Raw genomic sequence first — 217,611 nt, 5'->3', positions numbered from 1 at the left:
GAAGTGTTATCTTTCTTTAGATTACTGAAGTTAGTTATTACTGTTTCTAAAACATAGGAACTGTAATATCTTCACACCTGAAAAAATGTACAGTTCCTTAATATCAGATGTCATTCTCAATTTTTTTTTAGTTTGCTTGAGTCAGAACCCACATAAGATTCATAGATTTTAGTTGCTTGATTCATCTTTAAAGTTTCTTGACATATACATTTTTCCTCCAACCTTTTTTTTCTTTTCCCAGTTTTATTTTTTAAAGAACAGCTCATTCTAAAAGTTGCACACATTCAGGGTTTGGCTATTTATTTCCCTTAGGTGTCATTTTACATATTTCTGTTTCCTGTATGTCTGATAAACCAGTTAGGTGTAGAGGCTTGGTCAGATAGAAGGTTGAATTTTTGACAAGAATGCTTCAATTAGCTGTGGTGTTACTTTCATTAGGAAACACAGGTCTGGTTATCTTTTTGATGGTCATTGCCTAAATCTGTTAGTAGATTAGTGGTTCTCAAAGTGGACCATAGACCCTGAGGACCTCTAGGACATTTTCAGGGGTCCTACAAAGTCAAACTTCTCATAATTCTGGAATATTATTTGCCCTTTTTCACTGTGAAAAATGCTTTACTAGTGGGGCAAAAACATTGATGGGTAAAACCGTCAGTATCTTGGCATGAATCTAGGCAGTAGCACCAGACTATACAGGTGGTCATTATATTCTTCACACTCCAGCTCAAAAAAGAAAAGACTTTCACTTAAAATGTGTCTGATAATGTAATAAGTTACTTCTTAATTAATCTTGACCCTTGAATACATCTTTAATATTCTGTGGAACAAAATGAGAAATAGGCATAAAACACTTGCTACATTATGAAGTGTGATAATTGTCTCAAGAATAGTTGTGTGAGTTGAGAACAGAACTAGTCACTTCTTTCATTGAATGTCATTTTGACTTGAAAAGACTGGCAGACAAACCAAGGTTATTTAGACTTGAGTATTTGACAGAAGACCAACAGTACTTGTTAATAACTAAAATATTTGAGCTTTGAAGAGAAAGTCAGAAATTGAGAAAACTTGCCTCTTAACAGCAGTAGCATGACAGCTTCCCAATACTTTTCTAATGAATTCTGTATTGGTTTAACAATTATTTTGATAGTGTATAATGATGTGTCGGCATTTGGAAGATCTGCATAAAAGCCATTATTTTTCAGATAATCTTTGCATGATACTAGAAAATGATGTATGAATGAAAGACCTAGCAGAGTAGGAAAGGTTTATAGGGTTTCAAATTCTATGTAACAGTTGACCTATAGGAAACTAGTATTTGTCCAGTTTTGGTGTTGTGTCAAATAAAAATAATCCACAGTGATCTTTAAAAAGAGTATTAAAATACTCCTCATACAAAGCTATAGTAATCAAGACAGCATATAGATGAATAAAATACAATTGAGTACAGAAATTTATCATTAACTGATTTTCAGCAAAGGCTCCAAAACAACTCAATGGGGAAAGAATCATCTGTTCAGTAAATTGTGCTGGTAACTAGATAGCCACAGCAGAAAATGAAGTTGAACCCCTACCTCACACCATATGCAGAATTAACTCAAAATGGGTCAAAAACCTAAATAGAAGAGCCAAAATCATAAACCTTAGAAGAAAATGTAGGGGTAAATCTGTGTGACCTTGGATTGGGCAAAAGTTTCTTGATAAAACAGCAAAAGCACCCAAAGAAGAAGACATCAAAATCTGTGCTTCACTGTACACCATCAGCAGTGAAAAGATCTCATGAATTGGGGGGAGATTTTTGCAAGTATTTTATCTGATACTACATGTGCTATTATATGTCTGTATATAAGATACTAATTTAAATGTGTGGTAAAAATGAACAACTCAAAAACAACCCAATTTTAAACTGGGCAAAGAACTGAATAGACTTCGCCAAAGAAGATTTACAGTTGCTCAATAAACATGAAAAAATGCTGTACATCATTAGCCATCAAGGAAAATCAAAACTACAGTGAAATACCACTTCATAGCCACTCGTATGGCTAGACTTGGAGATGATAAGTGTTGCAAAGGTGTGGAAAATTGTTGCACTCCCATTGCTGGTGGAAATCTAAGTGGTGTAACCACTTTGGGAAACGGATGTGGTTCCTCAAAAGATTAAAGTGACAGCAGTTTTACTCCTGGGTATATACCCAAAGAAATGAAAACATCTACACAAAACCTTGTACAAGAATCTGAATAGCCTTGACAAGAGCCAAAAAGTGGAAAAAACCCAAATGTCCAACAGATGAAGAGATAAGTGTGGTATACTGACAAAATGAAGTACTGATACATCCCACAACAAACTAGACCTTTCATTGCTGTTCCTACTGTATATATACTCCAATGCAAAATGAAGCTGGGTAGATTTGAGACTTGTATTTGTGCTCTGCCTCTTATTCCATGAGTGACCATTGATCAAGATTCTCTTATAATACCTCATATCGTGAAGGTGCAATGAATTAAGTACTTAATACATACAGGTATTCACATAATAGGGCTCTTTACGCTTGGAAGTTCCAAAAAAGGACAACATGATGGAGAACAGAACATTTTATTCTGAGAGTGATTTTTCTCTTTACAAAGGAATTTATCATCTTGTTACTTCTTCCATTAGGTGTAGTTAAAATCCAAGCATGAACATCTGTGTATAATGTGCAGCAAAGTGCGTATATCCTCTCCATGAGCATTTCTTGACCTTTGAAGGCACTTGGAGGTTACCCTAAGATAGAAATGAGGAGAAAGTGTAAAAAGTAGCCACAAGCACAAATGTAAAATTGAAACATCAAAAGAATTCAAGTAAATTATACCATACAAGTGCTCCATCATATATATAAGTGCCCATGCAGAAAAGTCAAAATGGAAAATATGTGGGAAGATTTGGAAGCACAGAGAGTAAATCCAAGTGATGGATAGATTGTAAGCTGTGTGAAGGCAAAGGCTTGTTTTCTCCTTAAACACCAATTACAGCGGCTGGCATAAAGTAGATAAACAATATTTTCTGGATTAATAAGACTTTAACTGGAGTTCCGGAATGAAAGACCTAGAAGGGAGGAAATAAATGAAAGGATCTACTTACCGTCACATTTTGATGAGTCTGCAAAAGAAAAAAATTTGCAAAGGAAAAGAAATCAGATGGACATAAGAATTCTCACCTGTCAGAGTATCTAGGAGGCAGCAAATCAACATTGTTAGGAGAAGTTTGAACCCAGCCATGTGATGGCATTTTCAGAGACAACTTTTATTTTTGGAAAATGTTAATTAAGGATATACTTTCTTTTCAAAAAACGATCTAAATAGGAATGTGTGACATAAAAGGTGAGCAAAGTTTCATGAAATTGCAAATTTAAAGGCTGACAAATGTGTAATTTTTAAAGCTAGAATAAAAAACAAGAAAGGCAGATGTAAAGCATACTAGAGGTCTCATCAACTTGAGTAACGTTAAAGATATTCTCGACATTGATCAAAAAGTAATTTTAAGTATGGGTAACCCTTGCTATCCTGGCTCACTGCAAAATCAGGAACTAAAATATACGCACAAACTACAAGCCATCCGAGCTTAGAAACCAAATAGGTTGGGATAATACGGTTATCCTCTGCTGTTAAAACCTTGGACCCAAATAGATTAAAATAACAAGGGCTATGTGTAATTTGTTGAATACATAAAGGAAATAATTGAAGAACATACGAATTTACAACTTCTAGACAATTACTGGGAAAGAGAGTCTGGAGAGATTTAAGAAAAAATAATCCACTGAAGAGAAGTAAAAAACAGTAAGATTTCTTCTTTTCTTCATTCACAACTTAGTCTAAAGGCCATTATTTGAGACCTGTAGTTTGTCTTGGGGACCTGGTGTGGGGAGTCACAGAAGCAGGGGGAAGACAGCGTCTGTGTGGTGTGATGGGGTGAGGGTGGGGGGTGGCTAGTTACAAGCAGGGGGCTTGCTCACATAAGGAAGCGCATCAAGGGTAATGGAAAGGTGTGACGCTGTAATAACATGAGTACGCTTACCTCTCAAATCTTAGTTTCTAAATATTGTTCTCTAAAAAGAACCAAGGCTCTTAGAGAAAGGGCTGGCCAGGACTGCAGCAGGGATGATGGTACAAGATAAGTCTGGAAGATCTTGCTGTGCCAAAAAGTAGGGAGGTGCTCAGAGAATTATGGGGACATGTCAAATAGGTACAGGAATCATCTCAAAGAGCTTCCTGCTTGCTAATATTAAAGATAATTTGTACATCAAAAATAAATGCTAATAGGTTATAATCCATTGAATAATACTCAATGAGTCCACACTGATTAAAAGAATAATAAATGGGGAAAAGAGAAAACTCTTTATAGTAGAGTACCAGCTGATGAGTGTAGTTGGAATAATGGTATGAGAAAAAGGATAATTTGGCAAGACTGTAGTGATAATTAGTCCAGCCAAATAACATTGATTAATGGTAAAATTTGTGTGTGAAAATTTGATGGGGAACAGAATTTACATTGTCTTAAAAGTCCTCCCTACAAAATACTGATTACAAAAGGGAGTTAACTACAGTGAAGTAACCTGGCAGACCTCACTTTGAGTAACATCTTGGGACAGATCAAAAGTAAGTGGCATCTAATAGGATGTGGTGAGAACATGGCATCATGGCATCACTTCTGTGCAGGGCACTAATAAATACATTGGCCGTCTTACTCATGAACATAGATACAGAAATCTTAAACAAGAGAATAACATAGAATTCATGAAAATGATACTGCATCACAAGATAGGCTTATGCAAGGAATAGACGATAGGTTTAATATGTGACCATGAATGATAATTGCAATAACAATAAAGACATGATTACCTCAAAAGATACAGAAAAACCTGGTCACACCCAGTAACCATTCATGACTGCAACTCTCAAAAAACTGCCTTTAGTAAACATCATGCTCTATGATTATTCAAAATTTTCCCTCTTAGGAATGAGCTGAGGACACCTACCCTTGCTACTTCCACATTTTCCTGGAGGTGCTAGCATGTTCAAAAGGTAAGACATAAAAAGCATAAGGATTGGAAAGGAGAAAAATCAGACTGATTTTTTGCAGATGAATGTTTGAAGAAAATCCAAAGAACCTATATAAAAATTAGTCTTAAGTTTTAGAAAGGTTCCTTGATAGAAGGTCAACATATGAATAGTAATTGTATTTTTCTTTGCCAGCATCAAACATAGAAAGAAATTTTAACAACATTCCACTGATTAGGAGAAACTGAAGTACTTGAGAGAACTTCACTGACAAAAGGAGCAGGATGATGGGATTCAAGTCCCACAGAATCAACACGGTGAGCTGGAGAAGCGCCTCTGTGAATAGACACCAAATACCAAACAGTGGCAAGAGTTGGTGCCTCTAGTTGCCAGAATTCCTTATCCAGTTATCAAAGAATGATTGTCATGTCTTTGTGAAGCCTGAGCATATATGTATGTTCTAGTTTTTAACCATTTGGACATAAATGGGATGCATACTTTAGACAGGTTTAGCACCTTGCTTTTTTGACTTACCAGTAACATATCTTGAAGGTAAATCCATATTACAACTTTATCTACTACATTCTTGGGGTTTTTTTTACTTTTTAGTTTGAAACAGTCAAACTTACAGAAAAGTTGCAAGAATGGTACGACTCAGATGATTGTTAATGTTTTTTATCAATGAAGTAAATATATACAGTATGTACAGTGTTTTTTAGACAGTGCTATTGCACATTTAATAGACTAGTTAAAGAGAGTAAACATAACATTTACTGGAAAATCAAAAAATTAATTTGACTTGCTTTATTGCAATACTTGATTTACTGCAGTGGTCTGGCAATGAACTCGCAATATCTCCAAAGTGTACCTGTACATAACAAGTTGTTTTTCTCTTGCTGCTTTTAAGATTCTCTCCTTGTCCTTCACTTTTGGCATTTTAATTACAATGTGTGTTGGTGTTAGTCTTCTGGGGTTTATCTTCTTTGGAACCTCTGGGCTTCCTGGGTCTAGGTGTCTTGTTTCCTTCCCCACATTAGGGAATTTTTCAGACATTATTTCTTCAAATAAGCTTTCTGCCCTTTCTTTCTCTGCCTTTGGGGGAAACCCTTATAATGCAAATGTTATATCACTTGATGTTGTCCCTTAAGTTATTTTCATTTCTTTCCTCTTTTTGCTGCTCTGCATGAGCTCTCTTGCCCTGTCCTTGTCACTAATCATTTCTTCTGCTTCATCTAGCCTGCTGTTGAACCCCTCTACTGTCAGTTCTGTGACTTTTTACTCTCTAATATTTTCTTTCTCTTGAAATTCTCACTGTATTCATCTGTTCTTTTCCTGAATTCAGTGAGCATCATTATGACCATTACTTTAAACTCTTTATTGGGTAAGTTACTTACTTCTGTTTCATTAAGTTTTTTTTTTCCTGAGGCTTTATCTTGTTCTTTTTTTGGAATGTATTCCTCTGCTTTTTCGTTTTATTTGACTCTGTGCTGGTTCCTATGTACTAGATAACACAGCCACCTCTTGCAGTTTTGAAGGCGTGACCTTGCCTAGGAAATGAACCTTATTGGTCAACCCTGCCCTAGCTCTTCGTTGTCTTTCAAACCTTTTTTTGTCCAAACAGACTATTTTATTTTTAATGGTTCCCAGTAATTGAGTGTGCATCTTACCAATGGGTTTCAGCCCCGGACAAGTTCACTATGGATTCAATGTGACCAAAGAAATGACAGTAGAACATTCTTGGGGTGAAAGGGTTATAGCCAACTTTATTTCCATGGTGGCAGGTTAGTGACTGAAATGTCATTCACTCAGAGTGAGTCTGCATGCAGCAAGCTGGTCTCTGCCTCTGGGCCTCTCTGCCTGCTGGGTTTCTGTCCTCCACTCCAGCCTCTGCTCTGCTCTCCTCCAGCTTTGCAGCCATGTCACCAAGTAGCCCACAGCACTAGGCAGGGCTCTTTATAGAGTCAATAACCGCATTGCCCACACGTGTGTAGTGAGCTAGCCAACTAGGGCCAGGTGAAAATCCTGGCCACAGGAACCTTCACTTTATCCACAGGGTGTGTCAAGGTCTGTCAGTGTCCCAAAGGGGAGGTGTCTTACCAATGAGTTTCAGCCCTGGACAAGTTCACTATAGATTCAGTGAGACCAAAAAAATGACAGTGGAACATTCTTGGGCTGAAAGGGTTTATACACAATTTTATTCCCATGGTGGCAGGTCAATCACTGGAATCCCATCCACTCAGAGCAACTCTGCATGCAGCAAGCCAGGCTGTGGCTCTGGGCCTCTGCCCCCCTGCAGCCGTCTCAGTCTCTGTGCTCGGTGCTGCTACCACTCCAGTTTTTGCTTTCCTGCAGCCATGCAGCCTTGCACTCATGCAGCAGCCCAGAGCACTGGTTGGAGCTCTTTATATAGAGTCAGTAACAAAGTATTGCCCACACATGTAGTGAGCAAGCTGACTAGGGCCAGGTGAGAATCCTGGCCATAGGAACCTTCACTTTCTCCATAGGAGGATTTCAGTCTGCCCTTAGAGTCAGGCAAATGTATATAGTCCTGTGGGACCACAAACATAAGCCTTGCTGGCTACCATAGCCAGGTGATCTAAAGGTGTCCTCAGGGTGGCAGTCACAAAAATCAGGGCTCCATATGAGTGTACAAGCTTCCTTCTGGGAGAGCCCAGTGAGCTGTACATAGCAAGGCAGAGGGAGAGTGTAAAGATGGTGTCCACTGGCTTATGTCCCTGAGATCACCTCTGTTGGCCCCTAGTTGTGTGTTGAACCTGAAACCTGCCTCTCAGGCTGAAGCTCCTGGACAAATAGACCTTTTTTACAGAAAGACAACTGGGAATGTGTTTCATTCTGCCGTCTGTGCAGTGCCCTGGGGATGGTAGCCTGCCAAGTACTGTCTTTGCTTGTTAACAGTCCCATGGGACCCAGGAATGCAAGCTTCCCTGGCCACCAGAGCCAGACGGTCAAGGGGCATCCCCTGGGTGGCAGCCAGGGGCGTCAGATGCATACAGACACTCCCTCCAGGAAGTCCTGGCACTCTGCACCGTGGCAGAAGGACAGTGAAGATGCCACCGACCAGCTAGAATGAGGGGAATGGAAGGAATATACAGATGGAGCCACCTGGGTAGGGGAGAAAGCCCCTACATAGGCGCTAAATTAGATGCCTGCCCCTCAGTCTGATGCATTAAGATCAGCAGATGAGCCTCTTTCACGTAGTCTGGATGCCTCTCAATTGGCTGCTCGGTGCTGGGCCCTGGGGTGGGTAAGTCCGAGCTGAGCCCTTTAGGGGCATTCCTCGGGTAGTTTAGAGCCTGTGAGTCTTGAGGACGTGAGGCCTGGTGGTTTTTCAGCGTGTTCCTGAGAGGTGAGGGGCCATCATGAGTGAGTGTCCTTTTTTTTTTCCTGATTTTAAACAGAATCATCAAGAGTGATGCTTCCTGTAAGGTTTTATTTAGTAGCTACACTCTTATCAGATTATGGAAACTTCTATTCTGGTTTTGCTAAGTTTTTATGCATGTTTATAAAGATGTTGAATTTTATTCAATCTTTTTGTCCCACAATGATTGAGATGCTATGGCTCTCCCAGACCCTTCAAAATCTAGAAATATGGTCAGTTATGCTTACAGATTTTCTAGTTGTAGTACTCTTGCATTGCTGGGATAAATATGATTTGATCATTATTTATTATTTTACCTGTATTTTGCTGGATTTGGTTTACTACATTTTAAGATTTTGCATCTATCTACTTGAATGAGAGTGATCTATGCTTTTCTTCCTCATACTGTCTTGGTGTAGTTTCCATATCAAGGTTATACTGACCTTATGAATTAGGGGAGACTTTCTTCCTCTTCTATAGAAGTTTGTGTTAAATCTGCAATGAAAAGTTTCTTGAGGGATTGATGGAACTCACCTGTAAACCCACCTGGGCTTGCTTTTTCTATTGAGGGAAGATTGTTAACTACTGATGTAAAAAAAATTCTTTAATGTTTGTAGGTCTATTCAGGTTTTGTGTTTTTTCTTCCATCAGTTTTTGTAAGTTATTATTTTTTGTCCATTTCATTGAAGCTTTTAGTTTGTTGGCATAAGTTTTTCATGGTATTGAAAATATTACAGAATTTCTCTTGGGTCTGTAGCTCTAACACCTTTTATTTCTAATTTGATTTATCATTGCACTGTCTCTTTTCCTCTTTATCAGTATTATTAATGTCCATATGATTGAAGTCTTTTAAAAGGAACAACTTTTACCTTTTAAATCCTCCTTATTACATCTTTGTTTTATTCTTTATTCTTATTTCTTTCCCTTTACTGTCTTTAGGCTTATATTCATATGTTTTAAATTGTGTGCTTAGTTCACTAATATTGTTTGTTTCAAATATAAACATTTAAAACTACAAATGTCTCTCTAGATAGGACTTTCCCTGCCTACCACCTTTTATAATGTTCTCTAATGAACACTGCAAACATACAAAATAGGATGTATAATGAACTCTCACGCATCCATCCCAGAGCTTTATTGATGAGCTGTCAACTCCACTATAATACTGACCCACTCCCCTCCCTGCATAATATTTAAAAAACAATCTCAGAAATCTCTGCTTCCCATGTTTTGATATAGCATTTTCATTGCTGTTTATTTCTAAGTTTTTATAATTTATGCTGTAATTTCTTATTTACCGTAACATGTTATTTTAGTTTGTTTTTTAACTTTACTGACTTTTATTTAACATAAAAGTGAACAAAAATGACAATTTCAACATGGAAACCAAGACATTGTTAGTTTTTACATTTCTTAGTAAGCCTTTGAAGTGCAGTGTGGACTTTCAACACGTAAACAATATGGACAAATAACTGATTGTCCATTCTTTTTCTGAGAAAGTCTTTGAAATGCCATCTGTTACCATTTCAACAAAGAAACAGTACACGCAATTATTTACTAGTTCTTTTAACAGGTTCATCTAAGTCCAATGCTGTGTATTGTTGCCAAACATAGATGAAAAATGTTAACTATTTTTCTTCATTATAAATTTTTACATTCTTTTCTCTCAGTCTTTGAAATGCGATTTGTTATTGCCTGTGTAAGCAACACGAATGAATAACTCTAAATTCCTTTTTACTAAGCCTTTGAAATTCGTGTTATCATTTCAACATGGAAACAAACCATCAATTACCTTTCCATTCTTCTCTGTTACCAAGTGTGTTCTCATTTCAACAAGAGAACAGTATGCACCAACTACTAATTATTTTTCATTCTGTTTTTCTTATGAAGTCATTAAAGTTCAGTGTGTTATTTCAACTTCTATTCAAGAAGAACACGCAATTTTACAATCTTTGTCCTCAATGTCTTTGAAATACAGCATTTTATCATTCTGACATGTAATCATAAACAGATCATTCATTAGTCGTTTTCACACTAAATCTTTGAAATACAATACTACCGTCTCAACAGGTAAATATAAACAATTTACATTCTTTTTTCCCTGTCTTTGACATGCAGTATGTTATCCTTTCAACATGTAAGCAATATAAAGAAACTATCAATTAGTTATTCTACGTCCTGTTTCTTACTGTTGGATATGTGGTGTGTATTTAACACCTAGAGTACATCACATTTCGGAGTAGCCAGATTTCTAGTGCTCAGTGGCCACGTGTGGTTAGTGTGTACTATCGAGAGCAGTGCAAACCTAGTGGAAGATCACAGGAAGCAAACAAATTTGAAATAGCATATACCATGAAGGAATATTCATGCACATGGCACATTGAGACCAATAGCAAGTAAATGCCTACTTAAATGGGGAAGTAAGAGAAAACCTAGCTGAGGAGGTAACTGTTAGGCTGGAGAAAGGATAAACAAGGACATGCAAACAGAACAGAGAGATGCCATAGGGGGAGAACAGACCCCAAAGTCCGTGCCATATATGGAAAGGGGACAGCTCTCCCTGAAGTCCATCCTGATGTGCCAACTAAGATCCGGATGTCAGCCTCCTCCCTCTTGGAAAGAAAAAAGTTTCTAGTTGACTATTATGTCACCTTTAGCCAATCATACCTCTCAACATCCCCTAGGATAGCTTGCCCACTCCTCCCCCTCCTAATCCTTTATAAGTGCCCCACCTCCCTAACCATGTGTGACTTCTCTGGCCTCTGACAAGAAAGCCACAGAACCTCACCCGGAGGCATTTAAATAAACTACCTGGCCCTCTGTTGCCTCTCTTTGCCTGCTTATTCCGGCTAGAATTGACCTTACATATGGTGCCAAAACGCGGGGGGAGTGTGAACGCGAGGCTCCGACTGGCCACCGGAAGCCCCGCCCCCTCCTTCCCCAACCCGGGACCTCAGCCTGCTCTCCGCTGCGTAGATTATTTTCTGGTGAGTCCCTCAGTTTCCCCCGGTCTGCTTCCCTTCCTAACTCCATTTCACCTGGTCCGTCCGAAATCGTAGCTAAGTCCAGGTCTGGGCATTCAGCCCATCTGTTGCGAGTATCCAGGATACTTGCCCCTGGCCCTGTGGTGGGGGAGACGTCCCTCACCCAGGCTCCCAGGCCATCTCCCCTGACTTGGTGTACTTGGGACGCTGGGCGCTTCTCAGCGGGATTTTTTTTGGGGGAGTGAACGCAGACATGGGAAACCAGCCCATGAAAGCAGAGGCTCAGACCCCGCTCCTGTGTCTCATTTCTAATCTGGCTACTCTCTGTTTGTCCCGGGAAGTCCGCAAACAAGTTAGTCTTCCTTTGCTCTGAGGCCGGGCCTCAGTATCCCTTGGACAACCAATCTCGCTGGCCCCCTGAGGGAACTTTTAATTTTAGCCTCCTCACCGACTTAACTAATTATTGCCACTGGAGCGGAAAGTAGAATGAAATCCCATATGTGCAGGATTTTTGGACTTTGCACTCCCGTCAAAAACCTTTATGTTAAGTGTTCTATAACTCAGGTTCTCCTGGCCCAATCTCCAGTTAAAAGATTGTCAGCCTCTTACTCTGCTCAGTCCTTCCTTTTCAGATTCGCCAGAAAACCTCAGTCGCCCGCCTCCCTCAGCTCGCAATCCCCTCCCCTTCTTTCCACCACTATCTTTAAATCCTTTGTCTTCACACGTGTCGCCTCCATCTTAAAGTCCTACATTCTCAACCATGCAGTTGTCCTGCTCTCCTCTTCCAGTGGCTGCACCACCCCCTCCCCCTCTCCTTCCACCTTCACCGCCCTCTTCCCTCACCAGAACACGCCCCTCCGCCCTCTGATTCCAGAAGCCACAGACAAGAAGCTGAGAAGAGAGAGGGCAATTAGATATCAGTAACTTAAGTCTTTGTATCAGTTTGTCTATCTGTGTATATGTTTTTATGAAAAAAGTGTTGCTGACTGTAGTCATTGTATCTCAGTTTGTACGTTTGTGTGTCTAGGTGTATAGATGAAAAATATTTTATTTAAAAACAAGCGCTTGTGAAGATTGGGCATTCTGGAACTTCCAGAGAATCCAGTAAAAAATGTTAAACATTAATGCTAATTTGAGTTTAGCTGCTGAAGCGGACATGTCCTTGTTGTTATCAGCTGCCTAAATTTACCTAAGGTCATTTAAGTCAATGTTATCTGATAAATCTTTTAAGACTTTGATAATAACTATGTAACCTTATTTATTTGCCTTTGAAGTACTTTGTTGTCATTCTAGTTAATTGGATAAGTATTGCTTCATAGCAACCTATAATCCTATTTAAGCAAGTGCCTTAAAACTTTTAACAACTTCCCAAAGTCAGATTCAATAAAGTGCTTTTGCCTCTAGTTAACTGATATTTTCCAGAGAGCCCCTAGAACATGTTAGAAAAACTTTTTCTCATTGGAGAAAGTATTTGGCTAATTTAGCTTATTTATCTGATATATAATTACCTGCTTAATTGCCTGGAAGGCACTGTCAAAAGGAATGATGCTGAACTTTGTTACTGAATGTTTTGTGTTACAGAAATATCTGAATTTCCTGCTTTTTGTTTCAACATGTTTCAATGTTGTTGATAAAGTGAAACAACATGTTTCAAATGTTGTTGATAAAGTGTTTTAATCTTTTTCTCTTAAGCTGACAACAGTTTAGTAAATGACTGCCTTTATAAGCAGAATTGAAACTTTATCTTTCTACCTGATCCCTCCAGAATTTAAAAACTCTCAGTGACTATTTTTATATTTCATGGCAGTATGTTTATTTGCATAAGTTCAATAAGAATCTGCTTTCCTTGTAAGAGATCCAATTAAAATCACTGGTTATACTACCAAGGCTTTGACTGGAATGTCATACCTGAGAGACGTGTGTAAACTCAGATATGAACAGACGGCTTTAAGGAACTAAGGTTGACTTTATAAAGCCAACAAAGCCCCTTGGAAGAACTGGCCTGGTACCTTGCTTACAGAGTTCCCAGCAGCCTTACCAGGTGAGTAAGGAAGGTCACTTCCCGGCAGGAATGTCTTGGGAACCTCAAGAAGAGAGGAATTCACCCAAATGTACAGGTACTCTAGGCACAACCTGATGGCAAGTCTGGCTTGGCTTTCTGGCCTCAAGAAGCCTTTAAAAGTCCAATCTGAAATTCCTTATAAAAAGTTCCAGCAAAGCATATTTAAAAGAGCCTATGTAATCAATTGCTCTTCTTGCTGCACTTATGCAAATAATCAAGCCAACTGTTAATTATTTTCTTAATCTGGCTACTTCTAATAAAAATAAGGGTGATTTTAGAGAAAAGTATTGTTTCAATAATGCAGTCTTATCTATACTAAATCCTAATACTAGTCATTGAGATGTAAACTCGATCCAGAATTCCAGTTCCCTATAATAGCCTGCCTAATGCCCTTACTGGGCACCTTAATAACAGTTTGTGGTTTACTCTTAGTTGCCCCTTGTGTCCTCAGGTTCCTCCAACAGCAGCTAACCCAGATGACCCGAGTCACCACCAACCAGATGTTACTTCACCATTACTCATCTCCTCCCATTGAACCCCCTCCTTCAGCCTAATACCAGCCTCAAACCCCCACGACGCCCCTTGTCAGCCGGAAGTAGCCAGATTGAGTCGTCGCCCATTATGACCAAAAGGCTGGAATGTTAGGCTGGAGAAAGGAAAAACAAGGACATGCAAACAGAACAGAGAGATGCCATAGGGGGAGAACAGACCAGACCCCAAAGTCCATGCCATATATGGAAAGGGGACAGCTCTCCCTGAATTCAACCTGATGTGCCAACTAAGACCCGGATGTCAGCCTCCTCCCTCTTGGAAAGAAAAAAGTTTCTAGTTGACTATTATGTCACCTTTAGCCAATCGTACCTCTCAACACCCCCTAGGATAGCTTGCCCACTCCTCCCCCTCCTAATCCTTTATAAGTGCCCCACCTCCCTAACCGTGTGTGACTTCTCTGGCCTCTGGCAAGAAGGCCACAGAACCTCACCTGGGGGTATTTAAATGAATTACCTGGCCCTTTGTTGCCTCTCTTTGCCTGCTTATTCCGGCTAGAATTTATCTTACAGTAACATGTAAGCCATGACCTAAGGGTTGAGCAGCTGTATGTAAGGGAAAAAGTGAACAAAAATCTGGGCCATGGAGGAATTATTTTCCCAAATGCCCTAAGAAAGAGTAGAGAAACGGACAAAACATAGGAGCAGCTGTTACTCTGAGTGGTTTGAGATCAGGGACTTGATCTTTCTTATCACCTGGAACAGTACCTAAAGCACAATAGACCCAGGGTGAGTGCATGTGAAGTAAAAATAATTGAGCCAGTCTCAGAGACTTGCTGAGGCAGCTAGCAACATGACGAAGACACCAGTAGGCAGTGGGGGTAGTTTGTTTGGTTCCTTTCCCTTGCATAGGGCTTCTCATAAGCAACCCAAGGCAATCATACATACAAGTATTCAGGGCCCTCAAGAGTGAAATTATAGGCCTCAACAACTACCACAGCCAGAGAGAGTTTCAGTTCATGGGACTCGTGCCAAGGGCCTGTAAGAGGATAAATGGAACCACCCCTGTGCACTGGGAAGTGATGGTACATGACTGGGATAGCTTCCATCACGTAACCAACACTGTACTTAGTAAGCAGAAGTAGTACAGGGCAATGGACAACAGATTCTCAGGAGCTTCCAAATTTCTCTCCTTCCTTCTTAGAGTTCCTCTTTCACAGATATCAAGGACACAGCCAATCACCCTGAGCCCCGTTTCAGTGAAGAGTACAATTTTACATGTGTCTCTATAAATTAGGCCTTCAAGCAAAACACTGAGTGCTTTTGTGGCCACACATCAGTGCAGACATGACTCCTGGTACTATGGGAATCACACAGAACGAGTAGTCCAAAGCATGTCATCCCGCTCTACCGCCTGCAGCATTGCCTTCAATTGGGCCTGAACTTCAGCCACCTGCTGTTGGTCCAAACTCACGAACATCCCACTGCCTATAGCAATGGACAGGGATGGGATAAATCACATGCTTCAGCTCCCTTAAGGATGTTAGGTGATGCAGAAGGCTTGTGAGCACAGGCATTGTAATGGGGTTGAAGGCAAAGCTAAGGACACGGAGGCACGAACAGTGGCTCAGAGCTGGCAGGAGAGCTGAGAGAGTGGAATCACTTAACAGACATTTATTTCCAGATGCTGTAGGGTACCCGAGGCCCTCTGCAGCTGAGTCTGGAAGGGCTCGTAAGCCTCTAAGAATATCTGGTTGTCACTGAGATTCAACTGCCTTAGGTGGGTGGCCAGAAAGCTCCGGGATAGGATGATGACATCTTCGTTACACAGGCCACAGGGAGACAGATTAAATATCTCCAGCTGAGGTGGCATCACACTGAGAAGTTTGTGCAATCAATCTCTGAGGTACAAGGCAGACAAGTCAAGTTCTTGGAGGCTGTACAGCTTCCCAAGACAGTTGAGAAAAGTTTGGAACTGTTTCTCCACAAAATATGTAAAGATGATATTAGGCAGACGAAGGCTGTGCAGGTGGGCCGTCTGAGCCACAATATAGTTGACTTCCCTCAAATAAGCCTGATTAACCTGCAGGTGATCAATGCACCGTGGATCCAGAAATTGCAGCATACTTTTGTGGGCAGAGATGTTATCAATTACCAAATCTCTGCAGCAGAGGTGCAAAGACCCAGAGCTCTGCCTGAGTTTACTCTGAAGAAAGGAAAGAAATTGCTGTGTTCTCAAGGTTCCATGGAGGGAGAGGTCCATAAGTAATTCCACAGTTTCCGAGGCTGAGTGAAGCTCTGACTCTGAATTATCAAATCCGTGGCACCTGATGCTATGCTGGGCTTTAGGTGCTCTAAGAGTAGAGTTCTGAGAGTTAGCACAAGACCAAGAGCAGAAAGAAAATGTGGTTTTCATCTCAGAGCATATTATGCAACAGTTCAGGTCCTGCCTTAAATCTAAGAGCCTCAGTTTTGGGCCCCAGGAAGAAGAGTTCTGGGCAGAGAGGAGCTGCAGACCATTAATCATGGCTTCCAAGATGTCATAGTCTGACCCTTATACACTCAGTGTCCCGATATGGAGACAGCGAAAGGGCCAAACCCTGACCATTGCCTTTAGTATCTCCTTATGCCTGCCCACGAAGGCAGGAATGAACAGTGGAACAAAGAGGGCTCTTGGGAGCTCATCCAGGGCATGGATAGCTGCCAGCTCTACTCAGCAGACTCTTTGCAGCAAGCTCTAGCAGAGTGCATGTGGTCTTCCGGTCCATCTTGAACCTGCTACTTGCTAGGAGAGTTGGAGAAAACTTGGGAACCATCCAAGACCTCAGCAGCGGGAGCCCCTTACTTCCTCTCAGGAGGCTGCCACAAAAGAACACCGGTCTTGGCAGTGCGCCTATTTTAGTTAATTTTAATTTACAAAAGTTTAGGCATTTTGGGAGGGTATCTTTTTGTAATGACTGCTGGGGGGAAAATTGAAGTTCCTGTGGGCTGCGTCCTCACCTGACTCTAAACTACTTGATTGTTACTGGCCTACTGCTAGGCTTCTGCTTCTACACCCACAGGCAATAAGCTCTTATTGACTGAGTTACTATATAAAGAGCTCTGCCCAGTACTTTGGGCTGACATAGAGACAGAGGTATATTAAAGACCTGCAGACTGCTGGATGCAGACATGATTCTAGTGCTTGACCTACCACCATGAGAATACAGCTGGGTATAAACCCTTGTACCCTAAGAACATTCCGTTATCATTTCTCAGCCTCACCGAATCCGTAGTGAACTTGCCCAGGGCTGATACAGTCAGCCAAGACAACTGTTAATCTTATAGTATTGTGTTCAGGATTATGAACTGTATGTAACTAGTTCTTTTATATTTGTTGAGACTTGTGTATTCCTGTTTATCAGGAGCCAAATTCTTTGTCATGAGAGCTAAACTTGTGTTATTCAAAGCTATCTCTGTACTAACTTTGTTTGACTAGTTGAGAGTTGAAAGAAAGGTGTTGAAATGTTTTTTTTTTTATTTTAAAGGAAATAAAAAATAAGCTTTTATAGCTATGCTTATCAGGTTATGGATACTTCCTTCTATTGTTTATTTTTATTTTTATTTTTTTAGATAATTATTTTTTATTGAAGGGTAGTTGACACAGTATTACATTAGTTTCAGGTGTACAACACAGTGATTGAACATTTATATGCATGATAATTCTAGGTACCAGCTATCACCATACCAAGTTGTTACAATATTTTGACTATATTCCTTATGCTATACATTACATCCCGGTTACTTATTTATTTTACAATTGGAAGTGTGTACTTTTTTTGTGTGTGTGAGGGCATCTCTCCTATTTATTGATCAAATGGTTGTTAACAATAAAATTCTGTATAGGGGACTCAATGCTTAATGTATAATCATTAATCCACCCCCAAGCCTAATTTTCATGTCTCCAATCTTCTGAAGCATAATGAACAAGTTATGCTTGGAGCATAAGCATAGAGAACAAATTCTTACATAGTGAATAAGTTATAAGGTGAATAGTACAAGGGTTCCTTCTATTGTTTTAACAGTTTTTATGCCTGTTTGTAAAGGTGTTGAATTTCACTCTTTTTTTCCATAGTAATTGAGATCCAATGGCTCCCCTGAACACTTCTTAATCTGTTAATATGGCCAATTAGAGTTCTAGAGTTTCTAATTTTACTGTCCTTGTATTGTTGGGATAAATACAATTTGGTTATTATCTTAGATACATGAACACATAATACATAAATACATATAATGGTATGTAACAAATAAAATTATGATGATAGACTTGTCAAAATTTCTCTAGTTGTCAATTTTTCTTAAATCTATTAGGTGTGTAGCAGTTTAGAATTCTTCTGGTGTCTTAAAACTTTTTCATTATTAAGTGTCTCTTTCTACCATTTATAATGCCTTTTGTCTTCAACTTCCTTCTTAACTGAAGTCTGTGTAGCTACTCCAGCTTTCTCTTGGTAGTAGTTAACTCTCCTGGATCTTTTTTCCATCCCTTTAAATTCAATTTTTTCCAAGATCTGAATGTTAGACAGTGTCGTATTTCAAACTAGATTTTAGAAATCCAATCTGTCAATCTCTGTCTAGTAAATTTAATAAATTTCCATGCATTTCAAGCGGATTTTTTTGTTGTCATCTTTTGTGCTTGATGTTAATCTCATTTGTTTAGTCATTTCCCCCATTTTTCTTGCCTACTACTAAATTAATATTTTACATTTTTCCTCTATAGCTTTGGAGTTTATACATTTTATTTAGACTCTTTTGCAATTACCTTAAAATACTGGCTTCCATACTTAAAGCCTGAAGTTAATTAAGATACCTGTACTCTCCTCTCACTTAAATGGAGGGCTTTTAGAATACTGCAATTCTGGTAACTGAACTACTGTTAACTGTTTTTCAGCATTTGGGTTTTAACTTTTTATTACAAAACCTCTGTCACTTCCAGGAGAAGCCTGTTCCCAGCCTGGGGCAAATAAACCAGTGTGACTAAAATCAGTCAAAAGGCTAGATTGGGAGAAACCCTTTTATTGCTCACAATGAGGCTTAGCTCCATCCATCCCCTCTGGCTGCCATTCTTACTCCCCACCTCCATGGCATGCTCTTTGCTTTCTCCCAGTACCCCCTAGCAAAGCCTGCTTGGTGCTCCCCATCTCTTGCAGTCACAGCACCCGTTCTCCTCTCCACCGCCCCTTCTGGGAGGAACTCTGCCTCCCTGGCGACTGACAGGTGCCAGACCAATTACACAACAGTGGAGAAAAGAACAGCCTCCCCACCCCTTGCCCCAGAGGTTGCAAGAAGCTGCAGTGGTATATGTAAGTGGGCTAAGGCCAGGCAAGATATTCTGGAATTACTGCAATTTACCTCACAACCTCCGAAGTAGACATTATTTACCATGATTTTATACGTCATGTTGGTTTAGGTTTACCAGGATCTTTACCAAGTTTTTTGCTAACCAGTCTTTTACATATTACTTCTATCTATCCAATTTCATTTTATTTGTGTGGGACATATTTCAGATTTGTCAGAGTCTGTTATCCTCAAGGCTCCCAGTCTTTGACTGATTTAGTTCACTTTGATTCTTGAAGAATTTAATAGATAACGAATTCTAGATTGAGTTATTTTCTTTCATCATTTTCAAGTCATTATTTCTGGTTTCTGTGGCTGCCATGGAGATGTTCTACCATCAGGTTGTCATTCTTTCATGAGTAATCTTTTCTTTCTGGTTGCTTTTAAGATTTTTTTCTTTGCTTTTATTGTCCTGCAGTGTTAATTTTATTTCCTTGGTTTATTGTATTACCTGTATTTGAAGATTCATGTCTTATCATTTTCAGTCACTATCACTTTTAATATTGCCTTGCTCCTAATACTGTTTTCTTCTAGAACTTCTACAAGACATATACTGAATCTTCTCTCAATGTTCCATCACTATTGCATTCAGGTTAATTTCCTCAGTTTCATTTTCACTGTCAGCGAAGTTTGTCCATTTGCTCTTCAATTCTATATAATATATTATCTCTACACTTAAATTTTAATATCAAGGATTTTTTATTTTTAGAAGTTTTGTCTTGCTTTAAGTTAGCTTCCTTCTCTTAAATGCCTACAATTGTAAATATACTTTCTTTGTAGTTTCTTTTTATTAATTCAGTTATCTCAAGTCCTTGGTGTTGGTGGTTCAATCTTGTTATTTATTGCTTTTGACTCTTACCGTGTTCTATAAGTTTGAATTGTGAGCTCAACATCACAGGTTTTATATGGGTATCCTGAGCAGCCTGATTTAAGGTGCATCAATCCAGAAAGTAAATCTCTTTCCTTCTGCCAAGCACTTCAAAAATTTGATTCTTGAATAATTTAATGGAAAAATGAAAGACCACACAGGTAGTCTGAATTTGAAACCCAAACAAAGTGTGGTAACAAATTCCCAGGAATGACTTTTATTCTGTGCACCCAGAGCCCAGCTAAGACAAGCACTAGAGGATGGAGACCGTCCCCAACCCACCACACACCAAATTTATTATTTTAAAGAGGGTGACTCTCTTTAAAAAGAGTCCTGGGTATGTGTGTAGACTTCAGTCCGACTCCTCACTTTGCAGGGACTTAAGACTTCGCCTCCTCTCACGGTGCAACCTTTTTAAAACCTACACGCAGTGGTTCAGGAGACCAGGAAATGTCTTGATTCCCAGGCAGTCACGGCACCATCCAGACATCATGCTACTTTTATTTCCACTGTTTTTGGCCCCTGGGGAGTAGTCTCGCTATGCAATCTATAAAGTCAGCCACACATTTCAAAAGGTGTTTACCATACTTGATCCAACTTCCCTTACAGTTGTGTAACTAAGGCTTTCAGGCTAATTGCCTGCCATAATTGCTGGAAATGGAAGTCTAGAAAGATAATTTCACCCTCCCTCTTCTGTCAATTTTTTTTTTAACATTAAATCATCAAAACTGAATATAATACTCCAGCTGTGGTCTGTGTAATTACTTCAGAACACTCCATCATCTGGGTACTACATATTCACCAGAGGTTTTGTTTTTCTCAACCGAATTGTTACACTATTAATGGGCACCATTGTATAAATAAGGAAGCTTAAGTACATCAGCTTAAGGTCACATGGCAAAGACCAGAACCAGAGCCGCGATTTTTTACGTCAGCTTTGGACATTTCTCCAACATATAAGAGGAGAGATGGGGAAGATGAAGGCCTAAGGGGATGTTTCAAGTCCTCCTATGTGTTAGCTCTGTAATATAAGACATACCGGGTAACAGTTGTGTAAGACAGGACAGGTCTTATTACCCAATTTCAGTAGATGAGGGAATTAAAGCTCAGAAAGGTTAAATAATTTCCTAAGGTCATTGTGTAGTCTTAGAGCTGAATTCAGTTGGAATTGACTTTACACATCCATTTTCTTCCCTCTACAACAGGAGTCAGCAGATTTATTCTGTACAAGGTCATGCATGTTTTAGGCTTTGCGGGCCTCTGTTACAACTATTCAACTTCACTGTTGTGTGAAAGCAGCAACTAAAAAATGTAAAACGAATGAGTATGGCTGTGTTCCCATAAAATTTTATTCAAGGATGCTGAAATTTGAATTTCATATACTTTTCACATGTCACAAAATATATATATTATTTTTTCCAACCATATAAAAATATAAAATGCATTCTTGACTCACTGGCCATACAAAAACAGGCAGTGGGCTGGATCTGGCCCACGGGCAAATGGTTCATCAATCCCTGATCTACACCGCGCGGCCTTCTGGAAGGTGAGGTTCTCCAGTGTCTGTCTGAACATCCCTTTGCTGGGTTAGGAAGGCCTGGGACAGAGAACAGCACAGGCCCTTTAAAGGACCCAAAGGACAGGGGTTGTTGCTACGGAGGCCCCTCAACTGTGTGGTAGCATAATGCAATTGTTTAGATATCTCGTCCAGTGTTCAATGCCTCTTCTCATGTCTGAGTCTGTCTTAAAGCTGAACTACAAACTCATTTAGGAAAATGACTATCTTTTTTTCTTTTAATGTTTAATAGTCTATGTACAGTAAGTGCTCAATATTAACTGATAAATATTAGATGCTGCCAAATACTACCCTATTTCATTCAGATTCTGTTAAATAGTTAATGGGTACAATATATAAGCAATTCAGTGAAATGAAAAACATACAGCAGTCAGGCTCATGCATGATTTAATTGAACAAATTATCACTTCCTTTTAATTATAGGGACAATTATGAAAAATATTTCTTGGCCCTACACTTTTTGTTCTAGTTGTTAGAGTTAATTCACAGGTGAATACTAAGTCTGACATGCCTTGCTCCCCTAGAACCACTTTGGTGATCTGGATGGTGGCCACTACACTGCTTTCTGCAAGAACTCAGTGACCCAGGCCTGGTACAGCTTTGATGACACATGAGTCAGTGAGATTCCAGATACTTTAGTGCAGACAGCTACAGCCTATCTCCTGTTCTACAGCTGCCAGCCCTTTACAATACCTATACAAAAACATAAGAGCTAAAAATGGTGTTTCCTGAAAACCGAAAAACAAGCAATGAGAAAAACATAAGAGCTAAAAATGGTGTTTCCTGAAAACCGAAAAACAAGCAATGAGAAACTGGTACTTAAATTTTGCTTTGTCATTAAACTCTTGCAACTTATTTGCATCACTGACATCTTGAAGTCTTTCTGGCATGTTATATAATTTTTCATACGGTACGTCTATAGCAAAGAAAATAAGTACTGGCCCAGTGAAAAAGGCAGCATGAAAAGGATACAATGGTAATGGATGGGGGCCTTCCAAACAAAGCCCTGCAGATTATGCATAGAGCATTTGGGCTTCAAAATTTACTATTTATTAGGATGACTTTTCTCATAGAGTATCTCATATATAACCAACAAATTATTTTCCAAAGATGCTTCATGAAGCTAAACCAAAATAACTTTTGTTCAGGTGGCTCTGTGAGCTTAAGAATATGATTTGAAACATTTTATTGATCAGATAATTTAGCCAAGAAGCTACAAGTCTCTTAGACTAACTGTAGAACATGAAGAGTTATCAAGTTCACAACAAAACCCATCCCTTCCATCTTTTCCCTGGGAATCCACTAATGGTGACATCTTAAGAAGCACCTTTAGACTCTTTTTTTTTTTTTTTTGGTATCATTAATGTACAATCACATGAGCAACATTATGGTTACTAGACTCCCCCCATTGTGAAGTTGCCACCACATACCCCATTACAGTCACTGTCCATCAGCGTAGGAAGATGCTATAGAATCACTACTTGTCTTCTCTGCGTTGTACAGCCCTCCTCATGCCCCCCCCATTATGTCTGCTAATTATAATGCCTTTTCCCCCTACTCTTATTTTTATATGGAGTACTTTTATTGACTTCATCTGTAGCCGAGTCCCTGAGGTAAATGATAAATTCTAAGCTTCTCTTATCCTTTTAATATGCCACTTTGTAAAGCTGTGATTCGTAATGCAGTTTGCACTGCAACCATGCTTGACTCCTATCCCTTTTTATCTCAACCCTAAGACTTTACTCCTCCCAACAGATGAGTCTGGGTGTTTTAGTATCTTACTTTGACTCCCAACTCTGAGAGATTTAAGTGCTATATGCAGTTCTAGGCCAGGGTGAAGAAGAGTGAATTATGTCCTGATGCAATAAGGTAAGTGAACTAACTTTGAAGTCAGTGTAGCAGGATCAAGAGTACGTGTGTATGTATAAAATCCATAGTTCTACTGTCGTATGTTTGATAGTATAAAATTAAAGACAAGACAGAGTTTTGAATCATTTTTCTCATTAAGTGTTTAATGTAGTTGTAAATGGAAGTTCTCATTTTTAAAAAATTAAAGAAAGATTCTATTTTATTTTTTAGAATAAAGATTTAGTGCACAAATACAGCCCGAAGCCAACAAAAAAATAGGTTTCTCCTGTCATCTCCCTAAGAAAGCACTGCACTGACTCAGAATAGGCCAAAGGAAAACAAAAGGCAACCCTCTGAGTTCTAGGCTTCACAAAGCACAACATACACTATGTACATTGATTTGATGTGCAACTGTGCAATAAATATGTACACATACATTCCTATCTGCTTTACATCATTCTAGAGTATCTGTAGATCAAGCTGGGACTTAGAAATGTAAAAAGGCCGTAACAGTGAAAGGAAAAATAAAGGATACCTTGGTTTAGGCCAGTAGAATAATAATGCTTAGCTGTTAATTACTTTAACTTTGGAGCAAACTAAAAAAGTTGTTTTGAAATAAATGTTACCTGTAAGGAATGCTTACAGCACTACTTGTTAGATGTTGTTAGTCAGTTTTTGATAATAGCACTGAACTAAAATATATGGTGATAGTAACACAATTCCCACTGTTCTAGAATTCCTCTAAATGGCAAGCTATAGGTATCCAGTATCTTTATAAGCATTTCAGGAGTTGTGTTACTCAGCCTCTTAACAGATAACTAGCTTATAATCTACTTCTCTTTACATGGCTACATCAGTTGCTCGTGGTCCAAGTGAAGTATAAAAGAGGATATAAGCTGCCGAAGATTTCACAGAAGAAACGGAGATATCAGACACTTCATGATCATCAAATTTAAACCACCGCTGTCTTGCTGCATTTTTACAATAGGCAGTGTAGTGGCCGCCATCCAGCCCACCGTAGTGATTCTGTGCCAAATGAGATAGAAAATCAATTCAAATAGAATTATTTAATATGTCAGTTTCAAAGCCTTATATTGTTACTTTTCTATGAGGTAAGGAGCTACTTGAAACTCACTTTTTTTAGTTTGCTTCAAAGGAAAAAGTATTCAGTTCAATGAGATACTTACTGAAACAGAAAACAAGTTATATTTCTTCAAATTGTTCTTTGGACCAATAACATACTGAGACAAGTCAAGATTTTCTAATGGGAAGTCCACAGATGTTTGCAATTTTTGCTTCCACCTGCCATCATAGGAAAAACTGCAGAGCGAAACATTACAGCAGTTAAAGCGGCAGACCAAAGCCATGAGAATGAATCCTAATTTATTCATAAACCATCTAGATTTTCAACTAGGTTCATAAAATCCATTCAAGCACCTACTTAGAATTTTTGTGGTGGAGGGACCTGTTAAAGATATTTGGCTTCATTTCCATTTTACAAATGCGGGAACTTAAGGGCATAGATATTAAATGAGTTGCCCAAGGTCAAACAGCTTGAGTGTTACAGGTAGAGCCACACCTGGGTCTCCATATGCCCAGGCCACCTACGACTGTTGGATGAGTCTTCCACAGAGGTAAAAAAGTTATGAAAACTCATGTTTATAATGCTAATGACCACAAAAGTACAGAGTGAGGACTGAGGAGAGCTGCTCTAGATTTATGCTTGCACTTTTGGGGAGATTAGGGATGGAAATTACAGGTATGTAGCCTAGTGACTGAAATACAGGCATCATCCCCACTTATGCCATTTTGCTTTTATTGAAGACCTATGTTAGTACCTGTTTTCACTAACCGGAGGAAATCTGAAGAGGATTTTTGCTTTTATGAAAAGAGGAGGAAATGAACATAGCCCTCAGCATTTGTTTTGCAGTGAGCCCCTGGTTACAGAGGTGGCGGCTCCCCTGAGCAGCAAGAGCAGCCTGCTAAGCTCCTTCCCTAGGAGCTACAGGTCAGTGCCAACCCACCACAGCTCTGCACTGTATCTGTGAGCATTGAGCTTTGTCTCTATTTTGTATTACCAGTTAGCAAGATGGGTCTCAGGGTCAGAAAAGCCTAAGAGGTTAGTTTTGAGGTCAGAGGATGCACAAAAATTTTCCCACGTGAAGTAACGGTAATTGCTTCTTCACTTCACACCATTTCAACTTACAAAAGGTTTCACAGGAAGGCTCTACTTTCAGATAGCAAGGGAAACTTATAATGGCGTTCCATCATCCTGTCATATTCTGCTTCTACCAAAATACTGATATTTTGGTTGGTGTAATAAGGTTATTTCAAAATTATTTTTTCAAAAACTGAATTCTGAGCCATTTACATTTTTAGATATTCCCCAAGAGTAATATGCAGCATTAAAAATTTTGACACAACAAACTTGTACCATATCTAGTATTTTTATCTATACCTCCACAACCCTCAAGAGGAAAAGGACAACTCACATAATGAGCTTTGGTTAGAAAATACACAAAGGAATCTGAGCACGTCAATGTTGAAATTAACATTAAGTAAGTGCCTGAGAATCTCCCATAATACAAGATGAATCAAAAAAATTAAAACAGAAATGCTTTCTTGGAAATACTACGTCTCTCCACAAAAAGATATAACTTCCTTTTAAGAAGTTTCTCAAAATAATGACCTGAGGTTTTCATTCCAGACAGATTTATATAAAGACAAAAGAATCAGAGCAAAAGACCTGGGACATGTTTTGCACTGTCACCACTGTCCCTTCCACTCCTGTAGGGCGAGATCTTTTTAATGGGCTGGAAAAATCTGGACAAAAGTTTATCTGTACTCAACAATGCGATCCTTAACATTTTATCTTTACAATTACTTAAAAAAAATCAAACTTCATTTTTATCATAGGACTATCCCTTTTAGTTTACTGTTTGATCAATTTTATCTAATTTGTGTTAGAGATATAGTGTAAAACGTTATTTTTATACATTATCAACTTTGTTTTGTAATGATTTAAAATTTTTATATTTGAAATGCAATAATTTAGTTTCACTGATATTTAAAGATGGAGTTACATGAAGGCATGGTGCTGCCGTTTTGCTGTTTTTGTAAACACTAAGGTAAACTATAGTCTCAATGTCGCCTATTTCCCTAGAGATCACCCTAAACAGATAATTTTCCTTTGTTATGCATCCTCAGCAGGCAGTACAACAAAATGACTTAGAATAAAGGACTCAGTATCTCTTCATCTAAGCTGTAATAAACAGGTAGAAAAATCTGTCCCCTTTACCGTTTCAGATGCACTAAAAGCACAGGTGGCAGCTTCCAGATCTCTATCTTTTTTAGAGAATCCCTCCGAGCTCTGCAATGACTGCAGTAAAACCTGTTGTTATCTGTGAGCTTTTCTTCTTTGGAAAATAACCTAAGGCAATCCTGAAGGCAAAAACAAGTAGCGGATACTCATTAATTCCTTTCTTCAGCACAGCATCACTGAGCACCTATTCAGTAAGTTACTCTGCCAGGCATGGGGGATGCCAGGGTCAACCAGAACAAAACTCTCCCGTGTCTGAGCGAGGGAGGAAAGCCGGGGAGCCGATCATGAGTGTGGTGAGCGCCCCCAGTGGAGGACGGAAGAAGCCCCGTGCGTCCTCAAGGCGCACAGCCCGGCCATCTCCACCTCTTCCTGGCTCACAGGTCTTACTGTAAGAATTACATTCTCAAGGAAGCAAACACTGAAGGTACCAACAAGCTACCTAAATCACAATGCTGCTGTATGGCAAACAGGGTATTTCTTTGATATCCCTACCTAGAGTAAATTTAAAAACAGTATACCTAAATCGAAGTCAACATGTAATTGTCCAAATTAACTTTTAAAAACCTTTTTCAAATTACAAGCTTTAAATATATTACTGATCAACTCTGAAAGAATATTTAATAGAAAAATAGCTTTTAAAATGGAAAAATTTTTTTAATTTCTAAGCTACATAGGCCTAATTAAAGTAGAATTTATGTGATTTTTACCTACAAAATATTTACAGGGTTAAAGGACAGAAATAAATTGCTCAATAAAGTAGGCCTCCAAAAGCATATAAACAGCATTTTTATTCAACAAATTACTTTTTCTCAAACTCACCTGTAATGTACATTTACTTGTGGATGCTAGTGGTAGAGACAAATACATGAAGGCCTCAAATGTCCTAGACTTTTTGTGACAGGTGAGGCACTGTACTGTGGATTTGAATTGACCCTGAAAAAGGGCAACAATTATAGACTCGTTGAGCTGCTTGTGTTTCTGCCAAGCATGTTCTGCAGCTTTAAAGTCATCAAGATGATCATTATTTTCTTCTTTATGTCGCTTCCTATTATCAGCCTGGAAATAAGATATTTAAACTCGATATTAATATCTCAAAGTTAACATTCAGATATAAAATTGAAAGAATACATTAAATACAAACATTTTGCAAATTTTGGAGATACTTGTGCTTCTTTTCATAAAGGAATTCTGAACTCATTAAGTGTACAAAAAAATCTAGCCAAACAACCCTCCCCAAAAAACCAAAAACCCACTTTATCAAAAGAATGTGACTTGTTGAAATTTAATTTTTATTTAAAAAGCTCAAAAGTCTCGTTTTGTAAAAAGAAGACTTCCCACAAATAGCTGGAAATTAGGGCTACATCTAGACAGATATTATTCGTCTTAGGCTAATAGAGGAATACACACTTACACATACTGTGTTTTATGTATTTGCACAAACATATAAAAACTTCCATGTTTATGTGTGTATATATATAGTTCCACATATATATGTATATATTACCATGTGTGTGTATATGTATTTCCATAAATATACATATGTGTGCATGTGTGTATATATATATATATATGTTAAGTGGTAAGAATGGTAATCCCAAAGGTATCAAAAGAGAGAGAACAGCTTACACAGAGATTGGTCATTTATGTAGAGATACATGCCTCAATAAAACTTCTCACATGAATCATTTGATTACATGGAAAATTCGTATTTTAGAAGGTGTAAAAATATAGTATAATATATATACACAGAATATATAATATATATAAAATATGCAATGATATATAAATAAAATACACAATGAAGATGTTTAGGTTGTCTATAGCTAATCTTTTCATAAAATCGTATTTATGATTTTACTTGCTCATACATATGGGTCACACACACGTATCTCCAACAACTATTTTAACATTTATAATTTCTCTCAATAATACAACCTGTTATATTACGTTATATTTATGAAAAATATAATTTTCATAAATAAAAATTATATATACTTCTCTTCAAATATTAGACCAATGAGATACATTTGTTTTACAGTTCCATGCCTTAGAGGACAATGTCACTACATTTGAATCAGCACTGAACAATCACTCTAATTTTAAATTACAATGCTGAGCACCCTAAAGAGTCTTCTGGCAAATGAAAAAAATCAAATTCTTACTTTATTTAGATCTTCATGGAGACCATCCATTAGGAACAGAAGCAGTTCTTGTGAATCTTGCTGGCTGTATCCTGCAAACTGGTCATTGATCTTGCCAATGGTGATTTTAAAGTCTTTTGGACTGATATATCTGTACTGTCCTGTCCACAGGGCTTTCATGATTATGCCAAATTCTTCTGCCACTTCACCTTTATGCCCCAACAAATTTGACCTTCATAAATATAATTAAAATTACAAAAAAACACAGCAATACAGGAAATTGTAAAAAGTCAAGGAACAGTGGGTTCTTGACGTTAACATTAAACTATTCACGTACTATAAACCTTACTCTGAAATATTTATTCACGGGCTTAATACCAAATACTCATCTGAATCTTACTTTGATTCCTTGCTTCTTTTTGGCTACCAGACTTTCACTGTCTCTTCCTCCTCACCAAAAGGTTCCGCTTTCTGGCAGTGAGGGTCTTGCTTTCTTGCAGTGCTCCTCTCCTGTCTGTCCTTTACCAATCACAGGAGGTTTTTCTCATGTATTTTTTAAGAATAAAGATATTTTCCCTTTTCCTAATTTGACTTCTCTGGAACTGGGTGGTAAGGAAGTGTGGTTAGATCACCCTTTTACGATTACATTGCAAAAAAGTATGAGATTTCTTTACCTGTTAATATCATCCTGGTAACAGTTTCGGTTGAAATAATCAGCCAAATGTGGAGCATTACATAGGCACTGCAGTATTGAGTTCATGTAACAAGTATTTCCTAAATTACGAAGTCCTGTGAGAGCTGGTCCAGATCCTCCAAAAACAGGATTGAGGTTCCGAATCTGAGAAGCAGAGAGCCTGGTGATCTCAGCTTTAGGATAGCATGTTGGCCTGAGGAAGGAAAAGCATACAAGGTCTTAAAATGTGCAACATCTAAAATGAAGGTTCATACTACAAATGGCAGTCAACTCTAGCATCTGTGCCACCACACACTGTCATCTTAAGTTAGTAAGTTACCTCTGAGGGTACCTGGGTCTGTTAGGACACTCAGTATCTAGGAAAACTGGTTATCATGAACCAGTATCTTTACCCTCTTATGTGGTTCCATGGTTCTTACAGATGGCTATTTAAATTTAAAACAAAAAATTTAGCTCCTCAGTTACACTCACCAGAATTTAAAACAGCAACTACCATATGGCACAGCACATTTCCCTCAACATGTCTACTGGACAGTACTGGACTTGGGAATGCCTCTAAGACTTGTAGTATTTAGTGTGTTTAAATTATATGTGCAACTTCGAGAACTACTATAGCATTCAGAAAAATCTTTACTGATAAGTCTTTTATTATTGATCCTAAGCATACTTCTACCCCTAAAGGAGTATTAAAAACTGATTAAACTATATATTCTTGTACTCAGCTGTATGTATGTACTCATGTGCTATTTTTCTGTTCAATACATATAAAAATACACTGCATATGAAACAGTCTTTAAAACTGTCAAATGACAAACTTTTAATAAGAATGATGATTAAAGAAGGATTAAATCTCACCAGCTTTAATAGTGACCCCTAAAATCTGCAACTAGATTTACAGCACTTAGAAAGTCTCCCAAACAAGTCCCCACCTGACAAAGTAAGTTCTGAAAAGGAAAATATATCAACTGCTTTTCTGGGGAGATGTTACTGAAGGGGCCACAAAGATACCCTAGTTGGAATTCCTTAGCTATTCAAAGAGGGTATATTATAAATAGAAAAAAATAAATTATACTTCATTCTATCCTCCCTCCCCAAAAAATTAAAGATTAGAAGTGGTAAGTAGACTTGAAAATTATCTTCTCATAACCCTATTAATCTTAAATGGGGAGCATTAGAACATTCAAAAAGGCATTAAAGCCAGGAATATAACTAAATGAGATAGTGTTCTGAGCAACATAAATGAAACTATCAATCACTACTTGTAAAGACAATAGCAGAAATGCAACAGAGGAAAGGGAACAGAATAAGGATTAGGGGCTGATACATACTACAATGCTTGTTATTTTAATACTCCTACATTACTGGCTGAGTTTTTAAAAATTTGGGATTTGAGAGCTGCAACAAGACAAACTCAACAACCCTACAAATTATGGTCAGCAAAGATTTAGGGATCACAGAAGACTTATGAAAAACTTCTAGGTAATTTATGGCATGGTGCCTTAAAATATAATAATGTATATATTCATATCTACCTTAATACTTACGATAATCCTCTCTGATATATTTAAATTAGCACTTGGGAGAAAAACCAAGGATATTCAATCCATTCATTTTTCCTCTATGGTAAATAACTATGGCTGGTATAGCCTTCCATAGACATTCCTAATTCCCTGACATTTAATAAGCTATGTTTAAATAGAACTTTTCAAAGATAGCAGATTATTCTACTTTTAGGAGTTAGGATAAACCTACTTGTTTTCCCGATTAATGGTTGGAGTGGCTGTTGGCTTCCTTTTCTCTTCCTCTTGGATGGCCTGGGTTATATCTGGGGAGGAGTAGGAGCGCTTCAGCTTGGATGGTTCCCTGTCCCGCTCAGCAGGAATCTGTGGCTTGGCTTTATGGGTTGGAGGGGTGGAGGGAGGTGCAGATGAAGGAGCCATTTCCGGTGGATACATGTGAACAGTGTTGGTGGGTGAATGGTAATAACGAAAAGTTCCAGTGATTGGGTCAAGAAACTTACATGGAAAAGGAAAAAAAAAAAACAGGTCAAAAAACAATGACCATTACACGAACAACAAAGATCACTCAAAAGTATTCAACTGCTAAATGTATTTTTGAATTAAAATAATTTCAATAAAATGGTGATAAGTACTTCTATACTGAAATTTCCAAAGAACTTTAGGTTTTAAAGTAATACATTGTTAACAACAAATGCCAGGAATGCTCAGATACTGTAGCCAGCATCCCATATTGGATATTGAGAAATCTAACACTGCTATAATTCGAAATAACCTATGTCATAATGAAGAAATAGAATTGACTGTGCATTAAAGACATAGAATAAACAGATAAGGAAGGCTTTTTAAAAAGAACACTGTAACTATGTTAATTATTTCTGTGCTTATTTTGAATTTTACCTTGGCCCAGCCTAAAGGCAGTCCTGGTACGATCCGCCCCATTTCTTCACTTCGTGCTCTTGTCAAAGGCTCTCGAACCTAATTTAAAAAAGAAAAAAAATATGTGATTTTTCAATTAAATTTTGCCATGAACAAACTTAAGCTACCTGTACCAAAGAATCAAAAAGCCTTGTATTAGCTGCTGTTAATGTTTTTAAAAACAAGGTCAAAGATGGAGAACTATAGCTTTAAGTCTTAATTCTTAAAAAAAAAAAACACAGAGACAATTTCACTTTTAGTATCAACCCAAAAGAAATGAAAACATATTTTCACACAAAGACTTGTGTGTAAATGTTCATAAGCATTGTTCATAATAGCCCCAAAATAGAAGCAATCCAAATGTCCATCAGCTTATGAATGAATAAAACATTGTATATCCACACAAGGGAATACTACTCAGCAACACAAAGGAATAAACTATGGGTACCTACTACAACATGGATGAATCTCAGAAAATTACTCCAGGTGACAGAGGGCATATCCAAAAGACTATACAGTTTTGAACAACATAGGGGTTAAGAGTGCTAAACTCTGATGCAATAAAAAATCTACGTGTAACTGACTGCCTAAAAACTTCTAATAGCCTACTGTCAACTGGAAGCCTTACTGATAATGAAAACAGTTGATTAACCATACTTTGTTATGTGCATTATACACTGTATTCTTACAAAAAAGTAAGCTAGAGAAAAATGTTTTTTCAACTTGTCAAAAAATCTCCAAAAAATGCTCCAATATATATTTTTAAAAATCCACATGTAAGTGAACCTGCACAACTCAAAACAATGCAGGTTGTCAAGGTTCACCTTGTGTTGAACCATGTGTATATTTATCTCTATCTATCCCATTAATATGAAATGCCCAGAAGAGGCACTCTATAGGGAGTGGATTCATGGTTGCCCAGCTTATGACTAGAGTTGGGCACAGAGATCTTTGTGGTGTGATGGAAATGTTCTAAAATTGGACTGAGTTAAAACTTGTTTCACAACACTGAACTGAAATCACTGAACCATAAACTAAAAATGGGTGAATTTTATGGTATGCAAACTGTATTTTGATAAAGCTTTTAATTGAAAACAAGGAAAAGATGTTTTATAAAAGGCCTAAATATTCTTAAAATTGTGATGAAATACACTTAACATAAAATTTATCATCATCCATTTTTTAAGTGTACAGGTAAGTGGCATTAAGTATATTTACATTGTTTAAAACCACTCTCTAGAACTTTCTTCATCTTGCAAAATGGAAACTCTGTATCCATTTAAACAACCCCCATAATCCCCTGGCAACGACCACTCTATATGACTTATATGAATCTGACTACTTTAGGTACCCTACAGAAATGGAATTATAGAATTGTTCTTTTGTAACCGGCTAATTTCAGTTAGCATAATGTCCAAGGTTCATCTGTGCTGCACCATGTCAGAATTTCCTTCCCTTTTAAGGCTAATGTTCTATTATATGTACATACTCACTCATACATTCATCTGTTGATGGACACTTGCGCTGCTTCCATTTTTTGGCTATTCTGAATTATACTTTAAGTAACATGTATATATAAATATCTCTGAGGCCCTGCTTTCAATTACTATGGGTATATACCCAGAAACAGAATTGCTGGATCACATAGTAAGTCTTAAGTATTTTTAATTTCACAAAATGAATAGAATATACTGCTGTACTTGAAATAAGAAGACAAGCATCTATTCCCTTTAGCATATACTGAATGAATCATGTAAAAACAAACCAAAAAACAGCTACCAAAGGTAGCAAAGATGCCCTCAGAAAACAGATCTTAAAATGGAGGATGACCATATGGTATAGACAACCACATGATTACAATCCATGTTTTTTTTCCCCACCCAATGAACTACTACTTACTTTATTTCTTTCGATGTCCTCTGTATTCTCTCTGTAAGTTCCAGTCTTTAGAATTCCACTTTCTGGTTGTCCTTTAATCTTAACAGGCTATAAAATTATTAAAAATTCATAAATTAAAGAAAATGAACTTCTCCCCAATATAAACTCAACCTATCACTAGTTAATACAAGCAAAGCCATCAGATTGAAAATGTACAAGGAGAAAAAAAATGAAGCCTCTGAAAAATTAATTCAATTTTATTGTCAAAACAGACAGCTTTTGATTCAAGGTAGTAGAGCCCATGTGGGATTTCCTAACACTAAAGATAAAGAATTAGTTCTAACACTAAAGATAAAGAAAAGGAAACTTGGATGAATCAACGGCAGAGGAATAAGAGGGGATGAGATACAAATCACCATGGACTGTGAAGCACTGATTGAAAATACATGATCAAGTATTAGATGCTGGTCATTAGTGTATACTTATTATGGTCTCTTTTGAACACTATCCTTTCATAATTTTCGTTACTTTTAAGGTCATGTTCCAAAAATATAACATCAAAGAGAATGAAGAGATGACAGAATTTTATACAGAAAAATATTCAAAATTGTGAAATACATTTTATATCTCTTTTGACCTACCATAGGTTCTTCTAAATTCACTTTAATTTTATAGTGCATTTTAAAAGTAACTGTGATAAAAACTAAAATTTTTTTGATGATTTTAATAAAATTTATTCCAGAATAGAGTACATATTTTTTCTTTGCCAACTTTTAAAGGGAGCACACAACGAATGCAATTTAACTTTTTTTCAATGTGTTATATTACAGAAATATAAAAAACTGTATGTGATAATCTCAGGGTATTTAGATTTGTAGGGATATTTGGCATCACATTAAATAACCCCATAAAATGAATGCTTCAAGTTCTTATGACTGCCTGGCTCTAACATCTAGCAAGATGGAAAGGAAGTAGCTTTGGAATTTCACTGGGTATGTGATCTTAGGCAAATTTCTTTGTAACTGAGATAAATAGCTACATTCTTCATTTTTATGTTTGGTGTGTGATCATCAAAAGACAGAGTGAAGATAAAGGATTGACATCCAAAATACATAAAGAGCTCATGCACCTCAACAAACAAAAAGCAAATAAGCCAATTAAAAAATGGGCAGAGGATCTGAACAGACACTTCTCCAAAGAAGAAATTCAGATGGCCAACAGGCACATGAAAAGATGCTCCACATTGCTAATCATCAGAGAAATGCAAATTAAAACCATGAGATATCACCTCACACCAGTAAGGATGGCCACCATCAAGAATGGCCACCATCTAAAAGACAAACAACAACAAATGTTGAGTAGGATGTGGAGAAAGGGGAACCCTCCTACACTGCTGGTGGGAATGTAAATTAGTTCAACCATTGTGGAAAGCAGTATGGAGGTTCCTCAAAAAACTAAAAATAGAAATACCATTTGACCCAGGAATTCCACTCCTAGGAATTTACCCTAAGAATGCAGCAGCCCAGTTTGAAAAAGACAGACGCACCCCTGTATTTATCACAGCACTATTTACAATAGCCAAGAAATGGAAGCAACCTAAGTGCCCATCAGTAGATGAATGGGTAAAGAAGATGAGGTACTTATACACTATGGAATATTATTCAGCCATAAGAAGAAAACAAATCCTATCATTTGCAACAACACGGATGGTGCTAGAGGGTATTATGCTCAGTGAAATGAGCCAGGCAGAGAAACATAAGTATCAAATGATTTCACTCATATGTGGAGTATAAGAACAAAGAAAAAACTGAAGGAACAAAACAGCAGCAGACTCACAGAACCCAAGAATGGACTAACAGTTACCAAAGGGAAAGGGGCTAGGGAGGATGGGTGGGAAGGGAGGGACAAGGGGGGAAAATGGGGCATTACAATTAACACACATAATGTCGGTGGGGGGTACGGGGAGGGCTGCACAACACAGAGAAGACAAGCAGTGATTCTACAGCATCTTACTACACTGATGGACAGTGACTGTAATGGGGTGTGGGGGGGGGGACTTGGTGATGGGGGGAGTCTAGTAACCATAATGTTGCTCATGTAATTGTAGATTAATGATACCAAAAGAAAAAGAGTGAAATATAATCTCTCACTCAGGAGGAATTAGGTGCAATTTCATCTTGCAAGATGAATTTTCATTCATAAGCTTCAATTTCCTTTATAAATTGAATATCTCATGAAGTTATCACTAGGAGGAATAAGTAAGATAATGGAGGAAAAATACTTGGCATAGAGATAACTACTCAATGAATAATATTTAAATTATAAGAGCTGCTAAGTTCTGATTCTCCTTTGAAAAAAAGTCAGTTTCAGTATAATATATGGGCGTCATTTCCCTAACACTGGATGCTCAGGTTTCTGCATGGGAGCTATAGTTTTGATAGTTATGGTTACCAGATTAAGTGTTCCCTGGATAAGTGTGCCAGTGATATAAATTGTTAATTTTGGTATATGCCTAAGTGCTGCGTGAGAAGTAGAGAAACTGATGTTCTGTAAAGATGGTATTTTTCCTTCCATCAAAAGTCATTTTCACACTACCAAAAAAATGTACAGTTGACCCTTCAACAATGCAGGAGGTGGTTAGGGGCACCGATAGTCCATGCAGTTGAAAATCTGTGTGTAATTTTTGACTCCCTAGAAACTTAACTACCAATAGCCTGCTGTTGACTGGAAGTATTACTGATAACATGAATAGTCATTTTAACATATATTTTTATATGTATTATATGCTACATTCTTTCAATAAAGCTAGACAAAATATTTTTTCAAATTGCTGCAAAATCTCCAGACATTTTCCCATATATGTATTGAAAAATTGTGCATATAAGTAATTGTACACAATTCAAGCCCATGTTGATCAAGGGTCAACTGTATTTCTGTTTGCATGTACATAAAAAGGGCTACCACTGTTCCTGCTATTATAAAAACTAGTGTTCAAAAGAGAAAGGTATTATTCATTGCATAACAGAAAAAAAATAAACAGTATGCATATTATTAGGTTAAAAAAGCAGAACAACAAAATGTACCTCCCAAATGAAGGGAATCAATTCTGGGGAAAGTCAAGGGCAAGAAAAAGGTTATTGCCCATATTATTGATTAGATGAAGTATCAAACAAAATGACATAGACCTGACCAAAAAAATGATTATACACAAAAAGAAATGTTGGGCCATTTAGATGTCACTGATTTTGGACATATTCTAGCAGATACAAACTCTATCCTGTAAGTATTTGGCACCTAATTCCTCCCTACTGGAGAAACATTACTTTCACTCCAGTCTTTTGATGATCATCCATCAAACATAAAGATGAAGAATGCAGCTGTTTATCTCAATTATTAAAAACACACTGCATTTCGTAGACACAGAAGGCAATTCCATTCCCAATCCAATCAAAGGGGAGTAGGGGAGCAAACACAGATCAGCACAAATCTATCATCCTTTAGGCATGTCAAGTGTCTGCCCTGTTTATAGAATGCTAATGGTGTCGTCTTTTTATGAAATGTTATTTTATAGCTGGCAACTTGCACTGTTCGCTTCTGCTTACCTTGCCTGTGCCTGACTCCCCTGCCACGGAGGCCTGGGGCGTATCTCCCGTCGACTTTTTCTGCACTTCTGGGGTCGGACACCCTTTCCCCCTATCTTCCACAGATTTTTTGGCATCGGTAGTTTCATGTTCACTTTTACTTTGTCTTTTTACTCCTGTTATTTCTCTGCCTCTCTTTGCTGAGGTTTCATCTTCTTTCTTGGCCTGCTCACTTTCTCTTTTTTCTATATCTTCTTTTGCATTTGGTTGCTTCTCTGTAATTTCATTTTCTTGAGTTTCTTGTTTCTTTCTGGCTTTTTGTTCTGGTTCTTCCTTCTTCAGTTTCTCTTTCTGTTCTTCTTGCTGCCTTTCTCGAAGTTCTTTTACTAGTTTGCTTTTCTCCATGAGAAGAGCAGCTTCTGCATGAATACGAGCTTTTTCTTCATCTGTTAACATGGCAGCTGGAGGGGGAAATCCTGGCTTTGTGGAACGGTCAGGAACAACTTTTCCATTCTGGGGAGACGGCTGCTCATGATCTATACTTTCAGATTTTATTCTATGTTCTTCAGGCAATTTGACTGCTGGTTTTTTAGTACGATCAATCTATATCAACAAAAACAGAGCAAAACAAACCCAGGAATGTAACTTCAGTTCTTGAAATCAAGTTGTGAAAAGTACCATCCCTTTGTGGAGATAGTATCGGCCAGAACATCTATTTGAAAATTGCCCTATGACAAGATTTCTCGTAAGGCACTTGGCACTTACTTCCTCTGGATTCTACACTTTCAGTACACCCCAAGGTGCTCTGTATATAGAAGAGTTCATTCTAAAAGATGAAACCTAGACCCGGTGTGCCTAGACTCAACTCCCACACATCCAATTGCCCACTCAGTATCTTCAGGTGAGTGTCTCGCATGTACCACAAACCTAACATGGCCAAAACTGAGTCCATGATTTCTCCCCACAAATGTGGTCCTTACCTCATGGAGGTAACTACTATCCAAACAGCTGCTCAAACGAGAAAATGGGGCGTTTCACATGTTCTCCCCGTGAACGTCTGCACTTAGATGATTTTCCTCCTACTGACCTTTCAACAGTAGGAGAAATAGGCCCTCCATCTCCCTTAGCACTAACCAAGGCCACGCAAACATCCTCTCTATACAGATTCCCACTACTGCCCCATCTCTTTATTCTTGTCTCCCTTCTAATCTATTTCTCCACATTGTAAGCCAGAGTAGTCACCTTTAAAATTAAAATCTGATCATGTTCCATGCCTACTTAGAAATGTTATTTTAAATAGCCACTCACTGTACTCAAATTACATCTAAAACCCTTACCTTACCTGTATAAACTTAGTGGTTTTGCCTTTGTATATCTCTCCAATCTTATTTCATACTATTCTATAAACCAGTCATACTTCCCTTCCCTTTCTAATTCCTCAAAGATGCCATGCTCCTTCACTACTCAGGCCTTCACACCTGCCAGCTGTCCATCTAGGTAATGCCCACCACACATGGGTCTTGGCTTAAATAGATCTCTCTCCCTTGGAAAAAGCTTCCCTCAGCCCTAAAACTAGCCAAGTCCCCTGATACATGTTCTAATACCCTATTCTTTTCTCTCATAGTACTTACTGGGATTCTGATTAAATAACAATTATTTATTTAAATCTTTATTCCCTCCTAGAATACAAACTAGGAGGTAGAGACTGTGTCTAACACACAGTAAATAACTATGTTGCTGAGGGAATGAATAACAGTTTTTATAAGGTATAAGATACTAATTTACAAGTTGAGTAATAAACTGTCTAACTTCCTGATTTATAAGTTAAATGTTTATCACCTTAATTTAATAGCATACTGACCTTACAAAACTGTTAGAAGCAACCCTAACATCTTTTCTTGAGAATACAGTTAACTGGAACATAAACAACAACTTTCAAGAATATCTGCTAGTGACAACCTGTGTAGTGGTCTTATAAAATGTTTGCCTTTCCACTAGAAAACAAAATGGCAGGAGGAAGTCAGTGAAGAAGAAATCATTCCTTTATTCCTCACTTCTCTTTTTTTAAAAAAAAACTATTACTCCCTCTTCTTTTCTACATTTATGTGTGAACAAAGTGTGAGGAACCTCTACGGGGAGGAGGTTAACCTGAAGCACAGTAACTAAAATAAATGTTTCCATTCACATTCTGGTAACTCAATCCATCTTCCCCTAATCTTAAAAGCATAGCTAACATGTTATTTTCAAGTTTAAAATTCTTTAATCTTGTGCCTACAGAACAGAATTCCAATTTGATCCAAATCTCTCATTTATCTTTCCAGTCTAATCTACTGTCACACTTGCCTCTCTCCCACAGAGAGCTAAGTCCATGCATGTCAAAACTGTTCTCAGAGCACGGTTTCTGCCTTTAGTCATAAAATTTTCTACTTGTCTCTTCCATCCTCAAATCCTGATAACCAAAAAAAACCAAACAAGAACTACCTCCTCCATGAAGATCTCCCTGATGCCCTCAGTCAAAATTTCTCTCCTTATTCTGTACTCCAGTGACTATTAGGGCAATTATGATATTCTGCCTTATGCTATGGCTAATTTTATTTAAGCCTCTCCTAAACATCAGACAGAATCCATGGCTTAATCGCACTTGTAAACCTTCACATTCTCTTTCATATAGAAAACCTCAAAATATTTTTGGCAAATTGCACATTTCTCAGAAAGTCACAAAAGGATTAGGGTCCAAATAACATGCTGATTAAGTTGAGAGGAGGTATAGTAACAGCTCTTTTTTAAATTTCTTAAATTTACATTGTAAGAAAAGTTGTTTATAATAAAGTTCTATTTAGTCTTAAGATATAATCTAAAGTATTAAAAATAGACCTTTAAAAAATGAAGAAACAAACCACCTCATTTTATAAAAAAATGACTACATTTTCTATTCATAGTCTGCTCCATAAATCAAATATCAAACACTTCAAATGTGAAATATATCTCAGGAAAAAAAGTTAAAAATGAATGCTAAAAAATCTTATTGGAAAACGCATAGGACAGAATTAGTTAACCTTCCTTTAAGTACAATTTAATGAAGAGAAAAAAGCTGCTATTTTTTTATTGTAACATGTTGGTTATTTTAGAAACTGTTAAAACATGCCAGTTGGAGACAGGACCAAGATGATGGAGTGGGAAGACCCTGAGCTCCTCCACAGACACACCAAAACTACAGCTGCAGATGGACCTTCTTTTATTGCACCTCACGGACAGTTTTTACAAACTGAGGGTTTGTGACAACCCTGTGCAGAACATGGCACTGTTTTTCCAAAAGTATGGGCTCACTTTGAGTATCTGTGTCACATTTTGGTACCTACTGCAGTACTTCAAGCTTTTTTGTTATCATTACATTTGTTATGGTCATCTGTGACCAGTGGCTTTCAATGTTACTACTGTCATTGTTTTGGGGTGATGCAAACTGCACCCATACAAGCCCTCAAATTTAGTACATGCTGTGTGTGTTCTGACTGCTCCACTGACCAGCAGTTTCACTGTGTGTCTACCTCTCCTCAGGCCTCCCAATTCCCTGACACACACTACTAGTCAAATGAGGCCAACAAACAATCCTACAATGGCCTCTAAATGTTCAGGTGAAAGAAGAGTCACACATCTCTCACTTTAAATCAAAAGCTAGAAATGATTAAGCTTAGTGAGGAAGGCAAGTCAAAAGCTGAGAAAGGCTGAAAGCTAAGCCTCTTGCACCAGTTAGTCAAGTTGTGAATGCAAAAGAAAACGTTCTTGAAGGAAATCAAAAGTGCTACTCTAGTGAACACACAAATGATAAAAAAGCAAACTTTACTGCTGGCATGGAGGAAGTCTGAGTGGTCTGGATAGAAGATCAAACCAGCAACCACATTCCCTTAAGCCAAAGCCTAATCCAGAACAAGGTCCAACTCTCTTCAATTCTGTGAAGGCTGAGAGAGGTAAGAAAGCTGCAGAAGAGAAGTTGGAAGCTAGCAGAGGTAGGTTTATGGGGTTTAAGTTAAGAAGGCATCTCCTTAACAGGAAATTCCAGAGGAAGCAGCGAGTGCTGATGTAGAAGCTGTGGGAAGTTATCTAGATCTAGCTAGGATAATGAATGAAGGTTGGTTACACTAATGGATTTTCAACACAGATGAAACAGCCTTATATTGGATAAAAATGCCATCTAAGACTCTCATAGCTAGAGAAGAGAGGTCAGGGCCTAACTTCAAAGCTTCAAAGGACAGGTTGACTCTCGCTAGGGGTTAATGTGGCTGGTAACTGAAAGTCGAAGCTAATTCTCATTTACCACTCTAAACTATGGCCCTTAAAAGAATTATGATAAATCTACTCTGCCTGTGCTCTATAAATGGAATAACAAAGCGTGGATGATATCACATCTGTTTATAATGTGGTTTACAGAATGTTTTAAGCCCATTGTTGCGACCTACTGTGCAGAAAAAAGGATTCCTTTCAAAATATTACTGTTTCTTGACAATGCACCTGGTCATCCAAGAATTCTGATGGGGATGTAAGAGTTTACTGTTGTTTTCATGCCTGCTAACACAATATCCACTCTGCAGCCCACAGATTAAGGAATTAGACTTTCAAGTCTTATTTTTTAAGAAATACATTTTGTAAGGCTGTAACTGCCATAGATAATGATTCACCTGATGGATCTAGGCCAAGTAAACTGAAACCCTTCTGGAAATAATTCACCATTCTAGATGCCATTAAGAATATATAAGTGATTCACAGGAAGAGGTAAAAATGTCAACATCAACAGGAACTTGGAAGAACTTCATTCCAGCCCTCACCGATGTCTTTGAGGAGTTTAAGCAATCAATGGTGTTGGCAAAACTGGACGGCATACATGCAAAAGAATGACACTAGAGCACATTCTTACACCATATATAAAAATGAACTCAAAATAGATTAAAGATTTAAATTTAAGACCTGAAATCATAAAATGCCTAAAAAAATTTTTTTTTTAAATTTAAAAACAAAAACAAAAAACCATAGGCAGTGAGTTCTTAGATATTGGTCCTAGCACTCTATTTTTTTATCTGCCTCCTCAGGCAACAGCAACAAAAGTAAATAGAAACTGTCAAACTAGAAGGATTCTGAACAGGGAAGGAAACCATCAACAAAACAAAAATGCAACCTACTGACTGGGGGAAGACATTTGTAAATGATTTGCCCAGTAAGGGGTTAATATCCAAAATACATAAAGAGCTAATACAACTCAATCAAAAAAGAATCTGGTTAGAAAATAGGGAGAGGACCTGAACAGACATTTTTCCAAAGACATACAGATAGTCTACAGACACATGAAAAGATACACAGCATCACTAGTCAGCAGGGAAATGCAGATCCAAACTATACAGAGATATCACCTCATACTAGACAGAAGGCCAGTATCAAAAAGAAGCAGTAAGTGTTGCAAGAACGTGCATAAAAGGGCACCCTCGTGCGTTCTTGGTGGGAATGTAAATGAGGGCAACCACTGTGGGAAACAGCATCGTGGTTCCTCAAAAAGTTAAAAATAGAACTAGCGTTACAATCCAGCAATTTCACTACTGGGTATTTTCCTTAAGAAAATGGAAACACTTATTTGAAAAGATAAGTGCATCCCTATGGTCATTGGAGCATTATTTATAATAGCCAAAATTTGATAGTAACCTAAGTTGTCCATCAGTAGATGAATGGATAGAAGATATGGTACATATACACAATAGAATATTAGTTGGCCACTAAAAAGAATGGACTTTTGCCATTTGCAACAACATGAATGGGCATTATGTTAAGTGAAGTAAGTCAGACAAAGACAAATATCATATGTGAAACCTAAAAAACAAAACAAATTAACAACAACAAAAAAACAAATACTTATAAATACAGAAAACAATCCAGTGGTTGCCAGAGGGAGAGGGTTGGGGGCTGGGGGAAACAGGCACAGGATGAAGGTCTGAAAGCTTTGTTCAAACAAACTTCCAGTTATGAAATAAACAGACCACGGGGATGCAAAGTACAGCATAAGGCATATAAGTCGATAATACTGTAATAACTTTGTATGGTGACAGATGGTAACTAGACTTACGATGGTGATCATTTTATAATGTATAAAATGTTGAATTACTATGTTGTACACCTGAAATTAATAATTATTAATTAACAATGTATGTCAACTACTCATAGTAAAAACAAAAAACCAAAAAATGCTTGTTATTTATGTGTGAAATTCTAAGGAAATAGAACTAAAGTGTTTTAAAACCAAAATATTGACATCACATATGTATCATCTGTAAGCCACAGTATTTGGGAATATACTATTGGTTCAATTACAATAAAAAAATACCCTGAAAGTGTTTTTCAAGTTCACTTTAATCTTTAATCAGTACTGCCCATACGTAAATGCACTTGCCAAGCTGGATTTGAAATCCTTTGAATTATCTATTCTAATAATGCTGGCAATAGGACTACATAAAAAAATTTTTATAGCTATAAAGGTACATTCTTCTCAATGATTTTATTTTCTAAAATAGTAAAGGTAATATATAAAACTCTGTTTCTATACTATGTATTTAATATAATATTAAAAGGAAAGCAACAAAAAAGAAAATCAAGAACATACCTGTGGAACACTCTTTACATTAGGTACTGGCTGGATTATGGTTGAAAAATCAGATTTAGAGGCAGCAGTTGCTTCAACTGGAGTTGATATATTTAGTGGTGTCATTCTTTCATCTTGATTATTTATCATTTCTATGTTTTCATGTACTTCTATAGGAGGAGGTGGCATCTGGGCAGTAGGTTTAGAAGGAATGGACTCTTCCAGTGAGGGATAAGTGAAATCCACTAAAATCCCCAAAAGAATAATAATATTTTTGAAAGAACAGTAAACCCTATAAATAGTACTTATATATCTCATGTGTTTTATATTTGATAATTAAATATAACTAAATGAGGTGACAACCACGACAGTCATAAAGAATTAAACATTAACTTCCAGGCTATGGACATCTTGTATTTTTTATGTCTAACAACAAACTGCTATCTAATAAGACAAATGCATATACAACCAAAAACACTACAACTCAAAACAAATAGTTTTAGTTTATTTTACTGAAGCAATTTTAAATAAAAATTTTCACATACATACATGAAATAGACACCTCTTCATTCTTGCCTCGTTGTGGTGGAGTGACCTTAGCATTTGTTGTGTACTGGGGATAACAAAGGAGCCAGTTTTCATAGCCTCCTTCTAAAACCAAAGGTTCATTGCGAAGGACAGTTTTACTTTCCCACTATAAAATAAGGAGATAGTATTTTTAATATGGCAGCAGTCGTAACAAAGTCAAATTTCTGGAAGCTAAAAACATAACAAACTCAAATTTTAAAATTGCTCTTTTGAGGATTCATCTTTTAAATGGTTAAAAAAATGAGAGCTGAATTCAAAATTCAGTGTTAAATGAAAGAAATGGGAAAATCAGGTTCTGAAAACCACACAATCCATGATTTTAGAAGGAAAATAAGAAGTCAATATACAATAAAAATCATCCATAACCCCAATACCCACTAGGGTACCAATATAACAATTTAGAGTTTATTTCTATAGTTTTCTAGGTAGATACACACTCTTTTTTATTTTATGCAAAACATGGAAACTTTTATGATGCTGCTTTTCTTCTATGTGAGCATCTCTTTTAAACACCATTTTTAATAACCAGATAATATTCTGTATTACACATACATGTACACACACATAGACACACATCAAAACTGAATCAATCATTTAAACACTTATGTTTATTCTTCCCATTTAGTTACAAAAAATGTTGATTTAAACACTAAAGAGCCTATAGATGAATACACCAAATCAACTCCATGAGGGAAAATCTCCAGAAGTAGACCTGCTGAGTCAAGGCACATGAATATTTTAAGGCCTTTTATACATTTTTCTTTGAAATCATCTTTAAAAAAATATATCTGTGTGTTTCTGTAGGGTATTTTCTTAGGAGTAGAACTCTTGGTTTAAAAGTTTAATAGATATTACCATTGCCCTTCAAAACAATACCAATTTACACACCTACCAACAGTATATGAGAATGCCCATTATAAATCTTTATAATTTTTACCAAATCAGTGGACATAAAATGGTATCTTGTTTTAATTAGCATTTCTTAGGGAAGTCAAACATCTTTATAACCTTTTATATTCTGAATTAATCTCATCCTGTGCACATTTTTTTATATACAGTTTGCTATTTTATTTGTGAATATACTTTGAATATTAAGGAAACTACATCTTCATCATATATGTTAAAATTACTTTTCCTGATTTGATTTTCACTTTATGTTTTTAACAGTCAAATATAATGATTTTCCTTTATGGCATTTCAGTTTAGGATTGGTTAGGATCAAGACAACAGAAATACCTACTAAGGCTTTTTCCTAGTAGTTTAATTTTTCAATCAATATATTCATATCATTGATGTAAGAATTAAGGTAAGGATTCCTTTTCTTTCACTTATTGGCTAGCCAACTGTCCCCAAACCATTCATTTCAATCCATTTTTCCTTCCTGATTTGTTATTCACCTGTATCATACACTGAACACTCATATATCTTAGGTTTAACTATGAAATTGCCACTTTTGTGGCACTAGATGAATGTTGCCGGTTTCATATATCATCCTATACTTTGGTACATTTCTAGATTCTGTATTTTAAAGCATGAATTGTTTGAAGGCTTTGTTCAAACAACTGAAGGGCAATGTTCCATGAATTGACCCTTCTACTAGATGACAGAGAGTTTTGTTCTTACCACATGCTCACCAGCATTCAGTGCTTTTCATTATTCACTAATTTAACAAATTAAACTGAGTATTATTTTAAATTTTGTTAATTTGATCAGTGCAAATGGCATTACTTCAATTTTCATTTCTCTGATTACTCATAAAGTTGGCATTTTTATGTTTTTGTTACTTGCACTTCCTTTTCTGTTCACTATCTACCTGTGTCCACTACTTATTTTACTGTTTAATCTTAAATAATTTTATTTGCAAAAGCTCTTTGGATTTTACATGTTCTAAGTCACTGCCATATTTGTAGCAAATGTTTTTCTCTGTCTCCTGTATTCTAATTTAATGGTATTTTTTCATGTAAGTTTTATTTTATTAAGTCAAATCTATCAAGCTTTTTTTCTTTAGTGACTTCTTCCTTTGCCTTAATTTCATAGTCTAATTCTTTTTTTTTATTTATTTATTTTGATTTTTTGAGAGGGCATCTCTCATATTTATTGATCAAATGGTTGTTAACAACAATAAAATTCTGTATAGGGGACTCACTGCACAATCATTAATCAACCCCAAGCCTAATTCTCAACAGTCTCCAATCTTCTGAAGCATAACAAACAAGTTCTTACATGGTGAACAAATTCTTACATAGTGAATAAGTTCTTACATGGTGAACAGTGCAAGGGCAGTCATATCACAGAAACTTTCGGTTTTGATCACGCATTTCATAGTCTAATTCTTAAACAAGAACTTTTTCCAGACAATTTATATAGCTGAAAATTCTAATAGCCTACTTTATATAACTCAGTTTATTATTTGGTGATTCAAAACTAGTTTTTTAAATCTAATTTAAAAAAATCTATAACCGATGGACCTTCTCATCCTTAAGATAAGCAACTACTCAGTATATCTTTCTAACAACCAGAGGCGGCTTGTAATTACAGTAAACTAACAAGGCAACTTGCTAACCTTGAAAAGTGCATCTTTCAGACTCCGTAGAGTTGTTCCAAGTTGTAAATCTTTTGTAGAACTAAACCAGTCAAGAAGTACCACATAATCCACATTCCCCCTCTTCTTCCATGTGTCTTTAGAATCATCTGGGAGGTTTGCTTCAATTCGAGTAGCAGTGACTCTGAAATGTATTAATATTTGTAATAGAACAAAAATAGAGAGGTCCTAATACAGTAATGTAAGACTGAATTTTGTTCTATAGTCTGTATCATACCATTGCAAACTTTTAAGACAGATTTCTTTCTAATGTCAGACTGTATGCTAAGGTATTAAATAGTCTAAAATATTTAACAACTTCACCACTAGATAGTACTGGAATTGTTTTTTAATTATTAGTGACTGAAAAGAAGCAGACTCAGTTCTGACCCTTCACAAAAAAAGGGGCCAAAACTGAAAACAGAGGAAGTGATCTGAGAACCTCTCTCAGCCAAATATAAACAACTGGGGAATCACCTGGGTACTGTTATATTTCAGTTCTCTTATACCTAATAATTCGTAGTTAATGAAATACCAAAATGTTTATTTAACAAACACATAACAGCAATTACTATGTGCCATGAACTATTCTGGATGCTTTATTCTCATCAAATCTCACTGAATCTTCACAACAATCCTATTAAGGTAGGCATTATCCTCATTTTATAGATGGGGAAACTGAGGCACAAAGAGGTTAAGTGACCTGTCCAAGATTACAGCTGCCCAGTGGAGCTAGAATTCAAACTCAGGCCATTTGGCTCATGTCCACACTCTTGGCTGCTGTGCTGTGTTGCCTCTGATATCATCAACTGAATATTATCAATTCTACATTAAAGGGTGTTTTTCACTTCTTCCTTTGCTCACATAAAAGCAAAGTTCTGACCTAAAATCCTTACAATTGGCCTGTGGCATGGCATGGCCCCTCCCCCAAATTCTAGCTCACTGGCCTCATCACAGACTACTTGCTACTTACTCCACTCTACTCCCACTGGTTTCCTTGTAATTCCTAAATTATCCAGGTACACTCTTGCCTAAGGGCCTCTGCGACTGCTGTTCCCTCCATCTGGAACCCTCTTCCCTAAGATAACTGCAATACTTATTTTCGTTATATCCTCAAGGATTGCTCAGCAATAACTTCTCTGTGAAGCCTTCCTGGGTTACATTTTTAATGCCCACCCCAACATACACACTTCACACACCCATCTCTATAGCACTTATCAACAGATGTACATTTTAAGTTTTACTGTCTGCCTCACCTACTCCACCTCCCTGTTAAGACAAAAAAGCTCTATGAAGCAAAGATTTTTATTCAATGGTTTAGCTCCAGCACTTAGAACCACAGTAACCCAGCTCATAGTAAGTGCTCATTAATATCTGCTGAATGACTGAATGAGTAACTGAATAATACAGATTTCCTCCTCCAAGTAAGGAAATCATGATTATTCCTAGCAAAGCACCGAGGCATTTCAGTATTTAACGATGATACTGGCAGGAGTCGTTAACCTTTTATTCACAAGTCAAACTAAATGGTTTAGATTATTTAAAAGGAAAAAAGAAGAAATATAAAATACTGTCTCTTGGTAATTCTCACCTGATACATAGAGATCAGAAGGATGCTTGGTCAACAAATAAGAAAAATTGAAATGTGATATTGTTAGGGACTATTTCTGACTCTAGGAATACAGCTGTATAAATACTTTTTGTCTAAAAACTCAAGATTAGTATTTTGCAGAAAACACTGGGAAAAAATACTATCAACGAGTATTTCCCAAATGTCAATCTTTAATGTATCATCTATATAAGCGGCTGCAACTTTGCTGTCTGTACCTTGCCTACTGTTTAATATTTAATTTGATTTGATTTTTTTAATTGAAAGTGAGCCTTTACTTAAATAAATTTATTTTAACTGGAAAATAAATATTCTTGTATACATGGAAAAACAGTACTATATCCAATAAATATAGTATAGTCCTAAAAATAAATTAGGTCAGTAAATTATACTATGTTCACATATTAGATTACCATACAGCAATGAGAATAAATGAACTACCACTACACACAGTAACACAGATGACTCTCACGAACGTAAGATTGAGTACAAGAAGCCAGACATAAAGACTATAGATTGTATGATTCCAGTTATACAAAATACAGACAAAAATGAACGTCAAAAGTTGGTGGTGCCCTTGGGTGGGTAGGGATATGGGTAGTTGACAGGGATCATGTGAAGGGCTTCTGGAATGGTGGATATATTGTGTTTCTTGATCTGTATGTTAGCTAAATGGGTGCGTTCAGTTTTTGAAAATTGGGCTAAATACTTAGGATAGGAGTGCTTTTGTATGTATACTACACTGTATTAAAATTTTAAGAGACAATGAACAAATACAGTAATCACTATCAGCTACTTGTAGATACTGTTGCCTACAGAAAGCTCCGAGGTCTGCTATCAGTTAAGAAGGTTAGAAATATTAAGAAGGAATGCTAGCACCAAACTGAGACTTCTTTTAACTACTTCAGAAGGACTGAAACAGAAATTAAAGGGGAATTAATTTTCTTGGTATGCAATACATTGTTACTTAATCTTCAACCTAAACTCATCTTCAGTTTCACAGTAGTCCAAATCTTACAGCTTGGGAAGCACAAAATGAAGTGCAAACCGCCATCTTTCTGTTAGTACAGATGAGACCATCTAAAGATGAATTATGACTTTGTCTTTTCAAAACCTGGGAATATATTCACATCTACTTGATTAGACTCAGCACTCTAACCTCATTTTTAAGTAGCATATTTACAAAGCACCCTATTCTTCAGGTCAAACACTTATCAAGCATCTAAAATGCACCAAAAACTATACATTTTACCTAATTTAAAAAAAGATTATCTTTTTAATGTTCAGTTCATCCTAGAATGGACCACAGATTTTAACTAATCTAATCCCATAAACTTCATATATAATTTATATAACACTACAAATAGTGAAAATAGCCTCGGATCTGGAGCTTTAGCTCTGTCACCATTATGATAGATTATAATATAAAACATATCCATGCAGTTAACTTGAAATTATTTTATAGGCTAAAGGCTTTCTCATCAAAACCGAGAGCAAAATATATATATATTTTTTAGTTTAGTCCTTACTAGTGCCAGGCACTGTGTTAAGTGTGTCTGTGTGTTTAAAATTTCTCACTTAAACTTCTCAAAATCTCTCAGACAGGTACTATTATTAACCCCATTCTACAGATGGAAACATGGGCTTAGAGTGGTTAGCTCACTAACCAGAAGTACTATAGCTAGTAAGAAACAGAGTTATAATCAGAATATAGCCTGACTTCACAGCCTATAATCTTCCTTCGTCACTTAGCTAAACTGCTGCTGCTTCAAAAAAGTATTTGGCACTCTTTTACCATAGATAATAGTATGGGGAATTTCAAAATAAAAATCAATTAAATTAGCTCACGATTTTAATCGATTTAGTGCAAATGCTTCACAAGATCATAAATAAAAAATAGTTATTATTAGTCAACAAACACCTGGGGAGAGAGGGCACACAAAAGCAGCTTCATTTCTCCTTGTCAATAAAGCTCTAAATGACACAAATAGGAGAAAACAGCCAAATTGGAATGTCCTTTACACTACTCTTCAGAAAGGGTAATGTATACCTCTGAGGAGCAAAGAATGGAAAGGTGAATAGAAAAAGAAAAGACTCCTTTATCACACTTAGCTTGGATGCTAAGGAGTAACATTTACTACTGTCTATAGTTTATCATTTTATCTAAATACACAATGACCCACCCTGGACTGATAGCTTCTTCAGGAACACTGAGAGAATTTGAAATACGGGAATCCTGATAATCCTGCATTCTTCGGGCATCCATTATGATCAAGCTGATGCTTTCATCCATCATCATTGTGTATAGCTCCTTTGCTGTAATTGCTCCTTGAAATCAAGAGAGACAATGTAAGTGACAAAGAACACCCAGTTTCATGTGCTATCATACCTCCAAACACAGGACAAGTAAAACTTTTCCTAGAAGAGTGAAATGTACTGGGTGTCATATACTTCCTATCCCTTAACACCATTTATTTTCTCTTAAACTAACATTAAACATAATTTGTATTTTTGCCATTTATCAAGAAACTAACTTAATGCTCTGTCTTTAAACATAAACACTTAAATACCAAAACTTAGTGTTACGGTTACAACTATATCTGGTGTTAGCTTTGTTACTAGTATAAAGAAAGTTAATATGCATATCTCATGAAAAATCCTTATTCTGCCTTTAATTATTAAGAAATTTGAAAAAGGTCAACCAGAAGATGCATCTATCATTCAAAACTTCTTGACAAGAACAGACCCACAGAAGCCAAAAGAACAGAATAGAGAGTCCAGATATAAATTCAAGCATATATGGTCAATTAATATATGACAAAGGACCCATAGATACATGACAGCTTCTACAATAGCTGGTGCTGGCAAAACTGGACAGCAACATGTAAGAGAATGAAACTGGATTACTGTCTAACCCTGTACACAAAAGTAAACTCAAAATGGATCAAAGACCTGAATGTAAGTCATGAAACCATAAAACTCTTAGAAAAAAACATAGGCAAAACTCTCTTGGACATAAACATGAGCAACTTCTTTATGAACATATCTCTCTGGGCAAGGGAAACAAAAGCAAAAATGAACAAGTGGGACTATATAAAACTAAAAGCTTCTGTATAGCAAAGGATACCATCAGTAGAACAAAAAGACATCCTACAGCAGGGAGAATATATTCATAAATGACATATCTGATAAGGAGTTGACATCCAAATTACATAAAGAGCTCACGCACCTCAACAAACAAAAAGCAAATAAGCCAATTAAAAAATGGGCAGAGGAGCTGAACAGACAGTTCTCCAAAGAAGAAATTCAGATGGCCAACAGGCACATAGAAAGTTGCTCGACGTCACTAATCATCAGAGAAATGCAAATTGAAACCACAATGAGATATCACCTCACACAAGTTAGGATGGCCAACATCCAAAAGACAAACAACAACAAATGTCAGCAAGGTTGTGGAGAAAGGGGAACCCTCCTACACTGCTGGTGGGAATGTAAATTAGTCCAACCATTGTGGAAAGCAGTATGGAGGTTCCTCAAAAAGCTCAAAATAGAAATACCATTTGACCTGGGAATTCCACTTCTAGAAATTTACCCGAAGAATGCAGCAGCCCAGTTTGAAAAGGACAGATGCATCCCTATGTTTATCACAGCACTATTTACAATAGTCAAGAAATGGAAGCAATCTAAGTGTCCATTAGTAGATGAATGGATAAAGAAGATGTGGTACATATACACAATGGAATATTATTCAGCCATAAGAAGAAAACAAATCCTACCATTTGCAACAACATGGATGGAGCTAGAGGGTATTATGCTCAGTGAAATAAGCAAGGCAGAGAAAGACAAGTATCAAATGATTTCACTAATCTGTGGAGTATAAGAACAAAGAAAAAACTGAAGGAGCAAAACAGCAGCAGACTCACAGAACCCAAGAATGGACTAACAGTTACCAAGGGGAAAGGGACTGGGGAGGGTGGGTGGGAAGGGAGGGATAAGGGGGAAAATGGGGCATTACAATTAGCACACATAATGTAGGTGGGGGGTCATGGGAAAGGCAGTATATAGAGAGAAGACAAGTAGTGATTCTATAGTATTTTACTACGCTGATGGACAGTGACTGTAATGGGGTATGTCCGGGGGACTTGATAACGGGGGAAGTCTAGTAACCATAATGTTGTTCAAGTAATTGTACATTAATGATATCAAAATTGAAAAATTAAAAAAAAACTTTTTGAAAGGTTCTAAATTCTTTCTTAAAATAATTTTAAATTCTTTAAATTATTTTTTAAAAGAATTTTAAATTTTAAAAAGATGGGGTTTTACAGCAGCTATTTGAAAAACTTTTAGATTTTCAAGTATTCCTAGAGTAACAAGCCAAAAGCTTGTTATTTATGTTCCACATCAGGGGTTGGCAACTATGGCCACCTGTTTATATTGGAATACAAAAAGCTCATTTATTTATGATGACTAACCAGTAATTAATAGTTAATTATTAACTACAGTTAATAGATAATATATTTTGTCTATGGCTGCTTTCATGATACAACAGCAAGGACCACAGAGGCCCTCAAGCCTAAATATTTGCTATCTAGCTTTTTAATATTTAACCAAAATAAATATTCCCTATGTTAGTATTTTGCTCTTCCAGCTTCTACCACCTGAAGTGAAAGATTCAAAAGCACTACAAGGAAGCATAAAATTATAAAGACTGACTTCAGCAGCGAGCTGTGGGAAGAATGTAGTCACAGGGTCTCCTAAGCTACAGCACCAAGCTGCTATTAACTATTAACTATCCTACTTCCTTCTCTAGCTATCAAGATAATTTTGAACACTCTAAACAAGCTGAGAATAAATCACCGAGAAGGGTAACATCTAAGCAGAATGAGTTACAAAAGAACAGATGAATAAAACCTAATCTTGTAGAGTTGATAACTGCTTTTCGAAGGACACCTTACTATACTGTTTATTTTTTTAATTGTATGAAAATATTTTAAATGGAGATTTTAGCATTACATACAATTAATACTTAAGTTAAACTTTTTCTGAGAGAGGAAAACTTAGGCAATTGCCTAAGTCTTTTTGCTTAGGTCACGTATTTGTGACTGGAGCATCAGCATGACCTATGAACAACATCCAGATTACTGGTTTAGATTTTTTGAGAGAAGTGAAGACACCTTTTAAGTAATTCGGTTTACAACCTAGAGTCATAAGTAATAATAGCTAATACTTAATATAAAGTTTACTCTGTGTTCTAAGAATTTAACAATTATTAACACGTTCAATCCTCACAATAAAGCTATGAAACAGGTACTATTGTTATTCCCACTTTACAGATGGTAACATTAAGAAAAGAGGTTAAGTAACATGCTCAAGATCATATGGAAATTTAGGAGGAGCCAGTATTCAAATCCAGGCAGTCTGAGTTCTCACAGTCCATGCTCTTACCCACTATGCTAAACTACATCTTGGGAAAAAAAAGAAAGAAAGAAAGAAAACAATGACAAATACAAACTGTGCTTTTGATGTTTTCATTTTTTTTTTCATTTGTATATCACCATATACATTACCCATGATACATAAATACAGAATATAATACATTTTCAATATAATTGTACAGGCTAGGAAAAAATGGTAAAGCTTACATACAGATTAGACACAATGTTAAGAATTTCATTTTATAAACTCTGAGCTTATCTGATTGAAAGAAGATCTTAATAGTAACCTAAAAGAACTTCCTCTTTCTGTACACACTTACCTTTCTCTGTTGTCTCATTCTTTTCACTCTTTTCACCATTTATCTATTATAGAGGGGGGAAAAAAAGGTATACACTGAGTCACTGATGAGTTTTGGCAAACAAATGACGTAGGTGAAAAGACAAGCAGTCACTTAACAAAATGGAATAAGAGGAAGAGAAAGAGGAAGGGGAAACGGGGTCAGAGAAAAGAGGAAAAGAGCAAAGGGGAGAAAATGAAACCCTAGAAATAAAAGGTTTGGCATCAAATTATTAGTATACCAATCTTTCTTTTAATGAAAATTACATTTATTACAAAGGAGAGACCTTAAAGATCATCTACTTCAAGAACTTCATTTGGCAAATAAGGAAAATGTGTCCCAGAATTGTTAAACAAAACTTGACACAGGACCAGAAGTTAGATATACTAAATCACAGCTCAAATGCTTTCTATTGTTGTAATCCAGTTTATAGTGATTGCTAAAAACTAAATAATACACAGAATGTAGTTCTACAGAGGCTCCAGGAAAAACCTGGAATCAATTGAAGCTAGAATATTTAATTCAGTTTCTAATAAAAACACATAATATTTTACTCTTGTTGGCTCAAAGTATTTTGTAGTATCTCAACTCTTCTTAAGGAAATCATCTAACTAAAAAGAAACAGTTTTTTTACCACACAGAATAAATCTGAAATACCTTTTGGGCTTTGTCTTTGGAATCCAGTATATTTTCCAAAGAACTTTTAGCTGCTGTGCCACCATCCTCTCTTCCTGCTTCCTGCTTTTTCTGTTTCTGCAGCTGCTCTTCCTCCTGTCTGTCCTTTTCTTCAAGTTTTTTCCGGACTTCGGCTTCTTCATACCTAGTTGAAAAAAAGAAGCCAAGATGCCTCCTATGGGCACAGTCATGGAAAGTAAGAGTTCCAGTTCCATAAAACCAGTGTCCTGCCTTGGGTTATTTTATGGCTGCGTGCTTTCTCCCTCCAACTGAAATTTGACTCTGCCGGTGTTCTGTTATAGACCACAACTTGTATATTTCTTCTTCTTAGATTATTTCAAATTGCTCAAAAATCTTGCAAAGAAACTCTATGCTCTTAAGTTGCAGTTGTTTAATGCTTTTTGTGCTTTTTTCTCTCCCACAAATTTCAACGTTTTAATTATTCAAATCTGCTGCAATTTCTTTTTCAAAGACTTAGAATCCTAAAGTCCTAAAACTAATTACAAAGACTCATTCACTTATAAATTGATACAAAATATGAAAAAGTACAGACAACAAGTGAGAAAAAGGACATAAAGCCCAAAAGATAGGGGAATAAAGAATATGATTATTGTTGGTAGTAATATGATTAGGCAAAACCTAGGCAAATAAAAGAGAAAACAGTGAACCATGGGTAACTCAAAGATCAGAAAAAATTCTTTTCTACTTAGTCAATTGATTTGTTAAAGCAAGAGAATAGTGATTCTAGATAATATCCACTTTAACATACTTGAGCCTCAGGATTTCTGGAAAGGACGAAGGCAATACATTATTGAAAAAGACAATTTATAAGTAAAGACTATAATGTATATAACTATAATAGTTGATTCAAGTATGAAAAACAATTAAGAAAAAATACTGAACTATAAATAGTTCCCTTTTTCTTATTTAAAGAATGACTAATGACTAAAAATTGAAATAAACTGTTTTTAATTTCTGATTATTTTATAAGCCTTATAAGCCAATCTTGGCAAATATTAGAATAAGATTTTTTTTAAAACATGTCAATTTTGCAACTAGCAGTGGATACTTCGTTCCCACAAGACCAGTTGTCCAGTAGCATTTTATAACATTGGCATATAAGGAATTATATTTTTCTGAAGAATTCTATCAGAAACAAAAAAAAAATTAGACTTGAGCTCTGACCTAATACAGCAATGCTTACCTTAGCAATCTAGCATTTTAAATATTTAACAAATTTCAGTAAAGAGCATGAATGGTAACACATGAATGTTAAGTAATAGAGCAAAAGATTTTAATTTTTGTGTCTCCATTAACATATAACTCATTTCTAGAAATAGGGATTTATATGCATGTCAGATATGAGTAGGAAAATTCTAATTATTATTTTTAGCTTTTAACTTCACATTCTTTTAAAGATTTCATAATAATGTCTGTACCTGAGCTTAAGGCTTTCAGAGAGTCTTTCAGCTTCTTCAATAGCTTTTTTGATGTTTGCAGGTCCAAGTATTGAATGAAAGTAGTCCTAAAATTATAGGAAAACCATCCCATACTGTTAGTTCTGGCCACTCTACACAGCACTAGTGCTGAAAACATTAAAATCATGATGCTTACGTAAAGAAAGTTTAGATGAAAACATGACTGAATGAAGTATCTTTTTAAACATTTACCACACAAATGAACAACTTATTCTTCAAATGTTTCAAAAGTCTCTCTTCATACCAGTAGTATGCTTTTATAAAAATCCAGTAGGTAATAACTGTACTTATTTGTAAGGCACCTTTAAGATGTGTAAATACTATTCCTGTTGTTTATGAATAAGTGCCAAAAGGCAAAGATTTGGGGAGCAAAATATATTTTCCTATTGTAGATATGTTACCTAGTGTTTATTCTCTGGTCTCAGAAGCATTAGAGCAAATTATGTTATCAATCTACCGCATATAATTCATTTTGTTTTATTTTAAACAGAGATGTTTTTGCCTCCATCTAAATTGTTATAAAAAAGAAATAGTTTCACTTCCACCTCTCAACTGGAGTCTAAGGTTTTTGACATAAAACGAGTTTTATACTTGCAAAAACCTTGATTAAACATCAGATGACAGAAGTAAATCATCAATAATAAAATGCACCTTAAAAAAACCACACCCAGTTTGACACATAATTTACTAACACGCATAATGAAGTTTAGGTCACACATAATGAAGTAAGAGGTCACTCATTAGATCCTGCAACCATAAGTATTTTCATATCAAGGTTAGTTTGACATGACAGTAGTACAGTGAGACTCAGCTAGCTTATTACTGGATTTAAGTTGCCACAACTTGTCAGTATGACTTTGCAAATGGAACCCACTAGCACTGTTCATCACACACGATACAGTAACCAAGATTTATAAAAAGAAAGGCAAAAGGCCAGAAATACCCATCTCTGGGTCTTTGAGAGACAGTCACCAAGAGCTGGTGGAATAAATATGTTGGTAACAGCTATCATATGTCTACCTTTCTAGTCTAAAAGTAGATCGTGTTTTGGTTGAGCTTACTCTTCTAGATTAAAGCCTAAATAAATAAAAAGGTCCCTTTATTATGTAACTTTAATAAAAGTATACAGTTTGTTCAATACTGTGACAACTGAATATTATAGCAGAATAAAGTGTAATTACTTCAGTTACCACAATGTCCTAAGATGCAACACTTTTTAAACAGGAAACAAAATTTAATCATTACTGCAAGATTTCTCTGATAGAAAGAAAATACAAAGTAAAAACAAAAAATACTATGATTTGTTTTATTATTAATTTTTTGGCATAAACTCTTTAAAAAGTCAGCCTGTAAGCCCAGCTTAACACTGTTTCTTTTTTTTTTTTTTTGAGAGGGCATCTCTCATATTTATTGATCAAATGGTTGTTAACAACAATAAAATTCTGTATAGGGGGGTCAATGCTCAATGCAAACTCATTAATCCATCTCAAGCCTAGTTCTCTTCAGTCTCTAATCTTCTGAAGCACAACGAACAAGCTCTTACATGGTGAACGAATTCTTACATAGTGAATAAGTTCTTACATGGTGCACAAATTCTTACATGGTGAATAAGTTCTTACATGGTGAACAGTACAAGGGCAGTCATCACAGAAACTTTCGGTTTTGATCATGCATTATGAACTATAAACAATCAGGTCAAATATGAATATTCGTTTGATTCTCACACTTGATTTATATATGGATCCCACATTTCTCCCTTTATTACTATTTTTATTTTTAATAAACTGCTGAAGTGGTAGGTAGATGCAAGATAAAGGCAGAAAACATAGTTCAGTGTTGTAAGAGAGCAATTGTAGATGATCAGGTGTGTGCCTGTAGACTATGTGTTAATCCGAGCTAGACAAGGGCAATAAAACATCCATGGATGCAGAAGCTTTCTCTCAACACAGGGGAGGGTGAGGTTCTAAGCCTCACCACTGTTGATCCCCGATTTCTCACCTGATGGCCCCCCTGCGACTGTGCCTGTCTTAGGTTGTTCCTCCCTTGAGGAATCTTACCCGTCTCTGGCTAACCAGTCATCTTCCGGGGCCATACAGGGAGATGTAAAGTTGGTAAGTGAGAGAGAAGCCATATTGTTTGAAAAGGTTAGCTTTTTACTTCTTTGCAGATTTATGCCCTGTGGCTTCTATGCCTAGCACTTGTTTCAAGGTATCTTTACCACCTGGAGGAATTATGATACTCGGGAAATTCAATATGAGGAACGAATTCTATTTAAGGGTTGTAATTCGGAAGGAAGAAGAAAAGCTATAGAGGTAGCATATGGAAGAAAACGGGAGGATTGATTATTTCTTTGACATATCTTCTTGTAGAGTACCTTAAGTATGTATAGGTTTTAAACTACTAACTAACTTGCGCACACATATTAACATAATAGAAATACAGTGACATAAACAAAGCAAATCTATAATTACCAACCATCTTCAGTGAAGCCAAGAAAACCATTTAGGCACCCTAGGCATTTGTCAAAATTAGTCTATGATATGATGGATATTGTCCAACTGTCCAACAAATTAAAGCAACCCATTTCTGGGATCTGTTCACAACCCATATGTTCTTTTAACCGTAGATAGTCTATAGTCATAAGATTTTGGAGTGCTACAACTTGCACCCCTCCCAACTCCTGACTGAGTTCCAACAGTACAGATCCAGTCAAATTCGTTGTCTCACTGTATGCACATGCCAGCCTAGACATCTCCCTCCTCATTCCAATGGCAAGTCCAGGAAACGGTGGGGTGGACGCAGCCACAACCGCAGCATCGCCCGGATCCCTGTGGAGGCTTTTTGATGATCATCCCCCGGGAGGAGTCCTCCAGAGAGTGCTGATGCCGGAAGCTCCTCCTCATATCGTATCTTAGTTCATTTTCTGGGTTGCCAAGCTAGGCCTTGGTCTTCTGAATAGAAACAAGCAGACCCTTTCCCCACACTTTGACATGCCCTCTATACCACTGTGTAGAACTCATTGGAGGTCAGCACACAGGAACTGATTTTTTTTTTTAACCTTTAATCTACACTTACATGAAGAATACTATGTTTACTATGCTCTCCCGTATATCAAGTCCCCCCTTAAAACCACATTACAGTCACTGCCCATCAGCATAGCAAAATGTAGAATCACTACTTGTCCTCTCTGTGTTCTACAGCCCTCCCTCCCCTTTCTCCCTCCCCCCACTATACATGCTAATCTTAATACCCCCCTTCTTCTTCCCCCACCTTATCCCCCCCTGCCCACCCATCCTCCCCAGTTCCTTTCCCTTTGGTACCTGTTAGTCCATTTTTGGGTTCTGTAATTCCGCTGCTGTTTTGTTCCTTCAGTTTTTCCTTTGTTCTTATACTCCTCAGATGAGTGAAATCATTTGGTATTTCTCTTTCTCCGCTTGGCTTATTTCACTGAGCATAATACTCTCCAGCTCCATCCATGTTGCTGCAAATGGTAGGATTTTTCCTCTTCTTATGGCTGAGTAGTATTCTATTGTGTATATGTACCACATCTTCTTTATTCATTTATCTACCGATGGACATTTAGGTTGCTTCCAATTCTTGGCTGTTGTAAATAGAGCTGCGATAAACATAGGGGTGCATCTGTCTTTCTCAAACTTGATTGCTGCGTTCTTAGGGTAAATTCCTAGGAGTGGAATTCCTGGGTCAAATGGTAGGTCTGTTTTGAGCATTTTGATGAACCTCCATACTGCTTTCCACAATGGTTGAACTAATTTACATTCCCACCAGCAGTGTAGGAGGGTTCCCCTTTCTCCACAGCCTCGTCAACATTTGTTGTTGTTTGTCTTTTGGATGGCAGCTATCCTTACTGGTGTGAGGTGATACCTCATTGTAGTTTTAATTTGCATTTCTCTGATAATTAGCAATGTGGAGCATCTTTTCATGTGTCTCTTGGCCATCTGTATTTCTTTTTTAGAGAACTCTCTGTTCAGTTTCTCTGCCCATTTTTTAATTGGGTTATTTGTTTTATGTTTGTTGAGACGTGTGAGCTCTTTATATATTCTGGACATCAAGCCTTTATCGGATCTGTCATTTTCAAATATATTCTCCCATACTGTAGGGGTCCTTTTTGTTCTATTGATGGTGTCTTTCGTTGTACAGAAACTTTTCAGCTTAATGTAGTCCCACTTGCTCATTTTTGCTGTTGTTTTCCTTGCCCGGGGAGATATGTTCAAGAAGAGGTCACTCATGTTTATGTCTAAGAGGTTTTTGCCTATGTTTTTTTCCAAGAGTTTAATGGTTTCATGACTTACATTCAGGTCTTTGATCCATTTTGAGTTTACCTTTGTATATGGGGTTAGACAAAGGTCCAGTTTCATTCTCCTACATGTAGCTGCCCAGTTTTGCCAGCACCATCTGTTGAAGAGACTGTCATTTTGCCATTGTATGTCCATGGCTCCTTTATCAAATATTAATTGACCATATATGTTTGGGTTAATGTCTGGAGTCTCTAATCTGTTCCACTGGTCTGTGGCTCTGTTCTTGTGCCAGTACCAAATTGTCTTGATTACTATGGCTTTGTAGTAGAGCTTGAAGTTGGGGAGTGAGATCCCCCCTACTTTATTATTCTTTCTCAGGATTGTTTTGGCTATTCGGGGTCTTTGGTGTTTCCATATGAATTTTTGAACTATTTGTTCCAGTTCGTTGAAGAATGTTGCTGGTAATTTAATAGGGATTGCATCAAATCTGTATATTGCTTTGGGCAGGATGGCCATTTTGACGATATTAATTCTTCCTAGCCGTGAGCAGGGGATGAGTTTCCATTTGTTAGTGTCCCCTTTAATTTCTCTTAAGAGTGATTTGTAGTTTTCAAAGTATAAGTCTTTCACTTCCTTGGTTAGGTTTATTCCTAGGTATTTTATTCTTTTGATGCAATTGTGAATGGAACTGTTTTCCTGATTTCTCTTTCTATTGGTTCATTGTTAGTGTATAGGAAAGCTACAGATTTCTGTGTGTTAATTTTGTATCCTGCAACTTTGCTGTATTCTGATATCAGTTCTAGTAGTTTTGGAGTGGAGTCCTTAGGGTTTTTTATGTACAGTATCATATCATCTGCAAATAGTGACAGTTTAACTTCTTCTTTACCAATCTGGATTCCTTGTATTTCTTTGTTTTGTCTGATTGCCGTGGCTAGGACGTCCAGTACTATGTTAAATAACAGTGGGGAGAGCGGGCATCCCTGTCTGGTTCCCGATCTCAGAGGAAATGCTTTCAGCTTCTCCCTATTCAGTATAATGCTGGCTGTGGGTTTATCATATATGGCCTTTATTATGTTGAGGTACTTGCCCTCTATTCCCATTTTGCTGAGAGTTTTTATCATGAATGGATGTTGAATTTTGTCAAATGCTTTTTCAGCATCTATGGAGATGATCATGTGGTTTTTGTCTTTCTTTTTGTTGATGTGGTGGATGATGTTGATGGATTTTCGAATGTTGTACCATCCTTGCATCCCTGAGATGAATCCCACTTGCTCATGGTGTATGATCCTTTTGATATACTGTTGAATTCTGTTTGCTAATATTTTATTGAGTATTTTTGCATCTACATTCATCAGGGATATTGGTCTGTAATTTTCTTTTTTGGTGGGGTCTTTGCCTGGTTTTGGTATTAGGGTGATGTTGGCTTCATAGAATGAGTTTGGGAGTATTCCCTCCTCTTCTATTTTTTGGAACACTTTAAGGAGAATGGGTATTATGTCTTCTCTGTGTGTCTGATAAAATTCTGAGGTAAACGCGTCCGGCCCCGGGGTTTTGTTCTTCGGTAGTTTTTTGATTACCGTTTCAATTTCTTTACTCGTAACTGGTTTGTTTAACTTTTGTGTTTCTTCCTTGGTCAGTCTTGGGAGGTTGTATTTTTCTAGGAAGTTGTCCATTTCTTCTAGGTTTTCCAGCTTGTTGGCATATAGGTTTTCATAGTAGTCTTTAATAATTCTTTGTATTTCTGTGGGGTCTGTCGTGATTTTTCCATTCTCATTTCTGATTATGTTGATTTGTGTTGATTCTCTTTTTCTCTTAATAAGTCTGGCTAGAGGCTTATCTATTTTGTTTATTTTCTCAAAGAACCAGCTCCTGGTTTCGTTGATTTTTGCTATTGTTTTATTCTTCTCAATTTTATTTCTTCTCTGATCTTTATTATGTCCCTCCTTCTGCTGACTTTAGGCCTCATTTGTTCTTCTTTTTCCAGTTTTGATAGTTGTGATGTTAGACTATTCATTTGGGATTGTTCTTCCTTCTTCAGGTGTGCCTAGATCGCTATATACTTTCCTCTTAAGACTGCTTTTGCTGCATCCCACAGAAGTTGGGGCTTAGTGTTGTTGTTGTCATTTGTTTCTATATATTCCTTGATCTCTATTTTGATTTGTTCATTGATCCATTGATTATTTAGAAGCACGTTAAGCCTCCATGTGTTTGTGAGCCTTTTTGTTTTCTTTGTAGAATTTATTTCTACTTTTATACCTTTGTGGTCTGAAAAATTGGTAGAATTTCAATATTTTGGCATTTACTGAGGCTCTTTTTGTGAGCTAGTGTGTGGTCTATTCTGGAGACTGTTCCATGTGCACTCGAGAAGACTGTATATCCTGTTGCTTTTGGATGTAGAGTTCTATAGATGTCTGTTAGGTCCATCTGTTCTAGTGTGTTGTTCAGGGCCTCTGTGTCCTTACTTATTTTCTGCCCGGTGGATCTATCCTTTGGGGTGAGTGGTGTGTTGAAGTCTCCTAAGATGAATGCATTGCAGTCTATTTCCCTCTTTAGTTCTGTTAGTATTTGTTTCACAAATGCTGGTGCTCCTGTGTTGGGTGCATATATATTTAGAATGGTTATATCCTCTTGTTGGACTGAGCCCTTTATCATTATGTAGTGTCCTTCTTTATCTCTTGTTACTTTCTTTGTTTTGAAGTCTATTTTGTCTGATATTAGTACTGCAACCCCTGCTTTCTTCTCACTGTTGTTTGCATGAAATATGTTTTTCCATCCCTTGACTTTTAGTCTATGCTTATCTTTGGGTTTAAGGTGAGTTTCTTGTAAGCAGCATATAGATGGGTCTTGCTTTTTTATCCATTCTATTACTCTGTGTCTTTTGATTGGTGCATTCAGTCCATTTACATTTAGGGTGACTATTGAGAGATATGTACTTATTGCCATTGCAGGCTTTAGATTCGTGGTTACCAAAGGTTCAAGGTTAGCTTCTTTAGTATCTTACTGCCTAAGTTAGCTCGCTTATTGAGCTGTTATATACACTGTCTGGAGATTCTTTTCTTCTCTCCCTTATTATTCCTCCTCCTCCATTCTTCATATGTTGGGTGTTTTGTTCTGTGCTCTTTTTAGGAGTGCTCCCATCTAGAGCAGTCCCTGTAAGATGCCCTGTAGAGGTGGTTTGTGGGAAGCAAATTCCCTCAGCTTTTGCATGTCTGGGAATTGTTTAATCCCGCCATCATATTTAAATGATAGTCGTGCTGGATACAGTATCCTTGGTTCAAGGCCCTTCTGTTTCATTGTATTAAATATATCATGCCATTCTCTTCTGGCCTGTAGGGTTTCTGTCAAGAAGTCTGATGTTAGCCTGATGGGTTTTCCTTTATAGGTGACCTTTTTCTCTCTAGCTGCCTTTAAAACTCTTTCCTTGTCCTTGATCCTTGCCATTTTAATTATTATTTGTCTTGGTGTTGTCCTCCTTGGATCCTTTCTGTTGGGGGCTCTGTGTATTTCCGTGGTCTGTTCAATTATTTCCTCCCCCAGTTTGGGGAAATTTTCAGCAATTATTTCTTCAGAGAGACTTTCTATCCCTTTTCCTCTTTCTTCTTCTTCTGGTACCCCTATAATACAAATATTATTCCTTTTGGATTGGTCACACAGTTCTCTTAGTGTTGTTTCATTCCTGAAGATCTTTTTATCTCTCTCTCTGTCAGCTTCTATACGTTCCTGTTCTCTGGTTTCTATTCCTTCAATGGCCTCTTGCATCTTATCCATTCTGCTTATAAATCCTTCCAGGGATTGTTTCACTTCTGTGATCTCCTTCCTGACATCTGTGATCTCCCTCCGGACTTCATCCCACTGCTCTTGCATTTTTCTCTGCATCTCTGTCAGCATGTTCATGATTTTTATTTTGAATTCTTTTTCAGGAGGACTGGTTAGGTCTGTCTCCTTCTCAGGTGTTGTCTCTGTGATCTTTGTCTGCCTGTAGTTTTGCCTTTTCATGGTGATAGAGATAGTTTGCAAAGCTGGAAGGAGTGACAGCTGGAAGAGCTTTCCTTCTTGTTGGTTTGTGGCCTTCCTCTCCTGGGAGAATAGCGACCTCTAGTGGCTTATGCTTGGCAGCTGTGCGCAGACAGGGCTTCTGCTACCTGCCCGGTTGCTATGGAGTTTATATCTGCTGTTGCTGTGGGTGTGGCCTCGCTGGGGCTGCTCCTCCAAAATGGTGTAGCCCCCTTTCACGAGGTGCTGGGTCCCTGCAGGTGTGGATGTGGTCTGGATGTTGTCCTGTGTCCTCTGGTCTCTATTTTAGGAAGTTGTCTTTGCTATGTTTTCATAATTCTGTTTTTGGGAGGAGAGTTCCTCTGCTCTACTCACGCCGCTATCTTGGCTCAGATCATCGTAACTCTGTTTTAATGCTGAAAAAATTGTGTGTTTCAGCATGCCTGTTACAAACTCTCAGAAGACACTCCCCTAATATTAGTGAGGTTTTTTGTCAATAATTATCTCTCTCCATACTCTTAAGGGAGCACAGTTAAATTAAGTATAAATATTTTCGATTGTAATGACAAGTGGCACAAGAAAAAGGTAACATCCAATGCTTAAACAACTAAAACCCTTGTTTCTCAGGTTTACCAAGTAGAACTTTCCTACTCCTGAACATACAAATCCAAACAACTCTCATGATTTCCCAAACAGAAGGTTTACCAGTAATATTTAGGATTATCAGGAATGCCATGGAGATATAAAAATATAATTCTAATTTTATCTAGACTGTGTTGTATTAATATTTTCAATATATTTGTCTTCCTCCTTTTTTTCTGATAACCCTGAAAAAATTGTGCATAAACTGATTTTTTCAGTGAGTAATAAATGTAACATGTCCTCTACCAGTGAGTTTGCTAAATTAGTAAGTCCTTTTTAAACCTTAAATATTCCCTCATATAAAACAAGAGTGAACGATAGTAGGTTTCTGAAGAAGACTGGTGACATTATATTCCGTCTCTACCTAATTTAATGGATAAAAAACAGAAAATCTCTAGTTAATAAATTTAACACTTCACATACTTGAAGTACACTGGAGATGTTAGGCAAAAAAAATAAAAAACAGTTCTAAGAGAGAAGCAGCTGTGTTACCTTGGACGGAGCAAATGAAACCAGCCTTTTACAGAAAAAACCAGGAATGAACAACTGCAGTATATGAAGTAATAGCCTGCATTACGTGAGCCTTTGACATGGAATTTCGTAACCTTAACAACACCTGCCACTTTTCAAATAGATACTTCCCTTTGAAAATGCAATAGATACTCTGTGCAAACAGAAAAATCTCTTACCAATTAATACTTACTTCTAACCTTCTTAAAAAAAAAAAAAGATGGCTACAAAAAGTCCCAATCTTATCAAAGAAAAAAACTAATAGCTTACAAAAATAAAGAAAAAGTAAACAAGCACATTAAAAAACTGGCCTTACCATAGTATACAAATAGCAAACATTCAAAATTACCAGTTATCCAATTGGCAAATCTTTCAAAAATACTCACTTTAGTAAACACTTATACATTGCTTTTAAAGCAATTCTACCTTACCAGATATGGTAAAAACCATCACAGAGCATGAACTAACTTGTTTGAGTTTAGGCAGGCTTCTATCTCAGATAAATATGTCCAAGAATGTTCCAAGCACGGACCAATCCAGCCATTTGTGGACAGGAGAATGAACCTCCAAATGCAAAGAAGCACCTTCCAAAGCTAGATCTAAATCCCTGTAACTATTATTAACACAACCGCTGGTGAGAAGAAAACACCAGCAATGATTTATCACTATAAAATAAAACATTAAAGTTATCCCTTAGTTAACAACCAAAAGAAATTATACCAGTCACCCTACTCTGGAAAAAAAATTATTTCAAAGAAAAAGAGAATTTTTTTACTTCCCTAAGTCAATTTAAATGGGGCAAGCCAATTCTACTGCCAGTGAACATAATGAAATCTCACTATTAATTCAAGAATGGTTTCTCTACCAGGTAAGAAATATATAACTAGTATTTTGTTACTGTTTTCTGGTAGCAAGATCATTCCTAAGCAAAGGTGGAACCACCAGCATAATACTCTTCCCATTTCTTTCACCTAGTCTCTATGTTCTTCTTTTGCCTGTTCCTGGTTGCATTTTCTCTAGCAACACTTAACCTAGTTATCAGTTCTCTTTATTCATTTATACCTACCCATGGCTTCAGCAAAGTGGAGGAAAGGCACTGCTTAAAGTAGTGAAAGCAAATAATGATGATGATGATGATAATGATAATAATGAAAGCAATCAGTATTAATTTTGCAAACTGACACCTTTAATATGGCTACAATGTCAAATACAAAAAGCTGTCATATAAAAAAAAAAGTGACCAAACCTTGACAGTACACTGCAGTTGTATTTTTCTTATTTAATGAGAAAACTAAACCCTTCCACCTGACCTGGCAATCATTTATTACAACAAAAATCTGATTACAAGTCTGTATGTTGCTATAAATTTGTATTAATCCAAGGCAAATTAAATATGTTTATAATGTGCTTTTCCACATACATACACATATATCTGCAAATAATGATTAAATCTTTAGTTTGCTTTTAAATGTGCATAATAGTTTGAATTTGATGCTGCATAATATGAGTAAAATTTCAGTGTTAATAAAGGCAATCAAGAGCACCACTGTACAAAAACATCTTAGCAAATAAAAATCTAGAAATAAAAGGTACCTGTTGTTGCTTGAAATCAGGCCTATTTTTGATAAGATTATAAACAGACACGTATTTCATATATAGCACATAGGCTCTTTCCTCATCACGATCTAATCTGCTTTCCTCTGCTGTCTTGAAGATCTTCAGGGCACTCTGTACATAACTTAAAATTAGAGAAAAAAAAAAGTAAAACACTTGGCATCTGTGGAAAAAGAAGTCCTGAATAAAGTCCACAGAGAATCGTGATAAAATAAATTTTATAATTTAGGTCACACTACTTTAGAATTGATACAAAGTTAGACATAATTTTTGGATGCAACCTGAAAATTCCCTTTATGCTTTAAGTAAATACTTTAGTTTATTAATAGTTGTTTATATACCACCCAACTGTTCCAAATGCATTCTGAGTATCTTAAAAGATTTGTTCTAACAGATAATCTTGGGGTAAGTAGTCCTCAGGCAGCCATATAATAATCATACTTTACGACTAAAGAACATACCTGCATACCATTAGTACTAAAGTAGGGGAACTAAAAATCTTTATTAATTCAATTTTAAATACTTTTCAACTCTCTTCACTCCTTTCTAACCATGATGTAAAGATCTTCCCACCTAAAAATCAAAGAAGCTAGAGGCAGGGAAGGAAACATGAGTTCAATCTTTTCACCTGGTTAAAGTGTCTACAAAATAACTAAACTGCACTGACTCACTGGTTTGAGAAGGAAAGAGATTTAAGGTCTAAAATTATGTCATCTTAAAACTACATTTCAGTAAAATAATTTGGCGATTCTGTGGCATTCATTCTAAGGACATTTCTTGGTTAACAGTCTTCAGAAAATCAAATTAATAAAACAGGCAATTCTGCAAGAGAAATTCATTCACTTAGGACTAAAGTTCTGGCTACTAAGTTTCATACCAATGCTTATATATACTATGTTTTATCAGTAACTTATTTATACAAAGCAGTGTGTTTTGTTTTCTCTATTTTTGAACTGTGCTCCAAGATAAGACATGATTAATGATGCAAGTTGGTCAGGCCCAGACCACCACACAAAGGAACAGGGCCAAAGTGGTATTTAGGATCAAAGATGGTCCTACACAAGGACTATTTCAGTCAGTGTGCATGCCCTGTCTAACATGGCATCATAGTCCTAGAATAGAGGTAAATCAAACCAAAGATGGTAAGGCGTTCTCTAGAAGAGTGAAGAAGTAGGTGCAACAGTCCTTGGGTTTTTCTCCAAATTTCTTTCATTCTGATGCATGTTTATCTCATGGGCCTCTGTGTAGCAGATCAAGCTGAGATGGCTGCAGTGCCAGTGAGAGTCCAGTTAACCATCTAAACATCCTTAAAAAATTCTGGCATTCTCTAGAATAGTGCTATGGCATAGCAAGAACACAAGTTTGTGGTGGTGTATTCAGAAGTCATTCCAACATACTACTTCCTACGGGATCAGGATAGTCCTAGAGCTAAATTAGACACTGCTGGAACAAACTGTCTTAGAGAACTTAGGATGAAGGTGTCTGAGAAAGCTTCAAAATGGTTTTATCCTTCCCATTGTTTCCTATTTCCAAACAACTCATAAGTTAAATAGAGCTGCTTTCTCTCACCCATTAACCTTATCAACTTAGCTCTAGGAGTAGGCCAATCCCTCTCTTATTCTTCCTGCCCCTCAAAAGATCTTTTAAGACTACTTTGTAATATGTTTAGAGATATTTCATTCTGGGATTTTTATTTCCTGACCTTCTTTAGAATTCTACTACTCTTTTATCTTCATCCTTGATGTTTTCTTTTCTTTCCATCTTCTGTTTATTTCCTTTAGAAAGTGACTCATAAAGATACCCTGTGCAATTACAGGTTTCTTTAGATGCCTCTTCCCAGGTTCATTTGGGATGGATTAATACACATCACCTTTTTTGGAACATCCTATTTATCCCCAGCCATGGAATACCTACTTCCTCCCTGATTTCTAAAATCTGCTCCCCTGTCTGGGGTATATGGCTGGCTAAGCCCACCTTTCTTTCTGAAACTCTAATTTCCAACTCTATAATAATATAGTTACATATCTACCTCCAAATCTTCTCCTTTTTTGGTCAAAATAAATTCACAGGAAGTTCCTCAACTGTCTCCTGTCCCATAACAGAGATAAAACTATCAATGAGTTAATAATTTTAGAGCTCTCTTATTTTCAGTAGAATTACTTCCAATAAGTATCAAAATATCTGGACCACTCCGCCACTATTATATTTTATCTCAGGCAGACTTTGTAATCATTATCAGGAAGCTATCGTCTCTAGCCTCTACTTCAGCAGGTAGATTATATGTCCTCAAAAATAAAAATTTGTAAAATGAATCAATAGGTTAAAAGTTCATGTCAAATTGGCACAAATCAATCTTTGCTGAATACTAAGCAAAGAGTACATGTCTCTCCTCTTTCAAAGAAAGAGGGACTATGCTAGGATGCTATCATATATGTGAAATACACAAGGATAAAAATAATCTTTAATTAAGTATTTTTGTATTGTTTTATGAAAAGACATTAACTGCAGATGAATGAGCTTTGCAGAACCTTTGCAGTTTTTAATTCTTAAACTTATGATTTGGTATATTGTCCAGAGACCAGATAATAATGCATTATTAGCAGAATATATATGTGTTCTGCCAAGATAAAGTTAAGAACTTCCCTAAGGACATCTTACTTTAATCATATGATAATGACATTTTCAAGTAAACTTCAGATTGACTGTTCATCTAACTCATTTAATAATATGGAATGAACTTAAAATAAATATATGACTGAGTCAAACTAGAAAGGATACATACTTCTTAGTACTTATTTTCTCTGGTTTAACTTCTATCTTCTTATTGAGGTCTTTTAGTGAAGAACTGAGGTAGAGTTCTTTAGGAACTGAAGCCACAGCAGGCATGATGAATAAACTTTCCTTTTCCACTTTAGCAATGGATGATGTACTTCATTAAAAGTAGTTCTTTTCTGAAAAAAACGAACACAAATAATTCCACTAATTTTCCTCATTAACATGAGAACAAGTAAGCAGTTAAAAAAACTAAAACTCCCAAACAGTATTTTTAGCTAACAGAATTATTTTAAATTATCTTGACTATCTGGGGAGTTTAAGATATATAATAAGTTTTTATATTTTCTTTGTTAGAGCTACATGTGTACAGATCACAAATAGAAGGAAGTTTCATTTAGAAATATTTCTCTTCCTCCCTGATGATACCAATTTATAAAAGGAAACAAGCTGGGGCAGGGGGTAGGCAGGCCACTTTACATGGAGCTACGGACATGTGAACATGTTTCTGGCAGAACACACCCAAGTACTTTGGTTTACTCTGACAGGTCTTTGATGTTTCATGACATTCTTTGTTTCCTTATATGCTCTGGTAAAAATTTTTTTTTGCCCTTATTCATTCATTCACTCATTTTGAGAGGGCATCTCTCATATTTATTGATCAAATGGTTGTTAACAACAATAAAATTCTGTATAGTGGCATTGTAATGAACAAGTTCTTACATGGTGAACAAGTTCTTACATGGTGGATCATCATGTTATATGTTGAAGATGGGAAGGGCATTTAAGACATGGTCTCTGGCCTCCCAGAATAAACAGTTTGGCCAGAGAGCATACCGTACCCTCCCACACCACCACATCCTCACCTTCTGTCTAACCCCACAATATTGAGTGAAAAAGGAGGAATATATCAAACATGACACCACTTCTATTATGTTTAAAAACAAAATTGAAGAGTACATTGCTTAAGGACACAAGTGAAGTAAACCTATAAAGACAGTAAATGATAAAAAAGTTTATTTCTGGGGAGGCAGATTATATAATGAGAGGCACATACAAGGAGCCTCAGGGTATCCATAAAGTTTTATTTCTCATGTCAGGTGGTACATTCACAGGTGATCATTTTATCATGCTTTATAACATACAAAGAACATATGTAATTGCTTAACGTATATTTCATAAAAATTTTTAAAGGAATTATAAAATAATGCAAATGAGTAAAAGTTTGCCATTGTGTGTGTGTATACATATACATACATACATATATATACATATATACATACACATATATATATATATGAAAAGAATACTGAGACAAGACAATGTACAAGTTAGATGTTATGAGTGAAACAATAAAACAAAATATAAATGTTTTAAAAAGATTACCAAAAAAACAGATTTGGAATACTGGAAGAGCCTGGTATATATATAAAGCCTTGTGGAACACCGCTTCCATACACTGGTGTGAGTAGAAGCAAGAGCACAAGTATTAAGAAATAAAAAAATGAAAGTAGATTGTAGGTAATGTTCTAAAGCTGACTAAAAGATAATGATGGGACAGAGTGGAATGGTGCTCCAGGAACATGAGCTCTAATGAAACCTACAAGCAACAGTTGAGGAATAATACTGTAAGGTCAAGAAACTAATTTTTTAGGAAGTTGAGGTCAACAGTTGAGGAAAGCACTGTAAGGTCAAGAAACTAATTTTTTAGGAAGGTGCTTAAGGAAACCTGAGGCCTTAATGATGCCACCGTAGATATCACTGTGGCAGAGGGCATGGGCCATTGGAGCCTGGACTATCAACAGGGCAAAAGGCAGTATGATAACAAGAGTTATCCCTGACTTTTCTGCCTCCAACTATTTCAGCTAGGATCTTAAGCTTACTAAACCACAGAAAGCCAACATTTGCTTCCCTGATATAGGCCAGCTCTTACAATGAAATTCAAAAAGCCCAATCATTCTTTTATTGATGCTATTATAAGTGTATAAGGACTAAACCCAGAGTTAGGGACAGTGAGCAGGCACCAATCTGATAGTATCTATTTTTCCAATTCTATCCTCTGTCCAGGTTGTAAGTCCTAGTGGTTTAACCAAAGAATATCTGTTCAAAAAGTCAGGTAGAGTCTATTTTGTTGAGTCATGTCAATTAGGTTTCTTGGCTGGGAAAAGAAAGCTATTGATTTGGATCTTCCAGAATGAAGGTCTAGATTATGTTCTCAGTTGAATCTGTTTCTCATGATTACTTTTAAAACTTGGATTTTAAAAGACAAAAATATAAAAACTATATATGCTACATAGGCAACTTAAAAAAGTTAACCTTTAGCTATTTCAAAGTTCAATTCAATTCCAACATTCACAGATATCCTGCTGTATAGAAGACACTGTGCTTCCAGGTACTCAAAGATGAGATGTGATATGTTTCCTCACAAGGAAGAAAATGTACATTCTTACATTTATCTAATGTAAAAGATAAGCAGTGGTACTACAACACAGTATGATATCAAACTATAAAGAGTTACAAATAATGCACAATGAGAAAAATTAAGAAGGAAGATGAAGTATGACTACAGCGATCTTGGGAGGCATCATGGAAAAAAGAGCATTTATGTGGGTCTTGTTGGAAAAGGCTCTTGATATAGATGAGGAACAGTATGAGAAAAAGTCAAGAAAGTAAAGAACATCTTTAGGAACTAGCCAGTATAGATAACAAACAAGGATCTACTAGACAGTAAGGCCTGAAAAAACAGGCTAGGAACAGATAATGGGAGGCCTTTGCTTTGTTTTCTAAATGTAACAGAAAGCCAGAGCAGGGTTCTGAAGAAGGGAGTTATGTGATCCAAACTTACCACAGTACAAAACTTACTCTTTAAAAGACTGCAGATAAACTTCAAACAAACAAAATTCCAGGTCCAGATGGCTTCACAGCTAATTCTAACAAAGATTTAAATAAAAGCTAATTCCCATCCTTCTTAATGTATTCCAAAAAAGAGAAGAGGAGGGAATACTTCCAAATTCATTCTGAGGCCTGCCAGCAGCACTAGTAGCAAAACCACACAAAGACACTACAAAATAAGAAAATTATAGACCAATATCCTCGATGAACAAAGATGCAAAAATTCTCAACAAAATATTAGCAACCCGAATTCAAAAATACATCAAAAGGATCATCCATCACAACCAAGTGGGATTTATTCCAGGGATGCAAGGATGGTATAATATTCATGTATCAATCAATGTCATACACCATATTAACAAAAGGAAGGATAAAAACCACATGATGATCTCAACTGATGATGAAAAAGCATTTGACAAAATTCAACATCCATTTATGATAAAAACTCTCAACAAAATGGGCACAGAGGGAACAGATCTTAACATAATTAAGGCCATATAAACAAACCCACAGCTAACACCATACTCAATGACAAGAAGCTGAAAGCTTTACCTTTAAGTTCAGGGACAAGACAAGAATTTCTGCTCTCACCACTTTTATTCAACATAGTACTTGAGGTCCTAGCCATGAAGAGATAAAAGGCATTCAAATTGGTATGGAAAGAAGTTAAACTGTCACTATTTGCAGATGACATGATACTATATATAGAAACCCTAAAGACTCCACCTAAAAACTATCAGAATAACTGGATTCAGCAAAGTTACGTGATATAAAATTAATACACAGAAATGTGCTGTGTTCCTATACACTAACAATGAACTAACAGAAAGAGAAATCAGAAAAAAATTCCATTTACAATCCCATCAAAAAAAATAAAATACTTAGGAATAAACTTAACCAAGGAGGTGAAAGACCTGTACTCTGATAACTATAAGACACATGAGAGAAACTGAAGACACAAATAAATGGAAATCTATCCCATGATCATGGGTAGGAAGAATTAACATTGTCAAAATGGCCATTCTGCCCAAAGCAATTTACAGACTCAGTGCAGTCCCTATCAAAATACCAATGGCATTTTTCAATGAACTAGAACAAAAAAATCCTAAAATTCACACGGAACCACAAAAGATTCTGAATAGCCAAAACAATCCTGAGAAAGAAGGACAAGGCTGGGTGCATTACACTGCCTGACTTCTAGCTATATTACAAAGCTACAGTAATCAAAACAGTATGGTACTGGAACAAGAACAGATCCATTGATCAATGGACCAGAACAGAGAGCCCATATATAAACCCACACATATGTGGGCAATTAATATATGACAAACGACAACTAAATACAAGAGAATGAAAGTGAATTACTATCTAACTTCATACACAAAAGTAAACTTGAAGTAGATTAAAGACTTAAATGTAAGACATGAAACCATCAAACTATTAGAGGAAGACACAGGGAAAAATCTTTTGAACATAAGCATGAGCAATTTTTTCTGGACACATCTACTTGGGCAAGGGAAACAATAGCAAAAGGGAACAAGTGGGACTACATCAAACTAAAAAGATTCTGTACAGCAAAGGACACCATCAACAAAACAAACATGCAACCTACAGTATGGAAGAATACATTTGTAACAATTTATCTGATAAGGGGTTAACATCCAAAATAAAGAACTCATATGCCTCAATAACAAAAAAACAAACAACCCTGATTTGGGCAGAGGACCTGAACAACCATTTTTCCAAAGAAGAAATACAGATGGTCAACAGGCACATAAAAAGATGCTCCACATTGCTAATCATCAGGGAAATATAAATCAAAACCACAATGAGGAATCACTTCACACCAGTCAGAATGGCCACTCTCTGAAAGAAAAGAAATGACAGGTGTTGGTGAGGACTGGAGAAAATGGAGCCCTCCTACACTGTCAGTGGGAATGTAAATTGGTGCAGCCACTATGGAAAGCAGTATGGAGGTTCCTCAAATAACTAAAAATAAAAATACCATAAGACCCAGTAACTCTACTCCTAGGAATTTACCCAAAGAAAACAAAACCCCTGATTCAAAAGGATACATGAATCCCTATGTTTACTGCCACATTATTTACAACAGCCAAGATATGGAAACAACCTAAGTGCCTATTAAGAGATGAATGGATAAAGAAGATAGATGTGGTATTACATATACTTAATGGAATATTATTTATTCAGCCATTAAAAAAAAGAAATCCTGTCATTTGTGACAACATGGATGGACCTAAAAGGTATTATGCTAAGTGAAATAAGCTAGGCAAAGACAAATACCATATGATTTCACTTATGTGTGTAATCTAAAAACAAAACAAAACCAAATGAACAAAACAGCAGTAGATCACAGACACTGAGAAGTAACTGGTGGTTTACCATGGGGAGGGTTTGGGAGGATGGGTGAAGGGTGTTAAGAAGCATAAAAATCTCAATCATAATATAAGTTGGTCATGAGGATGGTAGTACAGCATGGAGAATATGGTCAATGGCTCTATAACACCTTTCTATGTTAAATGATAGTAACTGCACTAGTTGGGGTGAGGATTTAATAATGTGGGTAGCTGCTGAAACACTGTGTTATATACTTGAAATGAAAATAATATTGTATATTAACTGCAGTTAAAAAAAAAAGACTAGAGATGAGTAAGACTATTACAATGATCCTACGGAAAGATGATGAAGGTCAGAACTAGGGCAGTAGAGATGGAATGGAGGAGGCAGATACAAGAGACGCTGCAAAGGTGGAATGACAGGACTTGGCAAATGATTAGACAGAGGGAAAAAGTACAGGGATAAGATTGTGGTGACAAAACTTTGTAGGGTTCTAGGAGAATGTACTTTTTAAAAGATACCTTTTCTGTCCTTACTTGAATTTTGAGAACAGCTGAAACAAGTAACAATTTTCTCTGAGAATGTCCACAAAGGACCACATCTGAAAATGAAATCCAGAAAAGTTTACATTTTCATTAACAATATTACATACATCATACTGTCAAATAAGATGCCTGATGTTAAAAATACTTTATAGCATTGCCAAAATTATTTCAGCCTCTATATCACATACATTAGTACAAAAGTCAAAGCAGAAAGTAAAAGTATTTTTCCCTAACCAATGAGAAAACAAAGAATATATATCCAACTTAAATCTATGTAAAGTTTAATGTGTTAAATTTTTGGTAAGTCATTTTCTGCATTTTGCTATTAAGGAAATTTCAAAACTGACTAACATAAAATAAATTAAGGCAAGAATGGCTGAATGAATTCACAATTTCCTTATTTTGGCTGCAACAGTAAAAACAAGGAGAAGAGCATAGGCAAGTTTGCTGTTATAAACACAGTGATACACAAGAATGTTCAATAACTATAAAACTCAAACAATTTATAGAAGCGATTTGTTTAGATCTGGAACAAATTATAACATATAACCCTTAAGCTTCAAAAAGGATCGTAAGTAAAACAGTAAAATGAGTACATGTACGAAAGGTAAAAGTTCTTCTAAAACAAAAAAATGTTAAGACATCTAAACCTGACAAAGGTTAAGGATTCCGGCTTTAGTCAAACGGCAGTGCTCCAAAAATGTAATCCAGACATGACTGAAAATGAGTTAATAATGGGGAGAAAATGGTATATATCTCTGCCTCTTTTTTTAACACCCTTCTAATCCTTCCAAAGAGATTTAGTAAGAGCTTAGATGATTTGAACCACAAAATGAAGACTAAAAAGTAAAAAAGTGAAGACTGATGTTTGTGGTCATTCAAACAAGTCCTGGTATCTTAACTAGGGCTGCACAAGAGCCACTGCCGAGTTCTTGGTGATGCTGAAAGAAAAGCAAAGGTTGTCTTTTTTGGCCATCCATCATCTCATCCCATCTCTGCCCTTCAGACCACAACAGTATTCACTGTAACTGCTGACATCTTTAAATGTTATATAATCCACTTAATGTGAATAATAGTTAAAATGCCACAAATAAGTACTAATGAAATAATCTGTTTTAAAGCAATCCTAAAGTATTAAGAAGGCTCAACCATTTAAAGAATTAATCACTGCTAAAGCTTCTGGTATTTTCTGAGCATCTACTACATATCTAGTACTACGCTAAATGCTTGAGAGCGGTATTATCAAGTCATTTAGAAAATCACAATCAGCTTTTTAAAAAAATAATAAAAATTAGGAGAAAATAATAGAGCACATCACACTTAGTAAAGTTTAGTAGTAAAGTTAAGATTTTTTTAACACAGCAGTGTACTGATCTATAATCTAGCTCAGGCTACAAGCCTGTAACAGGGCCTGGCTACTTTGAGTTAACACTGCTCTAGGGGATTAAAAAGTACCACAGGGCTTCTGATCACAAATATCTTAGTACAGTGACCAAGACCAAACTAATAATAAATAATAAGCCAACAATTAATTGCTACACTGTATATTAATATGTGAGGAAGTCAAAAGGAGGGGAAAATTGGATATAGCTGGAGGAAGATCAGACTATACTCTCCTCTTTTGTGCTGGTCCCTCTTCCTTCAAGGACCAACTTAAGTTCCACCTTTCCATGCTTGGTCCTAGTTCTTGGAATTCACTTCTTGGTCTATATCCTATAGTACTTGTTATCTATTATCATTCCATTAGTACAGTATTTGGACCAAATGACAATTATGACTAGGTTTTAGGGCCTTCTAACTCATAAGCATGCATGCTCATGATGATAAGACAGACAGAGATGGGCCCTAAGTATAGGATTAGGTATGAAAGGAGTGAGAAAGGAGGGCATTCAAGATGAAGAAATCAATACAAACACAAAATAAGGAATTAGTATCAGAAGGCAAAGAGAAAAATAAGGAATACTATAAAGATTACAGCTCTACCTTGACTTACAGTGGGGTTATGTCCCAATAGACACATAAGTTAAAAATACTGTTCAAAATAAAAATAAAAAATGGATTTAATACACCTAATCTACCAATCATCATAGCTTAGTTTAGCTTAGCTTAGCTTACCTTTAACATGCTCAGAACACTTACATTAGTCTACAGTTGGGCAAAATCATTTAACACAAAGCCTTTTTTATAATAAAGTGTTGACTATCTTATGTTATTTATTAAAAACTGTACCGAAAGTGAAAAACAGAATGGCTGTATATGTACAGAATGGTTTTAAGTGTGTGGCTCATGACAGCGTGGCTGACTGGGAGCTGTGGCTCACTGCTGCTGCCCAGCCTCACCTGAGAGCATTGTACTGCATACTGCTGCCTAGTGAAAGATCAAAAATCACAATTCAAAATATGGTTGCTACTGAAAGATACCACTTTCACACCATCATAAAGCCAAAAAATTCTAAACTGAACCATCTTAAGCTGGGGACTGTCTGTACTGGGAAATCATCAAATACATGGTCGTGTCTTCTTTACATGTCATCACTCTGACATGCTAGATCCTAGCATCCACCTCAGCAGCCCTTACCCTTACCCCACTCAGTAACTTGGCTAACAACACATTGTATTAGGTATGGAGATGGAGTGACATTATAGGTGACTTCTGAAGCTATCCAGAGTTGCTTATATTTAATCAGCAGGCAAGAAAAGAAAGTTCTTGTAGGGCAAAATTATCTTGGGATGAGTCAAAATGGGGCTATCAGAGATGGATTTGAAGAAAACAGGAACAAGGGAATGGTATTTTGGAAAAGAGTAACTAGTAGGTCACTGCAAAAAAGAACACAAAAAAGCAGAAACATGCTTTTGTAATACACTGAAACAGAACAATTTTCTCTCTTGTGTGCATGCACGTGCATTTTCTACCCTGTTTGCATGCACATGCATTTTCTACCCTGAGAAATGTGAAGTATGGTAGAGCCATTAGTGAAAAATGAACACTGTAGTTTAAAATACTCATCAGTTTACAGCAGCGTTTTTCAGCCTGGGCATTATTCACATTTTGGGCCAGACCAAATGGTTTTGTGAGAGACTACCCTGTGCACTGTACAATGTCAGCAGCATCCCTGGTCTTTACCCACTAGATGCCAGTAGTATCCACCACTCCCCAGAGTGACAACCAAAAAGTCTCCAGACATTGCTGAATGTCCCCAGGGGAGGGGCAATCCCAAACTAAGAATAACTGATTTACAGGAGAGTTTGAACATGTTAGGTGTATGAAAAAAGAACAGGATCTAAAGATGCCTTGATAGAAGTGTAAACATGTACAGCTATCAAATCAATCATAAAGGCATTAATGGTAATTTTGATAATCCCTATTGTTTTGGGAGATAAAAGTATTGTCACTGAAATGATGGTTAAAATAATCTTATTTTTTATGTTTATTTAAAACTTCTGTAATAGTTTTTTTTAACACAAACACCATTTAGTAATTAAAATCAGTAAAATTAATCAACAAGGAAATGAGATTTTGTTTCTCTACAGCTGCCAAGATACTTGGAAGAGCTCAGAACTTTGGGGCACGGGGAGCAGTACTAAAGAGGGTACGAGAACAGAATAAAGGAAAACGAGGGAAGCGCAGTATCATGGAAATCTAAGAAAAAGACTTCCAAAGAACTTTTACAAAGTTCTTGCAATGCTTTAAAAAAAAGGGTACAACAACTAGCCCTAGTTTTTAAGAGTGCCTATATAAATTAGCTTCAGTTTGGTAAACTTTTAAGAATACCTACATTTATTCAAGTTTGAGTGTCAGAAGCTACAGGGGATACAAAGAACATACACCTCTGAACAAAGTGTGTACCTCTTAAGATGAAAGATAAGTATACAAGGGAAATACAAAGCAAAATACCATAATACAGGCATTAACAAGCCATGCCAAAATCAGTTGTTTTTATTAAGAAGGATCCATTCCTAGAATAAAAACAGAAGGGAACTGTTTTCTAGAATTGGTGTCTACTTACATTTATAACCTTACCTCCTTAATTTTTATTTAGTAGGTACAAAAATAGATGAGTAGGAAACCAGATCATGTATGTACCCCCGTCAAAAAGAGACATGAATCTCATCCTAGTTATATATTAGAATTACCTACCCAACTTTAAAGAACTACTGATGCTCAGAACCCACTACTAAATTGTTATATCAAAATTTCTAAGCATGGGACTTGCACACAGGTTTCCAAATGCTCCTCAGTGAATTCTAATGTGCAATCAAGACAAAAAACCAAGGATATGAAGAATGGATATGAGCATTTTTCTAGAAGCAATGAAACAATAAGAATATAATTCATTTCTAGCTTAATTTTAAACCATGTAACTGCCAATCTACCAAAATTATGAGAAATAATTTTCATTTTAAAAATTCTGCACTTGAGAAATTAAAAACTCCAGGATTCCTACACCCATAAATTTTTTCACGACTGTTTGAAATTGATTATAATATGTAATAATTTCACTTCACTATATTAAGACATACAGATTCACTGCATTATTGGTACATTTAGGAGAATTTAGTATTATGAAAAACTAAATTGTAACATGTTAGAGAAGACAAGGTTTAGCTGTATTAACACTGGCTTTGTTCACTATATGTGAGTAGTTTTTACTTGAATTAGTATGGTTATAAATAAGGAATTGCAAATAAGGTTAATATAACATTTCATTATTTACAAATAATAAATTTTATTTTATGAAAGCATTGAAGGTCTTACTCTCATTTTCCATTTTTTATCATGACTTTTGGAGCAAATTCCTTAAATCCTCTCAACACCACCACCATTCAGTTTCCTTTCATCTGCAAAATGGGAATGATTCATCTGCTTTTACAGAGTTCTCACAATTATCAAATGAAAAAACATATACAGAAAAATGCTCCAAAAATTGCAATGTGCCATGAAGATATAAAGCTTTATGGTTAAAGAAATCAGAAGTGCACTTTATTCTGCATCTACTGTTAAATCCAAACATTAGTTTAATACAACCTTGTCAACAAAATTACAGTAGGTTAAAGATGGCCACAAATTCTTTGACATTCTTCCGTTCAAAAGGTAAGGTGTATCATCTGGTCAGGGGAGGGATCTGAAAGCTTAAGTAGAGAACTCTGCAAGTAATGTTATGCTAATTTCGGTACAGGATTTAAGAAACTTTAAGAGGCAGCTTCCACCGTCTGCCTCTTCAAACACTTGCTCTTGAAACTCAACCTCCACGCTGTGAGAAGTCCAAGTCACATGAAGAGGCCATGGGCAGGCAGTCCAGTTGACATCCCAGCTGAACTAGCCAACGTCAAGTGCCATCCATGAAAATGAGTTATCTTGGAAGTTCAGCACAGTTGAACTTTCAGATTACTTCAACTCTAGCAGCTTAGCTGAATACAAATGCATAAAACTCTATGTGAAAACGACCCAGCTGAGTCCAGACAGCCCAGAGAAATGTAAGATATAATAAACTGTAGTCTTAAGCCACTTTATTTTGGAATGATTTGTTATACAGCAATAGGTCACTGGGACAATAACCAAGATTAAAAAAGCTTCCTTAATTACATCTGATTTTATTAGCGACTCTTATTTAATAGACACTTTTTTCCTTTCATCTCTACAAAAATAAGTGTATTTTCATGTAGAAAAGCACATAATAAAATAAAATGCTAGACATTTTATGGAAAATATCTGATGTGCTGGATTTATTTCCTGACTCTTTACAAAAGCTATTTTGGTTCTTTCTCATTATATTCACATCAATAAACAAATGACTAGTGATTAATAAAGTTCAAGTAAACGTAAGAAATGCCAGAAAGCCAGCTTTAAAATATTTGTTAGTTTTTGTCATGCATTGTTTTCTTAAATGCAATACATACCTGTATGCAATGAATGCATATTTATGTCACTAATGACAGACTGCTGTTGTCGGTTTTTATGATTACAGGGTTCTTACTAATTTTAAAGATGTAATCTAATGTGTCACGAGAGAAGGAATACATTTCAAGACAGCCATACCAATATGATAAAGACGTAACACAACCTAAACCACTCTTCAGATAAATTGGTCCAGTGCTGTGAAGTCATGGAGAAACTATCTAAATCCATCATTAAAGACATATAACAACGAATCTTAAATAGAATCTGTTGAAAAGGAAAATCTGCTTAGACAGCAAAGCCACAGAGCAAGACTAGATCAAGGAACACTTCCTTAACAAATAACACTTGACATTTTTTTTTAAGTCTCTCATTGACTTTTAATCATTCTTTCTTTTTTACATACAAACTGTACACAATATATGGTTGCAATATATCATACTATACATTTTATTTTCAGTAATTTGGCTGAGTGAAATATATGTGAGGTGACACTAAGGGACTAGGTTATATATGCCCATGATTAGGGGCATATAGCTGCCTCCAGCATGCATGTGTGCACGTGCACGCACGCACACACACACATACACACACTCACACTGAGACAGTTTTACATCGTTTTGGCTACTATCTTACCAAGAAAAGACACATGCTTTTACTATATCAGAATACCTTTAAAATTCTAATTAACGTTGCTCTTTTTTGCAATAGTTTAAAAAGTATGACAAACATAAGAACATTCTTTCCTTTCTGCCAAATAGGAAAGGTTTTTATTACTGGATGGTTGAGGATAAAATTGACCAGACTGACCAATATTTTCCTATATTGGGCAAAAATTGTCTAATTTGTGTGGATGGAAATAAGTGATTTGGTGACAACGTGAGAGCTGACCTAACATATGAGTTTGTAGATACTATGAAGTTTTTTCTTTAATGATTTAAAAGTGTTTAAACTTAAATTGAAGAGAGAAACCTAAGGATGACCTTGATAGCGGTAGGCATTATAAATTGGCATCTTTATGTCAGGGATTCAAAGAAGGTTCTGGAAATATTTCTAATAATTGTATAATAGTGACTTTCCTGTGGGCCATCATTATCTCCTTTGACTATTCTTTACCCCTAACATCCACTTCACCCCTGTCTTGACACCCCTAGAGTGCAGCCTGGTCCACATAGTTCAGTTTCTCCACAAAGCTGGTTCTTGCTGCATCAATCTAAACTTGCTAGAGGGCAGAGAACTAACTTGTGAAGTTTAAAAGCATTTTTGGGGGCAGGATTTCATCATCTGGATGTTTGTAAGGGAAGGATTAACTATTGAAAGTTTATCATCTCAGTGAATGCCGACTACAGCTTGCTGGTCCTAAGGTGAGTCTTCAGCTGGTCTTCACGTTCTCTGAATGACCCTTTAGTTCTTACTGTCGTGGAAGACTCAGACACGATGACGCATCATCACTTACTGGTGAGGATCCAGCTGTAGCATTTTGTTACTTACACTTACAGCACATTTCTGAACCTGATCTTGTTCAGGGCTTTCAGTGGTACCCCATTTCTCTGCAAATACAGTCTCACATTGTTAATGAGGCCCCTCCCTACCTTTTCAGCACTGTCTTGGGTTGCTGTCCGTGAAAATACACACCCAGTCCCAGGAACCTGCCCTGGGGCTTTCTCTCATAATCCTTCCTTGGTTCCCATGTGTCCTTTTATCTCTTATACAACGTCCCTCAAATGTCTGTCTCACCTACTCACCCCTGAAGTCATGAGGCTTTCTCCCTCAGTCTAAATTAGGGTACTCTTATATATATATATATTTTTTGTTAGCTTATCACATTTATTGTTGTAATTACTATTATCTTTTTTTTTTGAGAGGGCATCTCTCATATTTATTGATCAAATGGTTGTTAACAACAATAAAATTCTGTATAGGGGACTCAATGCTCAACGTACAATCATTAATCCACCCCAAGCCTAATTCTCGTCAGTCTCCAATCTTCTGAAGCATAACTAACAAGTTCTTACATGATGAACAAGTTCTTACATAGTGAATAAGTTCTTACATGGTGAACAGTACAAGGGCAGTCATCACACAAACTTTCAGTTTTGATCACACATTATGAACTATAAACAATCAGGTCAAATATGAATATTCGTTTGATTTTTATACTTGATTTATATGTGAATCCCACATTTCTCCCTTATTATTATTATTATTATTTTTTTTTTTTAATAAAATGCTGAAGTGGTAGGTAGATGCAAGATAAAGGTAGAAAACATAGTTTAGTGCTGTAAGAGAGCAAATTTAGATGATCAGGTGTGTGCCTGTAGGCTAAGTGTTAATCCAAGCTAGACAAGGGTAATAAAACATCCACCGATGCAGAAGATTTCTCTCAAAACAGGGGGGGTGAGGTTCTAAGCCTCACCTCTGTTGATCCCCAATTTCTCACCTGATGGCCCCCCTGCGACTGTGCCTGTCTTTGGTTGTTCCTCCCTTGAGGAATCTTATCCGTCTCTGGCTAACCAGTCATCTTCCGGGGCCATACAGGAAAATGTAAAGTTGGTAAGTGAGAGAGAGGCAATATTGTTTGAAAAGGTTAGCTTTTTACTTCTTTGCAGATTTATGCCCTGTGGCTTTTATGCCCACTATTTGTCTTGAGGTATCTTTACCACTTGGAAGAATTATGATACTCGGTAAATTCGATATGAGGCACGAATTCTATTTAAGGGTTGTAATTAGGAACACTTGACATTTTTAATGACTGCAGCAGAAAATATAAAAACTAAGAATGCTTGTGGATTCAGAAAGAGTAATACCCTTTAGTTCAGCATCACTTTCATCTGAAACCCTCAGAGCTCTTAGCAAACATTAAATTCCTTAGGCTATGCAACACCTCTGTCTTCAGGTAAATATTTTGTTGATGATTAAGTGACTTGCTTCAAGGTCACAGAATGAACTGGGGGCAAAAAATAACCCCAGAAGTGTGGTCTGCAGCCTTATATTTAAATGAACATCACTGCATTTCAGGGTTCTGATAATTTTCAAGGTGGAGTGGAAGTGAAATTAATTTGTCTCACAACTCAAGGATAGAGGCTACATTTTAGGAAATAAAAGCTTTAATTTGGGGAAGTCATAGTTTTAACTATGGTGAGTTTATACGTTCTTTAAACTCAGACTTGAACTTCACTAAAATCAAGTTTTTAGTGAGGAGAGTTTGAGAAGCATTCTGAGGGGCTGTAGTTAAGGCCTGTAAATTGTAGCAGAATCAGAACGCGGAGTATTTCTACGAATAGCAGAAAATCAGAAAACGGAAGGCTAGAAGGAGGTCAAAGTCGGGTCTGAGTATCCAAGAAGGAATGGTCAAGGCCACCTTCAAAGACCGGAAAACCTGAGTCCATACGAAATTCGCTGGGGAACCCCAGGTTGGCAGCGGGAAAGACTCAAGGTTGGGCCCTTCCTCCAAAACCCGATTTTATGTTTGCGGTTGGGCCACCCCTGCCCGCGGACAGGGCTAGTCTCCCGAGTGAGCAGCAGCTGGTGGAATGGGGATTCACTGCGGACTGATTACCGGGGAACAAAGGCCAAGATCCAAAGTTGCACTCACCGCGGCGCCGGGTGTGCTCGACTAATACCGGCCTCTTTGCCAGACAGCCATAACCTACCGAGTTCCGGAAGAATTAGCCTTCGCTCTCCCGACGGAAGCCAGTCCGGCTCATTCCCTTTTCCCAATTTGCACTGCGTTGCGACGCGTCGCGTCTCTGTCGTCACAGAGGGCGGCCTACGCACGCGCCCGTGACGACTTCCTCCCCCTCAGCCCTGCCCCTGGCCCTGCACGAGAGGGCGGCCGGGGAGGGCGGAGCAGGACCGAGGGGGATGTTTAGGGTGGACAGCAAGGGCAGGGCCTGGGGGTGCGCCGGGCTGCGACGAGCTTGTGCGCCTGTCCCCCGCGTTCCGCGGTTTCCGGTCGCCCTGCTTTAACTCGCATCGTGGGTCTTGCCACGGAGAAGGCAGGGCTGCCCTTGAGCTTCTTAGTTACGAATTTTCCTCTTGAGGTTGGAGATTTAGGACTGATTAGAAAAGGGATTTGAAGCCCCTCAAATTCTGGCTAAAAGTTTAACATTCTCCGAAACCAACCCTGTGATGAAGAGAAAGAAGGGACCTGATTCTAAAGTTGTATATACGTTATATATACACATTCAACGTAAGTTAAAGGCCAAATCATACAAAGACAGCACGAGAAGAAATGAACTTTATCGCGATGTGATCTTTGTACTAGAGAAGCTGATTTGGATGCTCTGATTATCTGTAGGCGTGAAGTTGGATTGGGTGGAGTTGCTGGCTAGGGTCACTGAGGCCCCCCGGAGAGTCCAGGTGTCTCATGGAATGGAAGGAGAGATTTACTAAATACCTTGAGTGAAAGTGTGTGCCAGATAAGTGTTCAGTAAGTTTGTAACGAAGAAGGTAAAGCACCCAGTCCAACCGTGCTTCACATATAGTCTTTAAATAAATGTTAATTCCCTTTACATCACAATGAAATACCTGCAAAAATATGGTAGCTCTTTTATAACTAAACTATATACAATGTCTCCACCAAAGATTTAAGACTGATATACAATGTGCAATAGATTGTACTCTCTGGAACTACTAACTAGGAAGCCTTAGCATATTTTTCATAACTAAGAAAAAACCTGCATCTGTCTTCTGAAGGTAGACCTTAGGAAAGGAAGTTGGTTGTTGGTTTTGTTTTTGTTTTTCTGCTGATTACCTTGATAAGTTTGAGTATGCAAAGAAAAACCCATAGCTGAGTTTGGAAGAAGGAACTAAACAAGGACAGGGAGAAGAATTTGGAGTTCTCTGAAGACTACCTCAGAGAAAGGATGCCAGGAATGTGAGTTGATAGAAACCACGAGAATGAATTAACCAATGAAGAGAGTATCCTATGGCGGGGCAGCAATGAGGTTTAAATGAAACAGAACTCTTAACATTCATCTAAAGTTATTTATGTTGCTCTGATGTAATCACCCGAATGCCCCCCAGTAAGTGGAATTCCCCCACTTCCCTAAAGCACCAGTCAAGTTTGCTGAAACAGAAGTCATGTACTTGATATTCTGAAAATGAAGAAGTTCCACATGTGGGTCAAGATGTGCAGAACAGAAACCAGGCACAAGATGACAAGATGATTTCCAAACCAAACTAAGCTGGTGTAAACAGGGAAAAACAAGAACCTTCCTAGGAAATTCACAGAAATCGGCGGGGTGGGGTGGGGAAGTGGGCAAGCTCTGGACTTTTCAGAACGAGTGGAATGAGAGTGCTTAAGGAGCCGGGTTACCTAGGTGAAATTATGCTTATTGAATTGAATTGTAAACCCTAGCTCTTTTTCAAATATGTATTGTAACAAACCAGGCAGGAATATCTATGGTAATTATAATCAAAGTAATGGTCACTACCTATTTAGAAGGCATGGCCTGTATTGACAATAGCTTCATTCCCATGCCATCCAGGATAAGCAACAGTCCAAAACTTACTGACCCTGGTTCATCCTCCATCCATTCAACAGATACATACAGTCCCTCCTCAACACAGAGCTGACCTACGTTTTAGTGGGGGAGACATGTAATAAGCAAATACATATGTATTAGGTGTTGTTAAAAGCTAAGAAAACTAAAACAGGGTTAAGAGCCAGCAAAGACAGTGGTATTTTTGATGGGGTAGTCAGGGACGTTTTCTCAAAGTGGCATTTCCACAGAGCCTTCAATGAAGAGGGAGCAAGCCATAGATACGTGTAGGAAAGAGCATTTAAGCAATGGTGGTGGCAGGTGGGTAAGGAAAGTATAAGTGTTCTGGAGGAACAGCAAGAAAAGTGTGCCTGGCAGAGAGTGAGTAAGTAGGATCATAATAAATGATCTTAGAGGGGTGTGAGGGAATGGAACACAGATTGTATAGTCCTTGTAGTTCAATAAAATGTTTATCCCAGAATAATGCAAAAGGTGAATAACATCCTCATATTTTATGAAAAAATGTAGCTTTTATACCTATGATAAAATTTACACTATGTACAAATGTTCATCTCAATTGTTTTTTTTTACCTGAAGTACAAGTATCCGTGGTTTCTTTACTTATCCCTCACCCTTTTCTATTGATACAGTTTTTATTTTCTAAAATCATAATAATTACCACATTAGGCTAGTTGCATGCCCCATCAAGTGTTTTATCTCGAGGGCATTCTCACCAGACCAGGGTGGCAAGTCTTGGCTGTTCTCCTGGATATCAACTTCAAAGGTTGGGTATTCACCACTCTTAGCACTTAGCACTAAAATTCAATGCATTGGTTTATCTTAAGTTGTCAGCCATTGATTAATCTTAAATTGTAAAAAAAAAAATCTATATAACCACTTACAGTGACTCAAGTTTTATTTTTTTATATGAAGTTATACTTCTATCTAGTTGGCCTAAACTTACTTCAATGAAGTTTTACAGATGCACCCTCATTTTACAATTTTAGGTTTTAGGGAACAACTATGCTTACCTTTTTCATTCCTTCATGATTTTACAGACTTAAAGACTTGGTCTTCTCTCCTTTCTGCCTTTGTTTTTCTATTTAAACTGAAGAATTTTAATTTGACTATCATGTTCTTCAGTGGTTCCCCATTTCAATTGTTACTCTCTCTTCTTCTGGATCTTACCTGCTTCCATTAGATTTTCCTCACAGATGTAATATTCATAATACAATATTACAAACAGTGATGATGGTTTTATCCCAACAAGAGAAAGTTTTAAGTTCACTGACCCTATCACAAAATTTTCACCTGCTTGACCGAGGTCATCAAAGAGTTACTTAAACTTCTTAAGAATTGTCTTTGTAGTTTTCTCATGCTAACATTAACTGGCAAAAGGAGAATCCCATTCAATAGTCATAGGAACTGTTGAGCTGCAAGTATATTGAAATGAGATTGGATCAACACACATGCTTAAGCCTTCTCTACATATTTACCAAAAAACCTATTAAGTTTTAGCTATAATAACATTTTAAGGAAGCATCTAATTTAAAGATAATTCTTTAAGTCAAAATTCCAAAATAATCTTGGTTTTGGTATAACTGGACAGCTAATTGTAAGAGAATGAAACTGGATTACTGTCTAACTCCATACACAAAAGTAAACTCGAAATGGATCAAAGACCTGAATGTAAGCCAAGAAACCATAAAACTCTTAGAAGAAAACAGGCAAAACTCTCTTGAATATAAACATTAGCAACTTTTTCCTGAATACATCTCCTCAGGAAAGGGAAACAAAAGCAATAATAAACAAATGGGACTACATTAAACTAAAAAGCTTCTGTACAGCAAAGGACATCATCAGCAGAACAAAAAGGCATCCTACGTGTGGGAGAATATATTCGTAAATGACATCCGATAACGGGTTAACATCCAAAATATAAAGAACTCAAATGCCTCAAAACCCAGAAAGCAAATAACCCAATTAAAAATTGGGCGGAGGATATGAACAGACAATTCTCCAAAGAAGAAATTCAGATGGCCAACAGGCACATGAAAAGATGCTCCAAATAGCTAATCATCAGGGAAATGCAAATTAAAACCACAATGAGATATCACCTCACACCAGTTGGGATGGCCAACATCCAAAAGACAACAACAAACGCTGGGGAGGATGCAGAAAAGGGGAAACCCTCCTATACCGTTGGTGGGAATGTAAACTAGTTCAACCATTGTGGAAAGCAATATGGAGGTCCCTCAAAAAACTAGATACCATTTGACCCAGGAATTCCACTCCTATGAATTAACCAGAAGAAAACAAGATCCCAGACTCAAAAAGACATATGCACCCTTATGTTTATCGCAGCACTATTTACAATAGCCAAGATATGGATGCAACCTAAGTGTCCATCAGTAGATGAATGGATAAAAAGATGTGGTACTATACACAACGGAATATTATTCAGCCATAAGAAGAAAACAAATCCTACCATTTACAACATGGATGGAGCTAGAGGGTATTATGCTCAGTGAAATAAGCCCAGTGTAGAAAGACAAATATCAAATGATTTCCCTCATTTGTGGAGTATAACAACAAAGCAAAACTGAAGGAACAAAACAGCAGCAGACTCACAGACTCCAAGAAGAGACGAGAGGTTACCACAGGGAAGGGGGTGGGGAGGGAGGGAGAAGGAGATTAAAAGGCATTATGATCAATGCACATAATGTAGGGGGGTCACGGGGAAGGCAGTACACAGCATGGAGAAGACAAGTAATTACTCTATAGCATCTTACTACACTGATGGACAGTGACTGCAATGGGGTCTGGGCAGGAACTTGATAATACGGGTGAATGTAGTAACCACAATGTTGCTTGTGTGAAATCTTCATGATTGTATATCAGTGGTACCTTAATAAAAATAAACAAAAAATTCCGAAAAATCTTTCTGTAACCTATTTCCATTTATATGACTCCTAATATCTACAGTAATATCATCTTAAGGAGTAGGGGAGTACAATTTTTGATGGGCTGTTTACTTCCTCCAAATCACAGGTAAATATGTTAAGTAATACACACCCAGTGGTTTTCAAATGTTGGTATCCTCAAGCAATATGTGGCTTGAATAAACACAACACACAGTGTAGACCCAAAACAAACATTTACAGACTCAAGAGCTAGCTGATGCCTGAGATCCCCCAGCTGCTTGCCTCCTCATGGGGAGTTGTGCCTGGGCCTGGCACACAAGGGGATGCACCCTGGGAAATGTTCCAGAAGAGGGATCCTGACTCCCTGCCACCTCAGTTATTTATGGAGTAGTGAGAGAGAGCAGGGACCACCCAGCAGATTCATAAAGCTTTGAACTTTTCTATTGGGTTTCAAACTTAGGGGTATAAAAGGCAAGCTTTTTGACACCAATTGCCTGGGGGTGTTTTCCTTCTCCATCCTGGTTTCTACCTGAGGATTTACAGACATCCTGCTGAGCCAGCCTGTTGCTAAGCTGCAGGAAGAGAAAGAGAGCACCTGGAGTTATCCAGCAGATAGACCAGTGTGTCTATCTACAAATGTGCATAAGAACCAACCCCAAGATTACATTCACAGTAAGGAGAGGGAGCCACGAATTTGCATTTTAAGGGGTCCATGGTGATTCTGATGCTGGTGATAGTGCACTCACTTCACCAGTCATAAGAAAACAGTCTCTTCAATCTGAATTTATTTTTAAAATAGCTCTCTCTGAGAAAGCTTGTAGAAGATTTTTGAAATTTTAACTGGATGATGGGATTCTTTAATTCCTGGGGAGTTTATAATCTTGTCTCGGAAATATTTTAACATTGCAAATCCATCAGTGTGTCGTTCTATAATATGCCAAGTGCAGAGGTACAATGTCCATCCCATTTTTAGTAGTCTCTTTAGTGTTAGAGATCTGTGAATGTGGGGTGCCATTCTGGTGGATGTTTCTTCCGTCTGCATCTTCTCAGTGATTATGCAATACCTTCGTACAGAGAGCCGAGATATTTCAGAAAGTAATGGGTTGAGTATCAGTGTGTCTGTCTTTGTACAGTATATTCATGGATAAAAATGGGATAGCTGATTGAGCCTATTTACACATCTCTGTCTAGGAGTGTGATGATTTGGGGTAAGAGAAAAATACTTTGTATATTTTTTTCATTGCTTCATGATTGGACTATATGGAAAAGATCAATTGATAGAGTGATTTATATTTTTCTCCTATTTAAGATAAATGTGCATGTCCTTAGCAGATTATGTAGTTGATTTCCATTGTTCCAACTTATGTTTCAATATGGATAAACCCCAAATTTTCATATGATCTTGCATACGAATGAAAAAAAAAACAAAAACATATTTATTTTACAAAGGGATTTTTAACTAATACCTGACACATAATAGGTGCTCAATTAATATATTACCTGAGTGCAAAGGTGGCTAGCACCCAGGAAAATTGAGGAGTTGTTTAACACCCTTCAGTAAACTCCATCAACAACCCTCTCCCCTCTCCCATTCTTTTCTGGGATCAGTTAACATTTTTATTTATTTATTTTTTTAGTAAAGTGCTATGGAAAAGCAACTTGAAGTCTGCCTTTCCAACCCAGCTGGGGTCCAGCACCCTTACACAAACTGCAGAACTGCCAATGGCTCTCTGACTCACTGATGTGTGTTGCTTTTGAAATAATTTTGTTTTCTTTCCACAATTTATTTGTTTTCTACAATTAATTTGTTTTTTTATTTAGTAGCAAGACAAGAGAGACAGAGAGGGTCATTTCAAATCCCTGTATCTCCAGATCTCTTCCTCTGACTTATCATAGTATCTGGAATGCCACCATTAAAGATACATTACTCCATATGAAAGTATAACATCTCTGAGAAAACCTATCCTCGCATTAAACTATTCCCCCAAACGAGGCAGCCTCCCACTAATGAGAGAGAATTAAACATAGGATAGGCAAATTTTTGGTAATGTTTGAAAAGTGAAGATAAGGAAGATGGGAGCATTGTGGGAACCCAGGTTTCATAAGGAAGCTTTAGCAGGTGAAAGGCAGTAAGAAGGGATTTGAATATATGAACTCCTCCCTACCAAGGAGATCACAGGGGAGATCTGTGTGTTAAAGCTTCCCCATTTCTTTTTCTTTTTTAATAAATTATTCAGTTCATTATAATGGGCAAGTTCCCAGCTAAATGTGCAAATACAAGTGAGATATTTCTGGGTTAAAGTGGGAGCCAGTGGGTTACATGGGATTAAGCACCAAGGCAAAGGAGACATCACCAAGGATTCAGTCAGGCATGGCCAGGGACCCTGAGTGGACAGGGGACTAATGTCCTGACACCACCAGCTGCTTTCTTCTCACAGCTGGGCATATCGCAAGGGATGTCTTCAACATGACATCATTCCAGTGACGTCAGGGGAACAGACATTAGGGAAATGGGATCAGTGTCCTCATGTACCACAGCTATTGTTGCCTGGTCAGTCACATTCTAGCATGTGAACAAGAATTTTACAACTTGCAGTGACAATGGGCCACAGAGCATTAAAAATTCTATATTTCTTAGTGCCTCCTTGCCTATTTTCATTCCTATCTGAGCTCCTGTTCTTGAGCCACATACCCTGATGTTGAGGTCTCACGTGTACAACCAAAGTTTCCCAGATGACAACAGCTATTTCCAAAGCAGCATCTTGTGCAGAAAAGTCTAAGATCTACAAAGTGAAATGCATTTAAAAATAGGAAACAAACTCTAAAAAAGTATTGTATATGAAGACTGGGCCAGATAATGATTAATTCAAAAATGGGTTCACATGGAGGCTACACAATTGTTGCTTACACAATTATTACAAATGTATTAAAGTCCACAGTGATAATCCTCAAAATTCTGGGTAAACTCTTTTTCTATGGGTTATGAAGTGGTCAGAATCTAGTTTAAACCTTCCCTAATCCCCACAAAAAATGCTGAATCAGAAATAAAATATTTAGAAATAAACCTAATGAAGGAAGTGAAAGACCTATACCCTGAAAACTACAAGACACTCATGAGAGAAATTAAAGAAGATACCAATAAGTGGAAATACATCCTATGGTCATAGATAGGATGAATTAATATTGTCAAAATGGCCATCCTGCCTAAAGCAATCTATAGATGCAATGAAATCCCTATCAAAATACCAACAGCATTCTTCAACAAACTAGAGCAAATAGTTCTAAAATTCATATGGAACCACGAAAGACCCTGCAATCCTGAGAAGGAAGAATAAAGTGGGGGTAGGGGGGATTATGCTCCCTGACTTCAAGCTCTACTACAAAGCCACAGTAGTCAAGACAATTTGGTACTGGTACAAGAACAGACCCATAGACTGATGGAACAGGCTAGAGAGCCCAGATATAAACCCAACCATATATGGTCAATTAATATATGATAAAGGAGCCATGGACATACAATGGGGAAATGACAGCCTCTTCAACAACTGGTGTTGGAAAAACTGGACAGCTACATGTAAGAGAATGAAACTGGATTATTGTCTAACCCCATACACAGAAGTAAACTCAAAATGGATCAAAGACCTGAATGTAAGTCATGAAACCATAAAACCCTTAGAAGAAAACATAGGCAAAACTCCCTTGAATATAAACATGAGCAACTTTTTCCTGAATGCATCTCCTCAGGCAAGGCAACCAAAAGCAAAAATGAACACATGGGACTACATCAAGCTAAAAACCTTCTGTACAGCAAAGGATACCATCAGCAGAACAAAAGGCATCCTACAGTATGGGAGAATGTATTTGTAAATGACTCATCCGACAAGCGGTTAACACCCAAAATATATAAGCAAGTCACATGCCTCAACACCCAAAAAGCAAATAACCCGATTAAAAAATGGGTGGAGGATATGAACAGACAATTCTCCAAAGAAGAAATTCAGATGGGCAACAGGCACATGAAAAGATGCTCCACATCAGTCATCATCAGGGAAATGTAAATTAAAACCACAATGAGTTATCACTTCACACCATTTAGGATGGCCAACATCCAAAAGACAAGGAACAACAAATGCTGGCAAGGATGTGGAGAAAGGGGAAGTCTCCTACACTCATGGTGGGAATGTAAACTAGTTCAACCATTGTGGAAAGCAATATGGAGGTTTCTCAAAAAACTAAAAATAGAAATACTATTTGACCCAGGCATTCCACTCCTAGGAATTTACCCAAAGAAAGCAAGATCTCAGATTCAAAAAGACATATGCATCCCTATGTTTATTGCAGCACTATTTACAATAGCCAAGAAATGGAAGCAACCTAAGTGTCCACCGGTAGATGAATGGATAAAGAAAATGTGGCACATATACACAATGGAACATTATTCAGCCATAAGAAGAAAACAAATCCTACCATTTGCAACAACATGAATGGAGCTAGAGGGTATTATGGTCGGTGAAATAAGGCAGAGAAAGACAAATACCAAATGATTTCCCTCATTTGTGGAGTATAACAATGAAGTAAAACTGAAGGAACAAAACATGAGCAGACTCACAGACTCTAAGAAGGGACTAGTGGTTATCAAAGGGGAGAGGTGGGGGAAGGCAGGTGGGGAGGGAGGGAGAAGGGAATAAGGGGTATTATGATTAGTTCACATGGTATGGGGGGTCATGGGGAAGATAGTAGTATAATAAGCCACACATAATAAATAGCACAGAGAAGACAAGTAGTGACTCTGTGGCATCTTACTACACTGATGGACAGTGGCAGCAATGGGGTATGGGGGGAGACTCGATAATATGGTTGAATGTAGCAACTACATTGTTTTTCTTGTGAAACCGTCATAGGAATGTGTATCAATGATACCTTAATTTAAAAAAAAGAAGAAAATGCTGAATTGAAAGGTGAATCACATCATCTACAGCATTCAAAGGCAGGAAAGGTCTGTCAGGATATGTAAGGTACACACACAATATTATAATTTTAATTTTAAGGGGCACCTTGAGTTCCATTTGTCACTTTTCTGAATTTATCTTTCAGGAACAGATGTAAGGAGATTTTACTAGAATTTAACCTTTTGACAAAATAGAAACTTTGGTTGTATCCATGGAAGAAGTAAACATCTTCATTTCTAATATAAGAGCAAAAACTCATGACTAGCATCTTATTTTAAATACAGTGAAATAGTCAGTAGTGCTTGTAAACAGTAGTGATTCTCTTACAGGGAATCAGAAAAATAGCAAAATAAGGCATAGCCTGTTATTGTCACAGACCTGTGCTAGGCAGCAGTGTTCTTTCTGGAAGGCACAAGTTGGAAATCTTATTACCCACAGGCTTAAAGTGTGGTTCTGAAGATAATATCATATGAATAGGTAAAGTATGAACTTCTCTGGGCTATAGCCATCTTATTTATAAAGTGGAGTCATTAATGCACTACCTGTTGGAAGCTAAAGACATTTCAAGTCCATTCCAACTTTAGGATTTCTTATTTTACTACACTCTTAGAACAGTGTCATCCTCTGAGAATTGTTATCTATTGCCTCCCATCTCTGTTTTAGTACTACACTGCTTCTATTCTAAATCTCTCCTCCTCGTGGCTCTTCAGATCCTGCTTTGACAATTACCCCGTTTTTCCCTTGTAACTTCTATCTCTGTCCCCGTCTTACTGCCCTTTCCTCTCTGAACATGAACATATTCTATCTTAAAAAACTACACACACACACACACACACACACACACACACTTTTTCCATTCCATGTACCCCTTTTACCATCCTTCTCCCACCCTTCTTTTGTTCACAGCCAAGTGTCTTAAAAGAATGCCTAAATTCAGGTCTCTCGGTCCTTGCCTCCCTCTCAGGAGTAACTCTTCTTGCTGAGGTCGTCAGAGATCTCCCAAACGCAAGATACAGTGGACATTTCAGTCCTTACCTCCCTTGGCCTTTCTCTAGCATCTGTTGTAATTCTCTCCTCCCTTGATTTCTGCAACTTCATGCTCTCTTGGTACCTCTCCAGCTTCGTGGACAGTTCCTTCTCTTGTTTCCTTCAAAGACATCACTTCCTTCATCCACCCATCCCTAAGACAATGATGTCTCCCGTGACCCACCCTCAGTGCTTTCCCCACCTCACACTGCTATTCTCTGTTGGGCATTCCATTCATCTCATAACCTCAACTACTGCTTATGCACTTGGTCCTCAAGTTATTAAGCCTGGTCCTCCTTATAGATCTCTAGACACATAAAAAATATTTATTTATATAATCTATGTATTTTCATATTTATTTAAAACTGCCCAGTAGTCATCAATGCTTGCATGTTTCTCCAATCTGATGATTAATTTTATGTTACGTTGGCTGGATTATGGCTGCTTTTTACATCTGATTAACATTTTTTAAATTTATTTTTTGAATCACTTTATTGAGGTATGATTGATATACAAAAGCTGTGCATATTGAAAGTACATGACTTGAAGAGTTTGGAGATAAGTATATGCCTGAGAAACCATCACCACATCTGTGCTATAAATATACTCGTCACCTCTAAAAGTTTCCCCTTGCCTTCTTTATTTGTTATTATTAATTTTTGTGGGTATGTGATAAGAAAACTTATAAGATCTATCCTCTTAGCAAATTTTTAAGCATACCATACAATATTGTTAACTATAGGCTCTGTGCTGAACAGTGTATCTCTAGAACTTGTTCATCTTGTGTAACTGAAGCTGTGTACCCTTGGACTAAAGGAGCACGAGGTATGTTTGTATCTACTTGCTTCTTCCCCTCCTAAACGCCTGGCAACCACCATTATATTCTCTGAGTCTATGAATTTGACTATTATAGAGTCCCCATGGAAGTGATATCATGCAGTGTTTGTCCAGAAGTGATTAACAATCAGCTGACTCTAAGTAAAGCAGATTATACTCTGTAATGTAGGTAGGCTTCATCCAATCAGTTGAGGGCCTTAAATGCAAAAGACTGAGGCTTCCCAAAGGAATTCTAAAGAATTCTGATTAGAATGCAATTTAGAAATTCTACCTTAGTTTCCAGCTTTCAGACTGAAGATTCCAAGATCAACTCTTACCTGAATCTCCAGCCTGCCAGCTTGTCCAGTGGATTTTAGACTTGCAATTGCAACACCTAATTCCTTAAAATCAATCTATCTATCTATCTATCTATCTATCTATCTATCTATCTATCTATCTATCTATCTATCTATCTATCTATCTATCGGTTTTGTTTTCTCAGGAGACTGTTGACTAATATATCCATCATCTATACATCATGTCCAGATCCCTAAGCACACTCACAAGGATCTTCATGGTCTGGCTGTCATCAGTTTACCAGCCTCACTTGTCATTGTTATACATCTACCCTCCCCTCCTTTCACACTGACTCTTTGGTCGTTCCCAGACCTTGACATACTCTTTTGTACTTTTGTGCCTTTGCACTATCTGTCCACCTAGAAAACATCCTGTCCTTCAGAACATAGGCCAAATTTCACCCCACCTTTTGTGAGGCAGGCAGAACAAACAGCTTCTTATTCTATGTCCTTATTGCACTTTGTACTTACACACTTACTTTAAGCACTAGTCATATTTATGGAATTATTCCTCATAAATCTTTTTTTTCCCCTTCTTTTAAAATCTTGTTTGACTTTCTAGTACATAGTGTAATATCTGGCATATGGTGGGCAACTGGCAAATAAAACTTCTCTGCTTAAGATACTGAATGGCTGCCCACCGCTTTCAAGATAAAGTCTCCTCAATGCAGCACAGAGTTCTCCCCAGCCTCCTCTCCTGTCAGGCCTCCACAGCACACAGTTGTTTTTGTCATGCTGAACTAGCTGCAGTTCTCTCAACAACCTTATTTAGTTACCTTGCATTTATTTCTGTACTCTTTGTCCCTTCCCTCAAATGATACAATGATTCCCATTGTCCTTTTTAATCTTCACCTTGTTTTCTCTCTCCTATGAACTCTATTCTCATTTCCTCCTTACTTTTCCTTCATGCTCCTTTAGCATTGCAAACTTATCCTAATTGTGATTGCTTCTTTGTCTACCAACTGAAGAATATAAATCACAGTCTGTCTCCCACCTATTCTGCAGCTCCCTGAGGACTAATTGTAGCCCTGCTACTGCCACTGTGTTTCAGTTGAATAGCATTGCGAGGTGTGGGGGCACCAAGAGTATGAGGGGAAATCGAAGTGGAATTGTTCTGCTGAAGACCATTCGGTTTCTAAACACTTTGCATAATTCTTACCTTGTAGGCTATTACTCTGAAGATGAGCTATTTGCCTTAAGAAATACTAAGCAAAAGTCATTGTCCAACAATGTTGATTATCTTGCAATGATTCAGCAAGGTTTGTCAAGTACCTGCATTTCAGACACAATTCTGCACTGTAATCTAAGGAACCATATACAGGATTACAAATCATATGATATCTTTGAAAGATTATAATTTCATACCTGACTTGGGGGTTAGCAATAAAGGGAGTGAAATCATTCTTTCTCCCTTCTGACCACATGCTCCTTCCGCAGCTCCTTCCTCCCACGATGTACTTTCTGGTTTCACACTGGTGCCCTGCCATTCCCAGCTGACCCTGCCTATTCCATAGACTTTCTTCTTCATGGACCTTTTAGAATCCATGCTTTCTAGCAAAATGAACCTCTGTATCTCAGTCTTTCAGTCAGATAAGATGATATTTACAAAATATTAATGGATAATCTTCCCCTGAAATTCTTCAAAAACATCACCTTTGAAACATACCCTTCTGTTAATAACGTTTTACCCCAAGGTGAATGTTCCTCCTGTTGGGGCACAAGTGCTCTACATTGTCAGCAGGAGTTTCTTAACATTCACTAAAAATGCCTCAAATTTAATGTGTCCCTGCCAATTATTTTTGTCACATAAAAGTATCTTGTATACAATGTTTCTTCTTATGCCCTTTTCTCAGGCCTTCCAGGAAACACTTTTCCTGTGAAATGGTAAAACAGAAGAATCTAAACCTTTGGCTGATTATAAGAGAAAACCTCAAACTAAGAAGATAGACATCAACTAGAGTGTGCAACTTAACAGGAATAGGCAGAGAATCCTTCTTCACTTTTCCTCTCCCCACCCTTTTTTTCCCTCTTTCCTGCTCTCTTTCTTCCTCCCATTTATATAACAAGTATATTTCAAGGTCTACAGCAAGGATTTCCTGAATGAAGTAGCAGAGCAGTACAGGGTAATATTTAAGAGCACAGGCTCTGGAATCAGAAGCTGGTTTTTGAATCCTGGCTCTGCCAGTTAATAGTTATCTGACCAAGTTATTTCACTTCCCTGCACCTCAGTTTTATTGTTTGTCATATGGAGATGATAATAGTATTCACTTCCTAGGTGGCTGTGAGGATTAAATTATTTAGGTGCTTAGCACATAACTGCTCCCCCAAAATATTAGCTACTGTTAACTGCTGTTTAATTCTAGATGACTAAGGGGAGTTAGTTAGGAGTGCAGTCTGTTCCTCCTTGAATTGTATTAGGAGATGAGCAATTTAAAGAGGAAAATGGATCTACTTTCTGTCCATTTGGGCTCCTTGGGAGCTGAGTCCAGGAATCTCAGTCTTCACTTGTGTCCACTTATAAATCAATTAACTTAAGAAATGGGCAGGACCTAAATAAGAAATCTTTAAAACTTTACATAAAAGAACAGAAGAATAAATGGGAAGAAGCATTATATTCCTGGATTAGAAAATGAAACATTACTAAAAATGGCAGTTCTCTACAAACCATATTTTGGATGAGACCAATCAAAATTTGCATACCCTCTGAACCAGCTATGTATTATTTTTTAAATCAGGAATCCATGATATTAAGCTTATTTTTACTCTTTAAAACTTAGTTTTTCTTTTCTTTTCTCTAGTACTCAGATGTCCATATTGGAGGTATTTTTGTATAACTGTCTCTCCTGATTGGTGAATAATTTATAAACAAGGAAGCTGCCAAAAACAAGGAATTCCTGATTTCAATTCCCCCTCTACTATTATTATATACTCTGGAACTTGATGATAATGTCCAAATGTCCTCAGGGAGACTGAAAGTCTAGACAATGCCAACAAGGCACCAAGGTACTGACCAAACTGGGCATGTCCACAATTGTGCTAGACTTTCTTAATGGTCACCAACTCCAAACTTAATGGATGTTATTATCCATCTGGTTCTTTGAGCAATTTTGTTACTGTTGTGGATTTTAAGGAAGATACACTTTGCTTTATAACACAAAAGCAAAGGCCACAAAGCACAGAACCTGGTATAATATTCTCCTGTAAGGAAATCATTAGAGTTTGAAGAGATGGAAAACTGGGCAGTTAGACATTTGGAAAGTAGATACTAATGAGAAGCATGGATAATTTTTACAGATAAGTCAGAGGGAAATGATAAATTACAATCTTGATTTTGACTTAAACCTAGCATAAGAACAAGGTTGACAGACTTGATACCTCTTGAGTTTTAAAAAAATAACCTTAAGTATAACATGCATACAGAAGGATGCAAACATCAGGAATGTATCTCAATTAATTTTCACGCATTGAATATGCACGTAATTACTGTCAGATCAAGAAAGAATGTTATCTATACCCCAGAAATCTCTCTTGCTCTCCCTTCCAGTTGCTACATTGCTCTCCCGTCAAATACACACACACTTTCCTCCTTTTTAACAGATCTTTGGGTGTTTTTGAACTCTATATAAACGGAATCATATAATAGAAACTCTTGTCTCTGGCTTCTCTTACTCATTATGATGTTGTATAATTCATCCATATTGCTGTATGTACCTGTGGCTCCCTCATTCTCACTGGAAAGTAGTATTACATCAAATGAATATACCACATTTATTCACTTATTCTACTATAGGACATTTGGATAGAATCCCATTGTTTCTGTTGGGTGTAGCATTGGGAATTGCTGAATCACAGTGTATGCATTTGTTCAGCTTTAGTAGATAAAACCAAACATGTTTCCAAGGCGGCTGTACCAATTTATACTGTTATCAGATGTGGAGAGTTCTAGTTGCTCCAAATCCTTGCTAGCACTTGCTTTCTGTTCATTTTAGCTATCTTAATGGCTAGATATCTTGTGGTTATAATGTACATTTCTTTGATGACTAGAGAAGTTGAGTATCTTTTAAAATGTTGTTTAGTCCTGTGGATAGTCTTTTATGAAATTCCTGTTCAAATTATTTGCCCATTTTATGATTGAGCTTTTCCTTATTGATTTGTAGAAATTTTAAAATATATTTTGGGTATGTAGTTTTTACAGTTTACATATTGAGAACATCTTCTTTTACTTTGTATCTTGTCTTTTTACTGTTTTATTGATGTTTTTTGATGAAAAAATTTTATAATTCTTTAATAGTCCAGTTTATCATACTTCCCCTTCCCACTTTATGGCTAGTGTTTTTTGTGTCCTATTTAAATCTTTGCCTATTCTAAGGTCATGAAACTATTCTCTTACATTTTCTTCTAGAGGTATTATTGTATTACTCCTTGTCAAATGTCTGAGTTGGGTAAGTGTGAAAATCTACATCTATTGAAACTGATGAGCTATTTTTGAAGCACCAGTCACACAGTACTGTGGTGTCAAATCTGAAGTAGTTGAACAAGCAGCTCTCTGCAGCAGGAATACTAGGGAAAGTGATTACACAGCTCCCACTCTACTTCAGCTAAGTATCTCTTACTGATCAGGCCATGTTGTAAGCTAGTCAGAAATTGGTTTAATTGCCAAGGGGCTGGAAAAAAATAAAACAGGAAGTTTTCCACATAGAGGAAACAAAATTAAGATCATTTGAAGTAGAATATGAGATTCTGTATCTCTTATGCCTGGAAGTTCTTATCACAGAAATATTTCATCTTTCCCTCTGCTAATACTCCTGATACTATGACGTTGCTCCATTATTTATCCCTTCCTCTTTCATCTTCAGTTTTTGGTCTGCTCTTTATTTTCCCTTTCAACTTACAAACAAGCTCAATCTTCCTGGTTCATCATGCAGTTGAAACCCCCAATGTCTCCTCATACACACTTTTCCTTCATTGCCAGTTTTACAAAAACACTCGCATTTGCTGCCTCTACTTTCTCACTTCCCATTTCTTCTTAACCACTTGGACCATCTTGTCTATTGTTTCTACAAGTCTATGGAAACTGCTTTCTTGAAGACGCTCAAAATTAGTGTGTCCGAACTGAACTTTTTCACTTCCCCCAAGGCTTGTCTTTTATGTTTCTTATTTCTGTTAATGTTACATCATACTTTCAGACACTTAGGTTGTCAATAACCATGCACCCATGTCTACAACACTTCTTCAATTTAGCCTCTCCCTTCCATTCCACTTGCCATTTTCTGCTTGATCTTATTATCTCTTATCTATGTATTTTAACGGTCTCTAATTGCTCTCCTTGCTCCTAGTGTGCCTTTATCCAACCTACTCTGTTAAGACTATAAAATTAATCTTAATTCAAAGATCTAACTTTATCATATCCTACTTTGATTAATAGTTTTGCCCATTGTCTTTAGGCCCACCACAAACTGGATCAAATTCATCAATTCTTTTTACTCACCTATATTATAGTAAGAATTATTTACTTCATGATTTCTTCTGATTTTCCTATCATTGTTGATGAAGCTCTACATTCTTCCCACTACTGAATATCTAAATTTTTCCCAATTTTAAAGGTACAAGGTCAATCCTCATGAAAACCCTTTTGTGTCTTCTCTATCTGGTAAATTTTTCTTTATCCTTTAAGAACCAGCTCGAACATCATTTCTTCCTTACAATCTGCAAACTGAGTTAATCACTCGATCTCTGCTTCCAAAGTACATTGAACATACCACTATAAAACAGTTCTTACCACATAGTGCTGCAATTATTTTTTCAATAAGCTACTGAGCTCTTAGCTCCTCAAATGCAAGTATGACTTTAATCTTTGCACCCCCAGTAGTTAGCCTAATACATAGAGAAATCTATGATAAATCTCTATTGACTGATGAACCCGTTTTTTATCTTGTCTAACCAGAAGTAATTTTTCCTTATTAAACTGCCATAACATTTTTCTATACATCTCTTATGCCATATAACTTTTCATCAAATGTAATTATTTATGCAAATATCTTATATTCTCTGATAGATGGTTATTGCCAAAAAGCCAGATTCCCCCATGTCATATATGGGGACCTCATGGAACCTAGTAGAAGGGACACTTGCATACCTACATCATTGGCTAACAGTTGGCCTTTAATCAGGACATGATATGACACACCTGAGAGCACAATGTTGTAAACCTGAAGTGCTAGAAACAGCCAGGACAAGCCACTGAAAGACTTACTTTGCCCCTGTCTTCAGAAACTGGTAAATACAGATTTCTATAAAGAAAGTTAGGTATTGCTGCTTGGGAAAGCTGTTCATTTTGTTTTTTCATTAATTTGTTGACCACTTTGTGGAAAAGAAGTGGGAGGTATTTAGAACATTTACTATATGCCAGGGGTTTTCACATGTCTTATCTCTAATCACTATAACATTATGAGATGAACATTATTATTCTAATTATAAATAATGAAAACAAGGCTACGAGTGCATTAGTGATTAAGCCAAGATTTAATCACTCTGTGAGACTCTGTTCTACCTCTCTTCCACAAACTCTCTTCCAATCTCATGATGGAATATACTCAGAAGTTTACTCAAGAAACCCTTGAACCTCAGGGGGAGCATAACTACCAGGACAAAGGGTTAGACTTGTATCAAACTTTGTATTGAGGAACATAAACTTGCCAAATTTTATCTTGATCATCAGAGAAACACCTGCTTTGCAGTAAGTAGGCTTGTGGTTAAGGTTAGGAAACATTTCCAGAAGGGATGGAAGAAAAGATGGTAGATATGGTTGTGAGAAAAGAAAATGGAGGCTATAGGTTTTATAGTTGGGAATCAGAAATATTAAAACAGATTGGAAATCAAGAAAAACTCACTCTAGTGGGAAGTGCATTGGAGGGGACATATCTGGATCTTAAGTATAGTTTGTGCATGGCCTTGATATGTTTGTTTGAGTTTAACATTACATCTGCTGGGCACTATAACAAGTGCTAGGAATACAAAAATAAAAAACAAACAAGTGGACCCTGCCTGCCTTCAAAACACTGACAGTCTGGCATGTTGATAGAAAAAAATAGGAAACAGGGTGCTGGGGGAGAGTCTTTCCTAGAAGGTTCCTGAAAATCCAGTGATCTCATCCCCAGAAGTAGTACAGAAGGGGGCTCTGTGGGTTATTAACAGCAGGCAAGTGAAAATTTCTCTATTCACTTAAAACTGGACTTGATTTGTAGTCTTGTTTACCTAACACCTATATATGAGCAGCAAAATGTATGTCACTCACTGTTAAGGCCCTCCCCCAAGAATAATTATTAAGAAAGCAAATTTATATATGGCTTCACATAGGTGGGTGAATGACCTTACTGCACTTATGTTCAATGCTTAGAACAAGGATTAAGATTTTTATTTTCACTTCCATTGTTCCAGTTGACAGCTATGCAGTCATGAAACCCAGCAGTGTGCCTGACATTTAGTGAACATTCAGTAAATTGTTGAATGAACAAAGCAGTTGTGGGTCACACAGTGTGAACTGCTATAGGAAATACAAAGGTGTGACTTTGAAAGTGTAAACATAAATTAAGACACAAGAAATAACCAGCAAACAAGGCAAGACATCAGTGAGTTAGTAAAAAGGAGATCAGTAAGGCTAGAGCAGACATTTACCAAGAGACTGAAGAGATAAAGAGAAGGAAGAACACTCATCAAGAGAACTGTCTCTATTTCTCCAATAAGCTAGCTGTGCAGAACATTTCCCCCTATGTTCCTGCATTTTTTCAGTTTTAAAATGAGGCCACTGTTTTAGGTGAGCCTTCCTCTTAATTTTTATGTTTCTATTTATAAATGGGGAAAGCTTTTTTAAAAAGTGAACACATTAAATTAATATGGTTTAAAATAACAAAAGGTGTACATCGGCAAGTCCTGCTCCTGTCACAGATCCTTTGAAGTTTTTAAAAATACAAATATAAGCAAATACACATGTATATGTGTATTTTATTAAAAGGTAGCACTCTATATACACTTTCTGAACCTTTCTCTTTAAATGGAATGGTTGTTTATATGAAGTTGAAGGCATTCCCTGATCAGTGCTTACAGTTTGTTTTCTATAGTCCCTTGGAGATAGACTATAGACTGAATGTCCCCTAAAATTCATGTAGAAAAAGAATCTCCAAAATGCTGGTGTTTAGAGGAGGGCCCTCCGGGAGGTGTTTAGGTTATGAGGGCAGATTAGAGCCCCTAGCGAGGCTTTATAATCTTTTATCCAGCAGATGCTACTCTTGTCTCATCACTTGTCTTTGCCAGGGTTTTCTGGCCATTTTCTTGTTTATTTTGCCCATGTCAGCTTTAGAATCAGCTTGGCTAGCCCCCCTCCTCCCATTTTCTTTGCTTCCCAGAAAACCTTGTTAGTATTTTTGACATGTCAGATATAGAAACATTTGTGATTTCAAATCTTAGCCAAGAACAAGGTACAGTTTTCCATTTGTTCCTACTTTTGTGACCTTCAAGATTATGCTAAAATTTGAAGAATCTGAATTTGTTCATGTTTGGTAGATTTGGAGAGGTAAAAGATTACAGTGAATACATTTGTTGGAGAATAATCTATGAGGCAGATATGACCGTTGGTAGTCCTTGGGGCAAGAAGAAACTTAATGAGAAGAAAAAAAGCTAACAGTGTCTGTTATGTGCCAGGAACCACGCTAGATGTTTTAACATACTGTTGTACTTGGCTGCAGATCTACCCAAACCCAGGCCTCGAGAGGGCCAGATCCAGGATGATCCTAGATGTGCACCTAGTACCCTGGAGGGTATGCTCAGGAGTCTCAAGATGAAAGCAGTACTTGAGGAAGATGACAGTGGTAGTCGGGCCAACTAGTCTGGGATCAAGAAGGAAAGGCTAAATTCAAAGACGGCAAGAAGACCCTGTAATCTGAGAGAAAAGTGATTCTTACTTAGGATGAAGTTCTTGCTTGTGGAGATAAAAGTAGACATGTAGAAGAGCTTTCTTTTTAGGGAGGACAAGCTGGTGGGACTAAAGAATGAGGCAAGTTCAACTTTGCAGATGTTGCCACTACCCAGCTGCATTCAACAACACGTCCACAGTGAGCACTTTGGCTGCATGCACCACCTTTGAGCTGTTTGCAGACAGTTTTAAAGACTGTAAAAAACCTCATGCTCTGAGCACTGGGGAGAAAGGATTTGGTTATAAAGGTTACTGCTTTCAGAGAACTATTCTGGGGTTTATGTGTCAGGGTGGTGACTTCATTTGCCATAATGACACTAACATCAAGTCCATCTGTGGGGAAACATTTGATGATGCGAATTTCATCCTGACTCATACATACAGGCCCTGGAATCTTGTCCATGGCAAATACTGGACCCAACACAAACAGTACCCAGATTTCTACCTGCCCTGCCAAGACTGAGTGGTTGATCTTTGATTAAGTAGAAGAGGGCATGAATATCAAGGAAGCCATGGGCTTGGGTCCAGGAGTAGCAGGACCATCAATAAGCTCACTGTTGCTGAATGGACAACCCCAGTAAATTTAACTTGTTTTATCTTAACCTCCAGATCATTCTTCCTATAGTTCAGGAGAGCACCCCAACAAGCTTGTCAGCTCACTATATCCTACAACTTTGTGCTCATTGCAGCTCTTTGGGTTCCATATTTCCATGCCCCTTCAAGTCTAGCTGGATGCAGAATTAAGTTTGTGATTATAAAATGAAATTAAAACTATAAAAACGAATAAAGTTTTTGACTGGACTATTAGAGAAAGGTGGTACCTTGGTAAAGATAAAGAAGCTGGGAAGGTAGGGATGCAAAACGAATTTCATTTGAAGTTGAAAGGGAAGGGGGATAGCTAAATACCTTCTACTAGGTCCTGTAGGTACCTGTGTGCAGTTGGCAAAAAATCAGTTTTTACATGTGCAGAAAGCTAAAGATCTAAATTTAAGCCAGGACTTCAGGCTTCAATGTTTAACTAAATAATATTACCCCATCTATTGTTTGCCTGCTGTCAGGGAGAGGTGGATTAGCCAGGGGAAAAGGCAGCTCTCAACTTTCTATCCTTAAAAGCCTTCTCAGGAGGTTAGGCAGGGATATTTTGAATTTATGTCCTTAAATAGGTGTTCTTTTTTTCTTACTTGAAATTCAATTTCTCATTTTCTAGTTTTCCATCTCTTTGGGCTCAAGTATCAAATCTTTTTAGAATCAAACTGGTATGGTTTCTCCAGTGGTTCAATATTTTTGCCTCATCAAAGGACTTCTCTGTGGATAAACGAGTTTGTGCTCTTACTAACTCTTGTCACATTAACTTTCTCTGGTATGGAGATGCACAAATCCAGGGGGAAGTCAAGCATACTGTAGAACTGCAAGTCTATCCCACATGACTGTGGGTTAGTCAGCAAGGGATTGTTCTCAGTATAGTTGTGTCTAGATTTGCCTAAGTATGGTGCTTTTCATCTGCGGTGATGGGTGGGAGAGAGGGAATAAAATAAGCATAAATATCCAGATTCCACACAAAGCCTCTGTGGGTGGACCCCTTCTTGGATTCTAAGTATTGCTTTAATCACAAGTGTTTATAAAATCTGGTGTCCTCCCTCTACATTTTGTGTGGGACTTTTGTTAAGCTCTGCCACTCTATACCCAAGTATCCTTAAAGATCCACTGTTAAAACAGGCTTGGGAGTAGAGGTGTCTCCCGAGTTCCCTTATATTGCAAACTTGGCATGTCCTTGGGAAGAGAAAGGAGAAAGGAGAAAGGAGAGAGGGGAAAGGATTGGGTGAGCTGCTCAGTGTTAGTTGGGGGATGTTTCTACTTTGCACTTAATTCCATTTCCTCAGCTGCATGGACATGACTTCTAATTGAAGGGGTTTTAAGTGGACAGAGTGGAGTGGGGATGCAGGATGGAGGACAGAGGTGTGTTAGGATTAAGCTTCCTCTCCAGTTGGCATATAACATTTTGTAAGTTAAAGGTGTACAACATGATTTGATATATGTATATATTGCAAAATTATTACAATAAGGTTAGTGACATCTTGATCACCTCACATAGTTGCCATTTTTTTTCTTTTCATAGTGAGAACTTTTAAGGTCTGCTCTTAGCAAGTTTCAACTACAAAATACAGTATTGTTAACTATAGTCACCATGCTGTACATTAAATCACCAGAACTTATTCCTAACTAGAACTTTGTACCCTTTGACCATCTTCACCTATCTTCTCCTTCCAGCACACCCCACCCTTCACTCTGCCCCAGCAATCACCCATCTACTGTTTCTACGAGTTTGGGTTTTCCACAGTCTATACGTAAGTGAGACATTTAGTATTTGTCTTTGTCTGACTTATCTCACCACAATGCCCTCAAGGTTAGCATAAAGCCCTCAAGGCTGAGCTCTTAGTATTTATTCTAAAAGTGACATGAAAGTATCAGTTCAGTGTCATGAATAGTAACCAACACAAATATATGTAATAATTGTCAAATGAATTCTTGGAGAAACAAAGCTTGGTGAATTATGTCTAGAATTTTATCAGTTCACTATTCCATGGTTTCCTTAAGGTGCAGGATACTTTTAATTTCTGCCTTGGCACTCTTGTCATTACAGGAAAGGAGAAGACACTGACCCCAGAAATCATGCACATTTTCACTTGAGTTTGTCTACCTGTTGTGCAAGGCTTTCACTCCTAAAAGGAAAAGAGCATGGAAGAAAGGGTTGTCAATCATTTTTCAGAAGCAGCATGGTGCTGTAGAAATAAAACATGAATTTTGGGAAGCAGACTAAATGGAGAAAAAAATCCTAATTTTGCTAATCCTTATTTCTATCCTAATTTCTGTCTGTTTCATTATCCTAAAAATCCTAATTTTTATCTGTTCACTAATTACCAAGTCAGCATTTTCATTTACAGAATGGGGATAACATCTACCTTTGTGGAGGTTAAATGATAAAATCTACATGAAAGCATTACGTAGTTGCAAATAAATGCATGGTAAGTTAAGTTCAATGTGTACTAATAATGCCCAGCCATTTAATTTCCATGCTTGGTAAGACATTTAAGCTGAAGATTTTTTTTTCATGTTAATTTCAGCAGGTATCAGAATCATTCAGAATGTAAGATAATGAAAGCACAATTGTCATTAGTTATATGCAATCACAAACTATTTTACAATCCTTTTTGTATATAAATTTTCAACACATATAGAAGTAGAGAGAATATAACGAACCCCCTTGTATCCATCATCCAGCTTCTACAGTCATCCTCTACCTACCAGTTTCTTGGTACTGTCAACAATTTACATGCTGTCAAGACTCTAGATTTTGAAATTAATCCCAGATGCATCATTTTCTCTTAAATATTTCAATATATCTAAGATTCTTGTTTAAAAAATGTAGTAACACTATTATTATAACAAAGCATAGCTCAACAAAAGTAGTATGATTCCTCTGTATCATCAAATACCTAATCTATCACCAGTGTGTATTACTTACGGCCCATTAAGTGGATGAGTTATACACCCCTTGTTTCAATTTGGGACAAAAGGATTCCAAACCCAAGCCACTCCTGAGATGCAAATTAAAATCTAGGGATATTAATCAAATTGAAAGATTTCCCAATAGTCACTTGCCTTGACTAAAGAGATCATTGTTCCCAAATTGTGTAAGAACTACAGAGACAGTATGTTGGCTGCAGTTAATCTGAAGAAAGGCAGGATACTTAATAGTTTTGACAATTTTTTTTGAATGGATCTTCATGAATCCATGGAAAACGAGATACATTGTCATAGTAAAGTTGGGCTGCCATACTATCAGGGACTGGGTGGTTTAAACAACAGAAATTTATGCCTCACATTTCCAGAGGCTGAACGTCCAAGATCAGGTGCTGGCCAGTTCCATTCCTGGTGACAGTGCTCCTCTGGCTCGCAGACGGTGTCCTCACACACAGCCTTCCCGCTGTGCCTCAGTGCTCAAGCTGAGAGAACTCTACGTCTCTGCTTATAAGGCCACTAATGCCATCATAAAGGCCCCACTCTCACGACCTAATTAACCCTAATTACCTTCCAAAGGCATCATCTCCAAGTAGTAGCACATTGGTGATTGGGGGTTTTTGGGGGCGGGGGTCACATTCAATCCATAACAAGCCTACAAATTTATAAAATGATTAAAAAGTTCTAAAAGCTAGTAAGCTAACATGCCATATCTTTCTTCCTCTCCTGGAATTAACTCTGGTTCCAAATAACAGATCTTCATTCCTGTAAATTTCTTCACACCCCAATATAATCCCCAGTGCAGGTGGAGCACATAGCTTACTATACCTACTTTCTTGCTACCTCACTCAGCACAAAAGAAAAAATTAAATAAAGTTCATTTTCAGCTCCTATCACATCAGAGGAAGTTTTTTTATGAAATGAGTAATTCTCTGCCTTTTACCAGGTTGATTCTCTGTAACTCAAAGGCTAAGATCCTTTTAGATCTGGTTAAGCTAGCAAATTTGCCGCCCCCACCCCAAAGAGAGCATAGGTAGAGCTGTTTGTAGTCATTCTTGGCTCCTTTCCAGGTTTGCTGGCTGTTTCAACTGCTTAAACAACCACGTTTTTACTAGTTGTGGGAGTGTAGCTGCAGGAGCTGCAGCAAAGAATTTCTGTATCCTGAACAAAGTCTGTAAAACTAACCCCATTTTCCTCAATTTACTGGTCTTGAAAATACTAAACAGGACTCAAAATAATCTGCCCTTCAAAATTTGGCAGGCAAAATTCAAGTACGTGGTAATATTCTATGAGCAATGCTGTGGAGAAACATTTGGTACATGAAGGACAATACTGCCTATGAAAATAAAAAATACATGTATGCCCTTTTGCAGAGCAATTCCACTGAGGCACTGAGACATAGGTACAGAAGGAAAGAAAATGTAGAGTAGAAAGATTTTCAACCAAACACCAATTAGAATACAAAAGATTAGAAATTCAGTGTCTCTCAACTGGCCAATGCCTGGTTAAATTATCTGCAGGAGTTAAAAAATGCCTTTTATGCATTTATATGGAAAAGCCCAAGATGTCTAAAGTACAGTGCAGATGGTACTTTTATATAAAAATGGGGAAAAATAAGAGTATTTATTCTGACATGTATGGGAATGAAACAATTCTGGAAGAATACAAATAAGGTGGTGGGAATTGTATGGATGGAAGACAGTGATGATGTTTAAGTTTTTTTTTGCATCAGTGGATGGATGATCTATTCAAATTGAAAAAAAAAACTGGCTAGAAGCCATAACCAACAATTATTAAAAGCCTACTATCTTAAAATACAGTAAGAAAGTAAGGGTAGCTAAGTGCAAAATATATGTATAAGGTTGAGTGATGTGTCTGTACCTATCCAATTCCTGGAAATCAGTTTTTGGTGCCTCTGGGGTGTTCTGGGATCAGACTTTGCCAAAGAAATACACTTGCTTACTGGAGGTCTTTTCTAGCACTCATAGAGAGGGAGTAGACAAAGAAGACATCATGATTCTGCAAGCAATTAAAATTCTTCAGCAGTCTGCCTGCCCAAAATGCACACAGTTTATCTATAAATCTAAAAACTTTCAGGAAGAAATCAGAAATCATGTGGTGGTAGAATGATTTTATTTAATGTTAAAATGTTATTCTAAGAGAAAATAATGGTTTTAATAAACCTAGTAGGGAAAAGTCCTCCTAACTGATTACCCTAAATTTAGTGGATTACTGTTTTGAGGAGATTCTGGTGCTTTCTTCCAAAAGGTACATGTCCATCACCAGCAGTAATTATCTTTCATTCTGTAGATAAATGACTTCAAAAAAAATAAAATTTGTAAGCCAATCTGTAATGACCTTGCCTGGCAAAGCCATCTTGATGTTGTCCCTTAGATTTCAGGTGACTTAAAGTGAACACTATTATGTGACATTCTAGTGTTCTCCAGGGGGAAGGCCCATACCACTGGTGATACTCAAGATGGTTCCAGGCAGTCCCTGAAAAAAAGCAGCAAACAACATCGAAAATTGCATAGTAAGTTATTTTTATTTCTCTTTCTAGCCTTCAGATTCAAAGCACTTGGATGGCAAGATTACCCAGCTAACGGTAATAACTGACTTTGTTTTCTTAACTAATTTTAACAGTTACCATCTTGAGTTTTTTCTTACTGCCAGAGGTCTAGAACACAAATGTTTGTCGGGATTATCCATGCTCATCGAAGCACGACAAACAGAAGTACAGGCGCCACTTCACGTGTTCCAGGAACCCCTTGGTCACAAACCACAAAAATCCAAAGGTCTTTTCTCGGGGCTTATTTTTCCTTGACTCAAATCCCAGGGTCTTCTGTAAGAGACACTTGGCACTCCAGGAATAGTGTAGTGTGCTATGTAAACTGGAGTTAAAGCATGGAGAATATAGCCAATGATTCTGTAACATATCAGATAGTAAGTGCACTAGTAAGGGTGAGGATTTAGTAGTATGTGTAACTGCTGAACCACTGTTTTGAATATTTGAAACCAATATAAGATTGTATACCAATGACTTCAATAAAAAATAAAATTTGTAAGACATACAGAAAAGACAGAAATGGAACTGGAGTCAAGCTGGTTTTAAATGCTGGTTTTTTACCCCACTTATGAGCCTACAAAGTCTACCAAATGAGGCTAGATTGGCTACCTTGAAATTTGAAGGGGGATAAATGAGAATGAATGTAGAGCAGATGGCACAGCTTAACAGGTGCTCAGTAAATGATTTTCTCTCCTCCTTCCTTTACTTCTTACCTTCTTGGTCCTCAGTACTTCACTTTTCTCTATTTTCTCCCAATGATCTCATTCACTCCATGGCTTTAACTTAAGTAATTTTCTGTCACCAATTCTGACCTTTTTTCAAAGGACCAAACCTTAGGTTCTATATCTGCTTAATAATTTCACCTTGATGGTCTGCCATGGTCTTAAACTCAACATACATAAGAGTCCTCCAAATCTGCTTTTCCTTCTCTTGTGTTCCTCATTTCATTGGTGCTATTGCTCCTTTGCTCAGGCTCAAAATCTCAATCATCCCAACTCCTTTCCCCTTTCCCATTCCACTTAATCAGCCATTAATAAAAATAAGGCATTTAACAGCTTATATACCTCCAAATGTTGGTTTTATCAAACTCCCCTTCCCTGCCAGGAGAGAAAAATTAAAATAAGGCAAGTTAGGAGAAATGCTCAGGTTATTTATATGCCTAGATTAAAAATGTGGCTACTATTAACCTAAAAACCATATAAGACTTGAATTGGGGGATCTTCATTCCAACTGCCATTCAATTTTCCATTTCTACCTGAAGTTCTGCAGTATTTTTTGCTTCTGTCTCTTTTCCTTCACCATTACCACTCCCAGAATTCAGGCCCATCATATCTTTCACATCTACACTGCATATATAGGAAGATTGGTTCAGTCAGTGAGTTAATAGCTGGTAGTATATGATCCAGCATTGCCTAGGAATTTTTTTCTAACTTGTTAACTTCAGCAAATTTTTAAAATGTGTGATATACATAATACACATACTGAAAATTTGCCCACCCCCAACCCTACAGTCCAATGAATCACAATGTGAACACCCATGCTATCCCACTCCGGTCAAGAAATAAAACACTGCTAGTACTCCAGAAGTCCCCCTGTACCCTAACTCAAAACTAGCCACTCCCTTTCTTTTCTTTACAGTTTTTACACTTAAACTTAAATCCCTAGTCTAGTTTGTTTTTGCCTGTTTTTTAAACTTTGAATTTCCCAAAGTGGCTATACCAATCAATACATTCCTAACAGCAATGTACAGTTTCAAATATTTCAACTCTTGACATTTTCTGTTTTCCATTTTTAGCTATTTTTGTGTGTCTGTGCAGCAGTATCTCATTGTAGTTTTCATTTGCACTTCCCTAGTGATTATAGCAGTTGAACACCTTATTGGCCATTTACATACTCTTTTTTATGAAGTGACCTGTTCAAGTCTCTTAGCCATTTTTCTATTAGGGTGTCTTTCTAAAATTGATTTGTGGGAGTCTATAAATCTAGATAGAAGTAAAGCAGACATATTCCTACTGTAGAAATAAACACATTTGCCAGATGCTGTCAGGATGACACTAACTCCCCTTATTCTGGGCCCAAATTCAATAATGAACCCTCTGGGAGGTAATATAATCAACTTCATTTATTCTTTTTAAAACAACATAGTCACTGTGCCAGGGAATTTGGTAGATACTGGGAATATAATGGCAAAAAAAGTGATTAGGAACAATAGCTTTGGAATGAGACCTGTACTGGAAACCTGTGTCTAACGTTTTGCAGTTTGGTGACTTCAGGCAAGTTATTTAATTTATTTTTGGTTCAGTTTCCTTGTTGGAAAAATGCTGCTAAGAAACCCTATTTTTTAAAAGTGTTGTGAGGATTAAATGAGACAATATATGTAACAGACTGGGCACACTTGGCTGACAAACAGGAACATTCAGTAAGTGGAGGCTATTATATATTTCCATGTAGCCTTACATTTCTAGAGGGAGAAACTGAGCAGATGTCCATTCCTCTCTTAGTCATTATAGTTCTCACTATAAAACTATGAAAAAAAAGGCATTTGGATTTAGATAAGGCTTCTGGGAACGTGGTTCTTCTAACTCCCTTTGTGACTCTACAACAGTGCTTTAAAAATTATCTGTAATAAAAGATCATGGAAACATTTACAAAATATAAATTACTAGAAAATGGAAGAAAAAAAGAAAAGACATGTGCAATACAAACCCAAAACTTTTATCAGATCCAGACATAAAATTAGTGTTAATTGCTATAAAAATATGTACTCTATAAATTCTTACTTTCAATTTCTGCAAATGCCTTGTCTTGGACAAGTACCAGAGTTTGCAGTCAGGCACTGGCCTATGGACTACACTTTTGGTGGCACTGTTTTAGAGCACAGATGAAAATCGGACCTCTGAATCAAGCTGCTGAGGTCAGAGCCTGTAATGTGGGGACTCAAATGAAAAACTGCTCTTGGTCCTGAGTCAGTAGCTGGTCACCTAGTGGCCTTTTTCTAGCCTTAAGCACAACATTGTGTTACTCCCTAGCTCAAAAATCATCCACTGTTCCCGTCTCTAGGGTAAAATCACAATCCTTTACCATGGCATCCAAAGCCTAGGCTGGTTCCACACAACTTTTTTTAGTCTGATTTTCCACTAGACTACACTGGGCAACATAGCAGCAACTAGTCACATTTGGCTATTGAACACTTGAAATGTGGCTAATTTAGGAACTGGAATTTCATCTTAACTTTAAACTAAGAATTTGATAGCGTAATGTAAAAACTGCAAAACTTTTAAGTGTTTGGAATGACTTGGGAATGTGAATCTATTTTTTCAACTATAAATTTTATGTAATCAAGTACTGACATATGCTCTAAGTATAAAATACATGCCAGGTTTCACACATTTAATGAAAAAAAAAAGTAAAATTTTAAAATGCTTATACTGACCACATACATATAAAATGATACTATTTTGGGTTAAATAATTTTAAAAATTAGTTTATTTTACTTTTTTAATGTGGCTACTATAAAATTACATTTAGTGGCTTGTATTATATTTATATTAGTGCTGGCCTAGATAATCATGACATAAACCTAGGAATCACTCTTGATTCCTCCCTTTCCCTCACTCAGGATTCATTAATTAGCAATATAGGTCATGTCTAATTACAAAATATATCTTCAGTCCATCCAATCTATGTCTTTTGCTGCTTGCCATGTTACTCCATTCCTTAAAAACCTTCAATGGCTTCTAGAACACTTACACTTACCAAGGCTGCAGACTTCATCTTCTACCATTCCTTTTTTGCTTTCTAGACTTCAGACACATTGGCCTCCTTGCTAAACCTAACAAACTCTTTCTCACCTTAGGACTTTGCCCTGCCCGTAGCTTATTCCCATTCGGGTCTCAGTTCAAAGAATACCTTTCTCAGTGAGGACATCTCTGACCAACCTCCAAAATTTTGCCTGCTCTCTGCCAGAGAAATGCTTTATCCAAATACCCATTTTTTCTTCATGGAGTATTGTGGAATCTTTCCTCTTCTTTTGTTGAACTTCATGGTCTGTTCCCTCCACTAGGAACAGGAGCAGCAGTCATGATAGTCTTGTTGCTGATTAATCCTTTCAGTGTGTAGAACACAGCCAGTTAAAGATGGGTGTTCTGAAAACAAATGAGTATCTAATTGCCTGCTAGATATAGCTGCTTGGTTGGCTCACAGGCACTTCAAATTCTACACGGTGAAAACAGAATACTCTTCCTTCACTACCATGTATTCTTCCCTGGCTTCTAATCTCAATGAGGACATTACCATCCTAACTGCTCCTCCCAGGGAATTCTCTTTCATCTCTTCTCAGTCACCCCTTTATCCAGTCAACCAAATCACCAACCTCTCACTAACCACTTTGGTCATATTCTTCACACTATTTGCCACTATCAAAACTCTCTTAAAGATGACTGTTTTCTCCAAACTGTGTTACATGCCTCCAATTTTTGCATAATAGTCATGTCTAGAATGCAAATCTAATAATACTTCTACTTAAAAATTTTCAGTGGCTTCTTCTTAGCTTTCAAAAGCTACTTTCTGCACATGGCATTTAAGGCCTTCACGACTAGACCTCTTCAGAAACATTTCTAGACACTCCAGAAACAGCATTATCTTCTTCACCCAACAGTCTCTCCAAAGTTTGCTTCCTAACCTTTTTCCTTACTGCTTCCTCTGGAAGGCCTTTTCCCAATTCCCTTATTAAAGCTAAGTGCTTCTCCAGTCCCATTCCATTGCCCCCTCCCAGGTGAGTAAGGAATTCCTCCTGTATGAGATTTCATAGTAGTCAGCAGTTTACCCTCATTATATGGAAGTTGCTTATTTTCCTGTCTGCATTCTATAGCATATAATCAATGAGAGCAAGGATTCCACAGCAATCATTAGCTGATGCTTATTCAAATGAAGTGCTAAAGAAAACCATACGACATAAAAAAACTGACAAATTTTTATCAAGTGAAGCATCAGAAATAGTAAATAAAAGGAAAAGTTATGGTTCCTATGCCATTTACTATGCTTCTATTTTAGGAAGAATGCTTTAATAAGTTATATCAAGACTTTACAAATCTTTACTACATCAGTATCACAAAGGGTAAATGGAGAATGATTACTTATCTGGGGCCACACAAAATCAGCGGGCAATAAAGATTTCACTTAGGATTGGAAACTCTCCTGGATCAAACTCTTGGCGCTCAGATATTCCCAACTCCTAGACAGACATAGGATGCTAAAAGTTGTGCTGTTAGCAAGCTGGAAAAGCCACGTGGGAAAGTCAGTCCGAGGATTATCTGTTAAAAACTTACCAGTGTGTTGGGTTTCTTAGCAAACCAACACAAGAAAATTAAATTCAAATTCATATGACCTTTACTTTGCAAACATCTCCAAATAAACTTCTGCTCCTTTCTTAATAAAATACAACAAAAATCCTGACATGCCAGCCACGGACAACAGATGTCTACCTCTGACGTGACAGTAATCCAGCTACCAGGATTTCAGCTACCAGTTATTAGGGTCTACAAACTATGAGACCATTGAAATGTTTTTCAAAAAGAAGTCTAAGAATACGTACGTCTTCGTCATGAACCTGACTGCTTAGTTTATGCGAAGTGAAGGGCAGTCGTTGGTTCTTCCCCTTGTACCTTAACAGCAATTCCTGTCCCAGTCCGCCTTGTGGCAGCTAAGGCCACTTTAAGTTAAATCCTAGCCTTCCGACTGCCCTTCCGTCTCCCAGGACTCTACTAGGCAGCTCAGCTAAATCTCGAAGGAGTCCAATTCCCCGTCTCTCAGCGGCCATGTCGGAGAGAGAAGAACGTTACCGCACTTTCGGCTTCCCAACTCCTAGCCCCCGCAGAGAGGCGGGAAGGCTCGGCTGGCAGCCGGGCGGCTCCGTCGCGCACATGGCCGGCCGCAGCTCCCACACCCGTGCCGCGCAGGCGCCAGGCGAGCCGGGACTTGCGGTCGCCGAGAGTGGATCATTCCGCCGCTTTCTTTGTGTGGCTGAAGCTCTAGAAATGGCATATTTCCCGTTCCTCCGTTAAAAACAAAAACCCAGACCCGTTCGTCCCCATACTCCCGCCGGAATGGAGCCGGGGGTGGGTGGGAGAGAGCTCTGCTAACAAGGCAGGGGCGGAAAACCAGGCGAGGGCTGGCGAGGGCCGGTCCGGGAGGGATGCTGGGAGCTTTGACTCACTCGCACACCATGTGTCCCTCCGCGCGCAACACGGGGGACTTTTCGGTGGGGATTTTGGGCGCCGACCAGACGCGGCATTTTCGGAAAATAGCGCCCGGTGCAGCTGAAGCGCTCTGTGTGTAGCGGGGCCGCGTCAGCCCGGCCGCGTACGAGGCGCTTCGGGTGGCCGCACCACCTCCTGCTGCTCCCCGTCGCCGCTCCCGAAGCTTTTCCAGGTCAGTGCGGGTCTGTGTAGGGCCCTGTTACCACCGGATGTGGAAGTTGATCTCTTCGCTGGTAAAAAATAATTCCACTTCCCCCGGAACCCAGATCATCCCCGCGATTTCCTGTTTATTGCATTAAGGCGCCGGGTTTCCGGGGCTCCTGGCCCCGCTTATTCCGCGGGGGTCGGCGGGGTCGGCCTGGGCACCCGCTCCGCCCGCGCCGCCGCCGCGCTTTGTCCGCTGGGCACCCCGCTTCTGGGAGGGGCGGGCAGACATGGAGGCGGCCGCCGCCCCCTCGTAGGCCCCGGTGCGCCGCGGCCTCCCTGCCGCTCCCCGCCGGGCTGGTCCCGAACGATGGCCCTGAGGCGGGGATGGGATTGGGCCGGGGCGGCGGGAGCTCTGCGGGCGGAGGGCGGGAGGTGGAGGGAGGCCGGCGCGGCTCGGCCGGGCCTCGGCGCCGGCCGCCCCGGTAGCCTCCGGCCTCTTTGTCTGGGCGGCCTGACGGCCCCGCCGGGCTCGTCGGAGTGGGGAAAGGGCTGCGGGGACGGCCGGCCCCGGGCGCGCTGTGCTGCGGAGCCGGGCGGAGCTCGAGGCGCAGCTGCAGTGGCCGGCTCGGACAGGGTTAACGGGAGAGCCCAGCTCGTCCCGCGCGGAGCCACCGCGGCGACTGCCTCCGTCGTGGGGACTCGAGTTCCTACGGGGACAAAGCCAGCCGCTCTGGATGCTCGGGACTTTGGCTCTTGGGACCTGGACGGCGGAATCTGCGGGTGCGCGGCTTCGGGAAAGAAGTTACAATTTTGCCAGGTCATTTGGGCCTGGGCACAGTTAATCAGTGTGTATTGAGTGTGTTTCTTTGACGCTGTCCTGCCGTGTTGAATCAGCGTGCTAAGCCTCAGGAGTGCATCGTGAAAACTGAAACCAAAGAATGATATAGGCCTGCTTTGTGTGTGTGTTCCCACTTCAAGCCTGTTTTCAGTACACGTACTCTTGCCTTAAACCCGATTGGACTGTGGCGAGCAGACATGTGTTCAAAGGAGTGGGTAGAGATACTTCTAAAGGGGGCTTGGTAATGTGGAAATATTTTAAGTGCTGTCTTCGGACACTGGTTTATTGTCTCGATTCAGGCAAGTTACTTCCTGAAGTACAAATTTTATGTGAAAAATGTTTTGATGTGGTCAGTAAATGATACGTGCAATTTGCCTTCCAAGAGTTAAAGATGCACTGTAGTTTATTGTGCACAAGTTAGTGACCAGAAATTCTTTTTGTAGATCGTTTGCTTTAAGTCACGCATAGGCCCTCCCAGCTTGGTTTAAATTTCTTATTTCTGACATAACTATCAGCCTTGACACTTCCACCTTTAGGCTCAGACTATGAGTTTAAGGAAACTAAAGACGGTTTTGTATTTTTTTCTTAACTTTTCTTTATTTTTCCCCAAAATAACACAAAAAACCCATTACATATTAGCTTAAGTGAAATATTAGGCAAGAGTGACTTTTTTTTTGCGTTTTTGCTTGTCTTTTAAATGGTTTAATAGGCAGCTATATTTTTGTTTATTTCTGCATTCGATCTGTTGTGGTATCATACCATGTGATCTCTGGAAAACACTGTATGCTCAACGCCTTTATTGTTTTTAATTTTTCCTTTTAAATTGAGAAATGTGTCGTTTTTGTCCTCTCACCATACAAGTCAAGTAAGGATTTTAGGCAAGACACATTCCGAGAACGTGGGTAAGATTGATTCCTATACCTTTTTCTCGGGTTCTTTTTTTCAGCTTGGGATTTAGATGCATAAACAGTATCACGAATAAGGATTGCATAAGCTTCCTATGATCCTGGAGACTCGAACATTTTTAAATATTTTAAATGATTTAACATTTAATGCCACAAGTTATTTTTAATGATGTATACTTTGTGAATTCCGTATTAGATGTGCTTGTGAAAGAAAACGTGTAAATGTAGTTTTCTAAGATAGTAAACTTTCAAAGCACTATAGGAGCTCTGGATTTGAAAGGAGTCCTGCAGTGAAACATTTGGTAAAACAATACATTTGTAATGCATATACGAACCCTTTAGGTTAACTCTCCTAACTTAGAGTTGGAGTTCTCTGTCTCTGAATCAATCTGGGTTTTCTAGATTGGAGACAATTACATTGTAAATGTGAAAATTTAAGGCCATACTTTGGCTTATTGGTTTTGAAATGAAGCTAAATTAATTTCCAGTTGTTTCTGTGAACTCTGGTCTGATTCTGTCTAGTTTTCTACTGTTCCATCAACAGGAAGCATCTGGTCAGTCGTCATGTAATTGTTACAAATGCCAGGTGTATTTGATGTTTGCCTCACAAAAATAAAGATCAGGTTGGATCTTGGTTAATTTCACTGGATTTTTGTTTGTCTTTTGACCCCTCCTTTTCCCTCTCAGAGATGTATTTATAAATAGGCCTCATCTCCTGTAGAATGACTACTTTTTTTGCCTTTGATACTTAGTAAGTTAGAGATAGTAACAGGTAAGGTAATCAAGTTGTAAGGAATTCAGAAGTCATGACATGAAATTTGGAATCATGAATTCATTTAAAAAGTGCAGTGTCCCTTTGCAAGTAGCCTGAATGTGGATGAACTCACGTAGACTCCATCTCTTTGCAAACATTAAAAAACAAACTTAGTTTTCTAACGAGTGTCATTTCTTCCGCCCCACAGCTTTCCAGCTAGTAATCATGTTTCTGTAGCACTGATGTGTCTATCTTGGGACAGCTGTGATTAGTATTATACTTTCCTGAAGATGTTTGTTTCATCATACTCTGTAGAAGGTCAATCTGTTACTATTAGCATCAGGGCCTGTGTGTTTCCTCACAGTGTTGTCAACAGTGCTTTGCACAGCGAAGATGCTTTGGTGCAATCAGCTGTCAGTTCAGTTGTGGGCTAATGCACTTTTGTATGGGCTAAGTATTTCCATGACATGTGTGGAGGCTGAAGCATGAAGTGATTTCTCCATTAAAAGTAAATTCATATGCAGGGCCATAAATCTATTTAGAAATGGAAATCTAAAACTCTTTGGTTCTCTTCCCTTTAGTGGGAATAATTGTAAAGATTGGCAGTTTTGGCCCAAGATGCTAATGCACAGAGAATGTGTAAAAGACTTGATCGTTTTAACTGATTATACATTTAATATGAATCTACACTGTGGTATAATTTTTTAAAAAGTAAATGTCATTTTGAAGTTGGTAGAACATACAGAAAGAGCAAGGTGTTAGCTCCACTTGCTTTGTACTGGTTGTATTCTACCTGGGGTATTGTCAGCTTTTTAGATAGCACTATCACGTTATTGGTGGGACCGTTTACCAATCGGTAACTTTATCAATTCGCAAAATATCAGAATCGTCTGGAGGGCAAAAACACAGAGGCCCAAGTTTAAGTAGGGTAGGATCTGAACCACTATTTCCCCAGGTGATAGACAAGTTTAAAAACCATTGAACATAGGGCATATCCAGACTACCTTAATCATGGGGGAAATGGAAAGGAGGAAATGTTGAAAAATGTGATGTTTGGCCCAAAGAAGAGAAGCTCATCTAAGAAGTGATAGCCGTCTTTAAATATTTGGAAATCAGTCACACACAGATCAGGTTTGATCTAACTAGAGGGAACTCCGATCAATGGGTAGAAATTAAAGGAGGCCTATTTCAACATTCTTTTAAGAAAAATTTCTCCAAACAGTAAAATGTGGGTGGTTTGGGTGGTACATGGCTCTTACAGTGTTCAACTTAAGGATTCTAGGGTAGAGGAACTGATGTGCTGAATGAGTATTTGGGCCAGGTGTCCTTCTTAATTTCCCTACAGACTTAGAGATTTTTTGAAATATGTCCAGGTTTGCAGATACGAAAGCAGGAGATCAAGAGCTAGTTGAGTGAAAAGCTGGTTAGCTTAATTGGATCATAGTGTTCACCTTGGATAAAGAGAAATGAGTATTAAGTGAGAGAGCTATTTGATGAGGTCAGATGAATAGTGTCTGACATAGTTGATAGCTCAGTAAATGTTAGCAATTATTAGTATAGAATCATAGCCCACTAAAACCCTTGGGGGTCTAGTAAGTTTTAGAATTAAGAATTTTTTGGACCTAGGCAAGGTAATAATGTTTGTAACCTTTCAACAGAGACCAGTATGGTATCCCTTTTTTACCCTCATTTTTTAAAATTAAGGTATTATTGATATACACTCTTATTAATGTTTCACATGAAAAACAATGTGGTTCCTACATTCACCCATATTATGAAGTTGCAACCCATACTCCACTGCAGTCACTGTCCATCAGTGTAGTAAGATGCCACAGATTCACTATTTGCATTCTCTGTGCTACACTGTCTTCTTTGTGACTCCCCACACCTTGTGTATGTACTAAATATAATACCTCTCAATCCCCTTTGCCCTCCCACACCCCTCCCCTTTGATAACCAATGGCCCCTTCTTGGAGTCTCTGAGTCTGCTGCTGTTCTGTTCCTTCAGTTTTGCTTTGTTATACTCCACAAATGAGGGAAATCATTTGGCACTTGTCTTTCTCCACCTGGCTTATCTCACTGAGCATAATATCCTTCAGCTCCATCCATATTGTTGCAAATAGTAAGATTTGTTTCTTATAGTTGAATAGTATTCCATTGTGTATATGTACCACATCTTTATCCATTCATCTACTGATGGACACTTAGGTGGCTTCTATATCTTGGCTATTGTAAATAGTGCTGTGATAAGCATAGGGATGCATATGTCTTTTTGAATCTGAGAACTTGTATTCTTTGGGTAAATTCCTAGGAGTGGGATTCCCGGGTCAAATGGTATTTCTATTTTTAGTGTTTTGAGGAAGCTTCATATTGCTCTCCACAATGGTTGAACTAGCTTACCATTCCCACCAGCAGTGTAGGAGGGTTCCCCTTTCTCTGCATCCTCGCCAGCATTTGTTGTTCTTAGTCTTTTCTATGCTGGCCATCCTAAATGATGTGAGGTGGTATCTCATTGTGGTTTTAATTTGCATTTACCTGATAATTAGTGATGTGGAACATGTTTTCATGTGTCTTTGGCCATCTGAATTTTTTCCTTAGAAAAGTGTTCATATCCTCTGCCCATTTTTTAATCCGGTTATTTGCTTTTTGGGTGTTGAGGTGTGTGACTTCTTTATATATTTTGAATGCTAACCCCTTGTTGGATATGTTGCTTACAAATACATTCTCCCCTACTGTAGGATGCCTTTTTCTTCTGCTGATGGTGTCCTTTGCTGTACAGAAGCTTTTTAACTTGCTGTAGTCCCATGAGTTCATTTTTGCTTTTGTTTCCCTTGCTCGAGGAGATGTGTTCAGGAAGAAGTTCCTCATTTTTATATTCAAGAAATTTTTGCCCATGTTGTCTTCTAAGAGTTTTATGGTTTCATGACTTATATTCAGGTCTTGATCCATTTCGGGTTTATTTTTGTGTATGGGGTTAAAGAATAATCCAGTTTCATTCTCTTGCATGTAGCTGTCCAGTTTTGCCAACACCAGTTGTTGAAGAGACTGTCATTTCCCCATTGTATGTCCATGGCCTCTTTATTGTATATTAATTGACCATATATGGTTGGGATTATATCTGGGCCCTCTAGTCTGTTCCATTGGTCTGTTGTTCTGTTCTTGTGCCAGTACCAAATTGTCCCAGCTTTATTCTTCCTTCTCAGGATTGCTTTGTCTATTGAGGGTCTTTTGTGGTTCCATATGAATTTTAGAACTATTTGCTCTAGTTCATTGAAGAATGCTGTTGGTATTTTGATAAGAATTGCATTGAATCTGTAGATTGCTCTAGGCAGGATGGCCATTTTAACTATTAATTCTTCCTATCCATGAACACAGATGTGTTTCCATTTATTGGTATCTTTAATTTCTCTCAGGAATGTCTTATAGTTTTCAGAGTATAGGTCTTTCTACAGTAACCCTTTTCAAATGTTATTTCTGCAGCAAAACATATAAACGTTTACACTACAAGATTATAAATAGCTTCATTTCAGTCTAGGTAAGGTTTTACTCCCAAAAGTTATTTTTGGTTTCAGAGTTTTTATATTTTGGAATTGCAATTAAGGAACCTGTAGAATATTTATTCAATTTTGAGACCTATTTTAATGTTAGAACATATACATTTTCCTGTTATTATATAGATTTATAATCCATGGTAATTTAAAAATTCAAAAGCAAATGAAATGTTCACTCCATTTCCTTTAATTAAAAAATATGCTAAGCCCATATATACTGTTGATTTATTACATAGCATAGAATCTTTTCCAAATGAGCCTTATGAGTTCCTCTAACTAAGTTAGCTTTGTTTCTGTCTCATTGCATTTGAGGAATAAGACATATGTCCTATGGTGGCTTACTACAGCAGTGATTCTTTTAAAGGAGGTGAATGGAGGCTGCCATGGTAACTCTCTTTAACATACCCTCCCATTCTGTGAATGTATTAACTGAGATGGCTATTTACCCCAGGTCATAATATTAATTATAGAACTGGACATTGGAATCAAGTTACTGCCTCTCCTGATACAATTATTGGATATGCAGTGTCTTTGGACTCCTGTACTCGTTTGTGCCTCTAACACCATGTATTCAAACAAGAAAAAAATTCACAGCGTCTTACTCTCTTTCAGCTCCTATAACAAAATACCAGAGACTGGGTAGCTTATAAACAACAGAAACCTATTTCTCATAGTTCTGGAAATGGAAGTCCAAGATCAAGGTGCCAGCATGGTTGGGGCCTGGTAAAGACCCACTTCCAGGTTGCAGAATTCTTTGTTGCCTTACACGGCTGAAGCGACAAGGGAGGTCTCTTGGGTCTGCTGTTAGAAGGGTGTTAGTCTTGTTCATGACCCACCTTTATGACCTAATCACCTCCAAAGGCCCCCACCTTCTAATACCATCACTGTGGGCATTTGGTACTTCATATAAAAATTTGGGGTAGAGGGGAGATATGCAAGTGTTCAGACCATAGCAACAGTATGGGGTATGAGAGAATAACCTAAAAAAATTCCCTTATATCCTACCTGCCTTGCATGACCTCTGATCTGTGTACATGTGATTACTCTACCTATGTTCCTTTACTCATTCCATTCATTAGGGACCCTCAGTTTTTTTCCCTTAATTAGTTCATTCCTGTATGCATTAAATATATTGTGAACTTGACATCAGTCATTTTCATATTTTACTGTGTCCCTGTTGTCAGATCTTTCCACCATCTATTGCCTCTGTTTTTCCTCACAGGTTGTAGAGTATTTGTGGAAGAAGGTGGGTAATTATGAAGATTTCTTGGCCATTATAAATTTGTGCTGAACAATACCAGTGAGCCCTTATTACTTCTTAACAATCATTTATTAATCTCATATTTTTCTTTTGTGTCATACATGTTTTTTCTTCTCTCAAAAGATGATACTGACTTATACTTAATTGAAAAAGAAAATAGAGTATGAGCTTGCACATTTTATTTTCATTGTCACCATGACTGATTTCTATCTTTCCTACTTTGTAAACTGAATGAAAGCAGAATCTTGCTACCACACTTAATTTTTCTTCTAATCGCTTTGATCATTATCTGCAATGGTTGGGTAAAAATCTAAAAGTGATGGAAATTGCTCTTTTTCTTTGTTAGTTTTAGCTAAAGGTCATCATGCTTAAGTCTTAAAGATGCCTGTGATACATGTTTCACCTTTATTTCCTATATCCTTCAGTCATCACAGTTCTTTAGATGACTGGTTTTCAGTTTGTCCTAGGACTCTGCATTGTCTGTTATTTGCCCTTTCTAACTTTAGAGTCTCTTTCCTCCAGTCCATCCTACTTAATGCTGCCAGAATAACTTTCCTAAAACTATTTTGAATCCATTTACTAAACCTAAACAGCCAGAGGAGAGAACATGGGCTTTTGACCTTTGTGTTCTCCATTGTGCCAAGCAATGTCAGTTGAACTTGTGCTGAAATAAACGTTTGAATGGATCACCGTTTGCTCAAAATGTTGAATGACTCCCAGTTGTTTGCAGAATAAAGTCCAAACTCTTACTTTCTGGCTTTCAAACCTTTTCATATTATTTTCTGCTGCTTCAACCTTATTTCTTACTCCTTAACATTATCAAGCTAGTGTTTCCTCTGTAATATACCACGTTCAGGCACAGCTCCATGTGTTCTTCCTCTTCCTTTTCCTTGCTTGTCAAAGCCTATTCAGAAATGTTCGCCCTGTGCCAGGCACTGTTCTAATCTCTGGTAGTGTAGTGATGAACAAAACAGAAGACAAAGTCTGTTTTCTTGGACCTGACATTCAGGGGTAAGAGGAGGGGAGGCACAGTAAATAAATGTCAGGTGGTAATGAGTGCAATTGAAAAGGAATAAAACTCGATAAGGGGATAGAATGGTGGGAGGTGGTTATTATTTTAGGCGGTCAGGAAAAACTTTCTTTGGGTGTCCTGGAATGAGGGAGTAAACCATGCAGTTATCTAAGTGAAGAGCTTTCTAGGCAAAAGAAACATGTCTAAGACCTAACATGGGAACATGTTTGGTTTGTTTGAATAATTACCAGGACTGTTTGGCTAGAGCAGATTTGACAAGGGGGAGTGAAAGATGAGATTAGAGAGGTAGTATGGAGGCAGATTATGCTTCAAATGTTGTCTTCTATCAAAGAAGCCTTCCTTGACTACATCGTTTTGTTGGTTAAAGCTTCTCTGAACCCACAAAACAACTATGCAAGTGGCTTGCAAATTATTTTTTATTGTGACCCACAATAAGAAATGTATTTTACATCATTTACATATTATACCCATCATTGTGTGTGTGTGTGTGTGTGTGTGTGTGTGTGTGTGTGCACATGTGCATGCACATGTGTAACTGCAACGAAGATTTCAGGAAACATGACTGGCCTTTAGTATGTTTGATATATGTGGGTACTTTTTAAATGTTAGCCTTAACTCACTAAATGATTTCAAAGTCAACTAATGGGTCACAACCCACAGTTGAAAAACATTTATGGTATATACCCACTTAAAAAAAGGAAAACCAAAAAATTGAACTACAGACTGCTTTTATTATAATCCACATATTCTTTCGGATCATAAAATATCTTCAGTTAAGGATCATGGCTTCAACTTTTGGGTGCGTAGGTTTTCAGTTTTTACTATAGTGCTAAATAGAGAGGACTTGCAAGAAACTGCTAGATAACTATAATACACATAAGAATAAGGTGAACCCTGCCTGGCTTCCTGAGGCTTATAGGAGAGGAGAGCTTGTAAACAAATGATTTGTAATATGGTAGAATCCACATATTAATTGAAGTAGGTTCAGAGCCTGGTGGGAGAAGAGAGGAATGATTAATTCTTTTTGCTGAGAAGGTCAAGGGGAGCTTGTTGGAGGAGGTAAGTCTGAACTGGGTTTTGGAGAAGGATATGAATGCTTGGTCAGGTAAATTAGGGTAAGGAGAAGACTTCTCAGGCAGAATACATAAAAGGAGTGGTATCATAAGACAGAATAATATGTAGGGGTAATTATAGGTAATTGTATTGTTGGCTTAAAAGTCCAAGGGGAAAGTGGTGAGTTGATGAGGCTGCAGTGAGGCATGGGCCAGATCCTTAAAGATCTAAAATGCACTGGAGTCACCACTTTTTCAATGATTAGGCAATTAGGTGAAAATTCTTTGTAGTCAAAATTACTTGTAGGAAGTTGCCTCATGGGAAGTAGAGATAACACTTAATGAAAGTCCAAGATAGCCAGTTTTTCCTCTCATGATAAAACATAACACTGTTTCCTCAGTGCCCCTTGGAAAGTTGGTCTAGATTTGTGGACAATGTTGTACCAAAAAAAGTCTGTCTTAAAATATTGAACTTTTACCTATTACAGTACGAAGTTTACTCTATAAGAAGCATTTGAGAATTGAGAACTGAGAAAACAGGAGATTAACATTTCAGGCTAATTCTGAGACTTATGTTTATGAAGTACTATTTTTCACTTCAAGTTAAATATTACCATATGGTTAGATGCTACTTAAGTGATTGGAATATGTGATTGTATCTGTGTTTTAGAAACATATTTTGAAAATTTGACCAAATCACAGTTTAAGACTTTATGACTGTTCAAAATATAGAAATTTAAAACAGGAATATTTGCAATATATATAATAAACCAGAAATATACATAATGCACTCCTACAAAGAAACAATGACATAGAAAAAAAAGTAAATAATACAAACAGGCAGTTTCAGAAGAGAAAACATAAGTGGCCAACAAACATTTAGTAAGATAATGTAATCTCAGTAGTAGTTTGAGAGATACATATTAAAATATTTTTTTTACCCATCGTACAGGCAAAAAATTGTAAAACTTGGCAATATTAAGATTGGGTATATTGTGAAGAAATAATAAATATTATAAGCTGTTGTTGGGAGTATGAGTTAGTGTAGCCCATTTGAGTGTTTAAATTGATGTAGGCAGTTTGGTAGTATCTATTAATTTAAAATGCTATTTCCAACAAGTCTGTCCATTTGCTGCACTAGAGGAACCCTTGTATACATGTGTAAGGGGGCATGTATAAGTATATTGTTTGCAGCATTGTTTATAATAGTAAAAAACTGAAAAAATGGACAAACTGGTCATAAGTTGGAAAATGTCTCCAAACTGGTATACTCACACTATGGAATAACATGTAACAATTTTTTTAAGTGAATAAATTACCTATACTATTGTGTGATAAGTTGTAGAGCAGTATATAAAGTATGAAACCAATTATATAAATAAGGAAAGAACTCCAAACATTATTTTTTGGGGGGGACGGTACAGATACATGCAAGCAAATGGAAAGAATATGGTCTGGTAAGATAAATACTGTAGTGATAATAGTGCTTAACTCTTGGGTATTGGGTTTTGGGAGTAGAGATAGGGAAGGATGACCAGAATGAACTTTAGTTGTTTCAGTAATCTTTAGAATTTTTAAGTTAGAATATTATAGTGTATATTTAAAAATTCATTAAGAATCATAATGATCAGTTTGACAATAGGATGGAAAATGGTTGGGGAAGGAGGGAGACCAATTAAAGGGGTACCTCATTAATATAGGCTTGAGAATGCAGTAGCAAAGAGAATGGGGAGAAAAGGACTAACTAAAAAATGACGTGAGGGCAATTTGGCAATATCAAAATTCCAAGTGTATTTACCTTTGTCTCAACAATCCTACTTCAGGGAATTTATCCTTCAGTTATGTGAAGTGAAATGATACATATATCCAGTTATTAAGTGTAGTGTTGTTTATAATAATAGTGTCAATCTGTAATAAACTAAGGCATATTATACTAAGCAATAGCATACTTAAGCAGCTGTACAAAAAAATGAGGAAGCTGTCTATGAACTAATAGGAAAACATCTCCAGGATGTGTTAAGTAAGAAAAGCAAGTACAGAACAGTGTATGTAGTAATGCTGTCTTTTAGTAGTTATAGAAATACTGGAAGGATACGCATGAAACTAGTAAAGGTGCTTACTTGTGGCTGGGAGGAGAATGGGAATAATTGAAATGCTTCCATGAAGACTTTTCAGTGTATACATTTCTGTTTGAATTTTTGAGCTATATGAAAATTTGCCTGTTGAAAAAGAAATGAAAAGAAAAAGAGATGCAAAATAGACCCTATAGGACTTGATTGCTAACTGTATAGAGGTGTGGTTTCTAATTTGGGAGGTAAAGAGGGTGGTAGCATCATCAAGAGGTACAGGAGGAAGATTAGGCTTTGGCATGTTTGTGGGGAGTTCTGGACATGTGAACTGAATTCTTACTGCTTTTCAGAGTTGTGTTTGTGTAATTTATGTGCTTGAGACATGGAACTTGAACTTATCCAAAACATGAATATACAAGTCATCAGTAACAATTTTTATCCTTAGATTATAGACATTTTATATTCTAGGATTATAGAGAACAGCTTTGTAATAATGTTATAATTTTATAAATAGGGATTTTAGTATGCACAGTAGAGTGTAGATAGAAAAATAGACAATGTATATCTGATAAATATATAGCTTATATGAGAAGTAGGAACTTGATTTATTAGTATGGTTCAAATTGAATTACATCTTTTGGTAGCTGAAATTTAAGGAAATTAAGATAGCCTTGAATAAGGAAGGAAGTAATCTTTAGGGCAGATGAGATCATATTGTAATATTTAAAAGAATATTAAAACTGGTTTAGGGAGGTTTACAGTAGAGCATAAAAGTATTTTTTTATAGTACATTTGGGAGTAACTGTATATAAGACAAAGAGATTTAACCTAATAGAGAAAAGGAGTCACAATATGCTGGGTGGGTGCTGCCTAAAACAAGCTCTTGCTATGTAATTTGGGGTTTAAAACTTATTTGAATGAGTTATCCGTAACACTTTTTCCTGATTTCTTTTGGCTACAGTCAAAAAAAAAAAAAGGATAGCACAGATGAAGTATGTACACGTCAGGGTTTGCAAGTGAATTTAGTAGTTCTTTTCTGGGTTTTTGTTAATAAGAATTTGGGTATGGAATAACAATAAAAAGCTGTTAAATAATTATTGCTTGACATCTTACTATGCTGATGGACAGTGACTGTGAAGGGGTATGTGGGGGGGACTTGGTGAAGGGGGGAGCCTTCATGTAACCATAAAATGTCCTTCATGTAATTGTAGATTAATGATACCAAAAACAAAATAATTGCTTGAGATTAAAATTTTTAATCCTTTTAGATATGAAGAGAAGATGTTTTACTGGCTATAGTTTTCTTTTTAAAATCACAAATAATGTTATATATAAAATTCCATAACAATTGGAGGTGGTCTTGGCTAAGTAAGAGTGAAACTGTTCTATTACTTCCAACATATGCTTACCCCTTTACCCACTGCCTTTCTCAGTACTGCAGTCGGCTGAATCTTTGGGAAACACAATTTGAGAAACACTGGGTTGGGCATGGCTACAGTTGGGCTTGGATGGACTCCAACCTCTTGTATATCTTTGATCAGTCCAGTTGAGTGAAAGGATGGTAATAGCACAGTATATAGACGTTAACTTTAATTCAAGAAGCATTTAATTAGTGGTTCTCAATAGGGTGATTTTGCCCTCAGGATGCTCGCCAGTATCTAGAGACATTTTTTGATGTCATAAAATGGGGCCGAGGGTGGTGCTACTGATATCTGAAGACCAGGGGTGTATACAGCAGAAAAAGATTTTCACAGGCAACCTATGTTAGAAGATATATGATAAAATAAGCGTGCTTACTGTATTTATGGAAATAAATGACAAACTTGAATACAGGAAACAGGGAAATATAAGAAGTGGCATTGTAGATTAAAAAACACAAAACAAAAACAGTTTCTGGATATAAAAAATACAAAAACTGAATTAAAAACTTAACAATGCAGTTTGCAGCAGATGGGACACATCCAAAAAGTTACTGAACTAGAGCATAGATCAGACAGAATTATCCAGGTTGTAGCTTAGAGGCAAAAAGATGGAAAATAAAGAAGACAGAGTAAGAGATATGGAGGATAGAATGAGAAGGCTTAATTGGAGTTTCAAGAGAGTAGAGAGAAAATGGGGCATTTCAAGAAATGATGGTTGATATTTTTCAGAACCAATGAAAAATACCAAACCAGGATTCAAAAATCCCAATGAATCCTACTTATGATTAAAATAAATTTACACCCAGACACATCATAATGAAATTTCAGGAAACCAATGGCATAGAGAAAAATTTCAAAAATAACTAGAGAAAAGATCACCATCTGAGGAACAAGAATTAGTCTAACAGATGACTTCTCAACAGCAGCAATGGAAGTCAGAAGATAGTGAAATTATGTCTACAACATGAAATGAAAAATCCTGCTAATCTACAGTTTTATACCCAGTGAAAATAAGGAATTAATGGTGAAATAAAGATACTTCAGACAAAAACAGATTACCAACATCTCACCCATTAAAGATAAGTTAAGCCAAGACTGTTCAATAGAAGTTTCTGTGGTGATGCAAAATACTCTTTATTTGTGCTGTGTAGTATTGTAGTCATAAGCCACAGGGCTATTGAGCCCTTGAAATGTGGCTAGTGTGATCAAAAAACTGAATTTTTAATTAATTCTGTCATCACGGCCAACTACATTATGATTGAGAATTTTGGGGCTCCTTTATCCCCCTCACCCTGCCTACCCACCTCAACCTCTCCCCCATGGTAACCATCAGTCATTTCTCAGTTTCTTTGAGTCTACTGCTGTTTTGTTCATTCTGTTTTGTTTTGTTTTTATATTCTACAAATAAGTGAAATCATACGGTATTTGTCTTTCTCTGCCTGGCTTATTTCACTGAGTATAATACCCTGTAGGCCCATCCATGCTGTTGCAAATGGCAGGATTTCTTTTTTTGTGTGTGGCTGAATAATATTCCGTTGTGTATATATACCACATCTTTATCCATTTCCAACTGTGTAGGAGGGTTCCGTTTTGTCCACATCCTTGCCAACATTTGTTATTTCTTGTCTTTTGGGTAGTGGCCATTCTAACTGATGTGAGGTGATACCTCATTATGTTTTGATTTGCATTTCCCTGATGATTAGTGATGTGAAGCATCTTTTCAGATGCTTGTTGGCCATTTGTGTTTCTTCTTTGGAGAAATGTCCATTCAGGTCCTATGCCCATTTTTTAATCAGGTTATTTGGTTTTTTTGGTGTTGAAGCTTATGAATTCTTTATATACAAAATGACTTTTTTAAGACTTAATTTTTTAGGTTCATGACGAAGAGGTTCATTGAGGAGAAAGTGCAGAGATTTCCCATACACCATCTGCCCTGACACATGTACAACGTCTCGCATTATCACTATGCCCACCACAGTGGCACATATGTTACAACTGATGAACCTACATTGACAAATCATAATCTCCCAAAGTCCATAGTTTGTGATTCATTTTTTGGTGTTGTACATTGTATGGATTTGGACAAATGTGTAATGACATTATTATAGTATCACTCAGAGTATTTTCACTACCCCCTAAAAAATTATTTTTAAAAATTTACCTTCAAGGTTTTTTAATAGCCACATTAAAAAAACAGGTGAAATTAATTTTAATCCTTTATTTTATTTAGCCTCAAATATCCAAAATATTACCATTTTAATATATAATCAATAGAAGTTATTAATGAGGTATTTTACATTCTTTTTTTGGTAGTATGTCTTCAAAAACTGGTATGTTACACTTATTGCACACCTCAGTTTGGACTAGCCACATTTAATGGTCAGTAACCTTATATGACTAGTGGCTACCATATTGGATAGCCCAGTTCTAGAACATACTCATTTGAAACTTTGAACTCAGTTTGGAACTGCTTTGACTCACTAGTATTGAGGGTGGCCCTGAGCTGATCTTGCTTCACAGTCCTATTGCTCGTTATTAGAAAAGTTATGGCTTCCTGTCCAGACTTTTCTGTACTAACTTGGCTGGTCCAAGAGTGATTCCGAGTATTGTAGACAAAGACATCCAGATTCCTGATTATGTTCATAATTTTCCCTTTTGTTTCAGAGAACAGAATTAACCTCAAGTTTTTTGGGTCGAATCTGTCATTTTTAGTTTCTGCCAATAAAAAGAATGTTCAGTCGAGTTCCAACCTCAGTCAGTTATAAGTAATTTAGTTACAACAAGGGTGACAGAAATTCAGTGAGCATTCTGTTGATTATGGTATTCTTAGAATTTGTGAAGCTTTAAGCTTAATTTACATTTAAAAAATGAATGTTATGATTTTATCAGTTATCCCAACTATTTATGGAGTTTTTACTTGTGGTACATATTTATTTATCTTGTGAATGAGTATTTGTTGAGCATTTAGCAGGTTACCATAGTCCAGGTACAGTGAGAAGCTGTAGCTCAGTAAACAGACAAATATAATGTGGCATAATAAATAAATGTCATGATAAAGATAAGCTTAGGTTGCCTGAAGAACATATGGGAGGGACACTTGAGTTAATTTTGGGGGCTCAGGGAAGGGTTCACTGAGTTGATAAGCTGAATTCTGAGGCGCAACTAGGAATTAATATGGTAAAGGTGGACGTGGAGAGGAACATTCTTTCTGGCAGAGGGAATGTTCTGTATAGGTGCCCAAAGATGAGAAAAAGAACCAGCATATTATCGGGAGTGTGGAGGTCAGTGTGAGAGGTGATGGCACAGACACATACACACGTACACTATGCTAGATCCTACTGTGCTCTACCCACTATATATACATATGCATGTGTGTATGTGTTAGGAATTGGCATCATTTAATAATTGGTGAGTTGGTAGGTCAAATAAGGGCCCATGTTTTGGAGGGGATATGTAGGCAGTGGAGGAGAGAGAACAAGGTTCCCTGAGAAGGAATGTTCCCTCTGTGGAACCCAATGTGAACACACATGGTTTTGGTCAGGCTTTCACTGGTAAAGTGGGTGAAAAAATGACATGAGAAAATCTAAGGGCGTTTTCCCCGATTCTTAGTTGGAGGCAAAGAATGCCCCTCTAGTAGAGGCTTTAAAGATATTAAAGAGGTAAGTCTTGCTCTCCTGTTTTGGTAGTGGAATTTCCTCAGTTTGTGGTTCCTGAAACAAAGTTATTTTGCCACAAGTTTTTCATCAGCTTTGTGAGTATGATTTCTCTAGATCCTTGGTATTGGCTTTAGGAAGATCTAGATCTGGGATCAAGGTTCTGGCTTTGGGGAATGGGAACCTTGGTGAGAAACAGTTATTCCTTTTTTTTTAATGCAAAGTGGTTTTTTTGGTATCATTAATATGTAATTACATGAGCAACATTATGGTTACTAGAGTCCCCACATTATCAAGTCCCCACCGCATACCCCATTACAGTCACTGTCCGTCAGCATAGTAAGGTACTATAGAACCACTACTTCTCTGTGTTCTACAGCCTTCCCTGTGACCCCTGCTATATTATGTGTGCTAATTGTAATGCCCCTTTTTCCCCCTTATCCCTCTCTTCCCACGCGTCCTCCCCAGTCCTTTCCCCTTTGGTAACTGTTAGTCCATTCTTGGGTTCTGTGAGTCTGCTGCTGTTTTGTTCCTTCAGTTTTTTCTTTGTTCTTATACTCCACATATGAGTGAAATCATTTGATACTTGTCTTTTTCCATCTGGCTTAGTTCACTGAGCATAATATCCTCTAGCTCCATCCATGTTGCAAATGGTAGGATTTGTTTTCTTCTTATGGCTGAATAGTATTCCATTGTGTATATGTACATCTTCTTTATCCATTCATCTACTGATGGACACTTAGATTGCTTCCATTTCTTGGCTATTGTATATAGTGCTGTGATAAACATAGGGGTGCATATGTCTTTTTCAAACTGGGCTCCTGCATTCTTAGGGTAAATTCCGAGGAGTGGAATTTCTGGGTCAAATGGCATTTCTATTTTGATTTTTTGAGGAACCTCCATACCTCTTTCCACAATGGTTGAACTAATTTACATTCCCACCAGCAGTGTAGGAGGATTCCCCTTTCTCCACATCCTCACCAACATTTGTTGTTGTTTGTCTTTTGGATGTTGGCCATCCTAACTGGAGTGAGGTGATATCTCATTGTGGTTTCAATTTGGATTTCTCTGATGATTAGCTATGTGGAGCATCTTTTTATGTGCCTGTTGGCCATCTGAATGTCTTCTTTGGAGAAGTGTCTGTTTAGATCCTCTGCCCATTTTTTAATCAGGTTATTTACTTTTTGTTTGTTGAGATGCATGAGCTCTTTATGTATTTTGGATGTTAACCCCTTATTGGATATGTCATTTATGAATATATTCTCCCATACTGTAGGATGCCTTTTTGTTCTACTGATGGTGTCCTTTGCTGTACAGAAGCTTTTCAGCTTGATATAGTCCCACTTGTTCATCTTTGCTTTTGTTTCCCTTGTGCAAGGGGATATGTTCATGAAGAATTTGCTCATGTTTATGTCCAAGAGAGTTTTTTGCCTAAGTTTTTTTCTAAGAGTTTTATCGTTTGATGACTTACATTCAGATCTTTGAAGCATTTCTAGTTTACTTTTGGGCATGAAGTTAGGCAGTGATCCAGTTTCATTCTCTTACACGTAGCTGTCCAATTTTGCCAACACCAGCTGTTGAAGAGGCTGTCATTTCCCCATTGTATATCCATGGCTCCTTTATTGTATATTAATTGACCATATATGCTTGGGTTAACATCTGGACAATCTATTCTGTTCCACTGGTCTATGGGTGTGTTCTTGGGTCCCTTATGTTGGGAGATCTGTGAGCTTCCATGGTCTGAGAGACTATATCCTCCCCTAGCTTGGGGAAGTTTTCAGCAAATATTTCCTCAAAGACACTTTCTATCCCTATTTCTCTCTCTTCTTCTTCTGGTACCCCTATAATGCAAATGTTGTTCTGTTTGGATTGGTCACACAGTTCTCTTAATATTCTTTCATTCCTTGAGATCCTTTTATCTCTCTGCCTCAGCTTCTCTGTATTCCTATTCTCTGATTTCTATTCCATTAATTGTCTCTTGCACCTCATTCAGTCTGCTCTTAAGTCCTTACAGAGATTGTTCCATTTCTGTAATCTCCCTCTGGACTTCATCCCTTAGCTCTTGCATATTTTTCTGCAGGTCCATCAGCATGGTTATGACCTTTATTTTGTATTCTTTTTCAGGAAGATTGGTTATATATATCTCCCCAGGCCCTCTCTCTGGGGTTTTCTGAGTGATTCTTGACTGGACCAGATTCTTCTGCCTTTTCATGGCAATAGAGGTGGTGTAGGCAGGTGGCATGTGTGTCAGCTGGGAGAACAAAGTCCCTTCCTGCTTGCTGGTCACCTTGCCCTTCTTTGCTGCCTGTGTTGGCTACCCGCACACAGGGAGCAGACTCTGGGACAATCTCCCGAGCTGCCATGGGCGGGGCAGCCCTCAGGAGAGCCCAGAGCCCTGCGGAGAGTGGCAGGCTCACCGGGTGTGTTCTCCTGTGATAGCGGTGCCCCTTTGTGTCTTGCTCCGGCTTCCTCTGTCTGTGCCGGGTAGCTACACACCTGAGGCAGCCTCTGGGTCTGTCCTGGTTAGCTGTGCACTGGGAGGAGATTCTGTGTGGTTGCTGTGGGCGGGGCCTCTCTCCGGCTGCTCAGCCACTGTGGTGGGTCAGCCGGTCTGCTTACAGCACCAGTTGGGGGGGGGAATGAATAGCAGGCTGCTTATCACCATGAGGGGCTTCAGGGCTGGGTTACCCCCAGAGGCTGGGGCACCTGAAGTTCCTTAGGATTCCCAGCCTGCTGGGCTGAGTGTGCCAGGATGATTCCATCTAGTTGTTAAGCCCTTGTCCCTTTAAAACTTTCAAAAAGCACCCACTTTTCTTTTGTCTCAGGGGAGCTGGCTGTGGGGACCTGCTCACAGTCTCCATCTTGGATTTTACTTTTCTGTTTCTCTAATATCCAGTACACCATGCAATGTGTCTCTGTGCTCCCAGTGCAGATTTCTAGAGCTGGTTACTTAGCAGTCCTGTGCTTCCACTCCTTCCCCACTCTGATTCTTTTCCTCCCACCAGTGAGCTGGGGTTGGGGGAGTGCTTGGGTCCCGCTGGTCACAGCTTTGTATCTTACCCTTTTTGTGAGATGCTGAGTTCTTGGAGATGTAGATGTAGCCTGGCTGTTGTACTGTATCTTCAGGTGTAGTTGTATTTGTTGTATTTTCAAAACTATATATGGTTTTGGGAGGAGATTTCCGCTGCCCTACTCATGCCGCCATCTTGAGCCTCCCCCTATGGGTCTGTTCTTTTGCCAAATTGTCTTGATTACTGTGGCTTTGTAGTATAGCTTGAAGTCAGGGAGCACAATCCCCTGAGCTTTATTCTTCCTTCTCAGGATTGCTTTGGCTATTTGGGGTCTTTTGTGGTTCCATATGAATTTTAGAACGATTTGCTCTAGTTCATTGAAGAATGCTGTAGGTATTTTGATAGGGATTGCATTGAATCTGTAGATTTCTTTAGGTAGGATGGCCATTTTGACAATATTAATTCTTCCTACCCAAGAGTATGGGATTAATTTCCATTTATTAGTGTCCTCTTTAATTTCTCTTAAGAGTGTCTTGTAGTTTTCAGGGTATAGGTCTTTCACTTCCTTGATTAAGTTTATTCCTAGGTATTTTATTCTTTTTGATGCAATTGTGAATGGAATTGTTTTCCTGATTTCTTTCTCTGCTAGTGTATAGGAATGCAACAGATTTCTGTGTATTAATTTTGTGTCCTACAACTTTGCTGAATTCAGATATTAGTTCTAGTAGTTTTGGAGTGGATTCTTTAGGGTTTGTTGTGTACGATATCATGTCATCTGCAAACAGTGACAGTTTGGCTTCTTCCTTACCAATCTGGATGCCTTTTATTTTTTTGTGTTGTCTGATTGCTGTGGCTAGGACCTCCAGTACTATTTTGAATAAAAGCGGGCAGAGTGAGCATCCTTGTCTTGTTCCCGATCTTAGGGGAAAAGCTTTCAGCTTCTCGCTGGTAAGTATGATGTTGGCTGTGGGTTTGTCATATATGGCCTTTATTATGTTGAGGTATTCTTCCCTCTATGCCCATTTTGTTGAGAGTTTTTATCATGAATGGATGTTGAATTTTGTCAAATGCTTTTTCAGCATCTATGGAGATGATCATGTGGTTTTTGTCCCTCTTTTTGTTGGTGTGGTGGTGAATGTTGTATCATCCTTGCATTCCTGAGATGAATGCCACTTGATCATGGTGTATGATGCTCTTGATGTATTTTTGAATTCGGTTTGCTAATATTTTGTTGAGTATTTTTACATCTATGTTCATTGGGGATATTGCTCTGTAATTTTCTTTCTTTGTGGTGTCTTTGCCTGGTTTTGGTACTAGAGTGATGCTAGCTTCATAGAATGAGTTTGGAAGTATTCCCTCCTCTTCTATTTTTTGGAAAACTTTAAGGAGAATGGGTATTATGTCTTGTCTAAATGTCTGATAAAATTCAGCAGTAAATCCATCTGGCCAGGGGATTTTGTCCTTGAGTAGTTTTTTGATTAATGAGAAGCAGTTATTCTTGCACGCTGTTGTGGGAGTGTAAGTTGATATAATCTTTTGGTAGATAATTTGGCAGTGTCTATCACAATTAAAATGTGATTTTAAAAAATCTTGCAATTATACTTAAAATAATTCCCTTAAAATGGGCAGAGGATCTGAACAGACACTTCTCCAAAGAAGACATTCAGTTGGCCAACAGACACGTGAAAACATGCTCCATGTCACTAATCATCAGAGAAATGCAAATTAAAACCACAATGAGATATCACCTCACACCAGTTAGGATGGCCAACATCCAAAAGACAAACAACAACAAATGTTGGTGAGGATGTGGAGAAAGGGGAACCCTCCTACACTGCTGGTGGGAATGTAAATTAGTTCAACTATTGTGGAAAGCAGTATGGAGGATCCTCAAAAAATCAAAATAGAAATGCCATTTGACCCAGAAATTCCACTCCTCGGAATTTACCCTAAGAATGCAGGAGCCCAGTTTGAAAAAGACATATGCACCCCTATGTTTATCACAGCACTATATACAATAGCCAAGAAATGGAAGCAGTCTAAGTGTCCATCAGTAGATGAATGGATAAAGAAGATGTACATATACACAATGGAATACTATTCAGCCATAAGAAGAAAACAAATCCTACCATTTGCAACATGGATGGAGCTAGAGGATATTATGCTCAGCGAAATAAGCCAGGTGGAAAAAGACAAGTATCAAATGATTTTACTCATATGTGGAGTATAAGAACAAAGAAAAAACTGAAGGAACAAAACAGCAGCAGACTCACAGAACCCAAGAATGGACTAACAGTTACCGAAGGGAAAGGGACTGGGAAGGATGGGTGGGAAGGGAGGGATAAGGGGGAAAAAGGGGCATTACGATTAGCACACATAATATAGCAGGGGTCACAGGGAGGGCTATACAACACAGAAGACAAGTAGTGATTCTATAGTATCTTACTATGCTGATGGACAGTGACTGTAATGGGGTATGTGGTGGAGACTTGATAATGTGGGGAGTCTAGTAACCATAATGTTGCTCATGTAATTGTAGATTAGTGATACCAAAAAAAAATAATAATAGTAATAATAATAATAATTCCCTTAAAAGGGCTAACCTGAGTGTATGTGTGTCCTGCAGTATTATTTGTAAAAAACTAAGAAATCAGAAAATGATTGAATAATTATGTACTCATACTTCATATATTTGTTTCCTGTTTCTAGAGTGTAATAGTTTCATTTCTCTGTGTCAACTTACCACAAATTTTGTCCTTAAACAATACAAAATTCATTACTTTACAGTTCTGGAGGTCAGAAGACCTAAAATTAAGATTTTAGCAGGGCAGTTCCTTCTGGAGGTTCCAGGGGAGAATGCATTTTCTTTCCTTTTCTAGTTTTTAAAGACTGCCTGCATTTCTTGGCTGGTGCACCCCTCCCTCCATCCTCAAGGCAAGCAGCCATAGCCTATTCAAATCTTTTTCTCTCTCTCCCTGATCTCTGATTCTTTCTCTCTGATTCTGACCCTTCTACCTCCAAGGACCCTTGTGATTGATTATGTTAGGCCCGCCTGGATAATCCAGGATCATCTTCCTATCTCAAGATCTTTAATCACATCTGCAAGTCTTTTGCCACATAGGTAAGCCAACATATTCACTGATTCTGAGAATTAGAATCTAGACATTTTGGGGAGGCCATTATTCAGCCTACTGCACTCTATAACACTGTGCGGCCAGTAAAAAGAATGCTTAAATCTGTGTACTTACATAGAAAGATGTCACTTATAAGACAAGGGTATCCGTGTTAAGTGAAAAACAGCAGATTACAAAAAAATATAGTATGATCTTTTTTGTGTGTATTTTTATTTGTTTAAAAAGAAATAAGCATTGTGCATTTGTGTGTTTTTAACACATATAAAATACCTGGAAGGACACACATGAAACATTTAAGTGGTTACTTCTGAGTAATAAGACCACAGGGCAGTGTGGGGATGACTTTAAATTTAAAGTGTGTATTTCTTATATACCATGAACATGTATTTGTTTATTGTAATTTTATTTTTATGAAAATATATATCTACATAGTTGAGAAAATAAAAATAACAAGGTTTATGGAAAAAAACAAAACAAAACACCCACAGTCCCTTCTTATCACTTCCCACCCAGAACCCTCCTTTCCAGCGGCATCTCTTTTGTTTTTTGCTAGTTTTCTATACTTATCTCCATATCTCTAAATAACAAGCTAATGTATTTTTTCACTTTTCTGTATTAGATATGTTTTACTTTCTACTTATGAAGATGAAGCTTTGACTCTTTTAAGCCAACCCACACCTAAGCTTATTTTTCCTTGACCATCATCTTCTTAATAGAATTTTACTAAAAATCTTGCTTGGATTATTATTCAGTAGTTATTACAATCCTGAAACTTCTATTCTTCACTAACCCATGCTATACGTATATGGACTACATTCCCTTTTTTGTTTAGTTTTCTCTTCCTTTGAAAAATAAATTGTCTAGCTTTTTCTTCTGCTTAGTTTTCTTGTATTCATCATTAACTCATCTCAAACTCTGCATTGGAAGTTTCACTCTTTTTTTAGGAGACTTTTCAACCTTTCTTTGACTTGGAGACCTTCCTGGAATATTTTGTCCTCTCGCTTCAAATCCGGGTTTGCTTCCCAGGTGTGTGGCACAGCTGTTATGGGGTCTTTCTTTACCGTCATCAGGGGGATCCTCCTCCACTCTATGCTGGGTCCCTTATTTCCTGAAGCCCTTGATTCTTCTGGTTTACTTCTGGTTTTGGTGGAATACATCTTTTTGAAATTAGGGTATATGGGAGATAATTTTTTAAAATATATTTTATATTTTGAAATGTTATTTTCTTTAAAGTTAAAAAGAAAAGTAAACAAAACCAAACAAAAAACTCACTAGATAAAAATGGGAATGGGAGAAAATTCCAAATATACTAGAGTTCATATGATGATTTTTTTCCTTCAAAGGAATTACACAGAGAGAGACTAAGTTTAAATCCTTAAAGGGCATACTCTTTTTATTAAGTTATTATTGATATACATTCTTATGAAGGTTTCACATGAAAAACAATGTGGTTACTACATTCACCCATTTTGAGTCCCCTCCCACATCCCATTGCAATCACTGTCCATTAGTGTAGTAAGATGCCACCGAGTCACTGTTTGAAGGGCATGCTCTTTTATATCCCAACAGATTCCCAATGTTCTTTAGTTCAGAACACAAGAAGAGTTAAGAATATAGGTCTTACTTTAGACCAAAACTAAAGTTCTTTTTATTATCCTTCTCCTCCTTTGCAAAATGGAGACAATAACTCTTAATATGGCTGTTCAGATTAAATGAGACAATGTAGCAAAATGCCAGGCATTGCTTTTCCTTAGTATCTTAGTTGTTTTCTTATGAGAATGGAATAAATTCTGATACCCAAGAATATTTTCAAACATATAGTTATATACATGATTATAATATGGCTTAATTTTACATGGAGTCACATTTGCATCCTTCTATACTATTTAAAAAAATACTCTTTCAATAGCTAATTTCTTAACCTTATAGGCTTATTAAGTTTATCTTTAATTTTGGTGAAAAGTTTTAAATAAAAGTTTATTTTTAATTTCATGAGTAATATGTGCTCATTATAGAAAACTTGTGTAAAGAAGAATAGAAGAAGGGAAATCTGTAATTTTCATTATCATGGTATATTGTTAGCAGGTACTTTTTTATGCATTTTATACACAGTTAAGATCATATTCAGTTTAAAGTCTTGGTTCTTACACCATTATATACTTTTTGTAAATAACATTTTTAAATGACTATAGTATTATATGTAAAAGATATCTTTATCTTTTGTAGATACATATTAAAATATTTACAGGTAAATAATATGTGTAATATTATCTTCAAAATACTATGTGTGAGTGGGAAAATGGCCATAAATTAACAGTGGTGGTTGTGTGGGAGATCATTATACTATTTTGTCTATTCTTGTTTTCGCTCAGAATTTTCCATAATAAAAAGTAAAAAAATAAAAATAAATAAGACTGCAATATTCCATTATGACCTATCTTAATTGAACTATTGTTTGTAGTAGGGCATTAACTTTTTCCCTATTTTAAATAACATTTCTGTTAATATATTAATGTTTCAGATAGTTTATGATAGATTTATGTGTATAGAATTACTAGGTCAAAGAGTGGACATTTTAAAGGCTTTTGATGGATACATAAGTTCTAAATTGCTTGATGAAAAACTTGGTTTTGTTAGATTTACAATTGTACTCATTGAACATAGGAATGTTAGTGCAACTTTGTGCTAAAATTTTTAATGAGACCATCAAGGGTTAAGTATATCATAAATAAGGTTATATTTTCTAAGTGTTTTCATTCATATTTTTAAGAGTGTTAGTAACAATTCACAGGGAACTAGTACTTTACAGTTTTATAGGTTCCATCTCCAGTAGTGCTGTAACCCTTCAACAGCTCTGTGAGCTATGAATTACAGATACTCAAAACAAAATAGATTCAGGTTTTAAAAATGTTATTATTGGTAGTAATTCCTGTTACCACTAGATGGCTCTCTCAGCATGTACTTTTGAGCAAAAGGAACTAGTTGGTAGACATTTTGAAGTTACCCTATAGTTCTTACTAAAATACATTTTAATTGGAGTTTAAAAAAATAATGGTCTGTATCAGATTGTGATGAACTTTTTTGGAAGTAGTTAAGAAATTCAAGGTGTAATTTATTATACTGGGTTTTGGGTTACTTTTCTTAAAAAGAAAGTAGTAGTGAAGTTGATGGTTGATGGCATTTGGTGCCATACACATAGTATGTTTTCACTAAGTATTTTTAATATTCATTAAAATTTATTGAATCATGCTTCTTTATTTGACTGGGGAAAAGTTATTTGCCATACCAAAAAAAGCAACATTTACTGATAAGTCTTTAAATGATTTTATTTAAATGTATCTTTATGTCTGAGACTTTAACACATAAATAATGAACTAAGTAAATTGAGCACTCAGATAAGCCTGGCTGGAGCTGTGGTCCTATGGGTCAGTTTTGTTGTCTTAATGCAGTTGTGTGCCTCTAATCAGAATTATTCTGCTGTGATGAGTGTTTCACCTCGTGCAAGAATCAGGAGTCATGTTGCTACATTTGGTATTTTTGTTATTTTAGGTTTTACTAATTATCTTGACAAGAAAATTAGAGCATGTCTGATTTTGGTCTTACCCTGGATTTAACATGTATTTTCTCCCATTGGTTTTCAATCTTAGTAGATCCATTGCTGTCTTTGTATAATGTTTTGTATTGCCCCTTTTGCTAATTTGAAAATCATAGTTAATATTGCCTATCTGCATAATTTCAAAAATCATTATAATACCTTAACTATAGTAAAAAGGAAATGGAAGAAAAGCAATTTATATTAAAATATGTGTTATTTCAGTGTAAACACTTAAGCCCACCATACTGGGTGACACAGGGTAATCTATGCTTGCACCTCTGCATAGAATCATTGTGAATGTACTAGCTATGAAAGGCTAATTGATAGTGTTATGTTGCTGATCCAGATATGCAAATGGCATAATCATTGGTGACATGATTTTCCAAAGTACTGAACAACTTTTAGTAAAGTTTGAACAAAACAAATACATTTATACAGTATGACTTATTCTGGAAAATTTGGGATGCATTAGTAATAGTAAAAAAATGTTTTATTTACGTATTAGCTAAGTTCTAGCCTTAGTGGAATTTTGACAGTCATCCAGAACATGTGACAGTTCTTTGCCATACTGGATTGTTTCCAGTATTGCTGTACCTCTAGTACCTATGGCATTTGCCCATTAAATGCTAGTAGAGCCTTCACCCCCTCCTCCTATTCCTGTCCATCCCTCAAATGTCTCCATAAATATTCAAAGGACCCTCTAGGGGGCAGTGCTGCTACCTTTGAGAACCATTGATTTAAAACTATCTAGCTATGTTAATTAATCTGCATGGCTATATTGCTCATGGAATTCCAAAGGCATAGTAACTTATGTATCCAAGGTCCTTAATATGATGTTTTGAATAATTAAGAAAATTGAAGAACTGTGGTAGAAATTGATTTATTCAAATGCATCATTGTTGGAATTTTTATAAGATCAGTAAGTTTGCTATTTCAAGTCCCCAGTATCCTGAGTTTTCTTTATTTTTCCACTCTTCCTGTTGAGTAAGGCAGTGGTATTTAACTTTCCTAATGTCAGCATTTACTTGGTTGACAATCATACAGTGTAATTTATCTCTTTATAAATAACTTTTTAAATTAGGAAGATAATATAGTAACATTACAGAAACTTTGAAAAATGGAGGTAAAATTTTTCATCATACCACTCCAACAGTCACTAATATTTTTCAGTATTTTGTTCTTCATGTTCATATTTTGACACTGAAAGCTAGTTTTGTATCTTTTCACTTAACGTGGCATAACTTCTTTGTTATATGACTTCACTATTATTTTAAAATTACTTCATCTTCTGTTAGATTCCACAAATTAACTATTTTCCTACCTTTACATTGTTCACATTATAAAAACAATTATGTATATATATATATACCCATTTATATTGCTAATAACATATCTATATTGCATTGAACATGTCAGTATATCAGTTTCACCTCATTGACTACATCAAGAATTACTTTTAAATTATTTACATTTATTTGACTATTAGAGGAACCGAATATTTTTTGTGCCTGTGAATTGCTTTCCCTTCTGGAAAATGTATGATCATGTCCTTTATTGATCTGTTGGGTTCTTGGTGGTTTTATTTATTCATTCATTCATTCATTCATTCATTTTATTTATTTATTTATTTATTTATTCTTTTTTTAAGGTATTATTGATACACACTCTTATGAAGGTTTTACATGAAAAACAATGTGGTTACTACATTCACCCATATTATCTAGTCCTCTCCCCATATGCCATTGCAGTCACTGTCCATCAGTGTAGTAAGATGCCACAGAGTCACTACTATTTGCCTTCTCTGTGCTACACTGTCCTCCCTGTGGGCCCCCCCACCATGTGTGCCAATCATAATATCACTGAATCCCCTTCTCCCTCCCTCTCTACCTGCCTCCTCCTCCCCTCCTCTTTGGTAACCGCTAGTCTCTTCTTGGAGTCTGAGAGTCTGCTGCTGTTTTGTTCCTTCAGTTTTGCTTTGTTGTTATACTCCACAAATGAGGGAAATCATTTGGTACTTGTCCTCTGCCTGGCTTATTTCACTGAGCATAATATCCACCAGCTCCATCCATGTTGTTGCAAATGGTAGGATTTGTTTCTTATGGCTGAATAGTATTCCTTTGTAATCTGTACCACATCTTCTTTATCCATTCATCTACTGATGGACACTTACTTAGGTTACTTCCATATCTTGGCTATTATAAATAGTGCTGCAATAAACATTGGGGTGCATATCTCTATTTGAACCTGAGAACTTCTGTTCTTTGGGTAAATTCCTAGGAATGGAATTCCTGGGTCAAATGGTATTTCTATTTTCAGTTTTTTGAAGAACCTCCATACTGCTTTCCACAATGGTTGAACTAGCTTACCATTCCCACCAGCAGTATAGGAGGGTTCCCCTTTCTATGCATCCTCGCCAGCATTTGTTGTTCTTAGTCTTTTGGATGTTGGCCATCCAAACTGGTGTGAGGTGATATCTCATTGTGCTTTTAATTTGCATTTCCCTGATAATTAGTGATGTGGAACATCTTTTCATGTATCTGTTGGCCATCTGAATTTCCTCTTTGGAGAAATGTCTGTTCATATCCTCTGCCCATTTTTTAATCAGGTTATTTACTTTTTGAATGTTAAGGCATGTGAGTTCTTTATATATTTTGGATGTTAACCCCTTGTCGAGTATGTCATTTACAAATACATTCTCCCATACTGTAGGATTCCTTTTTGTTCTGCTGATGGTGTCCTTTGCTGTACAGAAGCTTTTTAGCTTGATGTAGTCCCATGTGTTCATTTTTGCTTTTGTTTGCCTTGCCCGAGGAGATGCATTCAGTGAAAAGTTGCTCATGTTTATATTAAAGAGACTTTTGCCCATGTGGTCTTCTAAGAGTTTTATGGTTTGACGACTTACATTCAGGTCTTTGATCCATTTCGAGTTTACTTTTGTGTGTGAAGTTAGACGATAATCCAGTTTCATTCTCTTGCATGTAGCTGTCCAGTTTTGCCAACACTGGTTGTTGAAAAGGCAGTCATTTCCCCACTGTATGTCCATGGCTCCTTTATTGTATATTAATTGGCCATATATGCTTGGGTTTGTATCTGGCCATTCTAGTCTGTTCCTTTGACTATTGTTCTTTTCTTGTGCCAGTACCAAATTGTCTTGATTACTGTGTCTTTGTAGTAGAGCTTGAAGTCAGGGAGAATAATCCCCCCAGCTTTATTCTTCCTTCTCTGGATTGCTTTGGCTAGTCAGGGTCTTTTGTGGTCCATATGAATTTTAGAGCTATTTGCTCTGGTTTATTGAAGAATACTGTTGGTATTTTGATAGGGATTGCATTGAATCTGTAGATTGCTTTAGGCAGGATGGCCATTTTGACAATATTAATTCTTCCTATCCATGAGCATGGGATGTGTTTCCATTTATTTGTATCTTCTTTAATTTCTCTCAACAGTGTCTTACAGTTTTCAGAGTATAGGTCTTTCACTTCCTTGGTTAGGTTTATTCCTAGGTATTTTATTCTTTTTGATTCAACTGTGAATGGAATTGTTTTCCTGATTTCTCTTTCTGCTAGTTCATCATCATGAGTGTATAGGAATGCAACAGATTTCTGTGTATTAATTTTGTATCCTGCAACTTTGCTGAATTCAGATATTAGTTCTAGTAGTTTTGGAGTGGATTCTTTGTACAATATCATGTCATCTGCAAACAGTGACAGTTTGGCTTCTTTCTTACCAATCTGGATGCCTTTTATTTCTTTGTGTTGTCTGATTGCCATGGCTAGGACCTCCAGTACTATGTTGAATAAAAGCAGGGAGAATGGGCATCCTTGTCTTGTTCCCAGTCTTAGGGGAAAAGCTTTCACCTTCTTGCTGTTAAGTATGATGTTGGCTGTGGGTTTGTCAATATATGACCTTTATTATGCTAAGGTACTTGCCCTCTATACCCATTTTGTTAAGAGTTTTTATCATGAATGGATGTTGAATTTTGTCGAATGCTTTTTCAGCATCTATGGAGATGATCATGTTTTTGTCCTTTCTGTTGATGTGGTGTATGATGTTGATGAATTTTCAAATGTTGTATCATCCTTGTATTCCTGAGAAAAATCCCACTTGATCATGGTGTATGATGCTCTTGATATATTTTTGAATTCGGTTTGCTAATATTTTGTTGAGTATTTTTGCATCTATGTTCATCAGGGACATTGGTCTGTAGTTTTCTTTTTTTGTGGTGTCTTTGCCTGGTTTTGGTATTAGAGTGATGCTGGCCTCATAGAATGAGTTTGGGAGTATTCCCTCCTCTTCTACTTTTTGGAAAACTTTAAGGAGGATGAGTATTAGGTCTTCACTAAATGTTTGATCAAATTCAGTGGTGAAACCATCTGTTCCAGGTGTTTTGTTCTTAGGTAGGGTTTTGATTACCAGTTCAGTTTTGTTGCTGGTAATTGGTCTGATCAGATTTTCTGTTTCTTTCTGGGTCAGCCTTGGAAGGTTGTATTTTTCTAGAAAGTTGTCCATTTCTTGTAGGTTATACAGTTTGTTAGCATATAATTTTTCATAGTATTCCCTCATGATTCTTTGTATTTCTGTGGTATCCATAGTGATTTTTCCTTTCTCATTTCTGAATCTATTTATGTGTGTAGACTCTCTTTTTTTCTTGGTAAGTCTGGCTAGGGGTTTATCTGTTTTGTTTATTTTCTCAAAGAACCAGCTCCTGCTTTCATTGATTCTTTCTATTGTTTTATTATTCTCATTTTTATTTATTTCTCCTCTAATCTTTATTATGTCTCTCCTTCTACTGACTTTGGGCCTCATTTGTTCTTCTTTTTCTAGTTTCATTAATTGTGAGTTTACACTGTTCATATGGGATGTTCTTCTTTCTTGAGGTAGGCCTGTTTTGCAATACACTTCCCTCTTAGCATGGCCTTCACTATGTCCCACAGATTTTTGCAGTGTTGAATTATTGTTGTCATTTGTCTCCATATATTGCTTGATCTCTGTTTTTTTATTTGGTCACTGATCCATTGGTTATTTAGGAACTAGTTGTTAAGCCTCCATGTGTTTGTTGGATTTTTGGTTTTCTTTGTGTAATTTATTTCTAGTGTCATACCTTTGTGGTCTGAGAGGCTGGTTGGTACAATTACAATCCTTTTGAATTTACTGAGGCTCTTTTTCTGGTCTAGTATATGATCTATTCTTGAAAATGTACCTTGTGCGTTTGAGAAGAATGTGTAACCTGCTGCTTTTGGGTGGAGAGTTCTGAAGATGTCTGTTAGGTCCATCTATTGTAATGTGTTGTTTAATGCCTCTGTCTCCTTACTTATTTTCTATCTGGTGGATCTATCCTTTGGGGTGAGTGGAGTGTTGAAGTCTCCTAGAATGAATGCATTGCATACAATATCCCCTTTAATTGTGTTAGTATTTGTTTCACATAATGTAGGTGATCCTGTGTTGGGTGAATACATATTTATAATGGTTATATCCTCTTGTTGGACGACCCCTATGTAAGGCAAACAAAAGCAAAAATGAACACATGGGACTACATCAAGCTAAAAAGCTTCTGTACAGCAAAGGACACCATCAGCAAAACAAAAAGGAATCATCCTACAGTATGGGAGAATGTATTTGTAAATGACATACGGACAAGGGGTTAACATCCAAAATATATAAGAACTCACATGCCTTAACATTCAAAAAGTAAATAACCTGATTAAAAAATGGGCAGAGGATATGAACAGACATTTCTCCAAAGAGGAAATTCAGATGGCCAACAGATGCATGAAAAGATGTTCCACATCACTAATTATCAGGGAAATGCAAATTAAAAGCACAATGAGATACCACCTCACACCAGTTTGGATGGCCAACATCCAAAAGACTAAGAACAACCAATGCTTTGTTTTTGTAGCTGCCTTAGTTCTGGCTTCCTCTGGCTGGTGTGATGCCAGGGCAGAGGGTGCCAGTTTGCGAACCAGGTGCAGGCTGGCCAGGAGGAAGGCGCATCATAGTGGGGTGCCTTTGAACTGGGTAGCCAGCCAGTGGAATGGAGCACCTGAATCTCCTGAAAGTTCCCAGCCTGCTGGGCAGAGTGAGCCTGGACAATTTTGTCTACCTGTACTTTCTCCTGAGCCGTAAGGTCCATGCAATCCTTGCCCCTTTAGCAGCCCTCTTGCTATTAGGAAGTCTCTCAGACTGTTTGCCTTTCTTTTGTCCCAGAGCAGCTGGATATGGATCCCTGCTTTCCACAAGCAGCTGGAGTCTCAGTCTTTCCAGGTATTCCTCCTGTCTTATCTTTCCAACCCCACTAATCACCAGAGCACCATGCAATGTAGGTTCATGCTCCCAGAAGATCTCCATGGCTAGGTTTTCAGCAGTCCCAGGCCTACACTCCTTCTCCGCTCTGTTTCTCTTCCACCAGTGAGCTGTGGTGGGGGAGGGGCTTGGGTCCTGCCCTTCACAGCTTTGGTACGTTACCCTGTTCCATGAGGTCTGTTCTTTTCTCCAGGTGTATGTGGTCTGGGTCAGCCTTCTTTGCTGTTGCTCTTTCAGGATCAGTTGTATTAATTATATTTTCGTATTATACGTGGTTTTGGGAGGAGGCCTCTTTCTCACCTCACATGCCACCATCTTTAATCTCTCCCACAGTCTTGGTGGTTTTATTTTTTCCCTTCATTTTGAATCAGATCTTTCAAATAATTAAAATATTAATGTTTCTTACATTCATTTGTGTGGCAAACATTACTTTGCTGTTTTTGGTTTTATTTTATTTTACTTTATTTTTTCATACACATGTTTCATATTTTTTATGAGACCCAACACTTACTATCTACCTATGGAGATAGTGTGCGATAATAAGAAACAACATGGGATAGAGTCTAGTGTTGGGGGTCCTGGAAAGAGATCTTTATAATACATATTGTATCTGACAAAGAACTCATATCCTTAATGTATATAAGAATTAAGATAAAGGCAGACAACCCAATTTCTGAAAATGACAGATAGACCTTAACCACCACTTCATAAAAGATATCCAGATGTCTAAACCATCTGGCAGTTTGTGGGCTGAATGAATGCAAAGTGATTTTATATTACCTGCATAAGACATATTGTAAAATGCATGTTTTGGGGAAAGATTTATCTCATTATAAAATGATACTTATATTACATTTTGGTTATCCATATTAGACACTATATTTGTTAATGTGTCCAGCTTAAATTTTACGATACTTCTGTGAAAGAGAAATCAGCTTTTTTTGCCTTACCCTTCCTTTAGTAGGAAATTATTATTGGAGGTTCTTTGCCTATTGAATATGATGTTAATTTTTCTACCCAGCTGGTACATATTCCCAAGGAAAAATCCTTCATTAGAGACCAGTAAACTCTAGATTTAATGCCTTTAGCAGGATTAAGCAGTATCTTGGGTTCCAGTGACTCCACAGGATATAAAGAATGGGGGGGGGGAAAGGGAAAGGAAATCAGAAATTCAAGGGTTGAAAATGTTGCCAAGTGTCACACAAAAGCATGTTAAAAAAAAGCACATAAAAACACATAAAACCTGCGTGCATTTCTTCTTCACCATAGGATATATTACAAATCATTTTATCCTTAAAAATAGAACAACTATAAGAAATTCTTCCCTGCTTGTGACAAATGCCAGTTTTGGATGTAACACATCTCACTAATCATTGTGCAGGCCTTCCAGTATTAGCATCTGTCTCTTGTTACTCTGTGTTTGGTTGTTGCCATGTTATGGAATCTACTAAGAAATACAGTAATTTAAGCATAAGTCTCTGTTCTTTCAGGGACATTTTTCTTTTAATCAACCCTTTTAGAGTCCCTAACATCTCTTCTAATTGTATAATGCATTCTATTCCTCCCTGGCCTAAATAACCTCTCTGAGCTCTGTCAACTTCCTTCTCATACATGTACTCCTCTCCCCTCTTCCTTGAGTAATACCTGTTCATTACAAGATTGGCATACACTAATCAACATAACATTCCCCTCATAACTTATTTCCTTTTGACTAGTTACCCAACCCTCAAAGAGTATTCAGTTTGGGGGCAGATCATACAATAGGTACATTTTTTTCTTGTGAAAACCTCAAGGGCTGCATATCTTCCTCACAGACCTCAAATTCTACCTGTTTGTCTTTCCTCAGGATATTATATAACAACATTGAATAGTCCTCCAACTCAATAGTCTTTCTGGATTTGGGAACTTTCTTCTCAGAATTATAATCCCTTGCTTTTGAGCATCTCTGATGAATTCACATCTTTCTTCACCTGTGTACTCCTGTCATGATCTTTCCTTAACATATATTTCAATATTTCTTATTCAACAAGACAGACAGACAGACTGACATACACAATGCACACACATATCCTGGGCTGTGACACTGGTCTTTTCAGATCTTGAAATCAAGGTATTAGGTATACTTAAACTTTCTAGCTTCTTAATGAGACATATACTCTACTAATAATACTGTTAAGACTGTCTTTTCAGTATTTTTATTGAATAAGTACCTTTTTCTGGAAGAACTTAGATGTGCATTACCTATACAAGGGTTAAAAATACTTATTTTAAAATTCTGAACCCAGTAACCGTTGCAAAAAAAAGTTATGGTAGATTTATATAATTTGCACCAGTTACAGAGGACAGTATCTTGCCTTATTTCTATTTACTTTTGTGAAAACTTTATGCTTTAATTTCTCCAATGAAAACAATTCTTTGCCAGTTTTAAATTTTAGATAAGATTTCTTTGCCACTTCCCTCTTCTATCTTATAGCAGGTATATTTTGGAGAATTCAAACTAATTTTTTTTTCCTCAGTTAAAACTTGATGAGAAAGGAAAATCTGTTCCCAAAATTCAAATATAAATGCTTTTTGTGTGATTTAGAGTTTCAGATTAACCATATTACAATCTTTTGAAGGAATAATTGAGAATTGACTTATTAATAAAGATCGAAGGGGGGAAAAGTCATTTCATAACATGTAAATGGAGGTGTCATACTTACCTATGTTTTGTTTAGATGTCCCTGGTAGATTTGGGGAAGAAGCTTTTAGAAGCAGCACGAGCAGGTCAAGATGATGAAGTTCGTATTTTGATGGCAAATGGAGCTCCTTTTACTACAGACTGGGTAAAGAATGATTTTAATATTGTGGGTGCTTTTTTCTTTCTTCTCATTTTTCCATATAAAAATTTATTCAGTATTATGTTTATAAGTGGTAAAAAATTAAATTTTTTTGGCAATTTTTTTGCAATTTTAGAATTATCATCCTCTTTTAAAGGGAATGTTTCTTTTTTTTTTATATTGGACATGTTTATCCAAATATTCTGTCTACAAAAGGTTTTTCTTTTAAACTATGGAGTTCAATATAATAGAATAAATGTAAAATGTAGTTGTTTGGCATTTAGCTGAAAGGTCTTTTCAGATATCTTGAATTCAAGGTACTAGGTAGAAATTATAATTCAGAAAATGACAAGTAAGATTGGGGTTAATGTTGCAATTATTTCTGAAAAAAAAGTTTGCATTTTAATTTATACTTGTATAACTATTGCAAAGGTGACCAAAGAGAAAGAAAGGAATGGGAACAAGTTTTTAGTGACTACAGAAGGCTACTGTGGGGAAGACAAAAACTGTAACTCTATTTAATTCTGCGGGCAAATGAAAAGAGACGGTCTTGGGAGGATTAGGCATCTGACTTAACCCTCCCAACTGGTTAACAACTAAAAATTTCAGATTTTAATTTTGTTGTTTGGCTTACATGCCCTGTGTTCTTTTTTACTTTTTATTAAAAACAAAACAAAATAAATTTTTTTATTATGGAAAATTTCAAACATGTATCAACCCCTGCATATCCTCATTCAACTCCAAAGATGATCAAATCTTGTTTTTTTATAACCCCAACCATTTTTTTGTTATGTATTATTTTAAAGCAAATTCTAGGAACCATTTCATTTCATAAATATTTCAGCATCTGTTTATACAAAATAAAGATTTTTTAATTAAACATTAAAAAAAATTCTGATGAGGTAGAAAGAAAGGGATTATCAAATTGAAAAACTTAAATGAACCCAGAGAAATTTCACCCTGAGAATATTTGCTGAACTCAGTAAGTTTGCTTGTTGGTTTCCCCACCTCCCTGGCATGGATTACTGAAGACAAAGACCTGAGACTGCTCATAAAGAGAAATCTCCCAGAAGATCCTCTCCCCATAATTCTGGAATCCCAAAGAGATGTACCTTCGGTGTAAGGATAAACTAGAAATAACCCCACCCTCCTCCTCTCTGCTCCTGCTCCTGTTGTTAGTGTACTGCAGGGAAAATGAACTGATTTGAACCAAGTCACCAAATAGAGAGAGGAAAAAGTTTGTTGATGAGATTAGGGCCCAAGCCATTCCTTGCACATATTTGTGCCCTGAACACATAAATACTTGTGCATTCTGCAAAACTCTGTACAACGAAAAATGAATTTAAAATGATCTGTAGACTAGAGGTTACCCTCGGTTCCTGGCAGAGGCAAATGAATATCCTTTCTGCAGGAACCTGCCTTCATTCCCAGATTTCATATACACAAATGAAATTCCAAGGAAACTGAACAAAAAACCCTAAACCCTCAAGGACACAGGACAACTTGGATAATAACCCACAAAACAACTGACAACAGAAACAGACCAACGAGGACTTTAGATAAGATTTTCATAGCAGGTTAGGAACAGCTGAAAGCTATGAAAAAAATCATCTAGAATGCAGCACGGAGAAAAATTGTTAGAAAATTTAAGAGATGTCAGAAGTCGTGAAGGCTAGTGCGAGGAGGTCTAACATCTAATCATAAATCCACAAGGAAAATGAGAATAGAGATGAAATTATTTTAAGAGATAATGGCTGAGATTTTTTCACAACTAATGAAAGGTGGCAGCTCACAGATTCAAGTACAATAAATCTCCAGCAGGATCAATAAAAATGTCCATATCCAGACACATCGTAATGATATTGTACATCAAGACAAAAGGATCTTAAGGATTGGTATCCATAATATATAAAGAATTCCCATGAGAGTAATAAAAAGACAAACAAGACAAAGATGACTGGGCAAATGACTTACATGGTACTTTAGCAGAGAAAAGGTTCAAATGACCAATAAACATGAAAAGGTGCTCAACTACATTAATAAGTGGGCAAATGCAAAGTAAAATTATGAAATACTATTGCCTATCCACCAGATTAGTTGAAAAGAAAAAAGTCTGATAGTACCAAGCATTGGTGAAGAGATGCTTAATTGATGTAAACATTTTAGGGGACAGTTTGGCAGTACCTGGTAAATTTGAGTATGTGCATATCCTATGATATAGCCATTGAACTTGTAAAAATATGCCCAAGAAGAACTTTTGTTCATGTGCATGAGATGTGTACAAGACTGTTTTTAGCTGCAGTGTTATTCATACATAGGTTCTGTTTTACAAACAACCCAAATGTTCATCAATAAATTAGTTAAATGAATTGTGATGTATTAATTCAGTAGACTATTATAGGATAGAGAAAATTAGTGAACTATATCTATGATTACACTTGCCAAAATGGGTGAATCTTACGAATACATTGCTAAGCAAAAGAAGGCAAGTCACAGAGAAATATATGCAGTATGATTCTATTTAAATAAAGTTCAAAAAAGGCAAAACTAAAGTATATTATTTATAAATGAGAAACAGAAAACAAAGCAAAGTAAAGCAGTGCTTATTATAAATTTAAAGTAGTAAGTACCTCTGGGGCTGAGGTAAGGGTTTGTAATTAGGGAGTGACATGTGGGAAGATTTTGAATTGTATATCTAGACTGTGGTGGTGGTTTTACAAGTGTTTGCCTTATTTTTTTTCTTTAGACAAAAATATCTAGACATCAAACAACAAAGGTAAGGTCTGAAGAAGAAAAAAATATAAAGTAAACCCAAATAGTGCATAACTCATGACTGTTAAATGGACTGTTGAGATACTTTATTAAATATTAGAATTTAAGAGTATACAAAGGGCCAATTGCAGGAAAACATGATAAAGCCTGGAGAGAGAAAGAATTGTTTGAGAATCTTTGATCTGCTAGAATGACCCTCCCTTAAAAATACAAGGCTTTTAATAGTAATAAAATAATTATTCCCAGGATAAATGGCTTCCATTTTTACCATGTATTGAGAGCACATGCCTAGCTTTGCATTAATTCTTACTTGTGTGACTTCAGGCAAATTAGTAACCCTTCTGTGGCAAAGGAGGGTAGTAGTGGTGGTACCTGTGTTATGAGGAGATTGAGATAATATGTGTAAAAGTCTTAGATTAGTGCTTGCCATGGAAAGTGCTTGCACAAAAACCTTTCTTGCTATTAGTACAGTAGTGGTCTTAGCAAATTTCGTATTCTACTGAACTATATTGGTTCTTTGGAACGTTAGTGCCTTGGTAATCAGAGAATTGTAGGGACTTAATGTGCCTCTAAATGCATGTGATGTAACTTTATTCTAATTTTCACCTGTTAAAAGTTATGCTTCTAATAAGGCTCTTCACTCACATTTTAGTACTTCCATTGTATATTATGATTGTAGCATTAATGTAGCTCCTCAACCACGTGGAACCAATTTCAGAACTGGGCTCTGTTATGGTTCTGTCCTGACTTACCTTTGGTAAGTATAACTCAGATAAAAATTTCCTCCTAAGAAAATGACTATATGATCTCCTTTAAAAAGAACCCTGAGGTGTTTTAGTTTATTTCTGAAGTCCCATAAAACAGTTTAATGTAAAAATGTACATACACCATTATGTGTTCTTGATAGGAATATCATATATGAAAAGTTTTGTGTGGTTGGTATGAGGAGAACATCCCAGTACTCAGAAAAATTTCCAAACCCTAATTATCTCTAATTCCTGCTGAAATTAATTTTGTGTAGGATAAACAAAATGAAGAAAGCAAGTTTGAATTAAATGTAATACTGGCTTTTTTCCTCACTGAGAAGTATATGGGAATTCTTGAAGGCCTCTATGAAGAGAATATGATAAGAATAAATTTTTTCTTTTGCGTTTTGAGCTACTGTATAAACAGATGATATAATCTCTTTGCTCTGTAAGCAGATAATGTAAAATATGAGGTAGTAGTGGAAGTGTATTACAAGTGACTATAAATGTGGATTTTTTTCTTGCATTATAGCTGGGAACCTCTCCCCTTCACTTGGCGGCACAATACGGGCATTATTCCACCACAGAAGTACTGCTCCGAGCTGGTGTAAGTCGGGATGCAAGAACCAAGGTGGACCGAACGCCATTACACATGGCAGCTTCTGAAGGCCATGCCAGCATAGTAGAGGTTTTGCTTAAGGTATATTTCTCTTTTTGCATTTTGTTTTTAACGTAAGTCCCCAAAGAACAGGGAGAGGAGAAGTAATTTTATTGAATGTCTACTTTTTTCCCTATGTTATCTCATTTTTTGTATTTAAGTCCATTAAATGAAAATTAAGATTTCCTTTGTTAGGGGGAAAAAACTTTCTCTAGGTATGTTCTTTTAGTTCAGTAAAAACAATTGATTTCTTAGACTTTGGTCTCCCCTGTGGTGCAGTACTACAGCTTTGACTTACTCAACACAGTTAAAATGCTCTTGGAAGGGAATATTAACTAACAGATAATATTAACAGGAACAGGGGTTTTTCTTTAATTATCTAAATGTCAAGGAGAAAATTCTGAAACAGAGTGATAGATTTAGTCATTCTTATTCCTTTTTATTCTAGCTTTTAAAAGCAGCCTGTTTAAAAGAACTACAGTGTAAATCACAAATGTGACTCACATGTAATTCTAGATTATCTAATAGCTACATTTAAAAAAGTATTAATTAATTTTAATATATCTTATTTAACCAGTATATACAAAATACCATTTCAACATGAAATCAATATAAAAATTATTGAGATATTTTACTTCCTTTTTTGGTGTTAAGTCTTGGAATTCCAGTTTGTATTTATACATACAGCATGTCTCTATTCCAACTAGTCATATTTCAAGTGCTTAATAGCCACATGTGCCTAGTGGCTACAATATTGGAGAGTATACCTTTGATAGATCGCTTTTACTTAGTTATATTGCACTGCTTTTGAATACAAAGGACATTTTTGTGTAAATAAGGATCTAGAATTAAGGAGTTTTTGGAGGAATCCTCATAGTTTTCCTTCACTTCTTATGGATGCTCATGCTCATTGTAGCTTCATGTTCACTGTAGCTGGGTGACTGAAAAAAATAATTGCTGCACTCCTAAGACATTAGAAAGTAATTAGGCAAGTCAGCACGATAGAAAACTGATGAACTGACAGATGCATGATGATTCTTAGAACATATAGATTATTCAACACAAAAAAATTAAGAGTTGATCATGTTAATAGTAAATTCTTGCTTCGTAACAGCGATATTTTCATATCCGCAATTCTTTGTATTTCATATTTCTGAAATCTCTTATTTTGAAATATTTTTGTAGCATGGTGCTGATGTCAATGCAAAGGACATGTTAAAGATGACAGCTCTACATTGGGCCACAGAACATAATCATCAAGAGGTGGTGGAACTTTTAATTAAATATGGTGCTGATGTACACACACAAAGTAAATTTTGTAAAACTGCATTTGACATTTCTATAGACAATGGGAACGAAGACTTAGCAGAGATATTACAGGTAACTTTTGGTTTTTAATTTAAGAAAATAAACAGTGATCTCTGTGTTGTGGATGATTTGAACTATTTAGCTTGTAGCTTTCATTTTTATCTTGATTATTGTGGACAGGCCTTTTCCTTTTTCACTTCCTCTTTGTTCATCACTGTTCATTTTCTGGATTGTAAGACCATAGTCTGCATGTAACATTAGAAGATTAGATAAGGTGGTTACTTTCTGTGTTTTAAGTTCCTATATCCCCCTTCTAGACATTTTACTCTGTTAATTATTTTTATTTGGATGTTTGCATATTTCGATACTATATGGTTTTTGAAAGTCTGTTGTACTAAATTTTTTGTTTTTTTGGTGTCATTAATATACAATTACATGAGTGACATTATGGTTACTAGACTCCCCCCATCATCAAGTCCCCCCCCAACATACCCCATTACAGTCATTGTCCATCAGTGTAGTAAGATGCTGTAGAATTACTACTTGTCTTCTCTGTGTTGTACAGCCCTCTCTGTGCCCCCCACCTGCTACATTAAGTCTGCTAATCATAATGCCCCTTCCCCCCCTTATCCCTCCCTTCCCACCCATCCTCCCAGAACCTTTCCCTTTGATAACTGTTAGTCCATTCTTGGGTTCTGTGAGTCTGCTGCTGTTTTGCTCCTTCAGTTTTTTCTTTGTTCTTATACTCCACATATGAGTGAAATCATTTGATACTTGTCTTTCTCCGCCTGGCTCATTTCACTGAGCATAATACCCTCTAGCACCATCCGTGTTGTTGCAAATGGTAGGATTTGTTTTCTTCTTATGGCTGAATGATATTCCATTGTGTATATGTACCACATCTTCTTTATCCATTCATCTACTGATGGACACTTAGATTGCATCCATTTCTTGGCTATTGTAAATAGTGCTGCAATAAACAAAGGGGTGCATATGTCTTTTTCAAACTGGGCTGCTGCATTCTTGGGGTAAATTCCTAGGAGTGGAATTCCTGGGTCAAACGGTATATCAATTTTTAGTTTTTTGAGGAACCTCCATACTGTTTTCCACAATGGTTGAACTAATTTACATTCCCACAACAGTGTAGGAGGGTTCCCCTTTCTCTGCATCCTCACCAACACTTGTTGTTGTTTGTCTTTTGGATGGTAGCCATCCTTACTGGTGTGAGGTGATATCTCATGTTTTTAATTTGCATTTCTCTGATGATTAGCAATGTGAGCATCTTTTCATGTGCCTGTTGCCATCTGAATTTCTGCTTTGGAGAAGTGTCTTTTCAGATCCTCTGCCCATTTTTTAATCAGGTTATTTGCTTTTTGTTTGTTGAGGTGCGTGAGCTCTTTGGATGTTAATCCTTTATTGGATATGTCATTAATGAATACATTCTCCCATACTGTAGGATGTCTTTTTGTTCTATTAATGATGTCCTTTGCTGTACAGAAGCTTTTCAGCTTGATATAGTCCCACTTGTTCATCTTTGCTTTTGTTTCCCTTGCCTGGGGCGATATGTTCATGAAGAAGTTGCTCATGTTTATGTCCAATAGATTTTTGCCTATGTTTTTCTCTAAGAGTTTTATGGTTTCATGACTTACATTCAGGTCTTTGATCCATTTCGAATTTACTTTTGTGTATGGGGTTAGACAGTGATCCAGTTTCATTCTCTTATATGCAGCTGTCCAGTTTTGCCAACACCAGCTTTTGAAGAGGCTGTCATTTCCCCATTGTATGTCCGTGGCTCCTTTATCGTATATTAATTGACCATATATGTTTTGGTTAATATCTGGACTCTCTAGTCTGTTCCACTGGTCTGTGGCTCTGTTCTTGTGCCAGTACCAAATTATCTTGATTACTGTGGCTTTGTAGTAGAGCTTGAAGTTGGAAAGTGAAATCCTCGCTGCTCTATTCTTCCTTCTCAGGATTGCTTTGGCTATTCAGGGTCTTTTGTGCTTCCATATGAATTTTAGAACTATTTGTTCCAGTTCACTGAAGAATGCTGTTGATAGTTTGATAGGCATTGCATTGAATCTGTAGATTGCGTTAGGTAGGATGGCCATTTTGACAATATTCTTTCTAGACAAGAGCATGGGATGAATTTCCACTTGTTAGTGACCTCTTTAATTTATCTTAGGAGTGTCTTGTAGTTTCCAGAATAGAGGTCTTTTGCTTCCTTGGTTAGGTTTATTCCTAGGTATTTTATTCTTTTTGATGCAATTGTGAATGGAATTGTTTTCCTGATTTCTCTTTCTGCTAGCTCATTGTTAGTGTATAGGAATGCAACAGATTTCTGTGTATTAATTTTGTATCCTGCAACTTTGCTAAATTCAGACATTAGTTCTGATAGTTTTGGAGTGGAGTCTTTAGGGTTTTTTTTGTTGTTGTTGTTGTTATCATGAATCTACAATTACGTGAAGAACAATATGTTTACTAGGCTCCCCGTTTCACCAAGTCCCCCCCACGCTCCCTATTACAGTCACTGTCCATCAGCGTAGTAAGATGCTGTAGAATCACTGCTTGTCTTCACTGTGTTGAACAGCCCTCCCCATGCCCCCCCTACATTATACATGCCAATCGTAATGCCCCCTTTCTTTTTCCCCACCTTTATCCCTCCCTTCTCTCCCATTCTCCCCAGTTGCCTTCCCTTTGGTAACTGTTAGTCCATTCTTAGGTTCTGTGATTCTGCTGCTGTTTTGTTCCTTCAGTTTTTCTTTGTTCTTATACTCCACATATGACTGAAATCATTTGGTATTTGTCTTTCTCTGCCTGGCTTATTTCACTGAGCATAATACCCTCTAACTCCATCCATGTTGTTGCATATAGTAGGATTTGTTTTCTTCTTATGGCTGAATAATAATCCATTGTGTATATGTACCACATCTTCTTTATCCATTCATCTACTTATGGACACTTAGATTGCTTCCATATCTTGGCTATTGTAAATAGTGCTGCGGTAAACATATGGGTGCATCTGTCTTTTTCAAATTGGGCTGCTGCATTCTTAGGGTAAATTCCTAGAAGTGGAATTCCTGGGTCAAATGGTATGTCTATTTTGAGCTTTTTGAGGAACCTCCATACTGCTTTCCGCAATGGTTGAACTAATTTACATTCCCACCAACAGTGTAGGAGGGTTCCCCTTTCTCTACAACCTCGCCAACATTTGTTGTTGTTTGTCTTTTGGATGGAAGCCATCCTTACTGGTGTGAGGTGATATCTCATTGTGGTTTTAATTTGCATTTCACTGATAACTAGCAATGTGGAGCATCTTTTCACATGTCGGTTGGCCATCTGAATTTCTTCTTTGGAGAACTGTCTGTTCAGCTCCTCTGCCCATTTTTTAATTGGATTATTTGCTTTTTGTTTGTTGAGGTGCATGAACTCTTTATATATTTTGGATGTCAAGCCTTTATCGAATCTGTCATTTATGAATATATTCTCCTGTACTGTAGGGTACCTTTTTGTTTTATTAATGGTGTCCTTTGCTGTATAGAAGCTTTTCACCTTGATGTAGTCCCACTTGTTAATTTTTGCTTTTGTTTCCCTTGCCCGGGGAGATATATTCATGAAGAAGTCACTCTTGTTTATGTCCAAGAGATTTTTGCCTATGTTTTTTCTAAGAGTTTTATGGTTTCATGACTTACATTCAGGTCTTTGATCCATTTTGAATTTTCTTTTGTGTATGGCGTTAGGCCGTGATCCAGTTTCATTCTCTTACATGTAGCTGTCCAGTTTGCCAGCACCATCTGTTGAAGAGACTCTCATTTCCCCATTGTATGTCCATGGCTCCTTTATCAAATATTAATTGACCATATATGTTTGGGTAAATGTCTGGAGTCTCTAATCTGTACTACTGGTCTGTGGCTCTGTTCTTGTGCCATTACCAAATTGTCTTGATTACTGTGGCTTTGTAGTAGAGCTTGAAGTTGGGGAGCGAGATCTCACCCACTTTATTCTTCCTTCCTAGGATTGCTTTGGCTATTCAGGGTCTTTGGTGTTTCCATATAAATTTTTGAACTGTTCCAGTTCGTTGAAGAATGCTGTTGGTAATTTGATAGGGATTGCATCAAATCTGTATGTTGCTTTGGGCAGGATGGCCATTTTGACGACATTAATTCTTCCTAGCCAAGAGCATGGGATGAGTTTCCATTTGTTAGTGTCCTCTTTAATTTCTCTTAAGAGTGTCTTTTAGTTTTCAGGGTATAGGTCTTTCACTTCTTTGGTTACGTTTATTCCTAGGTATTTTATTCATTTTGATGCAGTTGTGAATGGAATTGTTTTACTGATTTCTCTTTCTATTGGTTCATTGTTAGTGTATAGGAAAGCCACAAATTTCTGTGTTGATTTTGTATCCTGCAACTTTGCTGTTTTCTGATATCAGTTCTAGTAGTTTTGGAGTGGAGTCTTTAGGGTTTTTTATGTACAATATCATGTCATCTGCAAATAGTGACAGATTAACTTCTTCTTTACCAATTTGGATTCTTTGTATTTCTTTGTTTTGCCTAATTGCTGTGGCTAGGACCTCCAGTACTATGTTAAATCACAGTGGAGAGAGTGGGCATCCCTGTCTTGTTCCCCATCTCAGAGGAAAAGGTTTCAGCTTTTCACTGTTCAGTATAATGTTAGCTGTGGGTTTATCATATATGGCCTTTATTATATAGAGGTACTTGCCCTCTATGGCCATTTTGTTGAGAGTTTTTATCATGAATGGATGTTGAATTTTGTCAAATGCTTTTCCAGCATCTATGGAGATGATCATGTGATTTTTTTCCTTCTTTTTGTTGATGTGGTGGATGATGTTGATGGATTTTCAAATGTTGTACCATCCTTGCATCCCTGGGATGAATCCCACTTGGTTGTAGTGTATGATCCTTTTGATGTATTTTTGAATTTGGTTTGCTAATATTTTGTTGAGTATTTTTGCATCTACATTCATCAGGGATATTGGTCTGTAATTTTCTTTTTTGGTGGGGTCTTTGCCTGGTTTTTTTATTTGAGTGATGTTGGCTTCATAGAATGAGTTTGGGAGTATTCCCTCCTCTTCTATTTTTTGGAACACTTTAAGGAGAATGGGTATTATGTCTTCTCTGTATGTCTGATAAAATTCTGAGGTAAATCATTCTGGCCCTGGGGGTTTAGTTCTTGGGTAGTTTTTTGATTACTGCTTCAATTTCTTTGCTCGTAATTAGTTTTTTTTAAATTTTGTGTTTCTTCCTTGGTCAGTCTTAGAAGGTTGTATTTTTCTAGGAAGTTGTCCATTTCTTTTAGGTTTTCCAGCTTGTTAGTATATAGGTTTTCTTAGTATTCTCTAGTAATGCTTTTTATTTCTGTGGGGTCTGTTGTGGTTTTTCCTTTCTCGTTTCTGATTCTGTTGATGTGTGTTGATCCTCTTTTTCTCCTAATAATTTTGGCTAGAGGTTTATTTATTTTGTTTATTTTCTTTAAGAACCAGCTCTTGGTTTCATTGATTTTTTCTATTGTTTTATTCTTCTCAATTTTGTTTATTTCTTCTCTGATCTTTATTATGTCCCTCCTTCTGCCGACTAGGCCTCATTTGTTCTTCTTTTTCCAATATCAATAATTGTGATGTTAGACTATTCATTTGGGGTTGTTCTTCCTTTTTTAAATATGCCTGGATTGCTATATGCTTTCCTCTTAAGACTGCTTTTGCTGTGTGCCACAGAAGTTGCGGCTTTGTGTTGTTGTCATTTGTTTCCATATATTCCTTGATGTCTATTTTAATTTGTTCGTTGATCCATTGATTATTTAGGAGCATGTTGTTAAGCCTCCATGTGTTTGTGAGCCTTTTTGTTTTCTTTGTACAATTTATTTCTAGTTTTATACCTTTGTGGTCTGTAAAATTGGTTGGTAGCATTTCAATCTTTTGGAATTTACTGAGGCTCTTTTTGTGGCCTAGTATGTGATCTATTCTGGAGAATGTTCATGTGCACTTGAGAAGAATATGTATCCTGTTGCTTTTGGATCTAGAGTTGTATAGATGTGTATTAGGTCCATCTGTTCTAGTGTGTTGTTCAGTGCCTCTGTGTCCTTACTCATTTTCTGTCTGGTGGATCTATCCTTTGGAGTGAGTGGCGTGTTGAAGTCTCCTAAAATGAATGCATTGCATTCTATTTCCTCCTTTAGTTCTGTTAGTATTTGTTTCACATATGCTGGTGCTCCTGTGTTGGGTGCATATATATTTATAATGGTTATATCCTCTTGTTGGACTGAGCCCTTTATCGTTATGTAATGTCCTTCTTTATCTCTTGTTACTTTCTTTGTTTTGAAGTCTATTTTGTCTGATACTAGTACTGCAACACCTGCTTTTTTCTCCCTGTTGTTTGCATGAAATATCTTTTTCTATCCCTTGACTTTTAGTCTGTGCATGTCTTTGGGTTTGAGGTGAGTCTCTTGTAAGCAGCATATAGATGGGTCTTGCTTTTTTATCCATTCTATTACTCTGTGTCTTTTGATTGGTGCATTCAGTCCATTTACATTTAGGGTGACTCTTGAAAGATATGTACTTATTGCCATTGCAGGCTTTAGATTTGTGGTTACCAAAGGTTCAAGGTTAGCTCTTTTAGTATCTTACTGTCTAACTTAATTCACTTATTGAGCTGTTATAAACACGGTTGGGTGATTCTTTATTTCTCTACCTTCTTATTCCTCCTCCTCCATTCTTTATTTGTTGGTTGTTTTATTCTGTGCTCTTTTGTGTTTCCATTAACTGCTTCTGTGGGTAGTTGATTTTATTTTTTGTCTTTAGTTAGTATTTGGTTGGTCTGCTTTCTTTGCTGTGATTTTATTTTGTCTGGTGATATCTATTTAGTCTTAGGAGTGCTCCCATCTAGAGCAATCCCTCTAAAATACCCCATAGAGGTGGTTTGTGGGAGTCAAATTCCCTCAACTTTTGCTTGTCTGGGAATTGTTTAATCCCTCCTTCATATTTAAATGATAATTGTGCTGAATACAGTATTCTTGGTTCAAGGCCCTTCTGTTTCATTGCATTAAATTTTTCATGCCATTCTCTTCTGGCCTGTAAGGTTTCTGTTGAGAAGTCTGATGATAGCCTGATGGGTTATCCTTTGTAGGTGACCTTTTTCTCTCTCTGGCTGCCTTTAATACTCTGTTCTTGTCCTTGATCTTTGCCATTTTAATTATTATGTGTCTTGGTGTTGTCCTCCTTGGGTCCCTTCTGTTGGGAGTTCTGTGTACTTCTGTGGTCTGATCGACTATTTTCTCCCCCAGTTTGGGGAAGTTTTCAGCAATTATTTCTTCAAATACACTTTCTATCCCTTTTTCTCTCTCTTCTTCTTCTGGTACCCCTGTAATGCAGATATTGTTCTGTTTGGCTTGGTCACACAGTTCTCTTAATATTGTTTCATTCCTGAAGATCCTTTCATCTCTCTCTGCATCAGCTTCTCTGTGTTCCTGTTCTCTGATTTCTATTCCATTAATGGCCTCTTGCACCTCATCCAGTCTGCTCTTAAGTCCTTCTAGAGATAGTTTCATTTCTGTAATCTCCCTCGAGACTTCATCCTTTAGCTGTTGTGTATTTCTCTGAAGATCCGTCAGCATGGTTATGATGTTTATTTTGAATTATTTTTCAGGGAGATTGGTTAGGTCTGTCTCCCCAGATTCTTTCTTAGGGGAGGATGTCTGGGTTAGTCTGGTCTGTATCAAATTCTTCTTTTTAAACGCTATAGAGGTACTGGTGCAGAGCTGGCACATGTGTCGGCTGGGAGAACATCCCTTCTTGCTGGTTTGTGGCCTTCCTCTCTTGGGAGAACAGCCACCCCTAGAGGCTTGTGTTGGGCAGCTGCATGCTGATGCAGTGTCTGATTCTTGCCTGGCCGCTGTGTAAGAAGGTCTTCCTGATTGCTGTGGGTGTGGCCTCTGCCGCTATGGTGGAGTTGCACCAGAGGGGAACAGGTGGGAGGCTGTTTATTACCATGAGGGGCCTCTGAGCTGCACTGTGGCCCAGGGGGTTGAGGCGCCCGGAGTTTCCCGGGAATCCCAGTTAATGGGCTGATTGTGCCGGGGCGCTTCCATCCAGCTGTGAGGCCCCCTGTCCCTTTAAAACTTTCAAAAAGATTTGCTTTTCTTTGTCCCAGGGATGCTGGCTGTGGGGACCCGCTCACAGGTCTTACTGTCCCGTTTCCCTAGCATCCAGCACCCATGCACTGTGTGTCTGCACTCTGAGTGCAGATGACTAGGGCTGGCTATTTAGCAGTCCTGGGCTCCCTCTCCCTCCCCTCTCCGATTCCTCTCCTCCCACTGGGAGCTGCGGTGAGGGGCGCTCAGGTCCCACTGGGCCGCAGCTTCTATCTTACCCCCTTCACGAGGCACTGGGTTCTTGCAGGTATGGATGTAGTGTGGCTGTTGTCCTGTGTCTTCTGGTCTCTCTTTTAGGAATAGTTGTATTTGTTGTATTTTCAAAAATGTATATGGTTTTGGGAGGAGATTTCCGCTGCTCTACTCATGCCGCCATCTTGGCTCCTCCTCCTGTCTTTAGGGTTTTCTATGTACAATATCATGTCATCTGCAAACAGGGACAGTGACTTCTTCCTTGCCCATCTGGATGCCTTTTATTTCTTTGTATTGTCTGATTGCTGTGGCTCAGACCCTCCAGTACTATGTTGAGTAACAGTGGGAAGAGTGGGCATCCCTGTCTTGTTCCCCATCTCAGAGGAAAAGCTTTCAGTTTCTTGCTGTTAAATATGATGTTGGCTATGGGTTTGTCATATATGGCCTTTATTATGTTGAGGTACTTGCCCTCTATACCCATTTTGTTAACAGTTTTTATCATGAATGGATGTTGAATTTTGTTGAATTCTTTTTCAGCATCTATGGAGATGATCATGTGGTTTTGGTCCTTCTTTTTGTTGATGTGGTGGATGATGTTGATGGATTTTCAAATGTATCGTCCTTGCATCCCTGAGATGAATTCCAGTTGATCATGGTGTATGATCCTCTTGATGTATTTTTGAATTCGGTTTGCTAATGTTCATCAGGTATATTGGTCTGTAATTTTCTTTTTTAGTGGTGTCTTTGCCTGGTTTTGGTACTAGAGTGATGCTGGCTTCATAGAATGAGTTTGGAAGTATTCCCTCCTCTTCTATTTTTTGGAAAACTTTAAGGAGAATCGGTATTATGTCTTCTTTATATGTCTGGTAAAATTCAGCAGTGAATCCATCTGGACCAGCAGTTTTGTTCTTGAGTAGTTTTTTGATTACCAATTCAATTTCATTGCTGGTAATTGGTCTGTTTAGATTTTCTGTTTCTTCCTGGGTAGTCTTAGAAGGTTGTATTTTTCTAGGAAGTTGTCCATTTCTTCTAGGTTTTCCAGCTTGTTAGCATATAGATTTTCATAGTATTCCCTAATAATTCTTTGTATTTCTGTGGTGTCCATAGTGATTTTTCCTTTCTCATTTCTGATTCTGTTTATGTGTGTAGATTCTCTTTTTCTCTCAATAAGTCTGGCATGGGGTTTATCTATTTTATTTGTTTTCTCAAAGAACCAGCTTTTGGTTTCATTGATTTTTTTAAATTTTATTTTATTCTTCTCAGTTTTATTTATTTCTTCTCTGATCTTTATTATGTCCCTCTTTCTACTGACTTTGGGCCTCATTTTTTCTTCTTTTCCAATTTCAATAATTGTGACATTAGACTATTCATTTGGGATTGTTGTTCCTTCTTTAAATATGCCTGGATTGGTATATACTTTCCTCTTAAGACTGCTTTCGTTGCGTCCCACAGAAGTTGGGGCTTTGTGTTGTTGTTGTCATTTGTTTCCATATATTGCTTGATCTCTGTTTTAATTTGGTCATTGATCCATTGAGTATTTAGGAGCATGTTGTTAAGCCTCCATGTGTTTGTGAACCTTTTTGTTTTCTTTGTACAATTTATTTCTAGTTTTGTAGCTTTGTTATCTAAGAAGTTGGTTGGTAGAATTTCAGTCTTTTTTGAATTTACTGAGACTCTTTTTATGGCCTAGTATGTGGTCTATTCTGGAGAATGTTCCATGTGCACTTGAGAAGAATGTGTATCCTGCTGCTTTTGGGTGGAGAGTTCTGTAGATGTCTGTTCGGTCCATATGTTTAGTGTGTTGTTCAGTGCCTTTCTGTTCTTACTTATTTTCTGTCTGGTTGATCTGTCCTTTGGAGTGAGTGTTGTGTTGAAGTCTTCCAAAATGAATGCATTGCATTGTATTTCCTCCTTTAATTCTTTTTCTTTATTTCTTTTTTTTTTAAGGAGATCAATGTACAGGCTTTTATTTAGAGATAAAGTGAAAGGACAGAGCTCTGAGGTCACACTAGGTGGGGACAAGAGATTCCCTCCTTTAATTCTATTAGTATTTGTTTCACATATGTTGATGCTCCTGTATTGGGTGCATATATATTTATAATTGTTATATCCTTGTGTTGTACTGCCCCCTTCATCATTATGTAATGTCCTTCTTTATCACTTGTTGCTTTCTTTGTTTTGAAGTCTATTTTGGCTGATACTAATACTACAACACCTGCTTTTTTGTCCCCGTTGTTTGCATGAAATCATCTTTTTCCATCCTTTCACTTTTAATCTGTGCATGTCTTTGAGTTTGAGGTGAGTCTCTTGTAAGCAGCATATAGATGGGTCTTGCTTTTTTATCCATTCTATTACTCTGTGTCTTTTGATTGGTGCATTCAGTCCATTTACATTTAGGGTGATTATTGAAAGATATGTACTTGTTGCCATTGGAGGCTTTGGATTCGTGGTTACCAAAGGTTCAGTGTTAGCTTCTCTACTATCTAACTATCCAACTTAACCCTCTTATTAAGCTATTATAAACAGAGTCTGATGATTCTTTACTTCTCTCCCTTCTTATTCTTCCTCCTCTATTCTTTGTATGTTAGGTGTTTTATTCTGTACTCCTTTGTTTCCTTTGACTGTTTTTGTGGATAGTTGATTTTATTTTTTGCCTTTAGTTAGTATTTGGTCGGTCTGCTTTCTTTGGTGTGATTTTGTTTTCTCTGGTGATGTCTATTTAGCTTTAGGAGTGCTTCCATCTAGAGCACTCCCTTTAAAATATCCTGTAGAGGTGGTTTGTGGGAGGCAAATTCCCTCAACTTTTGCTTGTCTGGGAATTGTTTAATCCCTCCTTCATTTTTAAATGATAATCGTGCTGGATATAGTATTCTTAGTTCAAGGCCCTTCTGTTTCATTGCATTAAATATATCATGCCATTCTCTTCTGGCCTGTAAGGTTTCTGTTGAGAAGTCTGATGATAGCGTGATCGGTTTTCCTTTGTAGGTGACCTTTTTTCTGTCTCTGGCTGCCTTTAGTACTCTGTCCTTGTCCTTGATCTTTGCCATTTTTATTATTATGTGTCTTGGTGCTGTCCTCTTTAGGTCCCTTGTGTTGGGAGATCTGTGGGCTTCCATGGTCTGAGAGACTATTTCCTCCCCCATGTTTGGGGAAGTTTTCAGCAATTATTTCTTCAAAGACACTTTCCATCCCTTTTTCTCTTTTGGCACCCCAAAATGCAAATATTGTTCCATTTGCATTGGTCACACATTCCTCTTAATATTCTTTCATTCCTGGAGATCCTTTTATCTCTCTGTGTGTCAGCTTCTCTCTATTCCTGTTCTCTGAGTTCTATTTCATTAACAGTCTCTTGCACCTCATCCAGTCTGCTCCTAAGTCCTTCCAAAGATTGTTCCATTTCTGTAATCTCCTTCCTGACTTCATCCCTTAGCTCTTGCATATATCTCTGCAGGTCCATCAGCATGGTTATGACATTTATTTTGCATTCTTTTTCAGGAAGATTGGTTGTGTATCTCCCCAGGCCCTCTCTCTGGGGTTGTGTGAGTGAGTCTTGACTGGACCAGATTCTTCTGCCTTTTCATAGCGATAGAGGTGGTCATAGGCAGGTGGCATGTGTGTCAGCTGAGAGAACAACGTCCCTTCCTGCTTGCTGGTCGCCTTGCCCTTCTTCGCTGCCTGTGTCAGCTACCTGCACACAAGGAGCAGACTCTGGGACAATCTCCTGAGCTGCCGTGGGTGGGCCACCCTTGGGCTATCCTAGAGTACTGTGGGGAGTCACAGCCATGCCAGGTGTGTTCTCCTGCAAGTACTGCGTCCCTTTGTGCCCTCCGGGCCTTACTCTGTTCCGAGCAGCTTTGCACTGGCGGCAGCCTCTGGGTCTGTCATGGTTAGCTGCACACTAGGAGGAGATCTGTGTGGTTGCTGTGGGCAGGGCCTCTTTCCAGCTGCTCCGCAGATGTGGTGGGTCAGGTTTTTTGCCCGTACCTCCAGCCAGGGGTAACGAATGGCAGGCTGTTTGTCGCTGTGAGGGGCTTCAGGGCTCCTTTACCCCCTAGGGGGTTAGGGGGCCTAAAATTCCTCAAGATTCCCAGCCTGCTGGGCTGAGTGTGCTGAGATGATTTTGTTCATTTGTTGAGCCCTTGTCCCTTTAAGACTTTTAAAAAGCGCCCGCTTTTCTTTTGTCCCAGTGGAGCTGGGTGTGTGGACCTGCTTGCAGAATCTGTCTCGGACCCTATCCTTCCGTTTCTCTAATATCCAGCACACCATGCAATATGTGTCTGTGCTCCCGGTGCAGATTACTAGGGCTCGTTATTTAGCAGTCCTGTGCTTCCACTCCTTCCCCACTCCAACTCCTTCCTCCCGTCAATGAGCTGGGTTTGGGGGAGTGCTCGGGTCCTGCTGGGTCACGGCTTTGTATCTTACCCACTTTGTGAGATGCTGAGTTCTCGCAGGTGTACATGCAGCCCGGCTGTTTTACTGTATCCTCTGGTCTCTCTTTTAGGAATAGTTGTATTTGTTGTGTTTTCAAAAATATGTATGGTTTTGGGAGCAGATTTCTGCCGCAATACTTACGCCACCATCTTGAGCTGGAATCCTAAAGTATTTTTTTTAGCAACCATAATAATGTCCCCTGAGTGAGTGAGATGGTCTATCATTATCATTGGTTTCTTTTATTTTTCACCATCCTGAGTGAAATCTGTTTGTGGGAATAACTACGTATGGCTTTTGGGCAAGTTTTTCTAATCACCAACATTGCTTCTCTTTTCTTCAGCTAGACCTCATTGATGTAAATTATCTTCTTTACTTTCTGCCTCTTCTGGCCTTTTTGTTCTCCTTACCAGTAGAACTATTGTTCTCTAAACCATCTGACTCTACTGAACTTCAGCTAGTTATTTAGAAGATCTTATATGTTTCAGGAATATGGATTTTGCCATGCCTCTTCCAATTCTCTTACTCCTAGGAGTGCAGTTTGGAATTAAGGTTTCAGATTAAGAACAATTAGTTGGGAAGGCCATTCTTTATATAGGTAGTGTTATATACTGCTGAATATAATAGAGGAAATAATTTGATTTATATAATTTAATATCTATAGCCAGAGAGCAAGAGAATATCTTTCAACTGTGTTCTATAAAATACCCTTTCAGATACTCATTTGTTATTTCATGGGATTTTGCTGCTTTACCTAGTAAGGGAACTTAAGATAAAAATTCATACCTATGGTTTACTACTATACTCTGTATAGAATGTAAACAAAAATTTCCATTTGTATTACATGATTCTTCTTAAATTACAGAATGTTCCTTTCTGTTTGTACTATATTGAGAGTCTGTGCTATAAGTCGTGGTTGTAATTCTGAAAACATTGTGGTGATTTGTCCCCTAGATTGCCATGCAGAACCAAATCAACACAAACCCAGAGAGTCCCGACACTGTGACGATACATGCTGCGACACCACAGTTTATCATTGGACCTGGAGGGGTGGTAAACCTAACAGGTCTGGTATCTTCAGAAAATTCATCCAAGGCAACAGGTATTGAGATGCATATAGGATAGCTGCTGGGATTTTATGCTTTAGTAGGTATTCATCCTTTTAAGCAAGGACTGTTGAAGACTGAGGGTAAGATTATTTCAGCTACCTTGGTTTTCTTTGTTATAGTTGGCTAAAAACAAATTTTTACAAGACAAAATCTACAGAAAGGTGATATTGCAAAATGTAGTGCAATATTATCTTTCAAAAACTAATGCTATCCAGCTTGTTTTTCACAAAACTAGTATTCAAGCTTCGTTTGAGTTGAATGAAGTATAATAGAATATCAGAAAAATGCATTAGATTGAGCTCCTTAAAAATGTGTATCTTATCTCTTTTCTCATATAGATGAAACGGGTGTATCTGCTGTTCAGTTTGGAAACTCCTCCACATCAGTATTAGCTACATTAGCTGCCTTAGCAGAAGCATCTGCTCCATTGTCCAATTCTTCAGAAACTCCAGGTTAGAAAAACAAGTTGAATGTGTATTTTAAAAGTCGGGAGATTCCAGTATTTACAAAGGTCAGAAATGTAATATAAAAGGCTAATAAAGTGGATAGGGTTGAGGTTATGGCCACCTGAGGAGAATGGGGTGGGGCAGAGGGGTATCTGCTACTCAGCTACAGCTGGTTATAGTCATATGCTCAGTGTTGCCAGATTCTGTTTTTTAATGAGAAGCTGAAAATCTGGGTTTTAAAAGAATATTGAATTAATTGCCCCTTGGCAGTTAATTAAAATTTAGTTAAAATTTAAAAACAAACGTGTTGTTCACAGAAGAAGTGTTGGTGTATCCTCTTTGGCTTCTGTTTTTCTAGTCTCTGACTTTTTTTATAAATAAAGTAGATGAATGTATATGAACTTTCTCTCTTTTTTGTAACTTTTAATTTTTGTCAGTTCTACTAGAATGACGTAAAATCTTAATGACTGACAGAACTAGGAAGTAGCATACTAACACCACCATTACAGGATGACCTGATGTTAAATGATGACAAACAGTGTCTATCAAAAGCTGGTTTAGACAAGGTCTACCTTTGTAGTTCCAAAATAGTTCCTGTTATAATTATTATATAGGTAAAAAATATGTTTAATTAGGTACTTTTAAAAACACAAAATTATTATTACTGTAGTTTAAGCCATTATATTTGGATCAATGCTTATAAAAGTATGGTTTGTTGTCATTCTTTAAATTAGTATTTTTTTAAGTGTGGATAATAATAATAATTCATTGAATGCTTACTGTGTGTGCAATGTACTGTGGTAAATGTTTTAGCTGTAATCTCCTTTAATCACCTTCAAGAAGCTTGAAGAAGGTAGATATTACCAGATTTGATTTTTTAAGGTCCTTCTTATTGACAGAAGTATTTTTGTCAAGGAAGGGATGGCTTTCCTACCTCTCTTCCTCTCTCTCTCTCTCTCTAGTATGATAATAAACATTTATCCATTCCGTAGCTCCTTTAACATCATAATCAATGTTTGAATCTAGCCTGTGGATGTGGGGTCTTAGGATTATTCTGAGTCACTTTTGGCTGTCAGCAGTGATGTGCACCATCATGTTGATATGCAGTTTTTATAACCTATGCCTGCGTCTCTTTAGTGTTTTGTAATTGCATAAGCATTTCAAAGAAAATTAATTTCTTCAGTGGTTTCTATTCAGTTAAATTTGTAAAATTTTTGTCTTTAATTACAAAGTATATATCTTTGAAGATTAAAAAACTTTTCTTGAAAGTAAGCTGGAAGTTTTAACATTTAGGCGTTTGAATGCATGAATTGGTCGTATCAACTTCTCTTTCACCTATGAAAATGTTACTTATGGTCCAGTCTGAGAGAATTAGTAATTTTGGTTGATTTTCATTGCATGTGACTTAGTCTTCCATGAGCACAGTAATTTTTCATTTAATGCTATATCATAGTGGAATCTTTTCAAAGATATCTTAAGAACTTGAATTAAGTTAAAGTTCAGGTGAGTACATTGCCACCAGAATAAATAACTCAGTCAGGGTACATAAGCAAAGATATATCTTCTCACAGCTCAATTTGTGCATGCGCAGGCTAATTATTTCTCTGTCTCAGCTGTCTGGTTTCTTTTAACATCAGTTGCCAGGCTCATCCTGATTTTAGAAATGTCTATATTTATTTTTCCAAGGACATCATAGCATCTGGGAAATAAAGTATTACTCCCATTTTATATATGATGAAACTGAGGTTAGTGGAGGCTAAACAATTTTTCCCGAAAGAAGGTTTGTGCTCAAGGCTCAAGTTCTTATTGAATCTCAAGTTGTAGGTCTGTGACCACTATAATACACTGTCTTCTCTATTCTTCAGGTGATCAGTCAACTGGTCTCTTGTAAAATGTTTATAATTTGGCTGGTGATAAGAATAAGTATTTGTGTAATTACCATTTTGTCTTAAATCAAACAAAAGCATCACAGTTCCTACTTTTACTCCTAAGGTGCATCTGTTGAAGCAGTCTGTTGAAATAAGTGTTCTGCTCATCTTTTGACATTTTAAAGTGACTGAAGACCAAAATATAGCCATTAGTACACTAATTGGTACTGCTCCTGTTGTTTTTTTTTTACCAGCTAAATGGTACAATAAACACATCTCTTAGATAACAAATAATCAGAATGTAATAGCAGATAGACTGCATTTGAAATGGAGACTGGCTGACAGATGGTAGTCCATTTGGGAAGGTATTTGTAATAGTTTAGGACAGTATACCATTTCACTTGGAAACTATGGCTTACAGTAGTGCCTTCATGATTACATGACCGTCTTTGTTTGACATATGAAACAAATCTTAATGTTAGTCCAATGGGAACCTCATAAAGGAAATCAGCCTAATGCTTTCATTGTGAAATCAGATGTTTCTTGATGTAACAAGGAAATATAACTACAAATTGTTAATGTTTGATGATTAGACTATTTCATTTGAATTGCTTCCTTACTAGCATTTTTTCATGTAAATACTTAGTTTTATTCCTCATGAATCTTAATTTTTCCAAGTATTTAACTTGTTTGATTAAAGTTTTAAATCTCCATGCATAGTTTTATTGACTCTTTATATCTTTAACAGAAGTATAGAAAAGTAGTTTGGTAAGTCCCAATATACCCTGAAGAGTTTGTGGCTAATGGGATCCCTGGTTTTGTTGGGAATTAATTTATTTCAGTTCCTGAGCACATGGGCTTATGCTAATGTGCATAGATGAATTAATAATCATTAGTTTTATCTGAATCCAGACCATGCCAAAAAAATATGATGTAACAGTTGATATTAGCCATAAATTTAATTTGGCATAATGAATTATAGAAAAATAATGGTAAATATTTATTGGGGTCTCACTATGTTCTTGTTACTGTGCTAAGTGCTTTACCTGCGTCATCTCATTTTGTTCTCACAGTCGTCATCTACAAAGCTATCATTGACCAAGGTTTGTTTTTCAGCTTTGAAGTTTCACAAATGTTTTCTTATGATATCATGAGTTGATGTAAGGGACTGACTTAGAAAGTGACTAAGAAGGTGATAAATAAATCAAAATGCTAAGTTACTTATTTTTAAGGGAGGATACAACTCATTTTAGAGATGAATCACTGAAGAAATTTATAACTTTTGAAAGCATACACAGATAATTTTCAAAATACTTATTTAAACTATGCTTCAGAATATTGGAGTGGATTAACTCAGGAGAAATATCAGTCAGCTCAAACATTAATATAATGATTGTTATTCTCTTCTATATTATTAAAACAAACTAATAGAAATTTTGCTTGGAAATAGTTGGGAATTAGCTTGTTACTTTATGTACCCAATGATTCAAAGGTTGTATTCCTTTAAATATTCTACTAATTTGAATTATTAATTAATTTGAGGTAATATGATAATGGAAACAAGAGCAGGGTCCTTAAATTTCATGTGAATCAGAATCACCTTCCTAACAATTCATTTGTCCCAAATCTATCCTGGTAGATTCTGATTCATTAAGTTTGAGGTGGGGCTCTGACATCTGTATTTTTAACATGCCCTCACACTTGACTCTGACAACACAATAAAGTTTAAGAATTTGATCCAAATTTTAAAAGATCTCTTACTATTCCTCAATTGAGTACAGTTAATAGTAAATATCCAAAGGTTAACAGTGTACTAAAGTAAATATTTGTTTGAAAAATACACATTAAAATTTTTTTTCATATGCAATATAGTATTAATTTAACTATTTATGGAGTGAATAGGTGAATGTCTAGTAAGGAAAAGATGTGGGAGAGAGGAATTACTTTCTTAGTAATTTTAATAGTTAAATATACCTGAATGCCTGCTACTTAATCTTGTCAAGAGTTGAATAATTAAGGAGCAGGCTTAAAGTAATTAGGATATAATTAAAATAAAAATGTGACACTGATTATCAAGACCAGATTTCTCATATTGAGATGAGAAGAACATTATCATGTTGAACACTTTAAAAGCAAAACATAGTAACTACTGCCAACAATGTATAGACCCAGTAGGGTTTACTTACCTTTAATTTATGTGCCTCTTTAAGTTTTCCTTATTTATATATACTGTTTTCTAACATGTGATTTTTGCTAAAACGGATGAGAAAAATTTTGTGGATTATGGAAATTCTTATGAAATTGTATTTCTAACAGATGATGCTGATCAATGAGCATTGACAAAATTGTGGTTTAAAGAAAATTAATATTACTGTCTATAAAAAATGTTTGAGGGAACTAAGTGGATGATTATCTACTTAAATTAAGGTAATATTTGTCTTTTTACTCTAAGTTAAGTAGATGTCTTCCATATTTGCTGGAAGTTCCCGTCATTAGGCTTGATAATTTGAGGAATTAGACTTTGCTTTTGACTGGTATTTCATCTTCTTGTACCAAGTTTGTAGTTGAATTTGCAGTCTAGTTTTGGCTCCTTTTTTCTCTTTGGTCTTTGAGTTCTTTTGCTTTATTTGATTTGTCACAATAATTACCCAGCCACATAGGAGATTTAACAGCAGAAAGTAATGTACAAGTTCTATGTGTTCAGGCATAATTGAACATTTCATTTGACTGGCAAGATTTGCAGACGTTCCATTAAAATATACTTCATTATTTTTTCTCCTGTGCTCTCATTTAATTAATTTTGGAAAAAGCAAGCATCTTTCTGAAACCTACATATTTGAAATGTTTTCATAGTATATTTTCCGGTGCATGAACCTTAAAGGGATTAAACTGTGACTGATTTCTTTATTTTTTAAGGTACCTGAGCATATATTCTGTGCTGTTTTATGCCTGCTATGTACAGAAACAAAAATTTGAGCTACCCATGAATCACTGCTTCCCACTGCCATTTCTTACCTTATTTCTTCCTGAGCCATTGAACTTTACAAATGCCTGCAGGTTTTACACACCAAGGAGGTTTTATTTCCTTTCAAGGTTTTAAGCTTTGAGCTTAGATGTCTCTGTTTCAGAAGAAGAATGACCAGGCAGCTCTTTTGGAGCCAGCTTAGCTTCGATTTTTCTAAAGAATTGTCCACCTTGAAGTTTAGTATTCCAGTCTAGGGAATGTAGGAGTGAGCCTAAAGCCAGGGGAGAGGCCCAGGGGGAGAGTTACAGTAGCAGGAACATACAATCTTGTTAAAGAAATGAGAAAGAAACATGAAAAAAGTTGAAGAGTAGATTAAAAATGCTTAAAAATTATCATGTAAGAGATATGTAAAGAAATTTTTTTTTTCAAGCCACTAGCATCCTTTAATGTACACTTGTCAGTCATTCATTGCTATGCAAACACATAAGTAGCCATTTGATAGAAACAGTATACAGCCAGGGTGGGGAATTCTGATGTTTGGGATTTTTTTTTTTTTACTTTTTTTTTTTTTTTTTGAGAGGGCATCTCTCTCATATTTATTGATCAAATGGTTGTTAACAACAATAAAATTCTGTATAGGGGGGTCAATGCTCAATGCACACTCATTAATCCATCTCAAGCCTAGTACTCTTCAGTCTCCAATCTTCTGAAGCATAGCAAACAAGTTCTTACATGGTGAACGAATTCTTACATAGTGAATAAGTTCTTACATGGTGAACACTACAAGGGCATTCATCACAGAACCTTTCGGTTTTGATCACGCATTATGAACTATAAACAATCAGGTCAAATATGAATATTCGTTTGATTTTTATACTTGATTTATATGTGGATCCCACATTTCTCCCTTTATTATTATTATTATTTTTTATTTTTAATAAACTGCTGAAGTGGTAGGTAGATGCAAGATAAAGGTAGAAAACATAGTTTAGTGTTCTAAGAGAGCAATTGTAGATGATCAGGTGTGTGCCTGTAGACTATGTGTTAATCCAAGCTAGACAAGGGCAATAAAACATCCATCCATGCAGAAGCTTTCTCTCAACACGGGGGGGTGAGGTTCTAAGCTTCACCACTGCTGTTCCCCAATTTCTCACCTGATGGCCCCCCTGCGACTGTGCCTGTCTTAGGTTGTTCCTCCCTTGAGGAATCTTACCCGTCTCTGGCTAACCAGTCATCTTCCGGGGCCATACAGGGAGATGTAAAGTTGGTAAGTGAGAGAGAAGCCATATTGTTTGCAAAGGTTAGCTTTTTACTTCTTTGCAGATTTATACCCTGTGGCTTCTATGCCCAGCACTTGTCTCGAGGTATCTTTACCACCTGGAGAAATTATGATACTCGGTAAATTCGATATGAGGCACGAATTCTATTTAAGGGTTGTAATTCGGAAGGAAGAAGAAAAGCTATAGAGGTAGCATATGGAAGAAAACATGGGAGGATTGATTATTTCTTTGACATATCTTCTTGTAGAGTACCTTAAGTATGTATAGGTTTTAAACTACTAACTAACTTGCACACACATATTAACATAATAGGAATACGGTGACATAAACAAAGCAAATCTATGATTACCAGCCATCTCCAGTGAAGCCAAGAAAACCATTTAGGCACCCTAGGCATTTATGAAAATTAGTTTATGATATGATGGATATTGTCCAACTCTACTTGAACAGTCTGAGAGAAGTCAGACAAATTAAAGCAGCCCATTTCTGGGATCTGTTCACATCCCATATGTTCTTTTAACCGTAGATAGTCTATAGTCGTAAGATTTTGGAGCGCTACAACTTGCACCACTCTCAACTCCTGATTGAGTTCCAATAGTACAGATCTGGTCAAATGCGTTGTCTCACTGTATGCACATGCCAGCCTAGACATCTCCCTCCTCATTCCAATGGCAAGTCCAGGAAATGGTGGGATGGACGCAGCCACAACCGCAGCATCGCCCGGATCCCTGTGGAGGCTTTTTGATGATCATCCCCCGGCACAAGTCCTCCAGAGAGTGCTGATGCCGGAAGCTCCTCCTCATATCGTATCTTAGTTCATTTTCAGGGTAGCCAAGCTAGGCCTTGATCTTCTGCATAGAAACAAGCAGACCCTTTGCCCACACTTTGACATGCCCTCTATACCACTATGTAGAACTCATTGGAGGTCAGCACACAGGAACTGATTTTTTTTTTAACCTTTAATCTACACTTACATGAAGAATACTATGTTTACTATGCTCTCCCCTATATCAGGTCCCCCCTAAAAACCACATTACGGTCACTGTCCATCAGCATAGCAAAATGTAGAATCACTACTTGTCCTCTCTGTGTTGTACAGCCCTCCCTCCCCTTTCTCCCTCCCCTTTCTCCCTCCCCACACTATGCGTGCTAATCTTAATACCCCCCTTCTTCTTCCCCCACCTTATTCCCCCCTGCCCACCCATCCTCCCCAGTTCCTTTCCCTTTGGTACCTGTTAGTCCATTTTTGGGTTCTGTAATTCCGCTGCTGTTTTGTTCCTTCAGTTTTTCCTTTGTTCTTGTACTCCTCAGATGAGTGAAATCATTTGGTATTTCTCTTCCTCCGCTTGGCTTATTTCACTGAGCATAATACTCTCCAGCTCCATCCATGTTGCTGCAAATGGTAGGATTTTTCCTCTTCTTATGGCTGAGTAGTATTCCATTGTGTATATGTACCACATCTTCTTTATCCATTCATCTACCGATGAACATTTAGGTTGCTTCCAATTCTTGGCTATTGTAAATAGCGCTGCGATAAACATAGGGGTGCATCTGTCTTTCTCAAACTTGATTGCTGCGTTCTTAGGGTAAATTCTTAGGAGTGGAATTCCTGGGTCAAATGGTAGGTCTGTTTTGAGCATTTTGATGAACCTCCATACTGCTTTCCACAATGGTTGAACTACTTTACATTCCCACCAGCAGTGTAGGAGGGTTCCCCTTTCTCCACAGCCTCGCCAACATTTGTTGTTGTTTGTCTTTTGGATGGCAGCTATCTTTACTGGTGTGAGGTGATACCTCATTGTAGTTTTAATTTGCATTTCTCTGATAATTAGCGATGTGGAGCATCTTTTCTTGTGTCTGTTGGCCATCTGTATTTCTTTTTTAGGGAACTGTCTGTTCAGTTCCTCTGCCCATTTTTTAATTGGGTTATTTGTTTTTTGTTTGTTGAGGCGTGTGAGCTCTTTATATATTCTGGACGTCAAGCCTTTATCGGATCTGTCATTTTCAAATATATTCTCCCATACTGTAGGGGTCCTTTTTGTTCTATTGATGGTGTCTTTCGCTGTACAGAAGCTTTTCAGCTTAATGTAGTCCCACTTGCTCATTTTTGCTGTTGTTTTCCTTGCCCGGGGAGATATGTTCAAGAAGAGGTCACTCATGTTTATGTCTAAGAGGTTTTTGCCTATGTTTTTTTCCAAGAGTTTAATGGTTTCATGACTTACATTCAGATCTTTGATCCATTTTGAGTTTACCTTTGTATATGGGGTTAGACAAAGGTCCAGTTTCATTCTCCTACATGTAGCTGCCCAGTTTTGCCAGCACCATCTGTTGAAGAGACTGTCATTTTGCCATTGTATGTCCATGGCTCCTTTATCAAATATGAATTGACCATATAAGTTTGGGTTAATTTCTGGAGTCTCTAATCTGTTCCACTGGTCTGTGGCTCTGTTCTTGTGCCAGTACCAAATTGTCTTGATTACTATGGCTTTGTAGTAGAGCTTGAAGTTGGGGAGTGAGATCCCCCCTACTTTATTCTTCTTTCTCAGGATTGCTTTGGATATTCGGGGTCTTTGGTGTTCCCATATGAATTTTTGAATTATTTGTTCCAATTCATTGAAGAATGTTGCTGGTAATTTGATAGGGATTGCATCAAATCTGTATATTGCTTTAGGCAGGATGGCCATTTTGACAACATTAATTCTTCCTAGCCACGAGCAGGGGACGAGTTTCCATTTGTTAGTGTCCCCTTTAATTTCTCTTAAGAGTGACTTGTAGTTTTCAGAGTATAAGTCTTTCACTTCCTTGGTCAGGTTTATTCCTAGGTATTTTATTCTTTTTGATGCAGTTGTGAATGGAATTGTTTTCCTGATTTCTCTTTCTATTGGTTCATTGTTAGTATATAGGAAAGCTACAGATTTCTGTGTGTTAATTTTGTATCCTGCAACTTTGCTGTATTCCAATATCAGTTCTAGTAGTTTTGGAGTGGAGTCTTTAGGGTTTTTTATGTACAGTATCATATCATCTGCAAATAGTGACAGTTTAACTTCTTCTTTACCAATCTGGATTCCTTGTATTTCTTTGTTTTGTCTGATTGCCGTGGCTAAGACCTCCAGTACTATGTTAAATAACAGTGGGGAGAGTGGGCATCCCTCCCTGTCTGGTTCCCAATCTCAGAGGAAATGCTTTCAGCTTCTCGCTGTTCAGTATAATGCTGGCTGTGGGTTTATCATATATGGCCTTTATTATGTTGAGGTACTTGCCCTCTATTCCCATTTTGCTGAGAGTTTTTATCATGAATGGATGTTGAATTTTGTCAAATGCTTTTTCAGCATCTATGGAGATGATCATGTGGTTTTTGTCTTTCTTTTTGTTGATATGGTGGATGATGTTGATGGATTTTTGAATGTTGTACCATCCTTGCATCCCTGGGATGAACCCCACTTGGTCATGGTGTATGATCCTTTTGATATACTGTTGAATTCTGTTTGCTAATATTTTATTGAGTATTTTTGCATCTACATTCATCAGGGATATTGGTCTGTAATTTTCTTTTTTGGTGGGGTCTTTGCCTGGTTTTGGTATTAGGGTGATGTTGGCTTCATAGAATGAGTTTGGGAGTATTCCCTCCTCTTCTATTTTTTGGAACACTTTAAGGAGAATGGGTATTATGTCTTCTCTGTGTGTCTGATAAAATTCCGAGGTAAATCCGTCCGGCCCCGGGGTTTTGTTCTTGGGTAGTTTTTTGATTTCTGTTTCAATTTCTTTACTCGTAACTGGTTTGTTTAACTTTTGTGTTTCTTCCTTGGTCAGTCTTGGGAGGTTGTATTTTTCTAGGAAGTTGTTCATTTCTTCTAGGTTTTCCAGCTTGTTGGCATATAGGTTTTCATAGTAGTCTTTAATAATTCTTTGTATTTCTGTGGGGTCTGTCGTGAGTTTTCCATTCTCATTTCTGATTATGTTGATTTGTGTTGATTCTCTTTTTCTGTTAATAAGTTTGGCTAGAGGCTTATCTATTTTGTTTATTTTCTCAAAGCACCAGCTCTTGGTTTCATTGATTTTTGTAATTGTTTTATTCTTCTCAATTTTGTTTATTTCTTCTCTGATCTTTATTATGTCCCTCCTTCTGCTGACTTTAGGCCTCATTTGTTCTTCTTTTTCCAGTTTCGATAGTTGTGATGTGAGACTATTCATTTGGGATTGTTCTTCCTTCTTCAGGTGTGCCTGGATCGCTATATACTTTCCTCTTAAGACTGCTTTCGCTGCATCCCACAGAAGTTGGGGCTTTGTGTTGTTGTTGTCATTTGTTTCTATATATTCCTTGATCTCTATTTTGATTTGTTCATTGATCCATTGCTTATTTAGAAGCATGTTGTTAAGCCACCATGTGTTTGTGAGCCTTTTTGTTTTCTTTGTAGAATTTATTTCTAGTTTTATACCTTTGTGGTCTGAAAAATTGGTTGGTAGAATTTCAATATTTTGGAATTTACTGAGGCTCTTTTTGTGAGCTAGTATGTGGTCTATTCTGGAGAATGTTCCATGTGCACTCGAGAAGACTGTATATCCTGTTGCTTTTGGATGTAGAGTTGTATAGATGTCTGTTAGGTCCATCTGTTCTAGTGTGTTGTTCAGGGCCTCTGTGTCCTTACTTACTTTCTGCCTGGTGGATCGATCCTTTGGGGTGAGTGGTGTGTTGAAGTCTCCTAAGATGAATGCATTGCAGTCTAATTCCCTCTTTAGTTCTGTTAGTATTTGTTTCACAAATGTTGGTGCTCCTGTGTTGGGTGCATATATATTTAGAATGGTTATATCCTCTTGTTGAAATGAGCCCTTTATCATTATGTAGTGTCCTTCTTTATCTCTTGTTACTTTCTTTGTTTTGAAGTCTATTTTGTCTGATATTAGTACTGCAACCCCTGCTTTCTTCTCACTGTTGTTTGCCTGAAATATGTTTTTCCATCCTTTGACTTTTAGTCTGTGCTTGTCTTTGGGTTCAAGGTGAGTTTCTTGTAAGCAGCATATAGATGGGTCTTGCTTTTTTATCCATTCTAATACTCTGTGTCTTTTCATTGGTGTATTCAGTCCATTTACATTTAGGGTGACTATTGAGAGATATGTACTTATTGCTATTGCAGGCTTTAGATTCGTGGTTACCAAAGGTTCAAGGTTAGCTTCTTTACTATCTTACTGCCTAACTTAGCTCGCTTATTGAGCTGTTATATACACTGTCCGGAGATTCTTTTCTTCTCTCCCTTATTATTCCTCCTCCTCCATTCTTCATATGTTGTGTGTTTTGTTCTGTGCTCTTTTTAGGAGTGCTCCCATCTAGAGCAGTCCCTGTAAGATGCCCTGTAGAGGTGGTTTGTGGGAAACAAATTCCCTCAGCTTTTGCATGTCTGGGAATTGTTTAATCCTGCCATTATATTTAAATGATAGTTGTGCTGGATACAGTATCCTTGGTTCAAGGCCCTTCTGTTTCATTGTATTAAATATATCATGCCATTCTCTTCTGGCCTGTAGGGTTTCTGTCAAGAAGTCTGATGTTAGCCTGATGGGTTTTCCTTTATAGGTGACCTTTTTCTCTGTAGCTGCCTTTAAAACTCTTTCCTTATACCTGATCCTTGCCATTTTAATTATTATGTGTCTTGGTGTTGTCCTCCTTGGATCCTTTCTGTTGGGGGTTCTGTGTATTTCCGTGGTCTGTTTGATTATTTCCTCCCCCAGTTTGGGGAATTTTTCAGCAATTATTTGTTCAAAGGGACTTTCTATCCCTTTTCCTCTTTCTTCTTCTGGGACCCGTATAATACGAATATTATTCCTTTTGGATTGGTCACATAGTTCTCTTAGTGTTGTTTCGTTCCTGGAGATCCTTTTATCTCTCTCTATGTCAGCTTCTGTACGTTCCTGTAGGTTTCTATTCCTTCAATGGCCTCTTGCATCTTATCCATTCTGCTTATAAATCCTTCCAGGGATTGTTTCACTTCTGTGATCTCCTTCCTGACATCTGTGATCTCCCTCTGGACTTCATCCCATTGTTCTTGCATTTTTCTCTGCATCTCATCCCATTGCTCTTGCATTTTTCTCTGCATCTCTGTCAGCATGTTCATGATTTTTATTTTGAATTCTTTTTCAGGAGGACTGGTTAGATGTGTCTCCTTCTCAGGTGTTGTCTCTGTGATCTTTGTCTGCCTGTAGTTTTGCCTTTTCATGGTGATAGAGATAGTTTGCAGAGCTGGTACGAGTGGCAGCTGGAAGAGCTTTCCTTCTTGTTCGTTTGTGGCCTTCCTCTCCTGGGAGAATAGTGACCTCTAGTGGCTTATGCTTGGCAGCTGTGCGCAGACAGGGCTTCTGCTACCTGCCCGCTTGCCATGGAGTTTATATCTGCTGTTGCAGTGGGCGTGGCCTGGCTGGGGCTGCTCCTCCAAAATTCTGGAGCCACTTTGGGGAGGGGGAGCGGCTGGGAGGCTATTTATTTCTGTAATGGGCCTCTGTGCTCCCTGTTGCCCAGGGGGTTAGAGTGCCAGAGATCCCCAGATTCCCTGCCTCTGGGCTAAGTATCCTGTCCTGCCCCTTTAAGACTTCCAAAAAGCACTCTCCAAACCAAAACAACAACAGAAACAACGAAAGAGGAAAAAAAAGGAAAAAATGCGCGATTTTCTTTGTCCTCAGGCGCCGGTCTCAGGCACCTGCTCACTGGTCTTGCTGCCCTGTTTCCCTAGTATTGGGGTCCCTGTCCCCTTAAGGCTTCCAAAAAGCACTCGCCAAAAAAAAAGGGAAAAACTTGCGATTTTCTTTGTCCTCAGGCGCCGGTCTCAGGCACCCGCTCACCGTTCTTGCTGCCCAGTTTCCCTAGTATTGGGGTCCCTGTCCCTTTAAGGCTTCCAAAAAGCACTCGCCAAAAAAAAAGGAAAAAACGCGCTATATTCTTTGTCCTCAGGCGCCGGTCTCAGGCACCCGCTCACCGGTCTTGCTGCCCTTTTTCCCTAGTATTGGAGTCCCTGTCCCTTTAAGGCTTCCAAAAAGCACTCGCCAAAAATAAAGGAAAAAACGCGCTATATTCTTTGTCCTCAGGCGCCGGTCTCAGGCACCCGCTCACCGGTCTTGCTGCCCTGTTTCCCTAGTATTGGAGTCCCTGTCCCTTTAAGGCTTCCAAAAAGCACTTGCCAAAAAAAAAGGGAAAACGCGCGATATTCTTTGTCCTCAGGCACCGGTCTCAGGCACCTGCTCACCGGCCTTACTGCCCTGTTTCCCTGGTATTGGGGTCCCTGTCCCTTTAAGGCTTCCAAAAAGCACTTGCCAAAAAAAAAGATAAAAACCGCTCCAGTTTCTTTCCACCCACTGGGAGCCGCGGGGGAGGGGCACTTGAGTCCCGCCGGGCCGGGGCTTGTATCTTACCCCCTTCGCAAGGCGTTGGGTTCTCGCAGGTGTGGATGTGGTCTGGATGTTGTCCTGTGTCCTCTTGTCTCTATTTTAGGAAGTTGTCTTTGTTATATTTTCATAATTCTATGTGGTTTTGGGAGGAGAGTTCCTCTGCTCTACTCATGCCGCCATCCTGGCTCCGCCCCCTCAAGAAATTTTTTAGACAATTACTATCATTGCTTTTTAGAGGAAAGATTACTTTTCGCTGGACTTGGGGGTATAGTGGGTAGGCTGCGGTTGAACCGTACCCTCAAGAATGAATGGAATATAGGGATTTAGATGGAAACTCTTTCCAATGCATTCCACTTTGAAAGTTATTCCAAAATGAAGATAAAGAAAACTAAGTTTTCTTTTGGGGAATGTAGCTGCCTTTTTCCTCTCAAGGAAAACCACTGTGTAATACACTATTAAGAAGTAGAAGCAACCACATTATTCTATATTTCTGCCAAAGCTTACAGGCCTCTCTGTTACAGGTATTTCCTATTTGAAAAATCAGAATTCCAGGAAACTTAAATCCTTACTCCTTTCCTACTTTAAAACAAAATAAAGTTGTAAATAATAAAAGTTCATGGTGGGATATATGATATTTTGTATTGAAGAAATAACTCAAAACTGGTTTGGTACTTAAATTTCCATTTATAGTTTGTTTCAAACAGCTATTATTATTATTATTATTATTTTCTAGTTGCTTTTATTGAACATGTAACTGGCTTATTTTTCTTTTTTTTTGAGAGGGCATCTCTCATATTTATTGATCAAATGGTTGTTAACAACAATAAAATCCTGTATAGGGGAATCAATGCTCAATGCACAATCATTAATCCACCCCAAGCCTAATTCTCATCAGTCTCCAATATTCTGAAGCATAATGAACAAGTTCTTACATGGTGAACAATTTCTTACATAGTGAATAAGTTTTTACATGGTGAACAGTACAAGGGCAGTCATCACAGAAAGTTTAGGTTTTGATCACGCATTATGAACTATAAACAATCAGGTCAAATACGAATATTCGTTTGGTTTTTATACTTGATTTATATGTGGATCCCACATTTCTCCCTTTATTATTATTATTATTATTAATAATAAAATGCTGAAGTGGTAGGTAGATGCAAGATAAAGGTAGAAAACATAGTTTAGTGTTGTAAGAGAGCAAATGTCGATGATCAGGTGTGTGCCTGTAGACTATGTGTTAATCCAAGCTAGACAAGGGCAATAAAACATCCACGGATGCAGAAGATTTCTCTCAAAACAGAGGGGGTAAGGTTCCAAGCCTCTGTTGATCCCCAATTTCTCACCTGATGGCCCCTCTGCAACTGTGCCTGTCTTGGGTTGTTCCTCCCTTGAGGAATCTTACCCGTCTCTGGCTAACCAGTCATCTTCCGGGGCCATACAGGGAAGTGTAAAGTTGGTAAGTGAGAGAGAAGACATATTGTCAAACAGCTATTATTTTGTAATGAGAAAAGTTATTCGTTGAACAGATTTTTGTTTGAATATCTCTTATGTCCTGGGTACTATGCTAAGTGCTAGAAAGAAATGATAAACAATCAGATATAGTCCCAACCTTTTTGGAATATGTATATAGAACATGATATTAAAGTTTTTCACACAGATTAATACTTGTGATTAGTGCTACATATAAAGACTGCAGTATTTTAACCTAGTCTTGTGGGTCAGGGAATCTTCCTAGATGAAGAGACATTTAAACTAAAGGTCAAGTAGGAATGAGTGGAGCAAAAATTGGGAGAAGAAGCTTTTAGAAAGAGGGATTCATGTGAAACTTTTGAGACAGAAAATAGCTTGTCCTTTCAAGGGACTCAGGGGCCAATGTGGTTGAGCCCAGAAACTGGAAAAGTAGCTCATGCATGGTGGTTGAAGGTAAGATTATACAGGATTTTTGAAATGATTACTTTGGTAGGCTTTGAAAGGGGTTCAGTTAGGAGTCTAATGTGATGGTAGCATGGGTTAGGATTTGGTAAAGAGTTAAGAAGGAATAGATTTTATATTTATCTGGGATGTAGAATTGGAAGTTATAATTGGTTAGATCTAGGCCTTATATCTGCAGTATAGTTCGGTCCTTTTAAAATGAACTAATAAAAAACTGCTTTATGTCTCCAACTTTCAATTTTATATTGATTTTTGCATTGCTTAGGCTTTTTTTTCCTGTGGACACTTGTATGATCTCTTGATTAAATAGAGTTCAGTGACCACCTTTCTTTTTGTCTTTAGAGCAACTTCTGCTTCTTATTAATAAGGTGGTGTTTCCAAAGGTGCAGTGCATTTGGCAGTTGTTTCCTTCATTTCTCCTAATAGTGAAATTTAAATCAGGTCTCTTTTGCACATTGTTTTGTTTTGTTTTTGTCTGTTCTTGAAACAGAGCAATAAAAGTGAATTTACTTTAGGGAAAAGTTACTAGACTTCATAAAATTATTTTGTTTTTGCTTTTTTGTTTTTAATTTCAGATTCAGTTGCAGGCATTATACCTTTGAAATGTTATTTTTCTCTTTAGTAAACACAGTTTCTGTTCTATTGTTGAAATATTTATATATGTGTTTTCAATCTTTTAGAAACATCTTAAAGGTAGTTTCCCGGTCTTATTTTAATTTTTTTGACATTATAATTCAAAAGTCATGTTGAACAAGAGATGTTAGATGTTTTCAAAGATGCTATAGATTATCTAAGCTCTCCTTGTATATTACATCTTGATTTTTGAATTAAATTAATGCATGTTCATTAGTTTTTTTTGGGGGGGGGTTACATTTGAAGATATGTCTATGTTTGTTTAAAAAGTAATAGTCCTTTAAAAAAAGTTTTTAGGCTTTCTGTTTTATTCTGATATGTTTCAACATTTCACTGTTGGGTTGTTCTTAGTGTTCCTGGGGGGTACGTTGTCTTCCTTTGTAATTTGTTTCCTTATAATTTTTCTTAAATTCCTTACTGTAACACAACTTAAAAAGAAAGCTTTTTAGATAAAAGGCAAGAACTCTATTATTTTAATGACAGTCATTGCAAGTAGTGCAAAGATGAAAGTTCTTGAGTTGTGCCTTAATTATGTGTGTGATCTCAGAAATTTCTTGCATATGATTATGCTTTGAAATACTTTCTACTTGTAGTTAGCATTCAACCAGAGTGAACATTTCTTTTTCATATGGATATTTTTTTTAAAAAATCAAAGCAATAGTTAATGGGTTTTAAAACCTTAGTACTATTGAACATACTACTATTTTATGCCCTACATTTCATTTTATAAATATCCTCCTGAAATTTTTTTAAGTGCTTGATGATAAAGCCTAATTATAGTTTAAGACAAACAAAAATGAGAGAACTCAATACATAAAGCTTGTTTGCATTTTGAGTAATATCTTCTGTGGTTTGTATTGTGACCCTTGATTACCAAATAACACAGTAACAGGGTTGTAGTCAGGGCCTGTTGCCAAGTGTACATCCTTGACAACTAAAGTCCCAATACTTATTTTGCCTTTTCTCAGGAGTTCATATATTTAGGGCCTCTCTATCTTTAGTAAATCGTATGGTCATGGATAGCCGTGATGTTCTCCTGGGACTTGGCAGCAGGTTCAGCATGTTCAGGGCAGCTGTGTATCTGAACAGCAGCATGAGTTCAGGAGATCAGGGTTTTACTTAACTACACTTTTTGTAAAGCACTGTCTTGAATAACAAAAAAACCCGTCATTTAAAAATGGTTTTTATGTCATTTCTTTTTTCAGAGCTAGTTATATTAAAACACTTTTTAATGTTTTTTTCAAACATAAAATTGAAGGATGAACTTTATACCTTTAGCCTCTATTCACCAATAGTTAACATCTTTACATACCTGCCTGTTCACACACACACACACACACACACACACACACACACACACTTTTATTTTGCCAAATTATCTGAAAGTAGATTATAGACCTCATGACATTTCATCCTCTTCAGCATGTACCTCCCAAGAACAAGGACAGCAGCATCCTACATACAGCTCCACTGTATTTCCTAAAAACATCAACATTAATGTAGTAACATTGTCTTATATATGATCTGTATACAAGTTTCCCCAGTTATCTCCCAAATGTCCCTTATAACTGTTTGTTCTTCATACAGGATCCAATCAGAATCCATACACTGTATTTAATTATTGTGTCTCTTTAGTCTCCCCCAATCTAGGACAATCCCACTGCCTCCCTTGTTCTTTGTAACATTTTGAAATCTTTGTAGTCTAAGCCAGTTGTCTACAGGATCACCCACATTCTGGATTCATTTGTTTCTTAATAGTTAGATTCAGGTAACACATTTCCAGGAAGACACAAGTGAAATTTTGTAATGTCTTGTTTCATCACACAAGGAGGCACATAATGTCAGGCCGTCCTCAATGACTGCTTGGTGAGAGTGGGTACTGCCAGGCTTTTTAGGCAGGTTTCCCCTGTATAGCTCAATACTGATCTTTGGGGTGACACTTTGAGAACATCTGAGTATTTCGTTTCCCCAAAACATTTTACCAATGGTTTTAACGTCTATTAATGATCCTTGCTTGAATCAGTCAATATACATTGGGGGTTATACTGATAATTTTTCTTATTTTGTTGATTAGATGACATTCTTCTGTCAAGAAGATCTTTCCTCTTTCCCCCCTTTTGTCCTTTTTCATGAGGTATTGTCATGGATAAATGGATTTTTAAAGATTCAATGTGTTGTAATCCATTACTGTCATCATTCATTTTGATGCTTTTTTTGTTGAAGTATGACATACAGAAAAGTATACAGATCATATGAATTATTGTAGTGGTCACTCCTGTATTATCATTGCTCGGTTCATAAATGGAAAGTACCCAGTATATGTTTTGTGTCTGATTTACATCACTCAGCATGATTTTGTCATATTTATCCATCTTTTGCATTTAGTCCATTTAGTTGCTCTGTAGTCTTCTAACATGACTCTACCACAGATTATTTACCCTACTTTTGATGGATATCTGATTTGTTTCAAGTTTTTTTTAATGATTATGTATAAAGCTGCTATGAATATTCCTTTGTATGTCCTTTGGGCAGTAGTTGGGCATAGGATTGCCTATGAGGAAGGATTTTGACAGCATTAAGTTGTGATATTTTTACCCAGGGAAGTCCAGGAGTGCTGTATTGGGCTGCCATAATCTTCTCTGAGCCTCTCATAAAATATTAAAAATCAAAGTTCTGGATTTTACATGTGAATATATTGTATTATTCACTATCATACAGTCCCATATCTTTATGTCATTTATTATCAGCCCTTGCTCAAACAATCCAAAAGGGGAATACTCTTTATTCTATCTACTTGAAAAATACAAAGATCCATGTTACATTGGATATGGAAATGTTTATCAGCTCATAGGGAAATGTGAATGGAGTATAACAACATACAAAATTCCTCTTGAATTGTGGAATTTTATTACGCAGGTGTTACCTTTGTCATATCTGTGGCCTTAGGAGAGCTTGCAAATTTTGTACCTCATATAGCTAAATGAAGATAAATTGTTTATTTAAACACACACTTGCAAAGATAGTTGGAATTCGCTTAGTTTAAGTTGCGGGACTTGTAGTCAGTTGTTTACACAGATAAGCACATTGTGATGCTTTTTTATTGATGACTGGAGAACTTACTGGAGACTACATTTAAAAACCATGTAAAACTTTTTCTGTATAAGAAAGAAGCAGAGAAAGCAAAGGTACAAAGCAAAAATCAACTTCTTTTCATACTTATATGTATGTGCACTGATTGTTACTGTTATTTTTTTTCCAGTAGTGGCTACAGAAGAAGTAGTTACTGCAGAATCTGTGGATGGTGCAATTCAGCAAGTAGTTAGTTCAGGGGGTCAGCAGGTCATCACAATAGTTACAGATGGGATTCAGCTTGGAAATTTGCACTCCATTCCAACCAGTGGAATAGGCCAGCCCATCATTGTGACGATGCCAGATGGACAACAAGGTTGGTAGTGTTGTATTTACATAAAGTTTGTGTTTATACTCAATTCTCATTGAGTTGTGATGTGTTTTGCAAAGCATTTATTTTCACCTTGTTATATTTTGTAACCTTTTGAAACAGACTTAATTGCTTATACAAATATTAAAATTTGCTTTCTCTGTCAGAGAGGAATTGGCCTCAAAGTATTCTGGTTGGAAAATGAGTTTAAATAAGTAATTCAAAATCAGCGTTGGACAATAATTTCCCAGGCCATTTAATGCAGTTAAGATATCCTATGGGCTTTTAAAAATACCATGTAAGAAAAAGCTACTTAAAAAGAAGCTAGACTTAGAACTTGTAGTAGGAATGTGGTGGCAACTTTTAGCAGCTTTTTTGATAGTTTTCCCATTTTTTCCTCTTGGAAACTACAGGGAATAATAAGGTGGATAAAACTAAAGCAACAGCTACATTCTCATTGAAAATAAGAGGCTAAGAAAACTACAAAATTCCGTATTTGTAGTGTTGTCAAAAACATCTTAAGACCATTGTAGCCAGGGCAAGAGAACCCTCATGGAACTTCACACTGGTGCATCAAGCAAAGAAAGGGGGTTAAGATAAGAAATCAGCAATAAATATACACTCCTAGCAAGACAGGGCCCAGTCTGAGTAGAAAGTGTTACAAGCATGGCCAAGATGAACTAAGGCATGAATGCTGGAGGAAGCAGAAGGAGAAGGTGCAGAAAGTTCCTATATGAGTAAGCATTATCTTGCACCCAGTCTCTGGAAAAAAAAATGTGTGCACACACAAATCTTGTAAAAAATGAATGGGATTACAGAGACCATGCCTCTTCATGGCCAGTGAAGGAACTGGGGAAGGGAAGAGCTGGAGGTAGAAATTTTCTTAAACCAGGTTTGGTTTAGAGTAACAGGAGGTATGGCACTACAGAGAGACCGCATCTCTAAGGAGAGTGTGTTGCTCTAGCAGTAGAGGAAATGCTGGACCTGAAGCCTGGGAGGCGTTTCTCTCCTGCTTTGCAGAAATCCTGTGCTGATAGCTGGTCCAAGATTTGCATCAGGCCCAGGTACTTTCACAAAGCTTTAAATAACTAATTCAAATTATATAGAAAAGAAGAATCCATTCAAAGTATTTGTATTAAGCAGATACAACATGTTTCCCAAACCTCACGCTGTACAGACTAATCTCATTGATGAAGGAAAGAAACTCATGGTTTTGGATGTAAAGACTCACTATCATAAAGTTTTCAATTCTTCCTGAATTAGTTTATAAATATAATGTGATATGAAAAAAGACTGTATTGGTTTGTCAGGGCTTCCATAATAAAATACCAGCTTAGCTGACTTAAATTACAACAGAAGTTTGTCTCCTCAAACTGGACTTTGAAGTCCAGATCAAGGTGTCAGCAGGTTTGGTTTCTCCTGAAGCTTTTCTTCTTGCTTTTAGGATGGCTGCCTTTGGGCTGTGTCCTCACATGGACAGCTCTCAGTCTGTGTGTTTGTGTCCTAATCCCCTTTACTTATAAGGATGTCAGTCATATTGGATTAGGGCTTATCCAGATGACCTTATTTTACCTTTTTACTTTTTAAAGGCCTAATCTCTTAATATGGGGAGGTGCTGGGGATTAGGACTCAAACATGTGAATTTTGAGGGGGGCACAATTCATCCCATCACAAAGACCAGCAGTCTTTTTCTAGGAATAACCAGATTCTGAAGTTTATATTTATGTGGGGAGAAGGGAAGAAAAAGAATAAGAAAAACTGGAAAAAAGAGAAATGAGAGGAACCTACTAAAAATTTAAATAAAATTTTAAAGCCTCTGTAATTTAAAATGTGTAACTGACATGAATATGTGGACTATGCAGATAGTCCAGTGAAACAGATAAAAGGTTCTCAGTTCTTCTTGAGGTAATTTATAAGTGCAACATAATATGACATGATTTAAAAGAAAACAATTTAGTCTCAAAATTTCTAATGTTTTAAAATTGTACTAAATAAATATGAGATCTGTATTTTTTATTTCAGTTAATATTTATAAGTTACATTTTAAAAAATATCTTAACAAAAAACTTTAAAATCTGTGGAACTGTAAATTTCCCCATTGGTTATTAAGGTTCCTTTGCATGGTTCCAGCTGGCACAGTAATTTTTATGGTCCTATACTGCTGTGCAAAGCAAGAATAGCCACTCTTTACATATATTTGCATTTATATAAAGAAATACTAAAAATTGGAACAAAGTCCAACTACCTAATAAAAAAATAAGCTAACTTAGACAAACCTTCATAATGGTGTATCCACACAGTGGAATACTATGCAGCTAAATAAAAGAAAGCCTTCTATGTACCTTAGCCCTCTATAAAAGATACCTTAGATATATAAGTGAAGAAAGCAAATGCAGAGCAACATATCTATTGTTTGTATGTTAGAATGTATGTTTTGTATGTATGCTACCTTTTGTGTAAGAAAGGGAAAAGTAAGAATATACACATCTGTTTTTACATAAATTAAGAGCAATGTACAAGAAACCAATAAAAGTCATTATGTGTTAGCAGGAGTGAGAGAGATGTCTCAAAATATACTTTTTAAATATGTTTGGATTTTGAGCCATATGAACGACTATATATATAAAATTTGAAAAAAAAGTAGGTCATTTAAATAGTAGTTTTTAGTAAAAAAAAAAGCAAAAGGTGAAGACAGGGACATCCAGATGAAAAGCAAATCACTCTTTTTTAAAAGTATTGTTTTGGGACATATTTTAGATGATCTGCATCAACAATGTCAAGACTAGTTTTATTTCTACTAAGCCTATCTGAAAATAGAGTAACATGTACATTTTTTTCATTTTAGTATTAACAGTACCAGCAACGGACATTGCTGAAGAAACTGTGATAAGTGAAGAACCACCAGCTAAGAGACAATGTATTGAAATAATTGAAAACCGGGTGGAATCAGCAGAAATAGAAGTAAGGAATCTTTTACCTGGTGTGTTTTGCTGCAGTCATCCAAAACAAATTCAGTGTACTTTTCTTTTTTCTTTTTTTTTTGTCTTTTATATTACTGACAGTGTTGCTTTGATCCAGAATGAAAGTACAAAGTATTACTTTGTCTAATTGTTTGCTTTAAATATATCGCAAGCCCTCAATAAATATTGAATGAATGAATGAATGAATGAATGAGTGAGTGAGTGAAGAATTTGTAACAAAGCCTGTCATCATGGTAACACTGGAATGTCTTGTTTTTTGCCCTCCATCCTCTTATTTTCTATTAAATCCACATGAATCATTCTCACAAGTCACTAACATAAATGTCCCTATAGACTAAAAAATTTTTTTCTTAAAAAAGTGAAATCCAAATAAATGCCTGTTTGAACTGGAGGATGCTCCTTAGGAAGGATGTTGTCAACTGAGTTACTTTTTAAAAAGACATTAATAACTGCTTATTTCACTGTAAATCCTTAAAGGAAATTAAATTTAGACTAGTTGTTGATAGAACTCAATTTTTTTTTCCCTCTCCCAAACTAGTTCATAAGTGTAAACTAGTTTCTTAGTGTAACCAAACCAGAGTTACCTCGTAGGTCCTCATAGGTTTTTTTTCTTATATGACCGTAAATATAACTATATCCCCTAAATCCCAAAAGAAGGAAATCATTTGGTATTTGTCTTTCTCTGCCTGACTTATTTCACTGAGCATAATACCCTCTAGCTCCATCCATGTTGTTGCAAAATGGTAGGATTTGCTTCTTTCTTATGTCTGAATAGTATTCCGTTGTGTATATGTACCACCTCTTCTTTATCCATTCATCTACTGATGGACACTTATGTTGCTTCCATATCTTGGCTACTGTAAATAATGCTGCAATAAACATAGGGATGCATATGTCTTTTTGAATCTGAGAAGTTGTTTTCTTTGGGTAAATTCCTAGGAGTGGAGTTCCTGGGTCAAATGGTATTTCTATTTTTAGTTTTTTGAGGAAACTCTCTATTGCTTTGCACAATGGTTCAACTAATTCCCTGATAATTAGCAATGTGGAGCATCTTTTCATGTGCCTGTTGGCCATCTGAATTTCTTCTTTGGTGAAGTGTCTGTTCATATCCTCTGCCAATTTTTTAATAGGGTTATTTGCTTTTTGGTTGCTGAGGCATGTGAGTTATTTATATATTTTGAATGTTAACCCCTTCTTGGATATGTCGTTTATAAATATATTATTCCATACTGTAGGATGCCTTTTTGTTCTGCTGATGGTGTCCTTTGCCCTACAGAAAGAAACCTTTTAGTTTGATATAGTCCCATGAGTTCATTTTTGCTTTTGTTTCCCTTGCTCGAGGAGATGCGTTCAGGAAGAAGTTGCTTGTGCTTATATTCAGGAGATGTTTGCCTATGTTGTATTCTAAGAGTTTTATGGTTTCATGACTTACATTCAAGTCTTTAATCCATTTCAAGTTTACTTTTGTGTATGAGGTTAAACAATAATCCAGTTTCATTCTCTTGCATGTAGCTGTCTGGTTTTGCCAGCACCAGCTGTTAAAGAGGTTGTCATTTCCCCATTGTATGTCCATGGCTCCTTTATCATATATTAATTGACCATATATGCTTGGTTTATATCTGGGCTCTCTAGTCTGTCCCATTGGTCTATGGGTCTGTTCTTGTGCAGTACCAAATTGTCTTGATTACTATGGCTTTGTAGTAGAGCTTGAAGTTGGGGAGTGTAATTCCCCCTGCCTTATTCTTCCCTCCCAGGATTGCTTTTGACTATTTTGGGGTCTTTTGTGGTTCCATATGAACCTTAGAACTATTTGCTCTAGTTCGTTGAAGAACACTGTTGGCACTTTGATAGGGATTGCACTGAATCTGTAGACTGCTTTAGGCAGAATGGCCATTTTAAGAATATTAATTCTTCCTATCCATGAGCATGGGATGTGTTTCCACCCATTGGTATCCTCTCCAATCTCTCTCAAGAGTGCCCCACAATTTTGAGAGTATAGGCCTTTCACCTCCTTGGCCAGGCTTATTCTTAGGTATTCCATTCTTTCCGATGCAACTACGAATCGAACTGCCTTCCCAACTTCCCCCTCTGCCAGTTCATCATCAGTGAACAGGAATGCAACAGACATCTGTGCATCAATAATGCATCCTTCAACCTTGCTGAATTCAGACACTAGATCCAGTAGTTTTGGAGTGGATTCCTTAGCGTTTCCCACATAACAACACCATGTTATCCTCAAACAGGGACATCCCAACCTCCTCCTCACCAATATGGATGCCCTTCATTTCTTTGTATTGTCTGATTGCTGTGGCTAGGACCCCCAGAACCATGTTGAATAAAAGTGGGAAGAGTGGGACCTCCAGAACCATGTTGAATAAAAGTGGGAAGAGTGGGCAACCCCGCCTCACCCCTGATCCTAAAGGAAAAGTTTTCAGCTTCCTGCTGTTAAGCATGATCTTGACTCTGGGTTTATCATATATGGCCTTTATTATGTTGAGGTACTTGCCCTCTATACCCATTTTGTTAAGAGTTTTTATCATGAAAGGATGTTGAATTTTGTCAAATGCTTTTTTGGCAGCTATGGAGATGATCATTTGGTTTTTGTCCTTTTTGTTGATGTGGTGGATGATGTTGATGGATTTTCTAATGTTGTACTATCCTTGCATCCCTGGAATAAATCCTACTTGATCATGATGGATGATCTTTTTGATGTACTTTTGAATTCGGTTTGCTAATATTTTGTTGAGTATTTTTGCATCTATGTTCATCAGGGATATTGGTCTGTAATTTTCTTTTTTGGTGGTGTCTTTGCCTGGTTTTGGTATTAGATCCTGGGTATTAGATCATCACTAAATGTTTGATAAAATTCAGCAGTGAAACTGTCTGGTACAGGAGTTTTGTTCTTAGGTAGTTTTTTGATTACCAGTTCAGTTACCTTGCTAGGAATTGTTCTCTTCAGATCTTTTGTTTCTTCCTGGTCAGCCTTGGAAGGTTGTATTTTTCTAGAAAGTTGTCCATTTCTTCTAGGTTATCCAATTTGTTAGCATATAATTTTTCATAGTATTCTCTCACAATTCTTTGTATTTCTGTGGTGTCCACAGTGATTTTTCCTTTCTCATTTCTGATTCTGTTTATATGTGTAGACTCTTTTTTTTTCTTGATCAGTCTGGCTAGGGGTTTATCTAGTTTGTTTATTTTCTCGAAGAACCAGCTCCTGCTTTCATTGATTCTTTCTATTGTTTTATTCTTCTTGATTTTATTTATTTCTGCTCTAATCTTTAGTATGTCCTTCCTTCTACTGACTTTGGGCCTCATTTGTTCTTCTTCTTCTAGTTATGTTAATTGTGAGTTTAGACTGTTCATATGGGATTGTTTTTCTTTCCTGAGGTAGGCTTGTACTGCAGTATACTTCCCTCTTAGCACGGCCTTCGCTGCGTCCCACAGATTTTTTGCGGTGTTGAATTATTGTTGTCATTCGTCTCCATAGATTGCTTGATCTCTGTTTTTATTTAGTCATTGATCCATTGATTATTTTGGAACATGTTATTAAGTCTCCATGTGTTTGTGGGCTTTTTCCTTTTCTTTGCGTAATTTATTTCTAGTTTCATACCTTTGTGGTCTGAGCAACTGGTTGCTACCATTTCAATCTTTTTGAACTTACTGAGGTTCTTTTTGTGGCCTAGTATATGATCTATTCTTGAAAATACTGTTCCATGTGTGCTTGAGAAGAATGTGTATCCTGTTGGTTTTGGATGGAGTGTTCCGTAAATGTCTGTTAGGTCAATCTGTTCTAATGTGTTGTTCAGTGCTTCTGTCTCCTTACTTATTTTCTTGCTGGTTGATCTATCCTTTGGAGTGAGTGGTGTGTTGAAGTCTCCTAAAATGAATGCATTGCATTCTATTTCCCCCTTCAATTCTATTAGTATTTGTTTCACATATGTAGGTGATCCTGAGTGGGGTACATAGATATTTATAATAGTTATATCCTCTTGTTGGAATGACCCCTTGATATTAACTTTTTATCAAATGAAAATTAAAATTGTTATTAAGTAACTTTGGGAGAGCAACTGCAGTGTAAAGAACACTGGACTTGAAATTAAGTGAACCTGATTTTAATTCCACTCTTGCCCCTATGAACTTTGAAACAGTTATCTTATCTTTCTGAATTTCAATTTTATTTTCTCCCAAGTAGGAATTTAGGATAACAAGATCTCCATTTTGGGGTTTTATGGGCATTGATACCATAGAAAAGAGGATTTTTTTTTTTAAAGTCACTAGAAGGCAACATAAGTCTGACCAAGGACAATTAGAAGATATCATTGCCCAAATTCATTTAAGTGTAAGACTAGTGCATGTTTGGCCACAATCAAAAAGAAAATATTATTGAATTAAAAAGAATCCAATTCATGGTTTAACCAGAATGTTTGGTAAAATTATGATTTTAATTATTAAAGGTTGTTTTATTTCCTCAAAATTGAAATTTATACTTACTACACTGAAGTTCTTACAAACTAACAGTTTATTCCTTTGAACATTATCTGTAACTTATCATTTAATAATCTTTTTAATATCTTTCTGATATGTCAGATGATTTCTTCTGGCATATAAGGTGAAAAAAGTTTTGTCATGTACTTTGCTTAAAGTGTTTAATAGAACATTATTTAAAAATATTTTATTTAAAATATAATTTATTTTAAATAATTTTATTTAAAAATTATTTATTTAAATAATTTTTATTTAAAAATAAATTACTTAAATTTTTATTGAACATAAACTTACTCAGTTCAACAAACTGTATTTCTAAAACAGTGAGCATGCAGCCTGTACTTTTATTTTTCTAACAGCCAAAGATGCTCTGTTCCTCAAAGTAAAGCCTGCTTCCTCTTACAGTCTTAAGAGACCAGGGAGAATAATTGCAGATAACAGAAAAGAATGAATTGGGGTATAACTACAACCAAAGAGATAGAAATTCTGGTAGATGGAGTTTTAGCTTAGTGTAGAGAAGAGTGGTTTTTTTTTTTTCCTTGCTTTTTTTTTACTTCAGAGTTTTCTGGTGTTTAATTTGATGTAGACTTTTTTCTAAGGCTAACATAAAGTTTTCCTGTAAAGGGCCAGATATCAAATATTTATGTCTTTATGGGCTGTATGGTCTGTGTTCCGCTACTCATTACTGCCATTGTAAGCAGGAAAGCAGCCATATACAATTTGGAAATGAGTAGGTATGGCTATATTTCAAAAAAATTTACTTATAAAAACAGGACCATATTTGGTCTGTGACATTTAGAAAACTGATGTTTGCACACATGCTAACAGCTCACACACCCAGCCCAGTTTTTCTCTTTTAAAAAAAATTTAATGGTTAAAAATGAGTCTGGAATCAGATTTATGTTGAATTATAATTTTCTGATGTGTGATCTTGTTCACTTATCTAATCTCCCTGTCAGAAAAAAGGAGTATATAATAGTACTTACATTATCACACTGTTGTAAGGGTTAAATAAGAATGCTTGTGAAGGACTAGGACAATGATGGGCATATAATAATGCTCAGTAAATGTTAGTTTCTTCTAAAATTTATATTGAAGTATGACAGAGAAATCATTGTTTTTTTTTATAATAGCTAACAAAATAAAATTGAATATTAGAAAATTATATATTAAAATGGATAAAACTGTTGAGATAATTTTTCTACCTGAAGCAGAATTCAATCATCTTGTTTGAAAAAAAAAAACAACTCAAGTCTTTCCATGCTCTATTTTTCCATTGCCTACTGTAACAGTAATTGCTTGGCTTTGGAGTTACAGTATAAGATAAATATCTTGATTATTATCAGAATTCATTTTCCTTATAATTCCTCAATGTTAAATGGTTATAGGAAAAATGCTTCAATGTTACTTATTAGTAGGCTAAGTATGTTTATTTTAAAGTGTCAGAATCCTTTTTATTGTGGTTTTATTGCAAAAGGTCAAAGCTTTTGGCATTTCTATATGAATATGAATCCCAAATGTTAGTCTGTTGCACTGTTCATGTGAGAAACAACCAAGTTACTGTTTCCATTAAGGAATGTCTTGCATTTAATACATGTTCAGTAAACATATTACAAATAAATTTGGAAACAAAGGATCCCTGAGTAAAATGAGATATTTTATTTATCTGAAAAGTGAGTGGGCAGAAAGATTCTTTCCCCAAATACCTATATACCTGAGAAAGAAAAATTAAAAAAAACTTGAACAATGTTTAACTAGGCTTTCAACCTTGAGGATTAAATGTATTCAAAGAATAGTGCTAATGATTTTTATCTTTCAGATTTTACAGATTTAGTTAAGAAATGCCGATTAAATGAGGCCTCTATTTGGCCTAGGAGAAGGGAGCTATCTTCATTTATATTAAGATCTAATAAAAATTAAAATATGCAATAAGAAAAATAGGATTAAACTGTATTCACTGTTAGACTGTTTATGTCTCTTAGTTTGCTGTCATCTTCTGAAATAATTGTGAATTCCTTCCTGTTTCTAAATGTTAATAAATAGCTAATACTAGAGAATGACTGAGAGTTAATGCATTCCAATACTTCCTACCAAATCAGGGCAAGTTTTTATCCATATTCAAAACTGGCTACCAAAGGATCTAATTTCTTAACACGTGCAAATTTTAAAACACTCTATGTGACTGTTAGTAGCCCCGCGAGAGGTTGGGGTTCAGCACCCGGGAAAACAGTGCGCATCTCCCACCCTTCCCTTTGGTGTACTCAGAGTTCTCTAGTTTCCTGCCAGGGTCCTGGCACTGACTGCTTACATGAGGCTCATCTCTTGGGAGTCCTTTCTGACCTTTCCTACTCTGTCATTTTGCCCGGAGTATGGGTAAGAAGTGGGTTAAAAAGGGGTAGCAGGGTATGGCTTTGATATGTTTAACTTGGAGATGAGGGGCATGCCTTTCTTCTGCTTGTACATTTTGTATAATTGGAAGGTTTGAGACTACTTGTTTCATCAATGACTCCCACATTTGCTGGACCCAGGGGAAAAATAAAGATTGGCTCCAGCTTCAATCCCTATGTGGAGAAGGGAGCCGCATCACGGGAAGGCAGGAGTATTATATATGCTCCTCCTTGTGGACCATGTGAGTAGTGAGTAGGGGGAGGGGATTTTAGTGTTCATAATGGACAAGAGTCAAGGAGGCAGTAGAAGAGCCCCTCCGATGGGCCTCTTCTCCAGCAGGCTGCTTGACCCCTCACCGACAGTTCCTCTGGTCAAGAGACTTGTCCAGTGTGAACCTGGCCTTTCTTGTGATTAATAATAGTCCTACCCTCAGCCCCCACCCCACTGAGAGGTCTTGGGCCTCTGTAAAGAGACTGAGCTTGGGCCGACAGGTTGAGCTTCTGGCCATGCGCGTACCAGAGGTACAGGAAACGACTCTTTGCAATGTTTTCCCTGAGGAGGCACCTGAATAGAGGCAGAGTGGGGAGAAGAGAAAGAAGACTATTTTCATTGGCCTGGGTTTGTTTCAGCTCTCAGTTTATTGAGAATTTTAACACATACATTTTATGCCTGTATAAGTTAATGAAATCACAGTAGAGAAATTAGTATTGTATTGGTTTGTAAAATGGTATGACTTAGGACACAGTAATCTAGACCAGCACTCTTCATTTTAGAGATGAGGAATCTTGCTTATCACTAGAGGAAGATAGTTTTAAAGGCAATCATATTAGAATCATAGGAAACTGTTACCATGGGAAAGCTACAGCATCATTTTCTTCATCTGTAAAATGGGCACAATATCTGTCTTAGAGACTTGTTATTGGAAATCACATGGTTTAGTCATAATAATGGGTGCTCAATAAATACTGTTTTATTATTATACCTTTAGATAAATACACCACAGATGGAGATTTGAAGAGTTATGGTTGTTTAATTTCCCTCTTATTAAAGCTCTTTCTTAGTTTTCATAGTATACATATAAAAGTACAGGTACACAGGTGGGTTCATTTCATTATGTTAGTCTTTTCCTAATTAGGAAATAAATTCCTTGAGGTTAGAAACTGTGATCTCTTATCTCATTCTGTGGAGCACAAAATTAGGGGCTCTAATGATTTGTGTATTGATTGAATAGGCAGTATGTCTCGGAAATACCAGTATGTGTCTGCTTTTAGCTACTGATTTTTGGGATGCCTGCTTTTATGTGTTAATAATGTATTTGTGCAGAAATTGAAAAAAAAACTTTTTTTTTTAATTAGGAGAGAGAAGCTCTTCAGAAACAGCTGGATGAAGCAAATAGAGAGGCACAGAAATACCGACAGCAGCTTCTAAAGAAAGAACAGGAAGCAGAGGCCTACAGACAAAAATTAGAAGCTATGACTCGTCTTCAGACTAATAAAGAAGCTGTTTAATTGAAATGAACATGTAGTTTGAGTTTGCTTTCGGTCAAGAAAGAATACAATCTTGAACTGTACACAGTAAGGTACAGTCTTGGGAGGATAGGACAGCAGAAGAGACTACAGATTGATAATTGGACTTAAGCCATGAGCTCTGAATTCTTGTAACATAAAACTCTACTTCAGAAGTTGTGAGACGTATTTAAAACTGAGTTCTGTAAATAGTTATTGTTTTTTTTACAGTTCCAAATGTGCTGATAAAGATTGAAGAGATCCAAAAACACAATAAGCCACTGTTTTTGTGAATTCTTTTGGTTTTAGTACGAACCTTAATTTCTCAGAAACAGAACAGTTTTAAGGGTGATCGTTATTGATTAGACCAAATGTTGTGTAATAATTATGTGGTAGACTGATGCTGGAATTACTCCTGTAGGTATAACTTCTATAGGAAGAGAAGATTTCTCCCAGGAAATCTTTGTACAGCTTTAAGTTGTCTCAGATTCTCAGAAAACATTTTTTAGAAAGCAAATTTTTATATTTGTTCAATTTCAGCTATACCCAAGTAGATTTACATGTATATGAAGCAAATATTTTTAAAATTTTCTGTTTGTACATATTCCGCATGTTTTATAATTTCAAATGCATCACTTGCATAGGTGTGTTTCCCACAAAATGAAAGTTATTAGAAAAAAAACCTCTTTTATTCTATAGGTCATTGAAACTAAGTAAGCTAGCAGCTGGTTTTATTGGAATGACAATGTTCTTGGAAGGAGCAGCTTACAAGATAACTTGAATTTGCAAACTGTAAAATCTATGCTTTTTTGAAAATTTCATAGTGGGGACGTGAAACTGTATTCTGTGCCTTCCATCATGATTTCCACATGAAAGCACTTTAAGGCACTGGATTTTAAGATAATGTTTTTGGAAAACTCAAAGCATATGGGTTTCTGAAATATTTCATGTACTCATTTCCCCCCCAGGAAATTATTCTTATGGAAAAATAATTGCTTTTGTATGTAGAACAAGAACTTTTTGTACTACATTGATGCTATAGATACGTCTAACATAACTTACTTTTCCCTGTGAAAGCTCTACATGTGTGCTGCAACTTACTCTCATCACACAATATTGTTGAATTCCACAATGTATGGACATTAAACTCTGACATACTGTTCATTCTTTTTTTGTAGAACATAACTTCAAGCCCTTTTCTCTTGCTTTATTTTTTAATGTTTAGTTGCTTTATGAAAATGTTTAACCGGAAGACCCTTCTAGATTACCTATACTGTATAAAGAAGCAATTACCCTTAAAACTGTACTCTGGCCTACTTTTCTATTTTACAATTAAATATCTTTTCCACATATGTTCAGTGTAGACTTATATTTTGACCACATTTTATTCACACATTAAGAATTTTGTTCTGTGTATTATATACAGCACTATCTGAAAATGCTAGAGATTCTCCACAGTGTCTTAAAAGCCCTTGAGTCATTCCTTGGGAGTTTGTGAGTTCTCTCACTGGAGTTGTCAGTATAATTGGTAATGTAATAAACAGATCTGTGAACAATCAGCTTGAGAGTTGCTATTAGAACCTTAGAAAGGTTTTAGGGCAGATTTAAGAACTATGAAGTAGAGAAGAAACCTTTTTCAGTGTTCCACAAAATTTGACATACATTTTAAACTAAAAGTACAGGTTTTATAAATGCCAGGCCATATTTGCAGTAGCATGAAGCCACTTTTACCTTTGTCTGTTTTTATTCGTGCATTTATGGGGTTGTTACATTAGGTGGTCTGCCTTGACACAGTGTTGGGTGGAGAAGGGCCAACGTGTTCACCCTAGAGTGTAAGCCAGCCACTGCAGAGCTTTGTTTCCAGTCCAGGTTGGCCCTTCAGAAGAACCTTGAGACAGTGGTGCAAACAAACTTCTGAAAATGAATGCCTTCTTTGATTTTTGTTCTGCTGTTCTGCTAGAGACTCTGCCTGGAGCAAGAAAGAATTTTGATTATAACAACATTTGGCTCAGATGGAAAAAATAATGGGTACTTAAAAGGAGTAAGTCTATGGTAGTATCAGGTAAACATTCACATGTCTGGGGGAAGTCCACTTTTTTTTTGAGTATTCACTTGTTTCTGAGAGTTTGTTATGTTGAACTTGTATAATTCCTCAGTCATCTGCTTTCTGATTACTGTTCTGTGCAACCAATAGTTAGACAAGAATTTACAACTAAAACTTAAAATGTGTCTCCTTTGTCTTTTTAGCTTCTGTTTTCAGGTAGGCTAGAAAAGCTTTGCATTTTAGCAATTCTTAATGGTGTTCTGAACAGAGGATTAAAAGAACTAACAGTTAAGCAAGGATTTTCAGAAATCCACACTTACTATGTTCCCATAATGATGGATTTGTAGTTAAAGGTCATCTGGTTGCCACATTGATGGTTAATTATCTCCACTTATTAAGGTATTTCACAAACACATTCTAGAACAGCCTTTTTCTACTATGGTTCTGCAAGAGAATCAAATCCTAATGCCCTATGTATTAGGGCCTAGTGAATTAATTTCTTGTAATGAATTAGTTTATTTCCTGTGCATCTAGAACAGTACTAGTTATGTACAATCTAGACACCTCATTAGATGTCTGGGTTACTAATTAGTTGATTCAGATTTAACACTGTACAGTCACTGGGACTCTAGGATTACAAATTCTAGGCTGGGTCTGAAGCTTTCAGAAAGCCTCATCTGATGAGTAGTATCTCCAGGAACTGTGCTTCTCAACCATTTCATTTGTAACATCTTAATTACTTCCCAAAAGGACTTGTGATGTCATTTGTTTTCTTGGCTTTTAGGCATTACTTTCTTACATCTATCTTTCATGATGTGAATGGCAGAGTAGTTACTCCATCTTTCTACTCTGCCACTAGATTGCTCTATTTATGGTGGCAGGGGTGTGGCAGTTAGGGAGTTTCTTCTGTGACATTCGAAAGAACAAAGTTAAATAGAGAAGAGAATAAGTGTGAAGTCCCACATTAATTTTTGTTTACAACCAAGGACCTATACAAATGTATTAATGCAGAATATATTAATGAAAACCTATGCCAATATGTTTCTTCAACATGATCATATAGGATATTATTTACTGAAAATTAGAAGAACCCTTGCCTATCACAGGAACTGATGAGTTGATATGTTTGTGGATATTTTATGCTGATAGGACTTATTTTTTCTGTATTACTCTATACAAATTCTGTCCTGACAAAATCTATATGTTTCTTTGTGCTTTCATACCTGGAAGAACTGACTCAAAATAGAGCAAGAGAGAAAACTTTTCAGATACAGTCACAAAGCAACTGTAGGGACCTTTATGTCCATATGGATGGGTTCCCAAGGCATTAGCACTGAGGCTTATGTAGCAAATAGAAAAAAAACCTTTTCAATTCACCTTGCCTCTATTGAATAAATGACTCCTCCATCATGTCAGATCAACTTAGGAATAACAGATTTGTTTTTTCATTAAGTAATATTTGCTGTACTTGGATGTCATTATAGATAACTAGACTGTTGTCATTTCGAATGATATGTGCTATTTGCTTTTTCCATGTTAGATGAGAACATCTTGATGAACATGGATTCAGTTTGACGTAAGCACCCTGAATGCATTCTCAGGTGTCTCTGTGTAACTTGCAATGGAAAACACAGTATCAGCCCTGGAAATACACTTCTGATTCCAAATCAGAATTTTGATATCAATATTTTTGTGACTTAAACAATTTTCCAAATATGTAGACATACAGTTTTATATCTTTTTTGGTTATTTTGATAACCTGAGCTCCTTTAAAAATGCTTCGGTTTATCTAATGTTAATCAAATGTTGAGTGTAATTTGAATATAGTTCTCAGAGGCTCTTCATTTTTAGGTAAGTATTGTAACTTCCAAACTACCGTTTGCTTCCTGGAAAAGTTTTGACATGGTCTCTGTGATTCTGTCCACCATGTTTCATTAACTGCTTACTCAGTTTCCTATTTGAGAAACTTAAATCTCATGCATAGTTGATATGTAATATTTTCTACATATATAAATATATAATACTACATAAAAAATTCCAGTTTTGCTACTGACTGATTACATGGATTATAATTTTGAATTTTATGAATTATTTAAATATCTTCTTGATTTTTCCAGAGAAAGTTTTCTTATTTTTTTTTTGTGTGCTACATAAAAGTTTGTAAAACTTTCATTTTTGCATTACTATTTTTCACAATTATTCTACACTTGCCACCCTTATAACTCAAACAAGTTTAAATTGTATTCACTTATTTTGCTGTAGAAAAATATCATATATTAAGAAAGCTTCCACTTGTAATATTGTCATGCTTTAATATTTTTGCTAGAGCACATTGGTATGGAAATATTTTCATTTCATCATTTAAACTTTCATATTAATAGTGGGGTTGAACATTTTTACTCTGTTTTTCTTGTCCTTTAGTGCTTATTCTTCTGAGAATTGTCAGTGCATGGCTGATTTTTTTATTGGGTAATTTTTCTTATTGCTTTATTGAAGTTTAATATTTTACTGGAAACTATTCTTTTGCTAATTGTATGAGTTGTAAATATCTTTTCTCAGTCTCTGATTTTTAGAGCTTTATAAAATTGTTTATATTATCTCAGTATGTGTATCTGCTGAATATCTGCTATATGCAACTCTCAATGCTAGACTGAAGGAGAATTCTAAGTTTCATATGAGTCTAACACTCAAGAAGTCCATAATCAAAGCAGGAATGAAATTTTAATTTACAAGTTTAGCCTTTGTGTGTTTTGAATTATCTGCTGAAAGAACAATGAGTATTTGAATCATTGCACATGGTGTTTAATAAAGTGTTTGAGAGCATTTAGCAAAGCCTCTAAAAATTAGAATTCCACTAGCCCCCTGACCCTAGAGGTCTGGTGTCTTAAGAGTCACAGATTACAAAACTGAGAGAGGCATCTTGGTGTGACTGAAAGAATGTGGGCAATGCATCAGGAAGGGCTGGGTTCAAATTCTGGCTCCTTCAGTTACTACCTTGTGTAAGTTTAGCTGAGTGTTTTAATCTCCTTCAGACACAGTTTCTTAAGGATGAGATAGAAGATGGCTTTCACTAGGTTGCTGTGAAGATTAAATCAAATAGCATGTGAAAGGGCAAGGCATAGTGGTCAGTACACAGCAAACATGTTAGTGTATCTTGAGGAGCTATGTAGAAGAGGCAGAACTCTAGTGAAGGGATGTAAAGGGCAGTCATCCCAGCCCTACGCTCTGCTGCTTGGGGACAAAAAGGTATGATTTTCTTAAAAAAAAAAAGTATGATTTTCTGCTGTCCTCAGGCACTCGTCCTCAATGTATCCTTCTACGACCTCCCCAAGTGAGCTCGTAAGCTTGATTAGCATGCTGTGGCTGCTTCCTCCTTGGAGAAAGCTAAGCTCTCTTTGGCCTCCAATCATAAAGCCACAGGTAAGCTGACCCTGGCTTTACCAGGTCTGCATCCAGTGCTTATTCAGGGGGCGAAAACCATGACTATGGGCACAAACATCCTCTTTCAATATATGGTTGAAAATGAAACCAATTAATTGTTGAATCACAATGTTGTACATCTGAAATGAAATTAATATTGTATATCAACTCTATTTTATGTTTAAATTTTTTGAAAATTAAACCAATTCTTCAGTTCTAAGAAATTCTTTGGATGACATACTCCCTGTCTTAAGTCTTAGTCAAATCCCTGTTTCCAGTAAATCTCCATGGTTTCCTTGGCGACAAGTTCATGTCCAGTCCCCACCTCCCCTATTAATCAGGCCAGCATAATACTTTTTTGTGGAAATTCTCAATGACGTTGAAGTTCCTGACTTCAAGATACACACCACTACTTTTTTCCTAAATTCAGTTACATAGAGGAAGGATGGACCAGATATGGAAGACTGAGAATCACATCTCAGTTCTCAGCAGAACTTAATAAGACATTCTAAAAAGCTAATTGTATAAAAATAAAGAATTGTTAGTAGAAATTTTAGCTTTATTTTATTTAACCTGTTGACATCTAAAAGAAGAAGGGAATATAACTCATTGTCCCTGAGACAGCGACCATGGGCTTAAACAGAATAGGGTGAGGGCCTCTGGAAAAAGCAAAGCAGGATATTTACAGTCAGAGCAATGTAACTACATGCAAGGAAAGCCTCTACTAAAACTCTCTGTTGAACATTAAGCTCTAGAGTCATTCTTCAGTGAGATCAGTTAATATTCCCCAAATAAAGAAGAGTAGCGCATGTTTTTATTAAGTTAATCATTTATAATCATGTGTAAGGTTCACCTTAGCATGCTAAAAGGCCCAGGCCTATGTGCTGTCTTTCCTCGTTCAGACCTGATGAGGTGATTCTGCAAACTGGGCAACTAATTTAGCATGCAGGCCCAGCTGTAAACAACATAGTAAAAGGCAGGAAGGATTCTACTTAAAGATAAGATTGCATTTTAACACCCAGGAAGTTTAAGAAGTAAGATTCTTAACTTACTCTTTAGCAAACAGACAATACCTCAGCCCACCTTGGAAGCTGGGCAGGCGGCCGTTCGATATGCTCCTAGACCAAGACGCCGGTATCCCAGAGAGAAATCAAGGCAGGAAATTACTTATGTTAAGTTAATTCTAAATATTCAGGGACCGCTTAACAAGTCCACAACCCTAAGCTTTTTTTCATGTTCCTAAATATCCTCTACTGCCTATAAAACCCCTAGACAATGCACCACTACGGGCTCTCTTGTCCCCTCCTGGCGTGAGCTAGAAGCTCTGTTGGTCCTCTCACTGTATCTCAATCGAAGTCTCCCTGGCTCTCCTACCTTGACTGCTAAGTTCATTCTTTGACTCCACAAACAAGAACCCTGGCATCATCCCCATGGGTGCAGAGAGATGGGGAAATGCTGATACAAACACTGTCCTTCTGCAGGGCATTTGTAAAATGAATCAAAATCCTTTGACACAGTAATTCTACTTTTAGGAAATTATTTTAAGGGAAGATCTAAGGGTGTAAAATTGGCCTATCTCATTCTTACTAATAGCAAAAAAAGAAAAAAAAACAAAAATATATTTGTCCAAATACAGGGTTGTTGAAATTTTAGTATGTTCATGTGATAGAATACCCTACAGTCATTAAAATGGTAAACATAATCTCCTGGAGTACAATATGATTAATTTTTTTAGAAGTTTGTGTACATGTATGAGTGTGAGGTGTGTGTTTGATGTGTCTGTAGAGAGGGAGTTAAAAGTGGGGCCCATGGTGAGCATGTGTGTGGTAGGGAGATGAGATCAGGGGGAGTGTATGAGGGGAGGCGTGGAGAAGAAAGCGTGAGAACTCTAAATAGAGAAGTGTTGAGAAGGTTACGTGACATAACATCCTTGTGCTTTTATCTCAATATCCACTTGTCTGGTGAGATCTCAGTCCCTTTTAAGGCGTAAAAGTCATCTTTAAGCTGATGACTGTCAAATTTTTATCTCCAGCCCAGGCTTTTTCCATGAACTACAGACTCACCCGACTACATACTGGCTGGTTCCACCTACACATCTAAAACACGTCTTAAACTTGGCATGCTCGCCATGGAACTCTCAAAGCCTTTCTGGTACTTGGGCCCCCAATTTTGCAGTCATCCTTGACTCTTTTTTTTTTCTCATCCCAAATATGCCAAACCATTAGCAAATTTTGTTTGTTTTACTTTTAGAATATATGTAGAATCTACTCACTTGGCACCCGTCTTCAGGAGGATGAGCAGGGGCTTGCAGGCAGATTACCTCTTTGGTGATTAAGCAATTCCAGACTGGTTGGCTTAAAATTTCTCTCCTGGGAGCAATTGCAAGTGCAATTGGATAGGGCCTTATGCCCCCTTTTGGTGACTCTTTGGCCTAAGAGAAGTGACCCCATTAAGGGAACTGTGCTTTGCTTTTTTACACCTCACAGGCACTGTCCCTCTGCCCAAAGCACTCTTTCTCCAGATATGCCAAGAGCCCCCACTGACCTCCTCAGACTTTTTCTTAAATGTCGCTTTTTCTGTTAGTCTCTTCTGACTTACCCTGTCTTGCTCCTTTTTTTTTTTATCCCTTCTCTTTTCTTTTTTTTACAGCACTTATCACCTCTGACATATATGTGTTTCCTTTGTTCATGTTCTGTCTGTCCCACTAGAATGTCAACTCACGGGGGGCTTCATTGCGACATCCTCAGCACTCACAACAAGTGCCTGGCACCAGGAAAGCCCTTGACAAATATTTGTGGAATGAATGAGTGTCAGCTCGGGTTCTCTGGATGGGGAGGTTTTACCTTCTCCTTTTTTGTGTATTAAGAGTTCCTGATTTTTCTTGATGCTGTTTGTTTGTTTTTAAAAGGATGAAATAATGTTAATTGCACCTATATTACAGGTAAGGAAATGAGAGAGATGGAATAACTTTCCCAAGTAATGAGTGTCAGAAATAAACTCCTGCTTTTTTCACTCCTTTTTTGTTTTTTCCCCAAAGAGAAAGGATTTCTCAACCTGGGCACTACTAGCATCTGGGGCTGGATAGTTATTTGTTCTGGGGGCTGTCCTGTGCAAGTAGGATATTAGGCAGCATCCCTGACCTCTACCGCTACATGCCAGTAACACCTCTGTGGGTAAAACTGTAACATTTCCAGAGTATCTCGCCTGGCGTTAGTGCATTTGCATGTCTCAGGGGTGGAGAGAAGTTCATCTCCATATCAATGGGTAATTACCTGGGCAACCGGGGGTGTGTCTGAACCTGAGAGGTTAAGGGGAGGGGGCTGCTTGCTTGCTGGCTTCTTCCAGAGCAGAGGAGAAAGAAGGCCCTGGGCTGCAATTTGTAAGCAATAAACGGGTTTTAAACTTTATTTCTCCCTTTGACTGATTTTGGTTTTTAGAGGTATTTTGCCCCGGGATTTCCTCTTCCCAGACTTACAACCTCCTTCTCGACCCAAGTTTTGAAAACCAAAATTGTCCAGGAATATCTTGTTGTTCAGTTCCTTCATCCATCCAGGAAAAGGAATCCATGGGAGATCAACAGAGCTGAGCCTGATGCCCAGCCTCACTGTTACTGCCTCTGTGGCTGAGCCGACCCTGTGAGGGAGGTTGACCCAGGGGTACACAGGCCCAGGGTTGGAGGGTGCACACAGATGCACGTGAGGCCAGAAACGTGATGGGTGTCATAGTTGTGACTTGTGTGTATGAATCGTCAACAGTTTGGCACAGGGGGAGAAAAACTCAACCTAACATTAGAATGTCATCAACACAAAACTATGGGTAACTTCTGTTGCTGCTCCTCAGAGGTCCATTCAGCAACTAGGAATGGGGAAGTTAGAGGAGGTTGTCTACTCACCATCTGGAGCACAGGAACCACATAGGAATCTTGAGGTGGAAGGGTTGGGTATGATGTTTTTTGAAGGTTTAAATCCCAAGGAGAAGGGCTTAAGTTTGAAAAACAGTATTTCTAGTTGGTGTTGGCTTGTGACAGAGTGTGTTGGGGATAACATGGTGAGAGTGAGTAAAAGCTTTCTAGTCGTTATGTACAAAGCAGAATGGGAAGGGCAGGCAGCGTGCAGTTGTATTTTTTTTTAATTTTAGTATCATTAATATAAAATAACATGGGCAACATTGTGGTTACTAGATTTCTCCCATTATCAAGTCCCCACCACATACCCCATTATAGTCACTGTCCATCAGTGTAGTAAGATGCTATAGAGTCACTACTTGTCTTATCTGTGCTATACTGCCTTCCCCGTGCCCCCGCACTACATTATGTGTGCTAATCTCAATGCCCCTTAATCTCCTCCCTTCCTTCCTACCCACTCTCCCCAGTCCCTTTCCCTTTGGTAACTATTAGTCCATTCTTGGGTTCTGTGAGTCTGCTGCTGTTTTGTTCCTTCCATTTTTGCTTTGTTCTTAAGCTCCACAGATGAGTGAAATCATTTGGTATTTGTCTTTCTCTGCCTGCCTTATTTCACTGAGCATAATACCCTCTAGCTCCATCCGTGTTGTTGCAAGTGGTAGGATTTGTTTCCTTTTTATGGTTGAATAATATCCCATTGTGTATATGTACCACATCTTCTTTATCCATATCTTGGCTATTGTAAATAGCGCTGCAATAAACAGGGGTGCCTGCCTGTGTCTTTTTGAAACTGGGATCCTACATTCTTAGGGTAAATCCTAGGAGTGGAATTCCTGGGTCAAATGGTTATTTCTATTTTGAGTTTTTTGAGGAACCTCCATACTGCTTTGCACAATGGTTGAACTAATTTTTATTTCCAGTAGCAGTGTAGGAGGGTCCCCCTTTCTCCGCATCCTCGCCAGCATTTGTTGTTCCTAGTCTTTTCTATGCTGGCCATCCTAAATGGTGTGAGGTGATATCTCGTGCTGTTGTATTTGAAGCACAGAATGATGAAAACATGTTTGTGACTGTGGAATCTACTTCTCATAACCCTGGATGACTCCCTCCTAACTGGGTTTCATTCTAGCTCTCAGCTAGTTCAATTCTCCACCTTGAGGCTCAACAAGAGTAAAAATGCAAATCTGATCTTGTCACACCCTTAATTAAAACCATAAACATTTCAATGATTTCCCACTGGCCTGTGGGCAAATCAATCCTTAGTGGTCCTTCCTAGCTTTGTCCTTTCCTACCTCTCCGGCTGCACTGGTACCTGGCTCTCTATTACTCTCTGCTCTAACTTTACTAGGGTCTGTCTAACCTCACAGCCTTTCCATAGGCTGTTTCCTCTGATCACCTTTTCACACCCTTCTTCATCTACCTTTATGTGTCATTAGGCTGGTGTTCTGCTGTTTTCATAAGGAGGAATGGTAGTTGAGTGTAGGTTTAAGTTGATTTTCTCAATTATGGGTTTTATGTTTCTCTTTCTGCTAATTTCTCTTACTATTCTTTTCCCATTTTTCTATTAGAGGGCTGGTCTTTCTGTTCTTGCCCTTGTGCTATGAATTGCAAATATTTTTCTTGTGGTTTTTAAAAAAACATATGGTTAAATTTATGGTTTCTAGCTTTTGAGCCATACTTAGAATCTTCACTTTGAGATTGACCATCAAAGCTCCTAAATTTTCTTCATGGAACTTTCATCTTTATTTTTTTTTAACAGTTTTATTCATACAAAAAAACTGTACATATTTAGTGTATATAATTTGATGAGTTTGGACATATGCATCTGTGAAACTGATTACCTTGATTATAATGATGGTTTCATATAATTTTATGTTTTTATTTTTAAAACTTGAATATTTGATTAAAAAAAAAAGATTATCCAAGTACATGGTGTAAGGAATGACTCCAACTTATTTTTTGTTTCCAGATGCCTGTCCACCTTTGTCCCAGCACAATTTCTTTCCTTTTGTTTCTTTTCTCTTCCTTTCCTTCTTTTTTGTTTATAGCAGCATGGCTTATTAAACAGTTCATTTTTTCCCTCTGATCTGAGAATTCATCTTCATTATATACTAAGTTCCTGTATATATTTGAATTTATTTGTTCACTTTGTCCCTTCATACAACAATATCTCATCATTTTAATTATTAAGAAATCATGAAATATTTTAATACCTACTTTGTGGGAACAGAACATTCTCATTTCTCTTCTTTTAGAGTTTCCCTCATTATCCTGGTATACTTACTTTTTCTTCTGAATTGTAAAAGTAACTACTGAATTCTAAAACAGAACACCCAAAAAGCTTTTTGGTGTTTTCACTGAGACTGTGCTAAGTTTATAAATTATCTTAGGGAAAGTTGATATCTTTGTGATGTTGAGTTTTGCTCTCTGAGAACATGGTATGTCTTTCCATAAACAGGCCTTCTTTAATATTCACTAGCAATTTAAAAAGAAAGTTTATTATATTCAGGGAAATAAGAGTCAAGATTTTTAAATTTGGTAACAAAAATTGAAAAGTATAAAAAAACAAACCATATGAAAACTCTACAACTGAAAAAAAGTATAGTAACTGATATTAGGAAGTCAGTAAACAGTTTTATTATCATATTAGATAGTTCTGAAGAGAGAACTCAAGAAGAGGTCAGGAAAAAATTTCCAACCTCAAACTCAGAGA

At 37.1% G+C, this 217,611-nt stretch overlaps 2 protein-coding genes and 2 pseudogenes across 20 annotated transcripts; 2 read left to right on the top strand and 2 right to left on the bottom strand.

Annotated features, from left to right (window-relative positions):
* Positions 1 to 15,389: 15,389 nt before the first annotated feature.
* Positions 15,390 to 16,712, bottom strand: LOC118972901 (leucine-rich repeat-containing protein 14-like; annotated as a pseudogene).
* A 7,033-nt stretch (positions 16,713 to 23,745) lies between these two features.
* USP8 (ubiquitin specific peptidase 8) lies at positions 23,746 to 119,421 on the bottom strand. 10 transcript variants are annotated; one of them, XM_037021041.2, is made up of 22 exons: positions 119,282 to 119,421; positions 118,661 to 119,096; positions 76,539 to 76,618; positions 70,778 to 70,946; positions 67,975 to 68,119; positions 56,942 to 57,027; positions 55,485 to 55,647; positions 54,810 to 54,852; positions 51,238 to 51,382; positions 47,428 to 47,590; positions 44,826 to 44,970; positions 44,298 to 44,521; positions 37,682 to 38,263; positions 34,101 to 34,187; positions 32,184 to 32,261; positions 31,519 to 31,781; positions 29,747 to 29,959; positions 29,094 to 29,304; positions 27,751 to 27,987; positions 26,908 to 27,050; positions 24,797 to 24,929; positions 23,746 to 24,635 (listed from the first exon to the last, which is right to left on the bottom strand). In XM_037021041.2, exons 4-22 carry the CDS (start codon positions 70,879 to 70,881, stop codon positions 24,450 to 24,452), a joined length of 3,351 nt encoding a protein of 1,116 aa, XP_036876936.1. In that variant the 5' UTR covers positions 70,882 to 70,946; positions 76,539 to 76,618; positions 118,661 to 119,096; positions 119,282 to 119,421; the 3' UTR covers positions 23,746 to 24,449. The 10 variants fall into 10 exon arrangements, with proteins under 10 accessions (XP_036876936.1, XP_036876937.1, XP_036876931.1 ...); XM_037021042.2 differs by lacking the exon at positions 119,282 to 119,421 and having other exon boundaries at positions 76,554 to 76,618; positions 118,661 to 119,073; XM_037021036.2 differs by lacking the exons at positions 118,661 to 119,096; positions 119,282 to 119,421 and adding an exon at positions 86,053 to 86,180.
* On the top strand, positions 95,287 to 112,840 carry LOC140843157 (peptidyl-prolyl cis-trans isomerase A pseudogene; annotated as a pseudogene).
* On the top strand, positions 119,336 to 206,888 carry GABPB1 (GA binding protein transcription factor subunit beta 1). 10 transcript variants are annotated; one of them, XM_037021052.2, is made up of 10 exons: positions 119,336 to 119,496; positions 154,766 to 154,873; positions 157,614 to 157,643; positions 158,918 to 159,085; positions 160,229 to 160,423; positions 174,089 to 174,200; positions 174,582 to 174,695; positions 194,001 to 194,183; positions 197,023 to 197,138; positions 205,387 to 206,888. In XM_037021052.2, the coding sequence occupies exons 2-10, from the start codon at positions 154,766 to 154,768 to the stop codon at positions 205,537 to 205,539; spliced, it is 1,179 nt and encodes a 392-aa protein (XP_036876947.1). In that variant the 5' UTR covers positions 119,336 to 119,496; the 3' UTR covers positions 205,540 to 206,888. The 10 variants fall into 10 exon arrangements, with proteins under 10 accessions (XP_036876947.1, XP_036876946.1, XP_036876941.1 ...); XM_037021051.2 differs by having other exon boundaries at positions 193,998 to 194,183; XM_037021046.2 differs by having other exon boundaries at positions 174,089 to 174,236.
* Positions 206,889 to 217,611: the final 10,723 nt, after the last annotated feature.

The sequence above is a fragment of the Manis javanica genome, chromosome 8 (genome assembly GCF_040802235.1).
Source record: "Manis javanica isolate MJ-LG chromosome 8, MJ_LKY, whole genome shotgun sequence".
Lineage (NCBI taxonomy): Eukaryota > Metazoa > Chordata > Mammalia > Pholidota > Manidae > Manis > Manis javanica.
This window is presented reverse-complemented; position numbering and strand designations above follow the sequence as displayed.

Excerpts from the sequence above, each read along its gene's own strand:
- USP8 (XM_037021041.2), bottom strand. The coding sequence starts at position 70,881 with ATGCCTGCTGTGGCTTCAGTTCCTAAAGAACTCTACCTCAGTTCTTCA. Across the intron at positions 34,188-37,681 it reads GGGAGTCAGGCACAGGCAAG|CCTGTTAAGATTAAAGGACA; the intron begins GTAAGCAGAAGC and ends ATAATTTTATAG. Across the intron at positions 29,960-31,518 it reads ACCATTAATCGGGAAAACAA|GCCAACATGCTATCCTAAAG; the intron begins GTAGGTTTATCC and ends TTCCTTCCTCAG.
- GABPB1 (XM_037021047.2), top strand. The coding sequence starts at position 154,766 with ATGTCCCTGGTAGATTTGGGGAAGAAGCTTTTAGAAGCAGCACGAGCA. Across the intron at positions 159,086-160,228 it reads TAGTAGAGGTTTTGCTTAAG|CATGGTGCTGATGTCAATGC; the intron begins GTATATTTCTCT and ends ATATTTTTGTAG. Across the intron at positions 174,696-193,997 it reads CAATTCTTCAGAAACTCCAG|TAGTGGCTACAGAAGAAGTA; the intron begins GTTAGAAAAACA and ends TTTTTTTTCCAG.